The sequence below is a fragment of the Podarcis pityusensis genome, assembly GCF_964106645.2.
Source record: "Podarcis pityusensis genome assembly, chromosome: 10".
Lineage (NCBI taxonomy): Eukaryota > Metazoa > Chordata > Lepidosauria > Squamata > Lacertidae > Podarcis > Podarcis pityusensis.
Window position 1 is genome coordinate 56,543,060 of NC_138035.1, and position 288,358 is coordinate 56,831,417.

At 42.8% G+C, this 288,358-nt stretch overlaps 1 long non-coding RNA gene and 1 pseudogene across 2 annotated transcripts; both read left to right on the top strand.

The window, feature by feature from the left end:
- The first annotated feature begins 8,016 nt into the window (after positions 1-8,016).
- Positions 8,017-210,285, top strand: LOC308486767. Its single transcript, XR_013991285.1, has 4 exons — positions 8,017-8,303; positions 113,524-113,658; positions 203,602-203,671; positions 210,126-210,285. It is a non-coding gene; the product is annotated as an uncharacterized lncRNA (long non-coding RNA).
- On the top strand, positions 107,073-107,734 carry LOC308457364 (cytochrome c pseudogene; annotated as a pseudogene). The gene has a single exon. The product of its transcript is annotated as a cytochrome c pseudogene (transcript).
- Positions 210,286-288,358: the final 78,073 nt, after the last annotated feature.

Here is a 288,358-nt window from a genome sequence, read left to right on the forward strand (position 1 = left end):
AATAGGCTTGCGCTCCTTCCTTCTCACTTTCAATCATTCTTTCCTTATCTCCAAACACTAGAATACAGCTCAAACTTCCTCCCACACTCCCTCCATCCCATTTCTAGTGTCCCTTTTATCTTCTTCCTTATCTTGCAAGATGGAGAACCAAAGGCTGGATTGTCAATAATTTCACAGCTGTAACAACAGGCACATAATTTGCCCATTCTGTCAGTTCTGCTGAGAGACAAGCTCCATTTGGCTCTTCTTCTCCCTCAACTGTCAAAGGTTATCGGCCATTCCTCTTGGTTGCTGTGGAAGGTGTGGAGGTGCAAAGCAACGCTTTCTCCAGTGCTTCTGCAAAGCTCCTCTTTTCCCTGACTAGCTTCCATTCCAGCTGATAATTACCAGAAATTAGAACCTTTAAGAACTGGTGCATTCCCCCCCCCTTATGTATCTGTCTGTCTGTCTGCCTGTCTTTTAGATTATAAGCTTGCGTAGCAATTCCCGCCCCCTCCCACAGATGGAATAAATAAAGACACTTGACACCAGAATTTAGGTTAATGGGCGAAAAATGGCCACAACTTTATTGATTACAGGTAAGAGCGGTATTGGCTTTAGGCATTGGCCCTATCAGACTAACCGGCATAGAACCGGGAAGGGTTAAGCACCAACAGGGGGAGCCCCCGAGATGCACATCCCTAGGTGCTCCCCGAGGGGTTACTGCTCGGGAGCGTGCTTTAGGCCCTAGCCTCCATAGGTTTCGGATGAGGCGACGCCCCCCGGAGTCCTTTAGCAAACTACCCTTCAACATTTGGGGGAGGTGATGGCGTTCCTCCCCCCCAACTCATTTGCATAATAATACCCCTGCCAATGCCTAACCGCTAAAACCAAAGGTGTTGTGACGTTTTGCTACGAGGTAGGCGAAAAAACCAAGTGGCTTCCAAAATACAGCCAATTAGCCAAGTGGAAAAACTCCTACCAGGCCCCTTGCGGTGACCAGCTGAAGCCCATAGCAAAGTCCAAAGACAACCTATAGGGTGGGTGGGTGGGAAACCGCAGCTGGCTGTAAGAAAGAAAAGGGGCGAGCACAGGCTGCCCCGACCTTAAATGAACCCTACTAAGCCCGCCCTTCATGGGCTTCATGGATCACTGCCTTGCCGTGGTGAAGGGGCTTGAATAACTCAGAGAAGCTAATAGCTATGCTGTGCAGGGCCACCCAAGGTGGACAGGTCATAGTGGAGAGTTTTGACCAAACGTGATCCACCTGGAGCAGGAACCGGCAAGCCACTCCAGTATCCCTGCCAAGAAAACTCCATGGACAAAGACATGAGTCTGACCAAACTGCGGGAGGCGGTGGAAGACAGGAGTGCCTGGCGTGCTCTGGTCCATGGGGTCACGAAGAGTCGGACATGACTAAACAACAACAAAGTCCGCCCCCGCCGCCAGCCGATTGGCTGGCTCGGTGAATAATGAATACTGATGAATCCCGGGATTTCCTAAGTCTTGCGGGGCTGCAGGCAGCCCCGGGACGATGTAGAAGGGGCGTGCGCCCGCAACCCCCCCCTTCTTATGTTGGGAGTGGCTTTGTGAACAGAGACTTCCTTGTTTGTTATTGCTCTCAGTTGCAGTGTGTGAGAGGGGGCGGTTTCATTGCACCATTAGGACACGTTGCATTTTTCAACTTTCAAAAACGAAGGGAGCTAAAAAGTTGTAACATGACTTGGGAATTCAAAGTATATTTTGGTTAAATTAATATAATTTAATTAAATCAATTCTTTAAAAAGATTGTTTAAAAGACGACTCTTAAAAATCTAAAAACTCCCTTAAAAGAACCAAGTCTTCAAAAGAGTTATATGATCCAAGGAAGTCTTTAAAAGAATCCTTCCAAAAGAATTTAAAAATTATACTGTGGTACCTTAGAGACCGGCTGAGTAGTTTTAGGTATAAGCTTTCGTGTGCATGCACACTTCTTCAGGTATCTTATACCTAAAACTACTCGGTTGGTCTCTAACGTGCTACAGTATAATTTTTAAATTCTTTTCTTTTAAAGAGTCTTTTTACTATCTTTTTAAATGTTTTAATTTATTTTGACTATGGCAGACCAACACAGCTACCTACTTGAATCTAATATAATTTAGTTTTGCTTGGTAAGTAGAATGTGTGTAAAATTGCATAGAAATAATTAAAAATGATGGCCTGGTACTTGCGGTTACCGTATTTTTCGCTCTATAAGACGCACCAGACCATAAGGCGCACATAGTTTTTGGAGGAGGAAAACAAGAAAAAAAATATTCTGAATCTCAGAAGATAGAACAGCAAGAGGGATCGCTGCGCAGTGAAAGCAACAATCCCTCTTGCTGTTCTGGCTTCTGGGATAGCTGCACAGCCTGCATTCGCTCCATAAGACGCACACACATTTCCCCTTACTTTTTAGGAGGGAAAAAGTGAGTCTTATAGAGCAAAAAATACGGTATATGTTGTTGTTGTTGTTGTTGTTGTTGTTGTTGTTGTCAGGTAATGCTTAAGAGGTAATACAGTGGTACCTCGGGTTACATATGCTTCAGGTTACATACCCTTCAGGTTACAGACTCCACTAACCCAGAAATAGTACCTCGGGTTAAGAACTTTGCTTCAGGATGAGAACAGAAATTGTGCAGCAGTGACGCAGTGGCAGCAGGAAGCCCCATTGGCTAAAGTGGTACTTCAGGTTAAGAACAGTTTCAGGTTAAGAACGGACCTCCGGAATGAATTAAGTACTTAACCCAAGGTACCACTGTAACAGCAACATTGTCAAAAGTAAACTTAAAATTCTTTGGTTTTCTGGAAGCAGCTTGTGTGTTTCTTCATTAAACGTAGACTTACCAAGCTAAATGTTGTCCAGTCACAAAAATAATAGTAATTATAATTCCTCACACCCAAAAACATATTTTTAAGACCAACCCTCTTACTGGAGAAATTTGCAAAAAATAAGTTTAACCCCCTAAAATGACACACCCCACTACACCGCCTTCCTGGTTGCAGTCCACTATGTCTTGCTTATAAATAAGTATCCTATGACCATGTTTTTGAGGAATGCTGAACTTCAGCTGGGTTGAAATTGGTTGGATGCAGCAAGGAATAATTCTGACTTGGTATAAATTCAATTCATTCTGAATCTATCACTTTCAATTTAACCCCAGGTTTTTCACAATAAGAAATCTTCAAGACATGCCTTTCTTACTTTTATATTCAGATTAAGTGGGATGTGAGGCAAAATGCCATGAAGCAATTCCTATTACAAAGACAATATGTAAATATCCTGTTCCGAGAGCAGCAAAAGCTGGAAAGGCACTGCTCTAAATTTATTAAGTAGTGGTTGTTGTTAACTCCAGGAAATGATTGCTTTCATAGTTATTCACAGTCCAAACCTTGAAGTTAATATTTAATTATAGTCACTAATACAGCTATAAAAATGAATTCCTTCATCCCCAAGGCTCATGAACAGAGAAAAGCTTGGAAATTTGAGTAAATCTATAAAATATTTTCATTTTATAAGATGTAGGTGAAAGTAAATCACTGAGGCTTACAAAGTTCCATAATTAAGACCCACTAAATCCGTCTCTTAAAGCTATTACAGATTTCTAACCCAATATCAACTATTTGTTTTTGAGTGGAAGGGAACAATCTCTACCCCATTACACTATTTTTATATTGAGGCAAGCTATATTTGCAAGGTTTGTCCTTTTCTTTATTACATTCCATGTGGAACAATGTGAAATTGGCTTCAGATGCTTCTAGGCAGTGTGCTTCAAGAGTCTGGACTTACTGCTAGGTAAGGATCTTCCTGTCAGGAGTTCAGCCTACACTCGAGTAGGACCCTAGTAGAGACACATGCCCGACTGGCATGTTCTCTCCTTCCTGGTCGATCGTTCAGGAGCTTCAAAAGCTTTCTTTAGCCCAACATCACAGCGACTGATGCCAACTGACACCAGCACACTTAGGGATCCACAGAGTTTGCGCATCATGCGTAACAGACCTCAGCAACTCAGCATTTTGGCTAATCTACTTTATTTACATATAAACACACACGGAGCACTGCAACATGGCTCCCTCTCTCTCTCTCTCTCTAGCATCAGACAGCAAAAAGAAAAAGAACAAAGGACAATAGTCCCACTTCATAGAACACAGTAATACAAACATCCTGTCTCCGTCACTTCCCACTCTGTGAAGTCAAAACATATACTGTCATGTGATAGACAACAATCCCATGACTGCAATCATGGAGCAGGAATTCTAACACTTCCCAGCTTTCCTGTCCCGAGGCAAAAGTCTGAACTAGAGGACACATGTAATCCATATCAGCACTATCTTGCACATTTGATTATTTAGCAGATGGAACCAAATACTTATCTGGTACATGGGCCACTTGGCCACAGCCTTCCCCAGTAAGGGCAGATGTCCTATGGTTCATCATAAATTACAGGAAGCACTTCTAAATGGGCATCTGTGTCCTCCTTTCTGGTGTGTTATGAGCAAGCAGCCAACCTACCTTCATACTATTGTCATTCCTTAATACATGTTGCACAACTTTCAAACAGTGGAGGATAAAAATATCACACTTCCTTAGGCTATGACTGTAGATTTAGAAAGGGGTAATAGAAGGGGAAACAATCACTCGCCTGAGGAGGTGAAAAATATGGCCATGGATTTGTAATAGATGGAGGAAGACAAAATTTGCAGAATGGCCACCTGCTATATTGGGCTGCAATGCTATCCTCAAAACACATAGCTGCAATAGATAAAGTGGGAGTAGAAAGAAACGAATAGTGAGATGATGTAGGGAGGGTAAACAGTGGAGTGGTTTCTGATTATCTAACTTGGGTCAATCTTTCATAGGAGGATTTATGCAATGCAAGATGTGCATTGATTTATGGAATGCTTGTTGTATTGAAGAGGAAGTGCAAACAAAAACCAAACTATTGGCAAATGTGCCAGGAATACCACTGATAGCATGAATATATTGCGCTCAGTATGATGGACAGTCATAGTCCTTATCAGTTAATTGGGGGATAATAAATATGTTGCTGTGCTATGGTGCTAAGGTTCAGGCAGACTGAGGCAAGACACTGGGGGTATAGGAGGGCTCAGGCCACAACCACAAAGCTCATATGTTGTTTCAGCAGGGAACAAATGGAGCCTCAGCCCTTTATAGCCTCCTAACTGTGAACCCCACTGGGAGATATTGACTTGCTTAAATGAGCCTCTGCTGGGAAGCTAAAGTAGCAGCTCCATCCTAACTGGCAAGCTGCTTCCGACTAGAACGTTCACACACCATTTGACTTGATTTACTATATTTCTAGGGTACGGTTCATTTGAATGAAAAGCACCGTAGAAATATAATGGATCAGATCCAAGGTAGATTTCAATCCCCTGCACCTCCACCTGAAAAAGAACAGGTAACAGGTAATGGGAACATCCTCTCTGGGAAACTCTGGAGAGCTACTGCTGACCAGTGTAGGCAGTGTTTGACATGTTGGACCAACAAACTTCCTATATTCAAAGAATTCTGAGAAAAACGCAGATGTACACAAGGGTTTACATACAACAGAGCTAGGATTTAACTCCGAGTTAGGATTTCAACAAGCTTGTTTCTGTTGGATTTAGGTATATCTCTATGTGGCCCCCTTAGAAATGCTAAGACTCTTTTAACTATTCTCAATAGCTAAAAACATTTTTCTTCTGAGCAGAAATGTACCATGAAAAAGAATTTCCTGTCCACATTATTTTTGAGCCATGCTAATTAACTGAGACGTATATTTCTGCTCTAATGCACAGGGTTGTGGCTATGTGATTTACAACTGGTTTCCTTCCACCTTCAACTACAACATTTTTGTTATGTTTATTCAGCAACTAGATGCGCTTAACTGCCCCCATATGTCTCTCCCAGCATTTGTACTTTTTGTTACAGGCACCATGTACATGCTTAAAATATCACATTACATACAATTACATGCTGGTAAGCATTTCGTCAGATCTCATTACATTTTCATAACAGACTGCCATGAGCCACCCTTCCCAGGGGATCATTGATAATTTAAGAGGCAATTGCCTCTTTAACCTCATCTTGCAAAATCTTATCTAGTAGAGCTATGGACTCCGTAACTAGAGCTCCAGGGAGCTGGATGTCCTCCAAACAAAGCTTACCGGTAATTTGGGCAACATCAATATTTGCTCCATTAAAAGCTTACTACACAACTTGATAGTGTAACCAGGGAATACCATCTGGGTTTTTTAAGCTACAGTCTTGTATGTTTTATACCTTGCTTCTTACCAATTCCTTAAAGTAATTATGCCATTTGCAGAGGAGTTGATAAGGTTTATTTTAAACTTGATTAGAAGATTAGGATCTGCTAAACTAGTGCATCCCCATTAAAAGTTGCTGAACTTCTCTGGTCTTCTTGGCAATTTTCAGATTGAAAACCATTTAAATTCAAATAAAAATCCACTTGAAGCTAAAGTTAGTGCTCCTAAAGTTAGTGCTCCGTGTATAATTATAATTTCAAGCACTAACTTACTTTTGAGAGCATATAGAATCTTAGTGCTTTACAAAAGTAAAAATAAAGAGGGGGGCCTCTACCAAAAGCTGATGTTTTGAAATTTTCCCGTCGTTTCCACACACAGCTTGAGATTTTATTGACTTCTGGAACACTGTGAAAACTTATATTTAATGAAGAATCCCACAGTTTATGGGTCAAGAAAAGAAGTCTGTATTATAAACTGGATTGAATTTTTAGGACTGTATCCAGTGTTGATTCTACTCAAAGTAGACACATTAAAAATAATTAGATCTATTAATTTCTGACTAATATAGATCCCTTTAAAAAATAGTGTTAAATTTCTATACTGCTCTTGATCCGAGGATTACAGGCTGGTTTGCAATATAAAAACACAAAACAAAACAAACAAAACACAAAACAAAACAAACAAAAACATGACCTGCACAGTTTAAAAGGCTATAAATTTTAACTAGTCAAGGGCCTGGAAAAAGAGGAAAGTTTTTGCCTGGTGCTTAAAAAATATCTAATGAATGTGGCAGGTGGGCCTCTTTGGCGAGAGGATTCCACAAGTGGTCAGTCATTGCAGAAAAGGCCCACTCTCATGTTGCCACTCTCCAGACCTTGAGGTTGAAGTGACGGACATGAGACAGGAGTTGATAATGCAGGTGAGCTGTGCAGGAGCAAGCTAATCGGCTAGCTTGGCAGAAGAAGAGGAGTTTGGATTTGATATCCTGATTTATCACTACCCGAAGGAGTCTCAAAGCGGCTAACATTCTCCTTTCCCTTCCTCCCCCACAACAAACACTCTGTGAGGTGAGTGGGGCTGAGAGACTTCAGAGAAGTGTTAGTCCAAGGTCACCCAGCAGCTGCATGTGGAGGAGAGGCAACGCGAACCCAGTTCACCAGATTACAAGTCTACCGCTCTTAACCACTACACCACACTGGCTCTCACAGCACACTGGGAGAGCCTCTTTTATTGGCAAAAATCAACAGTTGGAAAGTAGTAGTGAAACCTCTTTGAACTTTAACATATTTCCATCTAAGCACATTTCCAGCATTAGCAAATACACGTGTCAGCAGGTGTTTCTCTCAAATACTTGATAACGTCTGCTTCCCCGCCATGCTCCAACCAAGCAATATGTCTAAGCAAACAGTTTGCGAAAGGACAAATGGTCAGGGGGAAAACCCTGTTTTCTAGCCAAGAAGGCAAAAGGTCAGGGAAAGCAAGCGTAATGCTCCTTGATGTGCTGTGGCATGTCTTGTGCAAGGTTTGCCTTCGCATAGCGGAGCGTTACCTCTACAGAGGTATTGTGGTCCTGAGCCATTTAAGGCTTTATGGGTCAAAACAAACACTTTGAATTGGGCCCAGAAACTAATGGGCACCCAGTGCAGTTGGGTCAGAATTGGTGTTACATGCTCAAAGCATCTTGCCCCTTTGAGCAAGCTGGCCACTGAATTTTGCATCTCTATCTTTCTTCTCGCCCAGGTTGGCCCTGCCTTCTGCCTGCCCCTCAGAGCTATCACAGGGCTGAGCCTTGGCGGCGGCAGCCTCTCCTCCTCCTCGCCTGCTCTCCAACAACCAAGGGAGGAGGCCAACAGCAGCCACCGCAAGGCCACAGGATGCTTCCTCACTGCCTCCACCACCACTTGGGACAAGTACCGGCTCATTCTCCTTCTCAACCTTGGCAGCACTGGCAGGGGAATAGGAACATTCCAGTCAAATCAAAAGCTGGGATGGCTTTTGTAATTCCGTGACTGTCTCTGGAAAATCAGGACACTTGAAAGGTATGTCACTAGGGTTCTGTTAACCTTCTTTTTTGGTGGGGGAGCTTTTGTGCCTTGGACTGCAAAAATAGGTGAAGAAAGAGGAGGGGTTTGTAAGGCACATGGAAGATTGCTTAACTTGTCTGTTGAAGAGGAACTGTGTTGGACTTGGTCAGTGACAAGTTAAGCGGGCCTGGTGTAAGCTAACCTTTCACCCAAAATGACAATATTTGGAATTTGTTCCTGCAATTTGTCTATACATCGTGTCTAGTGAAACTTTCAGTTTGCCTCACAATGCAGCTAAAAATAGTGCAGATTAACTGGTAAACATATCAGACAATAAACACGGTCACAAAACTGTTCTGTTGCTAACAGGGGAGCTTGCTGTTATGGATTTGGCAGGAGAAATAGAAGTGGCAGAAGTTTTATTTATTTATTTAAAATTTTGAGAAGGGATGCATTAGTAATTGGAACTGGCAGCCTGTTACTATAGAGGTTTGCAAATTGCATTTGATGCGAGGAATGGTGGCAGCTGAAGTGTGGTCCAATCAGTAGACTGGGATCACTGTTAGAACTAAAAAGGAAGCTTATGTGTGAACCACATGATGTGCTAAAGCTAAACTGAATGCATATGTTATAAGCATATATGAACCATGAGAATGCGAACTCATGTTGGGCCCAAAGGTGCAAATCAGGTGAAAACATTACATTGAAACAATAATATAATTTAAATCTCACTTCTTTAATGGGTCTCTAAAGGCAAGGACTTCCACAAAAGGGGACTAAAACATAAATTGCTTGCCTACACTTGCCTTATGTGGTTGCCATGAAATAACACAATCAGCTGGCCAAATCAATCACAGTGGGACACAAGAAATGACTTGCCTTATAGCCTAAAAGCATCACCTTTTTACTGTGCCATGATGGTTATGGGAAGCCAGTACAGATGCTGGGACATGTAACATGACACTTGCAATATCCCCCCACCCTACCAATCCAGAATTACCATTTTAGGCTGTGTTGTCACTGCAGAAAATCTGTGGACCTGTTTTCACACGTGATATATGTTACTTGTCATTGGTAAAGGTTTTGTGCCACATACTATAGTAATAGCTGTGAGCCGAGAGGTCCCTGGATAGTTGTAAAAGTATCAGCCAACCTTACAAAACTGCTTCAGGAACTACTGGGAGAAACCACATAAATGCTAAGTATCATCACAGCAAGCAAGCTATATGGCTTGCTTACTAAACTGTTAAGAGGCTACTTTATTCTGCGTCAGACCATTGCTCCATCTTTCTCAGAACTGTCTACATCAAGGGTAGCTGAACTGTGCTCCTCCAGAGATGTTAGCTAGCTGGGACTTATGGGGGAGGAAGTCCAACAACATCTGAAGGGCTACAGGAAAGCTGGTAGAAGCTTTCCAAGGTTTCAGGCAGGTGTTTTCCCCAGTCCTACCTGGAGATTGAACCTGAGATATTTTGCACAGCTCTTACGCTAAGCTAGCATCCTTCCCTTCTGAATTTGTCTTGCTAAACTTATTGCTCATCCTGAACCTACTTCTTACATGGTTCACCTTGATCCCCTTCCACTTTCTTTACGACAGACATTAATGTAGTTGATCAGATGATAACAGTATTATTTTATTGTATGCCATAAACTGTCAGATTGTGTGCCCATACAAAGGAATTGCTTCAGTGCAGTGCAACCCTTCTTAGATGACCTTAGAGTCCTGCAAATTTATTGTTCAATTTGACTGCATAATTTTTAAAGCAAGCAACAGAAACTATATTGGTCTGATTCTATTAGCCACATTAGTGATCTCACAGTGAAATGTCACTGATCAGGCCAATAGTCAGGTACTCAGTTACATTGCTAACACTTCATTATCCCATTTTCACGCTCCTGGACATTTGGAGCCAATTCGAGAGTTCTTTAAAGAAATGTGTTGCAAAGTATTTGTGACTCTTCTGAGTGTTTGGAAAGGCTACTGCTTTGTGCCTATGTCTTGATGGGCATTTTGAGTGCATGCAGGTCCCATTTACTGAACACAATCAGGGCCATCTTAAGCATATCCGGCGCTGTGGTGCAAAGATCCCTCCAGCGCCCCCTGGAGGAGGCAGGCAACGGCTGGAGGGTGGCTCCTCTGGCGGGCAAGAGGCAGAGGCTGGATGCGACACTTCCCGGTTCAGCTGGCCGCTTTGTGCCGCAGTGGCCACGGCAGGCAGCACACTGAGCGAGCGGGCCTGCGCTGAGCGAGTGAGGGTGCATGCACTGCTCCTGCCGAGTGTCAGCTCGTTTTTTTTCTCCTTTTAGCCTTCTGGCACCCAGCAGAATCCGGCACCTGCAGGCTAAAAGGGGAAAAACCGAGCCGACAGTCAGCGGGAGCAGCACGCGCGCCCTAGGTCACTTAGTGTGCTCGTTCGGTGTTCCCGGGACTCTTGCCTGGCGCCCTCTAGAACTTGGTGCCCTGGCACCCCACACCACGAGCCTCTATGGGTAAGACGGGCCTGAACACAATGCATTCCCTGGAAATTGTTTGTTAAGCAAGCATATACCTAGCAAGTCCATGATTTCCATTGGAAATATTTCTAATGTGTGATCTGGCTGGTGATATATATATAGATCTCAGAGAGAGAGAGCGAGAGAAGAGAGAGAACCTCCAGTGGAGGTAAATATGCAGCAAAGTAAAGCATGGGAATAGGTTGTTAGAGCTTGAAAATACACCCCTCCAAGTGAGTTCCAAAATATCCTTTTAAAGGGTCTCTTTCCAAACTTTCCCTCTTCCCCCAGCAGAGTACCTCTTTGTACTCTGAACTTTTCTGGTAGCTTAACAGGAGGAGCAGGGGTTTTATTACCTATTTCCTCCTATGGTAAGGGAAGTTGACCTAGCTAAGCCTGGCAGGACACCTTACTTTATGGTATTAACCCCTTCGTGCATTAATTAGACTTAAGCATGTTGGTTTTATGAGGCTGATTATCCCATATCTTTATCCATGGATTCTTCCTGAAATGGTGGCAGCTAATCAGCAAAAGAGAGATGGAGTGGGGGGGGGGCGGGGGGATGATTTGTCTGATTTCTCCTGTTCTGATTTGCCTGCTCTCCGATATATCTGAACTTGTTCCCTTGCTCTGTGGTTTCTGCCTGAAAATGGCTGCCACCAACCAGCAAAACACAAACAAACAAGGAAGTAAGGAAGCCAGCTTCTTGGATATCTGAATCTGCGAAGCAATAGCGAGGTTTTGGGCATAATTCTTTACATGTGGATAAGTGACTTTTCAGATCGTAAGCATTTAGATAACAGGACCTATACATTGAGGGCAGACTACCACCAAAAAGCACTTTTCTTTGATGGTACTCCATATGGAAGCATCATGTACATTGCTTCCTAGAACATTTCTACCTTCCACCTGGGAACTGAAGCTCACGGGGAAGTCTAGAAGGTGGATAGGTCAGGACTGGATGAATTTGGACAAGCCCAAGTCATGTTGTGGTTTGGTATTGGTTCAATCATTCACTTTATGCATATGAAATTCATGTTATCTTCCTACCCATGCTGTTAAGGCCTGTAAATCTAAGCCAGGGCTTTGCTAGCTGCTTTGAAAGAAGAGACACCAGAGACCAAATTAGCCATATCTACCAATTCAGGATATATGGTCAATGCCTTGGTGGACCATTCAAAGAGCAGAAATGAACAAGGAAATTCCTAGTTGCAGTCCAGATACTCAGGCAAATAAGACTTTGGCCCTGGCAGCTAACATTACAGGTTTGCTGGTGTGTCTGTGTTTTAAGTTTATCAGTGTTTAATAACTTGATTTGGCAAACTTGTAGTACATCTAACTATTGCTTATATTCAAAGCTGTCCTTGATTAGCAACTTTAAAAGTCTCAACATAGGACAATGTGACTACATTTTCTGGCTCACTCTTGAGCATTATGGGAGTTTGACTGGAACAACCTTATTGTCCATCTTTAAACAGTTTTCACTGTTAAGAATACTTCTGAAAGCTGAAAGGGTATTTGATTATATCTCTTGTGTCCTTAGAATGCCTTGAGAAACTACTGAGAATAGGGAGGTTAACAATTCCAATTTTTGTTTTAATGAGATAGTGCCGTCTTGAGAAACTGTTTGAGATAAGGAGTGAAATAACTACAAAATAAATGAGAAAAAGCACAGCTATAATAGAGGAAAATCGGGTGAGACAAGCTACGTTTCAAATGAAGGGCTTGCGGAATATGCTGTGGAAAACACACTGAGAAACGTTCAAAGAGAAAGATCTCATCTTTTGTCTCCCATCCACAAAACAGTGACAAGCATAAAAGAGCATTTGGTTACGGGATCAGATCCTGCTTACATAAAGGACACACTGCAGTGCAGCAAAACTGGGTAATTTTGGAAAAAAAGAAAAACAAAAACAACAAAACCCTACTGCACTCAAAGTTTATAGTGTGTGTAAGGACCTAAGCCTACGCTGGGGAAGGAGTCAAGTGAGTACCAGTAGCTCACATCCCTCCTATGTGGTGTGATGTCATATCCTGTCATATCCTGCAATAACCCTGCTCCAGTTCACCAACTGCTCTTTGGGGTAGGTGCTGAAATATTGAACACGATGGCATAAAATTACAATATTCAATTACATTATTGCTAGAAAGGTTTATGGAGAGACAACATGGGTTGCTGTCAGCAGTCACTAAATGAAATGTTTTGTCTCTATTTGCATGTTCAGACCCAGAAACCTCCCCCCTAAATAAATTCACACATGACTCAAATTTTGTTTTAGTTTTTGGCAGAATTTAGGCCACAACTTTATTGATTACAGAAAGTGACTGGTTGCATAGGCTCTGGTTCGACTTGCTCCCTGCCATGCAGGTAACGCTGACCCAGGGTTCCAGCATAGGTCAGCCAAGGGTGAACACCTGGATAAGCGGAAAGCCAGGAACGGGCTAACTCCACAACCCAAATGTCCCCCTGGACTCAGAACGGGCACAACCCCCTTTCAGGGGTTGACCAAACCATCGAGTCCCTGGATTCCTTTAATGGAATACCCTTCATGTACGGATGGCGAGAGCCTTCTCCCATCCCTATCACCTGAACCAAAGCCTATCCACAACCTTACAAGTTGTGACGATTTGCTACGTGGCAGGTGGAACCCAAATAGCAACAGCCAATCAGCCAAGTGGGGAAAATTCCTGCCGTGCCCCTGTCCCAACAACAGACGACACACCATGGCATAGCAAGGTCAATCGCAAAATGCCCTAAAAGTAGGGAGAGGTGGGCGGGTGTTCCGAATGCACAAGCCAAAAGAGGAAGCTCTGGGTCACATCCATGGGTATATATAGGTCCCTCAAACCATTTAAACTGCTTCCCATTGGCCAGATTGCACCCAGCTATGAGGGACCTACCAATTGGGTGTTGTGGCTGACCAATAGTACCCACCCACAACACAGGGTGTAAGTTGTCCAGGTCTCACCGCAACCCTTTTTAAGGGAGGACCTGATTTCTAATATGATATCTGTCAAACTAAATCTTTGGATCCGAAGGCGCACACTTGCAGATCTCATGCGAAAGAGAGGATCTTCCTGCCATTTTGAGTTACTGTTAATCTTGGCATGCTGTTTGGAACCTAGTATGTTTAGGTCCTGTAGAAATCATACATACTAACAACTGTCTGAAATCTCTGAGTGCCATTGCTTATAGCACCACCCACATACGTAACAGATATAGCAGCATGTTCAGAGCACAATGAACAGATGGCAGAGGGGAATGGTCAGGAAGAGCTGGAATCCTGAACAGAACCACTCTATGCTGCAACGTTTTGTTGTATTTATTTTTTTCAGTTCATGCCCTTCTTTCTTATCTGATGAAAATTGAAAACAGCTAATACCATCAGACCAGTGCTATTTTTCTAGGAAATGAGGTGCTGGAGTTCACCATGAACTTCTCCCTTGTTTTCTTATCCAGTTATGAGAGGTGCCAGAACTGAGCTCCAGTGAACTCTGGCTGGGGGGGGGGGGGAGCCCTGCTCAGAACAATAATATTATGAGTGACTATCATCATTATCAAACCGTTAAATATAACATCAGTTAATCCAGCTCAAAGAAATTTCGTGAAGATCAAATATAGCCAACTGTCTTCTGAAAGAATACATGGCGAGTCCCTGGACAGACTTTCCAGAGGAGCAAATTTCACAACAAGCATGCCACAGCAGATGACGGTGGTGGTGATCGACAGATAATCTATCTTCAGTCAAGAACAGAGACCCTAGGCCAGCACAATTTGTGACACATTTTGGACTCGGACTTCACAACTGCAGCAGCAACTGCATCAATTTTCATAGTTCAGCTATGGATTGTCATAGCAATACAATACAAATGTTGACTTTTCTCCTTGAAGCAGAAGAGCTGCATGAAAAATCCAGGACTACTTCATTGTATTAGGCTAAATAAACAAATAATCTATTGAGTGACCTAATGTTACAGGTTAAAGTGTGTTCCCTTTCCTTTGGTTATGATTTACATCAAGTATGGAACCAAAGGAACGTGTATAAATTTCCCTGTCTGAATTAAAGTGAGGAAAAACACTCTAGGAATATAAACTCATCTCATTGTAGCACAATATTTGTGAACATTATTTCCACCTTCTTTTTGCTCATTCCAGTTTATCTCTGCTGTGGCTGATATTTAGGATTCTCTTCCCCACCACCACCCCTTTTCATTGTTTCCTGTTGCCATGCATCTGCCTGGATTGTATAGAGGCAACATGTTTTTTTTAGAACTTGTCATATGTCTTTTTGAAAAATGATTTCATGATTATTAAGGATGTCTTTTTAGCTCCAACACACAGGCAACAACAAATCATCTGAAATACTTTATGACAGTGTTCCTGGCAGCAATGCAAATTGATACTCAATCCCGGCTATTTTATCTTTACAGTTACTAAATTCAATATAAGGAGGATAAATTAACATTTTACAATAACAAAGGCAGTAAAGGGAAAAATACAGTTTGGTACTCCCAGCTTCCGAGTTCTACAGCAGAGTCTCTACTTGGTTATTAAACATTTACTCTCAAAAGTAGTTAGTTTTTTCTGATTCATCCAGAGTGCATGTTGGCATAAATTTGTATCTGCAGACCTCCTGTATTGTTTAAAATCCAAAGTGATCTCTGCATTATACTGTACTATATTTATGTGAAGGATCTGATTGCAAGAACCATTGTCTCTGCATTGAAATCAGGTTATTTGATTTAGTAATAATAATAATAATTTATTCCCTGCTCATCTGGCTGGGTTTCCCCAGCCACTCTGGGCGGCAACCAACAGAATATTAATAATAATAAAAAGTGATAAAATATCAAACATTAAAAACTTCCCCAAACAGGGTTGCCTTCACATGTCTTCTAAAAGTCAGATAGTCATTTATTTCCTTGACATCTGATGGGAGGGCGTTCCACAGGGTGCGTGCCACTACCGAAAAATCCCTCTGCCTGGTTCACTGTAACCTCACTTCTCACAGGGAGGGAACCATCAGAAGGCCCTCGGAGCTGGACCTCAGTGTCTGGGCAGAATGATGGGGGTGGAGATGCTCCTTCAGGTATACTGGGCTGAGGCCGTTTAGGGCTTTAAAGGTCAGCACCAACACTTTGAATTGTGCTCGGAAATGTACTGGGAGCCAATGTAGGTCTTTCAGGACCGGTGTTATGTGGTCTTGGCGGTCACTCCCAGTCACCAGTCTAGCTGCCGCATTCTGGATTAGTTGTAGTTTCCGGGTCGCCTTCAAAGGTAGCCCCACGTAGAGCGCATTGCAGTAGTCCAAGCAGGAGATAACCAGAGCATGCACTACTATTGAGAGACTGTCTGCAGACAGGTAGTGTCTCCGCCCGTATATCAGACAGCTGCCCTGGACACAGAATTGACCTGCGCCTCAATGGACAGCTGTGAGTCCAGTATGACTCCCAGGCTGCGCACCTGGTCCTTCAGGCGCACAGTTACCCAGTTCAGGACCAGGGAGTCCTTCACACCTGCCTGCCCCCTGTCCCCCCAAAATAGTACTTCTGTCTTGTCAGGATTTAACCTCAGTCTGTTTAGGAGCAGGTTACCTGTCATGAGTCCCAAGGAAGTCTCATGATTACCTCCTAAGGAGGAGTGGGAGGAGCTCAGGGAGTTGGACAACCCTGAAAATGGGGGATGGGGGAGGTAGAATCAGAACCCCGGGATGGAGGCGAGCTGCGGGTTGGCAAAGGTGTTTCTTGCCCCTCTGGCATCAGACATCCCAGTCACAGACCTCCTGTATAGGGCTGCCTCCGGTACCTTCTCCTGCAAGTGAACATCCTCCCCCTTCAGGGAAGGTGGCTCAAAGTAAATTGGATGCTGAGTCAGAGTCAGTGATGCCCTATCATGAGTGCCCCCCCCACAGAGAGATTTCTCTAGCACCTATGATTTGATGGTGAGTTGATGGTGATCTTTTTATTCTCTCTGGCCCTTACATAGGCATATTTCTTATGTTTTTATAATTTTGCACCAAGTTCTTTTCCCTTACTGGTTTTATGGTGGTTTAAAACCGATTTTGGGGACGCGGGTGGCACTGTGGGTTAAACCACAGAGCCTAGGACTTGCCAATCAGAAGGTCGGCCGTTCAAATCCCTGTCACGGGGTGAGCTCCTGTTGCTTGGTCCCTGCTCCTGCCAACCTAGCAGTTTGAAACCACGTCAAAGTGCAAGTAGATAAATAGGTACCGCTCCGGCGGGAAGGTAAACAGCGTTTCCGTGCACTGCTCTGGTTCGCCAGAAGTGGCTTAGTCATGCTGGACACATAACCTGGAAGCTGTACGCCGGCTCCCTCGGCCAGTAAAGTGAGAAGAGGGCCACAACCCCAGAGTCGGCCACGACTGGACCTAATGGTCAGGGGTCCCTTTACTTCTACCTTTACCTTTACCTTTACCTTTACCTTTACCTTTACCTTTACCTAAAACCGATTTTCTGCTGCTGTGTTTACAACTGGCTTCTAGATGGCTTCTCTTCTGCTCTTGTTCTTTCTTTTTTTTAATAACCAATTTAGGTTGTATTTTGTACTTTTTAAAAAAGCCGCAAAGTGCCTAGGGGATCCACATAACCCATCCAGGGGGTCTGTTGCACCATTCACCATAGCAAGAGACATCGGATTTTCAAAAGTAATAATAATAATAATAATAATAATAATAATAATAATAATAATAATTTATTTTTTATACCCCGCCCATCTGGCTGGGTTTCCCCAGCCACTCTGGGCGGCTTCCAACTGAATATTAAAAACAATACAGCATTAGACATTAAAAACTTCCCTAAAGAGGGCTGCCTTCAGTTGTCTTTTAAAAGTAAAATAATTGTTTATTGCCTTGACATCTGCTGGGAGGGTGTTCCACAGGGCAGGCGCCACTACCGAGAAGGCCCTCTGCCTGGTTCCCTATAACCTTACTTCTCGCAATGAGGGAACCGCCAGAAGGCCCTCGGCGCTGGATCTCAGTGTCCGGGCTGAACGATGGGTGTGGAGACGCTCCTTCAGATATACAGGACCGAGGCCGTTTAGGGCTTTAAAGGTCAGCACCAACACTTTGAATTGTGCTCAGAAACATACTGGGAGCCAATGCAGATCTCTCAGAGAGTCCATGGCTTGGCTTTTGAAAAACAGGGGATCTGCAGTACTAAACTAATTGGGAATCGCTGGCTTACATGGTTACATGGGTGGTTTATAAATAATATCAATCTTAGCAATCAGTGAAAAACCTGGACTGCACATGTGGACAAGAGCTGTTATGATCAATTTGCAGCAGCAGCATCAGGTATGGCTTGTAAGGCCCAGTTCACACATTCATTATACCCAGTTGTGCCCTTTCTGTTGCTGTTAATAGAGAGAGTTAGAGATGTTCTCAAGCTTCTAGTAAGAACAGACACTGCTACTTACTTTTGGAATTTATCTGTTACTTTTGATGTAAAATACAATTGAGAGGGGCCCAGAGGTGCTAAAAACTACCAGCCATCTTATCAGTAAGACAAACCACAACCAGGGTTATTTTTCCATGCTTCTTTCTCCGGTTATTAACTCTTCGATCTCCCAATACTGTTGCATGCCCTTTACCATATTTTTCTGTTGCATCTTTTAATTTCTCAGTCCATGGCCAGGGATTGTCCTATACAGTGGTACCTCGGGTTACATACGGTTCAGGTTACATACGCTTCAGGTTACAGACTCCGCTAACCCAGAAATATTACCTCGGGTTAAGAACTTTGCTTCAGGATGAGAACAGAAATCGTGCTCCAGTGGCACGGTGGCAGCAGGAGACCCCATTAGCTAAAGTGAGGCTTCAAGTTAAGAACAGTTTCAGGTTAAGTACGGATCTCCGGAACGAATTAAGTACTTAACCCGAGGTACCACTGTATCACCCGAGGTACCACTGCCCTTTGAGCTCCTACAGATGACCACACGGAACTGCTGAACACTATAGGTGGTCATATGTTGTGCATTTTCTAAGTGCAAAATAGCGAGTTTTTATAAAAAAGATTCCATATGTTTTTCTGTAGCTTGAGTCTGAATTTCAGTTGCTCATATTCAGTCTATGCAGCTGCTCCATCTGTTACTTTAGCCAATGTTCCTTGGCTATAAATTAGACAATGATCAACTATGCAGCTGATAGTGAAACTGAAAGGATAGCAATACCCAAGCAAGTGGACAGAAACAAGCTGTAAAATCACATTATTTGGACAGATTAGATCAGTGATGGATGCAAACAAGAAAAATAGCAGTGCCTGGGAAGGGAGTGGAGTTGGGGCAATCAATTTCTGTTGCACAATTGCTCCTGTGGTTTTCCCTGTTTGCACAAATTTAAAGATGAAACCAATTTGTAAGCTGAAAAATTGGTGCTGATTTTGATTATACATGGGTGTAAGTCCGCTATGTTTGGGGTAACTTTTATTTAAGTATGCATTTGAACTCAGTTTTTACTCTGTGCACATGCACCTCAGTCATATAACTACTGACTGAGGCTTCGGGTACAATGACTTAAAAAATGCCTGAGCTCCAACAAAACAGCAGCCATTGCATACCCTTCAACATTTCTCCAGTGAAAATAGGGACATAGGGACATCGTGTGTGTGTGTACACACACCATATTTTTCCATCTATAAGACACCCCATGTATAAGACATCCCCTTTTTTGGGGGACTCAGATTTAAGAAAATGGGGGGAGATGGCCCAGAGTATAATACGCCCCCTAATTTTTGACATTATTAAGGGAAAAAACTTTGTCTTATACATGAATAACTACTGTAATTATTTATTATTTATACCCTCCACATCAGACTGGGTCGCCCCAGCCCCGTGGGTGGCTTCCAACATACAGTGGTACCTTGGAAGTCGAATGGAATCCGTTCTGGAAGTCCGTTCAACTTCCAAAATGTTCGGAAACTAAGGAGCGGCTTCTGATTGGCTGAGGAAGCTCCTGCAGCCAATCAGAAGCCACAGAAGGTGTTCGGAATCCAAAGTACAGCTGTTTATAAAAATATAATAAACATTTTAAAAACTTCCCTGTACAGGGCTGCCTTCAGATGTCTTCTGAAGGTTGTATAGTTATCTCATGTACACTTGTGTACCCTTTGTGTCCCTAAACCTTTAAATGTCAAGAGTTATGAGCTTGTAAACAAGGGATAGCCCCTTTTGGCTTTCAAAATGGTCATTTAATGCCTAGTATTCCAGAGTTCTAATCTTGTGAGAGTACAGCAGATTAGAAGAGGAACTAGGCATCTGCTGAGCTATGGTGTACCTGGTTATTGTGATGAAATTTTGTCTGCAGCTAACGATTGCTGTCAGGCGCAGTTCTGTGACTCGGTTCTATCAGCTCAATCTGCCATGTAACAAAAATGAGCTTGCAAACTGACAACTAAGTTGGCCAGAGGAAAGTAGCACAAGACAGACACCCTCCAGCTCACCCTTCCACACAGAAACCAGGATGATACGTACACACTAGCAAGGATAGGCTGGCTGTTGCAGCTGCCACCAGGGGACCCAAGTGACAGGGACTGCTGTAGGGTTGTCAACGCAAGCAGGGCCCACTGAGGGCAGCCTGCCGTGAACCCACAAAAACCTGGAGCTGCGTCTGTTAGCTGGCTCCCTCATTCATTCCATTTACTACAAAACGGGAATAAGTCTTACCTTGGAAGTTGAACGAAATTCGTTCCGGAAGTCCGTTCAACTTCCAAGATGTTCAGAAACCAAAGCACAGCTTCTGGTTGGCCGCAGGAAGCTCCTGCAGCCAATCAGAAGCCGCGGAAGCTGCGTCAGACATTTGGCTTCCAAAAGAACGTTCAAAAATCGGAACAGTCACTTGCGTCTTGAGGCCCCAAGACCCACCCCCAAAATAAATACACACAGACACTTATGTTAGTTTAAGTTTTGGGGCAAATTTTGGCCACAACTTTATTGAAATACAATCACGTGAGCGGTGTTGGCTTAGGCATTGACTCCCCACTATAACTGACTCCACCTCTCAGGGTGATCGTTCAATGGTGTAAACCAAACGAGGGAGCAAGGCCGATGAGGACCAACCTAAGCTCACCCCGGGGTTCCTGTGGTCCTGGCATGGCTCTAGCCCCTCAAGCGGACTTCGGACGAGATCCAGGACCCCCAGATTCCTTTAACGGAATACCCAATTCCTGGAGGGGCAGGTGATGGCCACACCTCCCCTCCCCACAATCCAACTGAGCCAGTGCCTAACCACCACCTTACAAGTTGTGACGATTTGCTAAGGGGTAGGCGAAAACCAAATGGCTAAAAGCCAATCTGCCAAATGGAAAAAAATTCCTACCCAGCCCCTGTTCCAAAACAGGCGACCCAAACCAAAGCAAGGCCAAGCGACTCTACCTAAACTAGGGAGGCTGGGCGGGTGTTCAGCCGTGCAAATGCAAGTGCCCCACTTGCATCACACTGCTGCTTTTAAAGCCCCTGGGATCACGCCACCTACTGGCTATTGGCTAAAACAGCCTGGCATGATCCCAGGGGAATGGCCAGGACTTCCTGCTCCCCCCCCCCCATTTTAACCCTGTCAGGTGAGCTCTGTTATGAGGATCCCATTTCTGGGTTTGTGGTGTTCAGGAGCCAAAATGTTTGAGAACTAACAAGGTATGAGAACAAGGTATGACTGTAGATGGTGTGAATTGAGTCTAGTTATTTATTTTTTACTTATTTCATACAATTTGATAAACCGCTTGATTGTAAGAAACACACTGAAAGCAGATTTTTTAAAAAACTGTTTTACACAAGGATACATATTTGCACACGTTTAGGCTTCCATTCATGCTGGCAATGGTCACTTTCTCATTTGATAAAAACCACTGGGCTCGGATTGTGTGGGTGAACTCATAGATTTGGTGTAGAAACAATCAGGAATCAAAATCCACTTATCCTGGAAGCAGCGCCAAGCCTAGTGGCTGTAGGACATTATTATTATGGGTACATTATATGTGCAGAAAAGATGAATGTTCAGGTGCTTCCTTTGCCACATTTTTCTAAGCTGTTCTTGACATTTTCAAATGCACATTCCATAAATGTATTCATATAATCTTTCCTGTACTTAGTCTGCTAAGGAAACCTCGATGTATATTGGAAACAAAATTTGAGGGTAGTAGATAGTTTTCTCTACAATCATCGAGCTGTGAACATGCACGCATTTATTATTATTAAATGAAAACAAAAGAAAAGTGGAAGAGTCAGAGGACCTCCTCATGCAGGTTTAGGCCTTTTGCTGTTAGCTCAGATCACTGTCCTTTTTGATGTTTAGCATTCCATTGCATTGCCAAGTTGTTCTAATTCTCTTAAGTCCGTTCCTGCCACATTTAGAATAGTGTCTGCATAGAAATGAGGTAATATGTTATTGTCATGTTTTTGACAGTATATGTGACAAAGTGAAATGCTAGGATTCATTTTCCCTTCATTATTAAACTTTGAAGTTCACATTTTCAAGCCTTTATGGAAATTTGTTTCCATTTGCATTTCTTCTTTACATCAGAAATCCTTTTTTTTTGGAATTGTGTAAGAGCAAGGAGGGCTGCAGTTCAGATGAAATCACTAAAACAGCTATCACAGTTGAAAAACACAAACTTAAGGGTTTCAATGAGATCTTTCTCGGATCGTATTAAAAATGTGCTTTTAGGATGTTCATTTCTTCCCAGTTCTTAATATTCAGTCGCCATGATCTGATCTCCAAACTGCATTCAGTCTCCATCTGTCTGCCTTCATCATTCATTTCTCTCTCTGCATGGAAGGGAATACATACAAACATTGTTCCTGTTCCCAACTGAAGTAACATTATTGGGCAAGAGCTTGATGAACAGAGCAGAGTGTTCCATGATGTACTCAAGGAGCGCTGGACTGGGTTCATTGACTTGGCAAGAACAATAATGCAAAACTGACTTTCCAAAACAAACTTCTCTAACAAGATACAAAGCCAGAACCAGAGATCCTTGGTTTACCATGTCAGTTTTTCTGCTGCGAAGTGCCTTTTTGCATTAATTTTCATGGTCAATCTTTTATTTGAGGAGCGGGCAGCAGCCACTATGTAACATTGGAACTGAGGTCTCAATTTAGCATTGATGAGAGGCGATGGCACTGATTTAATACATGGTTCAACAATAGGTAAAAGTAAGAGACATTGAACTCATTGGAAGGATTGTCAGTGAGTTCAATGCGATGTAGACGGCACACAACATGAGACAGTGGTACCTCGGGTTAAGAACTTAATTCATTCCAGAGGTCCATTCTTAACCTGAAACTGTTCTTAACCTGAAGAACCATTTTAGCTAATGGGGCCTCCCGCTGCCACTGCACCGCCGCCATGCGATTTCTGTTCTCATCCTGAAGCAAAGTTCTTAACTTGAGGTACTATTTCTGGATTAGTGGAGTCTGTAACCTGAAGCGTCTGTAACCCGAGGTACTACTGTACTTAATACTATTACTGCTTAACACTTCTATTGCAAGTTTCTATTCTACATGCTATTGATGGTTGATTCACACTAAGCACTGATTTTAAGTATAAATTGCTACATCGGTGAGTTGGGAGCCATTATTAGGCAGGTAGAGAAATGGGTAGAATTGGGGCCTGGTTGCTAGGTGACAGGCAGAGAAATGTTCACACAGCCCTCTTAAGACTTACTCCATGCAAACTCCTCAAAATGGAATATCGGCTTACAAAATGGCAGCCGTCTCCCATGTCAAGGGAACCCAGGACCTTACGCCTGGGAATTCTGTCCTCTTACCGATGCAAACCCTCAGCCCTAGAATATGGAACTAGAATGCATGATTAGATTCCCACAAGTATGTAATGACAGGCAGCGGAGGAGGAAGAAAGGCTTGAGTCTTGTATTGCTTAATTCAAAGATTAAGCACCAAGGCAATACAGTTTTGTTGTTTTGATCAAGCTCTTTTGTGGCGGGGGGGGGGGAGGCGAAGGGGTTTGCTGCACCCTCCTTGTTAGCTGCTGAGATATTATTATGGACAGTCAGTGTTTTGTTCCCGTCGGCAGAAATCTAAATTGCTTTAGATAACATACTCTAGGCGTTCCTGAAATGTTTGTTATAGCAAAGTGTCAAGACACAATTTCCATAATAATACTTCTATTTTGGGTGCTGTGTGTGTGAAGAGCCAGTTTGATGTCACCCTGTGAGACAGACAGGTTCATTTACTGCAGTGTTTGCTCCATCTCCATTATCTGCAGAACTGCAGGCAAACAGTTCACACTGTGGATAGTATCCCAAAACCAAGCAAAAGGCCTGTCATGTTGGGCGATGTTTGACGGCTCGCAGAAATTGCTCAGGGAAAAGAGCCTTATAGTAAATAAGGCTAGTTTGTTCTTATATTATCAGAAGTACCACCTTCTAACAATTTTTTCTCAGTTCTGCTACACCATGCTCATAGACTGGGAAGTAATTTAAGTAGTACCAAACTAATAGAAGAAGTACCAACCGCAGAGTTCTTACTACTTCTGTGCCAAAAAATTATTCTGTTTTCTTCTATCAAGCAACAAGAAAAATGGCATTTGAAGTGGGGGTGGGAATAGTGAATTTTGCATGGGTGCATTTTGTTGTTGTTGTTCCACTTGAAGAAGAGAAGAAGAAGAAGAGGAGTTTGGATTTGATATCCCGCTTTATCAATACCCGAAGGAGTCTCAAAGCGGCTAACATTCTCCTTTCCCTTCCTCCCCCACAACCAACACTCTGTGAGGTGAGTGGGGCTGAGAGACTTCAGAGAAGTGTGACTAGCCCAAGGTCACCCAGCAGCTGCATGTGGAGGAGCGGAGACGCGAATGCGGTTCCCCAGATTACGAAGCTACCTCTCTTAACCACTACACCACACTGAAGTCTACATTTTCTGAAAACACCATAATACCATTGACTAGGCTTTCCTATACAGTGGTAGCTCGGGTTACAGATGCTTCAAGTTACAGACACTTCAGGTTACAGACTCCACTAACCCAGAAATAGTACCTCTGGTTAAGAACTTTGCTTCAGGATGAGAACAGAAATCGTGCGGCAGCAGCGGGAGGCCCCATTAGCTAAAGTGGTACCTCAGGTTAAGAACAGTTTCAGGTTAAGAACGGACCTCCGGAACGAATTAAGTTCTTAACCTGAGGTACCACTGTAAGTGTGAAAGCTTGAGGAAGCTGGCTACCATACACCTGACAGCTATTGGTTATTGTTGCTTTTTAGTGATTCCCCCATACTTTTAAAAAAATCACCATGGAGTTATTTTTTTTAAATTCCCTGACCCAACTGCTGGGGCAGACATTACGCCCCGTAGATATCGTGGACATCTCATGGCTGCCTTCTGGACCTTATATGAGATGTATGGTTATTAACTTTAGATCTGCCCATTTCGTTGCAAAGATTCTAAAATTAAGAAACCGTACAAGAAAATGGTACATCTATTTTACAAGGGTATTCACCAATCTGACCCGTACACCGCTATGCACCAGGATAGGTGCTGTCTGTGTTGATGCTGGGCCTGTGCGCCATAAAGAACAAATAGACGGGGGAATGGAGCCGGGATCTATTACCCCACAGGGAGTGGCAAGCCTGCCCGCAAATGACTTAATTGATTTCCTACACCCCCCGCTTGGTACCCTGGTCTCTACGTGCAACGAGCCTGGCATTGGACTACCCAAGCAAGACCAGCCTGAAATGCTCTCGTCCTCATATGCCTCGATGCCGGAATTGGAGGCTTCCATTATTCTAAGCCCAATACGCAATCAAGATCCACAGCTTTTGTCAAATTTTGACCCGCTAGCAGTACCGACGCAAGATGCAGCTGTCGACCTGCTACCTGTACAGCCTATACGGGTCGGCAAAACCCTTGCTCTGCGAAAACCAGCTGAACACCATGATACATCAGCTGAACAACATGATATTTGTAACGGTGTCATCGAAGATCCTCTGGGCCAAATCAACCTATTGGCCCCTCAGTTAAAGCTATCACACCTATCTAGGGACCAGCGACCTCAAACCTGGAACCACCAAGCAGGGCAGATAGAGGAGGAGCCCAGCTCAGGAGCCTCAAACCACCGGAAAAGAGATTGACTGCCACTATTTCCACCATCACCCTATTTCCACATTCTATCCTGGAATGTGGCGGGATGGCTATCTAAGCAGGGTGACGTCGACCTTCTGGATTTCCTTACAAAATTTCAGATTTTATGTCTACAGGAGACATGGTGTCTAGATCTCCATGTCCCCTCTTTACAGGGATACGAAGCCTTTGCTACCCCTGCGATAAAACCAAATTCCCGAGGCCGACCTAGTGGTGGTTTAGTCACTTTTGTTTCTACTAAGCTAAAGTGCAAGGCCCGGCAACAGCAGTGGGTGAAGAGTAACAATTTACAAATCTTACTTATTTCTAGCAGTGAAGGAGGAGATTTCCTTTGCTTTAATATATATATCCCTCCCATAGGCACCCCTCCCCAGTCGTCACAAATCTGGGAAGATTTAGAGCTATGTTTGGAGAAGGCTGAACTAGAACTCCCTGGCATGGATATCCTGCTGGCAGGTGATTTCAACGCCAGGATAGGAAATGACATTAATACGTACTGCTCTAAATCTCAGTTCCTGCCAGAGGCAGATTGGTTTATTCCCTGGTCCTCTGACGATAAGGTCTTGAATAAGGCAGGCATTACATTAATGGAGACTGCCTTCAAACATAATTTGTATAATTTGCATGGTACCCATATGGACAGGTCAGGGGGTTTCTTTTCTTTTCTTTGACCTAGAGGTGCGAGCGTTATTGATTATATCCTGGTGTCCCCAAAACTCTTGGAGAGGTCACAGGGCTTCAGGACTTTCAATAGAATTGAGAGTGATCATCTTCCTATATCAATTTCACTAATTCCCCGTGGTTTGGAGGATCCGCAATACCGCAATCACTGTGCAGACCCACCTCCAACTCTGGCCCTTCGTAGGCGTAAATGGAACAGCGACCTGGAATCTAAAATCAAACTACACCTGCATTCATCAGACTTACTGGCCTTGAGAGACCAGTGTATCTCATCTATTTCTGACCCCTTTTCAACATTTCAGCAGGTCTCAGAGTCGCTCTTCCCACTACTCACGAATTCCAACCCTCCCAAAAAACAAAACAACTCGAGGGCCTGGTTCGACAAAGACTGTAGGAATCTAAGATCTTTGCTTAGGAAATTACAAAATAAGGTAAAACAGGAAGGGACCCTGTCCTCATTGGAAAACCTGCACAGGTGGCGTTCTCATTATAAAAATACTCTAAAATTTAAGAAATCCCTCTACAGAAAGGAACAATGGGAGGCACTTGACAAAGCGATCAAACTGCGGGACGACAAAAAGTTCTGGGAAATAATTGCTCAGGGAGTTTCACCCAAAGGGAAAATTGTAACCAACAGTATTTCATCTAACTTATGGTACCAACATTTTTCCCGGCTATATACAGCTCCAAACATTGCTAAACCGAGCCAGTTTCCTCCTCTTAAAAACGATCTATTAATGGGCTGGGATCCTGTTACCGAATCAGAATGTTTACAGCTAATTAAAACACTCAAGAATGGCAAAGCTCCCGGTGAGGATATGATTCCTCCTGAGGTGTTTAAACTAAATGCCCAGTGGTGGGCTGCTATTTTGGCCCAACTTTTTACGGTAATAAATGATATATGCAAAATCCCAGAAAACTGGAAACTGAGCCTGGTAGCCCCCATCTATAAGAAGGGAGACCCCCAAGACCCCTCAAACTATCGCCCCATAAGTCTCCTGGACATTGTGTATAAACTTTATACTCGCTACCTGCTAAATAAACTGGTTGACTGGGCTGACCACTCTAACCTGCTTAATCCGGAACAGGCAGGGTTTAGAAAGGGCCATAGTACAACAGGCCATTGTTTGGTACTACAGACAATGATAGATAAGTATACAAAGTACATAAGAGCAAACTTTTTGTGGCTTTTGTAGATCTCACATCCGCTTTTGATTCAATCTGTAGGGACAAATTATGGCAAAAACTATATGAAACAGATATTGATAGACGACTTCTCAAAATACTTAGAGAGTTACATTCAGACACCACAGTTAAAATCAGAACTGGGATGTCAGGCAACTATACTGACCCACTGCCACTGGGGAAAGGGGTTAAACAGGGCTGTTTGTTAGCGCCGTTCCTCTTTAATTTCTATATAAATGACATTGTTCAACATATGGCAAAGTATAAGTCATCAGCTCCTGCCCTGGAAGGCAAACACCTGAATATATTACTATATGCTGATGACATGGCTGTCATGGCACTTACTCGAAGGGGCCTACATAGCATGCTGGAGGGGCTCGCAGCTTATTGTTCCCAAAACTCTCTAAAGATAAATTATGACAAAACAAAAATTGTGGTATTTACTAGAGCTCGCCACACATGGTCTTTAGATGAACACAAAATTGAACAGTGTCTTTTTTTTAAATATCTTGGTATCACTTTCCAAGCTACATCTAGCTGGCTTGCCCACTTCAAGACTGTAGCCCTTCTAACACGTAGGACAATCGGTGCTCTGCTCAGCTTTTTTTATTCGAGGGGAGGGCAACTGGTGATCCCGGCACTAAAAGCTTTTGTTGGAAAAGTGATTCCCCAGATGCTATATGGAGTAGAACTCTGGGGATGGAATCAGAAGCTGTTAGAACGGCTTGAAATCTTCCAAAATTTTTACCTCAGAAGAATTCTAGGCCTCCCTCAGAGTACTCCGGCAGCTCTCCTAAGAGTAGAAGTAGGATTACCTTCTGTGTCTGCCAGGGCCCACTTAAGATTCCTGCGTTTTTTCACCAACCTCACAGATGCCCCGAACACCTTATTGGCTAAACAAGCCTTTGTATCATTACAAAATAATACTACTTGGCATAAAAACCTACTAGATATCCTATCCAGATACAATCTACCTGAGTTTAATACCCTCAAATTGTGGAGCCCTGATAAAGTTCGGGAATGGATCTTTGAAAAAGACGCCTTTTTGGACTCCACAAAGATAAAAAACTCTGGGTTTTCCTACTGGTTTCCCCGAGTAAAAGCAGTCAAAATCTGTGCCAACTACTTGGTGGAGATCACTGATCCCACCCTTCGGAGAGCTTTCACTATGGCACGGTTTCAAACACTGCCAACTGCATATCTGACCGGTAGATTCACAAAAACCCCAGTAGAACATCGTTTATGCCCTTGCCTTATGAAAATTAAAGAGGATCTTACACATTACCTCCTCTATTGCCCCATCTACTCGGGCTTTAGAGACGCATTGCTGCAAATTATACCCAACTCTATAACCAATCCTGAAGATAGAGTAAAATTTTTGTTAGTTGATGCAAACCCACGTATTACCCATGTGGTAGCGGTTTTTGTGATGAAGGCCATGAAAGCCAGGGAAAGATTTATGGATGACAATGTAAAGACCCCTTCATCGTCTGTTTAACTCGTTGCTTGTTTTCCCTCTCTTTCTATTTTGTGGGATGAAGGTTTTGTTGGCGTAGTATGTAATGAATTTTAATATTTTTTAACTATTGTTGTGTTGATGTTTGTGTACAGGCATGGTCCTCACAATAAACGGATTTGATTTGATTTGATTTATTTTTTTTAAGGAATTTTTTTAAAAGGAAGAACTTCTTCTAGAAACAAAATCAGTGACTCCACTGACCTCAGGTGCTTAGTAGCCAGCCAGCCTGACTTCCTGTGTTTCAATGATGTCACAGGGTAACTCCTCCCATGGGGTTTTTTCAGATCAGGAAGTGCGGGTAGTTGGGGAGGCAGCAGAGCATTAAAGAAATGTTTTTATTAGGAGGGGGGAAGGACACACATCACCCTTCTTGCGACAATAACAATAAAGAAAGCTTAACCCCCGTTCCCAACAGAATATAAAAAAATTAAAAAGCACCCTGTGAATGAGGCAGACAAATGAAGGAGGAACAAAACTTTCAAGAAATTAGAGGACAGGTTTTAACACAACACTAATTTTTAAGTCAGTGACAAAGATAACTCAAACTGTTGGCATTCTAAAATGGCATCCTTTTACAAAGGCACATTTTGGCTCTTGGGTGTGAAATGGAACTCCTCTTGCAAAATGATGACATGTTGGCATCATGCTTTTTGTTACACAGACAATATATTTGCATGGATCAGCATGCTAGACCATTATAAGAAGAATCCCACTGCATTAGAGTAAATGTTATTGCTTCCCAGGAGTCAGTGCAAGCTTACAGTGCTGCCTGCTTGCCTTCAAAAGGGAGCCACCAGAGTTGTTGCTGCTAAGATGCTCTCTTGAGCTCATGGCCATTATCTCTTCATTCTCTAACTTGGGGGAAGGCTATTGGGCCCCTGTCAGTCCCATTGCAAAAGCCAGCTTTTGCACCACAGTAGAAGATCACCGTTTTAATATGTCCCCTGTCTTCAACCCTACCCATGTCTGTGACTCTTTGACTATTTAACTTTAGTAGAGGACCAGGAGGCAATGGGATGATTAAAGCTAAACAAAGCAAGCATCGCTTATACAGTCTGAGAGGTTGATTTCCGCTGGGCCATTTCAAACATCCAGAGACCTTCAATCCTGAGATAAAAACCGAACTGCCTCTGGTCCGCCTCTATTTAATTATCAGTGGCTTAACAATAGCTTTTCATTTTCACTGTGTCAATCTTCTCAGCTCCCCGGGTTCCAAATGACCAATTAGTGACAAGGCACTGAAGGCACTTCACTTCTCTTGGTTGAGAACGTAGCTCAGCTTTCAGTTATGAGTGTTAACAGCCTTATAATTAGATTTTCTTCTTCTAAATTTAAGCTGGATTCAGTGAACAATCCCAGAGGTTTAAGTCTTGCGGTAGTTATTTCAATATGACTGCACCTCTTCCCTAAACCTTGCCTTTGAATTGCTTTGGCTGTACTGGGAGATGTGCTTCATCTGAATTCTTGGGTTTCTGACAAGTACCCTTTATTGTTAAAATAAACAAGGCCTTGGTGAACATAGTGATAGCCATCTAGATCTAAACATCCCATTCCCACCCTAATCTGAGGAGCTCAAAGTGGTATGTGGTTCTCTTCCCACTCATTTTATCCTTACAACAGCTCTGAAACATAGCTAATATGTGACAAGCCCAAAATTACCCAATGAACTTCATGGCTGATTTGAATCCAAGTTTTGCCATTCCCATTCCTAACACTCTAACGACAACATCATGCAGGGGCACACAAATAATATAGGATGGTGGAAAAAATATATATTGCTGGATATAAAATTATATAATCCTCATCCGTCTGGTCTACCTAGTATTGTGCTGGCAGAGTGAAGCCTCCAGTAGAAGCATGTATGTTAGGATGGCATGTTTTGCAAACATCCCATATGTTCAAGAAACAAAGCTGCCAGAATGTGTGCAGCCCACTTTCCACAAAGGAAAGAAAATTCAGTTTTCCTGGGATTAAACCTCACATGGGTCCTAAGAACAGACAGCTTTGGGTGGCAAGCTTGTGTCTGGGAAGAGGTCCCAGATTTTGGTTTTTGACTATGCAAAATAATTAGACTTGGGAAGGGAGGGGAATCCCTTTGGTTGATTAGGTATATTCCTTTGTAGCGTCAGCAAACCTTGTACCTTAAACCCTATACCTGCGGGTATAGGGTGGCATATAAATAAAATAAAATAGCTTTATAAAAGAGGCTGAAAATCTGATAGTAGAGAGGGTCAGAATGCAAATCAATCTCAGGTTTTCAGGTGTAAAGTCAGAATGCGTTTCAAGGCAAAACCCTTTGCATCACCTGGAAGGCATCATGAGATCTTCAATCAAAGTGAACGAAGGGGGAGGGGTAATCAACATTTTTCTGGGAAACCCTTCTTCTAAGAACAGTCTAGCAACCAATTTACAATTCCATCTATTTTCTGTTATTCAGTGTGAATCTTTATGCAAGTAGAAAGGTAAAAGTGTTGTTGTTGTTACTGTTAGAATAATAGATTTGTAGAGTAATAGATTTGCAGGAAGGGACCCAGAATGCCATCTGGTCCAAACCCCTGCAATGCAGAAACCACAGCTAAGGAATCCCTGACAGATGACCATCCAACCGCTCTTTAAAAACCTCAAATGAAAGAGAGTCCACCACCTTCTGAGGTAGTCCAAGGTTGTTTCTATTGGCTTATACCCTACTGTCCTAAAAGAGTCAATGTGATGTAATGATTAAGAGTGTCAGACTAGGAACTAGGAAACTAGAGTGCAAATCTCCATTTAGCCATTAAGCTCACTGGGTGACCTTGGTCAAGCCACTGCATCTCAGCCCTAACCTACCTCATAGGGTTATTGTGGGGATTAAGTAAGAAGGGGGATATAGCAAGTAATTGGAAAAATGCAGAAGAGCTACGGGTGAACCAATGGAGGAAAAAACTGAAAAATACATAAAATGTAAGGGTTTAAGGTCAGTGAGAAGGAGGATTGGTTTGAGAAGATAGTGAATTATTTGGGCAGGTTTGAACAATTTGGGGCAATTAAAATGTTAAAAGTTAAATAAACCTTGTGGAGGGAGGGGTGTAAGGTATATAGAATTGTATATATGGTTGATTTGAATATGTTATTATTATGTATACCCAATGTATCAGCCATCTGGGGGTTTTCACTGTTTGTTTTCACTGTCTGTATTTTGGTTGTTGGTAAAAAAAAAGTAAGAAGGGGGATAACCTTGACTTCCTTGGAGAAAAAAGCTAGGATATAAATGCAATAAATGAATGAATAAGCAAAAATATTCAGGACTCCTTACAATAAAAGACAAAAACAATAGACAATAATAAAACAGTGATAATTGCAATCATACGAATGAAACAAGCAATAACAGTAATAATAATAATAATAGCAGCAAGGCATTACCAATACCAAAAAGATGGTCCTTCGCCATAAAGATTGAAAATCAAAAGAGAAACATTTTTTAATATGTAAATGTTTTAGATATATTCATTTGCCTCCTTTAGAACACCAAAAAGAAACATATGTTCATTAAATGCAAATTAACTCCTTCTCTGGCAAGAATGAAAACTGGCTCTTGGGCTGTCATGATTCTTAGAAGTTCTCTCTTGATTGAATCTAATAGCATCCCGGGCAATGATCTAAGGATTCCTGCCAGTGTTGGGAAATTAAATGACATGAGGCCTAACAGTGCTTTGCAGATATATAGACAGTTACAAACAATTAATTGTCACCCTGTCTATTCAAGATCAGTTTCTAGTCTGCGGGTGAGAGCAATGTTCTCTGTAATTGCAGCTGTAGACCACACTACAGTGGTGCCCCGCAAGACGAATGCCTCGCAAGACAAAAAACTCACTAGACGAAAGGGTTTTGCGTTTTTTGAGTCGTTCCTCAAGATGAATTTCCCTATGGGCTTGCTTCGCAAGACGAAACGTCTTGCGAGTTCTTGCGAGTTTGTTTCCTTTTTCTTAAAGCCGCTAAGCCGTTAATAGCCGCTAAGCCGCTAATAGCCGCTAAGCCACTAATAGCCGTGCTTCGCAAGACGAAAAAACCGCAAGACGAAGAGACTCGCAGAATGGATTAATTTCGTCTTGCGAGGCACCACTGTACTTTGGAACTAGGCAAACACTGTTCAGACCTGCGAGGAAAGGGGCAAGAAGAGACTATTAGGAAGCCCCTGCAATGTTTTGATGTCCTATGAGCCTAGTTCAGGTGTACACCTCCCAGACAATTGGAATTGCATGAGTGTAAGGGCAAGGACAGGTTTCTTGGCTCCTCCGCCTCTATTACATTCCTGTCACTCAGCTTCGTCGCCCTCTGTATGTTGGAGGGGCAGCATCTGCAGCAGGGAGCTTTCCCTATCCATGTAAGATCCCCGTGCAATTTGGAAGCACACATGACACAGAGAGCCTGCATTAAGCAGAGCAGGCTAGAGTAGAAGTTGTGGGAAGCACAAGTTGATGGAAAAGGTGGAAACCTATGAAGAAGATGGTGGAGGAGAATTTGTTAGTTGCTTTGTTACCCAAAGGTCTCCAATACGTTAAAAAAATGAGATAACTATGAATATACCACAGCAACAAAGCAAAAAACCAACAATCCTCATAACAGCCATTGGCTGCACACTTACAACAAAAATATGTCAGTCCAAGTCTTTACCTGACTTTACAAAAAGTCAGTGATGGAGAACTGAGGAGAACATTCCACAGACAGGGTGCCCAAACTGGAAAAGCCCTCTCTTGTTACCACCCTCCAAACCTCTGTCAGAGGGGGGACCTAGTGAAGGGCCTCAGCTCTAGTGGTCCAATAGGGTCTAAAAGAAAGGTGTTCTAAAAGATAGTAGGGACCTGAGCTTTATAAGTCAAACCCTCACTTGGGCTCAGAGGCAGACAGCCACTGTAGTCATAACAGGATTAGTGTGCCTTCATTCTTTCCCTCCCGCAAGTCTAACCCCGGTGTGTGCATGTGTGTGAATACCTGAACAGGCCTATTCTCTGCCTATTCGAGCACTGGAATAATTCCAGGTTCGTTCAGATTTACTGACCTTTGTGCAAACAGAAGCCACAATCACTAAACCTGTATTTCTGTACAGTGGTACCTCGGTTTAAGAACAGCCCTGTTTATGAACTATTCGGTTTACAAACTCCACAAAACCAGAAGTAGTGTCCTGGTTTGCGAACTTTACCTCGGTCTAAGAACGGAATCTGAACAGTGGAAGGGCACCGGCAGCGGGAGGCCTCATTAGGGAAAGCGCACCTCGGTTTAAGAACGGTTTCGGTTTCAGAACAGACTTCCAGCACGGATTAAGTTTGTAAACTGAGGTACCACTGTCTTTGTTTGAGGGGCCTTTTAAAGGTTATTCTTAAGCCCACCTTTAATTGCAAATGCCTCTGAAGTGCCTTAACAACAATCAGCGGGAACAAGCTGTTGCAGGTTTGACAACGGTGCTGTCACCTAGTAATGTGGAAGAAAACTGCAGTCATCACCCACCAGAATACAGGATCCCAGGCTGCCTCACCATCAGAAGAGCCAAATCTGAAATTAGTCAAAAGGGCGAACAACAAGGAGGCATGGCTTCAGTGCATATGGTATCATTGTTTCAAACAATTGAATTAATAATAGTAGTAGCAGATAGGATAACAGCAACAGCAATTCCTAAAGAGGGTTATTGTGTTCACATTTCTGCTGAAAAAACAGAATAGGAATAGTTTTGAGACACCATGCTAATTGATGTTATACTGTAGAAACTCAGAGAACGATTTAGCATGCTACTGAAAAATGCTTTGTTTCTACTATAGTCCATAGGCAATAATTTCATTCCTTTCAATGTGGATGTTTGGAGCAATGGCCAAGGCTGCAATCTAAGGAGGCAATCTTCTTTCTCCCCCCGAAGCAGCTGACTACACAATCCATAGAACGTCAATGACATTTAGACAAATGAATACATAAGACTCTTTCCCTAAGAAATTCCATTTAAAAAAAGAGGCAATGATCTACTGCTGTCTCACATATTTGGAATCAGCAGAAAACACTTTCATGCCCCACAGAAGGGCAGTGAGACAAAAGCCAGGTTTCTAGAGATATCTGTCTATATGCATGAGCCTAGCCAACTCTCAAATGCCACACCTGTGGGAAAAGAGTTTATCATCCCTACCACATAGGCTATGCGCATTTTGCCAGTGGCTACCAAGAAAGCATGTGCCCCATAGTGGCTCTCCATCCCCAGAGAAAATTTGGAATATGAATTTAACCACCTATACATGTTGATTCATTGAGCATTGGCAAATACTTAAACTGTATCATTCACAGTGATTAATTGACTAGAAAGTCTTCATCATTTTTTAAAAAAATTGTATCCCGCCTTTCTATCTTACAATATACAAGGTGGTTTACAAGCTGAAGAAACAAAAAATGTACATCTTATAACAATCTAATGTAATAAAAAAATGTGATAATAAAACAAAACTTTAAAATAAGCAACCCACATCAAAAAAGTAACATTCAACAATCATTAGAATAGTATAAAATAATAATATCAACATATAAAAGTTAAACAGAAATCCACTCAACAGTTACAATAAATAATTTCTAAACTATAATCAATAAAACAACTGCAAGCCACAGTACAGTCATACCTCGGGTTGAAGTTGCTTCAGGTTGAGCATTTTCGGGTTGCGCTCCGCAGCGACCCGGAAGTAACGGAACGCGTTACTTCCGGGTTTCGCCGCTCGCTCATGCACAGATGGTCAAAATGACGTCACGCACATGCGCAGAAGTGGCAAATCACAACCCGTGCAGACACGGGTTGCGTTCACTTCAGGATGTGAACGTTGCTCCGGGACGGATCCCGTTTGTATCCAGAGGTACCACTGTACATAAAATTATACAATACAAATTGAGAAGCAGAGGCTAAAGGGTGGGACAAGGCAGGTGGAAGGAGGTCTTGCCTGACAAAGTCTCTCCCCTCACAGTTCTTTCTCCAGGACCAGCTCCCTTATGATGACTCCTAGGGCCAGAGGGTGGGGTAAGACAGGTGGAAAGAAGCCTTGCCTGATGGAGTCTCTTCCCTCACTATATGGATGTATTGAAAGTCTTGAATCTACACTCCCTGCAATGCAGCTTTCTCCAGCCTAGCCTTCCAGATGTTTTGGAATACAGCTCACAGCTGCCCTAGGCAGTACGGCCTCTGGTCAGGGATGATATGTGTTGTAGTTCAAAAAACATCTGGAGGGCACCAGGTTGGGGAAGGTGACTCTGTAAATGTACTGTGTTTAAGACCTGCAGCTTCATGTTTCTGAAACTACTACTACTACTACTACTACTACTACTACTACTACTACTATTACCATCCTATCCACATGTTTAGGACAGGTTTTTTTGCACAGTAGTTTTATCGTCGTCTCCCTCGGTTGACTAGATTAATGCACAGTTCAAGTGAGCCCGATTGACCCCATTGCTGCCGATTGATCGAAACATACCTAAATATGCTGGGCTCTTGCCAGTTTTGTTTATTAAATACTTATTGGAGAAAACATTTGGTCAACTTAAAAAAATCATTACTAGTCACACTCCATAACAAAAAGAAAAATATTTTTGTCTGCTAAGAATGCAATCAATTGACTTTCAGCTTTATTGATCAGAGCACGGTCCATTAAAATGTTAGCCATCTAGAAGAAACTAGCAGCCATCTGATTAATGTGGTTATACTTTCTTAGATTGTGACTCCAGAAATCAAAAATTCCAGCTTGATATCAGTTAAGGTACAATTAGAAGAGATCAAACTGCATTATTTACTGCCTATCTGCCCCATGTCCTGAAATGATGTACCACAAGGAAGGGGGAGAAAGACGCTTGATTATATTTTCTGTAATCTCATGTTTTCCTACTGAAATCATATCTGAGCCTAACCTGCTATCCTAAAATAGCCAACTGTATAAATACACTGCGAGATTTTAGAATGTGTTTTATATGAGGGTCACGGCTTACGGTTCTTCTTATCTGCAGTGTAAGATGATACAGTTCCTTTCTAGCAGAAGCTTGGATGAGGTTGCCCTAGAACCTGAAAGGGGTACCTGCGGCGAAAATGATTGCATATTATCTCTAACGGACTTGGAAGGGAAATGCCCTTTTCTTATCTAAAAGCATTTGTTTTGGGTGGGCCAGACATGTAAATGCAATCAAGAGAGTGTATATCAAATGCACCCTGGTTCTATTTCGGCTGAGCCAAATGGGCTTCTGCAACAAAATGTTCCGTGGTCTCATTAATTACAGTATCTGCGAGGTTTATCACTGGGGCATATTCATATAATGGCAGTAATCAAGAGTCATTCTGAGCCACTCGTTACTCAAAACACAACCAATGTTTCCCTAGTGCATTCCTCATCCCATTTTCTCTTAACTTCTCATCTAAATGAAGCATATTTCAGGAGGGTCACAACATCTATTCATTATGAGTAAACAGCCAGCGGGACCTGTAACACAATGTTGCAGTGTGGAGCACTGCTGTTCAGTATTTCAGCCACTCTATTCCATTTTTCTTCCCTCCTCCCAATGAGTCTTTCAGCATTTTGTGATCACTGAGCATGGTTGCTCCTCATTGTATTGTTGGGGGGTTTCTCTCCTCCTCCCCCCCCAAAAAAGATTTGTTTTTAACTTCTTCATATGTTGCGTTCCTCCAGGCTTCCTGATTCCTCCTGTTTCTCCATGAATAGTGCCATTCTGGAGACGTAAATAATGACACGCAGAGTCTGAACTTAGGAAATAGAGGGAATGATGATTGACAGCTGAACGCTAGGCTAAACCAGGGGTATGTGAATTATTGTGAATGCCCAAAATTTTCACTCCTCTTAACTTTCTTTCACTGTTTTGCTTCTCTATGCTTTGTGCTGTAATTTTTTTTATTAGCCATTAATCAAACCATGGCAGACAGCCAGGAAAGCACTCAGGAACACTTCCTATTCACCTACCCATTCCAAAATACAACAATTCATCATGCACTGAATCTTGACTCTCTTAGGGTTCTGTGTCTGTCAGCAAAACCAAACTGGGGAACTACTATCACAGAGGATAGTGTGTGTACAGAAACAGAAGGGGGGGAAAAGATTTTGGTCTTTTAGGAAATGTTATGTCTACGTTGAATATAGATTTGGAGATTTTTTTTTTAATTGGATCCAAAATCCAGGGTTGAGCCAAATTCAATAACTGTACATTTCTGTACTGGGGAGGTTATCCTATTCTGCTTACCACTGAAATATTTTGTTCAGTTTGGGACATGAGAGTTTATAAACTTCATTGGCAGGTTTGGAAAGGATTTATGAGAGGGAGGACACTCCTTTGTGAGAGAGCATTGAATGAACTTGGATTATATTTAGCCCAGGAGATGGAAGAGAAAGAAGGCAGAAAGATGCTCAGAGAGTAACTGTGTGTGCAGGTTTCTTTGAACAATTTTCAAGCCGGAAAAATATGGTGTTAGGGGGAAAGAATTTTTCAGTAGTTTCTTGTGTGGATAATATTTTTTAAGTGATTGGTGTCTGCTGTGAAGAAGAAAATATAATTTCGTGGGAATGTTCAGGGTGGCAGGAGAAGATATATTGTTTATTAATATCCTTCCTAACTTGTGCTAGCAAGTTCCTGTACTTAGTAGCGTGCATTTCCCTTTACACAGCAGAAAACTAGTTGCAAATTCGTGTGAGTTTCTTAAAACAATACACAATTCAATCTGGCTTGTCCAAATTGAAATGTGTTCTCATATTTTCCTGGTAAGACCCCTTGAATCCCTCCTTAAAGAATAAAGACACCACAGTCTTATTCATTAGCAATAAAAAGAAAGTTTACTCGCAATCAGGCAGAGCACAGTGTGATCCCTGAAGGCAGGCTTAAGGCTTAAAGTTACAAACTTATACTAACAGGTTTATCCCACAAGGAAGATGACCTGGGGAATGCTTGGCTGGCAGCCAGCAGTTCATTCCAGGAAGTTCGCAGGACAAAAAAAAGATGGAAAAGAGAGAGAGTGGCAGCATGCCTTGTCCCTTTACCAGGTCTGGAAAGGTCACGCCCACCCACTAGTCACCTGCAAGGAAGGATGCTTCAGGCCAGGAGGAACAGGAAGTTTCAACTGGCTGGACCAAACATACCCTTGCATATCCACTCTAGGAAAACAAGGAATGTTGTACTTGACTGCTCTCAGTGGATTACATCCCACAATTTTTTAGTTTTTGCCTAGCTAGCTGTTAAGTGAAACCTAAAATATGGGACTACGGTGGAAACTGTTGACAGTAGAAGGATGTCAGGAAAGAAGAGGAGCTATTGCTGTACGAATAGTGGGTGCTACTATTACCCCAATCAGTATGATCAAAATTCAGCTGGAATGGTAGTCCAACCTCTGGAAGATCACAAGATGGTCCATCACACCTGTCCTGAGTGTTCTGTGACCCAGTTGCGGCCCCAGCCACAGTGCAACACACACACCCAACATGCAGTGACTGTAGCAAGTGGGTGATTAATAAAGTCAGCTGCACAACGATCTGTGATAGAATAGGTCACAGCTTTATTGATTACAGATGTAGGTGGATTTTGGCTCAGGTGTATATTTGTCTCAGTCTCCTGTGGGAGGGCAGAGACATTTTAAGGTTGGACCAGGGATGCTCATCTACTGTGAAGGCCACCCTCAGGCTGCCACCCATCTTCCCCACGCATGGATTCTGGATACCGAGACCCCTTTAACAGGGTACCTTAAGTATGCCACAGGTTCCGCTAAGGGTAATACACCAAGTCACCCCAAACTTCTGATGACTAGGATTCCACCCAGGGCCCTAACTGCCAAAGTTGTGACATTTTGCTATGAGGAAGGCAAAACCAGACCACGGCTCTCATCATCTCTAGCCATTGGCCGTGATGGCTGGGGCTGATGGGAATTGGAGTCCTATAACATCTGGGGGAGGGTCAGTAAGAGCTGTTCGACAGTGGAATTTGCTGCCAAGGAGTGTGGTGGAGTCTCCTTCTTTGGAGGTCTTTAAGCAGAGGCTTGACAACCATATGTCAGGAGTGCTCTGATGGTGTTTCCTGCTTGGCAGCGGGTTGGACTCGATGGCCCTTGCGGTCTCTTCCAACTCTATGATTCTATGACATCTTCCAACTCCTAATATATGAAATAGTCTGTACTGTTGATGGTTAATGTCTTCTGGTTTTGAATGTGCCATTAAGACCTGGGTTAGGTATTGCTTCGTTGGACTTTTTAAAGATGTTGTTAACTACTATCTGAAGTTGTGGTATTTTATAGTAAAACTCTGTTTTATAATTTTTGTTTTAATTTAAGCCATCATATGAAGATGTTTTGTCTTGAATAGTAGGCTAAAAATATTTATGTACCTTGTGCATAATTGATCAGAAACAAGTCCCAATGAGCTCATTGGGACCTCCTCCCAATTAAGTGTGCATAGTAATACTACTACTACTACTACTGCTACTACTACTACTAATAATTTATTTATACCCCGCCCATCTGGCTGGGTTTCCCCAGTATTGCATTGTCAGTTTCATACAAGAAGTAGATATCATTTGTTTTCTTCTAAGTATTTTGCAAAAGTCTTTATGTTGTAATGGTGTTAAAAACATTGCATATGCTGCTGAGTGATGCCATCTGCGATCATTAAAACTGTGCTGAATGATAGATATACCTATGATTATCTATTGCAGGAACAAATAGAACAGTGTGTGTATGTGTGTGTGTGTGTGTGTGTGTGTGTGTGTGTGTACACCCCCCCACTGTAGCCAAAGTTCACTGGGAGGCTTACAATAAAATATTTAAATATAAACAAACTCATAAAATCCAGAAAACAGAAATTAATCGGACAACAAAATGTAAAGCTTTCTACAATGCCAGCTTTCCTCGTATCATTACACATTTTGCTAAAGAGATTTATGTAGCGATCCTTTTTGGTTTAACTGTTTACTTTTTGAGATAATTACTTCATTTTTCTCCTGGCTTTTTCCTTGCTCTTATTAATGTTTTATATACAGAATGATAAAACCCCTTTAAAAATTGCATCACCATCATGCTCGTAAGAAGGCGTTCTATTAACATTCTGTTTGGTTATAATGAGAAGCAATCTCCAGGAAATGTTTACTAGTGTTCCGAGCGAGGAACTGGGATCGAATGTGTGTGATTTGATTTTTATCTCCTGGATGTGCCGCAAAATTCTCATAAAACAGCTTTGGTAGGTCAAACTAACTACTCAGGCTCATTTTACATCTTTCATATTCAAATGATATATATCCCCCCTTCTTAAATATCTGTTTAGTCCACAGGAGTTTAGTTATCACTAGACAATGGGGATGAAATTCTGCTTCATCTTCTATAGAAGAATGGAAAAGAAATCGCATAGGGTGGTCTGCTTAGGGACTGGTATTACATATACAATGGTACCTCTGGTTATGAACTTAATTCGTTCCAGAGGTCCCTTCTTGACCTGAGGTATCACTTTAGCTAATGGGGCATCCCTCTGCCACTGCGCCGCCACCGCACGATTTCTGTTCTCATCCTTGGGCAAAGTTCTTAACCCGAGGTACCACTTCCAGGTTAGCGGAGTCTGTAACCCAAAGTGTTTGTAACCCAAGGTGTTTGTAACCTGAGGTACCACTGTATGGGGGTGCCCTGGAAGAGTACTACATGCAGCAGTCATAAATAGATATATAAAATCTCATTGGTGTATGGAATTTGCAGGAATTTCACTAGATTGCTCAAGGTCTTAGTGTTATCACGAGCTACTGTTGTATCTATAGTGTGCAATAACTTCTTGTAAGTGGTTGCTTTCTTATTGGTTTTTATAATTATATTATAGTGTTGTGAGGTTTTAATTTATGTTTTACAGCATATTGCAAACCACCCTGGGATTGCCATTTGGTGAAGCCTGGTTTAATAGTTGGATTAAATAAATACTGCACACTTCTAAGCTATAATTTTATCCCATTTACTTCTGAAAGGAAGGCTATGGTTTTCATATCTGATTGACTCTTCTGTTTCACATGAATAAATTATGGCTATATGTTGCGCCATTGGTCCATATAATTTATGATATATCAGGCCAGATATATTTTTAACTGAAGAAGTATAGGAAGTTTTATACATACTAACAGACAAGAACAGAATTAAATTTTATGTATATTGGCAGATTCTCATGTTGCCTGCAGTTCTATACAGTGGTACCTTGGGTTACAGACGCTTCAGGTTACAGACTCCGCTAACCCAGAAATGGTACCTCAGGTTAAGAACTTTGCTTCAGGATGAGAACAGAAATTGCATGGCAGCGGCACAGCGGCAGTGGGAGGCCCCATTAGCTAAAGTGGTACCTCAGGTTAAGAACAGTTTCAGGTTAAGAACGGACCTCCAGAACAGATTAAGTTCTTAACCCGGGGTACCACTGTACTTACATACCTGGGCACATGTTGCATTGAACAGAATAGGGCTTATTTCTGAGTAGATATGCATAGGATTGTGCTGCAATAGCTTTTTAAAAAGCAAAGCAAGATATCCTGGAAATGCAAATTGAACATGTAATTCCTATTAATGCTATGCGCTCTACCTTGATCATTTACCTCACCATTGATGCTCTCTCAATGCAATTTAATCTTCAGGATATATCATTTCCCTTTTCAAATAATGATATCTATTGTCCTGAATACAAACAGGCAGCCTTAGATAGAAGTTATCATGAATTTAAATAGACCCCTGAGCATGTTTCCCAAACAATTATAGGGAAAAGAGCACCATTTGGAGCTTTTGTATTACATATTATTAAGTTGTCTCTATTTCATTACAGTGCTCAGTTGTCGCAAAACACAATAATCTATAACTGCAGTTGCTTAAGGGGATTTTATATGTGTATATATAAAGAGTGAAAAAGTGTGATTTGCCATCAACCTCAGTGCTAATTTAAATTGTTCTGCTCTCTGAGTTTTGGGTGTGATGTGTTTTTAGTTCTTTTCTATAGGGCCTAGTAAAAGGTGAAATGGGAAATAATCTCACGTCTCAACTACATTGGTGTGGATCAGTTTTCATTACTTTTTAATGTGGAAAGGGTGTTTTTTTTTTGTAAAGATGCTAGGAATGTGTCACAAATATGTCATTTGAATGTGCCCCCATGTGGCAAGAGTTGGCATTTACCACAGAGAGGGGAAAGTAGAATTCACATGGGTATAATTTCAGCTCTTGCCATCTGAGAGCATATTCAGAATTTCTCAATCACAGGAAAGTAAATCCACTTCGTTCCAACTTCACCAAATTAAAAGCATCTTTAGAATTAGGTTTGGGTTTCTCTTTTCAAAGTATACATTTTTTATTTCAGTTACAAGAACTGGTATATAAGAGACTCCATCTTGACTCAGAGTAGCTTGTATGTTCCTCTTTCTCACAAATCTGAAAAGGTAAATTAGGCACATTTCCAGCACTGGGTTAACTTGACATTAGAGCGAATAAATGCCACACACACATTTACAAGAAAACAAATTGTTTTATTTATGTAACCTCCAACAAACAGTGATCCTTTGATTGACAGGAGGTGAACTAGGCATATAGTAACCATGGAAGTTCCTTAATTATTTCATAAACTGAACAAGAGAAGCACATGTGGTTCAAATCTTCAGAGGAAATGTTAATGTCTTGGTGTTTCAAGGAACCAAGCTATTTAAAAGAGAGTGGTCACTTTAGGACAGTGGCAAAAAAGATTGTTTATTGCTTCCTGCAGATAATGTATCTGTGGGCTGGTATTCCTTTTCTGACCAGAAGTGATTCAGAAGAGGGAGGAGATAAGAAAAGATGGAAGGACCAGATCTTTCAAGGGCTTACTAGATTGATGGGGAGGGGGGAATTGCAGCAGGGGGAGGGGAACACAATGATAGATAAGACTCGCCTCTAATAGAAGTCCAATACAAGAGAATAATAAAAAAAAAAAGATCAACATTTGAGGCACATATTTCTTCTGAGAAAACTTTATACTTATAAAGATAACATTAAATACTAATCTTTCCACTTGCAGTAACAGAAATGGTCAGTTCTGTTTGGAGCAGAGCGATAGAAGAAATGGTCCCAGGACTCATATAAAGATGGGGTCATAGCAAAACTGACAATCAGGGCACTTGGTGGGGGAGATAACACTGAAACAAGGACAGTGAGAAGGAAGGATGTATTGATGTAAATCAAATGAACATTCAGCCCTAGTCGTAGAGCCTGGAAAAGCCCACACCAAAACCTATGGAGGTTGTGTGTTTCCAAACAGTGGTTCATGATCACAAGCCTTCAGTGCGCAGAGTTTTCAGAGCTGGCTATGGGAGACGGCTGTTTCTGAAGACTTGGGACTCTTCTTCACTCCTGCTGTTGCCACCTAGATACAGGGAGCCACCGTTAAGCGCTTCAGAAACACAGAATAGCAAAACACTTTCCCCTTTAAATATCGGTGACATAAATGAGTTTGCATAATATTTTACTCATTTTTAGAATTTGTACTTAAGACATTTCTGTACCACTTAATTATTCAAAATTTCAGAGCTGTATGCGTAGATAATGGGGCAATAAAACCATTAAAAATATCATAATGTCACATACCCTGGACAGCGGGTATTCTCAAACTATGGGGCAGGTTCACTGGTGAAGGGGAGAGTGCTACAAGATACCTGCATACATGTGTGCAGCGTTCCAGAGAGCAAAAGGATCCTGTAGCAGGAAGACATTCTCTGCTCCTCAAAGCACATTCAGAATTGCTAGCCATGGAATCTGTGGAGATCTTGGCTACAGAAGGTCTCCCTTGATTGGGTGCTTTTACAGGAGCGGAAAGAGAGCAGGTGGTGCTGTGGTCTAAACCCCTGAGCCTCTTGGCTTGCCAATCGGAAGGTTGGCGGTTCAAATCTGCATGACAGGGTGAGCTCCCATTGCTCTGTCCCAGCTCTTTCCAATCTAGCAGTTCGAAAGCACACCAGTGCAAGTAGATAAATAGGTACCACTGCGGCAGGAAGGTAAACGGTGTTTCTGTGTGCTGCAGTTTAGTCCTGCTGGCCACATGACTCAGAAAGCTGTCTGTGGACAAACACCGGCTCCCTCGGCCTGAAAGTGAGCGCCGCAACCCCATAGTCGCCTTTGACTGGACTTAACCATCCAGGGGTCCTTTATCTTTACCAGGGAAGCTGAGATGCCCTCTTGTAACCCTACTAAACTTTCATTTATATATTGCTCAAGTGTAACAAAACCTCTGATCAGACTACAAGAAATATAAATAAGAACATTTTACAATAATATTGTTGCAATACTGCAATATTGTTGCTATAATATTGTTTGCAATATCATTACAAACTTAATATAAATAAGAAATATACATAAGAGTTTTACAAAAATATTGTTGCATCTAGTACATCTGCGATGGCATCAGGATTAGACTGTAAAACTCTGCAATAGTATGTGACCTTGGATTTCACTAAATTTCATTGCTTTAAGTATTTTAAGCATCTTTGAATAACCAACACAAACCCATTTGCTTCTTTATTTGCAGCAGTCTAATGACTATGATTTAAAATACCTGAAAGCATTGCCACAAAATACCTGCTTTATATACTCCCTACCCAGCACAACACTCCGAAATGGTTTTAGCATTCTGAAAGGAGCCTGAAATCACAATGGCTTTTAACCTGCCAAAAGTGTTGGACTCATTTCTAATATATTTAAAAAATTGTTTATCTGGAGAACAAATCGATACAGTGGAACACTCTTAAAAGTAGGGCTTTGTTGAAGAAATACTGAATTTTCAACAGGTTTTCCCTCCCCATTCCCTTAGACTCTTGCCTAGTGTTGTGCTGTTGTAAGTGATCCCTCCCCCAACTCTCCCTGTAAGAGAGAATATATTTAAACCAGGGGCAGGGAACTTTTCAAATGTTGTTGTATTTGCACCCTAACCCCCAACAGCCCCAGCCATTTTAACAAATAGTCAATAATAATAATAATAATAATAATAATAATAATAATAATAATTTATTATTTATACTCCGCCCATCTGGCTGGGTTTCTCCAGCCACTCTGGGCGGCTTCCAACACAATATTAAAATACAATAATGCATTAAACATTAAAAGCTTCCCTAAACAGGGATGCCTTCAGATGTCTTCTAAAGTTTGGTAGTTATTTTTCTCTTTGACATCTGGTGGGAGGGTGTTCCACATGGCGGGTGCCACTACCGAGAAGGCCCTCTGCCTGGTTCCCTATAACTTGGCTTCTCGCAGTGAGGGAACCGCCAGAAGGCCCTTGGCACTGGACCTCAGTGTCCGGGTAGAACGATGGGGGTGGAGACACTCCTTCAGATATACTGGACCAAGGCTGTTTAGGGCTTTAAAGGTCAGCACCAACACTTTGAATTGTGCTTGGAAATGTACTGGGAACCAATGTAGGTCTTTCAAGCCCGGTGTTATGTGGTCTCGGCGGCCACTCCCAGTCACCAGTCTAGCTGCCGCATTCTGGATTAGTTGTAGTTTCAGGGTCACCTTCAAAGGTAGCCCCACGTAGAGCGCATTGCAGTAGTCCAAGTAGGAGATAACCAGAGCATGCACCACTCTGGCGAGACAGGAAGTTTCCAAAATTAATCTTTTTAATTCAAATGATTCCGATACTGGGTGAAGCAGGTTGTCTCAAGATATGGCAAAGAGAAATTTCCAAATTCTTGTGGGAAGGGAAGAAACCTAAGATTAAACACCTGATGTTAATAGACATAAAAGAGAGAGGAGGCTTTTCCCTACCCGATCTAAAACTTTACTACGAGGCTGCCTGTTTCACCTGGCTAAAAGATTGGTGCACATTGCAGGATCCGGACCTCCTGGAGCTGGAAGGTTTTGACAACCGTTGGGGATGGCATGCCTACCTAATATATGGAAAAGCGAAAATTCATAAAAAATTTACCAACCATATAATAAGAAAGTCACTCTTTGCTGTATGGGAAAAATATAAAGACCTGATGGAGCCTAAAGTCCCGTGGTGGACTTCTCCAGTAGAAGCCATAGCAGTAAAACGGAAAAATACTCAGGAAAGCTGGCCAACATATAAAATACTTCTAAAAAATGAGGATAACCAAATAAAATTAAAAAACTTTGAGGAGATAAGAGAACACATTTCAGACTGGTTCCAATCCAATACCATCAGTTATTTGAAAAATTTAAATCTGACAAACAAAAGGGGTTCTCAGCAGAAATTTCCCGATTCGAATCTGATCTTGTAAACTCTAAAAGAAAAACTCTTTCCAAAACTTACCAACTCCTCCTTGACTGGACAGTCAAGGAGGAGGAGGTAACAGTGGCAATGGTGAGGTGGTCCCAGGATTTTGGCCATCCAATAACCATGGCCCAATGGGAAAATTTATGGAAGATCAGTTGGAAATTCACAAACTGTTACACAATTAGAGAGAACTTTCAAAAAATGTAACATCGATGGTATCTAACACCATGAAAACTTTCAAAAATGTATAAAAATGTGTCAAGTAATTGTTGGAGATGCGGAGACTCAGGAACATTCTAGCATATGTGGTGGATATGTAGGAAAATACAGGTATTCTGGGAGAGTATACATGCAGAACTGCAAAAAATGCTAAAGATCTCTTTCAATAAAAAACCAGAGGCCTACCTCCTGGGAATAACAGATTTGGATATTCCACAAAAGAGGAAGGGTATCTTTTTATATGCGACGGCGGCAGCAAGAGTTTTGATCGCAGCAAAATAGAAGAGTAATGAAATCCCCTCTATACAAGATTGGATCCAAAAGCTGACAGAATATGCCGAATTAGATGGTTTATCAGAAAAAATAAAGAATAAATCAAAACAGGAATTTGTTTCTAAATGGGAGGTTTTCAGAGAATATCTGAAAAATAAATATAGTAGTTTAAATTCTGTTGCAGCATTCAAGGAACTTCAGTGATAGTTGCTAGGTAGATAGAAGAAATTAGATTTATTGAGAATAAGTTTAATTATGAAAAAAAATGTGTATTGGCAATACGTAATATGAATTTGAAATATGGAATAGACAGGAAGTTGGGTCTTTAGTGTTAAGACCAATAGATGTTTTATTGTTTGCCAAGAAAATTATGTGTCTATGGTTATTTTTGTAATTTGTGTGTAATTTGGTATTTGTGGTTTTTTGTGTGTGTTTTTTTCTTGTTGTATAAATAAATAAATAAATAAATAAATAAATAGAGACTCTTGCCTAGTGTTGTTCTGTTGTAAGTGATCCCTCCCCCAACTCTCCCTGTAAGAGAGAATATATTTAAACCAGGGGCAGGGAACTTTTCAAATGTTGTTGTATTTGCACCCTAACCCCCAACAGCCCCAGCCATTTTAACAAATAGTTAATAATAATAATAATAATAATAATAATAATAATAATTTATTATTTATACTCCGCCCATCTGGTTGGGTTTCTCCAGCCACTCTGGGCGGCTTCCAACACAATATTAAAATACAATAATGCATTAAACATTAAAAGCTTCCCTAAACAGGGATGCCTTCAGATGTCTTCTAAAGTTTGGTAGTTATTTTTCTCTTTGACATCTGGTGGGAGGGTGTTCCACATGGCGGGTGCCACTACCGAGAAGGCCCTCTGCCTGGTTCCCTGTAACTTGACTTCTCGCAGTGAGGGAACTGCCAGAAGGCCCTCGGCACTGGACCTCAGTGTGCAGGCAGAACGATGGGGGTGAAGACACTCCTTCAGATATACTGGACCAAGGCCGTTTAGGGCTTTAAAGGTCAGCACCAACACTTTGAATTGTGCTTGGAAATGTACTGGGAACCAATGTAGGTCTTTCAAGCCCGGTGTTATGTGGTCTCGGCGGCCAGTCACCAGTCTAGCTGCCGCATTCTGGATTAGTTGTAGTTTCTGGGTCACCTTCAAAGGTAGCCCCACATAGAGCGCATTGCAGTAGTCCAAGCAGGAGATAACCAGAGCATGCACCACTCTGGCAAGACAGGAAGTTAGAATCCTATAACATCTGGAGGGCCACAGGTTCCTGTCCTGCTTTAAACTGCAGCCTACCTGATGTAATTATTATTATTGTTTTTGCTATATTTATGTTCAGCTCATCTGTCTGGGTTTCCCCAGCCAGTTTACAGCATAACTAAAAACATAATAAAAACATCAAGCATTAAAAACCTCCCGAAACTGGGCTGCCTTCAGATGTCTTCTAACAGTTGTGTAGTTCTTTATCTCTTTGACATCCAATGGGAGGGCATTCCACAGGGAGGACATCACTGCCGAGAAGGCCCCCTGCCTGGTTCCTTCTAACTTTGCTTCTTGCGATGAGGGAACCAGCAGAAGACCCTTGGAGTAGGACCTCAGTGTCCTGGCTGAACGATGTGGGTGGAGATGGTCCTTCAGGTATTGGCAGTGAATGAAAAAAGCACACTCCCTCAATTTTGCTATACTTTTGAAAAGTTTTTGAGGTTCAGACCTAAACGATCCACAAGAAGAAAACTTAATAATGACTTCATAATTTGTTTGCAGAGGGAGGAGCAGTAATTGCACACTTTTCACATCACCTAAACCTTTTTCCTTCCCTGCTGAACAGCTGGTTGTTGAGAGGAGACCTAGAAGACCCATTGAAATCTGGCTGAGGGCTACATGCACCCAGGGTGTTATGTACTGAAGTTCTCACCCTGGGCCAGCAGGGGGATACTGTAGATAGTTATGCAAATGAAGGATTGAAAGTGACGTTCAGTGATTGGCTAGTAACAGAAAATGGTTACTGTTGCATTCTAGTGGAGCTCTATATAAGCAGGCTGACTGAGCTCCTTAGTTCAGTTCTGTTCCAGCTTACAAATAAAGAGCTGCTTTGGAAGAATCGCTGTGTCGTCTGATATGTTCGCCTACAACTTAACACTGGAGACGAGGATGGGATCGATGGACATCAGAGCACAGCCAGATGCGGCCATCCTCTGAACTGAGCTGAATCACTGAGCTAAATCACTGAGGGAAATCACTGAGCGAAATCACTGAACAGAACCAATTCAGAGATGACTGTTCTGGCTAGAGCACTGTGTTCCATCCACCGCCCTTCACGCCAGCATCGGAATCATGGCTTCACTTGTGCCTCTACCGCCGTTTGCGCCAGCCTCTGAATCATGGGACTCCTACCTCGCTCGGTTCGACTGCTACCTCCAAGCCAACGAGCTGACAGCAGTATCAAAGGAATGGAAGCGGGGCCTATTCCTCAGCCTGTGTGGGCCTGAGGTGTTTGAGATGGCCCGAGCATTGGTTGCGCCTGAAGCAGTCCAGGCAACACCATGGGACACGATCCAAGAGAAGCTCCGCAACCACTACGCGCCAAAGCCGTCCAAGATTGCTGCCCGCCATGTGTTTTACCACCGGAACCAGGCACAAGGGGAATCAATCAAGAACTACACCACCGCCCTGCGACAGGCTGCAATGCACTGCGAGTTCCGAGACTTAGACGATGCCCTGATGGATCGAATCGTCTGCGGGGTCCGGGACATCCATCTGCAACGGCGTCTCCTCGCCAAGCCAGACCTCACGCTGCAGAAAGCTATTGAGGAGGCCATGGCCTCGGAAGCTGCTGAACACTCCGCCCAGGAGATCCGCAAGGCCAGCAGCCCGCGTCTCGCTAGGAAGCCAGCTCCAGTGCATCATGAAGAGGCCAGCAGTGATGAGGCATCCTCCAGTGAAGATGATGACGTGCACCAGACAAAGCGGGAGTGCAGGAAGTTCCAACAGAAGTCCAAGGGCCAACCGGAATGTGCCGGCTGCGGAGGCAACCATTCCCATGCCAAGTGTTGATTCAGAGATGCCATCTGTCGGACATGTTCCAGAAGGGGTCACATCGCTAAGGTCTGCCGATCGGCTCCGTCTGACACCCCCCCTTCACCAACTCGCAAGTCCAAGTCTTCACTCCAGTCTGCCAAGGAAAGCTGTTTCGCTCTCACCAACTGCCGCTGCCCATCTGGAACCATGATTGGCCAAACCGACTCGCCTACGCGACGCAAGCTGAAAGTCACAGTGCTCATTGAAGGAGCTCCATGTGACATGGAGATCGACACCGGGTCTGCCCTGTCCATCGTGTCTTGGAGCACCATCAAAAGACTGGTACCCAGAGTGTCCAAAAGGCAACTCAACTCTCACCGCGTACACCTGAGAGACTACCAGGGAAACGACATTCCCGTGATAGGCGTTGGCCGGTTCCGGATCGCCTTCAAGGATTTTTCGGGCCTGCTCCGACTGGTGGTGGTTGAAGGTCAGTGGCCAAGCCTCCTAGGGCTAGACTGGTTTGATGCCCTCGGCCTGGAAGTCACCGACATCAACTGCATCTCTAAAGCAGAGACTGAGGGTCTGGTCAAAGACTTTGCCGAGGTTTTTGACAGCACTTTGGGGCAATATACAGGTACGCCCATCTCCTTTAGCCTTGATCCACAAGTCGCCCCAATCAAGCTAAAGCCATGCCGGGTTCCTTTTGCTCTCAAGGCTAAGGTGGACAAACAACTGGACAAGCTGATCGCCCAAGGAGTTTTGGAGCCGGTTCACCACGCCAAGTGGGAAACCCCCAGACGGGTCGGTGAGAATCTGCGCCGACTACAAGTGCACGATCAACAAGGCACTTCAGCAGCACGCTTACCTGGTTCCTGTTGTTCAACACCTGCTGCATTCCTTGGGTGAGGGTAAGGTCTTTGCTAAGCTGGACCTTGCCCAAGCCTATCAACAACTGCTTGTCTATGATGCCACTGCTGAAGCCCAGACGATCGTCACCCACCGAGGGGCATTCCGTTCCTGCCGTTTGCAGTTCGGGGTGAGTGTGGCTCCTGGCATCTTCCAAAGCCTTATGGAGTGTCTCCTGCAAGGGCTTCTGGGCGTGGTACCGTATTTTGATGACGTCTTGGTGTCCGCAGACTCACACCAGCAGCTGTTCGAACGCCTCCGCGCCATGCTGACCAGGTTCCAGGAGGCTGGGCTCAAGGTAAAGAGGGAGAAGTGCCAGATCGCAGTTCCACAGGTGGAGTTCCTGGGCTATCAATGCCTGCGGCCTTCACCCGACCACATCCAAGATCCGCGCTATCCAGCAGGCCCCCATCCCAAAGAACAAGACGGAGTTGCAGGCGTTCCTGGGACTGCTGAACTTTTATAACATGTTCCTGCCCCACAAAGCCACGGTGGCTGAGCCTCTTCACCTACTCCTCAGCACAAAGACACCTTGGTCCTGGGGTCAATGGGAGACGGCGGCCTTCAACGCGGTCAAGGCTCTCCTTTCATCGGACAGTGTGCTGGTACAGTACAGTGAAGCCAGGCCGCTGGTCCTTGCCTGCGACGCCTCACCTTTTGGCATCAGCGCTGTCCTTAGTCACTGTTTTCCAGACGGAAGAGAAGCACCGCTCGCCTACTTTTCCAGGACGCTATCTCCAGCGGAACGGAATTACAGCCAGCTCAACAAGGAGGCACTGGCACTTGTGGCTGGAGTGAAGAGGTTCCATGAATACCTCTACGGCAGGACTTTCGACCTCATCACTGACCACAAGCCGCTCCTGGGCCTCCTCGCCGGTGATCGTCCAACTCCACCGGTCCTCTCGCTGCGATGGACTGTTTTCCTGGCTGCCTACCACTACCGGCTCGTCCATCGCTCGGGGAAATCAATGGGCCATGCCGACGCCCTCAGCCGTTGCCCTCTTCCAGCGTTTGTGAAAGACCCGGCTCCAGCTTCATCGCTCCTCCTGATTGAGGATCTTCCGGCAGCGCCTGTATCGGCTGCCACTGTGGCCTCCGCATCTGCCCAGGATCGCACCATCAGCCGTGTGCTCAACTGGGTGTGGAGGGAGTGGCCACAAGGGCCTTTTGCATCGGAGTTCCAGCCCTTCGCAACCAGACAACATGAACTCTCGGCTCATTGCGGCTGTCTGCTGTGGGGAGACCGCGTCGTGATTCCCCAAAGACTCCGTCAACACGTCCTGGAGGCTCTGCACGTTGGCCACCCGGGAATTGTCAAAATGAAGGCATTGGCTCGGTGTTACGTCTGGTGGCCTAACATGGACGATGCCATCACTGCCTGGGTGTCCACCTGTCAAGCGTGCCAAGAATCGAGGCCTGTGCCACCAGCAGCTAAGGGACACACCTGGGAGACGCCAAAGACACCCTGGTCGAGGGTGCACATCGATCTGGCTGGCCCCTTTCACGGCCGGACCTTTATGGTAGTGGTGGACGCCTATTCCAAATGGCTGGAGGTGGCCCTGATGCCCTCCACCACTACCGAGGCCGTCATCCGGGTGCTGCGAAGCCTCTTTCTGACACATGGGTGTCCTGATGTCCTTGTCTCCGACAACGGACCACAGTTCATGTCAGGCACTTTTGAGTGGTATCTTTTGGGACTGGGCATCCGCCATGCCCTAACGGCACCATTTCATCCATCCAGCAACAGGCAAGCAGAGAGAATGGTGCGCTCGGCAAAAGAGGCACTGGCGCGCCTGGGCCGGGGAGACTGGCACGAGCGGGTTGCCGAATACTTGTTCGTACAACACATCACCCCTCATGCGGTCACAGGGCGGAGTCCTGCTGAACTGCTTATGGGCCGCCGCCTCAGGTCCCTGCACCCAGACTTTGCCGTGGCCGAACCCCCAGGCTGTGCCAATGCACCAATGTCATTTGTTCCCGGAAACCAGGTCTTTGCCCGGAACTTTGTGGGGGACATTCCTTGGGTGCTAGCCACAGTAGTGGGAGTCACTGGACCTCGCTCATACCAGGTGGTACTTGAAGACGGACGCTTGTGGTGCCGGCACATAGACCAGCTTAGGCGCAGGGTTGGGGACTTGGACACTACCATGGTGCCCCCAACTGCGCTCGTGGCTCCAGAACAGACACTTACAGATGGTGAGGCTCCACCTACGCCTCTCTCGCAAACTGCCAGCGTGGAGCTGAACCAAGCTGCTTCAGAGGGTCTGCCAGACTTACCACAGACTCAGACCACTGCCGTGCCTGACATTCCGCCAACTCCACTTGCGGAGATTCCACCCACAGCAGCGGATCCAGGGGACTTGGTTTCAACGCCACCTAGGGTTGCACCACAGCCTCAGCAAGAATTGTGTGGCCCCCCGGACTTGGCTAGCAGTCCCCGGCGGTCTGGCAGAGTTTCCAAGCACCCAACTTATTTAAAGGACTATGTTGTTGGACATGTATCACTGTTGGTCTAAGTATGTGAAATGTAACCGATATGCTTATGTGCCTAATTGAACCATTACGTGTAGTGCTGTATATAAGGAAACCATTACGATTGTAACTAATGCCTTATCTCGGTGGGGAGGCGTGTTATGTACTGAAGTTCTCACCCTGGGCCAGCAAGGGGATACTGTAGATAGTTATGCAAATGAAGGATCGAAAATTTCTTTTAATTTTTTTATTTTGGCAAAGTAATAATCATAAATAAATAAGAATAAAAATGTTCACCCCACCACCGATACCATTCCATTGTAACTGTCCAACCTCCCAAAATTTCAACACCTCTTGCGATGGTTTGACCCCCTTTCCGTTTGAACATTACAAATTCTACAAACACTCTCCATCTCTCCTCAAAATCATTTCTCCTGAATATTCCCCATCTTACCTTAATGACGCATGTTAATTTATCATTAATAGCTATATCCCACACCTCTTTTTACCATTCTTCCATTTTATATTCTGCTTGCCCCTTCCACTTCCTAGCTATCATAATTCGTGCAGCTGTCCATAAATTTGTGAGCAAGTCCTTCCTAGCCTGTGAACCTTCCACCCCATTGTAAATTGATAATAATGCTACCTCTGGATTTTTGGTCAGCTTTAAGCCAGTGATTTCTGTTATCTCCTTAAGCACCCTTTGCCCCCCAAATTGTACATATTTACACCACCACCACGTGTGAACATAATTCCCTGTTTCCTGGCATCCCCTCCAACATTACAGCAAATATTCCTTGTTTATTTGATTTAATCTGACTGGTGTTGAATACCAAACTAATTTATAATAATTTTCTTTTATTCTTTTATTCTGATAATTTCTAAGGGAAATGCTTCTGAATTCTCACCAATTAAGCCCTGCTTTTTGATCCACATCCACACTAGTTCTATCCTAAATTATGGACAATCAGTGCTTTTTTCTGGGGGGGGGGGGACGGAGGGGGAAGCATACCCCTAAACATTTTGTGAATCTAAATTTGGCCTCATTGAAGGGCAGTATTTCAATATGAGTAGGAAAATGAGAGTACCCCTAAACACTTTTTTTAATGAAAAAAAGCACTGTGGAAAATAATACTACTACTAAATCAGAAAGGCATCCCTCCATCTATTCCAGGTGTGCAAAAAATTTGGCAATCCAGATGCTGAAGAATCACAGCTCCCAACAGCCCAGCAAGCATGACCAGTGACCAGGAATGATGGGAGCTGTAGTTCAGCAACACCTGGAGGGCCAAAGATTTCCCACGCCTGTCCTAATTGATCCCAGGGCTTTGTGTGAGAGCCAGTGTGGTGAAGTGGTTAAGAGTGACAGACTTGTAATCTGGGGAACCGGGTTCGCGTCTCCGCTCCTCCACATGCAGCTGCTAGGTGACATTGGGTTAGTCACACTTCTCTGAAGTCTCTCAGCCCCACTCACCTCACAGAGTGTTTGTTGTGGGGGAGGAAGGGAAAGGAAAATGTTAGCTGCTTTGAGACTCCTGAAGGGGAGTGAAAGGCGGGATATCAAATCCAAACTCTTCTTCTTCTTCTGTGTGAGCAAAGTAAGGAAAGCGCTAACAACAACAACAGATCTAGGCAGATGCTCCTGATCTTTGCTGCTCAGACCAACAAACCTATTGAACCATTTAGGCATGTTTCTTCATCTCAATGGACTGGAGAGAAAATGTTTGACACTCTCCAGAATGAAAGGCCCTTTGACAACGGAATTGAAATCTCGCTTCCTGAGGTTCCCGGTTTGTTCATTTGCTGGAGTGCATGCAAAATAAGTCTTTGATAACATCCCTTATGTAAAATTTGCTTCCCGCCCTGGTCTCAAGAAATATATGGCTGATCTATGTGGTGATTTAACGCATCAATATTTAAGCTTGCGCTTACATATTCTGGGTAACATTTCTTCTGGACAGGCAGGAATTTGAATTAGCCTTGTTTCAAGATCTCTGTCGTGAATCCTAATGCTCATTTCTTCCCTTGCCTCAAAGGCATTTTTATCTGTTTTCTCATTTATTCCTTTTAAAAATGGAGGTTTCCTACTTCTGTTCTCGAGATAGTGTTTTTCTCTGTTTTCTGTTCTCTTGCCAGCTTTTCATCTTTGCTTCTTACTGCTTTCCTGTTGTCTTTTCTATTATATTTTATATTCCCTTCCTTCTGTGGCTCCTCTAGGCTTCTCTGTGTAAATCCATTTGAGGGTTCAGCAGGCCTGAAACTATCTTAAAATTCAATACTCCTCCCCATATCTGTCAAAGAACAATCTGAGGTCAGACTGTCAAACTTAGATCTTAAGCACTGAACCTCTTTGCTGAAACTTGAATTGTGCCTTCCAGATAGGTCATTGATCCTCGATATTGATATTCATCCTTTAGAAATAGTACTAGGCTCTCTGAAAACTAGGACTCAGATGTCTGCAGTAAACTGCTAATCAGGGTTTTTCATAATATTGGTAGAGAATTGCCATTGATTTCATCTGCTATATGTTAAAGACTTAGACAGTCTGCACAGTCACTATTAATGATTTACTATGATTGTGAGGGTGTGTGATGGATTGCTTCTGTTATCAGTTGCTTTGCTTCCCTTTCAAATCAGTAGGGAGAGCCAGTGTGGTGCAGTGGTTAGGAGCAGTGGACTCGTAATCTGGTGAACCGGGTTCGCTTCCCCGTTCCTCCACATGCAGCTGCTGGGTGACCTTGGGCTAGTCACACTTCTCTAAAATCTCTCAGCCTCACTCACCTCACAGAGTGTTTGTTGTGGGGGAGGAAGGGAAAAGGAGATTGTTAGCTGCTTTGAGACTCCTTAGGGTAGTGATAAAGTGGGATATCAAATCCAGACTCCGACTCCTCCTCCTCTTCTTTTCACTGAAAGGGATGTGTGTGCTGAATTCTCCTCACTTGCAAAGTGAGTAAAGCAGTTCACATGGAGTGTCTGTGCAGCATTGGATCAGAACAAGGTGTTAAGATACAGCAAACAGACCCTCTGAATGTCTCTATTTTCCAGGGACAGTCCCAGATTTACAGAAGCTGTTCCAGTTTCTGATTTGATCCAGGAATGTCCTGCTTTTCCTTAGGATGTCCCTAACTTCATAGGAGAAACTTTGGAGAGTATGGTGTTACGTCACCCCCAAGCCAAGGAGCTAAGTAACTCTACAACCTTTAGAAAACATCTGAAGGCAGCCCTGTATAGGGAAGTGGTTTTTCTTAATGTTTCATTGTGTTTTTACATCTGTTGCAAGCTGCCCAGAGTGGCTCGGGCAACCCAGCCAAATGGGCGCGGCATAAATAATAATATCATTATGAAATGAGACGTACCTATTTTCATCGGAGAAATGTTGGAAGGTATGAGCAAAGAGCTGGCGATAACATTAAAAACTCAGCATTTTAAATTTAAAACGATAGCTTCACAGCATCAAATAGTTCTTTTACTTGTCTGGACTAGATTTGCTGTTATGCAGGAGATTAAGAACCCAAGAAGAATGTTGCTCCCTCAGACCAAAGGCCCATCTAAGTTCAGCATTCTGTTTCCTTAGTGGCCCCTCAGCTGCCTATGGGAAGCCCACAAGCAAACATGAATACAGTGCCTCTCTGCTGCTTGTGTTTACCAGCAACAGATGTTCAGAGGTGCACCGCCTCCTCTTCTGCAGTTAATATATAGCTACCATGATTGCTCAGTATGTGGAGGGATCCAAACTTTCTCATGGAACTAGTTCAGCAGTTCTGCAATGATCTTAGAAACCCTGAATGATGGTCATCTCCTTTCCAAATGCAACTCGTTTCTTTTCATCTTTTTGGGGTGTGGGGGGGGGGATTGCTAAATGCGTAAGACCAAATCAATAAGAGGCTGGAGACAACTAGCAAAGAATAGACAATTGTGAGAAATGTCAGGTCTCATATGAATCAACCTGGGGGGAAATGTCAGACTGAAAACTAGTCTTACCTTCTCATCTTTCTTGTCACATATGGCCTGGCTTTCTTCTTTCTGAATAACTGGGCTGCGTATGTTTAAATCTCGGTTTCTCACAGCGCCACGGCATCTCTATTCCTTCATTAATCTCTGATTTAAAAATATGGGTTTTGAGTGGAGTTTTAATTGGAGCTGTCCCTTGTACAAAACATGTTTACTGAAAAAAATGTGTTTGCTGATAAGAAGATTGCTATCAGCACCAATCTAGATATACATCTCTAGACTCAAACAATCCATTTAAGATAATTGATCAACCAATAAAGAGATTGAATAGATTGGAGAGGCAGCTTAGATGAGAAATTCATTCTCCTCAGACATGCCACAATTTTTCACCTAATGCAGGAACAGCGGGCATGGAAGGGCACAAACCAGATCTGGCTCCTTGGCACCAGAACCACGCCGGTCTTGCCATTGCTCTGCTTTGCTGCCTCACTGTCCCAGTATGTGGCAGTAACACCACTGACCAGTTGATGGGGCCCATGGTGCCGTCCTGCTTGCTTCTCTGCCCGCTATGACTCCACTCCAGAATAATGCATTTTAAAAATAGAAATAAACAACCCATTTTTTAAAAAGAAGCAGAGTTAAACCATGTCCTCTTTTGGGGGACCAATATGCCCATCCAGGCGGTTTTTTACATTTTAAAGGAAATGTCTGGGTGTGGGTGGAAGGCTTGGTCTTGGTCTTGGTCTTGGTCTTGGTCTTGGGCTCCGGCTCCTCTGCATGCCTCAGATGCTGCCAGCCTGAGCCAAGGAAAGAGGCTTGTGGATGCGAGCACTCTGCACGCTGTGGCCACTGCCAGCCTGACCTGGGGAAAAGGCAGGCGTGGTGGTGGTGACCCCATGTGCCTCTTTCCCCCACTCAGACTGGCAGCGGCTTGGGCTGTCCTCTTTTTTGCTCTTCACGATATGGCAACCCTGTTAAACAAGTACAGTGACACCTCTGGTTACATACGCTTCAGGTTACAGACTCCGCTAACCCAGAAATATTACCTCAGGTTAAGAACTTTGCTTCAGGATGAGAACAGAAATCGTGTTCTGGCAGCGCGGCGGCAGCAGGAGGCCCCATTAGCTAAAGTGGTGCTTCAGGTTAAGAACAGTTTCAGGTTAAGTACGGACCTCCGGAACGAATTAAGTACTTAACCCGAGGTACCACTGTATTCAAGGTATAAGTTGCCAATTATGCAAAATAAAATATACCCTAAACTTTCTCTCTACGAACGAGATCACAATTTTGCATGGCCAGGTGGTTTCTAGTAAATAAATTTACAATTGTTGTTATACAGCCTGTTATGTTTACATGTTTTTTTCAAGCAGTCAGACCCACCTACCTCTCAGAAATGGTCCACAGAGAGTGTGCCAGTTCTGAATCTTGCTTGTGGGAAAGATCCATCCCATCACAACCAATGAACACCCATGGCAGTTTCTCAGTGGAGGACCTAGCCTAGACGTTTTCCTGTCTTGTCTGTTCCTTGGATCCATTCATTAAAATGAACATGGCAACCTGGACATGGAGTCTATAGATTCACAGATGTCTCAGAATTCAGTGTTATATTCATAAAATGCCTGATGTAGAAATCAAGCACAATTTCTGATGTGGTTTTAATTTCTAATGTAGCTTATTGAACTTCCTGCCCTTTTCCCTCACTTAATGAGCCAATAGTTTAATCAGCTCTGACATCAGTACTCACCTGAGAGTCATTTTTAAATGTTTGTGTTTATTTTCAGATAATTTCAATTGGCAGCAGTCTTTCATATAGGGAAGCTTATTTGTTTTTCGATAAGAAAAAAAGAGCACTGTGATGAATAAAACATGGCTTTATCATTGCCTTTAAAGGTAAAAAAAGATAGTTAAAAATTATTGTTAGCAATTTCCAGTCTAATACCATGAAGTAGAATTATTCCAAATTACAAGTGCTTTGATAAAAAAGGTAAATAGAATATTGACTTCCTGTCACTGCTTGTGTGACATGGGCCTTGCATAATTCAAATACTGAAGTACACCCATAAGGGAAAGATAAAGAGTCTGTGCTTGGGAACTAGCAAAATCTATTAGGGCAAGAGGATGACAGTTGCTTAGACATATTATCTCAGAACCTTGTACTGTATTTCAAATTGTCTGGGATCCCTAGAGCAATCTCAAACTGAAAGAACATGGACTAATATAATTAGGTTAGAGATCACTCCTTCATTGACAGGTGAGCTGCAGAATTAGAAATGAGATATTGCAGTCCAAAGGGCTTGGCTTCATCACTGATTGCACCAGGTTGATTCATCTGTTCTTCCCAAATCACACACACAGGGCAGGGCTAAGAATCTGGGAAGCTTGCATACATTTCAAGTTTGTAGGCCACAGTTTACCCAGCAATGTATAATCAGCAGCGCAAAATTGTGTCACTCAGTGGACCTGCACTGAAGTCCCTCGTTAACCAACCATCCTCGTCTGTGGAAATGGAACTTGCATTGATAAGCCAGCAGACAGAAAGTAAAGTAATTTCATTAGGTACAAGTGATTTCATTTTTTTCAAGTGTGTGGAAATGCAGGCACTTGGCTGATTAGGCGTTGTGAGACAGATGAAAGTTTCATCTGGGCAAGTAAGACAGAAACTTGAGCATTAATTTTTGTTTAAAAATATCTTTCAGACATTCTCGACTGTCAATGGCGACAAGTCTTTAAATGTGACTGCAAGGTATTTAGCACCTATCTTATAGTGATCACCAGACTCAAAAAATATTAGGACCCTGCAATATATTTCATATTTATGTTCAGTCCAGTGATCACTTGCAGGTAGAAGATTCTGATGCACTCCCAAAGCTCCTGCGTGCAAAGGGATGCATTAATGAATTTATTACACATGAATCCTTCCTGTATTCAATAGAACTAACCAGACATGGATGCGCCTGCAATGTTTCTGCAGTGCATGATGTGCTTTCAGCCCACAGTCACGTATGCACAGAGCTCATGGACACGGATGGGGGAATCTAGAGCATAAAACTGGAAGCAGAAGGGGTAGACAGAAGAGAATTGTGTGCTGAAAGTGTCCCCTTTGCTTTCACGTTTGCTTTATGGGAGAGTTCAGCTCCAACTACCTCTCTGATATGTTTGCTTGGGCGGTGTGTTGCATCTCAAACTGTATGTGTTCTAAGACTAAACAAAAACTTGCACCCACCAAAATTATATTTGCAAAGTCTAAAGTGCCCCACGAATGAGGCAGAAAAACCGAAGCCTCTTTTGAAGGGGAAGAAAACTTAGGTTTTGGCACAGCACTAGTTCCAGCATCATTCTTTGACCATAACGGTTGAGTTGTTGAGACCAGGCAGAATTTCATATAGATGCTATGATATTTCTACATTTCTGACAGCCTGGCTAGCTCAGCTGGTTAGAGCGTGGTGCTGATAATGCCAAGGTTGCAGGTTCAAGCCCCATATGGGACAGTTGCATATTCCTGCATTGCTTGGAGGGGTGGACTTAGATGATTGTTAGGGTCCCTTTCAACTCTAAAATTTTATGTTTCTATTATCTTTTGGATAAATTGACATTCTACAGAGCTGGTGGATTTGGAATTGCTTGCATTTGTTATATAATACCTCTGCTAAGCTCAACAAATTGAATTTACCCAGTATCATGATATCATAACTAAATAGACAGCGATTCAGTAAGGATGGAACAGTGTAGCCAACACGATACCCTCCAGACTCATTGCACTTCAGCTCCCAACAACCTCAGCTGGTATAGCCAGTGGTAGGTTGTGATGGAAGTTGGAGTCTGTTATCTGAAGGGTACCATTTTTGCTACCCGAAGTGCAGAACATTGTCTTTAACAGAAATAATGTTTTGCTTACTAATCCCAAAGAAGGGCAGTGCCAAAGAATGCTCCAACTACCTCACAGTTGCAATCATTTCACACGCTAGCAAGGTTATGCTTAAAATTCTACAAGGTAGGCTTAAGCAGTATGTGGACCGAGAACTCCCAGAAGTGCAAGCTAATAATAATAATAATAATAATAATAATAATAATAATAATAATGTATATGCCACCCATCTGACTGGGATCCCCCAGCAACTCTGGGTGTCTTCCAACAAGTAAAAACACAATACGACATCAAACTTTAAAAACTTCCCTGAACAAGAGGGGACTGAATAACCAAAGGAAAGCTGAAAATGTGGGGCATGGAAAACCACTCAGTCTCAATTATTCTTTATATTAAGTCAGATGGTAATTTGCTGTGACTTTTTACATCTTCTCATCCTTCAAGTGGTGCTCTATCAATATTCTGTTTACATGGCTTGAATTACTGAGCTTGGTGGTGGGCAGAAAGCCTCACTCAACCCCTCAGAATAGATTGACCTTTTTTCACTCTTCTAAACCAATTGTGTCCCTGTTGATGCTTAATTTACATACCCATCTAATGGAAATGTATAGGGTCAAATTGACTTCAGCGAGAGCTTTCCCTGACTAAGGATTACAGAAGTTTACTCTGAACTTTTGACTTTGGCTTGTACATTGCTTCCGAACAGCATGTCCTGACTTTTAATATTCCCCACAAACATTTATGGAAGAAAAAATGGTTCCGGTATAGGCCATGGTTCTTCCTATCAGAGTACGTTTCCCTTCCTCCTTCATGCATGAACAGAGTAGATCACAATTGCTTTCTAGGGAAGAACCAGAGCGTCATGGAAAAGCATGTGAACTTAATTGATTCTGCAGGTCCATTCTTAACCTGAAACCGTTCTTAACCTGAGGTACCACTTTAGCTAAGGGGGCTTCCTGCTGCCACTGCGTCACCGCTGCACAATTTCTGTTCTCATCCTGAAGCAAAGTTCTTAACCCGAGGTACTATTTCTGGGTTAGTGGAGTCTGTAACCTGAACCGTCTGTAACCCAAGGTACCACTGTACATTTTGCTGCCTGAGGCAAAGGACAGGATGCATGTACAGAAGCTGACTGGACCAGCAGTTGTATCTTTCTTTAATGCATCCTCACTTCAGCAACCTCCACTGTAAAGTAAAGGTAAAGAGACCCCTGACCATTAGGTCCAGTCGTGACCGACTCTGGGGTCGCAGCACTCATCTTGCTTTATTGGCCAAGGGAGCCGGCGTACAGCTTCCAGGTCATGTGGCCAGCATGACTAAGCCGCTTCTGGCGAACCAGAGCAGCGCACGGAAACACCGCTTACCTTCCTGCCAGAGTGGTACATATTTATCTACTTGCACTTTGACATGCTTTCAAACTGCTAGGTTGGCAGGAGCAGGGACTGAGCAATGGGAGCTCACTCTGTCATGGGGATTCGAACCGCCGACCTTCTGATCAGCAAGTCCTAGGCTCTGTGGTTTAACCCACAGCGTCACCCGCATCCCATCCTCCAGTGTACCTTAAGGCTATCTTAGTGAGTGCATGGCAGGCTGAACGGGCACACAATTTTGCCTTCCAACCTCTCACTGCTGCTCCTCACTTCCCAATATCTGCATCCTGAGAAAGCCGTCACATTCTGCATAATGGTATGGCTGGCTCTGGGTCCCATGTTTAATCCCTTGGGACCTCCAGCGGGAGGGGAAATAAATGGGCTGCTTGCATGCAGTACTTTCCCCTTGTGCATAAGCTTTTATTAAGCCATAGCTAAGCCATAGAAAATACCTGCCAGATATTTGCAGCTACACTTATTTGAGGAAAGATGACACGAAGGGTCCACGGTCTTCTTTTAATTTTTTGATTAAGAAAACCAAACAAGGTGTACAATGAGATACTCTTCCTTTTAAGTGTATCCAATCTTCTGTGGAGAAAAATAATTTGCCGAGTGACAACCCATTTAGTGATTCTCCTAATCTGTTAATGGTAATGGAGTCTGATCCTGATTTTTCGCGGCAAACACTCGGCTTTATTCCGCTGGCACGCTTCCACCGAGCTTTATGACAGAGTTCAGCATAGCGTAACCTCTTTGAAAGGTTTCAGCAAAGTGTAGTCTGCTTTTGTTATGGATGGGACAGCTACAGTTCAATGTTATGTTTAATTCAGAAGCATTAGCACAGCCCGGGAAGCAGATCATTTCTTTATTCATTCATTCTCAGAATCTTCATTTGAGCAGGTGTTCTGTAGGTGACAAGCTGAATGAGAACTCACTGACAGGAGATGGGAGTATGGTTTACTCTGCGCTTAGGGATCCTGCTATGGAAAGAGAACGCTGGTCTTTAGTCGGCAAAAGCTTCTTGTGACATACAGGTTCTTTACCTGTGCAGAGAATGTGCAGTGAAGCACAGCACTCTGGTGTCACAAAGCAGCAGCGATTATGCTCTGTGAAGGATCCCAGCACTTTCTATTTAACTCTCTGGGCTTGGGGACTACAGGTAACGGAGGCCCATATATTCATCTGGCAGCTAGCATTGGAAAATGCTCAGTGGTGCCATTAGTGCAGGACTTTGGGACAGAAGCTTGTGGGCCTATTCAGCAGAATGAGCAGGAAGCCCTCCAAGTACAGCAGGATTGGCTTGTCGGGAGTTGAGCCTACACTCGAGTAGGACCCTGGCAGAGACACATGCCCGACTGGCATGTTCTCTCCCTCCTGGTCGATTGGGAGCTTCATAAGCTTTCTTCCGCCCAAACATCACAGCGACCGATGCCAACCAGCACCGGCACACTTAGGGATCCGCAGAGTTTGCGCAACTTGCGTGACAGACCTCAGCAACTAAGCATTTTGGCTAATCTACTTTATTTACATATAAACACACACGGAGCACTGCAACATTGCTCCCTCTCTCTCTAGCATCAGACAGCAAAGAGAAAATGGACAAAGGACAATAGCCCGACTTCACGGAACACAGTAACACAAAGATCCTGTCTCCGTCACTTCCCACTGTGGAGTCAAAGCGTATCCCGTCATGTGAAAGACAACAATCCTATGACTGCAATCATGGAGCAGGAATTCTAACACGGCTTGCCACCAGCGCCTGGGGAGGCTCGGGCACCTGAGGCGGCATGCCAGGGGCAGGGTGGGGCAGGGATGGCGAGCTGCCCATGGGGGGGGGGGGATACTGCACGGCCTCTGGAGTCTGCCTGCCTCCTCCCACTCAGCCACCCTACAGTGTGGCTTGCATGCGCTGCAGGCCCTGCGGTGAGTGCTGCCCGGCATTTTGTCACCCCCCCCAGTGGTGACATCCAGGGCAGCCCGCACTCAACGCACCCCCCTTCCTCTGCCCCTGCTTGCCACATTCTGAAGTGAAGTTATTCACATTGCCATTTAAAGAACCCCCAACCCCATAAGACTATTAATTACGTTAACTGGCCTTTTAAACCTCGATGCCAGGCTGGGCGGGGCAGCAGCCATTGCCCGTCTGGATATCGAGGCACTGCCCTCTATGCAGGGCCTCTGATTGGCCCAAACAAAGTTGTGTTCTTTGGTGGGAAGATAGCCCCTTAATACCACTGGCCGAGGGGAATTCCCCAACAGTGATTGGCGGGCAAGTGTGCTGTTACTGCCAGGGAAGAAGGTGGAGCGCAAGGGGCTGCAATTGTCTATGCCCCCATGGAAGCAGTGTGCGACTATTACCATTTAAAGAACCCCACCCCACAAGATCAACATTTACGTAACTAAAATTACCTAACTGGACCACTGTATGTCTTATCATTTTGTACAGTAGGCTCGTTTACACACACACACACACACACACACACACACACACACACACCCTACCTTTCTCTAGCCTCCATTCTGATAAGCAAGGAACATTATCAGAGTTCAAGAACACATCTTGTTATTTATTATGACACTGCAGTTAGGTAAGCAAAAACACACAAGGGGGAGAAGCAAGTCTGGTGAGGCACGTGGCTCTTTAGTGACTGTGTCCAGGGAGAAACTTGAGGCTAGAAAGAGAGGCCTGGAAAACCCCATGTCAGATCCAGGCCTGAGATTCTTCATCCCTATGATAGAAGAAAACTTGAAATCAGCCCTGATTCACGTGAAGGCAGAATGCATCTGAGTCTCAGTGCAATTCTCAGTACTATCAGAAAAGGTTGAAACTTGCTCCAGCCTCATTTTCAGGCAATATTAAAGAAGCCATCATTTATTGTGGCAAATGAAAATTAAGCCAACAGCTGCACATGTACAGCATTGGACTGCTTCCCCACCCCACCCCAAAATTGATGATGACCTAAATATTGGGCATTTTTTACCCATCACTCTATATATTTTTAATACCCACACATATTCCAAACCAAGATGCTGAAATGAATCCCATGCCCTCTTTTGCAATTATTACCATGACAAACAGGATGTTCCTTAGACAAACCTATGCCAGAAATAAATATGTCTCTGGTTTTTGGTATTAACTTTCTCTTCTCTTAGTGAAAAGCAAAATCTGTCACATTTTGTGCCTGCAAAGTAGACCACGAGGATGTAAGAACTGCCAAGTAATTTCAGTTTCACACCCATGAATCATTTTCCCATTCAAGACACTAAAATAGCAAACCTGCTCAAAGTGGACAGTCTGGAACCAATGGGGCTACCCATTGACAAAGGCAAATATAGAATAATACTAATCATTGTATGATCTATTTCCAAAATTTTAAGGGAATGCACAGGCATAGTTCTGGTATCACATATAAAATAACCCAACATTGGAACGTTGGTTTGCTTAAATGTGGAAAATAGAGAGACGTGGAAAGCCACTGACAGTTCAAACCCTCCATTATTTTTTTTACATAATGACCCCCTTTTCTTGAAAATTCAAAAGAAAGGCATACTTCAAAGGGGAGAAAATACCTCTCCAATTCCAATGTTTAGTATATATTGCAATTACTGGTATATCAAAGCAGTCCTTGGGTTATAAATATCTCTTTACAATGGAATGCATCACACAATCAGGGCAGATTCACACCGCACACATTTAAAGCACATGACTTGCCCCAAAGAATTTTGGTAACTAGTTTGTTAAGGGTACTGGGAATTGAAGGTTTTTTGGGGGGGAGTAATGTGCTTTCATTGTGTATTGGATGCACTTTAAATGTATGGGATGGATCTGCCCCACCATTGCCTATATCTAATGCTGTATTGTGTTTTAATATTTGATTGGGAGCCAACCAGAGTGGCTGGGGAAACCCAGCCAGGTGGGCGGGGTATAAATAATAAAATTTATTTATTTATTTATTTATTTATTTATTTATTCTCTTGATTTACTAAACATGAGGTTGAAAAATGAGGTGGTACATATGAATAGTGGAAATAAGTTCAAAGTGGGGAGGAATTAAAGAACCTTTTAATGAGGGTGAAAGAGGAGAGTGCAAAATATGGTCTGAAGCTCAACATCAAAAAAACGAAGATCATGGCAACTGGTCCCATCACCTCCTGGCAAATAGAAGGGGATGAAATGGAGGCAGTGAGAGATTTTACTTTCTTGGGTTCTATGATCACTGCAGATGGTGACAGCAGTCATGAAGCAGTTTCTTCTTGGGAGAAAACAATGACAATCCTAGGCAGCAGCTTAAAAAGCAGAGGTTCACAGCATTAGCACCCCAAGAGGTTCTTGCTTCTCCCATAACTACAGCCTTGGATCCCAGCAGAAATCAGGCATGGCTCTGTCTCTCAGCTGCCCAGCCTGTAGCCGCCTGCTTCTAACTCTAACTCACACACCTGAACTCTAGCTTTTGTCTTACTGACAGTTGAGGGGAGGGGGAACCACCCACTTGATCTCTGGCACAGAGGCACTCCCTTCAACACCTTGAATGACCCACACTTAGGGGGCCATTACCAAGAAACTTGTCTGACCATTCCAGCATTTGGATCCTTGTTAGATCCAGGAATTAGAAGGTACTCAGGCATACAGCCCACCCACCCTCCAAACTCACAACAATATCATTTTCTGGACCCTTGAGCACAGTCCCACACAACCTTTTCTTTGTCGACACTGCTGTATGAGACAGATCACATTTCAAAGTCATCTTCTAAATATTATTTCTGTCATGTCAGTGAAGACACAAAAAAGATTCAGTTCAGAATGTCTTGGGATATTTCATTGATGACATTGCCTTCCCTCTTTTCATCTGTCTTTGCAAGCTGTTAGGACTCTCCATCTCATATCATGGTCTTCCACACACTACTTCCAGGGTAGAATTTCTTCATCTCTGGCCTTCTAAACAACGACTCACAAAAGACCTCCTCCTCTCGCCTTCCTGCATTCATAGAGATTACAAGAGTCATGTGAGCACAATAATCATGCAGCAACTGGCATTTTCATACCCTAGAGTTGTCACTGAGCTTGTCTCCTTTGTAGAACTCTCTTGGAATATTGGTGAGATGTTCAGTTCTCTCTCTTTTGTTTGATTATTTGTTTGTTGTTAGCCGCCCTGAGCCTGGCTTTGGCTGGGGAGGGCGGGATATAAATAAAATTTATTATTATTATTATTATTTTTCTATTGCCATCCATTATGAAAGGCTTCAGGGAATCCTATCCCTCTCAGAGTGAGATGCCAAGAAGCAAAAAACAAAAAAAAAACAAAAACCCAAACAAACCAAGAAGAGTTCTTACCAAGTAGTTTATTCAGTATTCACAGAGAGAGACAAAAGAATGTGGTCTCCCTTAGATAGCTCCAAGTAAAGTCCCATCCCCTCAGTCCCTCTTATTCTACATCACCCCTGCACTGGCTGATCTGTGCTTTCTGCCTTTGAGTTTTCTGTTCTACTACTCTCAAGGCACGCCTGGGAGAGGGGGGTCAGGAAAGCTTTCAAGAGACACCGAGTCTGTTAGCTGTCTCTCCCCTGGTGCTGCTTCTTCTTCCTGCTGCTCCCCCAATATTTCCCAGCTTCTCCCCTCTGCAGCCTCTGAACTGTGCCTTTCTGCAAACCACTGTTCTAAATCTATGCTTTCGGGAAGCTGCAGAAATTGTGTGTGTGTGTGTGTGTGTGTGTGTGTGTGTGTGGTTTCCACCATTCCTCCTCAGTCCCCTGACATGAATCTACAGTAAGGGAAACAGAAGGTACTCCCACAAGTCATCTCCCATATCTAAAAACGTTAAGGCGAGTTAATGCATAGTGGTACTTAGTATACCAAGAATGCATTTTTTTAACACCCGCCCCCCCAGTCGCGATCCCTCAGTTATGTATTCTCAGCCCTCTGCTATTCTCACTCTACATGCTAGTAAAGGTAAAGGGACCCCTGACCGTTAGGTCCAGTCGCGAACAACTCTGGGGGTACAGCTTCCAGGTCATGTGGCGAGCGTGACAAAGCCGCTTCTGGCGAACCAGAGCAGTGCACGGAAACGCTGTTTACCTTCCCGCCGGAGCAGTACCTATTTATCTACTTGCACTTTGACATTCTTTCAAACTGCTAGGTTGGCAGGAGCAGGGACCGAGCAACGAGAGCTCACCCCATCGCAGGGATTTGAACCGCCGACCTTCTGATTGGCAAGCCCTAGGCTCAGAGGTTTAGACCACAGTACCGCTACACTCTAGCCCTCATCAAATCTTACGGGTTTTAGTGCCACCTGCAATCTGATTGCACAGAAGACTCCCCTTTCATCCGATTCCACACTGCACACCACCTGTCTGAGTTTCCCACCTGGATATCAACATTGGCAATAATATTTTGGCAGGAAAAGTTCTTCATCACCGTTGGAATAAAGGAAACTAGCGAGATGGCAGTGGCACACATACTGTATCTGTTCCTGCTCCCAGCATGTAGCACCTCAGCCTTCATCTGAGAAAACACAAGAATAACATAGGTAATTGGATGTTTCATCACTGTCTCAAATTCAGTATGTCGAAAATGGAACTTCTCATCCTTCCTCCGAAACCTTCTCCTCCTCATAGACTCTCTGTGTCAATTACATGGAGGCACTAACAACTTGTGGAGCAGGCACAAAGCCTATTCTTTATTCTTTCCCTCTGCTTTGCATCCCCATATCCAGTCTCTTGCCAGGTTACCTCATTTCCTGCGCAAAAACTGCCAAAATGCAGTCCTAATTCTCTGTCCCCTCAGTGAAAACCCTGATTTCACTGTCATGTTTAACTTTCTCCTCTTGGGACTTGTCTCATTCCAGCTTTTAGACTCACCTCCATCCAGAACTCTGTTGCTGGAGATTTTATTTATAGATTACGCACCCTGCCTTTCCTAGAAGTCTTGCAATATACCGGAGGTGCAACTAAACTCTGAATATGTGACCCTTCTCTTTTATTCCCCTCTCTCCCTTTTTTCGCATCTTGTTGATTAGGTGGGCCAAACCACCTCTGGTGCACTTGAGGGGACATCAGGGTTTAAAACATTGTTATTAGTAGGCATCAGTTTGTGTGCGTGACTGTGTGGGGAGAGATTTTTATTGGGACACCACTGCATGGGGAACGGAGGCTTAACCATTCCCTCCCCTGCTGTGATCCTGATTTTCATTGTCTCTAGTATGTCTGTTAGTTGCAGAGAAAAAGCTCCCATTGCCACCAATGAAAATTCCATTGGTCTTATTAAAAAGCTCCCTTTGGCAACAGCAAAAATCCTCTGTGCTGCTATGGGGTGGTGGATGAGATCCATTGCTGACAATTCAACTATCTCTTATTTTTGAAATACTAGCAGTAGAGCAGGGAAAATATTCAGCAAAATGGTGGCTGGGGGAGTGGGGAAGAATTAAGCCTCCCCTCTCTGCACACAGATGAAAACTCGACAACCTGTACCTACTATTATTATTAATAATAATAATAACAAACCCTAGCCCTCAAGTGATGTGTTTAGCATTATACACAGGTTGGCCTCGGTAACTCTTAGTCCCATGCAGCAGGAACATGCAATTTTGTTTATTTCTCAATAAAATGCAACATATTTTTAATATATATAATTTTAAAATTAATTTTCCAATTTTAACAATTTTTATACTATCACAATATAACACCATACTATCATTTGCTCTGCCGAGCTCTTGACTTCCCTCCCTCCGTCTTCTGGTTTTCTTATATCTCTATTTTATTTCCACACATTTTTACAGCTCCATCCTATATCTATATTATATTATTAACCACTTTATTCACAAATAGAATGTTCCTTTTTTTAAATGTTGTGAGTTTTATCAGAATCCTGCTAGTGCCTTTATATGTGTACAATGATTCTCTCTACATAGTATAAATTTACTCCAATCTCTCTAGAAAGCTTGGTCACCCTGGTTCTGGATTCTCCCGGTCAGCTTTGCCAGTTCCACAAAATGCAGCACATATTGGCGATGCGTGAATATGTACGTGCAACCTCAGGTGCCTCAAATGCATAGTTTGGAAGGAAGGATATTAAGTTTTTAAGCAAATAAATTTCAGGCATGGGAACACAATTGCATTGCAGGGGGAGCAGGGAAACTCATGTAATATATCAAGAAGCTTCATTTCTTTAAGAAGCTGCTTTCATATCCATATTGCGTCTGCATATTCCAGATGAGTTCTTAGGCGATTTTTAATGTTAATGGGAAACTTGTCATGCCAGAAGATTTCTTTCAGTTTTGCCTGTCAGGGAAGACTGGCAGTCCTTGACTGACTGCTTTTAGCAGTGATCCTTCTTTGACATCTGCAGCAACCAATTTATCTTTCACCCTCAATCCCTTCCTTAAAGCATTTGGAAGGTTCACTGGCATTTACCTTTGTGAAATGCTGTCTTTACTTACTTTATGTCAGCCATAGGGTATTGCCTTTAAACTTTTTTCTTTTTTTTGCCACTGATTTACTATGGGTGCGGAAAATAAAGTGACCATTAGCCTTCTCACAGTAGCTTTTAAACACTCCTGGACTAGCTTGTTCTCCATACATCTTTGAAGACCTGTCAATGGCTTCTTGTATACAGCTCTGTCAGTTGCTATAAATGTGATACCAGCAAAAGCGGGGGGGGGGGGGGAGCAATCTTTAAAAAAATTCTTTGTGATCTTTGCTAAAATAAAAGTTATACTTTGTATTCAAGCAATGTAGGAAAGGTAGGGCTATGATATGCCCAGATTTTCCCTGACATTACTGGGATTTCAAAGGTGGAAGTGATGTCTGAGGGGATTTTCTGGCGGTTTCTCCTGTATCTTAGGCAAGTCAATTGAATTTTGGGGGGGGGGGGGCATCTTTGTAGCTCAACAACTTTGGGGGTGTCCTGGTTTTTACTTTGCAAAATATGGCAATCCTAGGAAAGGCTTAGCAGACCCTCCTGGATTTACAGTACCATATTTGCAGAAGCCGTCTCTGTTTCTGATTTGATCTCAGAATGTCCCACTTTTCCTTAGGATATCCCTATTTTCATTGGAGAAATATTGGAGGGTATGGAGATATGCGACCTCTGAGCCAGGGAGATAAGTAACTATTCAACATTTAGAAGACTTCTGAAGGCAGACCATTAATGTTTTATTATGGAGCAATCCAGTCGGATGGGTGGGGTGTAAATAATAAAATTATTATGGAATAGGACATCCCTAATTTCATTGGACAAATGTTGGAGGGTATGGGATAAGAGTGGTGGGTAACCTCAAATCTATCATCTAAAGACAAAACCTAAGTAATTAAACTCAAACTTTGGCCTCCATGTCACAGGCTTTCGGGCCCTGTCTGCACTATACATTTAAAGCAGTATCATATCTCCCAAGGAATCCTGGGAACTGTGGCTTGGTAAGGGTGCTGAGAGAAGTTAGGAAACTGCTAGTCCCCTCACAGAACTACGATTCCCTAAATTTGCTGGGAAGAGGGATTGGTTCTTAATCCACTCTTGAAATTGTAGCTCTGTGGGTGGAATGTGTGTGTGTGTGGGGGGGGTCTCCTAACAACTCTCTTAACAAACTACAGTTCCCAAGATTCTGTGGAGAAAGTCAAAGTGGTATTCCCAAAATCTGCTCCAGAGGGAACCTTCCAGAGCATACTTTGGGTCCTGTTGTGTGAACATAACTCCACGTGCCACACCGGATGAAACCCATTTTTCATATGACATGTCTTTGTATTGTACTGATGATGTGGTTCTCAGCATGACTTTATCTCCAGAGCACACTCAAAGCCTCCAAAATCTTGAAGTTCTTGGCACTTGATCAGTGACAGAATGGCATATGCTGAACTAATTAAAGGAGCTTGTTCTTGGATGGAACTTCAAACCCCACATGAAGCGAATGTGGAGTTTCATCTGATGGCGCGTTAAATGGCCACGTAGTTCTGCTTAAAGAGAAACGAAAGCAGCTGCAACAGGGGTAGTAGGAGCATCTGGTTCAGTTCTCTTTTTGTCTTTGATATATACTTGTAAAACACTTAGAAGCCATCTTGGCAATTGATCGATGAATCAACCAAATGTGAAACCCCAACTTGTGTGTATTTCCTTGGAAGTAAGTCTCACTGAAGATTCTATTTTACAGTGTGTGTATGTGTAGGTGAGTGGGTGGTGCTGTGGTCTAAACCACTGAGCCTCTTGGACTTGCTGATCAGAACGTTGGTGGTTCAAATCCCCGCGATGGGGTGAGCTCCCTTTGTTCGGTCCCAGCTCCTGCCAACCTAGCAGTTCCAAAGCACACTAATGTAAGTAGATAAATAGGTACCGCTGTGGTGGGAAGGTAAACAGCATTTCCGTGCTCTCTGGTTTCCGTTACGGTGTTCCGTTGCACCAGAAGCACTTTAGTCATGCTCTCCACCTGACCCGGAAAGTTGTTTGTGGACAAATGCTGGCTCCCTCAGCCTGAAAGCAAGATGAGTGCTGCAACCCTGTAGTCGCCTTTGACTTGACTTAACCGTCCAGGGGTCCTTTAACTTTTTACCATATCTATCTATCATCTATCTATCTATCTATCTATCTATCTATCTATCATCTATCTATCTATCTATCTATCTATCTATCTATCTATCTATCATCTATCTATCTATCTATCTATCTATCTATCATCTATCATCTATCTATCTATCTATCTATCTATCTATCTATCTATCTATCATCTATCTATCTATCTATCTATATCTATCATCTATCTATCATCTATCTATCTATCATCTATCTATCATCTATCTATCTATAGATAGAGGTATTTAGAAATACTCCTACAAATAAATAAATGGTTACAATTACTGTAGCAGAGTTCTGTTTGTTTTCCTCATAGGGGGGCTTGTTTTTCCCATGTAAAACTTTTCAAAAGTCCTATTTCACTTGGCACCTTATGAAGCGCTATCCCCAGACCTATTAAGCACTTAGTCTTAGGCTCTTGCAACAGTCAGTCATAGAACACACTTATCCATATAGAAAGGAGGGCTCTCTGCTTTGTTATCAGAAACCTGCTGTTTTGAAGGGCTTGCTGCAGATGGAAATATCAGTCATAAAGCTGGTTTAAGGAACAGGTAAGATTGTTGCCTTAAGAGGATGGCTTAGGAAAGAGACTGCATTTAACCAGCAGCTTCCAAAGATTAACAGAATACTTCCAACACTGAAAAATCGCAAATCTGCCATTGTGTACAATGCAATTTCTTAGTAATAGTGGGCTTTAAAGAAAGTCTAGTGTATTCAGAGTTAAGGATAACAGAGAAATTTTCCAAACTTGCATTTTTATACAGGTTTTGGGTGTTCTAATACCCCAAATCTGCCTAGGAACTAACCTCCACCCCCATTTTATTTGCTCAGTGATTTTTGTGGCAAATTACTGAGTGGCTTCAGACACTGCAAAAAAAATGGATTTCTTATTCTTAATATGATAATGTAGTGTGTTATGCTGATGTTTGTGCTTCTGGACAGCATCTCTGACCATTAGCTACTATGGCAACAAATCACGGATCCTTAACCAGTCTTTTGTTATACAAAGGGGAATCTGCAAGACTATCTGCTTAAGGAAAGAAAAACAGGTTTGCACATTTTTTTGCAATCTTCATGTTCTGCAGACTTAAATTCTTCAGGTCTGAATAACACTCCCATGTGTTGCTGGTTTTTTGTTTGTTTCTTTGTTTTTTAAAGGGGGTCCACAAATTCAAAAGTATCAGCCTCCATGTATGTTTATGCTGATAGGACCGCGTCCAAATGACATCTCTAGCCATTAGCTACTGTGGCAACAAGTCGCTTATACTTTACCAATTCTTGAGTTTGCAAAGGCCCCGTCTCTCCACAAAAGGGAGTGTGTCATGCTATCTACTTACCAAAACATTGCAAAAACACTTTCCCTATTCACTTTCATGGAAATGCAATGCCTATGATATAATTCCAGAGGTGTGAGAAACCCAGTCTTAACGCCTAGCTTAGTCAATGATTTTCCTAGCCTAGACTTTAGTCTGTCCAGCAGAGATCTCCTTATGTTCCTAACAAGTCTCCAAAATAACTCCTCCAGTGCTTTGTGGTGTGTGTGAGAGAAGAGACTGAGGTTTCAGAGAATGTGAATAGACAACTATACAGGTGTCTGAAAAGTTAACTTTGTGGAAAATAAAACAAGTTGTTCAATTTGAATCTAATTCAGCAAAGAAGGGTTTTTAGAATGCATTGGTCTCATGAGAAAAGTGAGGAAGTAAGCATGAGTGCAAGTATTTATTCACACTGTAATTTAGAAAAACAAGTGTTATAATGCATATGCTTGGGGATTCACAAACAAACAGAGTAAAGCCTGGGAGAGTTTATTTTTAATTCATTAATTGAGAGAATATATCATTTGAACAGATGGCCATTGATTCTGAAAATTAATAAAACATATATTAAAGTTTTAGCTTTTGCTTTGAAAAGAAAATCGTTGTCTCTTACATTGTTTCTAGCTTCATACCCTTTTCATTTTACATGCATATTAGCAGAATTATTTCATTCAAATGTTTTATTGCTTTTAAAAACAGCTTTATCACAACCTCTTTCAATACTATAGGGCATGAAAACTTTATTCTAATGATACAGATTGCAGTTCTCACGCCACTTTATCTAAAGTAGCCCGATTAGTTATTGCAGAAATGTATTCTACTTTGTAAGAATGACGGCCCTACTTAGAAATTGTTAAAACGGAATAGCATCTTTAGAACTATAGGGTTCTCCAGTTTATGGACAGATCCTTGCAATTTATATATCAATCAATCTTCAAAAACAAATGTATTTTATACTTTTGTCTTTCTACCCTGGCACGTCCCAATCTTGAATGAGAGGCAGTGCATCAAGATATTCATTTGGAGATTTTCCAGTGCTGGAAAGTGGCATTTGGTTGCTGATATTTGTGCATCTCGCTAGACTTTCTGCTACCGTAATAACATAGTTTCTGGAATTACACCGCTGAGTAAACAAATAAGGCAGTTCAGTGACAACTGGTAGGTTCATGTTATCCAATTTCCCAAACAACTCAAAATAAGTCCCTGTTTATGTATGATTCGAGAATCAGCTTCTAGCTGATATGTTCCTAGAATGATCCTTGCAGCGGTCGGTTTGTCCTCTGAGTTTTCTTCTGCATTCTGTTCTGTCTTTGAACTTTTATCATTCACCTTTTTCTTTGGCCGTTCTACTGAGAGAGGCCCACTGGAGTTATTAATGATTTGCTTGTGGCTACATCCAGAAGGCTCCTTTCCTTTCTTATTCCACTTGACTTATCTGCTGCTTTTGACACAATGGATCATTCTCTTCTCCTTTCCTCGCCTCGGCACATATAGATTTTCTGACTCTGTTCTCCAAGGTTCGTTCATCTTCCCACGATCGTCTTACTACAATTCATTACACTTTTCCATTTCTGCACATTGTTCTTTGTCCCCATCGTCTGCTTCCTTTTTGTGTGTGGACGTGGCTTCACTTTTCAGTGTTAATCTCGTCTGAAACATTTTCTTTTTATTATTTTTAACTGGCTTTAACTTGCCTGGTTCTTCCCATGGAGGCCAGCAAGTAATTGGTTCACCCTGTTGCTTGCTGTTAGGGATAATTTCTATTCCATTGTGCCATTCAGATAAACTTGCACAGAATTTTGAAACAAAGTTACTGGACAGATAAGCAATGGATTGTAATTCATAGGTCAGGTTTGAATTTAAAAACATCCTTCGAGAATATACAAACATACATTTGGAGTGCTAAAACCAATTTGTGTGAAACTATGCAACTGAATATATAGCATGCATGTATATGTAAATGGAGATATATATATATATATATATATATATATATATGTATGTATATACAGTTTTCAAGTGTTTTATCTATGCCAAAATGTTGGGGTTTTTTTTGGTCAGCTTCCTTTTGTAGTTGTGGGGAAAGGTTAAATGCTTACCTCATAAAATCCATTTTCGTTGTATCCTTCTCCAGCAGTTGTGCTATAACAGTCTCTAGGGATATACTGAATTTTTAAAAATGGTTTTTAACATCCTACATTTTTTATGTCTACCACTTTCTGCACTCGTCCTTTGATTTGCACCTACGAATCAGTAAAATTGGCATTATATTTTGTGAACAGGCAGGATGCCATCTTGACAGATGGGTGTAAATGCAGTCATGCTCGTAGACATGTTGCATGCATCCGTTTTGATTAGCATGGGCAGAAATCCTATAACTGAAGCCAGTTCCTGGACCTGTTATTAATGGAATAAAGTATTGTGAACTGAGTTCAAGACTCCTATGCTTAGAACAGAGGGTATCACGCTTCTTGTTAGCATGCGCACATTTTCCTCATTTTCCCATCGAAGGATTAAATTTGAAATGGAAAGATAGTTCTAATGTTTAGCTATTTTATAGTATTCTTCAGGAAAAGGCATTAATACAGTTCTTAACAAGAGAGTCACCATACATTTGTTAACAAACGCTGAGATATCTGAGCATATTGGAGCACTTGTGCTTTGAGGGATTTGTGCTGACAAATTATTTCACATGTGTTCTCTAGCTGTTTTAGAAGGATGAATGAGGTGTAGAATGTGAAATGTGACAAATTGGCACATCAAATCTAAATATTTCCACGAGTGACTAGCATATCTGCTTGACACTTTATTATAACAATATTGTTGCAGCACTATGATTTTTGCCATGGATATAGCAGAAACTGCCCTCCGCCCACTGAGATGGCACAGCAAGTCGTCAGCTATCACTGCAAAACTTTTCTCCCAATTTTTTTCTCTTTTCAGAAAAATGTAACCATTTTGTTTTACCTTCAGCTGGGAGCTGTTAAGATATTGTTTGTGAGGTTTTGATATGTGCCTGTTGTTTAGATAGGTCCTAAGAGAATCCCTGGTGATCAGATCATAGGCCTCTTCACTTCTTATCCTGGTCAGCCAGATGCTGGGAGTGTTTCTGCAAGCATAATCTGATTATTATCAGCACTGTCTCTTCTCTGGCAGCAGAAAGTCTTGGCTCTGCACTAGTGATGCAGTCCGCACAGGTTGGAGTTGAAGAGAAAACAAAACCATATTTTGCCTCATCTTCTTCTTTGGAGATCACTCGTAGATGAGTAAGATTGTCTTCCATGACAGTCAGTAAGTGACTGTGGAGGCCAATTCTGGATCCACATGTCCTTCCACAGTGGAGACATAAGTTTCCTCAGTGCTTTTTTTCTGGGGGGATGTGGGGGTACGTATACTCCTAAACATTTTGTGGATCTAAGTTTGGCTTCATTGAGAGGCAGTATTTCAATATGAGTAGGAAAATGAGAGTACCCCTAAACATTTTTTTAGAAAAAAAAGGACTGGGTTTCCGGGTGGGAGTTGATCAGGGTGAGGGTTTGCCAAGCATACCTTCCTCTTAACATGTTTCTCCATTCTGTCCTGAGTTCGAGCATCTTCAAAGCCCATGACACCTTTGGTAAAGGCTGTTCACCAATTGGAGCGCTTGCAGGCCAGTGTTTCCCAGTTGTGGGTGTTTATACTACATTTTTAAAGATTTGCCTTGAGAGAGTCTTTAAACCTCTTTTGTTGACCACCAGCATTATGCATTCCATTTATAAGTTCAGAATAAAGTAGTAGCTTTGGGAGACGATAATCAGGCATCCGCACAACATGACCAGTCCAACAAAGTTGATGTTGAAGAATCATTGCTTTGACACTGGTGAACTTTTCTTCTTCCGGTACTCTGGCATTAGTTCGCCTGTCTTCCCAAGTGATGTGTAAGATTTTTCAGAGACACCGTTGATGGAATCTTTCGAGGAGTTGGAGATGGTGTTTAAAAGTGGTCTATGTTTCACAAGCATGCAGTAAAGTTGGTAGTACAATAGCTTTGTAAGTAAGCATTTTGGTTTCCCTTCTGGTCAACAAGTACAAGTGCTAACCTCCCCATTTCTCAGAGCCACCCACAAGCATGCAGGAAGTCTATGCCAGGACAGGACCTGGCATAAATAATTTCTGTTCAACTCCATTGAAAGGGAACAAGGTAGGAAGATGGTTGCTCCATCTTCCACACTTTCCCCTTCTTCCTTTCTTCTTGAGCTGGGAGTCAGTATTAAATAGATATTAAGAGTTTGAGAAAGAGTGGTTATCAGGAAGAAAGGAGGACTTCTTTTGGAGCAGAATTGCAAATAAAAGTATAGACACCATGCAGGTATATAAAGGTAAAGGGACCCCTGACCATTAGGTCCAGTCATGGACGACTCTGGGGTTGCGGCGCTCATCTTGCTTTATTGGCCAAGGGAGCCAGCGTACAGCTTCCGGGTCATGTGGCCAGCATGACTAAGCCGCTTCTGGCGAACCAGAGCAGCGCACGGAAACGCTGTTTACCTTCCTGCCGGAGTGGTACCTATTTATCTACTTGCACTTTGGCGTGCTTTCGAACTGCTAGGTTGGCAGGAGCAGGGACCGAACAAAGGGAGCTCACGCTGTCACGGGGATTCGAACCGCCGACCTTCTGGTCGGCAAGTCCTAGGCTCTGTGGTTTAACCCACAGCGCCACAGCGTCTCACAAAAGCTATCAGAATTCAGTCCCACAGCTGGTCTTGCATATGAGGAGAGTCAGGCCGGCGTCCAAACAGCACAAATCTCTTCACAAAAATGAAAAGCTTAACAGACTAGCAAATAAGTCTCAGAAGCAACTGTCTGGAATTGGTCATATAGCATTGTCTATCCCTATAAAAGCTTCCTGGTCAGGCTTGCCCAGTGGTCTGAACCGCAAGGGAGTCTGTTGTGGTTCCTCTCTCTCTCTCTCCCCAGGAACTGGGTCAAACTGTTGTACGCTTAACTTTTGTACTGCTTTCAACTGGGAAAGCGAAGCCTGGATTGTCAAATAAACGTGGTTTTCAAATATGAGGTTTTAGTAAGGCACGCAACATACTGGCAGTGACCTTTCTGCTTCTTTTTATCCCTTTATTGCTGTAGTGATAGTTCTTTGCTTCAATAAACAGCTGAGTTCTGTCAATTTTTATAACCGAGGCAACAAATAAAATATATGCTAGAGAAGCATATTTGGAGATAGTATGGCGGAATTAGCCCAGGGCAATATTCAGTTTCTTCAAAACAAGAGCGAAGGAACTCAATGGTTTTAAATTACAGCAATACTGGAGACTAGCTAAAACACACACACACACTTCAGTTTGCAATAGTTTTCTAAATGAGATGAATAATGAGATCCTTCACTGTCATTATGAACAAGGTACTGCAAAATACAGTAAAGTCATTTGTATGGCTTTGTTCCTATTGAGAGCTTGTATTTAAAATATTATAAATTAGAGAATGAAGCAGGATAATATATGAGAAGCCAATTTACATGCCTGAAATGTCAATATATATCAAATTGGCACATGTGCCACAGCCGATAATGGTCCCATTTCAAACATACTTTTTATTGTTTATTCCTGCACCGGCAGTATTGCACTCTTGTTATTGACTTCGTCTTTGACACATACAATTGGGTCCTGAAGTCAAGTATTTAACTGCAGAAAATTGATTCAACATGTTTTAATGTTGCTTCTCAGGGATTTAGGTGAGCAAGTACAAACTCTGAAGACAAAAGACCTTCTGATTAATTTGCATAATTAAACAAACTGCAAGTGCATTTATATCTTCGATCAGAAATTGCCATCTACTGGAACCCACACTGAATTCAAGATACGATGATAATTAATGTTCATTGAGTAGGAAAGGGACAGTAATACTATTCATTTAATATTGAGATGTAAGTGACCAACACAAAGCGAATAAAAATTGACTGGGCTTAAAGCAGCATGATTCTTCCAGAAACCATGCAGCCAATTTCCAGTAACATTACTAAATGAGGAGTGTGTTCAGCCTGTTGTAAAAGAGTGGCCTGCCATTATTCCAGACCCTGACAGAAAACAACAAACAGAGAAGATAGCAATAAGCTGCTTCTAGACCACTAGTGGGAAGGAAAGGATTTGAAGGCCTCTCGCCTGCCCAAAAGAACTGCTGTGAACAAGAGAGGACTCCCACCTGATTAAATACCTTAGCCCAAAGGGAGAAACTGTCGAGGTAGCAATCGAGTTAGGCAACTGTGTGACTTTGGTAGCAAGGTGTGCACATCTGGGAAGATTATGGCCCCCGCCCTCACCTTTTTACCTAACATATTACAAGCACTAAAGTAAGGAAGCTCCATAAACAACAATAGCAGGTATGCATGTAGAAAGCCAGCAGGGGTGTGGGTTTTATTCAATGTGCTGTACAGAAAGCCACATGTATCGCTCTCTTCCTACCAGGCAGTTGACGTGGTTGGGTGCTTGGTACAATGAGCTCCTGATTCTCAGGGAATACTGTGGTACCTCTGGTTGTGAACAGGATCTGTTCCGGAGGCCCTTTCGCAACATGAAAAGAATGCAACCCGCAGCGGGTTGCGATTCACCGCTTCTGCGCATGCGCGTGATGTCATTTTGCGCTTCTGCGCATGCACAAGCGGCGAAACCTGGAAGTAACCCTTTGCGGTACTTCTGGGTCACCGCGGGATGCAACCTGAAAAAGCGTAACATGAAGCAGACGTAACATGAGGTATGATTGTATATTCATTCCCTTGAGGCTAAGGCAGCTGACCAAGAAGATGAGAGAGTCAAAGGTTGGTGTGCAAGGCCTTCAGGGATGTGACAGTGGCGTCTCATTCCCAGTCGTATCACATCTCTCTTACTGCCATAGAGCAGTGTTTCCCAACCGGGGGCCTTATGGCCCCTGGGACTCCCCAGGATATTCTGATGGGGGACTCAGGTGAAAACTGCGTAAATGGGGGACCACAGTCCGAGGCTATGGGGCCACAGAGGGAAGTGAGAAGCAAAAAATATATAAATCATTTTTTCAATAAAACGAATCCTGATTGGCTGGCTATTGGCTTGGCCAATCACAAGTGGGTAAGCGGGCGGCCTGCCAAGGGGCAGCCTAGCGCTCCTTTTTGCCACATGCATTTTCTTGGAGCAGTCCTGGTTTGTTTCTGGTGGGAGAGGGGTGTCGCTGAGGCCTTGCTGTTTTCATTTAGGTGAACCAATGTCCTTCCTTTTAGCTTCTCAGCTGGGAAACCTGAGCATGAAGCTCTTTTCACAGCATAAAGTTAATTGGATTGGACACTCTCCTTGAAACCAGCTGCAAAAAGCTACAGTGATATATGAAAGCCAAAGTTTTGTTTTCTGTCCACCACACACCAACCTATTTTTAGAATGTGCTCTCCGGCTCACCCTGCTAGATAGAGTACATCACTAACATTTAAGGTTTGATTAGTGGAACTAATAGCGGTGGTGCTGTTAGTGTACTTCTGACGGCTCAATCATAGGGCAAAATCTCTTGAAGGCTAGGTTATTAGATTAAGTGAAAGAATAAATTCTTGTAATGTGAATATCCACTTCCTAAGTAAACAAGAATGGCTTTCATCAAGAAGATAGATAATTTAATTTAGCTTTTCCCCAAGCAAACCGAGTTTTAGATCAAGGGTAGCCTTCTCTTCTAGCTTTTGCACTTGCTTTGTCTCTGTCTTGGCTGTCAAATGTGTTTAATAAATAATTATTCTAGCGTTCTGATCTGCCCTGGTGTTTTGTATGGATTTATTATTATGGCAGCATCTAGAGAAAATTTATTTATTATTTTCCTTGGTAAATGAATTTAAGGCTTCTTGAAAGCATTCCATAGGATCAAGGTAAAAATGATTTGATTTACATATCAGGCTATTCATAGCTATACATAGAGAAGGACTCTGTGTACTATCGTTGCAACAATGTCAGAAATAGTACCAGTTTAAATAGCATAAGTCCATGGGGAAAATATATTTCCCAAGTCTACTTGCAGCCATCTTGGGGTCTAGATGGGCAGAAGATGCCCTACTGGTGTTGTGACGTATGCCTTATAATTAGAAGGATAGGCCAAGCCTGGTATATACACTTTTGCTTTCCAGTAGTTAACATACCCAGCATTTTTTATTTTTTTGCATGCTTTTTTCTGCTTTCAGTTTCCACCTCAAACCAGCCAGGTCTAGATTTGGGTACAACTGCACACAACCCCAGTTGAATCCTGATCTAATTTCTAGTAGACACTTAGACTGTTAACCCTTCTCATGAAAGTCAAGCACATTATTTCCATTCAGATCTGGACTCTCATATCCCAAATCCATCAAAACAGCCTGATTAATGGCTCTGCTATGTAAAGAGACAGAATGATGATGTCATCTATATGCTCAGTATGCTGAAGTCTATCGGTGACAGGGTCGTGCAATTGCCGGAAGCGGAAACGGATACTTAAATTCCTGTTGTCATTTTGCTTGCAATTCCATTGAGGTGGAACCCCAAATTTGCCAGCAGAATTTGGGTTGAACTGAATCTTAGTAAAATTGCTAGATATATAATTATTGCCGTGTTCATGCACTCATATGCAAGTAAAAAGGTAACGGTACCCCTGACCGTTAGGTCCAGTCGCGGATGACTCTGGGGTTGCGCGCTCATCTCGCTCTTTAGGCCGAGGGAGCCGGCGTTTGTCCTCAGACAGCTTCTGGGTCATGTGGCCAGCATGACTAAGCCGCTTCTGGCGAACCAGAGCAGCACACAAAAATGCTGTTTACCTTCCCGCTGGAGCGGTACCTAGTAAGGTAAAGGTAAATATTTGTTCCCTTTGTAGCAACGGAGTTGCCCCTTAGACATCAGTGTGAGAGAAAGTTTGGGGCCTGGATAGCTCAGCTGGGTAGAGCGTGCTACTGATATTGCCAAGGCTGCAGGTTTGATCCCCTATATGGGAAAGCTGCATGTTCCTGCATCACAGGGGGTTGGACTAGATGATGCTTAGGATTCCTTCCAACTCTACAATTCTACGAATACAGATAGCCAGGCCCTAGTCCCAATGTATTCCATTTAAATATCAGAGATCTGCAGGAAATTTTGAGAGATTAGTTTCAGTTCTTTCAAAGCACCATGAGTACATCAGTGTTGTGCTGCTAGTACAATGGTGCCATAATTTTGCTTCATGTCTGTCATGACATCTCACACTGTATAAATTTAGATTATTCAGAATTACTGCAGCCACCAGCCATTATTTCCAATTATCCTGATGCTCAATGACTAGATTTCTTGACAGATAGGAAATTAACTGCTATCTGAACTCCAATGTGCAGTCTGCCTCCTTTCTCTCGTGACTATTGTTTTACGAGGCATAGGGCAGAGTCAGTGCACCATGATTCTGAAACCAGATTTTTAAGAGCTTCCTCAGAGGAGGTGGGGTAGCAAAGCATGGGTTTACATTATGTAAAACCTGCTTGTAAAATGAGGGCAAAAATTCAATTACGTACACCGAATATCCAATGCAGGTGTGAAGCTATTTTCCTTAGTTTCAGCTGGCTTGACTGACAATGTCGAGCTGTTTTGACAAAACATGCTGCAGGTATTTGTGGAATTGCACAAACGAGAAAGATGGAGTGATTTGGTTGTGGCAGCACTAGCCCAGTAATCCAGTGAAGCTGGACGAATAGAAGTACAGTGGTACCTCAGGTTACAGATGCTTCAGGTTACATACGCTTCAGGTTACAGACTCCGCTAACCCAGAAATAGTACCTCGGGTTAAGAACTTTGCTTCAGGATGAGAACAAAAATTGTGCAGCAGCAGCACGGCGGCAGCGGGAGGCCCCATTAGCTAAATTGGTGCTTCAGGTTAAGAACAGTTTCAGGTTAAGAATGGACCTCTGGAACGAATTAAGTTCTTAACCCGAGGTACCACTGTAGTGACTTGTCCTGCCACAAAACAATACTAGCATCTTCTTTTTTTTATAAAAAAAAAATTATAGCAAGTTTAACCAAGAAAGGGCAAAAAAGGCACACATTAGAAATACAATACCTATCAATACATCCAGCTTATTTTAAATATGTAAGTTGATATATGCTATTCAAACATCAGGATAGATATCCGAATGAAATTGACGTTTATAAGAAATATGTACAAATGCCGCAAGGTCAGTGTCAGGCTTCAGGGAATTGGCTTCCTCCCTGCCTTGGCAGAACGAAGGAAAAGGAGTCTTCTTACCAGTTAGAAACTTTAATGATCACAGCGAGAGAACAAAGAATCCATTTCCTAGGAATGGCGGTGCTCCCAATTAATGGTTCCACCCACTTCCTCCCTAGTCACCCACGTCACTACTGCGTCTTGTAACCTGAACTCATAATCTCTGTGCTTTCTGTTCTGCCACCTTATCAGCTCTTCTTCTAGAGAATGTGAATCTGTTAACGCTCTCTCTCTTCCAGTGCTTCTTCTCCTAGCTGTTCCCTATCCAGTACTTCCCAGCTTCTGCCTTCTGAACTATGTCCCTCTGCAAACCACCATTCCAAATCTATTATGTCCTCCTGCTCCTGGGAAGATTCAGGATCCTGATCAGGAGCAGAGGGAGGTGGAGGCTCCCACCATTCCTCCTCAGTGCAGACCTCTTCAGCACGGTCCCTGACAGTCAGTCAGGACTTCGAACCATTACATAAGGGATGGTGGGTGCTTGTCCTTTCAGGCGCCAGGTGACCAAAAGGGCTCACAAAATCCACTTTTGTTGTTGTGCCATTAGTCCCCATATCACAGGGGTTAAATTTAAAAGTACACAGACCTCTGCAGATATCAATGATTTTTTCCCAATAAAAAACATCACTGAACATGCCCACGTCATACGACCCAAAGAGGCATTATAAGCGTTATGTCTCCACCAACTGTCTGTTTGAGATGATGCTTTCCTATGAAGATGTCATGGTGCCCAGTAACACCATCTTGTGATTGAAGAAGTTGGCCGAGCACTTGTCTCAAGCAAACTCCTTTTTTGGGGAGCCTCTTGTTCCTATCTAAGCTTGTTATTCCATTGTAGCTCTGATGTGTCTTTGTAGAGTACTTTTATACCACACGTGAGTGCTGCGACATCAACCAGTGATTGCGATAGTGAGTCTGAGATGGAGTTCTTTGTTCCTCGTATGGAATGGAGGGTGTGAAATCAAAGAGGTGGAAGCAGTTGCTTTAAACAATGTTGAATTTTGAGCAGTGGAATGGTAGAACAATGACACTTTTATATTCTCTCTCTCTCACACACAAACACATAAAATAATGGCAGCAGATAAAAAACAATTCAGCATGATGTTTAGAAGGGTGGATAAAAATGTCATAGATATTTTCCCAAGCCATTGAAGTTCAAAAATTGCAGGGCTTTAGTTCATTCTGAGTTGCAAATATTAATAGATTTGTTTACATGCACCCTAAACTGCTGCTTTATTTAGGCCATACACTAAAATTGGATGAAAGTGTGCACCATATGTGTATTTAGAATTATCGTAATGTGTACTTGTTAGAGATACGCACTAGCTTCAAGGTTTGGTAGGGATCTGTTTCTGTTTCTGGGTTACAGCCCCATCTGTTCTGGATTGATCTGTGGTTTGTCCAATTTGTATCATGATTCTGGTCTAACTCAGCTTAATTAAAAACAAGCTGGTGTTTCCCACCATTCACTATTATAGTGAATCAATAAATGGCTATAACCGGCCTCCCCTTTAATGAAAGTGGATGAAATTTGCAGGCACAGTGACCCCTTCTGAGAGGATTAAACTTGCCAAATTGACAGGAAGATACTTCTTGGGTTTTTCGTTTTGTACTGGGCACCTTTAAATTTTAATTTAGAAAAAAAACCATATTTTTAAATTTTCTGGTAGAATCCGATGCCATTTGCTGACACAGTTTCCCCTCCTGAAAGGTATCTATGGTTGGTCTTCCACAAAGACAGATCTTACCATTTCAGGGGGGGGGGGGTAAAATTGTTTACTTTTAAGTCCCCCACCCCCCAGAAGGAAATGTCTATAACTTTTTTTTATTGTTTCGGGATAGAATTTTTAAAAATGCAGCCACAGTCATACCTTCAAAGGGGAAGAAGCCTGCCAAATTTCAGAATGACAGCTGCGGAAGCCTTTACCATTTGGGATGAGTAAATTAGGAATCATTTTATCTCCTTTGGTTTTGTGGCAATCAGTCTGAAAAATGCTGACATGAGAGAGGTACCCCTGGGTAAGAAACCAGCCAAATCATAGAGAAAGAGGTTTTTGTGCGAGGAACCCTTTAAAACAATAGGAAAATAAAATAATGAAGGATTGTCAAGAGATAGCACTATACTCTAACGTCTACTCTAACAACTTATCCAAGGGCAATATTTCCACAAACGTCAAATGAAAAAACAAGAAAAATGGAATGAAAACAAAATAATTAAAAAGAGATAGGGTGCATTGTCAGTACAGTGGTACCTCAGGTTACATACGCTTCAGGTTACAGACTCTGCTAACCCAGAAATAGTGCTTCAGGTTAAGAACTTTGCTTCAGAATGAGAACAGAAATCTTGCTTCGGCAGCGCGGTGGCAGCAGGAGGCCCCATTAGCTAAAGTGGTGCTTCAGGTTAAGAACAGTTTCAGGTTAAGTACGGACCTCCGGAACGAATTAAGTACTTAACCCGAGGTACCACTGTAATTGGAGTAGAAAGCAGTTACAGATAACCTCTCAGAAAGGTGAAGTCTATGAGTGCTACTGCATTATCGTTGCAGGGACTTGGGTAAGTAACAGGCTTGTATAACTGCCTTTAACAACTGCTTAGTCTACTGACATTAGTAGCTGATGATGAAGGTTATCTCCACACAGACATACACACGCACGAATCCACATGCCTATTTCTGTAAATCAACCTGTAATTAAAGACCAAAGAATAAGCCTTGAGCAGCTTTTTAAAAAAATCAAAAATCAAAAATCTAGACTGTTGGCAGCTTTATAATGGAGAATCAGTTCCAAAAATGATTTGCAGAATAAGGAAGAAGTGAGATTAATGCAGCAACAACTAATTCTTACCCGCTACAAGGTGCCCAGTTTGCTTACAGCAGATAAAAACACAATACAATTTGCTTACCATTATTTGCTTTCACATGTCCTCAGATTTAAAAAAATAATTCATCACTATTGTGCACTTTAAACTGTTTCCCTCTGTATTTACCCAGCAAAAAAGCTTTACAGAGAGCCTTGTATAGCATTCTGTTGTTCCTTTACAAATTCAGTTGATTGTCTTGACCCCCAACAATTATGGTTATCAAGCTTTGCAAAATTTGGAATTTATATTGTTGCATTCCACCCGGATCTCTGAGTAGTGCAAGATTCCAGGCGCTCACCCAGGGTTTGTGTTTCCTTTTTGGGAATGAGGCACAGCGGATACTGATGTGTCCTTATGATATATGGTTTGTTTTCACATATATACAACCTGAGCCTATGATGGAGGGGTTCACATTCATTTTGCCATAGCCTCCTGTAATGGTTCTAGGGGTTGCTCGTGCGTAAATCGGCGCCACACCTGGCTGGGTTGCCTGAGTGAACCCTTTCTGTCCAGACAGCCACTTGCCCGTGGCTGTCTCAATCGCTGGCAGAATCCGTCAGTGGGCGTTTCTTGAACTTCTTCCAGCAAAGAAGCTCTTTGACGCCTAGTCTCTGCCTACTCTCCCTGCACGGAAGCCTTCTGCGCAGGGAGGGTGTGGGCAGCGGAGGACCCGTGCTCTCCCCGCTGGTCCCCGGCGAGGAGTCATGGAGCCACCTCGCCGATTCCCTCATCTGCCCCCCTTCTCCACTGGTGCTACGCTGATTTCCTTCCCCAGAAGATGTGCTGCTTCTCTCCCTCCCGGGACGCTCTCCGGAATCCCTCTGGAGCCCTCCCTCTCCCCCTGGCTCCGATGGCAGTTCCCTGACACCTCCATACCCTTCAAACAGAAATCAGCCATCATGCTCTGACCATGTCTCCAGTTTGTTGCCCTTACCAGACTGCAACCTTTTCCCCTCCTGGTGACATCACAGCCAGCTGTCACCCTCCTTCAATCTCTGGCTTTGTCTTAGAGTTGGGGCCCCATCCTTTTGCCATCTGGCAGAGAGCCCATTCTCATTGGCTGCCTCAATGGCCCACTTGTTCTCTTAATGGCCCATCTCCCAGGCAATCTCCTGAACACTGGAAGCTGGGTCCAGGGATTAGCAGTTTGGAATCCAATTTAACTCCCCAAGCCTTGATTAAATTCCAACACCTACTGGGCCCAGGAATTTAAGGGAGCCTGGCACCCACAAGCCCATAACCATGTGTTAAATTTCACTAGGAAACCAAACACCAAATATTGGTCTTTTTTTTAAAAAAAAAGGAAAGGAAAAACATAGCATCACTTTCTTGCAATGCATTGGGGAGAGGGACTATTTGAAAAAGTCTTGGATCTATAGCTAGTCATCATCATCATCCTTTTTATTCGACCGCCAGTCAGAAAAAAGTACATTTTGTCAATACACAGTTAAAAACATCCAGGAGGATTTTAAAACTTAGCCAACACTAAAATGGGCTAAACAGATAGCCCCATATCAATACAGTCAATTATAGTCTTGCGACGCTTAAAAGCTAAGAAGAGAAATTTGGCCACCAAGGAAGGTATAGCTCTAGTGGCGTTATTCAGCAAGTGTAAAACCTGGTTTTCTCCGGGTAGGAAGCAGAATTGACATAAGAGTGGGTCTATAAAATTTTGTCTAAGCTCTGCATAAGAAGGGCAAGTCAAGAGAATGTGTTCGGTGGACTCAACCACACCCATGGCACAATGACAGGTTCTCTGGGCGTATGGTACTCCCCTGTACCTTCCCCACAATATCGCAGAGTCAAGGACATTTAATCTAGCCGCTGTAAGAAGTCTGCGGTATTCCACATAGTGGATTTCTGCAAGGTAGGGGGCTGGTATGGTCCGATAAATCTGGTCCCCTAGGAACATCCCTGGTTTTACCTGGGCTATGTCCTCTTGTCTGGCAATGTCACTCAGTCTCCGGGAGATCACAGCTCTAGCTTGATTGTACGTCATAGACTCAAAGTAAAGGAGAGACAATCCGCAGGATTGAACCTCATTAATGACCTCCCTTTCCCACGATGATTGGAAATCATCCCTCAATATCAAGGGGGCAATGCCCACTGGTTTAAAACAAAGCTTGAGCCACAGCCAGAGCTTCGTCTTCAAGGCCACATACCGTAGAGCTTGCCAGCCGACCTCTAATCTCATAACCGCACCCGCTACCGAGGGGGGAATCCTAAGAATGGCTCTAAGGAATCGTGTTTGGATAAAATCCAGTTTCAAAAAATCCCTACGGGAGCCTAAAGAGATGCCCACCAAAAGAAGGGGGAGGACTTTCATTTGAAAGAGTCTCAAAGCTTCTATAGCTAGTGTGAATATCATCATGCTATAAATACACTGCTACAAAGTCAATTTCTGCTGCTGGGCTTTTAAGAAGAATCCACGAATGTACATATCTATCCATATTGACATATGCACATTCACCCAAATTCCAAAAGAAAATGTATTAACAAAAACATAAGGTAGCGGGAACCCTGGTCAAAGTGAAAATGTAATCTGTAATTCAGGGGAAAAAGCATTAACAATATGCTTTGGGATAAAATGTGAACACTTGCAAGAACCACTATAAATTCATGACATTTTAACAAGGAGCTTAATATCTGAAGTTTGGCCAACTTTTCTCATACTGTACTTAGTTAACAACCTATATACGAAGCACCCACCTCAGTGTGGTCTACTGTGGGTAGGAGTGACTTGCTGAGGTATCACAGAAAGTGATATGTTAGGGATTGAAGCTGGGACCTTCTGGACAAAGAACGTATATTCCACCAGTGAGGTGCAGGTTACCTCAAGGGAATTGGATAAAGCCACAGGAACAAACATACATAAGTTTTGGGTGGACAGACGAAGTTTCAATATAGTTCTATAGCAAGATGCACTTGGCATTTTAGGGTAATGTGCAGAGGCCCAGAACCCTAGCAGAAGCTACAACTAACACCTGCCAAAGTCTACCACCACCAGGTAAGCTTGCTATAGCTCAGTGGAATGGGGGAATAGACATAAGAAAAATCCCACATAGATTATTCTGCTATTTATGTTAGAAATGCTTAAAATGCCCACCATCTAAGTCGATTCCAGGGCAGTGTACAATAATTAAAATGCAATACACTAAACAAAAACAAAAAACCCCAAACACCCACCCCGCATTCTTCATATAAACATAAACACTGAGAGGCAACCAACCAGCAGAACTATTAAGCAGACAGAGGCCATAAAACCAATTTCAAAATGCCTGGGAAAGAAAAATGTGACTCTGGAAAAGACTGTCGTGTCAGCATCAGTCAGACCTTGCTGGAGAGGGTATTCCAAAATTGGACACCACCACATTATGCTGAGCGATTCCTCTGACCTGAAGACAGCCCAGTTCTATAATTCTGAGTGTAAGTTCAATTGATGAGTTAACATGTAAATTAAGTATTATACAGCTGATGATTAAGGCATTTTAATTCCCAATGATTGATGAAAAGGTCAGTCTTAAGTGTTCCCAGGCATGGAGTGTGCCCTATTTAATTTACTGCATTCCACCCTGGGTGCTTTATGAGGCAGCCATTTCTTAAAGCAATCCCCCCCTCTACTAAACACATTGTTTAATGATTCTCCACTCCCCCCTTGGGGCGTACCTAGCAGTTGGCTAAGTTGGCTCCCTCCAATAGAGCAGGCCCAGGGTGTGTGTGCAAAAATAATGATGCTCCTGGACCAGCTTCTGGGTGAAAAGGGTTTTCCCAAGGTGGTGGAGGGCACCCCCCTCCAACATTTCTCAGGTGAAGAGCAGGACATCCTATTCCATCCCTTTCAGCATTTCTCCAATGAAAACAGGGCCATCCAAAGGGAAAGTGTGACAGTCCAGTATCAATGGCTTCCATAACTCCGGAATTGCCCCTGGGAAACTTGGAGGGTATGAGAGTGTATACACATCTGCAAATAAATGGTGAGGCTCTTCTTTGCTCCAGGTACGTGGCAGCGCCAGAAGGCAGGCTCTGGCCAGGGCATGTGAATCCTCTCACTTTTTCTCCTTTCATGCTTGCCCACTAATTAACATTCATTTTTAGTGGCCAAGCCACTCACAATAAATGGACAGCATAAACATGATGGCAATTTACCTCAGTTTAATCTCTTGAGAGCCAATGTGGTGTAGTGGTTAAGAGCGGTAGTCTCGTAATCTGGGGAACTGGGTTCACGTCTCCGCTCCTCCACGTGCAGCTGCTGGGTGACCTTGGGCCAGTCACACTTCTCTGAAGTCTCTCAGCCCCACTCACCTCACAGAGTGTTGGTTGTGGGACAGGAAGGGAAAGGAGAATGTTAGCCGCTTTGAGACTCCTTAGGGTAGTGATAAAGTGGGATATCAAATCCAAACTCTTCTTCTTCCGCCAAGCTAGCCGATTAGCTTGCTTCTGCACAGCTCACCTGCATTACCAACTCCTGTCTCATGTCCATCACATCAACCTCAAGGACCATCTCTCCCCTTATGAACCAACCCAGGAAGGGAAAGGAGAATGTTAGCCGCTTTGAGACTCCTTTGGGTAGTGATAAAGCGGGATATCAAATCCAAAATCATCTTCTTCGTCTTCTTCTTCTATGATACTAGACTGTGAAAATATAAAGGTATGAATGAAATACAGAGAGCAGGTTTTAGTAGGGTTCTCCACCCCACATTATGATACTATAGACCTCTTTGGCCTTTTATCTGAATAGACAGATAATATTCAGTGTAAGCCCTGCAGTATTTGCGCTGTGACGCAGAGGCAGCAGAACTAAGAAAGGGTGTGTCTCTGCATTTTGTAGCAAACAAACATCAAAGATCTGCAGCAACGCAACGTTTCCCTTAGCTAAATTCCAGGAGAAAAGTCTTTGCAGAGTTTCACAGAGAGTCCTGTGGCATATTAAAGATGGATAAATCTGCTGTGATGTTACATTTCATAGGCTGCAGGCTATTTCTGGGTAAAGTGATCAGGCAATCCCAATCGTGTCAGGAGGAAGAGCAAGGGTGCACTCCTTGACACCATCCTCCAGGCTGAACTTCTGCAGTGGGGACCCATGAGGGCACCTTGTGTGATTTATAACCCTGATCTTCCAGCATAGAAGGCTGCAGGGCAGGTGATGGAGAAACAAAAGAGAGAGAAGGAGGGGAGGAGTGTCTGAATAGGGCTATATGGTCTTGCCAAGAAAGCTCATCACACTCATCTCTAAGGTGCTTCAGAATTCTGGCTCTCCTTAAAGGGACCCCTGACTATTAGGTCCGACACTGGCCGACTCTGGGGTTGCGGCGCTCATCTTGCTTTATTGGCCGAGGGAGCCGGCGTACAGCTTCCGGGTCATGTGGCCAGCATGACTAAGCCGCTTCTGGTGAACCAGAGCAGCGCACGAAAATGCCCTTTACCTTCCTGCTGGAGTGGTACCTACTTATCTACTTGCACTTTGATGTGCTTTCGAACTGCTAGGTGGACAGGAGCAGGGACTGAGCAATGGGAACTCACCCAGTCGTGGGGATTCGAACTGCCAACCTTCTGATCTGCAAGTCCTAGGCTCTGTGGTTTAACCCACAGCGCCACCCGCATCCCTCTGGCTCTCCTTAGGTACCAGTAAATAAAACTGCACAGAATTCTTTGAACACGCAAGGAAAAAGAGCACAACTGTAATCAGAGTTCTCACTGCGCAAGAAAGATGCCTAGAGCCAGCTGGATAGGCAATTTCTATCACGAGTAATATAATCCTTCCATTAGCTGAATGGCAGCCAGTAAAAATTCATTGCCTTTGTGTGGCGAAGTGGCTCACATTGATGCATGATTCCTGATTAATGCTCTGTGAACGGCTCTTTGGCCTGTGTGTGTTTTCAGCGCTATGTGGCTGTGGGGACACAACCCTTTGATGGGCTTGCATATGGATCTCATTAGGCACTGGCTTGATTTTGAAAGCCCACAATTGTGCAAAATCGGCTCGTAAACACATTCCAAAGATATATGTGGGGAAAGAAGCAGCCATTAGTAGGCAGGCACCATGTTGCCTCTAGTAGTTGTTTACTTTGCTTCCTTTCAAGTCAGGCAAAACAAAGGTTGGGCATTAGATACTGCAGGTAGCTAGACACAGATCATTGCTCAGCAGAGAGGTAGGGAAAAGAACCCATTCCAGGCTTTGACATATGGATCAGATAACAGCCAAGTACACCACTTGACTGGCACCAATGCAAGAGCATATGAGAAAAGGGACCAGAGAGTTTTCTGAAGAGCAGCGGTGAGAGGAGAGGAAGTAAACAGTTGGTAGCAAAACTGCATTCCAGTTACCACTGTGCATGGTAATTGCTTTGCCCTTTAGGAAAGAGAAAATTGCACAAATAGTATTATATTCCTATGCTGCTTAAAAGGGGGAAAAAAGCAGAAGACCAGTGTAGCAAAGTTAAATGGGACGAAGTCCAATGGCAAGATACTGACCTTGGGTTTGGAGAGCTGAGCTAAATTACAAGCCCTCCTGATCTTGTACAACCTTGGGCAAATAATCAAAGAGGATTTTGAGACGAGGCCGAAGCAAGAAGAATCACTGGCTTTCTATTGCAATCCGATGATGCCTGTTTCTTCAGAGTGCAGTTTTGATTATGTAGCAGTATCACTAAAGTCTGTGCCTGAGGATATCTGCGCCTGCACACAGACCTCTAGCAGATATCATGCAGCACACTTGGTACGCTCTTAAGGAGCGCAGAAAAAGACACGGCAAACATCTGCAAAGCACCTCGCGGCTTAGATCGCTGGAATTGGGTGGCATGCCTAAAAGCCTCCCAGGCATAAATGCCATTAGGGAATAACAGTAAGTTAACCTTGAGAAAAATATTAAAAGGTTTGTGGACATTTCCAGGAGAGGAGAGAAAAGAGGTGTACTGGTAATGGCAAAAATGGTGGCAACGCTTTATAATATAGCAAGTGACCATTTCTCAAGGAAAAGGGAGACTTATAAGGAAACAAATGTTGAGCTTGGGGGTGGGGATTGGAAGTTTCAATAGTGGTGGAGATACAAACAAGCTGCTACTCTGAATCAGTTGTCCATCACACCTGTTTTGGGGTTGAACATAGACACAACATTTGCTTAAGCGTGGTGGATCTGCTTTTCACTGCCCTGCAATAGTACTAATAATGCTTCAAGAATTCATAAAATGTGCTTTCAAATCATTTTCACCACACTCGGTGTTATGTCTGTCTTCAATATTAGGTTTCCCAGTCTGTCAAGCGCTGATGAAACTTGCGGGGAAGTGGAGGGCTGGGAGTGTGGAAGGTTCCCATAGAGACCTTGCAGGTTTTGTGCTGGATAGTGTCCTAGATTTCTATGCCAGCCTCTGCTGTGCAACCCTCTGAAGCTTCCCAACGGGACTTGGCAGTCAGGTCTTAAGCACCCAAGTTGAAATTATTCTGCAGATTGTATCAGTGTGTGAAGCTGATAAAGGAAGATAAATGCTGGTGACGATTGTTTGTGAATGAAACATCCTTGATAGAAGATACTTGCTCAATAACTAAAAGCCACTTATTTCCTTGGTGTTAACAGGTTTACAGACGACTTTTCAGGTCAGGTAATTTATTTCTCATTTCTGTGTTTTCCTCTTGGAGCTGATCTATTTACATCTCTTGCATCTGGGTCTTCTTTTCTAGAGTGGAGATTGTGCCAGTGAGGGTTTCCACTTTGGAAGCCAGGTCGTTCATCTTTGTCTCTGGAGGAGTTGGCAATTTATTCATGATTCCTGTTAGTCTCAGTTCCGATTCCCTCAGCTCCTGTTCTGTCGTTGGATCGTTGTCACCATGGAGTGTGTGTGTTGTGGTCTCTTTGTCTTTTGCCTTCCCCTCAGTTGGTGCCATTTTGATCTTCTTGGTGACCTTGGTCTATGTTGTATGTGGTGTTCTTCGGAGGTTGGAGGTATTATGGTGTGTTAACAGTTTGTTGATCCCCCCAAAAATATGGACACAGGTTTCCATTGCCCATCTCATCAACCCCCATCCGTACAAACAAATATCCCATTGTAGATGCTTTATGAAAAAGTTTCCAGTCATGCACAGAATTTCACCAAACATCAGTATCCCCAAGACCTCTAATCCCCACATCTCGCTTTCCACCCAGTTTGATTCCTTTTCCATAACAGCACAAATGTATGTGGCAAGGGGCGCTTCACTCACAACTTTGGTAGGTTAGGCATTGGTTAAGCCTTAGTCTTGGGTGAAGGGGAGGTTGTAGCCTCTGCCAACCCTTCTAGTCTCCAGGGGTATCCTGATAAAGGGATCCTGAAGGAGTTACTTCTGTCCAGAACCCCAGGTGGGGCGCTAGATCCATAGCACTTCCCAAGGCAGTAACCCAGCAAGAGGTTCTTACTTGATGTGCGTCATAGGACCTCTTCAGGTTGATTCCTAACAGTTATACATCAACAAGCGAGTTGGTGGTTCAATGGTTATACCCAATACCTATGCCAAACCTCTACATCTGTAATCAATAAAGTTGTCAGCTGGTTTGACCCCCCAAATAATGTTGTTTTGTACATTTCCCAGGAGTCAGACATGGGTGAGGGGAAGCGCCCAGCCTATGCAAAAGAGTGAGTGAATGATTGGGGAAGCCTTCATGCAGGCAAGGCTCTTTTGCTACAGATGTTTGTGCATTATGCAAGAATATCCATTGAGGAGCATGTAGTGTCAGGAACAGACTACTCAGTGTAGCCCCACTCCTTGCTCTCCTGTGTTTTTCAACATAGGAGCAAAGAATGCCCAAATAGGGTCAGTGTTATCAGTAGAGGCTGATCCATTAGGGTGAATGGGATGTTGTCTCACCATCCTCAGTCTGCCGCTAGCCAGCCTGCACTTGCCTCCCTACTTAACAACCAGTCTACTTAACAAGAATGGCACTGGCTGTTAGTTTCCTCCTCCTTAGTGTTATGCTTGCAGAAGTCTTTAGGAAAGAAGATGGGGACAGAACTAAAATGAATGGGCTCTGCCTCTCAATGGCACTGCCTCCATCTGCTCTTCAGACTTCCGGCCCTGCCAGTCACAATCAGCACCAACCACCACGGCTTAAGACGTCATAGCTACTGTTCCCTGAACAGTGTGTGTGCGTGTGTGTGTGTGTGTGTGTCAGGGGCAGGCATGTAGTCCACATATCCTTCTAGCAATCCAGATCTTGAACAAAGAACAGGCGAAGCTTTGAAGGGGCAATTTAAAAGCTCACCAACAAACAGAAGTAAATTCTTTCCAGAGTGAAAACAAAGATTAAAGAAGACTGTTTCTGTTCAGCTTTACTTTTTATGCTGAATGTGAAATGTTTGGAGATCAGATCATATATTACACTTAGGGCTGTCATTTACAGCTCAGTGGGTTTGTTCTTGTGAATAATAGTTCTAATTATTTAATCTTTTCAAGAGAAGAGGCTTTGCAATACTACTGAAGTCCCCCTTGGAATATAAGTGATGATCTACACCCTTCATAGTGCCTGGAACAAAGCTCTACTATTAGCCGAGCATTTGAAACATAAAAGATTTAATGCTCAATGCAGGAATGTAAGCTGCCTCTTTCTTATGGTAATTATTTAATTCCAGCAACTCAAAGAACATGAGTTTGAGAACTGGCATACATTTCCCCTCATGCTGTGATAACATCAGGATTCTTCTTCTTTACTTACCTTTTGCTCAAAGCATTGTCACTTAAGTTTCTTACTGGTAAATCCCATGGATTGGTTGAAGTGGAAATAGTGCAGGGTGTGAATTAGGTCTAAGCAAAAATGGGCTCCAAAAATTCTCCACCGTATTTGTGTGCTGCAGGAGTGTGTGTGTGTGTGTGTGTGTGTGTGAGAGAGAGAGAGAGAGAGAGAGAGAGAGAACAGAGACAGACAGACAGACAGACAGACAGAGATTGTGTGCGTGCGTGTTTGTGTGTAGCTCTCAGCGAATGTTATTTTAGGGTGGGTGGAATTCTCTAACGATTTGGGAAGGAGATAAATTTCTTGGAAAATCTCTTGAGAACATTCTCTTTTGAGATTTTATACTTTGGCTCAGTTAATGCTGAATGAAACTGGTGGATGAAAGCAGCAGTGGACTATGAATTGAAAACTAGAAAGAGTTAAGCCCACTGCCTCCTTCCTCAACATTAAAATAATACTTAACTAGGTGCACTCAAAAATCTTTATCTTATTTGTGGCTGGCAAAAAGGGGGTATTTTGCTAAATATTCTGTATGTGGGCTGAAATTCTCAAGGCAGAGCACCTCCCCTCCAAAAACACACACAAATATCAGATAATTATTTTCTAAGAAATCTTGTCCCAGTACTTCTTTTAAGGAAGCAGCACTTCATCACTTGCCATAAAATGCCATCTCGTTTACTTTTGCCAAAAGAATCCCAGAGAAAGCAATACAAGAAGGATAAAGGGAGCTCTCTCACATTCTTCTCTGTTTCTTACATCCTGCTCCCAGGAGGAAGCTGCAGTTTCTTTGAAGGCAGTGGTATCATGCCGTGCTTGGAAGAGAAGTAGTGGCACAACAGCACCAAAGGCAGCAGTGGGCCTTCCTTTCTAGTTCTGGCATGAAAAAGGAAGTTGTTGTTGTTGTTATGTATTAAGATTAAGTTGCAGTTCTCACTCAGGGCCACCAGTATGTAAATGAAGAATTGAAAACTGTCGCTCCTGATTGGTTAGCTAGTTGTGAGTTGTTACTGTTTCAAGTTACTTAGTATTATATAAAGCAGCCAGCTAGGTTTCAGTCAGTCTGATTCCAGGAGCAGTTCTAACTGCTGCAGTAAAGAGCTGTGAATCCAACAGAGCTGTGTCGTTTGTCCATCTCTTCCACTATTCAACAGTTGTATTATGGCAGCTCTAGGACTTTGGAGCCAGATCCTATACGCTACGAAAGCAGGATGGGGATCACTAAGACCGGTCCTTTAGGGAATAAGGACAACAACAGCAAAATTTGCTCTAGAACAGAAATCAGGGAAGAGTTATTTTTTTAAAAAATGGAGACCATCATGAACATCTGTCATAAGTCGGGAGGGGGGATCATTTAAAAAATACGTAGGAAACAGATCCACCTTTAATCTTTTCTATATAAATCAGGGGTCACCAACTTTTTTGGACCAGTGGGCACATTTAAAATTCTGAGGAAGTGTTTTGGGTCCTCGTCAGAAAACAGCTGCCATGGGGTTGTGACGTAACACAACATGGCTCCTGTGAGGTGTGGCATAACACAACATTTGAGATGGTGCAGTCATTGCTGCTCCCCCCTCACCACTGGACAGCTTCATACTTCAGCTATGTCCTGCTGGTGGAATCCTGGCTGTGTAGTTCACACAATATTGATTCCCCCTATCCCCATAGTCAAGGTGTTAAGGCTCAGCTGCTTCCATCAAAGTTCCTATATTTATTTTGGGGGCATAATGAGATAGATAGACATCTGGTGCCCTTTTGAAATGTGTTGTGGAGGTGGGATTATTGGGTTGTTCTTGCTTTTCATTTTTATAATGTGTTTTGTGGTTTTATATTGTGATTTTATGTTGTGAACTGCTCTGAGATCTGCAAGCATAGAGCAGTATATAAATTTTAAAAATAATAATAATAGATGAACCATTTGCTGCATGAGCATGCTATGGGTGAGTAGGGGAGTATGGAGAGATATGTGCCACTCTTCCTTCATAATAGAGTTTTGCTATACTTGCTCCGTGCAAACCTTGTTTTTGATGGCAGTTATGAAGAAGCTACCATTACAGCTTTTCTTCTGTGCACACCAACTATCACCTTCTTTATTCTCTCACAGTCTGTTTCAATAAAGCTACCATCTATCACCTCAATATCTTCTGCTCTGAATCCCAGTGCAGCAGTAACTTACAAAAACAGCCATCCTGTCTGTTGGTTGATGCCCATTGGTTCTTGCAGGTCGTAAGGCGGAGAACCCAAAAGTAGATGGAGCAAGAGCCAATGGCAGGCAGAGCTTTGTCCCCATCCTTCTCCCTGTTGAGTCCTACAAGGGCAAAACTGAGACCAAGGAGGAGAAAGCTAACAGCCAGGGCAGCCCCCTGGGCTGGTTGTAAACATGGTGTAGGCAAGTGGGGACCAGCTATGGGGAGACTGAGGTTGGTGGTGCAGTGCCCCACTTGTTCTAATGGCTCAACTTCCCCTACATCCTATTGCCATTGGTACTGTATGCTCCATGCCTGAAGCTGAAGGTGAAGGAAGGGTTATTATAGTAATACTGCAATTTTAATCTGTATCTAACACATCTGGAAAGAGTCTCCTCTCCCTCCTCCACTCCTGCTCCTAAATCTTCTCCACCAACCCTAGAAAACAAAGGTGGTGGCATTTTAGCTCGAGGCAGAAGACTTTTAGTCAGAAAATAAAATTATATAGGATTAAGAAATGGAAACTTGACTAGTAATTTGTTTCAAAGGAATAAAGAGTTTGTGATTCAGCTTCCTATATTTAGTGCTAAGGACTGAGCACATATTATTTGCTGATTCTTTGGGTCTGGGTATGAAAATCTTCTGGAAGTGATTTTCCCAGATATCTCCCAAGCCAATCAGTTTCTGAAGTTCTAAAGAAGAAAAAGGAATATTAGTACTTAACAACAAATGTAGGGTTTTTTTTGTAATTAAAACAACCCCTACAACTGATTTTTCTTCAACAGGGAATGCAACGTTAGTGAATCATCTAAAAACAATGATATTTTCCTCTCTCTTTTTGGCTGAAAGAAAGCTTCAGATTTTGCCGTGGCTATGCTGGTTCATTTAAATTCACATTACCACACTAGCCTCTGGTTCAGATTCAAGAGAATGACTGATCAACTTTAAGAGACAAGGAAGCAGATAATTAGATACTCAGGACTGTGGCACAAAATTAGTAACTTGTGTTAAGTGTTGGAATTCATTAACGATTTAAGAAAAATTAACAACAATCAGGTTAAGTAATCTCAAACCTCATTTAATCAGAGTCTGGGCGTTTTCCACGTGTTTCTTCCAGGTGCCAGCAAATGGATCTTGGAACTTTCCCAGATAGTTTATACTGCTGAGTTGTAGAGGGCTTCTAATTTTACATAAAATTCAGAATGTGATCCAAGAGGTCTTGGTTCTGATTTCTGGTTGATTGCACAGACATAACAGACATAACCAATACTATGGAAAATTGGTGACACTTGGCTTCTTTAAGTGATAGCGATTTCCTCCAAGGGTATTGAGACAGAGTTTTCCATTAATGGGAATGAGTCTTAAGGACTAAGAGATAAATGTGGCAGAAAGGCACTCACATATTTAGTTACTGGATGCCTTCCAAGGTTTCTTCCTCAAGGTGGAACACTATGGGGTTGAGACTAGACACAAAAAAATAATGGTTAGTCACTTATGCCTGGGATGAAATGGCAACTTCCTTGCATATGAATTGGATAGAGTCTATTAAGAGATATCCTTTATTTATACATGGATTCTCTCAATAAAGTAATGAACTATAAGAAAGATGTTGACAGTTCTCTCCATTTGCATCTAGATTTCCAAAAGCAACAAGAAAATTATCAGTCTATCTGCATGAGCTGTGCTCTGTGGCAAATAGGTTGTCTAAAACCTGACAGAAGTGCTCTGTTGCTGGAAGAATAATATATTACATGCGACTTACAAAATTAAAACGAAAGGAACATTGCAAAGGAATGCAGGCTTCACATGTGAGTGTAATTATCAGAGAGCAGCAGAATGCAGAAAGTGGCAGGTGAAACACTGCAGAATATTTATTTTGAACAATTAAATGCAGTTCCCAGCTTAAAATTGCTTTACATTAGTGATTACACCTTTGAATATATTCAAGCATATTTACAGTATGTTCACACTGTGCTGGGTTTTGTTCACTTGTACTGGACAGCAAGGAGGCTTCGTTTTTGTTTTCTTCTGTGTGGGGGCCTTCCCCTCCTTCCTTGGTGTAAAGTGCACTTTATCCTGCACAGCACTCATCCATAATGCACTAAAATCACCCGTCCATTACCGGAAGCCTAAGTGCCATCCACAGGACTCTTGCAATCCATTGGTAAAACCTCTTCAGTGGATCACGAACCAGCCTTGTAGAATCAGGTTAAGAAGTCCTACAGTATGCTTTTTCAGGTCAAAGTCTAAAAGACAGAGAAGGCCAGCCACATAAAAAATGCAAAGTTTATGCAGCGTCCAGGTCCAAATAGACATTCTTTGAAGAACAGATGCTAAGCAATAGGTGGGAGCAGAGATTACTATAGCAAGACCTTGGGACGGAAGCAACTTACTGAAGGGGTTAAACTTTGATGCACTAATGGACCCTGAGTGATGCTCACGACAATTCTGATCACATATACAGCTGGGGCGGGAGTCTTTGAAACAAGCCACTCTTGCACCCATGAAACAAAAAGCAGACTAGGCTTTCCAAATTGGTCCATTTGTTCATTGCACTCCAACCAGCTCTCTGTTTCCTAAAGAGCCCAGCAACAGGTTTGGTGCAAGGCAGCCTCCATTGGAGTGCATAACTGGCAGTGTGTATGTTGCCCATTTAAGAGTTTCTCCAACAGAATTAGCCATAGGACAATGAGTCATAGTCTGGGGTCTTCCTGTTTAAGGACTCAGAAAAGAGTTCACCTTTGCAAGCGCAGAATTGCAGTTTTCCTAGCTCCCTGTTCCAGGTGGATAGTCTCTGTTCCTTCAACATTTTGGTGACTTGATCAATCTCCCTCATACAACCCTACAGCTTCAGCCAATTTGAATGAACCTATTTCACTCTTAGGGACGCAGGTGGTGCTGTGGTCTAAACCACAGAGCCTAGGGCTTGCTGATCAGAAGGTCGGCGGTTTGAATCCCCGTGACGGGGTGAGCTCCCGTTGCTCAGTCCCTGCTCCTGCCAACCTAGCAGTACGAAAGCACGTCAAAGTGCAAGTAGATAAATAGGTACCGCTCCGGCGGGAAGGTAAACGGCATTTCCGTGCGCTGCTCTGGTTCGCCAGAAGCGGCTTTGTCATGCTGACCACATGACCCAGAAGCTGTCTCCAGCTTCCTCGGCCTATAGAGCAAGATGAGTGCCACAACCCCAGAGTTGTCTGCGACTGGACCTAACGGTCAGGGGTCCCTTTACCTTTACCTTTATTTCACTCTTAACTTTCTCATGATTTAAATATACTCTTCTGAGGATAGTGGCTTAAGCCATCTCCTGCCTGATGTCTCCTTCCTACCCATCTTAGAAGATTCGAGAATGAAAGTGCACCTAAGGTCAGCTGGAAAATATCACCTTACAGAAGGCGCACAGAGGCCTGCAAAGATGTAAGAGCTCATAAAAGGGCAAGAAGAAGAGCTCATTCAAAGACAGAGAGGCTGGAAACAAAAGACAAGGCGGAATCTCTGGAAACTTGCGGCAAGTTTATCCCACATACATGCCCTTTGGAAGTTATCATATAGGTAACTCACAACTTACACACATTTAACTTGTGCACATTCAGCTTTATGCGCTGGGCAAAAAAATACAGATGAAAAGGGGACAGGCAATTGGGAAAAAAGACTTTGGCAGTCCTGAAGTCCTGGGATTGTATACGCAGTTGAGAATATTGTGGAAAGTTTTCAACCAAATGCTCAGAAGTCAGGGGCAGGGTTGCCTAGGAGCGGGATATGAGTTCTCCAGAGGACCCATTTCTTCATGAAATTCAGCTTTGGATGGTTTTGAAGTGCACTGTATCTGCCTAGGAAATGGAGTTAAAAAATAAATATCAATATTGAGTAAAGTATTTACATCTGCATGTGTGTGGTTTTTTATTTTATTTTAAATAATTCCCTTCTCACTTCTTAATCTCAAGAAATGAGTTAAGCTTTTTTGATAGGGTTAAGAAAAGAAAAGAAGATTAACTGCATGAGCAGCTTGGACATCAGTTGGTGCTCAATAAAAGAGGTAGTTTGGTGGGAGCAAAGCTCAACCAGGTCAGAACCACCAAACGCAGTTTATAATGGTTATCTTCTCTATTCCTATATCTACCCAACCCCTCTATCTCCACATTTCATGGACTTGAAAGGACAGATCTTACCCTCCTTGAACAACAGAGGGAGCCTGTTACTCTGAGCCACAGTGGATCTTATTATAGTTGACACTATGCCGTTGTTTCTTGTAGAGCTGAGAAGAAATGAATAAAAACTGAAGCGAGTGCAGTGGAAGACTTTTGTGGAAAGCCCTGTAGTCTGCTTTTCTGCCCCTCAAGATATTTTTTCCTTAACTTGAGCATTGGTGGTAAAGGATTCAAGGTTTCTGAAGAATTCAAGTGGACTCTGGTGTTTGTAGGCCAGATTCAAATGAGAGCGGGGGGGGGGGCATATCCTACGGAGAAAGATGAAAGGGCTTTGAGAAGATCAAAGACAAAACAGTGAATAGGAAATGGAAACAGTTGTGATAATAACCAATATTCTCTTTATATATCAGTTCAGCATTTTCTAGTATACTTTGGAAGTCACACTGTGTGAAAGATAGCGAGTCCCGCCAGACTGCAAGTGTTTTGCAGGAGGGATTCAAGCATACACCGGAATTTAAGTTTGTGCAATTAAAGTGGATTAAAGTGCTTTGTCAGCCTGGTACTACAAATCCACTCCTTATTTAAGGAAGGACTTTTGCAGATTGAAAAGCGTGGAATGAGCAAATGATTAATGGGAAGACATGCACACCCTGCGAGCAAATCAGGACGAATGCTGGTTGTCATATAACCCCCCAGTAAACCAATCAGAACAAAGGTTCAAGGAAGACTAGACTACTTGTGCAAGCAAATGTGGATGAATGCATAATAAACAGATCATCTGGAGGGACCCATTGACTAGATCGCACAAGGCACCCGATTGACGCTCTGGCCAAAGTGTCACATTGCTTCAGGCAAATACTTCTGTAGTAAGTCCACCTGCACAGACACAACCCTGCTGAGACCTCTTGTGTTCTTTTGCTATTCTGCCTTCTGAGCTTCAATATGGTAGCATAAATATATTTATTTAGTTGCCCAATCTTTAGTGGTTAGTTAGCACATCAACTGTTAAGGCTGGTAGTCCCATTCTCCAAGCCCAATATTCGAATGATCCCCCAACATTCTACTAATGGATATAAAGGCAATGTTGTCCGCAATCATTTTTCTCGTGCAAATACTATAGATTAGGAAGTATGTTTTATATTCATTTACCGTATTTTTCGCCCCATAGGACGCACTTTTTCCCCTCCAAAAATGAAGGGGAAATGTGTGTGCGTCCTATGGGGTGAATGCAGGCTTTCGCTGAAGCCTGGAGAGCGAGAGGGGTCGGTGTGCACCTCTAGCTCTCCAGGCTTCGCGCAGATCTCCGCAAGCTGTGGGAGCCCGCGCCGGGCTCCCACGGCTTGCGGAGAGTTGCCTGCATGCTGAAGGCTGGGTGCGCTGAGCTCAGCGCGCCCAGACTTCGCGCAGCTCTCTGCAAGGCACGGGAGCCTGGCGCCAGGCTCCCACGGCTTGCGGAAAGTTGCCTGTTCTGGGGGCTGGGGTCGGGGGAAGCTCGGGCTTCCCCAGCCCCGCGCCTGGGGGGGAAATAATTTTCCCCCCTTTATTTTCCCCCAAAAAAACTAGGTGCGCCTTATGGGGCGGTGCGTCCTATAGGGCGAAAATTACGGTATATCAGGGAGGACAAGGATTAGTAAAAGGTAAAGGGACCCCTGACCATTAGGTCCAGTCGTGGCCGACTCTGAGGTTGCAGCGCTCTTCTCGCTTTATTGGCCGAGGGAGCCGGCGTACAGCTTCCGGGTCATGTGTCCAGCATGACTAAGCTGCTTCTGGCGAACCAGAGCAGTGCACAGAAGCATCGTTTACCTTCCCGCAGGAGCAGTACCTATTTATCTACTTGCACTTTGACGTGCTTTCGAACTGCTAGGTTGGCAGGAGAAGGGACAGAGCAACGGGAGCTCACCCCGTCGCGGGGATTCGAACCGCCGACCTTCTGATCGGCAAGACCTAGGCTCTGTGGTTTAACCCACAGCTCCACCCGCGTCCCTCCAAGGGTTGGTAAATATCCCCAAATATCTATTCCTTCTCCAATTGCTTTTACAACTTTCAGTCACAGTAATTTCACATGGCTCCTAATACTGTGTGTTGCCTCTTTTGTGCGATCTGCCAAGGAACATAAGTGGGTGCTGTAATCAGGGCCGGACTTTTGTCTTTCAAATTTCAGCGGCACCCTGTATGAGCCCAAAATTCGATGCCCCATCACCCCTTCCCTTCCATTCTGCCCAATTCACAATGTCATAGTTGCGCCGCCCTGCAGCGCCCCCTAGGCTCGGTGCCCTAAATCCGCCTCTTCTGTAATGGTGTGTGGGCTCTCCTTTGTGTGTTATCCTCCAAAACAGGAATTGTGAGGGGCACAAAGAACTCTCCCTATACTTGCAAATTTCAGTTCTTGCATTATTTCAGAAAGTGCAAATTATGTAGATTCGCCTTTAAATGTCAGTTGAATTAAATTTCTCTGCCATCACTAGTTCTCAACAATTGCAACATGTGGATTACTAGTTACAACATGCAGATGATGGGGCTCAGTCTGCGGAACTCTTGACGGGAGTACGCGCTTCGGCAGAGGCGGCTTTGCATCCCTTCCTCTACTTTGCGTGCAGTGACCATGGGAGACGTTGAGAAGGGCAAGACGATCTTTGTTCAGAAGTGTTCACAGTGCCACACAGTTGAGAAGGGAGGCAAGCACAAGACTGGCCCTAACCTTCATGGTCTTTTTGGCCGAAGACTGGTCAGGCTGAAGGTTTCTCTTACGCAGAAGCCAACAAAAGCAAAGGTATAACCTGGGGAGAAGATACAGTGATGGTTTACTTGGAAAACCCCAAGAAGTATATTCCAGTAACCAAGATGATATTTGCTGGCATTAAGAAGAAGGGGGAGAGGGCAGATTTAATAGCATACCTTAAGGAGGCCGCTTCTAACTAATGACTTCTGCTGCCTTATTTATTTCACCATACAAATGGAAATGACTCTCTGTTGAGATTGGTTTTTAAACTTTCTATTTTTACATGCATTATATTGTAACAACTTCAAAAAGCCTTCTCGTCAGCCTGAGAACCTTGACCATGGATGGTTCTTAACATATGTACTTGTTCTTGTATTATAATTTATAGAATTGCATAGGCTTGAATGAGTCCAGTCAGGGTGACTGTAGCATTTCCCGATCATATAATTAAAAAACGAACAACCCCTAAAAAACAAAAAACATGTAGATAATGATGGCCAGAAGAATAACACATAGAGAATTTCTTAAATTTGCCTAGGAACTGCTTGGATTTAACAAGGGAGAGTGACACTACTCTCCAGCAATTTATCCATCCTCCTTCTATTTTGCATACGTTTTCCCCCTCCCTGACATATCTCTCTTGGTTGCTTTGAGGACTAATTTACACTTTGTGAATAGACCATTAAAGTGAATCCGAAAGGAGACAGGATGTATGAAAAAACCATTAAAGACAGTGAAGATCTATGGAGCTCCTACAAATGACTATCATTCAGTGTCATCTGATTTATACAGAGAAACAGGAGAAATTGTTCCCTCGATAATATTATGCTACTGCTTTCTAAGGGAATTTCTAAATGAAGAAAGTAACTTGGGGCATATCAACTGTTAATGCGAGACTAGTAAAGTACACTCACCGAGCTATGAATTAGTTATTAAAATAAATAACTCAGGGCCCAGCATCTCTCATAGTCCTAGAAACCTTATTTACAATTTGGTGAGCAATAGTGAATCTTCTATGCCTAGGGAAAATTATGTTAGGAAAACATTAAGGTTGATAGTAATTTATGGTATTTACATATTGTTGATTAGGCGAAGCATTCATATGGTTCCACAGAAATGTAGATATGGAAAACTTATTGCAACCAAGCATTCTTGGTTTCAGAATATTTTTGTTTGCCCAGGCATTTTAAACAGCGGGAAATTGATTTTATTGATTTTTATTAGTGTTTTCTTGTTGTACTGTTGCTATGATTATTGATTGGGGGTTGGGCTGAGATACACTTTTAACCATTAGGTCTGAACTCAGGATTTCCCATGACTTCTGTACTGGAGCATCTTTATTAATATACCAATTTGTGTTGTGTCTCTTTTCAATTAGATTATGTAAGATAAAATGTACTGGAAGGTCATCTCACTGCCTATATGAGTCTCATTCTTTCTAGAGCAAGGATCGCCACCCTGACTAATGGCCCTCACGTTTTTTTCTTTAAAGGACAGAAAAGTCCACGAAGGAGCTATCAAATATGCTCTCTATGAGTGTGTGATTGAGAGTGATGTACTTTGGGGATATGGTCTGTGTGAGAAAGGGAGAGATAGACTTGGGCAAAGAGCATGGGAGATATTTATTTATGACCTGTGTCTGTGAGAGAAAAGGCAAGGTGTGTACCTAGAGAAGTATGTGGTGTGTATGTGAGAAAGGCAGTGAGGGAGGTTGTGTTCTGTGTGAGTGAGGGGGAGATGTATGTGGAGCTGTGTATTCGTGAAGTATACAAGTGTGTGTGAGAGAAAGAAATATGAATGTGTGCCTGTGAGTCCTGGAAGACTCCCCCCCTCCGCCTTGCAGGCCTTTTCCCACTTGGCCTGAGAGGGCAGAGCTGACGTGTAGGTGGCTTCCCACGGGGGAAAACACAGTGATAACAGCAAGAACCTTTATTAAACTAACAGAACTGGACAACAGGGGCAAAGCAACTGCTTATATACATTTCTGGAGGCCTGGGCCACTCCCACTCCCAACGTGATTGGCTGTCTAAACTTCCAAGCTGCGAATCATACCCCAGAGTTTAAAATCCAATGGTAGAGGCCCAAATCCTGAAATGTTCTGTGACTGGATGTCATGTATCGAATCAGAACACAGGTGCTCAGAATCCTTAGTCCAGACTCAAGCTCAGGCAAACACAGACCACTGAGTACATAACAAGGGCTCTGACTGACTCCAGCTACAAAAGCTGAGGCTGTTGAACAGACTCTTGGTCTGGGGTGTTGTTGGGGGGGGGATGTTGCTGTTGGATTTTTGTGTCTTTGTTTTAGATCTTGTGATTTATATGGGAATTGTTCGCCTTGGTTCTGTATTTCTAATGTTTTGCTGATTATTTGTGATTGCTTTCATTATGTTGGAGTTAAGTAAGTTTTTCATGTTGTAAGCCGCCTTGATCATGGTTTGAACTGTGGAAAGGTGGCATACAAATAAAATTATGTATGTATGCATGTGTGTGGCGAGTATGTATGACAGTGGCAACATTATACCCATTTTGTGACTGGCACCTACAGCACTTTCTCAAAAGCCTATATTTGCCTAATCTTTCAGAATGGTTGGTGGCCTCTGTTCTAGAGCATGAATAGCAGGAATGGACAAATTCATTAGCTGTGGTCCAGATATGATACCACATTGGGAGTGGTTTGAAACGGTCCCAAATTAGCAGTCCAAATACTGGGAGTATGAGACTGAAACTGGCATGTTGACAGGAGTGGTTGTCAACTTGCCAGACTGTTACCATTGCTGCAACGAGGCCCAAGACGACATGATCATGCCAGGTTATGTTGAGTCAGGATGATGCCATAAGCTTCAGCCAGTTCCCAACCTGCATTTGTCCCAATGGTTTCCTTTATTAATGATTGATTATAGCCCACCTTCTCTAAATGGTCCCAGGCAGGGCTTTTTTCAGCCAGAACTCAGTTATGGCACCTCTCAGATGGGCACCATTGCCATTATAAGAGAGCAAGGGAGGAATTAATGGTGGGTCCTGGCTAGAAAAATAGCACTGGTCCAATGACATGTTACAAAAGCCCAGGATAGTTTGCAATTTAGATCTCTTTCAATATAATTTCAAGCATCCTAAACATAAAGTACCCATGCATGGCTAAATATATGCAAGACTGTGCCTTTAAAAAGTTCCCTAGTTTTATTCCACTGCCACAGCTGAATGCCTGAAAAGAAGAACTGCTTTTTCTGAAAATAAAAGTCAGATATAGTTTTAAACACCCTAAAGTAATATTAGAAATTCTCTTAGAAACAATAGTGATTTATCAGAGAGATAGTTTTGTTTCAGTTTTGGTTAGCTGTTACCTTTAGCCTCTGCTACGCCTGTCATTTCGAATATAGCAGTATTATGATTTTTGTAAAGAAAGCAAGGCGCAGATAGAGGAAGACGTGATTGCAGAATTAAGGTCCCAGTTTTAACATTTTGCCTCCTTCATCCCCACCTGACCATGTTTGACAAAAGGAAAAGATTCATTGGGGTTAATAATAATAACGCAGATCTCTGCACCGAAGGAGAAACTGATTGATGTTTACTCAGGCTCACATTTTCTTATTTGAAGCCGGGGCTTATCTTAGAGCCTTTGCTAAAAGAGGCTTACTGTTTAATTATAACTCTGAATGTTGAGTCCTTAACACTAATAATCAGATTCTTGTGAGAAATGCTAGGATATTGTGCTTGAGATTCCCCCCACCCCTTCTATTCATTGTTTAGTTTAGCAGGGCCTGTCTTCTTTGAAGGCCTCTAATTTTCTTCCAGATTGTAGATCTATTTTTTATTTTTATTCTAAGTTCAGCATATCACTGATCACTCTGTGCTTTGTCTCTTATACTTAGAACCAGAAAAAGCAGGTCCAGGCAAAGTTTCCATTGTTTAGCCAAAGCCTATTTCATAAAGGGATGCGGGTGGCGCTGTGGGTTAAACCACAGAGCCTAGGACTTGCTGATCAGAAGGTCGGCGGTTTGAATCCGCGCGACGGGGTGAGCTCCTGTTGCTCGGTCCCTGCTCCTGCCAACCTAGCAGTTTGAAAGCATGTCAAAGTGCAAGGAGATAAATAGGTACCGCTCTGGCGGGAAGGTAAACGGCGTTTCTGTGTGCTGCTCTGGTTTGCCAGAAGCAGCTTAGTCATGCTGGCCACATGACCTGGAAGCTGTACGCCGGCTCCCTCGGCCAATAAAGCAAGATGAGCGCCGCAACCCCAGAGTCGGCCACGACTGGACCTAATTGTCATGGGCCCCTTTACTATTTTATAAAACCCAATGGATTTTCCATCTTGTTTCCATATTTGTCTGGATCATAGGAAGCTGTCTTCTATTGATACAGTCCGTTGATCCTTCTAGTTCAGTATAAGGTGTGTAAAAGGAGATGGCACACCCTCTAACATTTCTCTGATGAAAATAGGGATGTCCTATTTCATCATCATCATCATGCCCCACCCTTCTGACTGGGTTGTCCCAGCCACTCCAGGTGGCTTCCAACATATATAAAAACATGACAAAATTTTAAACATTATGAAACTTCCCTGTACAGGGCTGCCTTCAGGTGTCTTCTAAAAGTTGTATAGTTACTTATCTCCTTGGCTCAGGAGTCACATAACTCCATATCCTCCAACATTTCTCTGATGAAAATAGGGAAAGCAGGACATTCTGGGATCAAATCAGAGAATGGGATGGCTTCTGTAAATCTGGAACTGTCCCTTGGAAATAGGAAGGTTTGCAATGGATTGCATGAATTTCTGCTCCTATGATTCATTCAGTGGGTGGAACATTGTGTTTCCACTTCCTCCATTTCTGTGTATGCTGAGCTCAGAGCCAATTCTGTTTGTTGCCTGCTTAATAAAGTCAGCTGTTCAGCTACTTTCCAGGAGTCCATGGCACATGGTTAACAGGGAGGTGTGCAATTACATAAATAGGTGCAGAAAGAGGCACATAAACATCTCACAGTCTACACTGACTCCAGAGTTTCAGGCACAACATCTCTCAAGCCACTTCTGGAGATGCTAGTGATGGAGCCTGGGACTTTTTGCCTTCAAAGCATGTGGTCTACTACTGAGCACAAATGACCCATTTCTTGTTTGCATTTTTTTAAACATAATTTTTGCCATTTTAAAAAGTGAAATCTGCATGAAAATTCACATTAAGCTGTTATTTATTATGTGCTTTCAAATGTATTTTTTCACAAAATATGCATTTCTGAACAGATTCTGTCTTAAATGGTACATTTAAAAATCAATTTCATCCCAAACTATGCATTCTTAAATACAGTTTTGTACATTTGTTTATGCTAGCAGCTGCATTGCAAATCTGGAGAAGTTCAAAACTCAAAGTATGATTACATTCTGGTCTGCACATTATTCCAGGGCAGGGTATGGAAGGTTGCATGAATGCAACAGCTAATTTTTAGACTTCACGATGAATAATAATTAAAATTACAGACAGTTAATAAAGAACATGATTATGATCCCCAGTTTTAATTTATAGTTAAGTTTTATTGATATGTAAAATCTTGTTACATAGTTCTATTTTATAGTGTTTTTGTGTAATTACATTACTCTTTACAAGAAGAAGAAAGTACAGAGATTTTGCCCAAAAAAGGTGCCAAGCTTATGTGTTTGTAGGTAGGGTAGTATCTCTGCGCTGGATAAATGAGTTGAATGGTTCATTTGTACCACCAGTGAGATTCTTATAAATGGATCCAACACACACTGGTCTGGGCTTTTACATTCTCTAAGCCTAGCATCACTCAGCTGCTGCTGTATCTTTTATGAGAGCGATCTCCATCAATCCTGTGTTGGGAATTGGTTGTTTTTATCACCACATATATGGAAATATCCCAGATTAACAAAAATTAAATAGAAAGAAGCACTGAGTTTGCAGTTAGTTATGGTATTAATAATGAACATAATAAGATGAGAAAAGAGAAGGGGGAAATTCTGAATAAAACAACAAGCATCATTTCTGATTTACACTGAAACCTCTGTTTGAACTGGAAACGTAAAGAAGCTTTAAAGTTGTAGCTGTTTTAAAAGGGCCTCAGTGTAAGGAAGAATTAGGCCACCTGGGTCCTGAGTTCTGCTTCCAAAAAGGCAGAAACAGAGGAGGAAACACTGGATGAGATTTTCTCTCCCTCTCTCTGTCTGTCTCTTTTAACATAGAGCTCCATTGAGGTTCAGTTTCCTCCTGGCTAATTTCCAGCAGTGTATTTGTTCTCTCAAAGGCAGATGAACCTTTAAACTAGAGAAATAACCCTGGCAAGGAAGAGACGGGGAGAGAGACCTGCCGACCAGCAGAAAGAGCAACTATAAAGGCATGCTTTCATGTCCTCACAAGAATGCCACATCCATACAAACAAGTAAGTGGGTTTCTAGCTCAGCTGTGTGAATTTGCCACCCAGGGATATTTTTGTGTGTGTGTCTTTGCAGATATATTGTTGCTTATATATGAAAAAAATGTTTTCCATTGGAAATGGAGCCTCATTTGATGCCTTTCCAAAGGTCTTTCCTCAGAGAGAAGAGTTAACCTGTAGACCTTGGTCTGATATCAAGGAAATGAGGAGCCCAACAGCCATTTGATATAAAAGCGCCAGTGTTTTTAGGCCAGGGCTGACTGTCTTGAGAAAAAACACACAGACAGAAAACAAACAGCTTTTAGAACATATAATTGAAAGGCAGGATATCCACCCATTTTCCCTGGAGGATATGAAAAGTTGTTTCATGAGTCTGCACACAAGGCCTATCAAAGTAACTGGGCTTCCAGAGAGCTGGACTCAATTAGTCCAGCAATCTTGCATTAGCAACTGCATCTAGTTCAACGTGGTAGTTTGCTGTGTGCGGGAAAAAGGGGGACGTTTAGGAGTGCGACCACCCTTTCCAGTCTGCAGCAGTCTTAACAGAATTTTAAAAACTTAAGTATATTGTGTATGTTAGTTATTTAATGGTATGCCACCTCTGGCTATTATCAGATAGAAAGGTGGGAATCAAATATTTTCAAGCTAACAAAGAATGAATGATGTCAGCACAAACACTCCAAAAAGAAGAGTTGTGAATGGTGTGGTTGGAACGGACGCAAACACATGGGAAATCACTTCTGAAACAGGATTGTGTCGCCATTGTGGACAGTTGGAATATCTGGGCACTAGGTGGATGCTTTTGCCTCTGTTGCATCTAAGCCTCTTGAATCTGTTGTCAAGAGCCAGAAAGTATGAGTGACAGCTGCAGCGGCCTATAGGAGGAAGCCGCGTCCTATAATGGACAACTTAAGTGTGCTTTAAATGAATTGTAAACTACTTTGAGAACTTTGGCTTGTAGGCTGACCATTCATATTTCAAATAAATCCACACAAATAGGCAAGCAAACATAAAGTTATTTTTTTTTACCTCTATTTATTTATGGAAATATTTCTGTAGCACTGTATCATGGAAATATATCACAGCGGTTTACAACAATTTGTGCAAATTAAGACGGGGATAGGTTTTGCTATGTTGATTACAAAATCCCAAGGATTTGTTTGTATAGCTAGCTGAAGGGCCTTGTTTAAATCAACTTGTGAGCAGAGGTTGCGGGAGGGCAATAGACCTTGCCACTGATCTTCACACAGTGATGGGCTCTGGGTCTGTGCATGCAAGCCGTATCTGCATATAAGTTCTTTCTGTGTGATTAGGTAGCCTGTGAAAAATGTGATACCAGATCACATATGCTCATCTACCCAAGGAGGTTGCATTTCCATGGTGTCAGAAGTTATGGCTCAACCTTTATTAAGAACACAGTAAGGTTAGAACCTGGCAACTTTCTGGGTTCATTCTGAGACGGACTAGGAACTCTTTCTCTCCATTGTGTGTGCAGTTATGGAAAAATAGCGAAAAATACTCATATTAGCTTCTGACTTGTTGGGGGCATATAACAGTACAAAGAAAGAAAAGGCACCACTTTTGTTACGCAAAGCTTTATCTACTGTAATGCTGAAGAGGCTGCTGGAAAGTTAATAATGACTCACAAATCAATGCCAAATACATAGTACAGGCTTCTCCTTCTTCACAGTTTGTGGATCGGCAGACTGTAATTAAACCTTGCACTTTCTTTTAGCTTCCCACCAGAGCACCTCATCATTTGCTGTGTTTCTTCGACACAATTACCATTTCTGCTGGCCTGCCAATATCACTCTGTCCCTCCGGAGATAGTGTGTCTACAAAGGCATAAGCTTCAGAGAATAAACTGGATCTGGAAACATCTCTAAAACTACTGTTCAATATTACTCTGGAGCCCGGCAGAATACTAATACCAACTCAGTAGTGTAATGAATAATAAAAAGCAAATTGGCATTGTTTCAAACATTTTCCCAATATCTCCAAATCATATTCATGACAGATATAACAAGTATTTCACAAATGAAAAGGCTTTCAAGGGCCTAAACCATGAATCCTAGTTGAAAATTACATGCTGGGGTGTGGGGGGGGGGGAGACCTCAGAAATGACTCTCAGCTTTATAGGACAGAATTCATCTGCATATGCTTTTAGAAGGTACAAGTGGTTTACTTCCTCTGAGTGAGATACTTTCATATTTCTGCCTTGTTGCTTGGCAACACTATTTTTAGATATTCAAAAATGTGTACTTTTTGCAAATTAATCTCAGGCACATTGTTGCAGAATGTTTTTCAAATGGCAGCTATTTCATAATATTAAAATACAAATCAAATCAACTGCTCCTTCTTTGGCTTTGATTTACAAGAATGTTTAAAAATCTTGTGCTAAGTCAGATGGAAACATCTCAAGTGCAGTGAATGAGCACGTGCTGCATATTTCACATCATTGGAACTCTCCATTAGCAGTAGGGAAGGGGAGGTCTCAAATTTAAGGAAATCTTTATTATTATTACGGTGGTACCTCGGGTTAAGTACTTAATTCGTTCTGGAGGTCCGTACTTAACCTGAAACTGTTCTTAACCTGATGCACCACTTTAGCTAATGGGGCCTCCTGCTGCCACCGCGCCGCTGGAGCACGATTTCTGTTCTCATCCTGAAGCAAAGTTCTTAACCTGAAGCACTATTTCTGGGTTAGCGGAGTCTGTAACTTGAAGCATATGTAACCTGAGGTACCACTGTACTTCTTAAATTTGTATACTGCCCTTCATCCAAAGAGCACAGGGTGGTTCACAACATAAAAGCACAAAATGGTAACACAGAATACATAATAAACCAAAACCAAAACTGAAACAATACCAACACACACACACCCCCAACACATCTTTATGGTATGTATACAACTTTCACAATAACCTTTTCTCTTGAAACAACTTGTCAGGTTTGTCAGCTCAAAACCAGGAAAGTGAGCAAGTCCCGCTGGTCGTACAGTATGACCAGGAAGCATGGGCATAGCTGGGATTTTTGTTAGGGGGACAGGCCTTTTGTTTTTTGGGGCAGAACCTCAGTTCGCTATGTATTATTATTGATTTTTATTGATTTAAGGGGACGGTTGCCCCTCCCTGCCCCCCTTGGCTATGCCCATGCCAGGAAGAGAACAAGAAATATTGTGTAACCATCTAAAATAACCTGTCCAAAATATGGCCGTCTCATTCAGAGATCACATTCTCCAGCCCTCCAAACCATAGACCAGTGGTTCCCCATGTTTTGTCAAAAGCCAAACCACGGATCCCCTACTTTTGAAAATATTGATCTCTCTCTATGGTATTTCTTGTTATGTGAATGGTTCCGCAGACCGCCAGAGTGGGTTCTGTTCTAAGAAACAGAAAGCTCAAGGTAGGTGGGAGAACTATCCAAACCTCTTCTTTATCAATTCAACAACTGAGGTACAAGAATAATAACACTGACATTTCAGCAAGCTAAGACTGAAAAGGAGCAGCTTTGAGATGGAGGTCAGGTTTTAGTCTCAAACACAGAACACCTGGACAAATTTATGTTTCTGTGACAAAAAGTGGGAAGGAAAGAAGTTGACTTGAAAAGTGGCCCAGTGACACATTGTACCAGAAATCTGTTCCAAAAAGAGAAAAGAAAAAGCAAGGAAGGGCAATCCTCAGAACTGCTTCTTAAAATAGCGATGTCTTCTGCATTTTGACAAGTATGATGTCTGAAGATCAAAATCAAGTACTCGTCTTCACTTATTCAAATAACTGGATCCTAAACTAAAAATATATAGGTTGTGATTTGATATATAGAAGTGATTTGCCTCTTGCACTAGCAAAAATGTTCATAATATATATAAAAAACCCTCTGGCAGCACAAGTCCTGCCCTATTTCAGTTTGAAGCCTGGGAGTGTAAGTGCTTTCAGGATAAAAACCACAATCAGTATAAAGTGGGAGCATTCGGCTTTCCTTGAAGGTCAACATGAACTTTGCCCCAGTATTATTGCAACCAGCTTGTTCAATGAATCACACTACACACATATATACAGTATATATATATATATATTCTGCAAGCAGCTGAAATTGTAAGACAGTGGTTTATGATTAGCAAATAAAAGCCTTTTTGGAATTCTGCCAGCATGCATTGTTTATTAGCAGGTCGCAATGAGCTTACTTAGTCAAGTCTTGCTATTAGTCTGCCACTTATATAGAATACTTTGGATCTTGAGGCTAAAATTATCGGTAGCCAATAAAAAATGGGCTCTCTCCATGGCCTGTGTTAACACAACACTACATAGAATAATTACTTTTTGATTACTGACCTTACTAAAACTCTGTAACTTCTACATTATTGTCGTCTTGGCCTACTCCATAAACAGTCATGATAAACCTTCTGTTGCAGTGAACGGTTTAATTTCTAAAACGAACACTGCTGTGCTTTTTAGCTTTTCCAGAAACTTGGATATTCAGTCACTGAACATTTTCCCCTACCCCTCCGAATCCCAAATGTATGAAGATATAGTGTTATTTGTGCTGCATTCATAGGTATAAGAGATACAGTGGCTTGGATCCAAGCCGCCATGTGAAAGGAAAGAAAGCGGGTGCCGCTCGTCTGTGCATAGTTTCCTTTCCTCCTAGTGCCCCCACCTGTTCTCCCCGCTACTTTAATTTGCACCGGGGGGGGGGGGGGAGACCTCCAATTAGGGTTCTCACAGCCACTGTAGTATAAATAAATATTTTCTTATTTTCTCTGGCTATATCCATATCTAATATCCCCGGTAAAAAAAGCTTCTGTTTTCTTAACAAAATTTTGTTTAAACATTTTCTTTAGCTCTTCGTATACCATATCTGTTAAGTTGTGGGCGAACATATCAAACGACACAGCAATTCTTCCAAAGCAGCTCTTTATTTGTAAGCTGGAACAGAACTGAACTGAAGAGCTCAGTCAGCCTGCTTATATAGAGCTCCACTAGAATGCAACAGTAACCATTTTCTGTAACTATCCAATCACTGAACGTCACTTTCGATCCTTCATTTGCATAACTATCTACAGTATCCCCCTGCTGGCCCGGGGTGAGAACTTCAGTACATAACAATATCCCATCCTGCCAACCTAGCAGTTCGAAAGCACGTCAAAGTGCAAGTAGATAATAATAATAAGAAGAAATAATAAAGTAGATAAATAGGTACCGCTCCAGCGGGAAGGTAAACTGCGTTTCCGTGCACTGCTCTGGTTTCGCCAGAAGCAGCTTAGTCATGCTCGCCACATGACCCGGAAGGTGTTTGTGGACAAACGCCGGCTCCCTCGGCCAATAAAACGAGATGAGCGCCACAACCCCAGAGTCGTCCGTGACTAGACTTTAGGTCAGGGATCCCTTTACCTTTATACCATATCCCAAAAGCATTTAATTTTTATCACAAGTCCACCACATAGGAGTGTCCCCTCTACTTGGTTACACCTCCAACATAAATTTGATTTTGTTTTATACATTTTACATACTTTGGTTGGTGTTAAATACCACCTATAAAACATCCTTATCAAATTGTCCTTTATGGCCTCGCAAGCGGTAAATTTCCAACTCTCCATCCATGATTTTTCCATATCTCATATCTGTCATTTCTATTGCCTATCAGAGTCAGTGCATCACATGGGACTGGGCCTCACTGTGGCAGCCTCTCCTCTTCCTCAGCTGCTGTCTGCTACAAGCTGCCCAAGGGAGGATGCCTCTGTTGGGATGCTGCCAGGAGACGGGGGCATTTGGCAGGCCCCCCAGCTGGCTCCAGCCACTTCCGGCCAGCAGCCGGGCGATCTCCGGTTCTCGGAACAGCATCAAACAGCGACACAAGCCTCAGATACCTTTGGAGACTTGACATGCTCCTATCAGCAGAGTGAGTAACTTCTCAGAACGGAAGTGGTGGGCAGAGGCATGTGCAAGCATTAGTTACAGGCGTTTATTCAGCATAGTTCAGGAACAAAGGAAAAAACATGTCTGCTTCCCTTCGTGTCCAAGCACACAGCAAAATAGCAAAAGCAATATACAAACGGAAGTTCCCAGCAAGCCTGTGCTGGAAGTAAACAGGCATGTGACACACAACAGTCAGGCCTGTTCCCTTTTAAGGTGGAATGGAACTATATCCTAACAGCCCCCACACAACTGCCACTCGTGACAACTGCTGGCTCATCCTCTTTCCTGAGCTGAGTGGCGGCAGCACTGGCGGGGGAAATAGGTACATTCCAGGATCGAATCAGAAGCCAGGATGGCATTCATAATTCTGGGACTGTCCCTGGAAAATCAGGACACTTGGAGGGTATGCATCAGGCTTTTGGGCCAGAGATTCCCCCGTCCCTGGTCTTCAATGACTGGCAGCAGACAGGAATCTTTTCCTGCTCTACCTGGAGGTGCCAGGAATTGAACCTGCATGGAAAGTTGGTACTAATATTAACTACGTTATTATGGTAATGTTGACACCAATGGAGGGACTTAGCTGAACATACTCCACTTGAATAAACCTGCACAGCACAGTCTTCAGAAGTAACTGGACAGTTGTGCAAAAGGATGCCAATAGTCTCTGCACATCTCCAAAGTGTCTCTGTTCTGTACTTGCTTAACATGTTCCACAACTTGGCACTGGAATTAGATTTTCAAGGACCTTAGATTAATGGTGGTTCAGATAAAACCGTGGTCTGGAGATGTATCCATGAAAATGGAGAAATGGCCAATGGACAGAAGACACCATGCAGGTGTTGTGCTTAAGTATAGCCATAAGCAGGAAGGGGGGGGGAGGAGACAGAAAGACTCATATATCAAAGGTAGATTTAAGAAACGCTGTACTTTTATAATCTGTAAATCTTGTGATTTATGGGCTTCCGCCTAGCTAGACCATACCCCTGTTGCCGCAACAAATCTCCTAATATGTTGAATAGAGCTCAGGCAACGATCCCAGTATGGGGAGGAGTGGCAGGTAAATTCCAGTGACAAATTGGATCAGCTACTGATATAAATAATACATATATTACAAGCAGAGCTGAATGTTCCTTCTATCAGGACAGATAAGGGCTCATCTAAGCCCTCTGGCCAAATAAAATGATAAAGCTCCTTGAAATAAAGATTTGCTCTTTGTTACGGTCTGGGGGTCAACTTTTTCTTACCCTGGAGCATCTGAACTGTTCTAACTGTTGAAGAGTGGAGTAAGATAGATAGATCTATTTCTCCTTGGATTTTGTGTGTGTGCTCGGATCCAGAAACAATAAAGACAGTTATTTAATTTTACAGAGATTTATCCAGAGGTGCCTAAAATGGCAAATAAAAGATGTGTAAAAAGTACGGAAAGCCAACAGGAACCACCAGAAGAATCCAAAGCAGCACAAAAAAACCTCCAGCCCAAACCACAAGACAACATTCAAACTAATGAAATTAAAATTAGAGTCAATATTGAAGTCAGTGCTAGCAAAATGGTTAGAGGCTGTGGATATAAGCATAAGGAATGGACATTGCCTGATTCGTACAGCCTAACTCTATGTTTGCTTGGAAGTACAGTGGTACCTCGCAAGACGAATGCCTCGCAAGACGGAAAACTTGCAAAACGAAAGGGTTTTTGGTTTTTTGAGTTGCTTCGCAAGACGATTTTCCCTATGGGCTTGCTTCGCAAGACGGAAACATCTTGCAAGTTTGTTTCCTTTTTCTTAAAACTGTTAATACAGTTGCGACTTGACTTCGAGGAGCAACTCATAGCACGCGGTGTGGTAGCCTTTTTTGAGGTTTTTGAAGACTTTGGTGATTTTTGAAGCTTTTCCAAAACTTTTCCGACACCGTGCTTCGCAAGACGAAAAAAACCGCAAGATGAAAAAACTTGTGGAACGAATTAATTTCGTCTTGCGAGGCACCACTGTAAGTCCACAAACCACTATAGCTGCCTTGTGTATGGTCAATGGCCAAAATCCACAATATGCAATTACTTGTCAATAAATCCCATTGAATGCAGCAGGACTTACTTCTGAGCAAGTGCATTTGGGAATGGGATATGAGATGAGAGCAGGGGTGGGGAATCTGTGCCCTTCCAGATGTTGCTCGACTACAGCTCCCATCTTCCTTCACAGTTGGCCATGCTTGTTGGGTATGATGGGAGTTGGCATCAAACAACATCTGGAAACATGCCCTCCAACATTTCCCCATTGAAAATAGGGACAATAATAATAATTATACCCCACCTATCCAATTGGATTTCCCCAGCCACTCTGGGCAGCTTCCAACATATATAAAAACATAATAAAAAATTAAACATTTAAAACTACCCTATACAGGGCTGCCTTCAGATGTTTTTTAAAGTTGTATAGTTACTTATCTCCTTGGCTCAGGGGTCGCATAACTCCATGCACTCCATTTCTCTGATGAAAATAGAGACGTCCTAAGGAAAAGCAGGACATTCTGGGATCAAATCAGAAACTGGGATGGCTTCTGTAAATCCAGGACTGTCCCTTGGAAAAAGGGGACACTTGGAGGGTCTGCTGGAAGGCCATCTCTGGGTTAGAGTAGCTCACAAAGAACTGTTTTATTTTATCCTTTTAACAACTTCTACAAAGAAAGGAATTCTGAGCTATGTTTGGAATGCATTATTTAGAAGCACAACTGTCCATGGAGTATGAGGTAAAATGATGCAGCCATTGTGGGAATATTAATGCCATATACAGGTAACTGTCTGTAAAAAGAAGACGCGGAGCTCAACTAGTTCAGTTTTAATTCCTGTCAAGGAGTATCCTCATGACAGCTTCCCACCTTGTGATGGCCTTGAGCAACAGAGCACAAAAAGTCTAAATTCCAGGCCCCAAACCCGCTCAGTCAGCATGGACACATCACTTTGTAATTAATTACTATAATGAGATTAATTAATAATCTGAGCAAGCAGGTTCTGCTCATTCCTAGTGGTGGCTGACATTGTGAAGGAATATAGAATGATTGTTTCGGTGTAGTGGCCAGTCCTTTGAATGCCTTTGCCTAAGGCAACGAATGGGAAGTCTTTAATTTGCCACATCAGGTTCAGTCCTGATTTCCAGGATGTAGTGATCTGCATCCTCACCAGCCAACTGCCACGCCTCAGGGATAAACTAGACATTATAATGCAATTGTGTATAAACATACCCAGATATGTGGGAGGGAGGTGGCAGTGGGGGGTGTTTATCATTTTTGTTGTGTTGGACTCAACAAAAATCAAATGAAGCAGTAGTTGTGGATGTATTCAATATGACTTAATTGATTGGACTTCTAAATGCCTTTGTGTATTGTGGAACTGTAAAAGTCAAATAAAGAGGCAAAGCAGGGGGAAGTTAGTAAGTACAGTGGTACCTCGGGTTAAGAACTTAATTCGTTCTGGAGGTCCGTTCTTAACCTGAAACTGTTCTTAACCTGAAGCACCACTTTAGCTAATGGGGCCTCCCGCTGCCGCCACGCCACCGGAGTACGGTTTCTATTCTCATCCTGAAGCAAAGTTCTTAACCCGAGGTAATATTTCTGGGTTAGCGGAGTCTGTAACCTGAAGTGTATGTAACCTGAAGCGTATGTAACCCAAGGTACCACTGTAAGGGCTTCTCCTTTGATGTCAGACATCAGAGAATCCAACCCCCCACGGTAGGTTGCCAGGAACAGATAAGACAAGGAAAGTTCTTACCAATGCTATTTACTCAATATTCACAGAGAGAGGCTAAGAAATTAGTAATTGTGTTGCTCTGAGTGAAACCACATCCCCTCTGTCTCTCCCACTTCCCATGTCATCACTACGGGTGCTGAAAAGTGCTTTTGCCCTTGAACTCTTTGCTCTCCTACTTTCAAGGCCTGCCAGGTTCTAGGAGAAGCGGGGTCTGGAATGCTTTCTAAAGACACAGAGTCTGTCAGCTGTCTCTCCTCCTCCTCCTCCTCTCCCATTACTTCCCAGCTTTTCCCTTCTGAGCTGTGACCTCCCTCAAACTCATTTATAATTCTGAATTGTCTCCTCCTTCTCTGGAAAGGTCAGGCAGGGGAGGCAGTCTACACCATTTCTCCTCTGCCCAGTCCCTGATACTTGAATAGTAGAAGGCAAACAGGGAAGGGTTTGATACTTTTTCTGCCACCTGTTTACCATGAAACCACCATCAACTTCCTCCTCCGGCTTCAGAATTTATTAAAAAATGAATGTAAAATGAAACAAATTTGCTCATTTGTTTATTTGTTTCTACAGTGGTACCTCTGGTTGCAAATGGGATCCGTTCTGGAGGCCCATTCACAACATGAAAAGAGTGCAACCTGCAGCGGCGCATCTACGCAGGCGCGGGTTGTGATTTGGCGCTTGTGCGCATGCGTGAGTGGCAAAACCCAGAAGTAACCCTTTCCGGTACTTCTGGGTCGCCGCTAGACGTAACCTGAAAGAACGTAACATGAAGCAAACATGAGGTATGACTGTAATTTGATCAAATAAATATAAATGAAAATTTGTTCATGCATAAGTTCACTAATTCTAACTTGCTTGCATTGTTAGACACATCCCGTCAGCACAATGATGTCTACTCGTACAATCGGATGTTCCTCTCTCCTTCCCCCACATACTCCCTAAATGTGTTCTAAGGGTTGCTCCAACTCTCCAGAACAGATTTAGGGGGAGCACGGGGCTCACATGTGGGGGAGAAGGGGAAACTTTCATTGTGCAAGTGGAAATGTTTGCACTGATGTGGCTTGTTAGTTGGATAGCACCCATTGCTTTGCACTGCAGAAATGGGCTAGAACACCAATACTTACTTTATGGATAAGTCACAGGAAAAGAGAAGAAAGAGAGAGTAGTGAAATTGACAGAGTGAAGGAAATCTCTGCTTGGTTTGAAATGCACAATTAGAGTGTGTCTGTGTATTTTTGCAAACCACCTATAAAATGAGATTATTTGTTCTCTCTATATGCAATGAAGCAGAATCCCACAAATTTCAAGTCACATGAATGGAAAACACCAACATTACAGGCAGTGGAAGGCTGACTGGGTCTTCCATTGAAAACCATGACAGAACCAAATGAACTAATGCAATTCAAATAATTAAGAAAAAAACTAATAAATTCTAAAGATGAAAACAAATAGTTTTTTTCCATACATGCCTTAAGCTCATGTTTGCATGCATAATTTTCCCTTCCACTCTTCTCTGCTGCAAATCAGCTTCTTCAAAGTGAGAAGCATTCCTTAAGCTAATGCTACATTGTAATGCTTACTAATTTAGCCTTCATAACTTTTGAATTGTCAGTTACCTTGGCGAAAAAGATTCCCCACCATCAATTTTGAGGATTTGCTACCTGAGTCACATACAGTGATTTAGTTGACTAATTTATAAAGGTTTTCTTCCCATCTTGCAATAGCCATATCAGTATTTATTTATTTAGAACATTTCTTTTCTAACTTTTTACCTCTAAGGAAACCTCCCAATGTTGCTTTGTCTATGAAAGAACCCCCTGTGTGCTATGGAAGATTCTGGAGGGTGCAAATTCAATTCACGTGGAAACCTATCCAAACCAATTGGGTGTCACTGTCAGTCGCCCAACTAGATGTGATTATACTTTGGAATTCATCCAATGCTTTCCTGTGCCACACTGCTTCCCATCGCATTAGAGGACCAGGAGACAGAAGCAAGCTGTCTTTCAGAGAAGTTTATCAGTCATTACTAATCTTCTCTTTGAGGAACCCCTGCTAAGCTTCCTACAGATTCTGGAAACACAGTGTGAAACCATTGATTTAGAGCATATACCAAACAAGTTCCATATGTTTCTAATTTGATGGGTTTCTTTGGTTTTTTTTTAAAAGAATTGTTCCCTACAACTCTTCTCTTTATTGCAAAGAGGATTTTCATTTTCTATTCTGTGGCTTACATTTACTGTACATTAGAGATTGTTGACCTTGCAAACAAATAATCCAAACTGATAATTACCTAGTTTCTATATTTACAGAAGAATTGCCTTTGCCCAGTGAACAATGCCATTTAATATTAATGAAGGTAATGGTTTGTGTGAATGCAGCAATTTAAATTATTAATTACTGTTTGAACGTTTTGTTATTCAGCTTCATTTCATGAATGAGAGTGTGTGTGGGTCAATTACAATTCCAAAGGCCCACAACCATCTTAAGAAACTGTGCCAGCTTGAACTGCCAAGCCTTGAATTATCAGCAAACTGTGAATTCCCCCCTTGTGATCAAAGGATTGGAGATCTATGCCTCTGTCTTCACTCTCAAAGGAAAGCAGTGCCCAACCTGGTGATAACAGAATCAGTGATGCAAGGAGGGAGCTGCAGCCCAAGATAGGAAAAGAGGTAGTAAGGGAACACCTAGCTAGAATTCAGATCTTGAGGGCCTGGTGCAAGGAGCTTGCAGATGTACACTCAGAGCCTCTGTCTATGATCTTTGAGATATTTTGGAGAACAGGCAAGGTCCCTGCAGACTACAGACAAGCAAATGTTTCCGTTTCTTCAAAAAAAAAGAAATGGGGAGGGGGGGGAAAGAAGACCTAGGTAACTACTGACAAGCTGTTTCTTGCACTGTCCTTAAACAGAATGAAACACTCGTGAATTTTTATCCTTCCTTGAAGGTTTTTAAGCAGAGTTTGGGTGGCCAACTTTGATGTATGATTGAGCTGATATTCTTGGATTGCAAGAGGTTGGCTAGAAGACCCTCAAGGTCCCTTCCAACTCTACAGTTTTGTGATTCTGCAGATCATTCGTTGAAAATTGTCAGGAAGTCAAAGTTGCTGCGCTATCCATGACCTCCTCTGACTTGGGTTGAAGCCATAACCTTGCAAGGGAGACCAAACGCAACATCAGTTCTTCAGTTTCCCAAGTACAGTGGTACCTCGGGTTACATACGCTTCAGGTTGCAGACTCTGCTAACCCAGAAATAGTGCTTCAGGTTAAGAACTTTGCTTCAGGATGAGAACAGAAATCGCACGGCAGCAGCAGGAGGCTCCATTAGCTAAAGTGGTGCTTCAGGTTAAGAACAGTTTCAGGTTAAGAACGAACCTCTGGAACGAATTAAGTACTTAACCTGAGGTACCACTGTAGACATGTATGGTTTCCATACACTGGAAGAACCGCCAAATGTGCCTTTGGGGAATAGGTGTGAGCCTCAGCTTTGGACATTTGACAGGAAGGCTGCTTGTGGTTTCCTCTAACTTGTTAAACATCCAATCTCTCTCTGAGACACTCTCAAAATATACAGGCATTTGAAGAATGGTCAAGACACACACACACACACACACACACACACTATCAAAATGATATTTAACATGAAATGAATATGGTCATTGCCTTCTCTCCACTATGCAAACATATCTGAGTCTGTGAAATGGTTTCTGATAGATATTCAAGATGGATGTGTTGGCAGTGAGTCTGCCCGACTGTTCTGCCATAGGCTGACCAAACACTCCTCCTGCCTCCACCACAACAGATACGGTTCTATCATTTTGACAATTTTGCCATTTATTCCATCAGAATGTGGGCTGGCTGGCTGTTTTTTTTAAGAACCACGGCCTGTCGGTTATAAACACAGGCTGTTTGTGGCTGTAAAACCCTCCTGACTGGCAGGACTGAGGACTCAGAAGAACTATGAGCTGGTCTCAGTGCGGTGGAATTAATTTATTATAAAAACCATGAAAACGCACACAAATAAGTGGTGTGTGATAGCGTTATCATGTGGATGGAAGACATCCATTATTGGAATGGAGATGGATATAGTTTTCAATGATTCCTTATCTCCTCTGCATTCCCCGTATCACCTGAATCTGTAAGACCCAAACACACTGGCACTGGTCCAAAGAACATTCTGAAATGAAAAGGACACGCCATTGTTCCTTAAATATAGTCATTAGATCAAGACTCTGAATAACAAAGCTGTTACAACATCACTGTTTATGCAGGAATGCATCTTATCTTCTTCTTTGGTGATCACTCCTAGCCGAGTAAGATTGTCTTCCATAAATGCGATTTTAACAATGAGTCCGTAAGTGACTGTGGAGGCCAATTCTGGATCCACACATCCTTCCACAATGGGGACATTGGTTTCCGGGTGGGAGTTGATCACAGTGTGGATTTGCCAAGCGTGCCTTCCTCTTAGCACATTTCTCCCTTGTGTCCTGAGTTTGAGTGTCTTCTAAGCCCATGACACCTTTGGTAAAGGCTGTTCTCCAACTGGAGCGCTCGTAAGCCAGTGTTTCCCAGTTGTCAGTGTTTGTACTACATTTTTTTAGATTTGCCTGGAGACAGTCTTTAAACCTCTTTTGTTGACCACCAGCATTACGCTTTCCATTTTAAAGTTTGGAATAGAGTAGTTGCTTTGGAAGATGATCGTTAGGCATCTGCACAACATGACCAGTCCAATGAAGTTGATGTTGAAGAATCATTGCTTCAACTCTGGATATCTTTGCTTCTTCCAGTACACCGATACTAGTTCGCCTGTCTTCCCAAGTGATGTGTAAATTTTTTGGGAGACACCGTTGATGGAATCTTTCAAGGAGTTGGAGATGGCGTTTATAAGTGGTCTATGTTTCACAAGCATATAGTAAGGTGGGTAGTACAATAGCTTTGTAAACAAGCATTTTGGTTTCCCTGCGAATGTCCCGGTCCTCAAACACTCTGCACTTCAATCGGGAGAAAGCCGCACTCGCAGAGCTCAGGCGATGCTGGATTTCGGCATCAATGTTGGCTCTTGTGGAAAGATAACTGCCTAGGTACGATCTTATAATGCATCTTATAAGAATACTGTGGTGGTGCTATAGTATCTCTGGTGAATGAATTGTAAAAATGGGCAGATCTGTTAAGGAATTTTCAAGAGGATTGTAGGTAAGATTAGTAAATGGTTAAGCAATATTTTTGGAGCAAATAAATGCATTTAATTTCGGTTGCGGGAATGAAGATTGACACAAAGTTAATTAAAATCTTGAGCTGAATAGCTCTTTTCTTTTGTTGGCTCAACAGCCACACCTGGCCTGTCATTTAACAAGATTACAAATGAGCCAAATGCATTTATCAATATGTTGGCAATTTCAAGACTGGTAGTGTATATTCTCTTCCTCACTTGTTCATTTTGGGGGCTTACAATCAAATCAAATCCAAGAGTGATTTTATTTTATCCTAGCTGGGTGCAAAATAACTGAGCAATTTAATACTCCTGTGAACCATTAGATACTCCCATCCTCCATGACCACCCCACCCCACAATTTAAATTAATAACAAATAGGGCATGTGAATGTTCACACAATTGTCGTCATCTATATTTGCAAACAATGAATGAAGCAAACAATAAATCTTTAACATTGCAAGTCGCACTAGCACTTTGCTTCATTCGCCCAAATGTACATTTGCTTCATAGCCGGTCAAATGTCAGAAAGGTGGATTTGAGCCAGGATGTGAAGTGAGAGGAAGGGTCCTTAGGCGTATTGATCAACAGATAATTTCCCCCCTCCCCCCAAAAATAACATTTTAGCAGTTAAACTGGCCTTGTTTATGTCAGGGACAGGGATCTGGCAGACAAAAAGCAAGACTTCAGTTGTCAGGACCAGCCCTGCTGCTTAGTATGGGCTATTTTCACACCCCCCTCCTTTTTTTTGGAAAGCAAACAGACACTTGCTGTTCTGCAATTTGTTTGCATCAAAAGGCCTTTCAAACCGTTTTGAATAGCGAACATATCTCTGCATATTCAGTTAATTTGTGAACAAACAAACTCAAATTCTGAATGGATTATTGTACAGAAAACATTTGGCTTCCTGTTCAGGGACAGAGAAAGGGAGAATGGAGCATGTTCAGCCAGAACACAATTGCTCCCCCCGCCCACTAAATCTTTTCATTTGTAGCAGATGTACAGTTGATGATGTGTGACTGACATGTTCTGCCACAATGATTTAAAGCCTTACCGCAGCATGCTAGCCTTATCATTGTGTGAATAAAGGCAAAATGCTTCCCCCATATAATTCCAGTTAGAACAGATAAAAGAAAATAATGCATGGAGCCCTTTTCCCCTGCAGAAGACATTGTTTGCCCTTAGATTAATAAAGCAAGATCAGTTATTCATTAGCATTGTAATTCAGAGGACCTTTGGGCAAGATACTATCAGCGCCTCCCAGTGTTCTCTCCCTCTTCACTATTGCTACCATTGATCATTTACTTGACTCTCTCTCTCTCTGGACCCAATCCACACCACCTCTGAGAGACACAGAAGCCCTTTCCATGTGTTCCTTGTATGCAGAGCTTTTTTTTCCGGCCGGAACTCACCAGAACTCAGTTCCGGCACCTCTCAGGTGGGCGTCATTGCCATTCCAAGAGAACAAGGGAGGCGTTCATGGTGAGTTGCGCCACCTCTTTTGCTAGAAAAATAGCACTGTGTATATCTTTAGGCTGTGCCCATTTACCTGGGAATGAGCCCTGTTGAAATTAATGTATGCATACAGTACAGAGAAATGTGGGCACTTTCACAGCACCCAACAACTAAATATTCACAGCATCCCTCCGCACAACTAAATATTGTGCATTGTGTTATGAGAACAAAGGCCAATCCATGAGTAGGGGATGTGTGTGATGAAGGGACCTGCACGATCAAGTATCCTGATCTGCCAAGCAAATAGGTGCTTGTGCATTCACAGACACTTACTCCACACACAACCACAACAACATGTGGTTGTGGGAAGCAAACAATGCGGCATCTAGGGTGAGGAGATATATATATATATATATATATATATATATATATATATATGATTTGATTTTACAAGTGTAAACTTACAACAATACAAAATGCATATCCATATTTAGAGATTTCTCCAAATCTCTAGACTTCCCACCTTTCCCTCCATGGGTCCTATTATAAACCTTTTCAACTGCATATTATTTCATATCCAAATTTTATGTCTCTCCATTTTGTCCATTATATCTTTTACATTACAGGTGTTATTGTAATCCTGCTAATGTTTCCATTTGCTTACAGTGGTCTCTCAAGCAAATTATAAATCCCCCCCCTTCTTTATTGAAGTTTTGGTCTTCTTGGTTCCTGAGCTTTCCAGTCAGTTTTTCCCATTTTGACATAGTCCAACAGCTTAGTTTGCCATTCCTCTCTGGTAGGGACTTCGTCTTCTTTCCATCTCTGGACTAGTAGCATCCGTGCGGCTGTCATTGCATACATGAAAAGTCTTTTCTGCTCCTTTGGGATCTCGGTACCTACAATTCCTAATAAAAAATCTTCTGGTTTTTTTTAACAAAAGTTATTGTAAGCATTTTTTTCAATTCATTATCATTTCCCAGAATGCTTTTGTTACCTTACACATTCACCACATATGGTAGAAAGTGCCTTCTTTTTCTTTATGTTTCCAGCAGGTATTTGTACTTGTCTTATACATGTTTGCTAACTTAGTAAAGGTAAAGGGACCCCTGACCGTTAGGTCCAGTTGTGGACGACTCTGGGGTTGCAGCGCTCATCTCGCTTTATTGGCCGAGGGAGCCGGCGTAAAGCTTCCGGGTCATGTGGCCAGCATGACTAAGCCGCTTTTGGCGAACCAGAGCAGCGCACGGAAATGCCGTTTACCTTCCCGCCAGAGTGGTACCTATTTATCTACTTGCACTTTGACGTGCTTTTGAACTGCTAGGTTGGCAGGACCTGGGACTGAGCAATGGGAGCTCACCCCGTCATGGGGATTTGAACCGCCGACCTTCTGATCAGCAAGCCCTAGGCTTTGTGGTTTAACCCACAGCGCCACCCGTGTCCCGCTAACTTACTAGGAGTCAAATACCACCGGTGCATCTAGGGTGAGGATGAAAGCATGGTTGTGCTTCTCTCTGCACACACTTATGCCCTACAAGTGAGTAACATGTGAACTAGAGAGAATATGGCATGAGGTTGTTACTGACCTTTCTCTTTGCTCCTCTCAGTGCTCAGAGAGGTAAAGTTGAACAGGCAGAAACGGCAGTTGCGGGGGTTGGCGGCAGAGCCCCACCAGTGGCCTGTGGGTCTTAGCAGGTGCCCAGTATAACCATCTCTTGATACTGGCTCTGGGCTGAGTGAGGATGCATTAAACTGAGCCTCATAGGATGCAGGATTTAGAAGGTTTCTGGGAAGTGTCAGTTTATCTCATTTGGTATTTGTCTGGCAACAGATGCCTCTGCTGTAGGGAAGAGAGAGAGAGAGAGAGAGAGAGTGCCATGGAGAAGTTAAGTCTGGCACAATGAAAAGTTTAGATAACCAAGGCAATGGTGTAGACAAGGTTTGCAAATGATGTTATCATAATTCTGTCTACATCATCAGCCTTTATTTCAACGCTGCGTACACGGAGCATAGCCCATATGTTTAGCCGGGGAGAATCTATTATCAGCTGAGTTTCTGCTATATATGTATATTTATTTCATGCATCTTCACTCAAGATCTCATTGCATTTCCCCCACTGACAGTGTAAGCAAACACTATATCCCCAAGCCTAAACAAATAAATATGATTTAAGGAGAGAAAAGTCTTCCAGCAAATTAGCAAAAAAACCAATTGACTTATTAAAGCTAATTTTCTTTAGTATACTACTTCCCACATGATGGTACGTAATTGTTTCTTTAATGACCCTGGAGTTTTGCCTCAATAGTTTTGCCTCAGAGGCAGCTTCACAGTTCTATAATTCTCTACGTGAAAAAAGACTTCTTGACATCTGTTCAGAACTTGTTTCTTTTGGTCCCCCCCACTTTCAAATTCTGCTTTGTCCCCTTTGCCCTCTCATTGTCAGGATTTTGCTGATAATAGGCGTTTGGGTTGATGGTTCCATAATATTTTATGTGCATGACTTTAATTAATCTCTTAACTATACTGCCTAGTCCGAGCCTTTACAGCTCACCCTGTGATTCATCGTCTACTGAAAACAACCTGAGACAGGAATCTTTCAGTATGTCTGAGGAGAAACCAATACTTTGGGGTTAGTATATAACGAAGTAGGACATCCAACAAAATAGTTCAATTACTGCAACTTCCTGGCTGCGCATTGGATCTTCCCCTCCTCTCCCTGCTCTGATGCTGTGTACACTCCATACTTTGCAGCACATACGTAGTTTCTTAAAGGTACTGGGAATTGCAGCTCTGTGAGCAGTAAATTACAGTTGTGATTCAAGGACCTGCCACCAGCTTGGGGATAAGAAAGACACATGGACACAGTATATTAGGTTAATGGGCTAAAAAAGGCCACAACTTTATTGATTAAAGCATGTTAGAGGTATTGGCTTAGGCACTGGATAAAACAACAGAGCGTGACTCCACCCCCTCAGGGAAGGGTGAGTCTAACAAGGGTTAACCACCAGTGGGAGGAGCCTGTTGATGGAAAAACAACTGAAAGCTCCCCCTGATGTCACTGATGGTTGTGCCATGGCCCTAGCCACCAGCAAGGGTGTTGGACAGGATCCATGACCGCCGGATTCCTTTACTGGAATACACATAAAGTGGAAGGGTAGGTGATGGCCACACCCTGCCCTCCAATACACAAACATATTCCAATGCCTAACCGTCAATACCTAAAAGTTGTGACGATTTGCTATGAGGTAGTCGGAAAACCAAGTGGCCAGTGCCAATTTGCCAGATGGATAAAAATTCCTACCAGGCCCCTTGGACAGCCAAGGTGACCAACCACAAGTCCATAGCGATGTCAAGAACCAAGCAATGGAGGGTGGGTGGGTGAGCCGACGAAAACCAGCAGCGGAATGAAAGGGAAGTGGGGTCATGGCCGCATTTGAGCGGCTAAACCCTGCCCCCAAGTCTCCCCCTGATTGGTTGGCTACCTGGGGGCGTGGCGGCCAGACCATCTGGACAGGGGCTGGAACACCCCCTGCAAACATGGGAAACGACTCCTGCTCACAACTCCTCCCCTCTGTAAGGAGGAGAGGCTTTCCCAGGATTTATGCTGGAAAGTTATGCTTTAAATATATGGTGCATCCACAGCTTCAGTTTGTTCCCCACCAACACTCCTTGGCAGATTTGGGGAGGGCAAGGGAAGAGGGATAGGAATCCTCATTGCTCAAATGGAAATATTTGCATTAATGTCATTGCTTTCCCCCCATCCCTACCATGGCAAGCAGTCAAAGTCCCTGCAGGGAATTTTGCAATGTATTCCCTGCACTCATTGTGATGGAGGCTTCACGTTCCACTTTCCTGGAAGTTGTGGTGCGGGGTCTATAATGTTCTCTGTTTCAGAATGAGCAAGCCCAGAGGAGTTGAAGAATAAATTGTTTCATTAAAGAACTATGTACAACAGGTCTTTTCTCCTTTAGCTACTTTCGTATTCTGCTTCTAAACTTCCTAAGCTTGATAGAGGAGGTGCCCTAAATGTTACAGTCACATGTTTCCTCTAAACACTCATGCTCATTGGCTACATTCAAATGAAGGAAAGCTACTGCATATCAACCTAAGCAAGTTCCGCTTCCTTTTTCTGGTTATTTGGCTATAGCTGTTGATAGGATACCTGATAGTATACCTGAAGGAGCGTCTCCACCCCCATCATTCTGCCCGGACGCTGAGGTCCAGCGCCGAGGGCCTTCTGGCGGTTCCCTCATTGCGAGAAGCAAAGCTACAGGGAACCAGGCAGAGAGCGTTTTTGGTAGTGGCGCCTGCCCTGTGGAACGCCCTCCCATCAGATGTCAAAGTGATAAACAACTACCTGACATTCAGAAGACATCTGAAGGCAGCCCTGTTCAGGGAAGTTTTTAATCTGTGACATCTTAGTGTATTTTTGGTCTTTGTGGAAGCCACCCAGAGTGGCTGGGGAAACCCAGCCAGATGGACGGGGTACAAATAAATTATTATTATTATTATTATTATTATTATTATTATTATTATTGGATACAGATAATTGAACAAACTTTGTTGCATTAAATTAGTTTTCCATTGATATATAATTTTATGGTATTACTCCAAAGAAAATTGGTGTTATGAGCCATCAAACCTCAGAAATACACTTTATCCAAAAGTTTCCACAATTTTGGCCACATGTGTGTGTGTGTGTGTGCATAAGTTTCTGTGAATCCTTCTGGTTTCAACTGGACCCCCCTCAGGCTCATTTCTGAAGATTCTTAATTTTCTGATGTATGACCAATCCTGTGTTATAAAGATGTCAGCAGACATGACAAGAAGTCTGGAAACATGAACCCCACCATGTGGGAATCCCTTGCAGATGACTGCAGTGCCTTGAGACAGTTAGGTTGTGTATCTACCGAAGTGACCAGAGGAGAAATGACTCCTGGGAAGGGTGCAGAAAGAAGAAACATCTGTAACAGCGAAAATGTATGCTTCCATCTGCCCCAGCTGCAATAAACATGTCTGTCCTGTATCAGTCTCTACAGCCACTGCATGTACTGCAACCTTCCAGTGGTTTGACTTCATCCCCAAAGGTGCACTCCTCCATTGTCTCTCTATGCAGATGTACGCCAACGACATGACTAGCTCAGTGTTTTCACCTTGATGTTTTTCCTGCTGTGTTCCTCCTAAAGGTAAAGGTAAAGGGACCCCTGACCATTAGGTCCAGTCATGGCCGACTCTGGGGTTGCGGCGCTCATCTCGCTTTACTGGCCAAGGGAGCCGGTGTACAGCTTCCGGGTCATGTGGCCAGCATGACTAAGCCTCTTCTGGCAAACCAGAGCAGCGCACGGAAAGGCTGTTTACCTTCCCGCTGAAGCGTTACGTATTTATCTACTTGCACTTTGACATGCTTTTGAACTGCTAGGTTGGCAGGAGCAGGGACCGAGCAACGGGAGCTCACCCCGTCGTGGGGATTCAAACCGCTGACCTTCTGATCGGCAAGTCCTAGGCTCTGTGGTTTAACCCACAGCGCCACCCGGAGGGCCCCTATCTGATACTGGAACCTGATCTCCAATTCACAGACACCTCTGTATGGACTTATTTCCCCAGTGTAAACCTTCAGTCTTACATTTTGCTTTCAGACAGGACAGGTTTTTCTTGTGTGGTTTTTTAAGATTCTGAAAGATTGTATGGTCAGTGGTCACATTTGTCCAATTTGTATTCCAGCACAGTTTCGTTTGTTTCTAAGGCAATGGTCCATATCTCTGACACCTGCCCTGTTCTTATTACAGCACTGATGTAGAAGTCGTCCTCTGCACTGTCCTGGGATGAAGTGCCTGCTTGCACTCACTATATTTTCTGTTGAGCTTGCTTTAGTTAGTAACATACTTTTGCGAAGCAGTTGCATATTTTTTGGCAACCAATGAAGTGATTCCCTATTGCAAGAGTGTTGTGTCTTTGATTGCCTCCACAAATGCACATGGTTCTCTCGGTGAGACATTAATTCAGAGGTGTGTGCATGTTGCATGCCGATAAACCTGTCATTTCCCTGTTTCTCCGACTTTCCCCCCCTGGAGCTGTCCCTTCTGTGAAAACCAACTCCTACAGCATCCTGGATTCCTAGGGTTTCTGTCTCCTCTGTTTTAATGGAAACGTTTAGCATTTCTGTCTCTTAAGATCTGCATTCTACCTTCGTTGCAGCAGCAACTTGTGCAGTCTTGACTGCCCTTTCTAGAGTCAGATCGCATGAGTCTTTTTTTTCCCTTTCAGTTTGCAGTCTCTAACTCCCAACACTATCTGATCTCTAAATAATGACTCTGTTAGGGACCCCAAGTTGTATGTCTAACTCATTAGTTTAAGGCCAGTCAAGAACCCTTTCTGCTGTACTCTGAGGCAGAACTTACATCTTTCATAAGCCTTATTGAATTTGGGTATGGACTACTGAGAAACTAGTCGAATAATAATAATAATAATAATAATAATAATAATAATAATTTATTACTTATACCCCGCCCATCTGGCTGGGTTTCCCCAGCTACTCTGGGTAGCTCCCAACTGAATATTAAAAACACAATACAGTGGTACCTTGGGTTACAGACACTTCAGGTTACAGATGCTTCAGGTCACAGACTACGCTAACCCAGAAATAGTACCTCGGGTTAAGAACTTTACTTCAGGATGAGAACAGAAATCGTGCGGCAGTGGTGCGGCAACAGCAGGAGGCCCCATAAGCTAAAGTGGTACCTCAGGTTAAGAACAGTTTCAGGTTAAGAACTGAACTCCAGAACGAATTAAGTTCTTAACCCGAGGTACCACTGTACAGAATTAAACATTAAAAACTTCCCTAAACAGGGCTGCCTTCAGATGTCTTTTAAAAGTAAGATAGCTGCTTATTGCCTTGACAGCTGATGGGAGGGTGTTCCACAGGGCGGGCACCACCACCGAGAAGGCCCTCTGCCTGGTTTCCTGTAACTTTGCTTCTCGCAGTGAAGGAACTGCCAGAAGGCCCTCAGCGTCCGGGCTGAACGATAGGGGTGGAGATGCTCCTTCAAGTATACTGGGCCAAGGCCGTTCAGGGCTTTAAAAGTTAGCACCAACATTTTGAATTGTGCTCGGAAATGTACTGGGAGTTATCTACTACCCCATGCCCTGCTGTATACAAAATATGGCCACCTTTGCAGATCTTCTCTTTCAACCACTCCCATAGCTTGCATGCAGTCTTCTTCCTTAAGCCTTTTCCAGGAATCTGCTGCATTGCCACTCAGTTTCAACTCCCCTGGGCCTTGAAGCCATTCCATCTTTCAATCTCAATTTTCTGCCCTCTTGCTGATCCCTCTCCTGGTACCATGTAATGTTCTCTGCTTAATGATGAGCAGGTCAGAGGAGTTGAACGAAAAAGAGTTTAGAGAACTATATACAAGAGGTCTTTGCTACTTCCTCACTCTGCCTCCTACGTGGGCCTCACCTCCTAAATAGAAGCGGCAGGTGCCCTAAATGGTATCGTTACATTTAGACTGGAGATTCACAACATGAAGAGAAGCTCCATAGCCAACATTAGATAACACGGCCACTGGGGCAAGGATCACTTGCCACAGAGAAGCTGTACATTACTTTAGCTTTAAAAATTGGATCTCTCCATACTCCCCACCCCCCCGGTGCAAAAGTACTTTGTCTGTTGTTTCCTTGTTCCAGCTCGCTTCCATTCAATTTGTACTTGTATTATTATTTTTAATGAATAAAAACTTATATAGCTGCACTGCTGTCAATAAGCTGTAATTTCAGCTCATAAGGAGACAGTCTTTAGCAGTTGCATTACAAATGCAATGGACCAGAACCATCTGCATTCATCAGCAGTTTTCCAGACTGTAGAAATGAAGTGGTAAACTTTAGTATCCTGATTGTTGGCCAGAAAGTGAAGCATTGCACAGTCATCATCATGTAAGAAGTTGGGATCCTGGCTTGAATTTCCTATGGCAAAACTGCTACATCAACACTTATAAATGTGACTTTTCCTGGACTTGCTTCCCGTAGAGACAGTATTATTGACCCAACACCATATACTGTGCAACTGTATTGATTTTCTAATACAGTACTTTATTCCAGGTGCCTGTACTGGTTTTCTGTGTGCATCTGATATGTACCAAATTGCAACACCATGCAGCTTGCCTTCCCTGGAGTCCTCAGGTCTTTCCTGGGACAGAATGGCCTTTTGTAACACAGCGAACAGTGCAACATAGCTCAATTTCTTTGCAAGCTAATCAGCTCCCTGCAATAAGCCTTAGTGGTTTTTTTAGGTAAAAGAATTAACTTGCCGAGGAACACTGCTGTGTTACTTTGAAAACTTGCAAAAGGGTTTGCAGTGTTTAATCAAGGACACCTTCATAATCAATAACATCTTTTAATCAAAATATTGAGAATGCAGGGTGATGAATGGCAGATTCAATTAAAATATCGTAAGGTTTTAAAAAATAATCTAAAAGGTCAAATCAGCAGAATAAAATCTCATCCACAAATAACGAATAAAATCGCACCCACAACTGTAAACCAGCAACAGGAAGCTGATAAAATGTGGGTTGAATGAGGTAACTGTTAGATGGATTTGTAGCTGGTTGACTGACCAAACCCAAAGACTACTCATTAATGGTTCCTCATCATCCTGGAAAAAAGTGACAACTGGAACCGCAGGGTTCTGTCCTGGGTCCATTGTTTTTTAACATCTTTATAAATGACTCGGAAGAAGGAATTGAGGGGATGCTCATCAAATTTGCAGATGACACCAAATTGGGAGGGGTAGCTCATGTCGCAGAAGACAGAATCAGAATTCAAAATGACCTTAACAGATTGGAGAACTGGGCGCAAGCTAAGAAAATGAATTTCAGTAGGGACAAAAGTAAGGTTCTGCACTTAGGCAGGAAGAACCAGATGCACAAATATAGGATGGGGGATACCTGGCTTACTAGCAGTACATGTGAAAAGGATCTAGGGGTCTTTGTGGACCACAAGCTTAACATGAGTCAACAGTGTGATGCAGCAGCAAAAAGAAAGCTAATTCTATTCTATTGTGCCTCAGCAGAAGTATAGTGTCTAGATCAAGGGAAGTAGTAATATCACTCTATTCTGCCTTAGTCAGACCATACTTGGAATACTGTGTCCAATTCTGGGCACCGTGATTTAAGAAGGATGTTGACAAGCTGGAACGTGTGCAGAGGATTCTTGCTTACCGTGATTTCCAAAGAACAATCTAAAATATGCCTTAAAAATACCAGTAAGGGTAAACATTAAAAAGACATTGGCATAACAGTTTATCAAAATATAAATACCTTATCGCACTCACAAATCTGCGTTAGAATTCTTATCTCATGAACCTATAACTAAACCACTTAGCATTTAACTGATTACTGAATCTTCATTGGCTGGGCCCCAAAGAGAATCCAAATAACTTCAGTGACAGTGGAAACTTAATCTATGTCTAAGAAATGGGCATAGCTGATGTCTTGAGTACTATATAGTGGTATTGCTTGTCAGCCAACAGGGAGTTGGGAAAGCCATCAATATTTTAGGGAGAGTTATTCACTGTTTTAGAAGGTCAACTCCAAATTTCTTAGATGGAATAATTTTCAGAAACAAATTCTTCCCTATCTAAAAAAGTTGATCTTCATGTAATATTTTGTTCTTAAGAACCATTAGGTGATTGAATCGCTAGCATTAATCCACCAGGTGACTTTCCAAAATGACCAACATGATTTGTAGCCATTTAAAGACATTTCAGAAAGCTTAATGGCACAGAAAGACTATATAAAGATTTTAGAAATGGAAATCTCATTTCATGCAAAATTCATTCATTACTTGGGCTGAAATATCTCTTGCTCGTTCTCAACAGTAATGAAGCAATGAAACAATCCCTAATGTGCAGGTATGGATGGGGGCCAATGTAACAATAAATAAATAAATAAATAAATTGTTGAACATAGCTGATTTTCTTTTTCTGACGAGAGGGACCAAAATATGTATGTTATTTTATGAGCAAATGAGGGACAGAGCCGCACCATTTTCTTTACTGAATGGCTTTGTACCACTAAAGCAGAGGGTCATTGTGTCCTCTATCTGAATGGCTGCCTAGTGAGTCCTCTTTTGGAAAGGCTGTCCAGCCCAAGTCAATTTAAAGATAAAGAACCCTAAGAATTGAGAGGATTGCCCTTGAAGTTGCCTGTCAACAGTTCAGCACATTAAGTGCAGACTGAGAAGACACCATCCAGCCACAGTCTTCACCAATATGGTGAGACGTAGCGTAGTGTGTTTAATCATGTATATCAGCATATGCAACATTTATGCAAATTGGCGCCCTTATTTGTCCTCTTTGGGGGTGTGTGATGTGTATCTGTACACTCTACACTGAGGCCGTATTTCACTCATTTAAATCTACGATTCCTTTAATCATTTAATAATCACTGTCCCCTGTAATTAATTCTTGGTATATCCAATGATATGCAGTGCAAACTACTTACAGTATTTTAGATTAAGCACGGTGAGATACAGTGAAATACTTTTTTGAAAATCATTTGTATTTGATTTTACAAATACAAAGTTATAAAAATCCAAATATATATCCATAGACAGAGATTACTCCGAATCTCACGACTTCCCTCCACCCCCTCCATGGGATCCCATTTTAAACATTTACAACTGCATATTCTTCCATACTCTATCAATCCATATTGTCCATGGTATTTGTTGCACTACAAGTGACATCAAAATCCTGCCAATGTTTCCATCTGCTTACGGTGGTCTCCTAAATAACTTATAATTTTCTCCCATTTTTTAATAAAGTTTTTGTCCTCTTGGGTCCTGAGTTTTCCAGTCAGTTTTGCCATTTTGGCATAGTCCATCAACTTGGTTTGCCATTCCTCTCTGGTAGGGACTTTGTCTTCTTTCCAGAGTCACAGTTCAATTCTAACCATGTCTACTCAGAAGTAAATAGACTCTTCAGGCTATTATGGTCCTTCCAAAGCAAATCCTGCATTCTACAGAAACGTAGAAGAACTTCCTGCTGATCACTTTTGAATTAAGTTGCCAGGATTCATAAACTAATCCTCCTCTCAAAAGCATGGGCTTTCCAGGTCTCCCAGCCATGATTTAGCTTTCCGTTGAGTTCTGCTACATAAATGGTTCCCCCTTTTTTTTGCAGTGCTGTTTACTTATTTGCATTTCAATTGGCTTTATTTGTAGCACTGGTGAACAGTCTTGCCCTCATATCACCCACAATGGCTTGTAGAAATTGAGATTAGTTCATTCTGGGCATCTTGCCAGCGGCTTTCAGGTTTATGTTATTGAAAACAAGTGTTTTCCCAGCTTCCTCTGAGTAGTTACCTCTGAATATGGTTTGAAGCTTTCCATTCATGGTACATGTTGTCATGTCATCCGCCTTTGAAATTGTGATTTCCGGATTTTAGTAAAATCCCGGAAAGTTCTTGAGTTCGGTCAGATGTGAAGGAAAGCTCCTCCATCAGCATCACCAGAAGAAATTGGGAGTCATTTTAGGTGGTTCTTCAGCTGTTACTGTACAATGTACCTGCATACATAATAGCTGAGAAGTAAAAGAGGGCTCAAGCTTTGAGAAAGGACTGACCACAGGTCTGGTTTTTTAAAAGCATAGGTCAACATTTTTTTTTAGTAGATCTGCATGTGCGGAACTACTCTTGTTAATGGTTCTGTGTGCTTCCAAAGGTTGAACAAGCCTTATCCTTACTCATCCAAACTTTGAAATTATGGTGAATTTTCCTTCTTGTTGTATATTACATAAATATTATTCCTTTACTTCACAGATGAGGATTGCTTTTGAGTACTTATGCCATTTATTATGTAAACGCAACCACATTTTTTCCTAAACCAAATGATTAAAAACTGTGTGCTGCAAAGAGATTTAGGAAGTACCACTCTGGAAGGCAGTATTAGAAAGCCAAATCTTATTTTTGGCTAGAGTTTCAATTGAGTTCAGACTCTAAATGCTTCTAAGATGCTTGTTATGGATTTAAATGGGATCTGTTGCTATTGGAAACTGTTTCTGTAATTGTAAAATCCATAAAATTGAGAAGGCTATTTAAGACGGTTAAAATTTATAGCTTAGTAGATTTAATTAATGTATTCAAATGTGAGAAAGCACTGATGATTTAAAATCTAAATCAACATTTCTCTCATATATATATATATATATATATATATAGTTTTTGAGGTATATATCTCAAAAACAATTTATTCAGTTCTCTGAGTAGCTCTATTTTGCTGTATTTATTTACTTGGGCAAGTCCAGACTCTAGCTGGCTTAAAGCACGTCACAAAGAGAATTAATGTGAACAGTTTCTCCAATTCCCTGTCAGGAGGTGATGATTAAAGCATATTACACATAATTTTAATTTGAGGGATGCTTGCAATATTTCCAGTGGCTGGGTTCCAGAGAGCTACTTTAGGGCTGCTCAAGGGTTGCACAGGCCCAGTGGCATCCCGGACTTCGATTTTTGAGCAATATCACAAATTGCTTCAGAGGCTTCTCCCAGATTCAAAAGTGACTTGCCACTCAGGGCTGCACTTGGTCAGACATTATTGCATTGGACATGCACATTCTAAATATGGTAAGAGCCACCTCTATGGTCCCTGAGCAGCAACAGGAATGGAATCACATTATGCACTTGGGGGACTTTTAATTCTTCCCTCCTGCTGTGAACCTACCCCCCCCCCCTGAAAGATTGGGTGGAAATCTCCCAGTCATTGGAAGAGTGGCAGGATAGAAGAGTGGCAATCCTGTTCAGCTGTTGTGGTTTCAATCCTGTTTAGCTCCTCCCTACGAAATGTTGTCTATTTCCATATTTTTAAAGCAATGTTAAATACAGTGGTACCTCGGGTTACATACGCTTCAGGTTACATACGTTTCAGGTTACAGACTCCGCTAACCCAAAATAGTACCTCAGGTTAAGAACTTTGCTTCAGGCTGAGAACAGAAATTGTTCTCCGGCGGCGCGGCAGCAGCAGCAGGAGGCCCCATTAGCTAAAGTGGTGCTTCAGGTTAAGAACAGTTTCAGGTTAAGAACGGACCTCCGGAACGAATTAAATACTTAACCCGAGATACCACTGTACAAAAAACATATTCAATGTCATGTCTAGTTTAACCTTTAGTGCAGTCTAGCCACATTGGGAAAGCAAAGACAAATGATTGTCCCAATCACTGGAGGTGGGGAGATAATATCAAATCCTTAATTTTCAGCTACCTGTTGAAGAATTAGGGGCCCATGTGCAGTTATACCTTTAAAGCAGCATCACACCACTTTAAACAGTCATGCCGTCTCCCAAAGAATATTGGGAACTGTAGTTTGTGAAGGGTTCTGGCATTTGTTAAAAGACCCCTGTTTCCCTCACAGAGCTGCCATTCTCAGAGTTCCCTAGATAGCAGGCTTGATTGTTAAAGCACTCTTTAAGCTATGTCACTGTAGCTTATGAATCTACTAAGGGTGGAAAGACCTGTTGCAGAGCAAGCCGGTCAGTAAATTACACAATTCAAAGCTAGACTTAACTCTTTATTAGCGAAACATGAGCTACACAGACTTAGCTGGATTTCAGGCCCAATGAGCACAGCAGCTCATGCCCTGTAGGTCTTACTCAATGAAATCAGGTGCCGGCACTAAAAGTCAGTGTTTCCCCGCAGCCGTCTATGTCTCCTCTTCTGCAGGGCTGCTTGTCAGCAATCAGAGACTGTGGCCGTGTAAAGTCTGCCTTTGCTCCACCCGTTTCATACCTCTCTTGGTTCTGAGAGTATGGGGAAAGGGGAGGTTGTCACAGCAAGAGGGGAAGAGACACCTGTGACTCTTCACTAGCCTGACTTCTCTCTGCCTCTTGACCTCCCTCCTCATACTCACCTGCTTCAGCTTCTGCCTCTTAATCTTGACTTCTCTCTGCCACCGACTCTCCCAGCGCACTGAGCCTTGCTATGCCTTCCAACACCTCCTCTTTCCAGTCTTCTCCCTCTTCTCCCTCTGACCACTCATTGTTGTCTTACCACCACTCCCCAGGCTCTGAGCCTTTTCCCCTGGGTGGTACTCCTCTGCCTTTTTTGTGTGTTAATAGTTTTTATTAGTTTTCAATTACAATAATCCAATAATAGCCTCATTATAACAATGCCTAATTATAACACAGTTATTTATTCCAATCCTTCAGATGCCACATTCTATAATTTAGGTGGCCGCCCGTGTGCTAGAATTGATGGTTTGATTATTATTATTTCCATGTTCCACTAGTATATTCATCTCAATTACACTGCAGTCAAAATAACAGTCCCTCATACTACTACAATATTGATGAGTCCTCTGTCTCAGTCCATGAGAAGTCCTGACAATTTCAATTTACTCAGTTTCTGCAGTTTTAAAAATTGATCTATCTATCTAACAACAACAACAACAACAACAACTTTATTATACCCCACACATATGGCTGGGTTTCCCCAGTCACTCTGGGCAGCTTACAGTATATCTAAAAACACAATAAAAACATCAAGTATTAAAAACCTCCTGATACAGGGCTGCCTTCAGATGTCTTCTAAAAGTTGTGTTTATCTCCTTGACATCCAATGGGAGGACGTTCCACAGGGAGGACTTCACTGCCGAGAAGGCCTGGTGTGAATTTAGAAGGAAAGCTACAGTATGTTTGGGTTCTCATATTATTTCAGAAAGTGTGATTTGTTTAGTCTGGGCTTTAAATATTAACTGAATCAGATTTTCCACCCAAATCCAGAAGCTGCACATTTCCCTGTTTCTGGAATGTAGTAGTGCTTAGGCAAAACCCACTGCAAGTCCAAGTTAGATAGATAGTCATTGAAATGACACAAACTCCAATCAATACTCAGCTGTAATAGCTACAGAACAGAGTTTAGCCCCTTAGGAAAGAGAAATGAAAACACCAAGCCCAGGGCCGGATTTAGATGAAGAGAAGCCCTAGGCTACTCCACTTGTGAGGTCCCTCCCCATCCCCCACCCTCACAACTAGAAGAAAATGGAAGTGATGATGGGATATTTAAAATTCTGCACTTCACAATTTCTCCTTTAAAGAACGTAAGATATTATTGTTAAAAACCATGGTGATTTTTAAAAATGCATAAAATTAACACTGAAAAACTTTTGCAATAACTAAACTTTGTAAACTTTTTGTTGCCTGTGACCTTTTGTGGCCTGTGGCCTTTTGTGGGCAGGCCGCAGTGCCACTTTGTTTTGTACAATTCTTTGCAAATGAAGGAAAACTTTTCTGCTTGTATATGTTGGGGAGGCCGGGTCTTCCTGTTACAGTCGTTCCTGTTGAAGTCGCTTCAGGTTAAACCTTTTTGGGTTGCGCTCCGCCACGACCCAGAAGTAACGGAGTGCGTTACTCCCGGGTTTTGCTGCTCGCACATGCAGACACTCAAAATGATGTCACATGCATGCGTGGAAGCAGCAAATTGTGAGACGCGCGGACACGGGTTGCGTTTGCTTCAGGATGCGAATGGGGCTCCGGAACGGATCCCGTTTGCATCCAGAGGTACCACTGTATATACCTGCTGGGATTGACAAGGCATCTGACCCTCACCTGAATCTCATAGCTCTCCTGACGAGTGCTTTGGTCTGCAGCCAAGTGTGGAAATAAAGGATGAGATTGCCCACCTGATACCAGGCACTCTACTATTCAAATTAGGCCCCAGTGTTTTTGTTACAATCCCCTTCTCAATTAAGTAATCAATTTTAATCTAGAATTTAAATTCTCAAAACTTTATTATTTGTTAATTTGAGCAAGTAAACTACTGCTCTCACTTCATTACAAACAGTATTTCTATCTGCAACACACTTGAGCAAATCTGCTCCTCTTCCTTTCACAGATATTTTGTTGTCATTTGCAACTGTAGCTGCCACTGATTAGTTATCATTTAAATCTTGGGGGAAATAATTAGCATCACACGTCATGTGCATGGAAGTTGCCGAACCAATTAACCACCTAGAAGGATTACTGTTAATAGCACCAGTTTCCCTATAACTTGATATTGCTGGACAGTTTTAATGAGCTGCAAAAGCATTTTCAGATTGCTTTCTGCTGCCACCCTGGAACTTTTCTTTATTAGTGCCACTTTGTTTTGTACGATTACTTCAAATGAAGGAAACCAACTTTTCTGCTTGTATATGTTGATAATATCATTTTGGTTACTAAGGACAAACAAGATTGTAGAAAAACAAGATTGGGTGCAGGCCTGGCCAGGACATAGGCGTCCTGACTGTGACAAAGGTGACCTGTGTGCTTGCTTGCTTGATTAACAGCTGTTGGGAACTTCAAGGTCCCTACTCTTCCTTCTTATGGTCTTTGTACTGGATCTGGAGACTCCAATAGAGAGCATTCCAGGTCAAGAAGGATAGCAAGCAGGCACCCTATCAAATGACAGTGCCGGAGCTACACGGAGCAGCGCCTTTTCACTGGTGGTGCCCACTGTATGGCTTGCTCTTCCCAGACCTGCTCTCTTTTGGCCTGTATTTTGGAACTTTATAATTTAGGAAGACTTTGGAAGAACTGGTTGACAAGTCTTATCAGTCGCTGACGTATGAACAGATTTTATTTGCTGCTATTCTGGGCTTCTGGTGCACCAGGGTTTACACCAGCATAATAGAGTTGGCCAGAACGCCAGAAGGGATACAATTAACGAGCTTTCTCCATTATCTGCACAGCAGGGGGTGTTTAGTCAACAGTGCAAAGGCTGAGCTGAAGCGTTTCCTGCTGGTTACCTGCTTTCAGCAATAGGGGTCACTGTTCGGTAGTACCCAATTGGTTAGCTGTCAGATTCTAGAGCTCCCTACTGGTGGCTCTTAGGTAATTCACAAAATACAGAGTCCATTCATAAAACACAGTGTTCATTCATAAAGCAGTAACATAAATCTCCATTGCTACATATTGGGCGTATATATCAGTGGTTGAACGTACAGGTTGAACGTACACTGTAGTGTAGTGAATCATAGAATCATAGAGTTGGAATAGACCACAAGGGCCATCGAGTCCAACCCCCTGCCAAGCAAGTGCTTATGCAACTGTGAATAAAAGGTGGCTGGACTCATTGCCTTGGGGTTTTTGGGGGGGGAAGAGGTGAGAAAACTGATTTCCAATAAGTTCTCCCCCTTTATTTCCATAACAAGTCCTTGAGTCTGTACTCTGAATAGTGACAGCAAGGACCTAGAAGGTGCAGGGCTTGTCAGTCCAACCCCTGCACAGTCTTATCAGGGCTGACCTTAAGACAATTGGAGCAAATTTTCAAGCTTCAAATTGGGCCCCACTGGCTAGCCCGGAGTCTCATAGTTGTTGGGTCTGAGTTGCCGTGCTCTTGCATGAAGTCTTGGGTATACAATTTTGGGAGAGAGGAGACTGCCCGCTGGAGAGTGGGAGGGTTGGCGAGGCCCCCTAGATTTAGAGGCCCTAGGCTTCAGCCTACTTAGCCTATACATAAATCCGGCACTGACCAAACCACTGAAAAAGCTGGCTCAATATATAAAGGGAGATAAAAATCTAATACAATGAGATCTTATTCCACCAAGTATATCCTAAAATCCTCCAGATTTACAAGTAAAAAAGAACAAATTCAAAATACATATACGAACCATCAGATTCAGCAGCTGAAAGAAATGCTTTTTCTTTCCAATGACATCCTTTGGAAGGCAGGTAAAGTGCTTCATAGGCTACTAAGTAAAGGGAAGGGATGGTTCTTTTGCCCTGTTTTTAAGTTGAAGGAAGGGAAACACATTTTTCTTCATGGTATTTGTCAACTCCTTTCAGAAGACACTGCAGTTTAATCCAATGAAACAACACCTTCTAAAGGGTCTCTCTCTCTCTCTCTCTCTCTCTCTCTCTCTCTCTTTCTCTCTCTGTGTTTGTCTGTGCAACCAATAGACAGGGATAGTGATACATAGGTATTATTTTGCAACTTTGTGATTTCATCACACAAGGGAGAATTTAGCCCTGGAATTCAGCATCCTGAATATAGTTCAGGCCACATGTCATTCATGGGGCTATTTCTGCTGCCTGCCAGGGTAAACTCACCAAGGTTCATGAGAGAGTATCCAGCAGGGCTCTGTGCTGAAGGCTCCCTTAAAACTGGAGCTGACCCTGCTTAGAATTGACCTGGCTTTCAAACGTGTAACCAAATTCCCAAAGCAGCGAGCAGTGCAAAACAGAATTCCATTGGGGATGTAACGGCAAATATAATTTATTTGCAGAGCAGCAGGTCAGATGACTAATCGCAGGACCAGAGATAAAAGTGGTAAAACAGCAGATAAGAGAATAAAAAATGATCCATGCAAAAATGTTCTCATCAGAGAAACCCAAGCTCATTTTTTACTCTAAAAATGCTGTCAAACTATAAAAGCTTTCTCCAGAGAGAGCATGCCATCAGTGGGGTCCTGTAACCCCACAAAAAGGGTACCTGAGAAATTCCTCTATTGAAGATTTCAGTGCCTAGCAGGTTTTGAATGGGCCTTGCATGGTGCTGCTAGGAAGTCACTTAAAAGTCTTAAATAATGCATGTGGGGTCCAGATAGAGAATAAATCTTGATAACACTTTACTGAGGAAACAGAACAAAAGTAGTGCATAATTTGAGGAGAAAAGAGCAGAGATATTTCATCTTTTTTTCTGTCAGGCCTTGTACATAGCACAGAGACATTCAACTAAGCATACAGAACTCCACAGAGCACTTGCTACCAAAATGAATAAAATATCACTCTGGTTGCTAAGCAACACCTCTACCCATCTCCTCCTTGGCTAGTTGACTGACTTTTACATAATTAACTCTTAAGTTGCAAACTGAATGATCACTGTTGCTGTACTTCCAGCAATTACTTAGACCATGGGTAGGCAAATTAAGGCCCGGCCCAATCGCCTTCTAAATCCATGGACGGTCTGGGTATCAGCGTGTTTTTACATGAGTAGAATGTGTGCTTTTATTTAAATGCATCTCTGGGTTATTTGTGGGGCATAGGAATTCGTTCATTCCCCCCCTTCAAAATATAGTCTGTTCCCCCAAGGTCTGAGGGACAGTGGACTGGCCCCCTGCTGAAAAAGTTTGCTGACCCCTGACTTAGACAATCCTGTGACTACTTGAGAAAGAGGTGTGCATTTGCCCAATCTGCATACAGTGGTACTTCGGGTTAAATACTTAATTCGTTCCGGAGGTCCGTACTTAACCTGAAACTGTTCTTAACCTGAAGCACCACTTTAGCTAATGGGGCCTCCCGCTGCCGCCACGCCGCTGGAGCACGATTTCTGTTCTCATCCTGAAGCAAAGTTCTTAACCTGAAGCACTATTTCTGGGTTAGCGGAGTCTGTAACCTGAAGCGTATGAAACCTGAAGCATATGTAACCCGAGGTACCACTGTAATTTCTATAGGTTGCAGAATTTGTCTTTTGTGGCTGTGGGAATCCAGTGTGCAGACTTTAAGAGTATTTTAGCAGAGGATGTAAGAACCAGATAGACACATTCCTAAATCAGTTTTATCAACTGTGGTAAAACTCATTTTGTAATTGTGTCCCCATTGTGGAACTGCCTCCTCAGGCAATTGGTCTTATGCTGACATCACAGTTGTCTCTTTGGTTGTATTCTGAAACTCCCCCCCCAGCTTTTTATGAGAAATAATATTAGAAGCTCACCGGGTGACCTTGCCTCTCAGCCTAACCTTCCTCACAGGGCTGTTGTGGGGATTAAATGAGAAGGGGGAGAACCACCTTGAGCACCTTGAAGAAAAAGCTGCGGTACAAGTACAATAAATAAACAAACATTTCAATTTCTGTTTAGTGCTGCTTCTCTGCAAATGTGGGAGTTTAGATAGTAGTGTTCTTAAATGTGCAGAAATAGGACAGTTGAAAGCAAATTATAAGATGCCACGAAGGTCAGTTTTGGTGGAAAGGTAGGATTGAACTTTTTTGGGGGGGGTAGAGAAATTGTGTACTCAATAACTCTAGCACTGATGAACTCCACACAAGTGCTACGCAGCTAGGAAAAGGAAACACTGTACACCTGACCTCCTGCGTCCCCATCAAACATTTCTCTGATGAAAATAGGGACATCCTAAGGAAAAGTGGGCGATTCTGGGATCAAATCAGAAACTGGGATGGCTTCTGTAAATCTGAGACTGCCCCTGAAAAATAGGGACACTTGGAGAGTCTGCTCCTGCCAGCTCTGTTGCTTTGCTTACTACTACTGCTACTCCTAATTTATTACTTATACTCCACCCATCTGGCCGGGCCTCCCCAGCCACTCTGGGCGGCTTCCAATTGGATATTAAAAACACAATAAAAGATCAAACATTAAAAACTTCCCTAAACAGAGCTGCCTTCAGATGTCTTCTAAAAGTCAGATAGCTGTTTATCTCCTTGACATCTGATGGGAGGGCATTCCACAGGGTGGGCACCACTACTGAGAAGGCCCTCTGCCTGGTTCCCTGTAACCTCACTTATCATAGTGAGGGAACCACCAGTAGGGCCCTCGGAGCTGGACCTCAGTGTCCAGGCTGAACAATGGGGGTGGAGATGCTCCTTCAGGTATACTCGGCTGAGGCCGTTTAGGGCTTTAAAGGTCAGCACCAACACTTTGAATTGTGCTCGGAAACATACTGGGAGCCAATGTTGGTCTTTCAGGACCGGTGTTATATGGTCTCAGTGGGCACTCCCAGTCACCAGTCTAGCTGCCGCATTCTGGATTAGTTGTAGTTTCCAGGTCACCATCACAGGTAGCCCCACATAGAGCGCATTGCAGTAGTCCAAGTAGGGATGAAGTAGTGGGAGAAGCATGTGGTAGAGCCAATCCAGTGCTCCTGATGCTTTTTTGCTCACACTTTTTTGCTCACACAAAGTCCTCATTGCCCTTGCTTCTCTCTGTCTCCCTCCTGGTAAGCAGAGTGATGTGATTGACAGGAAGCCAGGTGCACAGTGCCAACCTTCTCCACCAGCTGTGGAGAAGACACAAACCAAAGTAATGGTTGCACAAGCTGTGGGGTGGTGTGCAACTGCAGAGCTCTCCCACACTTCTCCCCACCCCCTGATCTGAAATAACCATGGAGCTTAGTGTTATGTCTAATAAACATTCATCATTTGTTTTTGATTGAAACAAACCATGAACTGAAGCCAAGGTTTTTCCCTTAATCTTGGTTTGTTTGGGAGCAACAAGCCGTGAGCATTGGAGCGGATGTGATACTAGAACAGCCACCCTGCTGGTTGTTTCCCCACTGGAGGAAGTGGAGAGCAAAGAGAGAATGCTCAAGCTATGTGCACTAGTGTTGAGCTCATGCACTGAATAGTTTGCTTAGAGTTGTGCAAGGCTTTTTTCAGCTGGAACCTGCCCGAACTCCTTTGCAGTACCTCTCAGGTGGGCGCCATTGCCATTGTAAGAGAACAAGGGAGGCATTCGTGGTGAGTTCAGGCACCTCTTTTTCTTGAAAAATAGCACCGGTGTTGCATCTAAATGTGGACAATGGCCCCTTTTATGCTGAAAATCTCCATGCAAGCTCTGGAACATGCAAAGTTTCCATCATGATTAACATGCGCCAACTTATTGTGTATTAATGTGATTCTGGTGCGGAAGTCAAACAACTACATTATTTGTAAAATGAGAGCTTTCTAAATAATTCATTCTTCCTTTTAGCTACAAGAAATGTGCTTTGTTTAAATAATGATGTGCAAAGTAATAGAGAATGTTCCCTGCGCAAAATTTTCTAGTTATCTAATCTTTGATTGTTCTGATTGAGAGCAAACTTTTGTGCTTTTCTCATAGCCTGGAGACTTTCTGCCTTTTTGTGGGCTTTATTTTTCATTGGAAACATCTAATAGGCAAATTAATAATGTCATTGATTTCAATGGAACAACTCTCATGCTTAAAATTAATCACATACTTTTGTGTGCTGCTAGCTTAAGGGCCCAAATTCCTGGTGTGGCTAGGCTTCAACTATAATGGAGAAGCCTAAGAAATACATAATGAGAAAGAAGCATTTTTTTGGGGGGGGGCAAATATTTTCTTGCAATATATACTTGGAGGTGTCAGGACCCAGGCAGGAAGGAGCAGGATACTATGGGATTGATTCAAGGCCAGAAAGAAGATCAATACCAGAACATGACCATAGCTGAGAATGTAAATCAGGTGGTCTGGCAAACAGAAAAACTTGGACCTAGACTGAAATACCAGCTCAGCTGTAGGATGGCAGTGAATAGCGCAAGGTCAGCAAGGGAGCATCATAGATTAGTGGTGATTTTAACCCTGGTCTCCTACACCCTGGTAGGACTGTATATCCCTCCACATTTTGGAAAAAAAATGTATATTATTATTATTATTATTATTATTATTAATAATTTCTGTATCCCCTTTCATCCCAAGAACATAGGACGGTTTACAATGTAAAAACACAAAAAAACCATGGGGGTTGGGACCCAATACCTCCATAGTTTAAAAGGCCATAGATTGTTTAATTAGTAAAAGGCCTGGGAGAACAGGGATGATTTTCCCTGGTGCCTGAAGATATGTAATGAGGGTGAGCATTCCATAAGTGGGGAGCCATCACAGAAAAGGCCTGCTCTTGTGTTGCCGCTTTCCCGACCTCTCATGGAGGAGCCACATGTAGAAGGGCCTCAGATAACAATTGGGTTGGTTCATATGCGGAAGGGCAGTCTTTGAGTGTCAGGATGCTGTCAGTGGCTCCCGGCTAGTTGCCCAGGAAAGTATAAAGACAAGGAAAAGTTTCTTACCATCCTTTTTTATTTCAATCTTTACAGAGATTGAGAGAGGCTATAGAACCCAGCCTCTTGGATAATGGCATTGTCCCGAGTGAATCTCCATCCCTGTCTCTCCCACTTCCTCATTCGTCTTTCTCATCAGCTCCTCTATGGGTGCTGCTACCTGTCATCTGTCTTTGATTTCTTTGCTCTCCTACTTTTAAGGCTTGCCGGGTTCTGAGAGATGGAGGGTCTGGAATGCTCCAGTGTTGTTCTGGCTCTCCCGTGATTTCCCAGTTTCCTCCCTCATCTTTTTCTGACCTGCTCCCTCCCTCAAACCCCTATTGTAAATCTATACTGTATTTCTCTTCCTCCTCCCTGGTCTTCACCATTCCTTCTCTGCCCAGTCCCTGACACTGAGGTACTGCAGTCCTGAGCCATTTAAGGCTTTATGGGTCAAAACCAGCACTTTGAATTGGGCCTGGAAACTGGTTGGCTGCCAGTACAGGATTGGCGTTGTATGCTCAAATTGTCTTGCCCCGGTGAGCAACCTGGCCGCTGAATTCTGCACCAGCTGAGCTTCTGACACTGTCTTCAGAGGCAGCTCCACATATAACTTGTTGCAGTAATATAACCTAGAGGTTACCAGAGCATAGACAACAGTAGTTAGGCTGTCCCTGTCCAGATAGGGGCTCAGCTGGGCCACCAGCCGAAGTTGATGGAAGGCACTCCACGTCACTGAGGTCACTGAGCTTCAAGTGACAGCAAAGGATCAGGAGTACCCCCAAGCTATGTACCTGCTCCTTCAGAGGGAGTGTAACCCCATCAAGAGCACACAACTTCCCATCTCTTCAGTCTGGGAAACTGTCCACCAATAGCATCTCAGTCTTTTCTGGGCTGAGCTTCAGTCTTTTAGGCTCTCATCAGGGGTGGCCAATTCCTAAGAGACTGCGATCTACTCACAGAGTTAAAAACTGACAGTGATCTACCCCCTTTTTGGGGGTTCAGGTCAAAGTTCTTGAGCTTTTTGTAGAGAGGAGGAAGGCCCATTTTTTAGGGTTTCGGGTCAAAGTTTTTGAGCTTCTTTGCGGTGATCTACCAATGATCTGCCACAGACGTCCAGTGATCTACCAGTAGATCACGATCTACCTGTTGGACGTGCTTGGTCTAGTCCATTACCAAGGCAAGACGACAGTCCAACCCATTCGCTGCCACGCCTGCAGATATAAAGGAGAAGTAGAGCTTTGTGTCATCAGCATATTGCTGACAACATACTACAAAACTCCGGATGACCCCATAGAAATAAATAAACTGGGGTGGGAGCTAAGCCTTTTTTGTGGGGTCGTGTGTCTTGTTAACAGCTCTGTGTGGCACCTTTAAGACTAACACATTCAAGACCCAGTCCTATCTAGGAGCTTTCCCTGTGAAATTTAGTGGGGCTTACATCTGAATAATGTACAGTTAATGTCACATTAATCCACACTTGAAATTGTGATAGCAGGGGCTGCTTCTAAATCAAGGCCAGTCACTCTTCAGTTTAGTTAGGCACTGAGTAATACACAACTGCGATGTTTTTCTGTCCAGAACATTGCAATGGAGGAGGAGGGGAAGAAAAGCAGAACAAGTTGACCTTGTCCATGTCACCTCCTTGGTCCCAACCATGTGAGTTTACTGGCCATCCCTGCATGACCTCCTTGGCTACTCACCAGGTCCAGGGGTTACCAGCCGTCACTTATCTATCAATGGAATTTAGTACATTTTCTGATCATTATTCATGGCTGCCAACAAGCCCTAGGGGAATGTACATACTCTGGCTGAATTCTGTGCATTCTCTTTCCGCTATGCATAATCTCCAGCAGGCCTTGAGGAATATACATTCAACCAAAATCCCCAGCCGTTATGTATGTTGATGGGGGATTATGCCTAATGGTCAAAGAATATACAAAATATAGTCAATATGTGCTATGTGGATTTAATAGATCTGTTGCATTGTTGCTGTTGCTTTGTTATAATATCGCTTTGTTTATTTCTATGGTAATTTATTGTTGGTGTTTTTATGAAAATTCTTTTTCTGAGCTGCCTTGCACCCAATGCCTATGGAAAGATGGCAAAGAAATAAAGCCGCCGCCCGCCCCCCAAAAGATGACATGCATTAGAATAAAATTGTGGGAGAGTACAGAGCATATTCAATGCAGAATAAGGTCCTGTTTTTTAAAAAATCTGGTGTGCTTGTGCTGAGATTTCTCATCACACTTCTTTGCCTGTGATGAGCGTTCTCATTTGAAATCTGATTTTCATTAACTTACATAATACCAGGTGGTTAAGCAAAACAGCTGGGGCAATAGAAACGTATATTACATTTACATCCAGGCTCTCGTCAGAGTGGCAGGAATCCACAGCTCTTCAGGGCTAATGTCTGCAGCAATGCTCACTAAATTCAGCACTGGCTCTATGAAATTTCCATGACAATTCAGAAGGAGTAAAAACTGCATAATTCATAACAGCAGGGAACATAATATAGGTACTTTTCCGCATTAAAAACAAAACCTTATTTTGTTTTTATACCCTGTAATAAATCAGACACCTTGCACATTCAGTTTTCCTGAGAACGCTTCTGGTGTCTTTTATTTTGGATTAAAAAAACAACAATCCACCTATGTGATTTAGGAACCATCAACTTTACACCTCCAATGAATGTTCTAGGTGGAAGGGGGGAAATAAGTTAGTGGATTGAACATGGGTCTGTGCAATCAGGGGCTTTAAAGGTAAAGGTATAGGGACGCCTGACCATTAGGTCCAGTCATGACCGACTCTGGGGTTGCGGCGCTCATCTCGCTTTATTGGCCGAGGGAGCCAGCGTTTGTCCGCAGACAGCTTCCGGGTCATGTGGCCAGCATGACTAAGCTGCTTCTGGCGAACCAGAGCAGCACACGGAAACACCGTTTACCTTCCCGCTAGAGCGGTACCTATTTATCTACTTGCACTTGACATGCTTTCGAACTGCTAGGTTGGCAGGAGCAGGGACCGAGCTACTTGCACTTTGTGCTTTTGAACTGCTAGGTTGGCAGGAGCTGGGACTGAACAACGGGAGCTCACCCTGTCGCAGGGATTTGAACCGCCGACCTTCTGATCGGCAAGTCCCAGTCTCTGTGGTTTAACCCACAGCGCCACCCGTGTCCCAATCAGGGGCTTTAGACATGTGTTAAATGACATCAACATGTACCTGAATATACTGATAAGAAAGCAGCGTTCTCACTGCCACATCCTATAGCTCAGCTGTGGGGGACCTTTTACTCTCTGGTTGCTGCTGAACTGCAATGCCCATCAGCCCCAGGAAGCATGGCCAATGGCCATGGATGATGGGAGTTGTAGTCCAGCAACATCTGGGAGCACCAAAAGTTCCCCACACCTGCTATAGCTCAAAGGCTTCTGGGTAGGCTTAGCTTTGTAGGTTTATAAAGTGGGACTGTATGTTGTGACCTAGCTGAATTGGTCGTCGTCCCCCCCCCGTACTGGCTTTAGGCATTGGTATTAAGAGGGCATTTTAAATGTTTTTATATTGCACTCCAGAAATGGATTTTTATCAATATCTGAAAGCTGCTTTGTGGAGATAGCTCTCTCCCTTCCTTGGCCATGCAACATCAAGATGGGGGCTGGCAGATTCCAGAGAGCATGCAGCTCTCTTCTCCGTGCCCCCTCTGTGGGGCATGCGCCTCACCCAAGGACACATGCCAGGAGGGAGGCCCTTTGGAACGACTGGTGTGGACCAGGAAAGGTCTGGGCTCTGGCCAGCAGAAGTTCTGCCCGGGGCAAGCGCCCCTTCACTGGCTGGAAGGAGATGGAGGCGACGCTGCAGCCTGGGCACAGCTTGCCTCTCCGCAGTGAGTGAGCCTGTCATGGGGGGACTGGATTGCACCCCCTCAGAATTCTGTGGACCCCAGGTCCACAGCCCCCCCCCCCATGCACTCCCTGTAAAAGGTTGTAATGTGTGAAGAGGAACTTTGACTGTTTACACCCATGTGTTCACCTGCATTCAAAGCCCTCCACCTGCTGGTTGAGAAGCAATGTGCCCAATCCCAACTTCTCCTGTATTTCTCCCATAGTTTCTTATGAAATACTGCATTTTGATGGATTTCCCACCAAAGCAGCTTCTATCCGAAATGAGAAAAAGAATGACCTACTTGTGTTTTAACCCGGTAATGTGTGCATGGCCTATGTGTGAAATAATCGAGCCTGTATAATGGTTCAGCTTTGTTGTTGTTGTTTAGTCGTTTCCGACTCTTCGTGACCCCATGGACCAGAGCACGCCAGGCACACCTATCTTCCACTGCCTCCCGCATCTTGGTCAAACTCACATTCGTAGCTTCGAAAACACTGTCCAACCATCTCATCCTCTGTGATCCCCTTCTCCTTGTGCCCTCAATCTTTCCCAACATCAGGGTCTTTTCCAGGGAGTCTTCTCTTCTCATGAGGTGGCCAAAGTATTGGAGCCTCAGCTTCAGGATCTGTCCTTCCAGTGAGCACTCAGGGCTGATTTCCTTAAGAATGGATAGGTTTGATCTTCTTGCAGTCCATGGGACTCTCAAGAGTCTCCTCCAGCAGCATAATTCAAAAGCATCAATTCTTCGTCGATCAGCCTTCTTTATGTTTCAGCTTTAGAAAATAGCAAAAGAAACTATGGGATGTATTTTCAGAGCAGCAATGTCATGTGTGTGAAGAATGTACAGTCGTACCTGAAAAGTCGAACGGAATTCAAAAACGTTCGGAAACCAAGGCGCGGCTTCCAGTTGGCTGCAGTAAGCTCCTGCAGCCAATCAGACGTTCAGGTTCCAAAGAACTTTCGCAAACTGGAACACTCACATCCGGGTTTGCAGCATTTGGGAACCATAACATTTGACTCGCAAGGCATTCGACTTCCGAGGTAGAACCGTTATCATTCTGCGGAAGACACCTCACAGAGGGAATGGACTAAACTTAGCTAGGGAGGTTTATTTGTCCTGTCTTCCCCAATGAGTTGTGTACTGTTGCAGATCCCTTTCTTTTACCTAGAAGTACTCATGCCTGCAAGTAATTGCCAGATTAAGCAATTCTGTACTACAACATGTTGTCCTGACAACAATTTTGATATCGTAGAAGAATAGAGAAAGAAATTATTTTCCTCCACGGGAAAAGTGTTTTCTTGTTGCCATTTTTATTAACCTTTTGGAACTTTCATTTTACTTCCAACCATGTGTTTAACACCAGCATCCAGTTTAATGCAGACTTTACAATTCACCTCTAATAATATTTGATAAGCAGGGTTGACATTTCTGAGCTCCTACTTTGTCACTCTCATAGTGGGTGCTAATAAGAAAATGGAGATTTTTTTAAGGGACTGTTTGAACTACTTCTGCTTAGCAGTTCAGATTTTGAGTGGTGTGTTAACTTTTTAGATTACATTTTGCAAATAAAGTAAAGAAAGAAAAGAAGCATTGATAAATTAGCATACCACCATTATTGATGATGAGCTAAATGTTTTCAGGAATGGATGCCAGATTCATATAAAAAACATCCACTTGAGAATACATATAAATTATTGCAGCAGAGACATTGCAGATATACTCAGTAATTTGCTAAAAGGACTCTTGTTTATAAGCATTCTATAAATCAAATATACAGAAACCGGTTTCATAGCCCTCCTACCATTTCCATTGTATATTATGGCAGTAAATATATAAAAATGAAATAGCCCAAGACATTTCACAGCTACTACATTGTCTGACAGCCATTTGGAGAAATATTTGTAAGAAAACAAAGTACGTTAAATTAACAAATGGTTCGCTATCATTTGTTCTATAGAAATTGTTCTGACAATCTGTATCTCTGTAATTGTTTTCTCTTTTTTGGCAGGGATATATATATATATATATATATATATATATATATATTCTTTTTGCTTGTTCATTAGTCCTTTGCAGAGTGCTGAATGCACACAGACTGTCCTTATTTTCCAGGACAGTCCCAGATTTACAGAAGCCATCCCAGTTTTTGATTTGATCCCAGAATGTTCCTCTTTTCCTTTGTTGTTGTTTAGTCATTTAGTTGTGTCTGACTCTTCGTGACCCCATGGACCAGAGCACGCCCGGCACTCCTGTCTTCCACTGCCTCCCGTAGTTTGGTCAGACTCATGTTTGTAGCTTCGAGAACACTATCCAACCATCCCTCTTTTCCTTAGGACGTCCTTATTTTTTAAGGGGAGAACTATTGAAGTTAAGCGACCCCCAAACCAAGACATGTATAGGGAAGTTTTTAAAAAAATGTTTAATGCTTTGTTATGTTCTTACATATGTTGGAAGCCGCCCAGAGTGGCTGGAGCAACCCAGTCAGATGGGAGGGGTATAAATTTAACAATTACTGTTGTTGTTATTATTATGGAATAAGGTAAAGGAACCCCTGACCATTAGGTCCAGTCGTGATCGACTCTGGGGTTGTGGCACTCATCTCGCTTTATTGGCCGAGGGAGCCGGCGTACAGCTTCCGGGTCATGTGGCTAGCATGACTAAGCCACTTCTGGCAAACCAGAGCAGCACACGGAAACACCGCTTACCTTCCCGCTGGAGTGGTACCTATTTATCTACTTGCACTTGACGGATTGTTGTGGCTATCCAATCGCTTCCACCCACACAAACAGTGAGATCAGTCCTGATTATCTTCCTGCAAAACGTGCCCTCTGTGAGGAAGACTCAATTTGCTGCTGAAAACCTTATCCTCCATGAATTGGTCTAATTGAAACCCCCCCCCCCCCATTTATAATTATCTTAACATATTATCTAAACTTATCCCATTACCTGAAGCAGTTGTGTTTGGCACACACTTTAAAAAAAGAAAAGAAAAAGAAAGGAACCTCTGTCATTAACACATACACCATTGTTCCTAAAATGTTCTCAAATAAAGAGCCTGGGATCTTATCTTACCTATTTGCAGTCCTCAGTACCACCAATATCACTCAGCAAACCCAATTCACCCTCACCGCAGTCAAGAAGACTTAAAGGACATGTTAGCAAGCACACTTATTCATGAGCTGATCCCATAGTGACATGGTCACCCCTTTTAAATCACCTGATGAGCTTGAGTTAACCTTGCAGCAAGCCAATATTCTTTGCACTGAGAAGCAGGCATGAAGAAGTGGGTCATCTTTCAAAGTCTTTTTTCCCTCCCTTGCTAGTGCAATATTTTCCCACCTGGAGATATTCCAAAAAAAGTGATGTGCTTACAGCGGAGTGGGGTGCATCCAGGAAGAGGAGACTGAAAAATTGAAGTTTGCCAAATTAATTCACTGGCATTTCCAGTTAGGGCCAGGAAAGACTCTGTCTGAGACCTAGAGTCTCTGCCAAGTGAGAGAGGCTACAGCTCTAGAGATTCTGAATGCCATTTTTTTCTACGCTAATAAAAATAATATGCAACCAGAAATCAGTAATTTGCATCTTCAAATCCTGTTCTAGTTGAAGAGAATATGAAGTGTGAATTCACCAGTAGGGATGAATAGATGACCTTTACAATTTGTAGTTTCCCTCATCTCATTTTTTATTTTTTTTAAGATAACCCCCAAAGCTGTTGAACTTTTTTTAGAGAAAAGCCAAAGTTTTATTTTACAAAAAATACCAAAAACAACAACAACCCGTGATTTTTTTTTTATTGACTTGCCTAAGATCCAGAACAAAGCCCCACCTTTCGGAAATTCCCTGTGGATGTCATTGCTGCCTTTGAAATCCCAGTAATGTCCAGACATATGGCAGCACTACTATATAAGCACCCACACTCACCTTTTACCATCAGAAGTGGAGGGAAAGATATGTGAATTTGTTGTTTGCCTTTTGAAGATGTCTGTTTGTGCTGAACAAATTCCCAACCCAACATACGTTATGTTCACAGTTGTGTCTGGAAATTCCAGGCATAAATACAGGGGCAGCCAACATGGTGTCCCTTCATGGTCTTTGTTATTGTTTAGTTGTGTCCGACTCTTCATGACCCCATGGACCAGAGCACGCCAGTACGCCTGTCTTCCACTGCCTCCCACAGTTTGGTCAAACTCATGTTAGTAGCTTCAAGAACACTGTCCAGCCATCTCGTCCTCTGTCGCCCCCTTCTCCTTGTGCCCTCCATCCTTCCCAACATCAGGGTCTTTTCCAGGGAGTCTTCTCTTCTCATGAGGTGGCCAAAGTATTGGAGCCTCAGCTTCAGGATCTGTCCTTCCAGTGAGCACTCAGGGCTGATTTCCTTAAGAATGGAGAGGTTTGATCTTCTTGAAGTCCATGGGACTCTCAAGAGTCTCCTCCAGCACCATAATTCAAAAGCATCAATTCTTCGGCGATCAGCCTTCTTTATGGTCCAGCTTCATAGTGTTAGTGGACTACAACTCCCATGATCCCTGCTCATTAGCCATGCTGGCTGGAGCTGATGAAAGTTTGGAGTGCAACCACATCTTGAGGGTGTCAATAGGGCTACCCCTATTCTAACATGAACTTGAGAGTGCAGGGTGGCTCAGCACCACTGTCTTCAAAGTGCCCTTGATTCTAAGCCACATGTTTTTTCAAAACAAAATCATCATTTAGCAACTTTCTAATATTTTGCAGTGTTCTTGATTTCATCCATATGCTTTCTTAGCCATCTAATCTTTTTAATTTTAATTTTCTTTTTAATTCTAGGAGACCACTAATACATTATCTGGTGGGTAGATTTCACCAACAGATTTTCTACTGTTAAAAAATAACTAGACTACCTTGAGGGAGATAGTTCACTTTTTAAGTTTCTTCTCTCCAACTTTTATCTCTATCTTTTAATGAGATTTTAAAAAATGTTTTATTAGAAGTTCCACTCTTCCTCACTTAATTGACCATTAGTACTATTATAGGTGCAGAAGTTTTATATTAGATGAAATTGCATATTCAAAAATTAAAAGCATCTCATAAGAACTATGAATAGAGATAACACCTTTCTATGCTAGAGACAAATCTCTAATACTGGTCTTTATACTCGCTGGCAATATAAATCCATGCCCTACTTTTCTAGAGTCATCTTATGAAGCAAAGTCTTACATTTCTCAACCTCTTCTTTCTGCAACAGTGTTTTCAATACAGCCTTATTGTAAGAGAACAAAGAAAACTGGAAGTGTTTTTGTCTGAAATAATAAGACTTAAGGGAAGAATTTTGAAGTCATGAGAAGAAAAGTATTTGGTTTTGTTATGTTTTAGTCATCATCAGAAGGCATCTTGTGTGCCGTATATGGATTCAAATTTCAATCAATCTATAGCTGTGGGTCTAATCATGCATCACAGGGTCAACATACTAGAGGTGGGTAATTGGAGCACTATAGGCCATGAATCATGACATTATGCCTTTCTGGGATGACAGTAGTCTGAAAGAAGCAACCACTATTGCTCTCTAGCATGTGGGACTAGCTCCTGGGAGTGGCCTCACTCTGGGAGCAAGCCACCCTAGGTGGGACAGGATCAGATCGTGTTCAAGGGGAATTGTATGGGGAAAGCATAAATGAGTGGCTGGATGCATGATTTAACAAGTTTTCAAGTTGGGAAAGTGGGTGGCGGGGACGGAGACAGCACACAACCCTTGGACCACGTCGTAAGTGATTTTTATTATGTGTTTCCAGGCAGGTCTTCAGGATTTTCCATTAATGGAAATGGGTTAGGATGGACTTTAATGAGTCCAGACATTCCTAGGTGCAAAAGTACAGTGGTACCTCGGGTTACAAACACTTCGGGTTACAGACTCCACTAACCCAGAAGTAGTACCTCGAGTTAAGAACTTTACCTCAGGGTGAGAAAGGAATTTGCGTGCCAGCGGCGCAGCAGCAGTGAGAGGCCCCATTAGCTAAAGTGGTACCTCAGGTTAAGAACGGTTTCAGGTTAAGAACAGACCTCCGGAACAAATTAAGTTCATAACCAGGGGTACCACTGTAAAGGTAAAGGTAAAGGACCCCTGGATGGTAAGTCCAGTCAAAGGAGACTATGATGTGAGGTGCTCATCTTGTTTTCAGGCCAAGGGAGCTGGCATTTGTCCACAGGCAGCTTTCTGGGTCAAGTGGCCAGCATGACTAAACCGCTTCTGGTGCAACGGGACACCGTGACAGAAGCCAGAGCGCACAGAAATGCCGTTTACCTTTCTGCCACAGCGGTCCCTATTTATCTACTTGTACTGGCGTGCTTTCAAACTGCTAGGTTGGCAGGAGCTGGGACAGAGCAATGGGAGCTCGCTTGGTTACGTGGATTCGAACCGCCGACCTTCTGATTGGCAAGCCCAAGAGGTCCAGTGGTTTAGACCACAGCACCACCCGCGTCCCTATTCCTAGGTGCATGGCAGGCCAGACCATGTGGCACACACAGGTCTGTCTGTCAACATCTCAACACTCCTACCCACCTTGTAGCATTTCTCACCTCATTCTGCCCAATGGTAGGGCCCTGATGTACATTTTCTTACAGTGTGGGTGTGAGTGTGTCATCAGCTGGTTGTATGTTCCTGGTTGCTGGTTGTAAATTATTTTTATTATCCCTATTCTTCCTGGAACTGATTATGGGCTTTTGGTGGGGGATTTTTTTGTTGTTTTTTTAGGGCCCATCTTTTCTTCTGATTGTAAATTCTTTTAACTGATTTTAATATAGTGTTTTTATACTGTTGCAATCTTCCCTGGGACCTTGTGGCGTGTAAGACAGGCAGTGGATAACCGTAATGATAATCATAGTGTTAATCTCTCAAAATGTAGAAAGCTACTCTAATTCTGTACTCTTGGACTCAGGAGATTTTCTCTGGAGAGATTCTCATTTGCAGTGGAGGCAAAGGGATGTATACATTGTGACATGTTTCATTCATCTGTTTTAACAGCCACTATAGATTTAGTCCCGACATGCTTTCCGAATGTTGAGTAAAATATTTTGCAGTGCATTTGCATAATTTCAGAATTAATTGTTAAATGACCCTCTGGGTCTTTTCTCTTTGCCCATTTTAGATTACGGTAACGGGATCTTCATTAACTTATACTTATGTAAATGTGTGGAAATCAGAAGTAATAAAAGTTTATGCCAATCATTATAGAAATTGAATAGCTGACACCACATTTTAGATAAACCATAAATATTTTATTTAGCTTTAGTCACTCTTCCTGGAACATAGTCTAGGAGCATGCCTTTAGATATGCTAACAAAATGCAAAAACATTACTGGAAATGAATAAAGTATATAGTCATCATGGCTAGGACATAATGAATCAAACTATATAAGACCATGATGCCTTCGACAGCTTCAACGGATTTCTGTAAAAATAATAGTAACTCTAATTGGAGATTTCGGATAATATTTGGTTCCTGTTACAGAAATAAATGGAAGCTAGATAAAATTGGTATGCCAGTCATTTTTTTATTTTTTGCCACTGTGTGGGACAAATCAAACCAGTCTACTGCCAAACATAAGTGAAAGAAGTTAATATCTTTGGAACATCTTATTAAATTAGTGTAATATAAATTCAAAACATCTAGAAAGAAAAGGCTGAATAAAAGGTACAGATGAAATATTCAGGTTGGAGAAAAGTGAATAATGATGAAATGGACCACTTTCTAAACTCAGTTACAAAACAAACCCAAAAGACTTGTGTTCTCTGCCTTCTTGGGGCCCAGCCCAGTCGTAATTAACTGCTAAATCTTATGCATATCTGCTTGGAAATAAGCTCTTTTGAGTTCAGTGGGGATGATTTCTCAGGTTATGTATGCTTAGGATTTCAATCTAAGCAATCTTATACACAGTGCTAGTTTTCTAGAAAAAAGAGGTGCCAGAGCTCACCATGAACTTCTCCCTTGTTCTCTTAGAATGGCGATGGTGCCCACCTGAGAGGTGCCAGAGGTGAACTCAGGTAAGCTCTGGCTGGAAAAAAAGTCCTGCTTATACATGCTTACCTGGGAGTAAGCCAGTCAAATTGAGTTAAACTTATTTCTCAGAAGGCATCCGTAGGACTACAACTTTACAGTGCAATCCCAACTACTGCTTTCCCTGTTAGTTTCCTCATTATATCTGAGCTTTCACAAGACATAGTGCACCCCACTTTTAGAAATATAGTGGAATGTAACTCAAGTTTACTGCTCATTCCCATGCTGTTTGCATCCAGAAAAAAAATGAGTTTGCAAATAACATGGAAATGAGCAGTAAACTTGTGTTATATATATTCCACTGTATTTCTGGAAGTGGCATTTTAGAGAGAAATTATAATGTAATATACACATTTTTGTATGCAATTTTCACAATATACACATTTTTGCATATTTCCCAAACGTTTATATAAAATTTATATTAGTTATTCTTACATGTCTTTTTGTGCACATTACCTGGCTGGAGAACAGCATCCAAAAAATCAGAGAACGGCAGTTGTCATCAAATTGCTGCATTTTGATGTACAAATTGTTTCAGAAAGTGTAAATTAGGTAGATTCACCTTTAAATGTGAACAGAGTCAAATTTCTTCCCCATCCCTAGTGACAGAGTATGAACATGATGGAGACATTTCACTAGAACCGTCTGTAGCCTTTAGCTACATGGTGTCCCATGCATTACACACTATTTATTATAACTCATTGCAGCTAGGGAGTTTGGTAATATTGGGCTTACCATGTAGCCTGAGGGATGCGGGTGGTGCTGTGGGTTAAACCACAGAGCCTAGGGCTTGCCGATCGGAAGGTCGGCGGTTCAAATCCCCGCAACGGGGTGAGCTCCCGTTGCTCGGTCCCAGCTCCTGCCAACCTTGCAGTTCAAAAGCTAATCAAAGTGCAAGTAGATAAATAGTTACCACTCTGGCGGGAAGGTAAACGGCGTTTCCATGCGCTGCTCTGGTTCGCCAGAAGCGGCTTAGTCATGCTGGCCACATGACCCGGAAGCTGTACGCCGGCTCCCTCGGCCAATAAAGCAAGATGAGCGCCGCAACCCCAGAGTCGGCCATGACTGGACCTAATGGTCAGGGGTCCCTTTACCTTTATGTAGCCTGAAGCTATTGACATATCGTTAACAGCAGCAGCGGAGGAAGCCGATTGGGCTCCTGGGGCGGTGTGCGTGCCCTGCGCCCAGGGGCCAGCCGCCCGCAGGGGAGGGGGAAGCCACCCATGGGGGCGGGGCGAGCCAGGCCAGGGTGCTCCGTGGGGCCTCCAAGGAGTCTGCCTTCCTCCTCCCACTCAGCTGCCCTACAGCTGTGGGGGAGGCAGCAGGTGAACCGTTTGGGGCAGCGCGTAGCCTGCGGGACGCCCAAACCACTGTGTCACTCCCAGGAGAGATGCATGTCTCGGGTGTGCTACATTGAGTGCCGCCCGCCATTTTGTCACCCCCCTCAGTGCTGACACCTGGGGTGACTCGCCCCCACCTCACCCCCTTCCTCCGCCCCTGGTTAACAGTCATTGTACAGAAAGACTCCTGTGGCTTACTATTGCTTGTGAGTGGTTTCCGCCCTCCATCCCTTTGATCTACAGCTGCAGATTGTGATTCAGAGAACAATACATTTACATTCAAGCTCATCCATAGACTAGCAAGTAATTTGAACTGGAGGAGAGAAAACAGAAGTAAATTCTAGAGAGGTTTTTTTTGGTTTTTTGTCTTAAGAAAGGCAAACAATAAACGGATTTGCCCCCGATTCCCTTCACAAAACCGTTCATTCATGTAAGAACTAAGACTCCAAGTGAAGCATGTGCTACTGTCAGATAACCGTCAGCACAAAAAGGCTCTGGAAGGAAAAATAAAATAAATTGATTGTCTTCAAAAAGAGAGAAAGCATTATCGTTTTACATATCGTACTCCATAATGTGTTTAAAATGGGAGGACAAAGCTGCATTTTAGGAAAAGGTTTTGGTTTCTGAAGGAAAAAACAAGTGAGATGCTTTTTTAAAAAATGCAACGGTTGTAGAAAATATGCGATCAGTTGGTTAGCAATGGTATGCCGAATTTATCTCATGTTGTCTTTCAACATGTGCAGTGGAATTAGTTGAGAACATTCACCCCAACCCTCAGTGGCTGGTCAGTCAGGGTAACCTGCCTCTTAGCTACCATGGAGATGGGCAACCACTGCTTCTTCTGATGTTTTTGGACTCCAACTCCAGTCACCATTGACCTTTGACCGTGTTGGCAAAGGCTGATGGGAATTGAAATCCAACAACATCTGATGGGCCACAGGTTCCCCAACCCTGAGGAAAAATGCCTGGTTCTCAGTGAGTTGATAAATCTGTGTCTGCATTGGGGACAAATGAGTTTGTCTATTTCAGTTTCTGTCCATTTCTCTCTGGGTTTTTTTTCTTTTTTCTTTTTCAGTCTTAAGTTCAGTTCCACATCCGATATTTGTTTTTTGTTTAAATTCATCAGTGATCATTTAGCCTACCTGTCGTATACTCCCCCAGCTCCCACTGTGTACATATTTTTTGTTTGCAGGTTTACATATACCAATAACTATAAGATGAGGTAGATGAAGAAACTAAGTGCTTAGGGCTCGTTGAAATAAATTTAAACAGAAATTCATCACTTGATCATTTCCCATTTATTTCAATGGGAGCTAAGCACAACTGTTTAATGTGGGTCTACCCCTATATAGGCGCATTCAGTGTCAAGATTAAAGGCAGTAGAAGCATATTCTCTATTTTTGCTGCAGATTGCGGTTTTACTTTGTTCACACAAATTATACATTTCTGCCAAAGGAGTTTTAAATCTCAAGTTTGAAATTTATTTTCCTCTTGTTTTTAAACTTCATACCACCTTTGGCATGTGGGAAGAATGAAGGATTTAGTTAAAATTCCTGCACTACAGGGGACTGGACTAGATTACCTTTATGATCCCTTCCAGCTTTATAATTCTGTGATTCTATTACTTTTCTGCACAATCAACCCTATTACTGTACCTGCATTTTCTTCCACTGCATATGTGCTGCAGAACTGCATTCAGAGACGTGTGGATTTTGAAGGGTGGTTGTGTGTCAGTTCTTGCATTTGTTTTTGGAAGGTTAGATGGATTCACCTTGAAATGAGAACTGGGTCAAATTTCTGCTCCATCCCTAATCTGCACTATATGACTTCTGATTGCAGATTTCATTTCTTGCAATAAAACTCTCCTCCATGTTATGATAGTGGGGCCTGACTCCACTTCTTTAGAAAGTGAGGCTTAGGATTCAGTGTGGCAGATGGAATTTCCCTCAGTACTGACAGCAGAAACAACTAACCTGCTAGAAAAACGTCTGCAAAGAAGTGCCCATGAAGTCATGAAGACATCGTGTTGTCCTCTGATTTAGAGGACTCATCTTCAAAAGTCTCCTCCACTCAATCAGAGTAATGTTTGCAGGAGAAGTAAACAGAGTAATGTTTGCTGTTCTAAGAGGAACCTCTCAGTGTCAACAGCTCTGTGGTGGAGCTTGCAGCTCCTGCATGGGGCTTGGGCTGACACTAACTTCTGCTGAGTCAACATCTGAGTTCTGCTTTCATTGCAATATTCAGCCTGAGTTCTGCACAGAGCTGTCCATGGCCTCTTCACCTGTGCTTTTGGTCAGTTCAAAAGCAAACATGGACCCCCTCCCATGCAGAAAGCTAGGTGTCAGGAACAAGATGTTTAGCCTAGAGCTTTCTTGAGGCCTAGCTTTCTTTGTGCAGGGATTTGTTTTATCTGGATATAGTGGAGGATTTCCTCAGGTGACCTCCATGTTGAAGTCTGAATTGGCACGGCGCAGATTAGATACTAGTTTACCGTATCAGTGGAAACGAGACTAACAAGGCTATTCCAGAAGACGAATTGGCTCAAATGAGCCTTTAATACAGGGGGAGAAGGGAGTGGAGAGCTTGCAACCCATGGGAAATGAGCCAAATCTGGGATTTACTCCATTTGTGGGAAAAGGAGGTTGTGCTTCAGTTTATGCTGCTTTATATAGTTTTATAATGAATGTTGTTTTTGTATCAGAAAAGCTCTGTTTGATCCTTTCTGCGGTATAAAGATGCTCTTATCACAGTAACTGCACGATTTCCCTCTCTGCTTTTTTATAGTATCAGAGTAATGAGAGGGTCCTCCTGGGTGGGAGTAACACCCCAATCTTTCCCCCTTGAATAGTTGCTGTAAGAAGCCCAGTTTCCTGAACTGACTACTGGAATGAAGACCTATTCCTTGATATGTTATGTTAATAAGCTGAGCTGTTTTAGCATATGTAGGTCACATCTGAATCCAGGCTTTTCATAGAACTTAAAATCTTTGTGTGTGCGCATCTCACTGAGCTCCTAAATCCATTAACTTTCAGTAAGACCCACTTAATATCGCTTCCCATTGTGATGATTCAGAGGACTGAAGAAAGGGAGGAGATAATAAATGCTGAAGAGAATAAGCATTAAGGAAAGCACATTTAATCTGAAAGCCAAGAGGAAAACAGTGCAGATTTATCATGCATGGGAAACAGGAAAGCAAATCACTTACCCAATATGAGATGAGATGAGGGGCAAACACTTCTCCCCATTTTTTGTTCTTCCACAGCTTGGTTCTGCCTCCTATTGTCCTTGTCTCCATTTCATATTAAGGATGTCTACTCGAGTCTGGGTTCGGTGCATGGACTGCTTGCCTCCATTTGTTTTTTCCCCTCCCTTCTCTATGTGAATAAGCAATCATGTGTTTTAACAATGTGAGCTTTCTGGTTTTTTAGAGTCTGTGCTCAGGATGTATAAATTTGCATCAGTAAAAAAGCATGGGTCTTAAAGGTGTGGAGGATCATTTATTTATTCCAAGGCTTTATGAGCCATTTTTTCAGGGCCATGCCCTCACACAGTAATTTACATAAAAAGAAGGATACGGATTTATGCTGGATACATGATACATGATGCTGGATACTGTACAAAACCTGCTCTAAACCACTTAAGCCACTTTCATTCTTAGGAGAAGGCCTCCTCAAATCAATATATTTTCAAGGCCCTCTGAAAAGGCCCTCTGCACTGCGGGAGTCAAGTAATCCAATCCAGAGTTCCAGAACTATGGAGCCACCACTGAGAAGGCCATGCCTTTCCAGGTTTCCAAAACAAATGGGGAGCCTCTAGGGATGGACAAAGGTTCCCCACTGCAGAAGTTGTTCTTCCATGAGTTGGAAGGTGTCGAGAATAGCGACCCAGTTGACAGAGTTATTGCACTCATCCCTGCTGCCTTACTTTACTAATTATAACTCTTGAAGAGGACTAACAGTTTTCTATGACCCAGGAGGTCTACTTTTTTGCAGTGTTGTTTGGTTACTTCTGAGATTGTACAGTATATAAACACATATATACACCTATCTTGCTGTGAACTTGCTGCCTGATCACGATGATTTTCATCTTAAAATGCTGCCCGATTAGAGTCTGAGATTTGACAAGAGAATGTCCACGGCATTTAGAATTGTGAATGTCCTTTGAAATCAGCAATTCACTTGTAGCACTGCAGTCCTCAATGATTTCTTGCATGCAATAAATAGTTGGCTACAACCCCATATCCCTGTCTGTTTCCCAAATTCAGATCTTGGCAAATCACTCCGTTTTACTCCCAACCAACCAACTGAAATTAATAAACCCTGAGCTAGTCATGTCCATTAAGTTCAGTTGCTCCAACTCTGAGCATGGCTGATGTTAGATGCAACCCAGAGAGAACTGCAAGTTGGGTGAGGTTGTATTTCTGGGCATCTGACGTGTAGCGGTTGATGTGCCGGATTCGGCAGGTGAACCTTCGCTTCCACTTAAGCTCTGCTTGAATATTTGTGTGTAAATGAAAGGTGACAAAAGTAGCATGATAAGAGGAAGAATGGTGGGAGCCTCCCCCTCCCCCTGATCCCAATCCTGAATCTTCCCAGGAGAAGGAGGACAGCATAGATTTGGAACACCGGTTTGCGGAGGGGCATAGTTCATAAGGCAGAAGCTGGGAAATACTGGATAGGGAACAGCTAGGAGAAGAAACACTAGGAGTGAGAGAGTTAACAGATTCACAGTCTCTGGATAGCATCCACCCCCCTTTTCCAAAGTCACGAAGAACTCAGAAAGTGTCAGAACAGAAAGCACAGAAGGTACAAACTCAGATTACAAAACATAGGAGTGATGTAGATTAATAGGGACAGAGGGGGGAGTGTCCCTTAATTGGGAGCACCACCATTTCTAGGAGATGTGTTCTTTGTTCTCTCGCTGTGATTGTTAAAGATTCTAACTGGTAAGGTGTTCCTTTTGTCTGATCTCTTATCTACTGCCAGTGGGGGTGGGGAGGAAGCTGATTCCCTGAAACCTGACAATAAGGCTCTAGCATCCTCTCATCTAGTGGTAGTTACGCCTGGTAGTCCTGCCCCTGGAACCTCTCAGTGCTTGGGAAACCAGGGAGCATATAAGAACACCAGCTTGATAAGGCCCAACCAGTCAAGCATTCTGTTGTCACAGTGGTCAACCAGTGGCTTATGGGTAGTTCAAAAGGCAGAGCCTGAGTACAACAGCACTCTCCCCAGTTGTGATTCCCAGCAGCTGGAATTCTGAGAGTGGAGGAAGAATGTGGCCAATATGCACAATGCAGAATGCACAAAAAAGTATACATTTACTACAAAAGAGACACAAAACTTTTGATTCCTGAGTATGCTAAAGCTACCCAATATTAGAAGTGACTTTAAAAGAGGATTAGAGGATAAAGCTATCAATATGTCTTCTGTGGATGAATTCCAGAGTTCAACTTTGTGCTGTGTGAATAACTTTCTTTTGTTGCGATATATATGTTGCTGTAGGTACATCAAGGGAAGATATAATGTCTCAGAATGCATAAATGAGTTGCTTTCAGGTGTTTCCTGATTGGCAAATTGGTCAATGCCACCTGCAAGAAAATTAGTGTGTTGAATTTATTTGAAAACATAATTATCAAGAAGATGGCACTTTTTCTTAGAACTGCTTGAATACTTAAAGGCAAAAGCTTCTTTCAATAGACCTGACAGAATATTAAACAGAAAAGAGCATTATTCCCCTCCCACCCCCAGGAAAATATATCATCATCCTCTGAAGAGTATAATCATTTAATCATCCTTGTCGATGCTGTTCTAAACAAAAATCCATCAAATTTGTCAAATCTGCAGTATGGCAGAAAAGTTGGATATGCACTACGTGAATCCCTTCTAAATCCTTTTGGGATGAGATACCTCACTGCTGCCATTAACTCTACAGATATGGCTCCATTTCTGCAGCGAGGCTGCTATTTGGGACGTTGAAGGCTGTCTTACAATAGGCTGGTTCAGATGTAATACTGGTTTAGTGATGCGAGGGTGACCCTGCCTCTTTCTCTAGTGTGGACACAAAGTAGTGTTTGAAGACTTCCATTTCTGACAAGCTCCAGCTTGCTGTGCTGTCCAAACCTGGACTAACTGAGCGATGGTCTTTCGCCAAATCCTAAACCACCTCAACCCCTTTGGGGACTTATAGACACAAACAAGTTCTGGGAACACTGCTTGGGCAAGCACACTTCCCTCACCTATATGATCTCTTTCTGGCATTTGAAACCGACAATTGTTTTTTTTTTTCCAAGAAAGTAAGTCAATTGCCCTCCTAGAAAGGAAGCTATGGGATTTCTGTAAAATGAGAGTGATTGTGATGTGAACACCTTGTATATTTTTTCTGGTACAGCACTGAGGAATGGTCCCTGTTGCTGTAAGATTTTATGTGTGTGTGTGTGTGTGTGTGTGTGTGTGTGTGTGTGAGAGAGAGAGAGAGAGAGAGAGAGAGAGAGAGAGAGAGAGAGAATATTGCATGATCTCCACAAAGCGTGTCCTCCTTCATGGAGAGCACGTGTTGTGGTGGGGTCTTACAAGACATCCCACTGTTGCTGGGCAGGTAAAAGATAGTTGGCCAGCATTGCGATTGGGCTCCGATTGTCATTGGGGGGAATTTGATGTTGCCATTTTTTGATTGACAGTTTTATATTCCCTGCATGCAGTGTTGAGCTTCCTCTTTTCACTGTGTGCATCGGATTACCCGCCCACCCTCCCTATATTTAGGGTTGTTTGCTTTGACCTTGCTATGCCTGTCCTGGGGTCGTCTGCTTTGGGGGCAGGGGCCTGGTAGGAATTTTGTACATTTCGCTGATTGGCTGGTGCCATTTGGTTTTTGCTTACTGCGTAGCAAAGCATCACAACTTGTAAGGTTGCGGTTAGGCATTGGTTGTATGAATTGGTTGGTGGAGGGGTATGGGTTGGCTGTGCCTGCCCCTCCAATGTTGCTGCTGCAAGGGAAGTCCCTTAAAGGAATCCAGGGGCTCGCCATGCTTTTGTCGTAACCCCTGTCAAGGGGCTAGGGCCATGCAAGAGCCCCTGGGAGCATTTGGGGGGGCCATGGTACCCAGCTCCATCTTTCTCCCCAAAGTGTCTTCCCTTTCTGACTTTGGCATGCGAATGTCAGTCTCTCCCCAGGTGGGGACAGATAGTTGCAACCAATGCCTAAGCAGCCACTCACATTTTTTGTATTTTAATAAAGTTGTGGCCAAAATTCTGCCAAAAACCTTAAAGAAAAATTATGTGTGAATTGTGTTTTATTGGGGTGGCTTGGGGACCTCGTCACACAGTCAGGACCAGGACATAGCTGACTTACCATGCTAAGCAGAAGGTTGCCGGAGGTGGCTGACTAATTTTGTTTTGCACCATGCCCCCTTGCCACCGCTTCTCTGTTACGCCACCCCCCTGCCCACTGCAGTTATTTTGTGATTGTGACCCTTAGCACTCTCAAAATTTGAGTTGCCCATTGGTTGAAAAAGGATAGCAACCCCTGAAGCAATCGCTTGTGTCTACAGGAATTTTGAGGCACACGGGTCCTTCTTCCCCATTATTTTCAATGGAGAACTGGTTGTATACGCATATTCCTTTTGCCCACACTGAGCTCTACCCAGTTAAAAGAATGGAGATTTCCATGTTGGTGGAGGAGTTTCCTGGGCTTTGCATCTGTCCAGATTAGGGCAAAGATTAGTAGATAACACAGTATGGCAGACATTCACTTTTCTGATGGCTACATTAGATACTTTGACACTGAGAGCAATGAGAATGCATCATGAAGTAGATGAACATAAAAATCCATTTGCTAAAAGCAATCTAAATTGATTTACCTTGGCCGCCTGAATAAACTTGACTGTAGTCAGAATAAAGGATTTACCCTATCATCTGCAATTCAACATTTCTTGGAAACAAATTTCGTGGGTGTACCCCTCCTCCATGCACCAATTATTGCAATGTTTGCTCTTCCCCATTGTAGTAGCAATGATTAAAGAAGTCCTCCAAATAGCCTGTTCATTCAAGATTCCTCCTCACTTGTTTGCACAAAGTTTACATGGTGGTGAGATTATGTCTGGGCTTCACTGAGCATTCATTCTAATTTGTTTATAGGGTGGTCATACCGAGGTGAGCATTCATTCCAGTTTTCTTGCAGGGTGTTTGCACATCTTCCCATTAATCATTCACTTTTCAACCCCTCACTTTTCAGTGCATTCACTAAGATTAATAATAATAGTAATAATAGTAATAATAATTATTTATTTATTATTTATACCCCACCAATCTGGCTGGATTTCCCCAGCCACTCTGGGCAGCTCCCAACAGAATATTAAAAACACGAGAAAACATCAAACATTAAAAACTTCTCTAAACAGGGCTGCTTTCAGATGTCTTCTGAAAGTCAGCAGTTTATTTCCTTGACATCTGATGGGAGGGTGTTCCAGAGGGAGGGCGCCACTACCAAGAAGACCCACTGCCTGGTTCCCTGTAACTTGCCTTCTCGCAGTGAGGAAACCACCAGAAGGCCCTCAGCGCTGGACCTCAGTGTCTGAGCAGAACGATGGGGGTGAAGACGCTCTTTCAGGTATACTGGACCAAGGCTGTTTAGGGCTTTAACTTTCCTTAACTCACAAGTCCTTTTTTTTTAAGGTGGATTTGTTGTTCTAGGGCAAAAGAGCACTTTAATCGCACAAGCATACAGTTGCACACCATCCCAGTTTCTGAGTAGTGTGAGATTCCAGGGGTTCCAGGGGTTTACCCAGAATTTGTGTTTCCTTTCAGGAATGAGGCACAGCAGAGACTGCGGTGTTTATATGCTATATGGTTTATTTACACATATATACAACCTGAGTCTACAGTGGAGGGGTTTGTAGCATTAACACTCCAAGAAAGTCTTGCTTCTCCTAGAGCTGCAGCCTTGGATTCAAACAGAAATCAAACGTTGCTCTGACTCTCTCTCCAGCTCGCTGCTTTTCCATCACTGCAACTTCCATCTATAAACTCTTCTTTCTCCTTCTAACTAACCGTGAGCTGGGGTCCCCCACCCATTTGCCATCTCACACAGAGCCCCTTTCCTTTGTTTCCCTTAATGGCTCATCACGTGAGGAATCACTTCATCAGAAAGCTAGCCTGGCTCATATTTTGACACTTGCTGGATGCAATGATTAGAAGGGTCTAAGCCAGAGGTTTTACCTTTTTGAGTTCATGGCTCCCTTGACCAAATACATTCTTTCTGCGGCTCCCCTGTGGGGATATGTGCTCCAAGCCTCAGAAGCTCAGTTATGCCACCCCTTGCAAGCACAGCTGGCAGCCCCTCACCCCTTTTCGGACACCCTCCCTTTAGGGAGTGTTCCCTTGGCCTCCTCTCTTCTCTTCTACTTGGGAGTTCTCTGGGCAGTCGCCGCCACTGCTTACTTCCCCCAACCTCAAACTCCTAGCAGTACATTTCCAGTATGTGTTTTAAACATTCTCACAAAATAGGCATAGTCAAAAGGCACCCAAATACAGCATTTGCAGCCGTTTCCTAATAGCTCAAAGTTCTTCAAATATAATACAGCATCAGTCTCTACAATGCTGATAATGGTAGATACATTAAATTTACAATGCATTCAGTATAAGGGACATGTTTACAAGGGACAAGATCAAAGGTGGTCTGAAGGAAACTAGTCTTCTCAGAGCATCTAGGTAAATAAACTGTCCCTATACCAGCCTTGGAAAAGGACTGCCAATTTTCCTGTAGTTATATCTGTCTCTGTAGTGAACTCTTATGAGATTAGGTGTTTAAAATTTAATTTAAAAAATTGCTGGTTGTTAATGCCACATAAGGAACCCAAAGTGTGTGCTGAGGTGATTCTCAATAGGTAGACGATCTGCTTTGTGTAAGTCAAACAGATTCATATTAATTAAGAGGCCGAGATGTACTTCCTAGAAAGGCAATCTGGAGTGGTTGGCCTACATGGAAAGGATTAATAACAGGACTTTTCAAACCACTGAACGTAAAATTTATCATAAAAATAACTTGAATTCTCTTCCCCTAAAGAGAGATCAGGAAATAATTTCATTCCTTAGGCCTTACTGGAATGCTCAAACAGTTCCACGGTGCAGTTTTCAATAACACATTTTACAAAGAATTTCAAACCTTCAGTTCCATCCATTGTGAAGGGAAGGGGAAATTAAAAATGCTTCGTGCAGGAATGATAAAGTAAAATAATTAAGACTCATAAACTAGGAACCACATGAAATTTGACAAATGCCACAGGAGGTTTGGGCTGGGTGTTCACTAGTATGCAGATGATACTCAGCTCTAGGAGCCGGTGGAGGCAGTGAATGTCCTGTGTGAGTGTCTGGAGGTGGTTGGAAGATGGCTGGCAGCTAATGGATTGAGGTAGAATCCTGACAAAAGAATTGTTTCTGGGGATCAGGGGGAGGGCAGGTGTGGAGGACTCCCTGGTCCTGAATGGGGTAACTGTGTGCCTGAAGGACCAGGTACGCAGCCTGGGAGTCACTCTGGACTCACAGCTGTCCATGGAGGCACAGGTCAGTTCTGTGTCCAGGGCAGCTGTCTACCAGCTCCATCTGTTATGCAGGCTGAGACCCTACCTCTCGCCAGAGTGGTACATGCTCTGGTTACCTGCCGCTTGAATTACTGCAATGCGCTCTTTGTGGGGCTACCTTTGAAGGTGACTCGGAAACCACAACTAATCCAGAATGCGGTAGCTAGACTGGTGACTGGGAGTGGCCACCGAGACCATATAACACTGGTCCTGAAAGAACTGCATTGGCTCCCAATATGTTTCCAGGCGCAAATCCAAGTGTTTGTGCTGATCTTTAAAGCCCTAAACAGCTCTGGAGATCCAGCTCCGAGGGCCTTCTGACGGTTCCCTCATTTGAGAGCTGAGGTTAACAGGGAACCAAGCAGAGGGCCTTTTCAGTAGTCACATCTACCCTGTGCAGTGGCGTAGCTGGCACCCAGAGTGCAGAGGAACGAGCTCCATCAGCCCCGACCCTGCAAGGCGCTGTGGCTAAGGAAGGTCGTTTCTCCCTCGGCTTCTTTTCCCACTGCTCTCTGCACCCAGCACACCACTTCCCCTGGCGCTCTCATCTGCCCGCCCCAGGTGCTATGGGCTCACGCAGTGCCGCTGGCCCTGTGGAATGCCCTCCCAGCATGTGTCAAAGAGATAAGACAGCTATGCAAGTTTTAAAAGACATCTGAAGGCAGTCCTCCTGTTCAGGGAAGTTTTTAGTGTGTGTTGTTGTATTTTGCTTTTACTATTTTTTGGGCAGCATATAAATTATAAATTGTTGTTGTTGTTGTTGTAACTAGAGGCTATCACCTAGCTGAAGCTAATCAGGTCTAGGTCTGATCCAGCATCTGGACTGGAGATTTTCTGGGAGCCACAAGTGTGCCACTTTGGGTTCCTGGTGGAAGAAAGGCAGGCTGGAGATATAGATAGATAGATAGATAGATAGATAGATAGATAGATGATAGAGTATGGGCCTAATGTTTCAACTGTTGATTGCACCAAAGGAATATAATGATAGATGATAGATAGATGATAGATAGATGATAGATCTCTATATATCATCTATCTATCTATCTATCTGTCATCTATCTATCATCTATCTATCTATCATCTATCCATCTATCATCTATCTATCTATCTATCATCTATCTATATCTATCTATCTATCATCTATCTATCATCTATCTATCTATCTATCTATCTATCTATCTAATCTATCATCTATCTATCATCTATCTCTATTATCTAGCTATCAGCTATCATTATATTCCTTTGGTGCAACCAACAGTTGAAACCTTAGGGCCATACTTAAAAAGTGTTAGACCTGTGTTAAATGAAAACTCTGCAGTATTAATGAGTCCAGCTTCCAAGCCTACTTACATGGTTTCCCAAACACAGTAATGTGAAACAAAGCCATTTATTTTAGCTTAACAGCAGTATTGCTACTGCTGTTAAGTTTCATTAAATTTTGGTTGAAGCAGAAAATGGTCTGTACTTCGAAGTGAATAATTTACTACTGAAATATACAGAACCCACTGCCCATAATCAGATTGCTAGTACTCTTCCTAGCATTTCAGAATATGGCAAAGGAAGATGTGCTTATTTTATATGTTTCTCTCTCCACCTTCCCCAACCCACTCAAGTTTACCCAACTTCTGGCAGAGTTCCTTCACTTTGTCATTCTGATCCTGGAGAGTTAGGTGGTCTGTAATATTTAGAATAATTAAACTTTAATAATGCATCGCATTAAATGTGGCAATAATGGAGCACAGAAATTTAACCAACCATGTCTTTAATAGAATTAAAGTTTTAGCTGTAGGTGAAATAAGCACACGCTCTCACTTCTGCCATGGTTTTTGCTGGCCTGTATATTCAATGAGTTAGGGATGAGTAATGAAATGCTAATTTAGTGAAAAACACTCATTATGTTGGGTAACCTGTGGGCAAGTTGTGTCCATATCAAAGACAGATTTTCATCACGCAGATGGCACCTTAACATAGGATTGGGATGAGGGGGAAATCTATTGATCACATCACAGAAGACACTTCTAAAAATGGCAAGTAATTGACTATTAATGTGCTGCCACAAAAGCTGGCCCTATCAAAGGATTTGTCACATTGCTCTTTGGAAGAAAATGAAATATGAAATATCCTGTCAGAACTGATTCGGAGGTGCATAACAAGCAGAGAAAGCAGAAACACACATGATTTGACCTATTCATCTCACACGTCTTCTGCATCACCCAGAATGGAAATCTGCAGATCATACACACATGACTCGCTCAAGACATTTTGCCGCCTGGGGCAAAAGAAATGCACAGAGGACAATTGTATCTAGCTTCAACATTGGCAATAGAAAAGTGTCCTCCATGACACCTCAGGGAAGCAGGCTAGTTTAGCAGGTGCAAGACAGGTCATGTGATGCACGCAGCTCTGCTCCCCCCACAGAGTGGAATGGCTGGTGAGTTCAGGAGGAACATTTTGGGGGCTTCCAATGTTACCCACCATCATCAAGTGGTCACCTCATATGAGATACTGTTAGGCATTCAGTAAAAGCAGAGGATCTTATGGATAACATAATATGAAGAACTACTTCCCTATACTGATTCAAATCAATAACTCATTTAGCAAGGTCTGCCTCTTTTGACTGACATGCCTGTCTCTAGAGTTTTGAGCAAAAGGCTTTCTGAGCTTTGCAAGCCTGTGATCCTTTAAATAGAGACGTCAGCAATTACATCTAGGATAACTCATGCAAGACATGTGCTCTTCTCTAAGCTGTATCCCTTCCCAACATCCGTTTCATACTGTGAGATCTATTAGACCTGTGTTGATTAATACATTTGAAGCAGCTTTAAAAAGAAACTGGGCTTTGTGTGCCTTCCTTGAAATACCCCCAAACCTTTCCTATGCCTTTGCAACTACCTGCAAGGATGTCTAGTTGATAGTCTTCTAGCTCTACAGGACTGGGAAGCAGATGGGATCTGGTGGGTCATGTAGTCCAAGGGGATAGAGTCCCACAGAGCAAGGAGGGAGGGAACTTCACAGACATGCCTCAAACCTTAAACCAACAGTAACACTGCAGAGACAGTTGGGCTTCATGCTGTAAAGTCTCCCTGGGTCCCAGACTGCAGCTAGTTAGAAGAAGAAGAAGAAGAAGAAGAAGAAGAAGAAGAAGAAGAGGAGGAGGAGTTTGGATTTGATATCCTGCTTTATCACTACCCTAAGGAGTCTCAAAGCAGCTCACAATCTCCTTTCCCTTCCTCCCTCACAACAAGCACTCTGTGAGGTGAGTGGGGCTGAGAGACTTCAGAGAAGTGTGACTAGCCCAAGGTCACCCAGCAGCTGCATGTGGAGGAGCGGGGAAGCAAATCCGGTTCCCCAGATTACGAATCCACCACTCTTAACCACTACACCATGAAGGCAACAGGGAGTATAGAAGCAACAGAAGAAATAGGTCCAGAAAACTTAGGGTAGGGTATCTGGACCCTCAAAAGTGGAAGATCAAGATAGGAATGGAGCAGTGGGAATATGCAGCTTCCTCCTTCTAGTGGTCAAGGCCACCTCTTGTGGCAAAAGGTTGACAGATCTTTAAAACAAAGTCCTTTACACAATACTACAGTTAATGACACAGCCACTGCCCACAACCGCAAAAAAGCTCTACCATCATATTGTTATAGCACTGCAGGGTTGGTGGTTTTAACCATGCCTGTTTTTTATATCTATAAGACCGTAGTCAACAGCAGAAGTAACTGAAACAAAATTTAAAAAATTCTTCTAGTAGCACTTTAGAGACCAACTAAGTTTGTTACCGGTATGAGCTTTTGTGTGCATGCACACTTCTTCAGATACACTGAAACAGAAGTCACCAGACCCTTATATATAGTGAGAGGGTGGGGAGGGATATTACTCAGAAGGGTGGTGGGAATGGGTGATTGGCTGATAGGTGTGGTAAACCTGTTGGTGACTGTTGACGCCTGCAAAAGGTCTTACAGGAGAAAGCAAGGGGTGAGATGGTTTAAAATAGCTTTATAATGAGATAAGAATCCAATGTCTCTATTCAGACCAGGTCTCCATGGTCTTTCAGCCAATCACCCATTCCCACCACCCTTCTGAGTAATACCCCTCCCCACCCTCTCACTATATATAAGGGTCTGGTGACTTCTGTTTCAGTGTATCTGAAGAAGTGTGCATACACACGAAAGCTCATACCAATAACAAACTTAGTTGGTCTCTAAGGTGCTACTGGAAGGAATTTTTTAATTTTGTTTTGACTATGGCAGACCAACATGGCTATCTACCTATAAGTAGAAGTAACTATTGAACTGGTCAACTATAGGCTTGAGAGCTAGTCTTGGAGTAGTCTGGTCTGATGTAGGGTACTGGAAAAGAGACACAGAGACTTGACTTGTGTCTGTGCTGAATCCAAAGCTATGGCTTTGCGGGACAGCCTCCCTAAGAACCTAATGAAGAAGCAAGGTCTGCTGGAATGTTAATGCTGGTACCCCTACCATCTTATGCTCAAATTGTGTGTATGTGTAAAGAAAACTATATCTATATAGTCTACAGTGACCTTTAATCCAATGAAACCCCAATCAGAGATTGGGATGCATGCAGCAATATACACAGGGCCAGATTTAGGTTTGATGAGGCCCTAAGCTACTGAAGGTAATGGGGCCCTTTATATGTCCAGCTGTCCTTTGTCAACAACAAATTATCACTGTTTTTTTGTCTTGAATATATGCTATATGGTAATTTATGGACCTAATAAGTATCTAAAGCCATTTGCACATAACAAAATATGTATTTTATCAGAGTAATTGTTGAACTGAAATACAATTAAGAAGTATATTAATAGTGAAATTTGTTGGGGAGGGGCCCCAAGAGAGTTAAGCCCTAAGCTATAGCTTGTTTAGCTTACCGGTATATGTAAATCCGGCACTGAATATACATGAGGGATGGGGAACCTGCAGCCATCCAGATGTTGGATTTCAGCTCCCATCAGTCCAAGTCAGCATGGTCAGTGATCAAGGATGATGGGAGTTGTAGTTTCTTAGCAACTGGAGAGGTACAGACTTCTCATCCCTGATTTGCACACACCCCTGAAAAATCCTTAAAAGGTACAGGAACTCTGGCATCTCGTCCACCTACTCGTGAACAAGGCAGAGCCGCGACAGGTGAAAGCTCTTGCCACGTTTTTGGGTTTGACATGAATCAGGATAATGTAGACAAGGAGCTGGGAAGTGCACGGCCATTGCCACTGCTTTCAAAGGGAGGCAGGATTAATAGCCCTTCATCGGAAGGTGCAAGAATGAAATGTCAGGCAGCAACCATTATGCAAGGTCTATTTCCCTCTGTAGACAGTACCCAGTTGCTTGGGAGAGCAGCTGGTGACATTGTAGTCAGTGCTTTCCAAAAGCTAATTGAGAGTGATAGGGGTAGAAATTCTTGTGTAATATATCGGTGCACACATTTCTATTTCACCCCAGATGCTCATCATACACATCTGTTCTTTGGTTCCAATAAACAAGCCGTTTCTTCCGTCCTCCTTCCTTCCTCCAAAATTCATCAGCAGCCTGGAAGACAAAGAGGCACAAGGGAGGGGCAAGATGAAGCTTGTTGCTTCAATTACAAGCCCCTTCCCTTACAATTTGAAACACGTTAGAGGTTACTCACTTTGCAGTCCCCGCAAGGAATTTGTTTCACAAATCTGCATCACATTGTGGCATTCATATTGTGCTAACTATGACATGTCTACGCTGAAGCAGCATTTCCTGGCCCCGTCTGTGAAGTTCTGATGGTAAAATAAATCTAAAAATAGAATGCACGCTTTTTGCTTTTGGATAAACACCGTTTTCTAAAAACAAAAAACAAAAACTGCCAGGTTTTGATGTCATATTATTGTCCTAGAGAATGAAGTAACACAAAGATGTGGATTTTTTAAGCATATGTTTTTAATGGCACATTGCACCACAGACATGGTATCACCCTGTGATGAAAAGTAGGTTGAAAGTATTTTAAATAAAACAAATATATAAAATCAAACACAAACACCTGTATGAAGCAATATTAAGTAGCAGAACGGAGAAATTTAATTTCCCGCCAAACCCCCCCCCCCCAACGTATTATATACTAGGTACTAATATAATTTATTGGGGATGCGGGTGGCGCTGTGGATAAAACCTCAGTGCCTAGGACTTGCCGATCGCATGGCCGGCGGTTCGAATCCCCGTGGCGGGGTGAGCACCCGCCATTCGGTCCCAGCTCCTGCCCACCTAGCAGTTTGAAAGCACCCTTAAGTGCAAGTAGATAAATAGGTACCGCTTTATAGCGGGAAGGTAAACGGCGTTTCCGTGTGCTGCTCTGGTGCCGGTTTGCCAGAGCAGCTTCGTCACGCTGGCCACGTGACCCAGAAGTGTCTGCGGACAGCGCTGGCTCCCAGCCTCTAGAGTGAGATGAGCGCACAACCCTAGAGTCTGTCAAGAGTGGCCCGTACGGGCAGGGGTACCTTTACCTTTACCTTAATAGAATTTATAAAAAAATTATATTCCTTATTACAGTCTAAAAATATATATTGCATAATAAAAACCCAGCCAGATGGGGAGGGTAGAAATATAGTATTATTATTATTATTATTATTATTATTATTATTATTACAGATATGGAAGAAACCAAGGCTGGGAAGTAACCTTCATTGGTAAAGTGCTTATTATAATTTTAACCAAAAAGCCATCCTGGTTTCTTAACAATACTTAATAGAATAACTGGCATATACAGTGGTACCTCGGGTTACATACACTTCAGGTTACAGACACTTCAGGTTACAGACTCCTCTAACCCAGAAATAGTACCTTGGGTTAAGAACTTTGCTTCAGGATGAGAACAGAAATTGTGTGGCAGCAGCAGGAGGCTCCATTAGCTAAAGTGGTACCTCAGGTTAAGAACAGTTTCAGGTTAAGAACAGACCTGCAGAACGAATTAAGTTCTTAACCCAAGGTACCACTGTAGTTCTTGGCTCAGAAACTTCTAAAAGTTAAAAGTCAATAAAGGTGGGGGGTTGGTTTGCGGTGGTAGTTAGTATTTTATTTTCATAGCACTGAAACATAATGCTGATCATTGTGTGTTTGCTGTTCAAAATCCCCAAGGTGATGAATCTAAAACTATTGCATAAGCTGCTAAATAGTGTGGGAGAGGAATAATTCACAGCCTTATTGGTAAGTACTTAACAGAATGAAGTGAAGAAAATGGGAATCCTTAAATCTAGCATACCAGCGTTGTGTTCTTAAATTTCTTTGGGCCATGTTGAAAAATCTATGTTGCTGTTGTTGTTGTTGTTGTTGTTGCTGCTGCTGCTGCTCCTGCTGTTGTAGGATTGGAGTTTGGTTTAGATTATGCCCATAGGTCCAAACAAAGCCTTTGATGGCCAGTAGAAGAGGGAATCTTCTTTACTGATCAAACCAGTTTCTTTGTCAATATGATGGCCCTGTTTAGTACCACCAACTGAAGAGTTTGCTGCAACAGAGGCAGGTGGGTGTGCCTTCACCTGGCTGGGTACCATTTTATCCTGGGAAGGAGAACATTAGACCAGGTTGGCTAGGGTGTGTATGCATTTAGCTGGACTAGAAACAAGAGAGAGAAGCTTCACTTTTTCTGAGCTCCAAACTATGACTTTGGAGCCTTCCTCTGGAAACCTAATGGGAAAGCAATATCTGTTGGAGTGTTAATGCTGTGAGCCCTTCCACCCTGTGCTCAGGTAATATATATGTGCACTTGTTTGTTTTGTTTAGTCGTCTTAGTCGTGTTCGACTCTCCGTGACCCCATGAACCAGAGCATGTCTTGGAAACTCTCATTTTCTTCTCAAAGCTTCTCCTTTTTTATGTCCATGGAGTTTTCTTGGCAAAATACTGGAGTGGTTTGCCAGTTCCTTCTCCAGGTAGATCACATTTAGTATAAACTCTTGGCTATGACCTGTCCATCTTGGGTTGCCCTACAAGGCATAGCTCATAGCTTCTCTGAGTTATTCAAGCCCCTTTGCCACGACAAGGCAGTGATCCATGAAGGGGATATATGTGCACATAAAACTAAATATTACAAAGAGAGCAGATTCTCCACTGACCTTTACTCCATGGAAACTGAATCCTAGGTAAGAACAGGCATCTCTGGAGTCTCCCACTGCTCAGAGATTGGGGTGCATGCAAAGAGTCACACAGTTCTTCTCTAAACACTAGCCATTTTAAATGTGAACCAACATTTCTGAACAATATTGGTTAGGAATCATCAAATAACCACAAAGAATGCTAGTGCACATTGGCAAATAAATCTAAAGCTTCACTTATTCGTTAATGGCATCTGAGCTGGTGAAAGAGGTTTTTGGGGTCATGGTGGATAGTTTAATGAAAATGCCACTTACGCAAGTCTTCAGTTCCAGGGGTCCATGCACAAAGCAAAATCTTGTAAAGCCAGGAACCCCCAGAACCGCCTGTCCCATGACCACCCCTACCTGCCGCGAGTGGGCCTTGCCTCTGCTTCACTTCCTGGGCTCTAGGAAGGTCTCATGAGTCTTTAAGCCTCTTTCCCAGTGGCCCATAAGCAGTCCTTTGCTTGTACAAGGCCCTTGGACTCTCCCAGAGCCCTTGCGCCTCTTTTTCCAGGGCCATGATGATAGTTTTGTAACAAGTATTAGTATAATACTAGAACAGCACATACCTGATTACTGTTATACAGTACCACTCTGATCACACACTGACAGCCTATAATCAAGGTAACAAAGAAGGCAGCTTAAGCAGCTGATCCCCTGAGCATCAGGGTTTGGTGGTGGTGGTAAGACTGGGAGCAAAAAACTCTCATACCCCAGCCTCATCTCTAGTCCTCTTTCTTCATCCTCCCTCTAGCTGACCTAGGACTCAGCTATACAGCTGCAAATATGACATTTTATGTGTGTATTAAGTGCATTATAGAAATGTGACAGTAGATGGCACTGGTGAGCTAATGGCAGGTTCTATATATATTTTAAATTGTTGGGTTGTTTTTAAGGCATTTTCACAGCATGTTAAAATATATGTGTAGATTCAGCCCCAGACTGGCCATCTACCAGTTTAAGTCCTTATCCCTAGTAACTATCCTCCTGCATTTGTTAGTGTGCAAATGTGTATGTGTTTGTAAAGGTGTGTGCACCTCTGCTAAGGTGTGTATGCATTAAGATGCATGTGGATGGTTGCTCTTGGCTATCTCTCCCCCCCCCCCCCCGCTGTACCAATTGTATCAGTAAGTACAGGATTTTGCCTCATCCCCCACTATATATATATATATATTTGCTGTTGTTTAAGTCTGGGCCTTATGCACAACACCAGCCAGACTCTTACTTTCTGAAGTGTTTGATTTCCCATTGGCATAATAAATAAACCAGTGCACAAGATGTCGCTGCAGATATGATTCTTAATCAGCCTTTTATAGCATATCTTTTAATGCTGCCGATTGTCCACATTTCCCATTTCTGCTCCAGATTTGAATATATTGGAACTGCAGCTTCAATTTCAGAAATAACCATCTCATTTTAGCTATAAGGCAACATTGTTATGAGTCAGAAGGCTGCCATCCATTTTGTATGTAATTCTGCATAAGATTTGCCTGAACTGGTAGACGGATTTTGTGTTTTTGCAAAGTACCTTATGTAGCTTCCAGTGTGAAATTACAAATAATTGTATTCAAGTGTCCCAGTTAATCTGCATGCGAAAGCAGGATTCTCTGTGCAGATCATCTCCAGCCATGTATACATAATGGTGCAGTATGGTATAAAAGCAATATATCAGGCACCTGGGGATATATGTGTGGTAATCTATGCTAATCCATTCATTCATTCGGTGGAATATTCTGCTGATTAGACCAAAAGATCCTTGCAGCAGTTTACAACAATACACACACACAAAATGCAAAATTTAATAAAATCAATAAGTAGTTAAAAAAAACCTATTGTGGAATAACTAAACCAACTACTGGAGATTTATATCAATATCACTAGATTCCAACTTCCAGTAGGTAGAAGCCGTCATGCACAAGAAAGATTGGGCACGTGTTCTGAAGGGTAGAAGTTTACAGAAGTTGGGCAGAGTTTTTAGCCTGCCACAAATGTGAGGGCATCACCACCATGTTCCTTTGCACTAAACTTGAATAGTGAGGTATTCTAAGGATGTCCTCTCTGGTGTATCTTAAAGTGTAAATCAGAGCACGAAAAAGTTCGTTTTTAAAAGGAGCTAGTTCTAGTTCAACGGTTCAGCATTTCCCGAAAGAAACTAATTCCAGTTCATGTTCATGCCTTTACGAAACAAACTAATCCGGTTCCTGTGGCCAGCACTGTCAAAACTGACAGCAGCAGTCATCTTCAGTTCAGGAGGTCTACATCCCAGATCCTATAAAATGCACAGATATTTTTTTTGTGTGGCTTGGAACTAGGTCGGAATACCATGAAAACGAAATGGTTCTGTTCTGTTGTGATGAAATGCCCAGGAAATAAATATCACTAGTGATATATTTTTTAACAAGCACTAGGTAGATAGCTGCTCTCTTGCTCCTCATTGATACCATTTGATGCCTGTCACCTCTATCCTATGATGATATTCCAAAGTGGAATACCTTTAACAGATTTATATTATTCTGTGACTCACTCCATCTCTATTTTTAGAGAGACCATTCAAACTGACAGGCAGCACTTCCTTTCTGAAAGGCCAAGGTTGGTGTTCATCGTAGTTCCTGATAGCATCTCATTGGAGCATAAACAGTCTAGAATTATTCACCATCTGTATGGTTTTTCAGCTAATTAATTCAAGATTTTTGTCACTCCCTGCACTAGAGGGCATGTAACTTTTGTGCAGCAAAAGAACAATGTGCTTCTTTATCTGATTAACAAAGGGAAGTCCAACGTTCCTTTTTTCTGATTTGGTGCTGCTTCGAAACTTCTGCTTGGAAGAGGCCAGAATCCCTGATCTTGTCAGCAACTCACATTTCTGGAAAGAAAAATCTCTATATGAAGTGGCCTGTCTTGTTGTTCAAATATATGTTGCACTGGAGGAATCCTGTCAGATGGGGATATATTAATCCTTCTCAGCACTGCAAAACAACAGCCCTAGCTACTGCTCTCAGCCCTGCAAGAAGTAAAAGCAGAGAATTCATGGGGTAGTTTTAGAACAAAGAGAAACAAACACACTAATTTCATTTTCAAAATTCATATTGTAAGAATGAATAACTGGTGTGTGTGTGTTTGTGTAATTCCATCCTGGGAAATAGGAAAAGCTCTGGATTGGTTATCTGTGCAAGTTTCCCTTCTAAATCATTGCAGATACTTCAACCCCTAGAAATAATTGACCTAGCCAAACCTGTTTGATACATTGGCAGAGCAATCCCAGTGGCAGCTCAGCAGTGGCAGAGCATGATGGCGCTGCAGAGTCAGTTCTGCATCTGCAGCCCCATCACTCACGCTGACCAGGATGGGAAGCAAGAAAGCAGGCAAAGGTTGGTGTAGCAAAGCGTGTTCTCCTTCATGGAGAGCATGTGTTGCGGTGGGGGCTAACAAGACACCCACTGTTGCTGGGCGGGAAAAGATTTTGGCCACCATTATCATTGAGTTTCCTGTTGCTGGGGAGATTTAAATGTTGCCATTTCGTGATTGACAGCCATAGCCTGCGAGCAGTGTTGAGCTTCCTCTTTTCGCTGCGCGCATCAAATCACCCGCCCTCCCTCCCTATTTTCATGTTGTTCACTTGACCTTGCTATGCCTGTCAGGGGGTCGTCTGCTTTTGGGGCAGGGGCCTGGTAGGAATTTTGTCCATTTGGCTGATTGGCTGGTGCCATTTGGTTTTTGCCTATTGCTGATGGCAGTAGGGCCACCTCAAATCTAGCTGCTGCACAATGGACACCCCATTCTGAGCTTTCAACAAAGAAATGGGTGAGTAGAGGAATGCTTGGTTAGCTGCTCTTCCACTTCAGGCCAGCATTGTGCTTCTGGAATGGCAGGTGGGAGCTGGCTGGCTCCCTAGATGGCTGTTGTTACTGGCATGGGAGCCAATCAGCAGCCATGGCTGGCTCCCTGAGGGTGAGGACTGCAAGCATAGACTGGACTGACTCCACCTGGCCATATATAAAGAGCCCAGGCTTTGGCCACAGCAGGGTGGTTTCTGGCAGTAAGCTTCTCACTCATCCTCCCTTGGAGAGAATCACCCTTGCTGTGGACAAAGGCTGGGTCAAAGAGATTGGGAAATAATTTTACTCATGGTCATAGTTGGCCTGGTGGGCTTGCCATCCCCTAAGCAAGGTTGTGTGTGCATTGGTTTGGATGTTGCAGAAAATTTGTCATGGTGTCCTTTGGCAGGATCTGTAGTTTACATGGAGATTGTCATAAGGGGCAGAGCTGATTTACTGTAAAGATAGCTTAGGAGACGAGGGTTAGTTATCATACACACCTGGTTGTCAGTAGGACCTGCAGGAGCAACCTTCATTATGGTGGGTCCTACCTGTTTGCAACTCCTTCTGGTTACCCAGCAGATGGGCTGGGTTATATTGGCCAGTACCCATGTTGTTCATTAGACGGATCCATTCCCCCTGCTGTGTCAACCAGGAAGTTGTGGCTATGTTTGAACCTATAGTCTTGACTCTCACTGGCCCTCCATTCCTGTATAGCTGTGTTGGGTGTGCAGTGAGAGACATCCATTATATTCTGTGACATGGTGAGATTCTATGGATTAATCTCAACAAGGAGCTTTATTTCTGAATTGGAAAAGAAATCACACAAGGTAGTCAAATAATAGAAATGAATGAATGAATGAGGAGGAGGATTATGATGTTGTTGATGATGATAATGATTTGGGATGCAATATTCTAGAATAAGGGGAAATCAATTTGCGATAATATCTTCTGGCCACTCCAGTCACTTAAGAGAAATCAGGGAACTTCCTGATTTGATTTGGATAATAGTCAGAAGCCCTTTCTTGGTAGCTTTTAGCGTTGCACCAACAGCTTCCTACACCGGAAAAAGCTGCCCTTCCACAGAATAAATTGCAGGAGCTCCAAACTGGTTGCCTCCTGTAGCTAAATTATTGCTCTCCTTCAGATTGCACCACAGCTATAAATAAAGGGAGCAAGAAGCCACATTTTTCTGAATGACCAATATAAGATGCTGAGGTGCATTTTAAATAGCAGTTCCCTTTCTGCATCACAATCAGGCCATTTTACAGATTTCTTTCCCCTTCTTGAGAGCAGCCTCATTGAAAAGCGTCTCTTCTGAAGACAATGAGGTGCATTCATTGCTTTGCGTAGATCTTGTGGCTTAAACATCTAGGGAATGATTCTGAACTCACTAGCTCATGAATGAGAACCATTGAGTTCAGGAGTATGGCTTTCCCCCTTCTACATCCACTTATTGCTTTTCTCCTCGACTCTTCTCCCTTGCTGTGTCTTTCAGCTTCAGTTCCCTTCTTTGCTACTTTTTTCAATTATCCTTAGTAGACATCCCCCCGTCGAAAGAGAAAAAAGAAAGAAAAGGAAGGAGTGCAATTAAATGGAGTAGATATAAACTGCTCACTCATTAGCACTATACCGGCTGAAAAGAGAACAAATTCAAATGATAGTGATACCATATACACATACAGCTCTACCTAAAAATAATTGTATTCACAGTTTTGTTGTTGTTGTTGTTTAACAGGCTTTTCGCCCTGCCTTGGATTTTGCAGATTATTCCATTCAAATGTTTTGGACTATAACTCCTATCAGGTGCAGCCATGACAGCCATGCTGGCTGGGCCACATGGGAGTTGTAGTCCAAAGTGTCTGGAGGGAACCAGTTTGAGGCCGGCCTATATAGGCTTTCCAGTTGAGCCAGCAGGATGTAGTACTATTAGTTTTCTGTTGGCTCCGAAAATGGTTTTGATGTCATATTACGCCATTTTCAAATTCATATGGGTGATAAACCTCTCACAAGGCGCCAGGTTCACTCCCAGGCTGGGAGAGAATCCTGGCTGAAAATCTGGACAGCCTGTCATTGTAGACAATACTTTTTTTAAAAAAAACTTCTTTTTCAGCTTCTGAAAACCCTTATAACAAACAAGCCTTATATACCCTCAACCCGGAAGAAACATCTCATGTATATACAATGTAAACGATACAGTCAACATTAAGCAGTTTTGTACAATAGTTTCGAGTTGATTTTATCCATTAAGTGTCTTAATGGCAACACTGTCCTTTCCTGTGTATAAGATAACCATGTATCATACAGTCATCAAATTGTGTGTGGTCTTTAGTGTAGACAGTACAGTGGTGCCTCGCAAGACGAAATTAATCCGTTCCGCGAGTCTCTTCGTCTTGCGGTTTTTTCGTCTTGCGAAGCACGGCTATTAGTGGCTTAGCGGCTATTAGCGGCTATTAACGGCTTAGCGGCTATTAACGGCTTAGCGGCTATTAACGGCTTAGCGGCTTTAAGAAAAAGGAAACAAACTCGCAAGAACTCACAAGACATTTCGTCTTGCGAAGCAAGCCCATAGGGAAATTCGTCTTGCGGAACGACTCAAAAAACACAAAACCCTTTCGTCTAGCGAGTTTTTCGTCTTGCGAGGCATTCGTCTTGCAGGGCACCACTGTACTTAGGAATGGTCTAACTTGGTGTAGGGCAATTGAGACAGATTTACCACTTTTACTCCTTGTGTTTTCTTACTACTGTATGGGAAAGCACATTAATCTGACCTTTGAACAGTTTGTAAGTAAACCATTTTTAAGTTACCAAATGTGTGGCCTCTTTCCATGATAAGGAAAGTGGGGAACTTTGGAAGCAACTTAGGAGGAGATATTTTAAAGATCTAACGGCCTATATTTCCATTTGTTGAATATTTTGTGATTTTAAATCTCTGCTGGGGTTCTCTCACCAAACAGTACTTGCCCCAAACCTTGATCTTAATCATCCAGCGAATTCTCCTTCTTATATACCTACTATATTTATATTTAACCTAATCAAATTATCTATCAGAATCCATACACATTCCTTTCATTCATACCTTCCCTTTCTCTGCTGCTCGATCTTTATTTAGCCTGGGAGGTGCTAACATTAGATCAGTTCCCCTTAAGATGCAGACCAAATGAAATTCTCCTCAATTCCAACACTCCACTTGCCTGCTTCTGCTACTTTTCTCTGATTTCATGAATACCACCACAAATTAACACATCCAGTGTCTTTAAATTATTACCAATCCCAAATGCCGAAAGATTCTTACTAATCTGGGGAACGGGGCCACCATCATTTACCCAGATTCTTTGCTCTGATCCCCATAACTGGTGTGTCAGTCAATTTTATGTTGTGAGCTTGCGGGAAATTTTTTTTAAAAAATGCATTACAGAGCACCTATAAAATTCAACACAACAGAACATGAATGAACCACATCCATAAGCAGAAGTTGGTGATACTTTCATGTCATAGAACGTAGCTGTAAAATGTTGTAGTGGCTGAAAGAACCTTTGTAAAGAACTTGATGTTTGTCAAATGGATAGTTTCTACCAAAAAGCCAAAGGACAACTGTGACCTTTCACTAACAGCTCAAATCCCAAATAAAATACACAGGAGAAAATGAACTGAGGGAACCACCTAATCTATGTCTCTCTAACAGACAAGTGGATCTTAGCTTTTAAAGTCGGAGAACTTTACTGAAAAATCAAGTAGACATCAGCAGGAATTAAAGATTTGCCTTTGTCAGCTGGTTTCAGGGACATTTAAATCATTTTTCTTGGAATGCTGAAAGGTTGGGTACTATAAATTTAATATATGGGGCATAATTTTATTTTATTTCTTTTGTAGAGCTGTGAAGTTTCAAGAGGGCAGGCTTATTTATATTAAATATGACAGCAGGTTTATTCAAATGTGTATTAATGTTCAGTCTACATTTGCAACAAAAGGACATGGCATGTTTTCAGCAGTTAACATATTTAATGACATTATTAACCACAGCATATGGACAGCAATGTGAGGAAAAGTGTGTACTTGAGAAAGGGAAGGTATGAATGAAAGGAATGTGTATGGATTCTGATGGATAATTTGATTGGGTTAAATATAAATATAGTAGGTATATAAGAAGGAGAATTTCCTGGATGATTAAGATCCAGGTTTGAGACAAGTAATGTTTGGTGAGAGAAAACCAGCAGAGATTTAAAATCACAAAATATTCCACAAATGGAAATATAGGCTGTTAGATCTTTAAAATAGCCCCTTCTAAGTTGCTTCCAAAGTTCCCCACTTTCCTTATCATGGAAAGAGACCACACATTTGATAAGTTAAAAATGGTTTACTTACAAACTGTTCAAAGGTCAGATTAATGTGCTTTCCCACACAGTAGTAAGAAAACACAAGGAGTAAAAGTGGTAAATCTTTCTAAATTATTTGTACAGAAACACAAAAGATTCCATGCTTAAGCCACTTTTTCTGTTTCCTTGGTCTTTTGGAGTTTTTAATGAGAAACCATTTCATCCTTGACTGGTTGTTTCCCCCCAAAAAAATCGTTGTTTTTTTTTAAAAAAACCCAAATTTATGTTATAATACCCTGACATTAGTACTGATAAAAGGTGGGCTATAAATCTTCTAAGTAAATAAACATCCCACACAACTGGTGCATTACTATGAGAGTTAAAATGAAGTCCTGTTATTTTCAATGGGAAATTTGAGGACATGCTTAAAATTCTGCTTCAAATCACTGGACCTTAAAAGCTCTTAGCATTGGCTAGATTCAGTAGCTTAGGACCAAAGTTATATGCACTTAAGTAACAAAATGAACCTGTTTCACTATGCTTGGACTTCAGTTAGTCTTAAACGTGGTTCTTTTTCTTTGAACTGGCCAAATGAATATGATTTAACATGTACATTTGAAAAATAATAATAACAACAAATTTAGACACTACTTGTATTCTGACAAGATTCCATACTAAAAGTGTTAACTTTAATGATGTGTGTCATTAGGGCTAAAAAATAGTTTATGAAGAATAATGCTGAGATCTAATGGCACAAAACCAGTCCATAATTACTAAACACCTCTTAAGTCTAATTTTTAAACTGTAGTAATTGATCCTACAGTGAGATTTATTCCATAATCATGGAAGTGACAGCATTTACAACCAGAATAAATTAAAGTAAATGAAGAGGAAAATTGTATTCTGTGTAACATTTAGTTCATTATAGGCTTAAACAACTACACCAATCCATGTTCATCAATATAAGTTATGATGCTCGCAGACATAATTAAATAAAATGTTATCACCAAGAAACAGTTTGTGTTCCACAAGCATAGAAATTGGTACATTACAAGTGAGTTGCTTGTCTTAAGGGCTTATTGGCGGCGCTTAAGAATATGAATGGCAGGCGCAAGTAAGGCAATCTCTCCTGTGTTTTGATCTGGAGGTAGAAATATGACACAACACTGTTGCAAAGCGTGTGCCTTGTGGATTGTTTCCTTTTAAAAGCCATTTGCACTATGCCATTTGGTGCTTTTAAAAAATTCATTTCAGGCTCTCAAAGTCTTTTCAGCTGTTCAGAATCTCCAAAGACATTTCTGGAAGTGCAGGAGATCCTGAAACTTCCTCACTGAAAGTACATGTTCTTGGAACTACGTCTGGTCCTGGCCCAGATTTTAAGTGTGTGGAATGAGGAAATGGTTAGGAATCACCTTACGCAGGACTCTGCCCCATTCATGGGAGATCTGTAGGCAGGATTTTGCAGGTGGAAGTGCCTTGAAACCCAGCCCTTGCAGAGCTTGTCTGATGCTCAGGGTAGGAGTCTTGTTAGAAAAAAGTTATAAACTCCTACAAAAAGGCAGCTGGTCCCTAGTGGGACCCCCTGGCTGGCTTAGCCCTCCAAGGCCCAGGGCAAGTGTACACAGCTGCCCCCAACCTCTAAGCAGGTCTGCTTGAAACCAGTGAAGCCTTGAAGCAGATGAAAACCCTAATACTTCATGGCACTTCTTGATTGTGATTTGTTGTTGTTGTTTAGTCATTTAGTCGTGTCCGACTCTTCGTGACCCCATGGACCAGAGCACGCCAGGCACTCCTGTCTTCCACTGCCTCCCACAATCTGGTCAAACTCATGCTGGTAGCTTCGCGAACACTGTCCAACCATCTCGTCCTCTGTCGTCCCCTTCTCCTTGTGCCCTCCATCCTTCCCAACATCAGGGTCTTTTCCAGGGAGTCTTCTCTTCTCATGAGGTGGCCAAAATATTGGAGTCTCAACTTCAGGATCTGTCCTCCCAGTGAGCACTCAGGGCTGATCTCCTTAAGAATGGAGAGGTTTGATCTTCTTGAAGTCCATGGGACTCTCAAGAGTCTCCTCCAGCACCAGAATTCAAAAGCATCAATTCTTCGGCGATCAGTCTTCTTTATGGCCCAGCTCTCATTTCCTTACATCACTACTGGGAAAACCATAGCTTTAACTATACAGACCTTTGTTGGCAAGATGATGTCTCTGCTTTTTAAGATGCTGTCTAGATTTGTCATGGCTTTTCTCCCAAGAAGCAGGCGTCTTTTAATTTCGTGGCTGCTGTCACCATCTGCAGTGATCACGGAGCCCAAGAAAGTAAAATCTCTCACTGCTTCCATTTCTTCCCCTTCTATTTGCCAGGAGGTGATGGGCCCAATGAAACAGGTAGGTAGCAGCAAAGAAAACCAAGCTCACTGGCCACAAAACTGTGGTTACACAGTGACAACTGCATTCCAGTTAGGGAAACAGAGTGTGCGATCTGCCGTTCTAGAAGGAGCAGAAAGCGTCAAAGCCCAGCAAGATTGAAACAGACAATGCCAGTTAAGGGTATGCTGTTCAAGAAACGTTGGAGTCCCACAAATTTGTTGCAGCCCTCATGTCTTTTCTGGAACTGAAGTGGGGGAAAAGGTCAGCTGGCAAAGGCATCAATAGCGAACTTTAAGTATTGAATGGAGAAAATTGCAAAGGAGTTGTGGGACACATAACTGCCATCAGGTTGTGATTTAATGGTCGCCGACACACTTTTATCATCTGAAATGCCTTGCAATGTTCCAATGTTCCCAACATCAGGGTCTTTTCCAGGGAGTCTTCTCTTCTCATGAGATGGCCAAAATATTGGAGCCTCAACTTCAGGATCTGTCCTTCCAGTGAGGACTCAGGGCTGATTTCCTTCAGAATTGATAGGTTTGATCTTCTTGCAGTCCATGGGACTCTCAAGAGTCTCCTCCAGCACCAGAATTCAAAACTTGATTGTGATAGGAATATATATATTTGCTCAGATACCAGTTGGCGTTGCCTTGTGACAGGTCATTTCCAGTGGTGGTTGTGAAATGCTTTCCCTAGTGAGGTACACCCAGCGGCGTAGCGTGGGTTGTCAGCACCCGGGGCAAGGCAAGTAATTTGCACCCCCTAACCTGCCGCCGCTGCCAGCTTCTTCTTGCTGCTGCCTGGTCTGGTCTGGTGTGGTTCTCTCCCGCGCTCAGTGCTGTGCTGGGCGGCCGCTGCACTGTCCCTCCCCCAGATAGTCCCTCGCTCTCTCTCCGCACTGCACGCCTGGCACCCACCCCCTCCACAGTGGGCGGCGACCCAGCGGCTCCGATCGGATTCGCACAGCCAGCACTGCAGTGAGAGAGAGAGAGTGAGCCAGGTAGGGGCAGAGAGCTGCGAGCGCCCCCCCCCCAGATGTTGCACCCGGTGCGGCCAGCCCCCCCTGCACCCCCACGCTACGCCACTGGGTACACCATTCTTCATCAATATTAACTTTCAGGAGGAATTTGAAAGCATCCCTGTTTACTCAGGCGGCCGAAAATTGCTGTTCCTGGCAACCGTAAGATCACTGGATGGAATAATGTTTTTAACTGGAACTTCTTTTGGAATGTTTTAGAATACAGTGGCACCTCGGGTTACGGATGCTTCAGGTTACAGACACTTCAGGTTACTGACTCCGCTAACCCAGAAATAGTACCTCAGGTTAAGAACTTTGCTTCAGGATGAGAACAGAAATTGTGCGGGCTGCGGCACGGCAGCAGCAGGAGGTCCCATTAGCTAAAGCGGTGCTTCAGGTTAAGAACAGTTTCAGGTTAAGAACGGACCTCTGGAACGAATTAAGTTCTTAACCTGAGGTACCACTGTATATTTCTTGCTTTTGTTTTGAAATTACGGACCCATTTGCCACCCTGGGCTCCTTCCGGGAGAAGGGTGGGAAACAAATAACCAACCAACCAAACTACGGTGGTCTGCAACTAAGTCCTGTCTAGTGCAGACCCCTGGTTTTATGGGACACGTGCCTCAGGGCAAGTCCTTTAATGTCCTTATGGTACATTAAATTTTTGCCATTTGGAGAAAATCTTATTTCAAGCTGTTATGGGAGCATTGGGGAATCTGTTTTTGGTTATGGAGCCACATTTCCTTGAAGGTAATCTATGAGAGGCCACATTCCAATAGCAGGTAGGCCTGGAGTGGAAAGTGACTCAAGGGCTCATGAAATTAGGACTGCAAGTTTCGCACCCCAGTTTTATGGACTCACACCAAAAACTCAAGCATGTGGGAAGACATTTCAGTATCTTGATTTATCCTACTAGGATATCTCAACAGTACTGCAGCCTTTGGCAAACAAGAGAGTCAACGCTGCTACCAGCATGAAATACTGGGAATGTAGTACTTAGTGAAAATATTGACATATGCAGTGGTTGCGGGATAAGTCTGTAGAAACCATACCTTCACAGTGAAGTTTTCTAAATGAAAAACTGATCACGCTCACCTCCTATTGAAATTAGTAATTATGTATTTGGTCATACACACTGCAATTATAGCCAACGGACTGTAGAACTCGATTCCATTTTGTAGTTACTGCTTTATCAAATGTTCATGTTAAGAAAATAATAATTACACAGAGACTGTATAGTCCAGCATTCTCTTTCAAGCAGGATCAGCGAGATGACTCTAGAAACAGGCATCTTGATTTCCCTATGCAGGTTCCTTTCCATCATTATATCATTTTCTGTGCGGCTTGCTTTCCTGTCTGTAAATTAATAGACATGCATTTTCATTTCTGGCGTTCTTTTTTTGCTTAGCTTAGCAGTTTATGGAAACAGGAAGACAGCTTTTTTTGCCTTGTTGGGATCAGAGCATTCTTAGATTTTCACTAGACATTGACTTTGTACTTTTAAAAAAAACCCAAAATGGTTGAAAGAGTGCATTTGAGTAGTGATTTGGTTTGGTTGAGAATGTAGCCTGAAGATTTAATTAGTGAGGGTTCAGTGGGTTTAGACTCTCAAGATTTGTTCTTAGGGGATTTATTTATTTATTTATTTATTTATTTTGGTACACATTGTGCCCTGGAGGAGTCTGAGCAGGTCCAAGGATTCATTGCCATCCTTCTCACAGTAGAATGCAACAGAGACCAATTTAAGATTCGGCTTTTGGTCTTTCTCTGGCTCTAATTAACTGCAATACAGAATTCCAAATGAGTGGGATGTTTTTAACTTGATGTGTACTTAGCTTCTCACAACCGATTGGTTTAAATCTACTCAGCGCAAGTGCTCCACTTGGTAAAAAAGTTCACGTGAGCTCTGGGAACAGAGAAGATAACCCAACTCTGCCACATTATAGAGCCATTAATTAAGGAAAATGATACTGAAGTTTGCTTAATTACTAAATTGTTGATTCATTCAGTATAATACATTGCTTTTTTTATAATTACTTCACAGGTTCACCATTTACCATTCAGGTCCAAACAACCCATTACGTTTAATGCATAGTAAAATTAAGAGCCAAATAATATCCTATAATAAACATGTATTATTATTTTAATATGTTAAATAGGGGGAGGGGAGTCTATGATTAAGAAGGTGGCGAGACGGGCTGAAGAAAGTTCCCCACTCTGCAATAAAACAACATAGTGCACATCAATTTTAACAGCCTGAGCAAATAAAAACGTCTTAGCCAAAAAGAGTACAACGTTAGTGCCATTCTGCCTGCCTTTGGGAGGGCACAAAAGCGAAGACACGGGACATGTTTTCCCTATGCTCCTTTTCTCAAAGCCTGGCCTTGGGCTGGCAACTCTCTAGAACATTGCAAGGCATTTCAGATGATAAAAGTGTGTCGGCGACCATTAAATCACAACCTGATGGCAGTTATGTGTCCCACAACTCCTTTGCAATTTTCTCCATTCAATACTTAAAGTTTGCTACTGATGCCTTTGCCAGCTGACCTTTCCCCCCGCTTCAGTTCCAGAAAAGGCATGAGGGCTGCAACAAATTTGTGGGATTCGAACGTTTCTTGAGCAGTAACTGGCATTGTCTGTTTCAATCTTGCTGGGCTTTGACGCTTTCTGCTCCTTCTAGAATGGCAGATCGCACACTCTGTTTCCCTAACTGGAATGCGGTTGTCACTGTGTAACCACAGTTTTGTGGCCAGTGAGCTTGGTTTTCTTTGCTGCTACCTACCTGTTTAATTAAGGGACGCGAGTGGCACAGTGGGTTAAACCACAGAGCCTAGGACTAGCCGATCAGAAGGTCAGCGGTTCAAATCCCCGCAACAGGGTGAGCTCCCGTTTCTCGGTCCCTGCTCCTGCCAACCTAGCAGTTCAAAAGCACGTCAACGTGCAAGTAGATAAATAGGTACCACTCTGGCGGGAAGGTAAACGGCATTTCCGTGCGCTGCTCTGGTTCGTCAAAAGCGGCTTAGTCATGCTGGCCACATGACCAGGAAGCTGTACGCCGGCTCCTTCGGCCAATAAAGCGAGATGAGCGCCACAACCCCAGAGTCGATCACGACTGGACCTGATGGTCAGGGGTCCCTTTACCTTTACTTACCTGTTTAATTGCAACCCTGAGATTGTAAAGACATTAGCAAAGTTAATTAAACAAGTGTTTGGAAAACAAGCAGTTCGCAATGACTTGCATCAACTATGATTCGTGTGCAAAACTGCTGTTACTGAAGCTGTTCGTAATTAGCATTGACCCAATGCCTGTCTGTTAAATTTAAATGGGGTTTCTAGACTGGAGGTATTCTACCCAGAAACCCAAAAGAAAAGGATGCAGGCTCCCAGGGAAAATAAATGCAAGAAATTCCCTTTATTGAAATGCAAATGTACATAGGAGGCTGCAAAGAACCACATCCAACACAATATTTCTTAAACATTTCCAGATTACACATGATTTCATTTCACCAACCAAAGGATCACAGCAATCTTAGCAGCTGCAACCCAGTGTAATCATCCTGAACTAATCAAAATCTTTTAGCTCTTCAGATCAGCCTCCAATTCCTAGGATTCTTTCATGGAAGCCATGGCTGTGAAAGTGGTATAAGAGTGGTTTAAATGTATGGTGCAGATCTGACCTGTTCCCTAATAAGTGTGCTTAGAGTATTAGATTATAAGCTAGTTCTTACTGTATTGAATCCCCTTTGTGCAAAAGTGCATATGAGTTTCTTAAAACATTCTGCACAAAGGTATTAATTATAATGGGGTCATCATATTGCTAATTTATATCGTGTGATGCTTTGGAAGTAAGATGTTTTGCAAGTGTCTTTAAATCAAAAAGAAACACACCTATAACATCAAGAAGAAAAAGGGCAAATGAAGAATCAGGCGCCGAATTAGCCTCCTCAATGTGCAAATGACAGGAAAGTCAAAACTATTGGTAAGCACAGTTTAGGCAGCCCTGAATTATTAATTACTAGATTACTAATTAACCCTTAATTAACTTGGAGAACTCATTACCGCAAAACACCATTAAGGCCAAATAATTTAGTAAAATTCCAACCTATTAGAGTCGGCTTTTAAGGAATAATGAGAACATCCATCGCTACATTAGACGTGCCTCAGAGCATAAAGTCAGCTAACAAATTGGTTTAGGGAGGAAGGTCTCTTGTGGCCAGATGATGTCATAATTGCCAACTACCCTGTGCTGTCTTTTTGAAAGAGTTTACAGTGGTACCTCGGGCTACAGACGCTTCAGGTTACAGACGCCGCTAACCCAGAAATAGTACCTCGGGTTAAGAACTTTGCTTCAGGATGAGAACAGAAATCGTGCTCTGGCGGTGTGGCGGCAGCAGTAGGCCCCAATAGCTAAAGTGGTGCTTCAGGTTAAGAACAGTTTCAGGTTAAGAATGGACTTCTGGAACAAATTAAGTACTTAACCCAAGGTACCACTGTACATTGGTGACTTTGTTTTGTTCAGCAGCATACAGTAGTGTGAATACTCAAAAGGGAACCTAGGAAGATAGTTTATTCTAATCAGATATTGCCTACTCCAGTAAGTGGCTCTGTAGCCAATGCTTCTTCCATCACTTTCTAGCTGCCTGAGCGTTGTGTGCTAGAGATGCCCAGGACTGAACTGGTGCTGTACCACTGAGCCATAATAGTCCTCACACCAGCACTGAGCAATACAGTTGAGGGGCAGAATGGAGCTGCACTCAGTGGCTCCACTCCCTCTAAAGCAGCGGTTCTCAACCTGTGGGTCCCCAGATGTTGGACTACAACTCCCATCACCCCTAGCTAGCAAGGCCAGAGCTCAGGGATGATGGGAGTTGTAGTCCAACAACATCTGGGGACACACAGGTTGAGAACTGCTGCTCTAAAGCATCCCAGTTATCTGGACCCCATTGATCTCCATGCTTTGAAGGGGAAAGGTCTACTCTATGTAAATATGTGCAAGGGAGGTAAGGGGCACTTAAAAGTCTACCCATATTCTGTGTTATAACTGGGACATCCCCAAAGAAAATGGATCTGTTGATTTAAGCATAAGTGAGATTACTGGTACTCTTTTACAAGAGCTGAGGAATTCCTCCCCATTCTTCCCCAGCCCGCAATTTATCTGCCATCTTTCTCCCATCATGGAATTCACGGGTTTCTCCCAGCCACAAAAATAAAAGTTACCAAGCTGTTGAAGACAGAGGGCTATCAAAAGACAAACGGTGATATAAAAAAACCCATGTCTTTATAAAGGATAGAACTGCACTGAAGAATCGAATTGCATTTCTGCCAGCAAAAAAATGCCCTTGACCTTTGTTCCTGATTCAAGTTTGTTCCACTGCCATTGTGGCACATTCCAGTGTGTGCTGAAGGCAAAACCAAGGGAGCTATGGAAGAAAACAGCTCAAGCCATCTTCTGTATGACCTTCAGACCTCATTCACTGTGATGCAGAGAAGAAACTCTGAATCATTTTGTTAATGGCTGGGGTTACAGAAGCTAATTAACACTGAACTACCAAGATCAATGGTGGAAGTAATTGGGTTTTCTCTTCGTATACCCATAGCCAAGAAAGCCAGTTTTGAGGGAAGAGAAAGGGATAAGAACGGAAACACGTGAAGAAGGAGAAATAGAGTGATGGTTTGATTATTAGGATTTTGCATGCACTCAACTTGGCTTCAGTGCTGTGCACTGAGAAAGACACTTCCTTTCTCAACGCAGAAACACAGTGAATTGCCATTGGTGGAAGAGAGTGATCTCCATGGACACCTCACTTTACTTCCACATTGCACAGTGAAATAAAAAGCTGCTTTATGGGACCATGGGTTCATCACTATTTTCTACACTGAATGACAGATTCTTTCCAAACCCTACCTGGAGACAGTGGCATAGTGGGGGCCACAGAGGCAGTTGCCCCGGGTGCAAAATTATTAGGGGTGCAAAAAACTGGTGCTGCCTCAATTGAGCTGCACGCTTCCATCACTGGGCTCAGTCAAAAACAGCTTCTCCAAGCAAACCAGGAAGTGACCTCTCCAGAGAATGAAACTGTAACCTCCTGGATGATGTGACTGGCATTAGGCAATTGAATATGCATGCGTACTCCATTTGTTTCCCTCCTTCGTACCTGCCGTCCTCCAAGCAGCCCCAGGCACTGGTAACTCACACTACGGCACTGCCTGGAGATCCCACTTATCTGACTATTCCCAACAACAAGTGCTGTTGGACTGGCTGGCTAGGTTGAAAACCACTGGTGTAGACAATGCTGAGTTACTTTGACCAAAGGTCTAACTCAGTATGAAGCAACTCCCTATGTTCTTTCCCATGTCCCACTACAGGCTATGGTGCGAAAGCATCACATTTCAGTTTCTTTATAAACCAATGCAAATTGTCAAATCCATGAAACCTTCTTTAATTAGTACATTGTGCCCAATCAAATATTTCAGTGTGTTCAGTTTATATGGATAAGCCTGACTTTGCTGGAGGAGCAACAGTATATGGTTGTGGGGAGGAGATGTTATTTTTTTCTCCTTGGTTTTTCAGACCATTTTTAGCTACTCAGACTTAATGAGGTAACACTAGGTTCCTTGAAAGTGGCAGATATTCTAATGTGTCACTGGCAGTGACAGAAAGAGCCGAGAATGAAACATCCTTGTTCTGTGGTATAAATATAGTGAATTGCCTTGGGTTCGTGTCTGAGACTCTAGATATCCAAGCTACCTTTAAAGAGTTGTCATGCTACTTTCACAGCAATTTCAATACAGTGGTACCTCGGGTTAAGAACTTAATTCGTTCTGGAGGTCCGTTCTTAACCTGAAACTGTTCTTAACTTGAGGTACCACTTTAGCTAATGGGGCCTCCCGCTGCCACTGCGCCGCCTCCGCACAATTTCTGTACTCATCCTGAAGCAAAGTTCTTAACCTGAGGTATTATTTCTGGGTTAGCGGAGTCTGTAGCCTGAAGCGTCTGTAACCTGAAGCGTCTGTAACCTGAGGTACCACTGTACTTCATTTGCATTTTTTTGAACTAAACTCCTAACAGTCCCAAACTGCATAAGCACGCTCCCATCATACAGCCGTGCTGACTGAGGCTGTTGAGTGTTGTGGTCCAAAACATCTGGAAAGCACCAGTTGGCGAAGGCTGGCTTAGGAATAGTAGTTTGACAGACTAAAGGGAAATCACAGAAAGGGCCTCCACAAGACAGTTAATGAACAGTTATGTTCATGGAAATGGGACAATGGAATCTGCTAACCATGTTCTTCTACACTGTAGTGTATGTAGAGAAAGTTTACTTTCCCTTTACTAAGAACTTTCCTGGGAAGATTTCCCAAAGATTTGGTAGCATTCCAGACCTTCAAAGTGTCCCTATTTTCCAGGGACAGTCCTGGATTTATAGAAAGCCATCCCGGTTTCTGATTTGATTCCGAAATGTCCTGCTTTTCCTTAGGACTTCCCAATTTTCATCGGAGAAATGCTGGAGGGTATGGAGTTATGCAATCCCCGAGCCAAGGAGATAAGTAAGTATACGACCTAACTGTACAAGATATCTGAAGGCAGCCCTGTATAGGAAATGGTTTTTTAAAAATGTTTTATCATGTTTTATGTTAGGAGTTGCTGCAGCAACCCAGTCAGATGCGTGGGGTATAAATATAATAAATAACAACAACAACAACAACAACAACAACAACAACAACAACAATAGTAGACTTCCCTATTTTCATTGTAGAAATGTTGGAGGGTATGGCATTCTGCTTCCTTACATGTTACTGAAAGGGTTGCAAACAAATTTCTGATTTCAATGCAGATCAGGACAAATTTTCTGCTGCCTTAAGAGTAGGGTGGGAGGAGAAACATATATTTATTCTGTTTTTAATTGTTTTAATGAATTGTATGTTTTATTTTGCACCTAACTTTATTGGTCTGTGTCCAAAAAGAACCAGTCTGTTCATTTACACATGCAGAGGACCTGTTTAGATGTCACTCACTAGAGAGAAATCTCACCCAGTCCTTGGCAATTTGCCCTTTCACTAGAGGGACATAGTTGGTTAGCTAAATTTATTTAGCTAACTAACAGTGATTATATAATAGGTTCCATCCAGAGAAACAGTCACAGAATGGGGCTGGTAGATACTCAAAAAACCCCTGCTGGAATTGACGGTGACACAGAGAACATTCCTCTCCGTGGTATTGCATAGAGTCTGGAGGAATCAAGATCAGTGGTGGTTCACAAGTCCCCTATACATTACAAATATGAATAATTGTGTCATTTCATAGTATATATGCTAATGATCTTATGTGCTACATCCACCTGGAGCGTTTAAAACCTTACACACACGAAACATCTGTTCCGTGTGTAGAAACATACCCAGACCCTGCTGTGTACAGGAATCAAGGCAGATTGAGACACTCAAATTTCACATACGTAAGTAGAGTCTGGAAGAAGCTGCATGCAGATAAGCCAATCTGTAGGTTGTATTCAGTGTTAGTCCTAGTCAAAGGGCATGGCTAACTTGGGGTCATTAATTTCAATGGGTACAACTTAGCTGGATACAACCTGAGGCACACAGATGTTCATGGAGATCTGTAAGGGCTACATGGGCAGACACTTCACTATATGCCCTTAAATGTGAATTGCATTCATTCACATGGCTCCTGAAGTCCTATGACTACACCTGTGCAATGTAGATATTGCTGCATCTCTCAGCAAGAGCTGGATTTTATATATTTTGTGTACCGGTTACTGTGCATGCTTTTTACAACCCCTTAGCAATGCAAGTTGTGAGTCTTGTGCATTGCGCCCAACAATTTCTGGACGAGAACCATGAAAAGGTCCTGGAACTGAGTGGGCGAAGTACTGAAATTTGATTAGATGAGAGCTGAAATTGGAGGTTGTTAAGCAGAGGTTGAATGGCCGCCTTTCATAGATGCTTTAGCTGAGATTCCTGCATTGCAGGGAGTTGGATAAGAGGAGCCTTGGGTTCCCTTCCAGCTCTGCAGTTCTATGATTCTCTGGAAGCAGCGGTTTGCAGGAACAAGTGCTTGACAAATTTCCCTCTCTTGTTAAGCGCAATTATTTTCATACCCATTAATATTTCCCTCTAAAATCTCACAGAGCTGTGATCTCAACTGATTGTTTTTGTCACCACTGCATGACTATTGCCAGTAGTCTGAATGAGAAAGGACCACTTGTACTTCAGTCCAATTATTTGTTGGAAAAAAGGAATGAGATCCAGTTAAAGACACAGATATAATAATAATAATAATAATAATAATAATAATAATAATAATAATTTATACCCCGCCCATCTGGCTGGCCTTCCCCAGCCACTCTGGGCAGCTTCCAACAGAATATTAAAACACAGTAATGCCTCAAACATTAAAAGCTCCCTTAAACAGGGTTGCCTTCAGATGTCTTCTAAAAGTCTGGTAGTTGTTCTCTTTTACATCTGGTGGGAGGGCCTTCCACAGGGCGGGTGCCACTACCGAGAAGGCCCTCTGCGTGCTTCCCTGTAACTTGGCTTCTCACAGGGAGGAAACCGCCAGAAGGCCCTCGGCACTGGACCTCAGTGTCTGGGCAGAACAACGGGGGTGGAGACGCTCCTTCCTAAAAGTCAAATAATGTTAGTGGCAGGATATTGCTCTTCATAGTCAATTTGTCAAACTGGCATCATTTAACTCTGATAATGCTTTTTAGTGGCTGCTCATTTGAGGCCAGAAGTTACAAAGTTTAAATAACTGGAGTCAGAATAATATTCTGAACCACACTGGGGCAGAGGGATTGTATACAAGCACCATAAATTTATCTTCCATCTTTATCTATTTCATGGCTCCATCTTCTAAAAGGGGTGCAATCTTTCACTTAAGCCCAATTAATCAGTGTATTGGTGAATGTTTAGTGCAGGAGTTCATCATGACAGAGTCTCTTTTTTTAAAAAAAATAATTTTTATTAACCGGCCAATCAAATCAAATTAAATCACATCACATAAATTACAAAGCCGAATTTTAAATTTTGTTGGGGGGACCCATATTTCAAGATCCGAAGGGGATCTTCTTACTACTGCGTTAATGTCCAAATCAGTCCAAATCAGTCCAAAGAGAGTTCATAATTCTATCCCATCTTATCTTGCTGTTTCCGCATCACATCTTGTTCATATATTTTCTCTTTTTTCTTTATGATCTCTTCTGATAGTCTCCTTAAGCCGATAAACACCAAGAATAATCCTGTGTGATTTTTTTCGTTCTTCCAATCCTCAAATCGAGATGGTTTCCATATATCATCGCCTTCATAGATAACATCGCTCTTTCCATCATTAATTACAGAACTGTCGCTCTTAAGTCCCTCTGAGGAGTTTCACCCACAATATAAAAAACAGCTCTATTTCTCTATTTCTCCTCCCAGACTCAAGACCTCCGACAGAACTTCCCAATATGGCGACGGCATTTTTAACTGCGTCATTCCAAAGCCCTTATACATTCCACACTCTTCTTAAAACATGCTTTGGTTCGAAAGTTTATCTCCACACAGCCTTAAATCCACAGCTTAAGTCCTTAAAATGACATTTTTGACTTGTAAGGGGAGGGGATTATTGTTTAATCACATAAGGAAAGAAAGGAAAGTTTTTTTCCCCTCCCCCATCAGTCATTTGCCATATCTTCTCATGATTTATTCTTGTTCCTCCGACTCGTCTTATTTTATCAGAGATCTCTTCTGTTAGCAGTCTTTACTCCCCCTCCTTCCTTGAAATATGTGCATTCCTTCATCCAGATTGTTTCTTTTGAAGTTCTTGCAGCTAGTGGCGCGGATCAGGGACGGCGTGCAGGAGCGCCAAAATCCCACAGGAGGGCTTTGTGCCTAGTGCCCCCATCCCCACAAATTCGGGGGTGGTATAGGGCACAGCAGGCAAGGGCAGTCCCCTCCACCATCCTGGGGGGGGGGGTAGGGACTGCTCCCATCATAGCCTCCAAATCACCTCGTGTGGGTCGGAGAGATGTTATTGTCAGCCATCTTCCAATGCGCCCCCTAGTGGCCCCCCATCATGACAGATTCTCACAGCCAAACCCCCAAGAAGAATCTAATTTATTAAGACCAGCTGACAGTGAGAGAATAGTGAGCTGGCAATAGTAGAATATTGATTAGCATGTTGGACTCGGGGTGGGGCAAGCAGGTTTCACATCTCTGATCAGCCATGATGTTTCCTGGGTTACCCTGAGTCTTAGCTTAATTAACGTCACAAAGGACTAGGGGCCAGGGAGAAATTTGATTAGAAGTCACACCTTCCAAACAGTACATGAACCAAAACACAACCATCCTTCGAATTTTGCAGTGCAGTTCTTCAGCCAAGCCATGTATACAAAAATGCATACACTAGGGTAAAGTGTGCATTAAAATGCATTCACAGGATTTCAGGAGCACTGTTTTAGCCACCCCATGAACCATGTCCAGCCAGCTCACACATTACTTCCTCATAACTGTACCTATTGGGTTGCGCTATACGGAAGATTTTGAAGAGTAATAAGTGATCCTTTGTTGTTGGCTATGAAGATAAGCTTGTTAGTTCAAAATATAGAAATTCAGCCCCAACAACATGAAAGTAAGCACTGTACTGCTGGTAGGTACATCAGCACAATAGCTCATCAGATGCATATGTGTCCAGACTTGCAGCTGATTGGCCATCAGAGACAGAGACTGAAAAAAGACTGGATTGATCTGAGTGATATTTTGTGTGTGTGAGGGAGAGCGCGAGAAAGAAAGAGAGCGCTAGCTTATAGGTTCTGGTTGAAGGGCTGGCAGGCAAGATACTCTGAGCTACAGAGAAGTCTCCCCTGAGAGATTGTCTTAAGTGGGCAAAAAGTTAATGAATATGTGGGGCGGGGGGCAAGAGAGAGGCTGGGTATTTCTAGATTCAGGGGGGTCCTAGGATTCTTGGGAGGCTGCTGCCCCTGTTGACCAAGCTGACTCCCCTCCCCCATTCAAATACTTCAAGAGCACATCTATCATTTAAGCATGAAGACTGTATTGTTAAATATCAAAGAACATAGCCAGTGGAATGTACAAAATGAAGTCCATCAATGTAGACTAATTTATCAATGGAGTATAACAGTTGGTTAACAGTTACACATTTGTAACAGCAAATACAAAATACAGTTTGGCAATCCTGCACACAAAAAAATAAAAATGCATATATTCATTAAAATAGCATACATAAATGCAATATATTCAGGGAAAATATTTTGCACAGATGTGTATATAGTGGAACCTTGGTTGTCGAATGTAATCCATTCTGGAAGACCGTTTGACAACCAAGGCGCAAAGGGTCGTCCGCAAGTTCAATGGGGAAAAAATAGAATCGCTCCTCAGAAGCCGTTCGACTTCTGAGGCACGTTCAAAAATGGAAGCGGTTACTTCCAGGTTTTCGGCGTTTGGCTTCCAAAACGTTCATCAGCAATTATCAGATAGGCTTAGGATTTAAATATGTAATGAGGTGAATTAATATGTTTAAAGCCGAATTGATAAGAAAGAAAGATGTTACGTGATTACCATATTTTTTGCTCTATAAGACTCACTTTTTCCCTCCTAAAAAGTAAGGGGAAATGTGTGTGCGTCTTATGGAGCGAATGCAGGCTGCGCGGCTATCCCAGAAGCCAGAACAGCAAGAGGGATTGCTGCTTTCACTGCACAGCGATCCCTCTTGCTGTTCTGGCTTCTGAGATTCAGAATATTTTTTTTCTTGTTTTCCTCCTCCAAAAACTAGGTGCGTCTTGTGGTCTGGTGCGTCTTATAGAGCGAAAAATACGGTAAGTTAAGTTTATACGAATTTTGATTTGGGAAACCGTTAAAATGATATTCATTGAAATTCAACTAGGGGGATACGAGGAAGTCATTTAACAATGTTAATAAGATTACGTAGTTTTAATAAGGTTATGATTTATGTTTGTTTGTTTATTTGTTTGAGTGTTTATAATTTTGTGAAAAATCAATTAATTTTTTTTTTAAAAATAACCAAAACAAAACGTTCGGCAGCCGAGCAGTTCAAAAACCAATGTTCCACTGTATTAGGCAAAATTGCATGCAAACTTGTATGCTCAGGAAAATTTGCACGAAAATGTAGATTAAAAAAATTAGTGAACTGAAAAATGTGGACAACTGAATTTAAGAGTGGAAAAATGAGAAACAAAGAGATACTGAAATTGATAGATTAGCCTATTCCAGGCTTCCTCAACCTCGGCCCCTCCAGATGTTTTGAGACTACAATTCCCATCATCCCTGACCACTGGTCCTGCTAGCTAGGGATCATGGGAGTTGTAGGCCAAAAACATCTGGAGGGCCGAAGTTGAGGAACACAAAGAGGCCATGTGCCTGGTCAACCCTCTCCTCCAACCACCAAGCTAACACCACTGTCGTTCCAGCAAATGACATCACTGCTCCTGCTATGAAAAAATATGAAAACCTCACTTTCCTATAGTCACTGTTCAAACTTAGGTCCCCACATGTTGATGGACTACAACTTCCATCATTTCTGCCAGCTTAGACAATTGTCAGGAATGATGGGTGTTGGAGCCCAACAACACCTGGGGACCCAAGACTGAAGAACACTGTGCTATACTACTCAACAGTTTCAATTCAAGTTACCGCTAAATGTTGCCAAAAGTGCATTTGTGGGTTCTTCCTGAGACAAAACAACAAAGGATTTCAACAGAAGCCCAGAATGTTTCTATAAGATCAGCAATATTTCTCAAAAGGCGTTTTCTTAGTTTTAACAACAACCACCACCCATCTGGTTGCCCCAGCCACTCTTTCAAACTCTTGCATGTCTTTCTCATCTCACTGCTTACTGCAACCACTACTATGCTATAAGACCCACTATCCTGTAATATTACATGTGGTATGTACAGTTGTTTATGGTTTTTTACATTAATTTTGCTGTAAAAATGTGTGAGATTACGATATTGTATTTATTTGCATTACCTAGAGCCTGTTCTACTGATGAAGCCTAGGATGGCGAAACAAGGCTAATATTCCGGAAATCCTTCTTAGACTGTGAAAGGATTCCGTGGAACTGTAACAACCCTTCATGTGGATTATTGGACCATTTGAACAGACAGGTGGAATACATGTATGGACCTTATGCATGAACTTAGAATCAGAGAATCATAGAGTTGGAAGAGACCACAAGGGCCATTGAGTCCAACCCCCTGCCAAGCAGGAAACACCATCAGAGCACTCCTATAGAATCATAGAATCATCGAGAGAATCATAGAATCATAGAGCTTACTAGAGAATGAACTGATCCACTGGTTCTTCTGCTTTTTTGTTGAACTTTATAAGACTTCTGTTGAAATCTACAAATTAATACCATGAATAGTATACCTTATTTATTCAAATTTACAGCCAGTTATGTCTTGTGTGTTTATTATGCTAAATAGACCATTGGTGTATCTAGCTCAGTATTGGTAAACCTAGCTTATTATTCTACTTCCATTGTACAGAAATACTTTCTCAAAATGTTATTTCCCTCCCACCCAAACTGAAAACCTTGGTTTGTTGGGCTCGTTTAGACCTATTTGAACTACTGTGGAGTTTAATTAACTGCTTGGCACATATCTGTGCAATATTTAGCTACTTCCTCTTCCCTTCCCTTTTGCAAAGCTTGCCATAGATGGGGGAGGATATGCATCTCATTCAAGTTTGCACATGGAAATTCCTTTGGAGTTCTTCCTGGTTAAAAGTAGTTCCAAACCTTCCATTTTGAGGGGAAAGTTGCATGTGTGCATAGCTCAATAATGGTTCAGCAAAATGTTAGCAAAGATTAAATACAATTAAGTCTCACACTTTTTCAAAATTAAAAAAACACAATAAATGTCTAATAGATCTACTTGGATGTGGCCATGCCTTCTGGCTTAGTATTGCTTTTTTCATCGCCTTTCCAAATAAGCATATAAATCAATTTCTTCCTCAGTTCCAGCTGAGACATTGATTTCAACTTATAAATCCAGAAAGCTTCTTTCTCTTCTGTTCTATTTTATCTATTACTTCCTTTCTTTAATTACAGCAGATGATCTATTGCTTGGATCTGAAATTGGACCACCAAATATTTCAAACTATTAACATGACGCAACCCCAGGGATGCTATCTCATTATTTCTCACAGCACGTCCGTGCTCTAGCATTCTTCTTCTACGTTTAAAAAAAATTCTTAGCGATGTCCTCAGTAAAAATTAAAACCATTTAGACATTGTGTTAAATGAAAAACATACTCATGACGGCACTTACCGTATGAAACTCCCTCCATAATTGAGGATGATGGAATGCATTCCTTATAGTAATATAACTCCATTTTGCATAGCCTGTGAAGAAAGATTGTCATGATGACATAGGTACTTTGGGTGAGATTAGCAATTTCCCTCAGATCCCTGGAACAGAGTGACTTTGTACGTGTGCATTGGGGCTTAGCTTTCTCTACATGGTGCTCCCTACCATCTGGACCCTATTCTGGAGATACATAGCTGTGCACCACAACAATCATAAGAACCATCAAAGTATATATGAGCAGCTCTTAGGGAGGTTTTCCATGCTATGTTTTAGTGGCTATTCTGATCAGCTATGTCTGAGAGCTTCAGCTAGCGAACACAGCAGCTAGACTAGTGGTGTGAGAAGACCACTGCCCAAACATGGTGCCAGTGTTAAAAGACCTGCAATGGCTTCTCATCTGCCACTGGGCCAGGTCCAAAGTTCTTGTACTAGTGTGCCCAACCACCCGCGTCCCTTTATGGAACTCCCTCCCAGTTGAAATCAGGCAGGGACTGTTCTTGCAAGGTACAGACACCTAGTTAAATTTTTATTCCAGGAGGTATTTGAACCATAAATGCCGCTCTTTCAATCCCTGACATTTAATTTTTGTTTTACTTTTTGCATACTGTATGGGGTGCTAGGGAAGGGGTAGTACCTCTGGTGGGGGCCACATCATGATCCTTCTGGTGTAGTTTGCCCACCTTTGGTCCCCACTCTGCACTCAGCTATCACCTGTGGCTCCTAGAAGCTGCCAGACTGAGATAGGTACCCCAGCCTGGGCTTTGACTGGCTGGCTTAACTAAGTGAGGGTAGTTGATGGGTCTCAAACCCTCAGTGAGTTAGGAGCTTCCCCTGAATGTGAAGACAAGCTCTGGCGGATTGAGTGGACGAGACTACAGTGGTACCTCAGGTTAAGTACTTAATTTGTTCCGGAGGTCCGCTCTTAACCTAAAACTGTTCTTAACCTGAAGCACCACTTTAGCTAATGGGGCCTCCTGCTGCCGCCGCACCGCCAGAGCACAATTTCTGTTCTCATCCTGAAGCAAAGTTCTTAACCTGAAGCACTATTTCTGGGTTAGCTGAGTCTGTAACCTGAAGCATATGTAACCTAAAGCATATGTAACCTGAGGTACCACTGTAATTGTGGGTTCAATGGTCAAGAAGGCGGTTTCTGCACGTGCCGTAGAGGGCAATCAGGGACTGCCACAGCTCATCAACCTGGGAAGGCAGCCTATCTAGGAGATGGAAACCTCTGATCCTAAACCTCTGCTGCCTTGTGGCTATGCTCATTCATGAGAAAGGCTTTGAGAGCAAACCCCAAGGAAAAATCTGTACTCACTGCCTTGCGGGACATCTTCAGTAGAAGAAAAGGCTAATCATTATATCCTACACAAATCCAGAGTGGAGTCCTTAAAGCAGCCTTTTTCAACCTGTGGGTCCCCAGATGTTGTTGAACTACAACTCCCATCAACCCTAGCTAGCAAGGCCAGAGCTCAGGGAGATGGGAGTTGTAGTCCAACAACATCTGGAGACCCACAGGTTGAGAACTGCTGCCTTAAAGGATGATGTCTTGTATGCCTCTTTCCAGTAACTCCTGCAGCCAAGTTGATGCCAAATGTATTGCTCTGCTTTCCTTTGGACCACATCAGCAAAACCGAGAAGGGGGTCTTGTTGTATGGTTAGCCCAGGACCTCCATACACAAGGCCCAGGCTTGCACTCCAGAGAGGTCACTAATGGTCAGTAGCAGTTATGAATTACTGGTCTGTGTGAATCTCCAATAGCTTGACTTCACCCCAGAGGTGTACTCCATTGTTCCCCTTCAGAGCCATGTAAGTTAGGGGCCATCACTACATCTTCTGTGGTAGCGGTTTCCATAATTTAACTATGTGCTGTGTGAAGAACTTTGCTGCTGCACATGATGACCTGTGATCCATTGCCTTGATACAAATGTTTCCTAAACAGATAATCAAACAATTAAAAACCTATATTTAACTACAACCAGAACCATTCTAATGCATGTCCACAGATAACAATCTGTTTTGTCAGTACTTATTATTTCGAAGAGTGTTACAGCTAAACAGTATCTGACGCTTCTAAATGTAGCAAACATTAGAATAATAAGGAAATGGAACCCCATTATTGATTTATGGATTTCCACACTAAAACTAGTGCACAGAATGTCTCTCAGTGCTTTCATTCTTCATAAACATTAGCATCAGGAAGCTGATACAAGGTTGCAGCCTTCAGTTTGAGAAATCACATCAGATTACATTTACATTATTAGATGTTCTTTACCTCGTTACTTTCACATGACTAAATGTCATTTGTCAAACCGGCATAGTCAGTTACACTTCAGAAATGTCAAATGTCAAAGGAATTGTCATACTGGTTCAAGAAATTAGTTGTTGTTCAGTGTTCTATCTCTGACAGATAGGGCATATATTTCACAGAAAAATACTAAAATTAGCAAAATAATATTACTCTGTACATATATAGTGTGTTCCAAGTGTTCAAAGCAATTTATATACTTTATAAATTATATACCTTATATATGCATTTTACCTTATAGTAATAGACAGGTGCATCTGTTTCCAGTTGGTGTAACTTTCACATACATTCACTAGTAAATTCATTTCATCCTGTTTCCTCATTAATCTGTGAACAATATAAAAACAAAATGAAAATCACATTTACCTGCTATTTAAAGGCATATTTCCCCACAAAAAAGTAACATTTTAAAGCTGAGAACTGCAATACATAATTTGGAGAAGTGTCAAATCTAAAAGGGAATGATCTCATGAGCCATACATTCGTCTGGGATGAGCAAATCTCATAAATTCATCTTAGAATTGTAGAAAGAAAACCATTCAGCATTCCTCAAATAATTCTACAGTGTTTACAACTGCCCTATAACCTTTACCCTAACATTGCAAATAACAAGCTTAGGGTGAGAGACTATTGCACTTCACCTGAGCATAGAGCAGCTCTGAAAAACCATCCACTTAAAAAAAAACCCCAAAATACTCTCCTGGCTCCTCTACAGGGTAAGAGGCCTGCATGAATTCAGAGGCATTTCCCTCCCAACATCCATTTCCCCACAGATACAGCCAATGCTCTGTAGTGGCTCATTCAGCCAATGAAGAATAGGCTTTCATGGTTTGCCTTATGGGCTGTTGCAAATGTTAAGATGGGGAAATGAAGGAAGCAATCCTGTGACTCACTTTCTCTGTTATTAGTGTCCGTGTTTCCACGCTAGATTACATTATTTCATACTCTCACACTACATTGTGAAGTAAACATAATGGGATTTTTTTTTATTTTTGGAGCTTTAATGTTTTTAAAGAGTAAAACAGTGTGTGCGCACACACACTCACATATATATTATTACCTAGTATCATGACAGTACTGCTGGACAGGGAGCAAATGATAAGGGAGGTATAGTCATTTTCCTCAGAGAGTTTTTAGCGCTCTGCTTCATGGCAATCCAAATCCAGCAATGAACAGCTAAGCTGTAAACTATTTTAGCACACCCTGATAGGCTATGTTCCCAGAACGGCGGCCACTTATTTATTTATTTTCCGACAGCAAGAAAAGGGCAATATCGCATACAGCTGTTCAGTCACACTTGGCCACATCTTTTTAATAACTAGGTGTAGCTCACCCTCGACTTTAATGTTTATAGGCCAAAGGGAAATGAATAGCACTCGAGCAACTTGGCTGGAAGAGGAGGCCAAACTTTCCTCAGCAAGGCATTTCCATTCTTGGCTGCCATGGTCTGCCTGTAGGGTGAAGGTGGCCTTGTTCTTCAGTTCCCTGGCTGTAGGCTTACTTGACAACAGTGCTGATGAGTTTGAAAATGCCATTTAAAATCCCCTAGTGCCACAGAGTGGTGCTGAGTTGAGTGCTCTAGGGCATAGTGGGAAGTTTTTAGCACAGTGACTCATGGCTGCCAAGCGAGAGGGCTTGAGGGAGCTATCAAGACCAGTGGACCCAACTGGGTTGCTCATGCTCTGTTGGGTGCTTAAGAATGCTGATGCTGGACCTGCAGGTTAGTACAGGTTGTATGTAATAAGTTATTGCATGTTAAGATCCCAAGACCTCCCCCAATAAATAAAGACACAATTGACACAGAATTTACTTTAAGGTTATTGGCATAATTTTGGCCACAACCTTCTTGATTACAGATCATGAGTAGTTGGCTTAGGAATTGGTTCCCGACTAGCTGCAACTGACCTTGGCAAGGCAGCGCTGATGACTGGACACTGGCAGAGGTCAGTAAGGGTAATAATAATAATAATAATAATAATAATAATAATAATTTATTATTTATACCCCGCCCATCTGGCTGAGTTTCCCAAGCAAGTGTTAAAAACAGTACAGCGTTAAATATTAAAAACTTCCCTGAACAGGGTAAACATCCTGCAGGAGCATTCGACCAGGCGCAGTCTCAAGCTCACCCCAAATGCTCCCAGGTGCTCTGGCGTGGCCGTAACCCCTGGAAGGGGATCGGACAAAAGCAAGGCGAGCCCCTGGATTCCTTTAACGGAATACCCTTTTGCGCATTGGAGGGGCAAGTGTGACAACCTTCCCTCAACTCCACGTTGAACCAATGCCTAACTGCCAAACCTTACAAAGTTGTGATGATTTGCTATGCGGCACGCGAAACCCAAGTGGCACCAGCCAATCCACCAAATGGGGAAATTCCTACCAGGCCCCTGTCCCAAAAACAGACGACCCACGGCGGCATAGCAAGGTCATAATGGACCCTAAATATAGGGAGGGTGGGAGGGTGATCCGAGGCACGAGGCAAAAAGAGGAAGCTCAACGCAATGTGCAGCGGTATATATAGGTCCCTCGGTTAATGCATGAAGAATCCCAATGGCCAGAATTACCCCAGCAACCGAGGGACCACCAATTGGGTTGTTGTGGCTATCCAGTCGCTCCCACCCACACAAGCAGTGAGGTCAGTCCTGATAATCTCACTGCAACACGTGCTCTCTGTGAGGAGGACACAATTTCTCAGAATAGACCCACTGAAATCAGTCGGCATTATTAGCTTAAGTCAATTTATTTCAGGGGGGGGTCTGCTCTCAGTATGATCTTTTTGTTAACACGTCAACTTTCCGATGCCCCAGTGAAGTCACAAACAGGAATCTGGGAAATTGCCCTGTCATGAGTTGTCTACATTGACTCTAGGATATGAGAAAAGGTCCTCTCCTATTATTTATTATTCTTATATTATCTGTTCAGTTTATATATGGCCCTTCATCAAAAGATATCAGGGTGCTGTACAACATTAAAAACACATTACAAAACATCAGTGATAAAAATATAGTAAAAAGCATACTGACAGACAGCCTAATAGTAAAATAATCATAATAATGGCAGTTATTTCCCCTACACTTTTACAGGCCGTAGATTATTTAATAGCCATAGGCCTGGGTAAAGAAGAATGTTTTTGCCTGGCCTCTAAAGACATGTAATGATGGTGCCAGCCAAACAGCTCTGCTTGGACACGCCATGGATCAGACCCAATCCATGCAAAGCAGATGCTATTCTACCCTTCCCTATACCTTGCAAGGTCACATCTTAGTACAATGATACCCAATGTGGTACCTTTCAGACAATAACTCCCATTATTCCCATAGCTTAGTGAATACCCGTTAGGGAATGTTGACATGGTGAAGAAAGATTCAAAACAAGATCATGCCATTCTCTAGTATCTTGTGATCTTCAGACCCCAGAATCCCTAAAGTGGGTATAGATATGGATTGCCATACATGAAATTGGAGGTGAAACATATCCCTGAGGCCAAACATTATATTTAGCAGACAGTCACTGAACCAGCCATCACCCTTTATTTTTTATTGACAAGTAGACCTACCACTAATCACTCAGGGGGGTTCTCTACTTCCTGTGAAGGCAAGGCAAAAACAACAACACTACCAGATTGGACTAGTGTTAACAACTGTTGATGACCATCACTTTTGCCCCAACAGTGGAGACTTTAAATGCCAACACCAATGATTGGTGGCTAAGATCAGACCTTTGGCTTAGGTTCTGCCCATGGAATTGAAACCTACCAAGCATAAGTTAAAGTAGGGTTGCTGTATTTCAAAAAGTAAAAACCAGGACACCCCAAAAGCGGCGCCTTTCAGAAATTCCCCCTGGATGTCAATTCCGCCGTTGAAATCCCAGCAATATCTGGGAAAATCTGGATGTATGGCAGCCCTAGTTTAAGGGTATCATATTCTTTGGGCCAGGGACCCGAGGTTACGTATTTCACCTCAGCTTCTACTATTCCTTGGGGTTAGGCCTAGGCAAGTCAATAGGGATTTACTGTTCCATTAGGTAAAATGCTAGGCCACTCATTTTCTCCATCCTCCTTAAGTTCACTTCCAGGCAGATGGCCATGCAAATTATTATTAACATGCAGCTCTTACATTTCTAAATTTATAGCAGGAATGATGAGGGATTTTTTTTTTAGCACTAATGAATTTTCCTTATTAATAACTTCAAGGTACATTGAAATATTAGCCTGCAAGTGGAGATTTGGGAAAAGATGCATACGCTCTCTCATTTGCCCCTTTCCTGTTCCTTGTGTAAATTGTATCTTTTAACAAGGCATAGGTATCTGTGAAATCAGAATTATATTTCCAAATGGCTAAAGTGTTAACATAACTTCTTCTTTTTTAAGGAACTGATAGACGGTTCTAATTAATGAAGGAGCCATATCAGTACATTTCAAACAAACCTTTCATCCTCTGTTGTTCACATTTGATGCCAGCACCTCTGAAAATGTAAAGAGAAACACCCACTAAGTATTGGTAGAGAGTGCTCATTAAACAAATAATCACACAGCCCTAAAAAAGGACTACAAAAAGGGTTTCTGCTTTGGGGCTATATCTTAAAAAATCTGCAGGTATCATCAGGAAATAAAGAGGTGAAAAGAAAATTTATATTTGGCCAGTCCACATTCCTTAGAACAAATGGTTCTGTTTTTGTCCCAGTAATGAGCAGAATTATCTACACACTAAGGACTCAACCATATACAAACTTACATGGGAGTAAAGCCTGTTTTTACCCAGTCAGACATACTTTTGAATAGACAAACATTGGATTGCACCATTATTGAAACAGCTGCAACAATGACACAAAGGATTTGTGTGTGTGATAAGAAATCACACATTTTGGTCCAAAATAATTTGCGTGTTGAGGTCCCTAAGCCACCCCCTAAATAAATCACAATTCACACAGAGAATTTTGTTTAAGGTTTTTGGCATAATTTTGGCCACAACTTTATTAAAATACATAATGTGAGTGGTTGCTTAGGCATTGGTTATGACTAACTATCCCCACCCAGGGACAGAACTGACATCTGCAACCCTGCGGAAGTCAGTAAAGGAAAACATATTTGGGGATAGAATGGAGCTAGGCGCCAGACCATCACCTCTCCCCAAATGGTCCCAGGGTCTCTTGCGCAGCCCAAGCCCCTTGCCAGGGATTTGGACAAAAGCATGGCTAGCCCCTGGATTCCTTTAACAGAATACCCTTGCAGCAGAAACATTGGAGGGGCAGGCACAGCCAATCCTTACCCCGCCACCAACCAATTTTTTAACCAATGCCTAACCGCAACCTTACAAGTTGTGACGATTTGCTACGCATTAGGCAAAAACCAAATGGCACCAGCCAATCCGCCAGATGGACAAAATTCCTACCAGGCCCCTGCCCCAAAAGCAGACGGCCCCATGACAGGCATAGCAAGGTCAAACACAACAGTCCTAAATTAGGGAGGGTGGGCGGGTGATCCGATGCGTGCAGGGAATGTATAGCCTTCAGGCTGTTCATCAGATTGGCAACATTAAAATCTCCACAACAACCCAGAACACCCCAATCACTGTCGTGGCCATCTAAATGATCCCGCCCAGCAACAAAGGGGGTGTCCTGCAAGACCCCACCACAACACATGCTCTCCATGAAGGAGAACTAGCTTTATGTAAACAACACACACAAATTCAAACATACATACATATGTTCACTTGTGGGGATTTCTCTTAAAATCAGTATTGGCATACTCTTGTTCTGAATGATGATCTGCTGCTTTCAGAAGATGCTAAAGGGTAAGATAGGTTTTCAGCTTGGACTGTAAGAGCTTAATTAACTTCTCAGTTCATGTGTGTTCTCATTAGTTGAACTTGGGATAATCACAGCAATGTAAACATGTGAATGTGCCACACAAACTCCAGTTTCTCAAGGCTCTTTCTGGAATGCATGACGCATAGTGGATCAGAGATATGCATGTAAAATTCCCATGCAAACATCTGATAGGAGTAACTCTTTTTGTTGAAAATGTAATGCCAGAATTCCCCCTAAAGAAATGACTGCCACTATACTCCCTTAGTTATCCATGGATAGCAAAATCTGTATTCAGGTTTAGAGGCATAAGGCCTGCAGGTATAATGCAGCAAGTGTTCTCAACCTTAGGCTATAATGTTTGTAAGCTGTTTCCATCTTCTTAACCAAAATCATTCTACAGGAGTCCTTTGGAAACATGCCAGAAACTCATTGATTGAAACAGTGATGTTGGGGGTTTAGCAGAGAACATTACAGCAAACACCTCTGATCCAAGGACTCCTAGAGGCTAGCATGTTTAGATTTGGATTTGACCCGTAAGGTTCTTCTCATTTTGCTTTATGTGAAGTTAGTGTAACACAGGTAATTGTCAACACTACGTTGAGAAATAAAATCTAAATTTATGACTGTGTTTTTGGAAAGATGAGTTTGAGCATACTGCAAACGAGCATCAAATCCGACAGGTGGATAGTTTTAATTTCAATATAATTGATACCTTAGGGAGGACAGAAAAATGTGATTGAAAGCTTCAAACACGTAAGCAGGCAGAACTGTGTATCTAGTTTATTTCTTCGGGAGGTTAATACATGCTAGTTCAGGTTCTGAGGTTACGGAGCTAGGGTAAATTACTTTGTAGTCAAATAATCCTGTTGGGAACGGAGCAGGAATAATGGAAAAACAGCTAGAGTGCGGCAATTTTTGGAGGTAACAAAAATGAATTAATAGGGTTCCAAGTTACAAAATTAAATCCCAGTGTGTCTGAGCTTGCATGAAAAGTTCAGCAATATTTTATCATTTTAGTGCTATCAAATATAAGAGTTTAAACCTTATTGCCGATACGTAAACATTGATGCTGCATAGTGATTAATATAAGGACTCATTTCAATATTTTAAAATCTAGGTGAGCTATTTAGTAAGATGAAAGGAGATGAATAAACATTCAAAAATATTTTTTTTCTAAGTGTAGAGTACATCTAATATGTGTCAAATTCATAGGCAGGGTTTCCCCCCCTCGGTTAACATTTTAGAAGTTAGAATGTTTTTCTTAGCCATTCAACAACGTGAAAAACTTCAGTTTTCAGTGAATGTTGTTATTGTTCTTTTCAGACCTGGATGAAAGGTTTTGGTCAGCTTTCAAAAAAGCTTACATCCTTTTCTTAAATATTGAAAGCAGCTCAGTTTACTGACAAGGATCCTCTTTCAATATTTCCAGCTCATTGCGTCCTTGTAGGATGGTCACCAGCAAACAAGGGCATCAACACGAACTGCACAAATCATTTTCATTGCCAGGGCTTGTTACCCAGCCTTGAAACAAGAAAATAAAATTTATATGCAGACCCTCGATGAAAAATTAAAATCACAGCTGCAATAGCAACATGCAGAAGTTTAAACAGACTGTAGTAATTTCACATTGCTGAATGAAAGCAACACTGGAGTGTCCTTTTGTTCTGTAAATATGACACAACTAAAGTGTGGAACGATACGTCTCTGCCCAAAATAAGAACACAAACAAACATACGTGTCTTTCTGAAATTGAGTCATCAATAAAACAGACGTACTCCGATAAACTGGCACCATTACTCTTGAACTGGAGAGTCCTAATGCTGACAGATGTTCATCTGACATGGATGAATAGAGGTAGGCGTCTATCAGGTTCAGCTGGGGAAATCTATGTTCTACAGATGCTGCAATCATCAGAAATGTCAGTAATATTCTCATCGAAATGTGACAACTTGGTGATATGTTCCAATATAGATCTGTTTACATTGAAATGTGGAAGTGCTAGACACATCTGTATTTTTCTCAGAACATATACTCTGAAAGACCGGAATGAACTTCATTACTGTAAGTATTACAACCTCCTCAACCATATCTCAGGTACTATATGTATTATTTGATTACCTCCCCTGAAAATTTAGTTATGTGTTTCCATCTTTAGGACATATATATATAATGCTTGAATAAAAATAATCTGGTTACACTTGTATTAGGAAACAAAGTGCTAGTATATACCTTTTCGAGAGTCTTGAACCAGTGCTACCACTGGCCAGAGATTGAAATTATACTATCCAAACTAGTGGGCTGCTCTTGAAAGAAGCCAGCAGAGGGGGCTGTCACTGTGGAGTCATGCTACTGACAAATTCCCACAGTGCTTCCTTGTGAGTAGGGTCTAGGGATGGGTGATTATGTCATTTTTGGTTTCCTTCCATTTCTCATTTTTCAAATCTTAAATTCAGGTGTCTCCACATTTCCACACCAGTTTGCGTCCCCTTCCCTAAAATGTACTCATGAAAATTCACCAAGATTTTAGTGCACGTTTCCTAGCGAGCACATTTATGTATAATTTTTGCAAAGCCATCCCTCCCCAATTTAACACATTTCTGCATGCTACTTTTCACTAATATATGCATTTTTATGCACACTTTTACCCTAGCATATGCTTTCTTGCACACATTGGTAAGTTGAGGAAATCTGTTGCAAAATTCAGAGAACTGAGAATTTCAAAGAATGGATTTTTGTTGGTTCACGTATTGTTTCCGGAAGCACAAATCACCAGGAGGTAGGTTTGACTTTGAATCTAAACTGAAACAAATTTATCTCCCATCCCTACTATGGACTGAGCAGGCAAACAGATCACCTGGCCCCAATCTTCCCTGCTATGGTGAGGTGCTTGTAACCTCCAGTAATCATTTCTAGATTTTCCTCTGTTAGCATATGCTACTTTCATGGAAAGCTGTGTCCTCTTTTGACTTTTTATGTATGTTACATTCCCTGGCTCTCTCTGCCACAGTTCTTTCTTTCACATATATATGGGGAATCACAGGCACCGAACTACCGAGGCAGTAAAAGAGCTTTCCTCTCCATTTGTACATATTTGTCTCCCCTGCTTACCTACTTCCATTCATGGCCTACAGGTATTGGGGCAGCACATACTCAATTCCTGGTCCTTTCCCCAATGTTTCCCTTGCTGGATGGGCTCCTTGATATGAGGCCTGATGGGCTCCTTGATATGAGGCACAGTGCAGATGGAGCACACCTTTTCATTGAATTCACAATGCAGATTAGGACACAGGTTTCCTAACTACATTTTGGGTTATTGTGACATGCAGCTGTACTGGAACCTAGGTTCTATAGCTTTGATTATTACACAAGTATCAAAAAGGCTATATACTATGATTTAGAATTGTATTGCTTAGTTTAAAGCTATTTTGAGCTATGCTTTAGAACTGGCACTCCCTTGGGTGTGTGCATATATATATGATCTCACTAAGTCATACTCAGAAAAGACTCTTTGATATCAATGGACCTAAGTTAGCGATAGCTAAGTTAAGTCCAGGGCTCTTTTTCAGTCTTAACTTGCTGGAACTCAGTTCTGGCATCTCTCAGGTGGACACCATTGCCATTCTAAGAGGTGTTCATGGTGAGCCCTAGCACCTCTTTGTCTAGAAAAATAGCACTGGTCAAGTCCATAGACGCCAATGAGTCTTCTCTTAAGTCGCGAGTATGACTCAATTAGATACAATCTTACATGCATACATCACAGAAGACTACCGCCTAGGTCTATAAACGAAACTGAATATAAAATTTCCCTCTCACTTTGTCCCTGCAGACATTGAATTATATTGTATTGATCAAAATGTTCCTTTGGATGACAGACTGAGTGGATTTTCCTCCTCAAAGAACAGTGCCACCTCATGGCTCCCATTTCCCCAAATCGTCACCCCTATATTTCCCACCACCTCCAGTTTCAACTCCACCAGCATCCCAAAACAACACGACAACATGGTGTATTCCTAGAAGTTCAGGCCATATTTTGCAGGGCCAGGGGAGGTGCCCTTGGTAGTTAACATGCATCCCCCCCCCCTTTTAATTCACAAACTTCATGTGTTATTCTTAGGTTAATAATTTGCAGAATCCAGGATGTCCATAAACATAATGTAAGATTGTCATGGACTGGCTGGGTGCAAAGGAGTGGTGGGAGGCACAAAAAACAGGGCACCCCCTGGAGAACCCTCAGGGGAAGAAGGCTCAGAGCCAGGGGAGTGGTGGTGGGATGACAAGGAGTGGACAAGGAGCAAACTGGGAGGTGTCAGAAGCAGAAAAGGGGACGGGGTTTAGTGAACAGGAAGGGGCTATGCCTGAGCATTGTCCAGACTCCAAGGCAGAAGTGGAGGCAGGAAAGGGGTGGAGCGATGAGACAGAGAGGCAGGCAACTGAAGAAGCCAGGGGGTCTCCCCCTGTTGCTGCAACCTGTTCCCTTCTCCCCTGGTCTCCTAGAACACAGAGAGAAATCAAATGAACAGAGCGGTGGGGAGGGGAGTTGTGCACAGAGACTGCACGAGAAAGACCCTGGAGAGGAGCAATCCTAGGGGTCACTGGGAAGGTGGAGACCACCAGTCTTTGCAACTGCAAGACCTCCTAGAATGAGTTGCTGAGGCCAGAGCTGCAGTTTGTTTCCTTGAATAAAGAACTCACTGGCCTTGGCTGAATTTTTGTTTTGTTGCTGACCTACGCCTGACTCCAACCCTAACATGATATAAACTTATTAACCAAATAGTACCTTGTTAAAGGAAGCCATGGTTTCTCTGTTGATGAATCATTCTCCTCCCCAGATGTCCCTTCCAGTCTCATCTGATTCACTTTGGCACAACCCACTTAAAGTGATAGGCCCTCCTCCCCTGGGGATGTAGAAACCACAGTGTAATTTTTGGGGAGTCTATCTCACTATCAAACTGGTAAGCAGCCTGATTCACTATAAGAAAAAAACCCATACAATTAGATAAGAAACAGTATCACAGTGGGTTAGAGAGAGCCCCATAATTTACTGTTCCATCCTCCTACAGGGGAAGGACTAGCAGGTACCGCTGCCAGAGAGATTGTAGCACCCCCCCCCCCATGAATTTTAATTTTTTTTATGAACCTTTTAAAGACATTATTTGTTTTTTTGATGTTTTGAGTGCCCAGGCTCCTGGATACTTTTAAATGTAAATTTATTCTCTTATGCAACTAAACGAATCTCTCTCAGAAGCAGGGCATAACTAGGTAAATTTTACAAATGGGATATGAAAGCAGCACCATGTAAATCTCCTGGGAACGTGTTGTTTTTATGGATATACATTTCTATAGCAGCTATAGTGGTAAACTGCTCTGGGCATGTATTATATTATTGGAGGTTTGTTGCATTTCAAAGCATACCTTGATTTCCCATACTTTATGCAAACACTGAAGGCATATATGCAGATTAGCAAAGAACATGTTTTCTGTCACGGCTAATTGCAGAACAAACATGTTCGTTCTCAGGGAACGTTATTTAAAAATTGCATAAAGCACATGTGTCAGTAAACATGCAGTGTTTCATATTGTTTAACATGACGTTCCTTCAGTGCTCTGCACATAGCCTCTGGAGAGTACTTGAATTAGAAATGGTATTGATTTGTGTAGCCAAATTATAATTAACGAACACTCAACTGTTTGCTTTTTATTCACGGAAAACATTGCTAACTCAAAGCCTCACGCATTATAGAAATTGGTGTTTTCCATGTAGTGAATGGCTACAATAATGAATAACTCAAAAGAGGATTAAGTAGTTTGTTTTACTTGGTTTTATGACAGACACTTTGGAATGGCAATGAGAAAATGCTAAGAAAATCACAGCGACAGTGTAACTAGGGAAAACTATGATTATCTGTATCAGGAGCATAATGCACAAGCAAGATAGAATACTATCTAGTGCTGCCATTAAAAGAGCAAGTAATGCAAAATCTGTACTGATGTATCTTCTTGCTTAGATGAAACACCTGAAGAATTGTGACAGGACCCAGAAATAAAGAGATCAGGCCTGTTATTGTTCAGCGTCTTGGAAGAAGGAATTGAGGGGGTACTCATCAAATTTGCAGATGACACCAAATTGGGAGGGGTAGCTAGTGCCACAGAAGACAGAATCAGAATTCAAAATGACCTTAACAGATTGGAGAACTGGGCGCAAGCTAAGAAAATGGATTTCAGTAGGGACAAAAGTAAGGTTCTGCACTTAGGCAGGAAGAACCAGATGCACAAATATAGGATGGTGGACACCTGGCTTACTAGCAGTACATGTGAAAAGGATCTAGGGGTCTTGGTGGGCCACAAGCTTAACATGAGTCAACAGTGTGATGCAGCAGCAAAAAGAAAGCTAATGATATTCTAGGCTGCCTCAACAGAAGTATAGATCAAGGGAATTAGTATTCTGCCTTGGTCAGACCACACCTGGAATCTAGTGTCCAGTTATGGGCACCACAATTCAGGAAGGATGTTGACAAGCTGGATGGGCAAAACATGCCTGTTGTGTTGCTGTATCTCACCTCCCTTCTGGTTGTGACCAAAAGGTGTAGCCCAAGGGAGTGGGATTTTGAGTAAAACCATAACTACAGCAATAAGAGGAGCAACATTTATCACATATCCATGAATTGCTATATAAAGAGCATAAAATGACATTGTTTTCATAGCTTGAGCACTAAAACAATGTGACCCCGCATATAGTTGTTGTTCGCATCCACCTGTCTTGATAGACAATGGAGTGCGCCTCTGGGGGTGAAGTCAAACCACTACATTAGCAGTAGGAATTATCCATTTTCTACCTAGTTCAGAAATGGAGTTGAACAGCACCAAACTCTTCATTTCAGTGAAGTGTGCCTGTCTTTACAAAAACAGGAGAACCGAAACAACATGAGTCATAAAGGTGGGGTGCAGTGGGGTACCATTATAATAGTAGTGAAGAAGGGCACATTTTTGAGGGACCCTGTTTTCTATGGACTTTCCAAAGAAGGCTTAATTTACAGCTTAATTCAATTCTGTAGCAGTGGTATACCCTATATTTTTAGCTCAATGCTCACATTTCTGAGCATCGCCATTCTCAATAGTGTTATAACAGCAGGCAGGCATTTACAACTGCATACCTGAAAGGGGCTTCACAGGTCTAGGCATACTTGGGAGAAATTGATCTTTGCAAATTCCAATATGGAATGTCCTGATCAGAGCAATATACAGTTTGGAATTTGGCTATCCAAACAGATCTCACAGTTCTCCAGATATTTGGATACTGTTCTTGGCCATTTAAGCACATCAAAATGTGCATTGAATAAATTTAAATGAATAGATTATCTTATTCAGAGAATACTATTTATATACATCTTTTGAGATACAATATGCATTTAAATGCATACTAAAACAGATATGTTTAAGACAATTTAAATGCTAACAAAGCCAGATTAATATGGAAATCCAAAGGAATAGAACTATGGGTAATATCCAGCCTTGAGAGTAGATCCACTGAAGGCAGAAGAACCCCATTGATTAAGCATGACTAAGTTTGGAGCTAACACATGTAGAAAAAAACAGAGAAATACAGATTTATCAGTCCATTTGCAGGCCTATGCACTGGCTATTTTACAGTAGCATTGCTTCTTCTTTGTCCGTATTGTACAAAAATGTTCATTCAGAGACCCTGATTTATTGTATCAGTTGCACATATACGCAACTTTTTGACAGCTACCTTATATAGCAACACGTTTCGTGGCTTTCTAGGTTAAACCTTCGACAATGGTAACAGTATAGGGTCTTAGTGGAATATATTAAAAACAGCATATACTAAAATATAGTGTTTATCCATTAGTTAAGCAGAAAGCCAGCAATGTAAAGCGGTTGCCAGACGATTAGCAAAGCGAGTTGGACATCTAAGAGATTACCTTTCGTGCCAAATCCCTTTCGCTAGTTCTCCACCTCATCAATATTGAATTCTTAACTTCCTTTGAAAGAAGCATAAAAGTGGCTGTATTGATGATTTACTGCCATCTAACTTTTCAAATAGCAGCATTTTGTTCCCACATCAACCTCAGCAGAAAAGTACTTTGATTCTGCACTGTATCAATTGAAGCTACTGATCTTCTGCTAGGATCTGCCCTCATACCACGTAAGCCTGTGTGGTTTTGCAAATGAGACCTGAAGTAGTTTCTCATCTCATGCCACTGAGGGAGCTACTTACTCCACCCCATTGAAAGGGTACACACAGCTAAATATGTATTTTGAGATAAAATATGCATTTAAAAACTTAAAATACATATTTAAATAGTTTGAGTTGTATTTTTAAAAAATAAAATAAAATAATAATGCAGAACTGGAATGGAACAGAATTAAAGGTTAAAATGTGCAGTAGTGACATGGATCAAAAGCAGTCAGATTTGTGCGTCCCTCATAATACATCTTGGTTTACTTTCACTGCCAGTTTCCCTCTCAGACTGGCCTAAATAGAATATTCATTTCTTCCGAGTGCATTTCCCCTCCAGTATGGCTGTGGGTCAAGGGTGCTGACCCACAACTATAGCCTTATTCATGCACTCCTCCTACCACTGATTTCAAGATGATTGGCACCACCCATCTTGCCAATCCTTTTCACTATTCCTGAAGCTCATGCATGTTGAGGGGCTGAAATTCTGCAGCAGAAAGCCTGCTCTCATTGAGCTGCCCACTTGATTATGAACCTGAGAAGAACAGGGTTCTATTTTGCACCAGGACTCTACTTGAGCTGATAGGTGGTGACTTCTAGCCTGCTGGTCAACAATGCTTCAAAGCACCATACAGGGGCTCTTTATAAGACACTTTCAATTCAGTCAGATCAATTCATCCAGCCCTGCCCCCAACATATAGAAGGCTGCAGGAGCATCATAGGTGAGGTGAGAGGCAGGACCAATGAGCTCATCTCTGCTCTTCCTCTTCCACAGCAGGGGGAAGGAGAGAAGAATTGAATAAAGTTATCAATTTGAGAATGGGGATTCCACAGGATGTCTTGGAATGGAGAGTGGCCTACTACTCTGCCTTTGAAAGGGTCATTGTATTCATCTATTTCTGCTATGGAGGAAAGTTCTTCTTCTTTGGCGATCACTTGTAGCCGAGTAAGATTGTCTTCCATAAACACGGTTTTAACAATGGGTCCGTAAATGACTGTGGAGGCCAATTCTGGATCCACACGTCCTTTCACAGTGGGGACATTGGTTTCCGGGTGGGAGTTGATCACGGTGTGGATTTGCCAAGTGTGCCTTCCTCTTAGCACGTTTCTCCCTTGCGTCCTGAGTTTGAGTGCCTTCAAAGCCCATGACACCTTTGGTAAAGGCTGTACACCAGCTGGAGCGCTTGCAGGCCAGTGTTTCCCAGTTGTCAGTGTTTATACTACATTTTTTTAGATTTGCCTTGAGACAGTCTTTAAACCTCTTTTGTTGACCACCAGCATTACGCTTTCCATTTTTAATTTCAGAATAGAGTAGTTGCTTTGGAAGACGATCATCAGGCATCCGCACAACATGACCAGTCCAACAAAGTTGATGTTGAAGAATCATTGCTTCAACACTGGTGATCTTTGTTTCATCCAGTACACTGATATTAGTTCACCTGTCTTCCCAAGTGATGTGTAAAAATTTTTGGAGACACCGTTGATGGAATATTTCGAGGAGTTGGAGATGGCATTTATAAGTGGTCCATGTTTCACAAGCATATAGTGAGGTTGGTAGTACAATAGCTTTGTAAACAAGCATTTTGTTCATCACATAACAATACTGTCTCTTTTTCCACAAGGCAAACTAAGGCAGGCCTCCACTGCTCGAAAAGTGAGAAGCAGCTGCAGCAGCAGCTCCAGCAAGAACTCACAAGTGTGCTGCAAAATCACCGGAGCCTGGAAAGCATAGCCACAGTGAGGCTTGAATGGGGGTTGCAAGGAGGGCATGCTGTGCCCATGCAGGGTGGAACCTTCCCATTTCACGTCAGGGGGTTAAATGAGATGGGCTGCCCCTGCTCTTTCAGGAATCCCTGGGGGAATAGAGGAGGCTATGGCAGCATTTAATCAGTCAACTACCACTAGTCAAGAGCAAAATTGTATTGCAGTAGTTTTGCACTTGACTAGTTGTAGTTGACTGAAGAAATGCACTGTACATTTAAAGCTCTATTATACCACTTTAAAACAGTCATGGCTTCCCCCAAAGAATACTGGGAGCCGTGGTTTGTTAAGGGTGCTGAGAATGGTTAGGAAACATCCTATTCCTGTCACAAAGCTGCCATTCCCAGAGTTCCTTGGGAAGAGGGATTGATAGCTAAACCATCTCTGTGAGGGGCATAGGGGTCTCCCAGCAACTCTCAGAATCCTCTCTGCAGACTACAGTTCCTAGAATTCTTTGGGGGGAAAGCCATGACTGTTATAAGTGATATAATACTGCTTTTAATTTAAGGAGCAGGTTTAAGGTTCCATTTAGCTTCTAGCTTTCACATCTCAGTTTCTAACACTGCTTCTTTCATTTCTCAAATGCGTTTTGTAAGGATGCCTTTTTACAGAATGAAATAAGAATTCAGCATGGTATATACTGTATGCAACAAAAACTAAGCTTCCTGTGGCACTGAGCAATATCTGATTTCACCTCACAGCTTAAAGAAGAAGGCATATTGAATAGAAGTCTAGAAGACCCGGGAGGTGGCTTTGTTAATTGTCACCAACCTGGGTGTCTACCAGAATTCACCCCTAAATGTTGGTGAAATCAGGGCCAACTCTACCAGAGAGCATTTGAAACCCACACAGACCAAAAAAAATATGAAAAAAATAAATGAGTTCAAGGGAAGTTGTACACAAAGTAGATTGACAAGCAAAAGAGTCCAAGTGTGAAAACATTAACTGTTTTCCTGTCTCTTTTCATATTCAAAAAGTAATCATTTGGTTGCCTAGAGGAATGGAATATGCAACATTCTTTGAAAAATGAGACCATTTCTGTTTACTCACAGCAGCCCCCAGTACAGTGGTACCTCTAGTTACGAACTTAATTCGTTCCGGAGGTCTGTTCTTAACCTGAAACTGTTCTTAACTAGAGGTGTGCTTTCGCTAATGGGGCCTCTTGCTGTCGCTGCGCCGCCGGCACACGATTTCCGTTCTCATCCTGGGGCAAAGTTCTCAATTCGAGGTAACTCTTCCAGATTAGTGGAGTTTGTAACCTGAAGCGTTTGTAACCTGAGATGTTTGTAACTTGAGATACCGCTATACAGTATCAGTAGAATAGAAACATTAGTAGAAAATGTGAAAGGGAAATGCTTCCCAGCTGACAATTTCCATTGAGGATTTTGATTTAAATTCAGAGGTAGAGCACATTAGGAAAGAATAGGGGAATGGTCAGAACAGCTACGGGAGAGATATATGCTTCAGATGACACTTCAGCAGAATACTCATTTCTGCAGTACTCTGCACAATTTCAATTAGCTGTTATTCTGGGCTGGTCACAGAAACTCAGGCCTTCTATTAAGATGACACAGCACATTCTGTTGGGATGACTCAAATCAGAAACTGGCGTGCTCTGGCAATGATGTTCCTGCCCACCTGTGGGTGGGGCTAATGGAAGGATTACTGTGTGCAGGCATGCGAACTGTGGGGAGCCGGGGCAAGGTGATGCCACAGTAATTCAGCTGATCATTTTGCACCTTCCTAATAGAAGCATCAGGCCCTCTGCCCATGTGGCCAGCAACACACAGCAGCATTAGTTTAGAGGACAAGGCAATCCTGGAGTGAGGCTTCTTTCTTCTTGGTTATCCAGAGCAGGCTAGACCCATTGAGGCATCTGATGAAGACCTGTATTTTAAAATGAGCTTAAAAAATATATTTGTAAATGTTTGTATCTTTCATGCCAGGCAGAAACCAGCTGGCTAAGTACTTTGGCAGATGTTTATCTTCTTGAACAGCCCCCCCCCCCGATTTATAGCAGTACCTCAAAGTTGTAAAAGGGAAATACAGGCTGGGAGCAAAGGTTACACTGACCCTACAAATTACAGAATACAATCAAGCTGCAAAAACACTAATTAAGAGTTGGTAAATAGTAAAATTTATTGTTTAACAGAAAATAGTACTATGTGCCTCCCATTAGACTCGAGCCATATTTTCATAAGGTTAAAGGGCAAGAGCTAATAGGAACAACAGCTGGCTGGGAAAAGGGAGTTGTAAACTGAAGAGGCTTCTCTCTGAAGCTGTTTTCTACTGAGTTCCTTTTTACTTTGAAACTGTTCCTTTCCTTCTAAAAATCTATCTATGTTAATGTATGAAATATATTGGCTTAATGTAATTATGCAAAGGATTTAGAAAGTAAGAAATGTTAGATTCTTATGTTAGATTCTTATTTCATTGATGGTGTGTGAGAAGGTGAACCCAAGATCTCTGTTTAAGATAAAATTTAAAACCATGAGCCATCTGTTTTAGCCATCTGTTTTGGAGTGAATAGGGCAATAGGGCAAAAGGTGATCTGGTAATTAAGGTGCCTTGTCAAGGCAAATGTAAGATATATGGCTACTTGTCTGCCATTTATGGATAGAAGGAAATATAGCTCTTTGTCTCCCATAAAAGGTAATAGGAAATGGGTGTATCTTTTATGATTGGTTCTAGCAAACAGCCAATAGGAATTTCAACCAGGCTGATTGAACAGAGGCAGCCAAAGGAGGAGCAAGGGGGCTGGGCTGAGGAAATGTAAGTGCTGGCCATCAGGGCTGGAGTGGGCAGAGCTTTGGTAACCATATACCACTCATTTATTTGTCTGACAAATAAATTATTATTTTAATTTCTCTATTGCTGCGTTGAATATTTCATTCCAGCTAAGCGTTAACCACAAGCAGGGTGCTACACCATCATAGGAGCCTACACAACACAAAACACTGTTGCTGTGTGTAGGTTTTTTTTTTTTATCTTATATTTTGAAAATGTATATCCAGTTTTTTTCCCCCTTTAGATTTTTTGGGGGCCCCCCAAGATAGTGGGGCCCTAAATTATAGCTTGTTTAGCTTATACGTAAATCTGGCACTGGGTGGGAAGACAAGGTCAGGCTGGCACTGGGTCTGTCCCACCAAGATATGATGTGGCCTGCCACTAATGCAGCCAATGCTTTCATTAAGCACATGCTATTTGAACACATTTTTGGATTGGATTCATCTGGGAGTGATGAAGAGATCAGAGTTGTGAGGTGAAGCTTAGAGTGATGGACTAGACCAGGGAGATCCAAGATGAAATCTTCACTCCGCCACAAAGCTCACCAGTAGATCATGGAGCTGTTGCTGTCTCTGTCTCCCAGCCTAACAGGGTTAGAAACATGCATGCAGGGGTTGTCCTGTCCTGTGGAACTCCCTGCCAGAAGAGATTGGGCAAGAACTGTCTGAGGCTTCTAAACACTGTTCGACTCACGTAGGCCTCTGAAACCTAAATTTGTTTTCCCAACAAGATTTCATTGATGGCTTTATTAATTTTGTTGTACAGTGGTACCTCGGGTTAAGAACTTAATTCGTTCTGGAAGTCCATTCTTAACCTGAAACTGTTTTTAACCTGAAGCACCACTTTAGCTAATGGGGCCTCCTGCTGCTGCTGCTGCTGCTGCTGCTGCTGCTGCTGCTGTGCAATTTATGTTCTCATCCTGAAGCAAAGTTCTTAACCTGAGGTACTATTTCTGGGTTAGTGGAGTCTGTAACCTGAAGCGTCTGTAACCCGAGGTACCACTGTAGTTTTGTATGTTGCATACCACCTTTTTGTATTTTTATGAAAGTGTGGTCTAGAAATAATATTCAATATGGGCCAAGCGTGGAACGGGTAGGGTCTCCAGAACAGACAACAGATCCCATGGGTGGGAGTGTTATAGGTTTCCAGGTGGGAAAAAATTCTGGTTTTACTGAAAGATAGTAAGGGGAATCAGAACTAGAATCCACTAATTATCCGTCACCCATAGGACCTGTGTAAAAGTTTGCTTTTGATCATGATTGATGCTCTTTGCTTCGAAAAGCAAGCTTCCCTCCCCCCACCCTGAATATTGGCATAGGTCCCCCCCCCCCCACTTTCACCCAGTTCTGAAGACTGGCACACAATGCCTGCAGGAAGAGATAGAAATAGACACCCTGTCACCATGATTTCTCATCAAGCTATAAACCTAATAGCAGGCTCCTGTAATGGCCAGTTGAGTTCTATAAATGTAGTGTGTCACATTTTCAGTAACAGATAAGGAGTACTATCCTTCCCCAAGTCAGCACAGGAACTATGTAGGGCTGGAGCTCCAAAAGATGCAACAGAAAACAGGTCCCACCTATCTCATTCTCCTAGCTACACACACAACACTTGAGCCTTATTTAACCATTTTTTTCTGAAAAAGGTGTTAAGGGGAGAACAGAGTCACCTATATTGAACAGGCAACAACATCCCCATCCTGCTAGCTGTAGTCTGAGACCCAGAGCTGGCTTTTCTATAAAGCAAACTGAGGTAACTGCCTCAGATACCAGGTGCAGGGGGTGGTAAATTGCTCCCCCTTGGTTTAGGATGAAGAGTTGGAACCGACAAGGCTGGTGCATGTGGACATATTGCAACAGGTGCTGGTGCATACGGTCATATTTTCGATATATTTTGCCACCCCTCACATGTTCTTTAAATATCCAGATAGGGCAATAGGATTATCACAAATGAGAGGCCTGTGCTCACTTCCCATATCCTTGTCAAGGAACATTAGCTTGCGTTCCTTTATGAAGCAGAGAAACAGTTGAATGGGAATGCAGGAGATGAGCCCAGACATACTGTCCCCTGTTATGTACAGGGCCTATGTTCACGATCTAGGGCGAGGAGGAATTTGTTCTGCTCCATGGCAGGAGTGGGGCATCTCCAGATTCGGTTAGACTACAACTCCCATCATCCCCAGCAATTGGGACTGCCTGGAGTCACAATGAGAGGCACAAATACAATGAGAGGCACAAATACAAGATGGGTGACACCTGGCTTGAGAGCAGTACATGTGAAAAGGATCTAGGAGTCTTGGCTGACCACAAACTTGACATGAGCCAACAGTGTGACGCGGCAGCTAAAAAAGCCAATGCAATTCTGGGCTGCATCAATAGGAGTAGAGCATCTAGATCAAGGGAAGTAATAGTGCCACTGTATTCTGCTCTGGTCAGACCTCACCTGGAGTACTGTGTCCAGTTCTGGGCACCACAGTTCAAGAAGGACACTGACAAACTGGAACGTGTCCAGAGGAGGGCAACCAAAATGGTCAAAGGCCTGGAAACGATGCCTTATGAGGAACGGCTAAGGGAGCTGGGCATGTTTAGCCTGGAGAAGAGGAGGTTAAGGGGTGATATGATAGCCATGTTCAAATATATAAAAGGATGTCACATAGAGGAGGGAGAAAGGTTGTTTTCTGCTGCTCCAGAGAAGCGGACACGGAGCAATGGATCCAAACTACAAGAAAGAAGATTCCACCTAAACATTAGGAAGAGCTTCCTGACAGTAAGAGCTGTTCGACAGTGGAATTTGCTGCCAAGGAGTGTGGTGGAGTCTCCTTCTTTGGAGGTCTTTAAGCAGAGGCTTGACAACCATATGTCAGGAGTGCTCTGATGGTGTTTCCTGCTTGGCAGGGGGTTGGACTCGATGGCCCTTGTGGTCTCTTCCAACTCTATGATTCTATTCTATGATTCTATGAGTCTATAAATCGAAGCTGTCTACTCTGCGGGGATATTTCTACTGTCCATGTACAGGGAAACATCATGCCCTGTATGTATGTACAGATTAACATGCATAGCACGCACATGCGTGTTTGTTTTGTAAAAGAAACAACAAGTAGGAGCAACACATAATAGCAATCCAAAACTGGTCAGCTCCCTTTTCGTGGCAGCTATTTATCAACAGAACAAGTTTTACACTGTGTCAAAAAAAACTACAAGTATTCTACAGCCCCACCTAGACTGGTAGACAAGCTCTGTCATTTCTTTCTTTCGGGTGGATGCAACGAGTTTCATTTGCCATTTCACTTGCTAACAGGAGCTGTTCTTATAGACTGATCTGCATTCACTTGAGCCATCATACTCGCCATCATAGCCCGGCTGAGTTGCAAGATGCCATTCACCACTGATAAGGCTGGAGTGTTATTTCTGGGAAATTCCTATAGCAGTATTTCCTAAACTTTTGATACCTGCAACACAGTTTTCAATTATAATTGGAAGCAAATCCCACACTTAAAACTAAACAATATTTATCTGAACCATATTCCTAGTCAGCTCTTGGTAGGGCTTTGTTTTTTTTCTCCTTCCTTCCTTCCTTCCTTCCTTCCTTCCTTCCTTCCTTTGGACAGCCCTTTTAGCACTGCCTCCCAGATTGTGATTCGAGGACCCGCCACCCGCTTGAGGATAAGAAAGACACATGGACGCAGTATATTAGGTTAATGGGCTAAAAAAAGGCCACAACTTTATTGATTACAGCATGTGAGAGGTATTGGCTTAGGCACTGGAAAAAACAGCAGAGCTTGACTCCATCCCCTCAGGAAGGGGTGAGTCTAACAAGGGTTAACCACCAGTAGGAGGAGCCTGTTGATGGAAAAACAACTGAAAGCTCCCCCTGATGTCACCGAGGGTCGTGCCATGGCCCTAGCCACCAGCAAGGGCATCGGACAGGATCCATGACCGCCGGATTCCTTTACCGGAATACCCATAAAGTGGAGGGGTAGGCGATGGCCACACCCTGCCCTTACATACACCAACAACATATTCCAATGCCTAACCGCCACCCGAGCCAAAGAGGCTTGCTGCCAATACCCTCACAGCTGCAACCAATCCCTAAGGCTTTGGATGATGTCAGCCAGCCATATATCATTGCCAAGATCCGAAAGATGAACACCGTCATCCTGGAACAAAGTCTCCTCGCCGATCCGTATTTCAGCATGCAGAATACCACACGATTTAAGAGTTTCCTGGATTTTTCCCAGCAGCCGCATTTGAGTGGCTAAACCCTACCCCCAAGCCTCCCCTCGATTGGTAGGCTGCCCAGGAGCGCGGTGTGGCAGCAGTGACGGCAAGCAGGGGCTGGAACGCCCCCTGCAAAGCGCGGGAATGGCTCCTGATCACAATCCCCGCCCTCTGGGAGGAGGAGAGGCTATGCCACAACTGCCTTCCTTCCTGCAGTCACTCAGGTTACTAGAATATAAGTGTGTTTATGGGGCATTGCTTCTCCTTTTTACTATTACATAGCCAAAATGGCACCACACATACACACAAAAGGAGGGGTGTATCAGCTCACTTGGGGAAACCCCAAGGTTTGCAGAAATATTCCCCCCAAAAAAATAACTCTAGGGGCTCCCTCCCAGAGAAACAGCCCTATGAGGATGAGCATGCTCAGTGGCTGAAGAATAATGGCTGACTGTTGGAAGTGGGGATGGAAAACTAGCAGCAGAAAGAATTGAGTGGAGTGGCTGGAGCCATAAACAGCCATGGCCCACACTGGACAGTTTTGTTGCAAGTCAAACTAATACCTCTCATTGTCCCATGCACCTGTCAACTAAAACCCAGTAAATAGTTCTTCTGAATTATGTCACCAGGTAGAGCAAAGCCATTATGCTAACTTCCTGGTAGGTAGGTTACTGTTACATACCGGGAGGGAGAGTGAGAAGATAGCAGGGAGGTCATCATGGTGCAAACTCACAGACAGAGCCTATCAACACTCCTGCTGATGCATTTCCACCACACTGACGTCCCTCCTGCCTCCTCCGTTCCTTTTGATAGACAGCCATGACCCATCTGCTGGGAAGCTAGGAAGATTATTTTAGCTTCTTCTAGGTGTCACTGTCCACATACTAGCAAAGATATGTGGGATTCAGTGCTGCACATGGTCTCTCCACTACAACAGACACAAAGTTGTAGGTCCATTTTTAAAATTTGTTATTTAAAGCATACTGCCACACTGTGCTATGTGGGAATTACTTCCCAATAGTATAAAATCAGGATTTCTTAAAGCAGGATTACTTGGTGGAATGTGCCCACAGTTAGGTTTTTCAATTTTTACACCAAATTATGAGCAGTCCCATCTGGGGACTATTTTAAAATGCTAAAAGTTGATGATTTAATGGCTTGCAAAGCCATTATGTCTGCATTGCCTGAAATCCATTTGTATTTCAGAATGAATTCAAACCCCAAGAAAAAGCTATATCCCAAGAAAATGTCATTAAGATCCCAAAGTGAACTGGATGTATTACAAGGGAAATAATTAGTATCAAACATGTAGATTCTACTGAAGCATGACTAATACATTTGGTGCAAGCTGAATGAATAAGCAAGGGTTTCTTATTTGAAAGTATATTCCTTTTTAAACAAGCTATGTGAAAAACACGCACAATGAGATTTGTTTTTGTTTTTACCCCAGACTTTTAAAAAAATCAATTATAATTTTGCCTAAAGAAAGGGGAAGCTCGGAATTATTTTTAAAATTATTTTTGTTGTTGACTCAAGCTGCAAACTTCAGCTGTCGGTAACAAAATTTTGACAGTTCATTACCAGCATGACATTTAATATATTAGCAGCTTTCCCCCCTCTTGGTTATTTTGCCAGCTGCAGCATATTTGTTGCAATCTATTGCAAGCTACTAACATCAAAAATTAATTTTGTCACTCTCCACAAAGAAAAGGATAGATCAGATTCTGTCACTGCCTCTGTGGATGCCTTGCAACAATGACGTTGGCCTGAGATGGAACATCCATGTGACTCAAATCCTTCTGATTATATTGCTACACTCTCCCCAACTCTCTGAGCCAGCCTCTCTCAACCTCGGGTCCCCAGATGTCGCTAACTACCAATCTCACCTTCCATGAACAGGAGGGGCAGCAGTCAGGGATGACTGGAGTGGTAGTCCAACAACATCTGGGAACCCAAGGTTGAGAAAGCAGTAAGTGGCTTAGGTGTAGAGTGCTTAGCTTTTGGAAGGAGATCGCTGGAGATGTTGGGGGGGGTGGGAGGGCCATGACTCAGTAGCAGGCCACATGCTTTGTGCTCAATTGGTCCTAAATTCAATCCTTGGCATCTTCAGAATGGGCTGAGAATAACTACAGGTTTGAAACCCTGGAGAGCCTGTTGCCAGTCAAAGTAGACAATATAATGGACCAATAGCCTGACTCAGGACATGCCAACATCCTGTGTTTATTTGCAAGTATCTAAGCAAGGTGTCACATGGAGCATGCCATTCAGTATCCACACAATTCCAAGATGGAATTAACTCTATATTAGCAAAAACACGATCTCCACAGACTTGGTTAAGTGTCAGGCCTAATGAGCAGAGCAGTTCATTCCTGGCAGTCTTCCTCCATGAAAATCAGTTGCTGAGACTGAAGGTCCCCTGCTCTCCAAGGCTTTACCCAAGCAACTGGAGACTGTACCTGTGTCCAACCAACCTCTCATCTGCCCTTTTCATTCCTCTTCTGGTTCTGGGAAACAAGAGGGGGAGGAAAGATTGTCTAGGCAGGAGGGGGAGACACCCGTGACTCTTCATCAGTCTGACTCATCTCTGCTTCTTGGTCTCCCACATCCCACTCTCTTCCTTCAGCATCTGCCTCAGCTTCTGGACTTCTCTCTACCATCGACTCTCCCAGCTCATTTAGACCTGTTACTTCTTCAGCTTCCAATACCTCCTCTTCCCAGTCTTCTCCCTGTTTTCCCTCTGACCACTCATCATTGTCCTACTACCACTCCCCGGACTCTGATCCGTCTTCCCTTAGTGGTTCCCCAGCTGGTTCCTCCCACCATTCCTCTGTGTCCATACATACAGTCCATGACACATGGATGGAGGTACAGCTTAAGCACTCCACCGGCACCCAAAATCCACTGTCCCTGCATCTGATTTCCAGGGACATAGCCAGCACACCAAGATGCTGCTGCCTGTCCAGAGCTCAAAATCTACCTCTCAGACTCTTCTGCTTTCGTCTGCTTTCTTCTCCTACTCCTCGCCTGCTCATTTTGGCTAAAGGAAAGAGAATAAGGGCATTATCTCTTCCTTTCATCTGGACTCCTTGGGTCATTGGAGCTCTCACACACCACCTGCAATTCACCTAATAATAAGGAAATACTTAGCAGGTTACCATATTTTGTTGCATCATGTTCTAGTTACAGGAATACAGGTGTAGTTCAGTAATGAAGTGTTGTGCATGGAATTGAAAGGCCTGTGCTCATATCTTACCGTGGCTATGATAGATATTACTTGCTAGCCTCTGTTCCCCACCTGTTAAATTGGAACAAGTGCCTTAACATGTTTGGGGGAATCGTAATGTCTACTGAATAGTAAGTCTTATGTAATTTCAGAAAGCAGGGGGACGATTGCAGCCTTAATTCTATAGTATTGCCTATCCAAAACATGATGCAATTAATAATGTCAACATCTTCAGTCTATTTTCCTTATTATAAATCAATAAAATTAAGGGTCAATGTCTGCAACTTGCAACAAAGTGGAATTCAAGCCGAAATGAACCCAAGTTGATTCCTGCAGGTCAGCGGTTCTCAACCTGTGGGTCCCCAGATGTTGTTGGACTACAACTCCCATCATCCCTGAGCTCTGGCCTTGCTAGCTAGGGGTGATGGGAGTTGTAGTTCAACAACATCTGGGGACCCACAGGTTGAGAAAGGCTGCTGTAGGTGATGGGTCAGTCTGAGTGGTTCACTGCCAATCCAGGTTGTTGGCTACCTCATGACAAGGAAAGTCCAACAAAGTCAGTCAACTGGCAATCCAAGCACTGGGTTCAGCAGTCTGCCTGGGCATATTTTTCCCCACTGACTGAATTCTCCTGCGAGAGCCAACAGCCACTTGACAGATTAGTGAGGCTAACTATTCTGATAGTTGAGAAAAGCAGCAGAATTCACAAAGCTTCATTTTTGATTTCTCTCTTGCCCATACTTGATTGCATAAAAAGGACCTGGGAGACCATGGTTGAAATCCTCACTCAGCCAAGAAGCTCACTGGGTGACCTTCAGTCTCTCAGCCTAGCCTACCTCACAAGGTGGTTTGTGAGGAAGGAATGAAGAGGTGGAGAATCATGTTTGCTACCTCGAGCTCCTTGGAGAAAAGAGTGGGATAGCAATGCCATAAATAAAATAAAATAAAGTCCCCAGATCAATCAATGCCTTTTCTCCTTCCTGTTCAAACTGATGTTTATCACATACAGAAAGACTAATTGCTGGGTCACTTTAAACGTAAAACCAGTAAACCTAGACTGGGGAATACTGACCACTCTTGTCCCCATTAGCACAGCTTAGGGCTTGGGGTGGAATTTACAGCAGTGACCCAGCTGATTTGAAACTTAATCAAGTATCTAAAAACAGAATACTTTCTCTCTTATTACTGTTGTAATTAATATTCCCTGGTGCATTTGCATGCATGAATGCAACTGTAGTTGATCTGAATTAATCTAACTACACATTATAAAAGCATAATTACCCGAATCATTTCTTCCTGGCTATAGAAATGAAATCATGGTAATGCAATTGTGCCATGTTGATCTCCTGCAACATTTATCTGGAAGTCGAGGAACGAAGTCTATGGACTCAGCTATACAGCTGCAAATTACGGTTGGTGAAACTGCCGCTGCAAGTCTCACATTACAACTGGACCCTGAACCTACATGATGTAGAAACCTACTGTTTCCATCACGGTGCATTTGAAAAAACCTCCCCTGAGAAGTATGCAAGTCTTACTCTTTACTGGCCTTTAGATGGATTTTAAAGATTAAAAATAGAAAAAGAAAACCCTCCAGCCTGTGTTTAGTTAGGTTTTGTGCAGTGAGCTTTTAACTGGGGCTTTATCTCCTCTGCTAACTTATTTGTTATTTGAAGGATTCATATGACAGATATTGTTTTTATGGTTTGATTATTAATTACTCTGTATTTTAAAAGTATATTGCAATCTGTTTTATGGGAGGGGGGGTGGTTAGGGTCAATATTATCCCCTTATAGTTCCACTAAAATACGATACTATGATACCCTTTCGCTATCCCTGGGAAGTAGCAACACAAAGCCATGTTGGTCAGTGTCATTTGGTTTAATTAACTGTAGTGTCCTCACAGTTAAAAGGTAAAGGACCCCTGACCGTTAAGTCCAGTCGCTGACGACTCTGGGGTTGCGGCGCTCATCTCACTTTATAAGCCAAGGGAGCCGGTGTTTGTCCACAGACAGCTTCTGGGTCATGTGGCCAGCATGACTAAGCCACTTCTGGCGAACCAGAGTAGTGCATGGAAACGCCATTTACCTTCCCGCTGGAGCGGTACCTATTTATCTACTTGCACTTTGACGTGCTTTCAAATTGCTAGGTTGGCAGAAGCAGGGACCGAACAATGGGATTCGTGGGGATTCGAACCACCAACCTTCTGATCGGCAAGCCCTAGGCTCTCTGGTTTAGACCACAGCGCCACCCGCGTTCCTGTCCTCACAGTTACTCACATGTTTAAAATCCAGCTTCTCAAAACCCTTCAGAAAAAGAGGCACATTTTCACTTTGCTCTGATTATTGGGAGGTGGGGAGGAGAGAGAAGATAGTTAAAACTTGTAAGGCATAATGACTCCATGTTAAATGCTCTTGTAGAGAATCCCCTATGGAGCATATTTTAGCAGTGTCCTGGAAACCTTAGTCTGGAAGCCCATTTGCTTCAGAGCGAAAGGCTCTGGAGTAAGTGAATTGTGGCAATAGAATAACATCAAATAATTCTTCATCTCTCCCATAGTTAGCTGTGGGCCCCTGGAAAATATGGAGCGCCGTATTTCTGATGTGTTCCTTCCTCTGGAGTACAGCACAGCGAGGAGGAGAAATACAGGAATGCTGCAACACCACTTATAGCAACCCAGAAATAATAGCATGAAAAATTGGGGTGGGTGGGGTGAGGGAGAAACTATGTGCAAAGAACACTCAAAAGGATATTTGCAAAATACTAAATATTGAATGCAATTACATTGGGGAGAATGGAATCCATTTGTCAAAAATTGAGAAAGCGGGTTATTAATCCCATGGGTGGGGGCAGAAAGAATGATGCAAACGTAAGGGGAAATGAAACAGGAGGAATGGCAACCAAGTTCCTTTGACGTACTCAGCTTTAGCTGACAACTGCTAAACCCCAGAGATTTTCCCACAAGTCGTGAATGCTCTGAATTCATTTTCTCAGTTAATGGATGGCACAGGGAAATGCCTGTGGAAATGGATGAACACATTAGTGATTAGAAAGAGAGGTCTTGGTGTCTTTGGGCCAGTGGCTTATAAGGCTTTCAGAGATTCATTTGCAAATCCTCCACCCAAAGTACCGTGTTTTCTCTTCCTGATCCCCAATAAATTAAAGCTTATACTTTTCAAGTTGGTTTGAAGACACACAGACTGGGTTCATTTGTAAGTGGGACTTGGAACATTTCTGCACATGATGCATTTGGAATAAAGTCTAAAATCAGTAAAGGATGTCCGCTGCCCTTGAGCATTTAATCCTCCGCCTTCGACATTTACCTGCTTGACCTAATGTCTTGTGACTTAATTCCCAGAACTACTGCATCTGGAAGGTGATGGTTCCTGGAAACCTATTTCAGAGCAGTGCAAATCAATGTCTTGATGGCTAAAATCTAATTTCTAATATTATAATTCATTCCAGAAACCATATGTTCATGAATGATAATGCAACATTGCACAAGGAATGCACTTTTCATAGAGATGCAAAAAAATGGGCATTAGTCTCAGACTTCAGACTTCGCTGCTTCTTAACAAAGATGCCTCACTGTGTTACAACATTCCGAATGTAGCCATGGATGCTTCTCTCAAACAATAATTCATACAAGATGATATTGTTTACCGAGCTAATTTATGCTGATAATGGAGTGTGCCAATCTTCAAGTTGTGCAGATATTTTAATCAGACAGGATGCATAGCTAGTTCACTTTGGACCGTATATAATTCAGCCATAAATTCAGTTACTTAGGTTCGTGCAGAAAGTTTTGGCTCACTCTTGACTGAGACAAGGTGCTAGGATTGTGTGACCTATTCATTCTATCAGTTGCACAAAATCCCCATCCATTTCCAAGTGCAAATCAAGGTGCTTGATATTATCTATAAAGCCCTAAACCAAGCTACTCAAAGAACCGCTACCTTGTATGGAAATCTGCTTATCTGTTAAGATTGGCTGGTGTGCCCCTCTTACATTTGCTGGTGTGCTTCTCAGCAGCAACCGGCAATAAGGGATTTTCTGTAGTGGCCCTCTATACGCAGAACTCCATGCCCAAAGTGGCTAGGCCATCTTCCATTTTATCTGCTTTCTGCCAGCAATTGAAAATGTTCCTTTTAAGCAAGCTTTCCCACTCTGATGCATGTTACTGCTGCTCATCGTGTTGGTGCTTTCCGCTGCTGCTTTTAGCTTTATTAATTTGTGCTGCAATGATTGGCTTATTTCTTTTATTTCTTTAGATATTTGTGATCTGGTCTTCGCTCCAAGGCTCCAGGCTAGCACACGGTAAGCAATGTAATTAACAATAAAGGAAACCAAAAGAAGAACGAACAATAAAACTCGGTAACAATCGCAAAGAGAAATTTCACAAACTGTAGAAATCAAAATAAATGCACGCTCAGTTCACTATCCCACTTCAAATGCTTGGTCAAAGAATTGTATCTTTGCTGGTTGTCAACATGAAAACAATGTTGGAGCATGCCACACCTCAGAAAGCAAGCTATTCCAAAGTTGTGGAGCCACCGCATATTACAAATACACTGTGAATAAGGCACTTAAACAACATTCATACCCAATGACAATCAGTTGCAACACATGCATTGCCTGACACTATAGTCTCTGACAATGGATCCACATTTGCATCAATTGAATTTAAGGAATTTGTGCACAGAAACCTTACATGAGTAGTCACCACTGCACCCCATCATCCTCTAGCAAATGCTCAAGCAGAATGGATGATGCAGACAACAATAATTATTGGGGGTGACTGGCCAACAAGACTTGCCAGGCTCCTCATTGCTCAACATGTTACTCCACGTTCAACAATAGGGGCCAAATCCTGCTTAATTACTAATGGGGCAACAGCTCAAGGCTTGCCCCAGCCATCTCCATCCAGACTTAGCAGAGGACTTTACAGGATAATCAAGGAAGTACTTTTGAGGAAGCTTTCTCAGCTCCTAATCACTGTACATTTGCGCCACAAGACCTAGTTTTGCTAGGAACTATGGATCTGGACCCAAGTGAGCTCTTGCAACTGTGATTGAAGTCACAGGACCTGTGTCATATATGGTCCAGAGCACAGATGGGCTGGTGTGGCTTCGCCATGTTGATCAGCTGAGAAGGCCTTCTGCCTAAAGTGATGCTACAACAGCAGAACCACCAGAAGCTTATCACCTAGAGCAATCTGGAGCAGATGTTCCTGCTACAACTCCTGTGGACTTACTGGAGCCACTAAGTGACAGAAGTAACAATACCCCTCTGTCCATAGGAGCTGCTGAAGCAGAGTCACCCAGGGCTTCTACTCCCATCAGTGATACACAGACTACACCATGAATGGGTACCTCTTGGTTGGTTAAAAGATTATGTTCACTAAGTGGGGAGGAGTGTTATGTATTCAGGGGGAGCTATGCTTCAATGTAGTACTTTTTGGACCTCTTTGGCTCCTATAGTTTGCATGCAGCAGAGCTACAGAGTTAGTTTCTTTTTCCATTCTTGTTATGTAGCATTAAATGACAATAAAGGGCAGTTACGTTTGAGAGGCATGTTTCCTACTGATGTGTTTTCCTGTTAGCCCAACACAACTCATTTCTCCCATCAAGCTGGAGAATAAAATGGTTCAATAACTGTTTAAGCATTGCTCATACAGAATGTGTTTAGAGGCCAAGAATGACATGAAACGCAATTGCAGTTCTTTTTTTCAAGATGAGCAAGTGCCTTTGAGGATTGCAAAACCATTTTTTCCCCACATGTAAATATTATTAACTGTTCATAATATCTGAACTGTAATTTTGAATCTAATTTCCATACACTGCTTTATGAAAAATTGTTCCATGAAATCACTTTACCCTGAAGATCTAGCATGATATTATAAATGTAATATATAGATCCCATTTAACCCACAACCTTTGCTATTTAAAAACAAACAAATTTCAGCAGTTTATAAACAAGGTTGAGTCAATGGGAGAGCAATTTTCATCAGTGTTTTCATTAGAATGAAATGTGCCTTGTGCCCTTAGTGACTTTTTGGTGTGTTGTTGTGCAAGGGAATGGAACTGACTTTTCAGGAAGCATTATCCTGAAGAGGCTTCATTTTCCTTTAGTAATATTATATGATTTCTGATTGGTTAGGTTTTATCAGGTCCAATAAGCATCACCCTCGATATTCCATCAGTGACATTAGCACATAACCAAATCTGACTGTCTGTTGTTTTATACTGCCATAAAGGTCAATATATGGACACAGGTGGCGCTGTGGTCTAAACCACAGAGCCTAGGGCTTGCCGATCAGAAGGTCGGCTGTTCAGATCCCCGTGACAGGGTGAGCTCCCATTGTTCGGTCCCTGCTCCTGCCGACTTAGTCTGAAAGCACGTCAAAGTGCAAGTAGATAAATAGGTACCATTCCAGCGGAAAGGTAAACAGCGTTTCCATGCGCTGCTCTGGTTCACCAGAAGCAGCTTAGTCATGCTGGCCACATGACCCGGAAGCTGTCTGCGGACAAACACCAGCTCCCTTGGCTTATAGAGTGAGATGAGCGCCGCAACCCCAGAGTTGTTCACGACTGGACCCAACAGTCAGGAGTACCTTTACCTTTAATAGTCAATATGGCTGGATGGGATGAATCTAGTAAGACAACAAATCACTAATTAGAAATAAAGATAGCACCAATATACAATAGGCCAGGGGACAGCATTTCCATTTATTATGTGGATACTCTGGGTCCACTTTTTATAACTTGACAAAATCGAATCATTAACAGAATGTAGAATATCCTTGCTGCGTGACTACTTATTTTTCAATAGTTGTCCAAATATCATGGATCTCAACCTCATATCTACTGGCTCTTTCTGTGTGCTACTCTAGCAGCTGGTCAGGGGATTGTATTCTACATAATCTAATCCAGTCAGGAAGCTGAATCTTCCAAGAAAGGAATTCACATGACTCCCAGTATCCATTTGCATGCCACTGTTACATCCTTTTCATCCTGGTTGTCATTATATTGTTGTCAATTTATCCCCAGATCCCTAAGGACTGTGCTACAGGATTCGGTTTCCTTTCGATGAGAAATCAGTGGAAGCTTGGGATTTCTTTGTGCTGTTACAAATGTACAAGCAGATTGTAATGAAAGCAAATACACTGCACAGATATTATACCCACTAATTCTGAATAAAATGCCGAGAGAGAGAGAGAGAGAGAGAGAGATCCCGAATCCCTGCTTAGCTACCTACAGTTAAACTCTAAGCTCAATCTTTTCTCTGTCTAAACTGTATGTTCCACATGCACAGAAGGTAAAATGTCTGTTATTCAAAGAGGGAAACCCCACAACCCACCCATAGTCTGCGAGAGCCGTTAACAACCCAACAGATGTGATATTAAGCAAGTCACAATAATAGACCACTCATTTCACGGAATTAAAGATGCCCTGACACAACATTATACAGCACCATCAGTGTACATGGCATTTTACCATGTTTCATAAATCATCAGTCATCATTGGTAGACAGGACCACTGCCCTCTGGGAGGTGAACTTCATAATGTGGGGAGGCAACAAAGGAAGGACATGATTGGCCTGAAACAAATATGATAAATATGCTTACAAAACAAATAGTTAAACTTGCTTTTGGGTATGAGGATTAACAAGTTAGCACAGTTGATCTCATTATGATCAAGTCATTGCGAGAACTGGACTTGGAGGGGCCATTTTGCACTCTAGATCCACCGGTTGCTGTTCTTGATCGAAAGATGCTTTGATATGATTGAAAGATATTCTACCAAAGAGTATAATTCTGTCTGGATTGTGGGATTCTGCCTGAATGGAACATCTGCAAATTTTGGAGAGGAAATGCTGCCGGGAACCTCTGGCAGATCCAACCTGGTCTTGGAACTTGTCGTAACACCCAAAATGTCAAATGTCTGTTCAAAAACTAAGCCTGAAAATAGCCTCCCAAAAAATAGCCTCCCAAGCTGTTCTAGATGGTAATCAACAAAAAATTGCAAGCCAGTTTTGAATGCATTCAATTTTTCATCAAGCAACTTGATAAGTGAGTACAAAGAATTGCTAATCAGTGACTAAGCACATATATGTTTTGGTCATGTTTATCATTGCCAAGTTTGCCATCTTACAAGGTGTTCCTCCAATATTGCAAACATGCATTGGAGCTTTGTGTTCAATTCTTTAGGCCTCTGTCCTGCCACAATCCATTACAAACACCATTTGTACTGCAACACCATAGAAATGTATTTGGTCTCCCTTGAGTAGCCATTCACAACCTTTGATTTCACACACTATCAGCTTTAGATCAGATATATTTCCCCTAGCCCATGGCTGCCTTTTTGATAGATAACTCCTGCCTTGGCAAGCCTTTCCCCCTGAATCAAAGTCTGACAGCTGGGTTAGGGCCAGTTCCCTTTCCTACAGACAGCTCTGGAAGACATTCAGGGTCACTTGTCAAACCACCTTTCTTTAGGGGGGGGCGTGGGTGAAGAGTGGCTGACCACACGCTTTCTGCTACAAGTGAATTATTTAAATCCACTTAATGCTGATGGTGAGACAAAGCAACATACAGAAAAGGCTATGTAGGTGGTTCCACTGGAATAAAAACCACTTATAGGAGAAATATGGCTTTAAAATAAAAGGTAGTATGAAAGCATACAACCCCAGTTGTAGACTAGTGATTTAACCTCCGTTATTAGAAAATATTTTTACTGCTGGCCTAAAACTGCAGGTTCTCTTAGAGAAATATACTACACACTCTCATAGGCACAAGAGATTAATTATCCCACGATGTAATAAAAGAAATAAGCAGTGCAGTGTTGTCAAGTGCTACTTATACAGCAAGACACCTCTACAATGCAGAATAAGCAATGGAGGCGCAGAGGTGCAGAGTTTATTGTGCAATGCATTAGCAGAGTGCTGCTTCAAGAGTCACTTGTTGCCCTTGCTTCTTTTCCCCTTAGCAAACTTAGTGTCAGAGGTGGGAGCCAGGAAGCAGGCCAGCAATACGTCACACCACGTCAGGGAAGTTAACTCTTTATTCAAAGCAGCAAACAGCTCAGGAGGCCAAGTCTATAGAACAGGCTTCCTCGACCTCAGCCCTCCAGATGTTTTGGCCTACAACTCCCATGATCCCTAGCTAGCAGGACCAGTGGTCGGGGATGATGGGAATTGTAGTTTCAAAACATCTGGAGGGCCGAGGTTGAGGAAGCCTGCTATAGAGCACAGCAACTCTTCTGGGTCGCTCTTGCCCCAATGAGGCAGTTGCAAGGACTGATGATCCCCACATCTCTCATAAGTCTCCTCCCTACCCCAGTTCCTTTCCCAAGCAATTGGGGGCGCCTTCTTCTTGCCTGTCTTTGCTCCATGCTCTGCATACCTCTTTGGGTTCTGGGAGACTGGGGGGGGGAGGGAAGGAAGCTGGTCACAGTAGGAGGGGGAGACAGCCAGAATTCCTCCCCAGCCTGACTCATCGCTGCCTTTTGCTCCCTACTCTCCAGCCTTCACTTCTGCCACTGATTCTGGACAGCTGTCTGCCATAGACTCTTCCTGCTCACTAGACTGTTACCTTTTCAGCTTCCAGCACCATCTTCTCCCAGTCTTCTCCCTCTGGCTGCTCATTGTCATCCCACCACCAATCCCCTGGCTCTGAGCTTTCTTCCCTTAGGGGTTTCCCTGGGGGTTCCCCAGCTGGTGTCTCCCACCACTCCTCTGTATCCAGCCAGTCTATTACACTTAGCTGCATTGTTGTAACTTAGGCTGCAGTCCTAAGCAATGGTAAGTTCAACTGAAGACAGTGGCAGTGCTTCTGAGTAGGGGTAGACAAATCTGAGAATCGTAGTTTCTCTAGGTTTCTTACACCGAGTACAAACGATACCTTTGAAGCACATTCAAAGTACACTTCCCTTCTCAAATAATTATGGGTGCTTCACTTTGTTAAGCATTGCTGGGAATTGTAACTCAGTGAGTGGTAAAGTAGAGTGCCCAGAATTTGTTGACAGAGAAAATCATGCTTCAGATGAGTTTTAAATAATTCTGGGCACCACAGTTATCTTTTGGTAATAAATGTGGCCATTGCTTCCAATTCCCTTTTTACATGTTGCTTTACACCCAATGCAAAGTGTGCCATGGCAGAACGCAATGAAAGACTGATTTGTTCAAATAATTACTCTTCAATGAAAATGTACATTTCAATCAGGCATTTTTGCACTCAGAAACATTAGTGCAGCTTTTTACCTTTTTTATTCATGCAGAATTTTTTTGGAAAGGCAGAGCAGATAGATATAAGGACTTATGGGAAAGGAATACATGTGTCATGACTCTTCCTGTGGAGCAATTGTCCATGTGGGCAAATACCTCTGAGCATTATTTTTAAAAAAACCAAAGAGTGTCACCTCAAAAGTGGAAAAAGTGCTGCCCTTTGACACTATCTTTAACATTAAAAATAGTAGTATTGGGGTCTGGAAAAGGTTGTGCTACTTTTTATTAACTTTAATAGCATTTTTTTTTTTTCTGATGGAGAACCCCACCCCAAATTTCCAGCAGTGCTATTCAAGGAGGGCTGTAAGGTGCATAGAAGAACAAGATGTGGTATCAGCGTTGCTCTTGCGTCGTCTGACTTTGATTGGATCTGAAACCCCCACGTCCTTTAATATTAGCACTCAGAAACTAGGTCTCAGAAATGACATAGTCTCGATCTAAAGTTCCAAGGCTGGCTGGCTTTCAGCCTTCTGGTTGGGAGAGGAGAAATTGAGCAGGCAATTTCATGAAACCATATCTGGGTTAACTTCAAAAATGTATGGTCAAATAACTGTTTGACCAGTATAGACTGCTTTGCAACCCTAGTTGTTGGAGCAACCATTATTCTTTCTAAACACCATCAAGTACAAATCAGCATCAACATGGGGCGAGTGTGATAAGGGCAGGTTTGTCTCTGGTCCTGAGTTTCAGCCTAAGGTGCAAGATGAGGCTTTGGGACTCACTGGAGTCTCAACGGCTGAACCAACTTTCTAACGACCTCTGACAATAGCCAAGGATGGAGTTGAGAGTTGATTGACAAATTAGATGAATTTCATTAGTTCAATCCTCTTTGGCAGGCCTTCTTTTTAAACAGTAGTTTATATGAAACATTTTTTTTGTGGTGCAAAACAAACAGATAAACAGGGAAAGGTACATCTTTCCACTTTCAAATCAGAGTCATTTTCACAGTTTGTTTCATTTAGCGAGAGAGACTTGTGGTTCGAGGACCCGATCCCCGCGTAGTGGAATGAAAACACGAGGACACGTGATATAAGGTTAATGGGCAAGAAAAGGCCACAACTTTATTGATTACAGCAAGTGAAAAGGTATTGGCTTAGGCATTGGATTATGTCAGCTGACTCCACCCCCTCAGAGAGGGGTGAGTCTAAAACAGGGGGGTTTATTCACCAGTAGGTGGAGCCTGTTGATGCTAATCCAACTATAAGCTCTCCCCTGATGTCACCGAGGGTCGTGCCATGGCCTCCCGCCAAGCAGGCATCGGACAGAATACATGACCGCCAGATTCCTTTAACGGAATACCCAAAAATTGAAGGCATAGGCGATGGCCACACCTAGCCCTTTGACACACCACAACACATTATTCCAATGCCTAACCGCCACCCGAGCCCAAAAAGGCTCGCCGCCAATACCCTCACAGCTGTAACCAATCCCTGATGCTTCTGCTGATGCTATTTAACCAAATGTCATTCCCTTGGTCTGAAAGATGAACCCCATCATTCCGGTACAAGGCCTGATCGCCAATCCGGATATGGTCGTGAAAAATGACTCGGCCATTCATAAAGCGCACCCAATGGGCTATTGCACGATTTAAGAGTTTCCTGGATTTTTCAATGGCCATACAGTTCTGCGCACCGCGCCAAACAATTCTCTTCAGGAAGGAGGACCAGAACACCGTTGTTCCGGGACACAAGGCAGCAATCTCATCCAAATCTCTTTTTATGTTCCACGACAAGTCCTCACTTCTTCTGTTAACAAGGTCATTTTCCCCTAATTGAAGGATAAGGATGTCGGGAGGGCCAAACATGGCGACTTTCTCCCTCAGCAATGGCACAAGCTCTTCCCAACACGATGGGACGACGAAAAGTGAGGCCGGAAGGCTGGTGCCGCAGCAATTTGGGCTGCTAAACACGCCCCCTCACAGGCACCTGGTTGGGTGCCTGCCCGTGGGCGTAGGCCAGCCAGGTGAGTGGGAGGCAGGGGGCTAACGCCCCCTGCTTGAGGCGGAGTCCGGCTCCCGACCACAACCACTCCCCTCTCTTGCAGGAGGAGAGTCTTTGTCATAGACATCTTGTGGTTGGGGGAAAGAGAGACAGAAGACAGATGTGGCGATATTGTTCTTTTGTTCTGTTGCCTAGTGTTAGTGTAGGGGTTTGTGTCAGCATCATCCAGGTAGGTCCTTAGTTGAGAGAGAGAAAGAGAGAGAGAGAGGTATTGCAAGAGAGGGGTTCCAGAGCTTGCTTGGTTGTGTTCAGTTGGTTGCAAAACAACAAAACAGGTAATAGAAGCAACTCTAGAACTAGCCCTATTAAATATTTTCCAGGAGAACAACACACAAGCACATGACAAGGAACTCATAAGTCACTTATTCGTAGCAGCTAGAAATATAGCAATTAGACACTGGAAGGACCTAGCAGGAGTTAACATAGACCACTGGTACCAAAATATAGGGGAAACAGCCCTATTTGAGAAGTTAACCAACAAACTTAAACTAGCATGGGGACAAGCAAAGGAGGACGCCTTTATCCTGGTGTGGTTCCCCTTTATCACAAATGCGGCACAACAGGACAATGATCTATCCCCAGAGGCGAAGCAACCTGCTCCGGTATCCAGAGCGGCGCTCATCCCTGGGGGCGTGGGGCGTGTCCCAGGGGGTGTGGTGTGCTGCCCACGGGGGGCATAGTGTGCCGCCCAAGGGGGCGTGGTGTGCCACCTGCGGGGTGTGTGGCGTACATCCTGGAGGTGTGGCATGCGCTCCGGGGGTGCTGCCAACAGGGGGCAGGATTTTGTCACCCCCCCTTTTGAATGGTACCTGGGGCGGACCGCCCCCCCCTCAGAACACCCCGCCTATTCCCCCCCAACAGTATATAAATCAATATGGCTAACCTGACCCAAGAACCTCCTCCCCCACACACAAACAAGTCACACTGCTTGGTTATTTTGACCATTTCCCATCCTGAAGAAATCAGGTGATACAATTGTTGAAAAGCAGGATAAAGAGATTGAGAGACTCCGGGGGGGGGGGGAGATCGTTCTAGACTACAATTACTTTTAAGTGGATGATTAGGATTAAGTTTTTATCATGGGGTAGGAAAGAACAAGGGGAGCAATATTTCTTAGCCTTTGAATTTAAAATATTCTAGTCCCTGCATTGCTATTTGCACCAAAGTAAAGGCAGGCAGTATTTTTCAGTACCAGCTGCTTTAGTGCCCACCATCTGTGGATATTGACAATAAGCTTACCCAGGAGAGCTTGTATCATAGCACTTAACATTGAGAATATTTTATACCTTTTATGGGCCTTGCAACATGCTGAAAATTCAGGGCAATGCAACAGTTTGACTATGGGAAACTTGCATAAAAATCTCCGCTCAGCCCTTGCACTTATCCAAGAAGTCTTGGGAGGGAGGGGGGAGTCGTGATTTCTCAACCTCACAGGGTTGTTGTGGGCAGTGCTATTTTTCTAGAAAGAGAGGTCCAGGAACTCACCACAAACACCTCCCTCATTTTCTTAGAATGGCAATGGCGCCCACCTGAGTACTGCGTTCCGGCATATTCTGGCTGAAAAAAAAGCCCTGGTTGTGAGTATAAATGGAATTAAGAATGGTAAAGCACTTTGTACTTAGGGATAAATCTATAGAAGTTATTAAAAACAAGGTAAAGGTAAAGGGACCCCTGACCATTAGGTCCAGTTGTGGCCGACTCTGGGGTTGCAGCCCTCATCTCGCTTTATTGGCTGAGGGAGCCGGCGTTCAGCTTCCAGGTCATGTGGCCAGCATGACTAAGCCGCTTCTGGCGAACCAGAGCAGCGCATGGAAACGACGTTTAGCTTCCCGCCGGAGCAGTACCTATTTATCTACTTGCACTTTGACGTGCTTTCGAACTGCTAGGTTGGAAGGAGCAGGGACCGAGCAACGGAGCTCACCCCGTCGTGGGGATTCAAACTGCCGACCTTCTGATCAGAAGTCCTAGGCTCTGTGGTTTAACCCACAGTGCCACCTGCGTCCCCCCCAAAAAAATGTAGCAATGGACATTTTTAAAAAACAACAATGTAGCAATGGACATTTTAAAAAACAACAATGTAGCAATGGACATTAAAAAAAAAAGGTGGGGAATAATTATCAGACCAAGGGTCACATTACCTCGTGCACAGCTGTGTAGGGGCCACTTGGCAGTGATGAATGGGACAAGAGACAAGAGTGGGCAGATAAATGGATGTGACCTTTATATTTATACAGTAGGTTACATTCCAGGCTTGTAAAAGTCAGAGGTTTGACACACCCCACCGACTCACGCCTCTCCATCGTCCATCCAGGCAGACAAGAGGCATTAACAGAGTTAAGGAAACACTCTAACAAGATAAAAAGGTATGGAACAGTGCCACTGAGATGGAATCTAGTGAGATTCCAGAGGGCCAGAAACATCCAGTTTCTGGGACCAAAGTTCCCCAACTCTGGTACAAAGGGTTGGGGATAAAATATTGTAAGGAGTGTTTTGCAATTCTTCCTGAAGGGCAGATGAAACGTACTGTCCAAAGATTCCTGGGTGAATAAGCTACATCATAAAATTGTTTCGAGCTCTTTGGTTTCTATTTATATTAGATATCGGACATCGCTCCACCAGCAGGTGCCCATGTCAAAGCCTGTAGGCACCATTCTTGAGAAAGTGAACATAAATGGATTTGATGCTTGATTTGGTCCGATGGGTCAGGGTAAGTGGCAAGGATCTCCTTTCTGCCATGCCTAGCCTGAAGGTTGGCGTGATGTGCAATTTCAGAACTCATTTTTTCCCAGCTGTTTGCTTAGTAAACAATCATCAGATAGCCCAAATGGTCACCTCATGACATATTATCACAGGATACTTTCCATTGTTTACCTGCAGGCTGGGTTGCAGCAGAAGAACAAATTTTCTCCTAGCAAAAACAAATAACCTGAGCTGATATTGAACAGCCAAAAAAGCACGGCAATGATATGATTTCTAAATTAATGGATGATTAGGAATGGATGGGCAAGTTTATTTCTGGTCTGTGTCACTGTCATGTGTTCATTCATAAGGTTGTTCTGCTTTTTCCGCATTTTTCTCTGTGTTGTTTTTTTTAATATCTGCATGAAAATTCATATGCAACTTACCACAAAATAGAGATTTCTAAGTGTGTTTTATCTAAAATCAAACATTTTAAAAATGCACTTTGATACTTGTTTGATCTGAGAACTGCATTGCAAAATCTAGAGATTGTATATCGGAATTCTCAAAAAGCAAATTTGAAAAAATTAATGGGGTAAACCTTGAGCAGGAAGAAAAGAGCCCTACTACAGAAGAAGGGAGCAGTATAACAGATATAGATGAATTAGGTTCACATAAGTGACTTAACCAAGTTCTCAGAATTTCCTGGCTGACATATGAATGTCAGTTGATTCTGCTGAAGAGTGTTGTGATTGAGATGATGCAAAGCAACATGGAAATCATGTCTGTAGCAACTGGTCTCACCCTTTCACAAATGCCAATCACTACCTGATCATTTGAGACAGCAGTGACGAACTCTCAAAGCTGAATTCCCCAGAAGCTGGAGGAAGAACTCTGTTTTTCCGCCCCCCCTCTGGAGCAGTGAGCCAAAGAGATTGTTGCTGTTAAAGAAAACTATTTAATTACCGCCCACAAGGTTTGAAGTGGGCACCTGCTGGTGGAATGATATCTAACAAGTCGTATAACTAGAATCCAGAAACCGGTCTTCCTCTACAATGACACCCCCCACCACCATGCTAAGTAAGGGCTCCAAAAGCACCCTGGGAAATGGAACTGCAGGTGAGGAAGACATCAAAAGCTTCTGTGTAGCAGAGAAAGCACTAAAGGAAATTAAGCTCCTTGAAAACCTAGCCTAAAATGATATGAAATTCAACAAACAGAAAGAGGATGTTCAATGAAGGCCATGCGATCCATTTGTTGTTGTTTAGTCGTTTAGTCGTGTCCGACTCTTCGTGACCCCATGGACCAGAGCACGCCAGGCACTCCTGTCTTCCACTGTCTCCCGCAGTTTGGTCAAACTCATGCTGGTAGCTTCAAGAACACTGTCCAACCATCTTGTCCTCTGTCGTCCCCTTTTCCTTGTGCCCTCCATCTTTCCCAACATCAGGGTCTTTTCCAGGGAGTCTTCTCTTCTCGTGAGGTGGCCAAAGTATTGGAGCCTCAGCTTCAGGATCTGTCCTTCCAGTGAGCACTCAGGGCTGATTTCCTTAAGAATGGAGAGGTTTGATCTTCTTGCAGTCCATGGGACTCTCAAGAGTCTCCTCCAGCACCATAATTCAAAAGCATCAATTCTTCGGCGATCAGCCTTCTTGATGGTCCAGCTCTCACTTCCATACATCACTACTGGGAAAACCATAGCTATGCGATCCATACCCAGGAGTAAATTCAATTGCATTCAGTACACATGTTCCGTGTGTATAGGACTGTAATTTAAATATATATTCTCTTTGTTACCCCAGATAACAAAGAGAATAATAAAGTGCAATTGAGATGCAGATTGATCAACAGTTTCCCCAAATTCACATTTTATATTAATCCACTTGTTGAGAGATAATCCTGCGTTTTCATAAACCGCTCTAACTATTTTCTAATCTACCACCTTTTGGGAATGATGGTTATGTATTTATGCTTTTAATGTTTAGGATGTTTTACTATTTCAATTAACTTTTTTCCAAAAGTTTTATTGAAATTATAAAGCAGTTAGAGAGGGGGAGAATGAGGTCTTTGATAATTTAATCAGAGCTTATTTTTTTCAATTAGCATGCTTCTTAACAGCAAAAGACAGCATGATGCCAGCGGGAGATTAATTTGGACAAAAGAAAATGAAGATGGAAAAACTGTACATGAAAAGCAGCATTTGAGAACCAAAAGTTTCGAATAAATGGGAACTGTAAAATAAAACAAAGTCAGTCAAAGGGCACCAACTAGCTCTTGTACGTTGAAAGCTTTGTTCACCCCAGAGTTGTCAACCAGCAACTTCTCACGAGTCACCCAGCCTACCTTGACGAAAGGTGACCCATGCTGGGTTCCAGAATTCGTGTTCCTACTTAGGATCAAGTTTCGTTTTAGGCTTATTTCTTAGCATGTAACTGCAGCCTGTGGAGTCTGTTCCATCAGGGCAAATAGGACACTGCCCCACCAACCTCATTCTGCCTTCAAGCCCCTTTCTTCTTACCTTCTTAAAGGTAAAGGGTAAAGGGGACCCCTGACCATTAGGTCCAGTCGTGGCCGACTCTGGGGTTGTGACGCTCATCTCGCTTTATTGGCCGAGGGAGCCGGCGTACAGCTTCCGGGTCATGTGGCCACATGACTAAGCCGCTTCTGATGAACCAGAACAGCGCACGGAAACGCCGTTTACCTTCCCGCAGGAGCGGTACCTATTTATCTACTTGCACTTTGGCGTGCTTTTGAACTGCTAGGTTGGCAGGAGCTGGGACTGAGCAACGGGAGCTCACCCCGTCACGGGGATTCAAACCACCGACCTTCTGATTGGCAAGCCCTAGGCTCTGTGATTTAACCCACAGTGCCACCCGCGTCCCATCTCTTGCCTTCATACTAATCAGGGAACTGGCTGTCGGCTTCCTCCTCAGCCTCAGTGTTGTTCTTGTAGAATTAAGCAGGGTGGAGGAGGAGGACAAAAGTAAAATTGGTTGGCTCTGCCTGTCATTGGCTTTCTAGCTTTACCTGTCACTGCCTCTGGCTCCACCTACTGTTGGTCTTCCAGCCTTCTGCCCTACCATTCTCAATGGGCACCAGCAAGTACTGGTTACATCTCTTATTTTTATTTCATTAGAGGTGGGATTGTTTTCTAGGCCACGTAGCCTTTGGGGAGGAGACTTGCACACTCTGATCCTGATAACAAATGGGGGCGTATGGCTATCTGCTGTAGATAAAAGAAAAAGAATGTGTATGCTTCTCTCTTTTTAAAAAATGTGTAATTCGACCCATATTTTGCTCATATGGGCAAAACGTTGGGGGGGGGGGACTTTTCCAGCCTAAGGGCTATGCCCCCTCCTGGGAAGCAATCTGAGAACTGTGTGCCGGGGTGGATGGTGCGAAGTGCAAAAGTAGATGGAGCAACAAATATCAATGTTATCTTTGCACAGTAGACTAGTTGCACATCCCTCTTTATCCTCTGTCCAAAAAAGCAAGAGAACATATTGCAGCCAGGGGGGAAATATCTACCCTGGGGACACAGCAGGGACAGGGAGGAGTGTGTCCTGTGGCAAAGGGAGCAGAGAGTGGACAGTTGCATTCAGCCCTAAATTTCCCACCAATGTTTTAAGGGAAGCATGTATGGAATGTTAACCACACTTGCATCCTCTTATTTGTGTGACTTTCATGATATATATTATTCATATTCCGTCTGAACTTAGAATCGCAGAATTGTAGAGTTGGAAGAGAGTCATCTAGTCCAGCCCCCTGCAATGCAGGAATCTCAACTAAAGCGTTCATGACAGATGGGCATCCCACCTCTGCTTAAAAACCTCCACTGAAGCAGTCCACAACTTCCTTCCCAAGGGAGACAGTTCTACTGTCAACCAGCTGCTACTGTCAGGAAGTTTTTCCTAATGTTTAGTCGGAATTTCCTTTCTTGTAACTTGAAACCATTGCTTCAGGAGCAAGCTTGTGTTCAGGCAAAAACAAGCTTGCTCCATCTTCCATGTGATAGCCCTTAAAGTATTGGGAGATGACTATGATATCTTTTCTTATTCTCCTCTTTTCCATGTTAAACATACCCGACTCCTTTAACAGTTCCTCATAAGGCTTGGTTTCCAGACACTTGACGATCTTGGTTGGCCTCCTCTGCCCCCACCCTCTTTTCTCTCTTTCTTTGTTTCCTCTGGAACAGGCAAGAAGCAATGTGGACATGGCTCTCTGCAAGTGAATTGAATCTCTCTAAAAGGAGATTTTGTAGTCTGCATCTTTGATAACTCAAAGATTGTTTCCCCACAAAAAGGATCACGCAAAGGTTTTTTAAAAAAGCAATTCTGATCCTTTTTTTCTGCCAGGAGATGGAGACTTGCTTGCTGCAACTTCTGGAAGCTGAGTTAAACATTCACTTATTTGCAAAGCAAAGTCCCTGTGATTTATTCTAACCTATGTATTTTCATGGGGAATGTTTGTTTAAATGTAAATCTAACCAAGTTTTAATGTCCTTGGAGCAATGACCATTGTGCTTACCTCTGCCCGCCCTGTGGAACACCCTCCCATCAGATGTCAAAGAGAACAACTACCACCAAACTTTTAGAAGACATCTGAAGGTAGCCCTGTTTAGGGAAGCTTTTAATGTTTGATGTATTACTGTATATTAATATTTGGTTGGAAGCCGCCCAGAGTGGCTGGGGAAGCCCAGCCAGATTGGCGGGGTATAAATAATAAATTATTATATTATATTATATTATATTATATTATATTATATTACTGGACAGTAAGAATCTCTTTTCCAAACTTCTCTCCCCATCCATTTTGACAATATTTTGTGGATGTTTTACTTGTTTGTTTATATATTTCCATTTATGAATAATTTCCTATGTAATATATTGTGGTTATTTTGTGGTTGTATTTAAGGCTGTAAAACTTATTTTGTACACCACCCTGATATTTAATTGATGCAGGGCAGAAAGTTAAAAATCTTTTCATAAATAAAATAAATGTTGGTTTCTTTAAATCTAAAGAGGCTTTATTCCATGTCCTTCAATATAAGGGACCCACCACTAAAACTCCCTCTCATATATATTCACACACACATATGCACAGTGTGAGAGAGAAATTGTTTAGCTTTAAAATATTAAATAGAAGAACAAATTTGTATATATATTTTCATAAGAATAACAGTTTTAAATATTAATTTTGTAATTTGACTGGAAGCGTGCACTATGGAATCAAAATAATTTATTTTAATGGGATTATAAATGGGTAACAAAATGAAATTATGTTGAAATATCATCAGTTTGACACTGAGCAGCATTCTTCAGCTCTGCACCTTTTTATTTATGTTTATACTAGAACCATTTAATTTCTAGAAACATAAACTTTTATGCCCTAATTTAGTGCTACAGAAATCATCAGAAGCAATGGTCCAACATCTTAGCACAACTGAAGGTCATAGAATGCCACCTCTATTTCTGTCCTTCAAGTTCAACTAGTCCATGCATTCCTGGATGGCTCCCAATGACATGACAGATAATTTTTACGTTGATTCATTTGCAAGCATTCCTCATCTTTGTTTCCATTATGCCATGCTATAGTAGTTAAGGTTAACTGCCTGAATTAAAAGCCATTATGCTTGTATGTTTGCAATGCCTTTGTTTTGAGTATTTAAATTTGCTTGCAAACATACCCTTCCACTCTTTTCTTTCTTTCCACAGCCACTCCTCACTTCCCCCCGCCCCCTAGGTCACATCAACATCAAAATATACCTCCATATCAGTAACACATAAACTGAGGTTTTCTTTCTCAATATGATGCCCAGAGGGTTCTTGGGGAAAACTCAAGTCATAGAACTATTGGGGAAGCTGGAGTAGCCAAATTCAAGAAGAGGAACATGGCTTTTTCATGTCATCAGTGGCCTTTTTAAGATTGTCTCTACTAACGTTTTCTTTTCTATATCCATGCGCAGTAGTTAAGAGTGTCAACTAGAACAGGGGAGAACTACATTTTAAACCCTCATGCAGGCATGAAACTCATTGTTTGACAGTTTTTTATCACCCTAGCTAACTTCATGAGGTTCTTCTGAGAATAAAATGGGCGAGTGGAGTGCCTGCCACTCCAATCTCCTTTCAGAAAGGGGGAAAACAAAATCAAAATGGTAATATCTGGTGGCATTCAGTTGGCACCTGTATGTGCTCATGGAAGGCTTTTGATCCAGCAGAGAAACTGTTAATGGAAGAGGAAGAGGCAATTGTCCCCATGACACCTGTATCCCTACTCCCCATCATCTCCAAAGAGTTAGAAGGCCACCCCAAATAGTGTGGAAGTTGAAAGAGGGACAAATGCTTCCATTTGTGACTTCCATTATTAGAGGCTGTCTCCACTGGATCAAAAGCCTTTCCGTGAGCTTCAGGGCACCAACTGGATTCCTCCTGTATCAAGTTGCTTTCTTTACCACCACCACCACCACTCAGATTTAATAATGATCAATCTATTCCTCATTCCAGTTTTTAGTTCAACAAACAACAGCAATCCTACTGTGCATGGAAGCCATAGGAAGTACAGCTGGCACTGGCAATGTGGTAGACTGATTGACTGATCACTTCCCATGCTTCATTGATTAGTGCATAGCGAATCCAGCTGTAAAAAGAAAAAAGAGGCTAAGCCCTCTGTTATTTTCCAGAACAATGACCTAAATGCCACAACACAACTCTTTTACCAAAAGTAAGTATATCACTATTTCAGAGGATGGGAATCTCGAATGGCTATATGGTTTGCAGGAATCGACAATTTCATCCTTAGTAGTTGCTAAGATATATGGCCATGGGGTGCGTCTGGGAAGAGTCTGGGAAGAAAAGCTCAGGGAGAGCCTGATTCAGACGACGACTGCTCCTCCTTTTAAAGCAAGCAGTCAATGTGCTCTATTTAAGCCAATAGATGCGAATCAGCTTTAAAAAAATAATGATGCACACCTCTGTATGAGCAGAGATCTGTGTTCACTATATTGGTGTGAGGTATACGACTCATGTAACATATTACAACATGAGCTGGGAATATGAAAATGTGGCGAGATTTGTGGTGGGGCAAGTATTTTATGAGACATTCTGTTAATTAGCCAATGTTTAAGTCCAGATGATTACTATTTGATGAGGAGGATAAAAGACTTCTTCACAAAGACCATATAATCTTCTTGATGGTTGCAATTCAGTTAGAAGTTGTAAAATACAATGCAGAAAACTGTATGATGCTAGCTTTTCAGGCCCAGGAGTCAACTGCAGTCTTCTAGGCCATCCAGCCATCTGGAATCTCACTAGGGCACAGTCTCTTTTCCACTACCCTCACAGACCTTGCTGACCAATCTCCTTGAGTGCTTTGCCTGGCTGGAATGTTTCCTTAACTGCAATAATACATGTTGCCTTCCTGGATGGATGGAGGATGAATAGATGGGAATCAGTGGCTTTGGAAACCTCTGATTTGGGTGGGAGATTATAGTCTACTGTTCAAAGGAAGCAATCACATTCATTCATCTATCCACATTTGCCTCTTACCTCAACCTCCTGCATTTCCTGAGAGGTTTTCCAGTTGGGAATGTGGCCCCCAGGGTGAAAACATTTACCTTAAAGATAAAGGTAAAGGGACCCCTGACCATTAGGTCCAGTCGTGGCCGACTCTGGGGTTGCGGTGCTCATCTCGCTTTATTCGCCGACGGAGCCGGCGTACAGCTTCCGGGTCATGTGGCCAGCATGGCTAAACCGCTTCTGGCGAACCAGAACAGTGCACGGAAACGCTGGTTACCTTCCCGCCGGAGTGGTACCTATTTATCTACTTGCACTTTGACATGCTTTCGAACTGCTAGGTTGGCAGGAGCAGGGACCGAGCAATGGGAGCTCACCCCATCGCAGGGATTCGAACCGCCGACCTTCTGATCGGCAAGTCCTAGGCTCTGTGGTTAACCCCAAAGCGCCACCCGCGTCCCTAACATTTACCTTACCTTGATCAAAATGATGGAAAGGAGTATCTTTTTGATGAGAGAACATAAATCACACATCTTCCCATGGATGGAAATACATTCCTCTCCCCCTTTGTGTGAGACCAGAGGCAGATCTACACTCATGCTTAAGGAAGGGTTAAGGCAGGCTTCCTCAACCTTGGCCCTCCAGATGTTTTGAGTCTACAATTCCCATCATCCCTGACCACTGGTCCTACTAGCTAGGGATCATGGGATTTGTAGGCCAAAAACATCTGGAGGGCCAAGGCTGAGGAAGCCTGGGTTAAGGAATGGTTTTGATAATGTATATGGACACATGACATCCTACTTTTAACGTTTATAATACATTATCAAAATGTGACACCAGACGCCAGCAATAAGGAGACAGTGTTTTGACGAAAGAAACAAAGGTAAAAACACTTTAATTTACAAGTATGCCCTGTGACATTTTGGAACAATATATTTAATATCATTCTAGTAACGTTAAACAGATCAGTGTAGATCCAGGTCTAGTAGAATGAATGGGGAAAGCACAAGCCCCTAATATTTCTTTCCTCTTTCGCTTCCTCCTTTCATGTCCAAGAGTGCTCTTTAGACTCAATGTTAGTCATAGGAAGCAGTGCTTAATTCACAGCTAAAACAGTGGCAAAATATTTGTTTTTTACAGTTACTTTGAATGATGGCTGCTACTTTACAGATACCAAGTAAGAAGTTGGATCAAACTAGCAGTTCACCTGTTTCTGTGAACAGGTTAATGCAATTCATACAATGCAAAAAAAGTCTTCTCTCCCTTGCAGCCCTCTGAGAGCTTCACATCATTAGTGAAAAGAATAAATATGCTCACTAATTCATGAGGGCTACAGCTCACAGGCAGACGCAAGGTCATCAGTAGTTTAGCTACCCGATCAAAGATTTGCTTCAAAAAACATAATGGAGAATTCTCACCACCCACCTTTTGAATTTTAGTCCAAAATGGAAATGCAGAAGTTGCAGCTTATTAAAAACAGTTAATGTTCTTCTGGATGTTTCTTATTTTATGTCCTCATATTACTTCAGGCAGTTGTACTTATCTTGTGCCTCGGCATAATCCTTTTGTGGATTACTGTGGAATTGTAAGCACATCTCTACATTCATGGTTTCATAAATATGTTCAAATACCAAAGGCGCTTTTCATTTTAAGTGGAATGAATACTGTATCCCACTGGAAGCCATTAGATAGTCTCTATAGTGCACAAAAGTGAAAGACTGTAGTATCTTTGAAATGTAAAGCACCTTTCTCAGTAGACAGATTTCTCTTATGGGGCATTCTTTAAAAATCTGGCATTCTAAAGTTTTAAGGAAATATATCTCCCTCTTTTTCCCAAGTTCTAAAGAATGGAGAGGGAGATTAGAGTCATGGATGGCTATCTCAATGGTAGAGTCAAGATGTTTATACTAGGTCTGAAGCTTTAACTAATCCATTAAGCATTCATGGTGCACCCTTGGGCTTTGTCCTGGTGCTAGTGTGATCCAACAAGCAAAGTGCCGTGCAGAGGGATCCTAGATTTCCCTGCTGGCCTATAATTTCATTTTGTAACCTGGGCAAGTCATTATCTCTTAGCCTCATCTCTCAATGTGTAAAATGGTAATGGAATTGATGTCCCCCAGAGGTTTGGTTAAAGATCAGTTGCATAAAAATTGCATATTTGGTGAGACTAAGGCTTCAACACTTGCCCTAGCCCAGAAGTCTTGGTTCACTCTGTGGGATATTAACAAAGCAGTCAAACCAAGAATGCATGTTTGCTACACAGGCACTTGATAGGAACTGAAGCTCAGAGTCCTGTAAGATTCCTAGAGATAACTCTGAAAGACATTCCCATTCTGCCCTGTCAAGGGGAGAGGAATAGGCGCTTCCCCTTTCCTCTTTCACCTTCATTCCAGTAATGTGAGAACATATTCCAAATCTGCACCACAGCTCACACTCCATTTTAAACTGAACTAAATCTCAGCAGCCAGAAGCATCATAGCTAGACGTTGAAGAGACTGGTCAGAAGTAAACATGGACCACTGGTATCAAATTGCATGGGAAACAGCCTTACTAGATGAAATATACTCGGAGTCCTGTAGTGATTTCATGCTCTTTATTGCAGCTTGTAAAACAATGATTGAATTGCCCCCCAAACCTCAGGCTTTTATATACATTATTTACACAATGAGTCCAGTCTGATTGGCTGATTCTGCTTGCCTCCTGGAGCCTGATTGGTCTTTTCCTGCAGGCCAATCAGTTGTTTCATTCTAGGATCCTACTTGCCTATTGTTCTAGGATCCAAGGTTAGTATATAACACTAGAAAAGCTAACCAATAGAATGAAATTGACATGGAACAAACAGAAGAAGACGCCTTCATTCCGGTATGGTTCCCCTTTATCACACACACAGCCCAACAAGACAACAACAAGAATCCACCAACAGCATATGACTAACCTGATCCGACAACCCACTTCCTCACACACACAATTGTCACTGAAGCCAACCAAAGACAACCAACCACACCCTAGGCTACACCCAACCTATTTCACTACCAAGCGAATAGGAAGTGAACCTACCCAAATGACGCTGACACAAAACCCCACACATACACGAAGTAGAAAAATATAAACTTTACCATCCCACCCACCCCCTTCCTCTCCCCAACTTTATACTGCATACAACACTAATGTCTCACAACAAATGTAACTGATCTGTAGAAAACACAACCTGGAAAAAGAACTAAGAAAATCCTTAATTTTTTTAATTAAAAAAACTGGACTAAAGTATATCTTTGCAACTGGATTATCACTTCAAACCTGCCTGAACAAAGCTACTGTACCTGTTACACTTTGAGTGAGTAAATGCTTTTTACCTTTCAAAAGATTGTATGATTGTTATTTAAAGGGGGAGAAAAGTGGGAAATACCAGGATAATCCAGTCTGCCTTAAAGCATCCTGGGTTACTTAAGTTAAAAGGATAGAACTAGCTTAACTAAGCTTCCCTTTTAAGATGCAAAGGAGTTGCACTCTGCTGAACCCACAAACGTGAGGAAGGAAAGATAATATCTAATAAATAAATCATCTCCTAGCATCTATACATATCCCTACACACTGCAGCACCCATGTGGAGCTTCTAGACATCCTACTTCTTTTTCTCCTTACTGTACACATTCAAGTGCTTTCTCCTAAAGGAGCCTATGTGAAGTGCAAAGCTCTGTATGTCCACCAAAGCTCCTCAATCTGCAAGCCATCACTTGATTGGATCCCATGTGATGTGCTTAAAGGGGGTGAACAGAAGCTGGTTCATACATGTTGATAATGAGTTCCTTATATACAGAAGTGTCCCCCTCCCCACAATCCTGCGATGATTGCTTTTGAGTCCTAACGCAGCAGTGTCATTTTGGGAGAATAAGAGAGCACCATTCTTCCCAGTGTGCTGCAGCCCACATGTGATTATTTGTCAGGAGCACCTACACTTCTGGCAAATTTGCTGGTCTACTTACAAAGAGGCTATTATAATGAACATGCAAGTGTCCGTCTGCACAAGATGTGCCCATTAATGGCACATAGGTAAAGGTAAAGGGACCCCTGACCGTTAGGTCCAGTTGCGGACAACTCTGGGGTTGCGTGCTCATCTTGCTCTATAGGCCGAGGGAGCTGGCATACAGCTTCCGGGTCATGTGGCCAGCATGACTAAGCCGCTTCTGGCAAACCAGAGCAGCACACGGAAACACCGTTTACCTTCCCGCTGGAGCAGTACCTATTTATCTACTTGCACTTTGACATGCTTCCGAACTGCTAGGTGGACAGGAGCTGGGACCAAACAACAGGAGCTCACCCCGTCATGGGGATTCGAACCACTGACCTTCTGATCGGCAAGCCCTAGGGCTCTGTGGTTTAGACCACAGCGCCACCCGCGTCCCAATGGCATATAGCCATTTGCTTTAAATGACACTGTTTCCCCTCTCCTCTATAACAAACACGGCTGTAGCTGTTACAAGATCAGAGGCGTCAACTTGTGAGGGAGATTTGGGGTGGGCGGGGCGACACTGCGCATGTGACATCCCAACATGGTGTCAAGATGTCAGGAGGAGCCAAGAGACAGAGCCAAACACAGCAACAGCACAGTTTCAATGGCTGGTGGCTCCTCCTCCTCCTGCCACCACTACTGGTTGGGAGCTGCTTTCACCCTCATTCCCCTCCACGGCAGCAGCAGCAGGAGGAGGAACTGGCCACTGAATCTGCATCACTCTTAGCTCTGCCCTTGGCCCTGGTTTTTTGGAACATTGCCTCCCCGCAAATATTGGGGATCCCAGAAGGGTTGGGAGCTTCCCTAAAGAGGGCTGCCTTCAGATGTCTTCTAAAAGTCTGGTAGTTGTTGTTCTCTTTGACATCTGGTGGGAGGGCGTTCCACAGGGCAGGTGCCACTACCGAGAAGGCCCTCTGCCTGATTCCCTGTAACTTGGCTTCTCGCAATGAAGGAACCTCCAGAAGGGCCTCGGCACTGGACCTCAGTGTCCGGGCTGAACGATGGGGGTGGAGATGCTCCTTCAGATGTACTGGACCGAGGCTGTTTAGGGCTTTAAAAGTCAGCACCAACACTTTGAATTGTGTTCGGAAATGTACTAGTTAGATTCAGCAGGATTAGCACAGTATTGGGAATGGGGAGGGGAGAGTGGCCTCTTACTTAATGTCCCCCACTTTTGGTTTAGCATTCCAGGGCGAAATCAGCACGACCTGTATTTGTACGTCAGCTAGCATGAGTTGCAGGTCAGACCAAAATTGCTGTATCAGGAAGCACTGCATTGATGCGTGTGTTGTGTCGATTACAGAACAAACTTCTCAGAGCGCACTTGCTGAACAGGTGCTGGTGTTTCTTATTAAGAAATAGCTATCAAATCTCAGTAGTGCAAAACATGTGCCCTGTGAGACTGTGGTGTCCACAGCAGCATTTGTGACTCAGTAACGCCGCAGGAAGCACTGAACGAAAAGAAGCTTGTCAAGTAGGAGAGAGAGAGGAGAGGGAGAGAGAGATTCTGTGTTGTGGCTTACAAGAAGAGAACCTATTTCATGCTGAAAAGGTCAAGGAAATGATCAAGGTATAAAGCAAATATTGACTAAGTACCTCACATCTGATGTAAATGTCACAAGCAGGAAGCAGGCAGAGACACACATGTCCAATTAGCTTTTGGCAGGGCTTCTGGTTACATTCTAAGAGTCCTCAGTATGCATAATCAAAATGGTGCTTCGTACAACAGCACAAGATTGTACATTATGTCCCAGCACACTTCTGAAGGGCAGCTTTAAGAGCTTCTGCCAAGATGCATCCTTTCCCTCTACTTGCCAGTGCCTTGGAAATATATATATTTGTGAAACCTAAACGACCTCTGGAGATAAGTGGCATTTCTAGAGGTCAAAGATATCCTAATCAATAAGGACATTTCCTGGAGATTAATGATTCAAAATCTCATTAATCCGTGGAAAATATCCTGTATCAAAACAAAGGTTGCTATTATGACTGTGTGTGTGTGTGTGTGTGTGTGTGTGTGTGTGTGTGTGTGAAACTAACAAGGCGGAAATGTATAGTATTTCGGCCCCAAACAGTATTATTATACCATTCACTTGTAAAATACACTTCTGAGTGTTTCTTCTAAGATGGGAAAATAGCTTGGAATTTTGGGGGGGAATGGAGGGGCAGTTAGAAAACGCTGCCCGAGAAGACTCCAAATTCTCCAACAGTTGTGGGGAGAACAAAGAGAAAATTCTCAGAAAAATTATCAGAAAATTCTAATCTGAGAAACTGCATATTGGCTAATAGTGAACGAAACTCTAGTGTTGTTGGTAAATGAAGGAAGCAATGAGCCAAGAGAGAAGGGCTGGAAGGAACAGGAGTCAAACTTATTGCATCAGCAGTACTGAAGTAGGTTGGGGTGGATCATAAGAACTAAGAAGAGCCTGCTGGATCAGACTAATCAAGTCAAGTATCCTGTTCTGACAAGCAGCTGTAGGACACCTGAGTACAAGAACATCCTGTCCTCCTGTGGCTTCCAGCAGCTGGTACTTGGAACAATACTGTTCCAACCATGGCAGACCATAGCCGTTGTGGCTAGCAGCCACTTGTAGCCTCATTCTCTGAATTTATCTGATCTTCTTTTAAAGCCAACCAAGTTGGTGGCCACCACTGCCTCTTGTGGAACTGAGTTCCACAGTCTATGCACTGCAGAGTTCACAGTGGTGCCTGAGATTCTCCACTCTGTGCTGGTAACAAAATGGGAAAGACATGCAAGTGAATATTCTCTGGGGGTTAAATTCTGAAAAAACTTTCCAGGGGAAGAGGGGAAATTCTCAAATTTTCTTCAGAAATGTTTCAGCTAAGCTATATACCACAAGGGAAATACTAGGCAGACATGCTTTTCCACCAGTAAGTAGTACAGTGGAACCTTGGTTCTCAAACTTAATCCATTCCGGAGGTCCATTCGACTCCCAAAATGTTTGAAAACCAAGGTGTGGCTTCCGATTGGCTGCAGGAGCTTCCTGTACTCAAGCAGAAGCCACAACGGACATTCAGATTCTGAAAAATGTTCAAAAACTGGAACACTTACTTCCAGGTTTTGGGCATTCGGGAGCCGGTTTCTTCATCAACTAAGCCGTTCGAGAACCAAGGTTCCACTGTACCATGATGGCCTTGTTTCCATGAGTGCTGGGCTTGCTCTTGCATGCTATTTATTTAATTTATTTTGTTATTAAATTTCTATCCAACCTTTCTATATGTATTTTTTTTAAATAAACACAATCAAACAGCTGAAAACATGTAAAAAACCAGATTCAATACCCTCACAGCAAATAATTTCAAGGTTGGCAGTCATTAAGTGCCTTGGGTGACCAGGAATGCCTTTAAATCTATTCTGCACCATCAACTAGTCCACCCCTGCAAAAGAGCTGATATTGGAGGAGGTACTATTTTTGGTACTTGGGTCTCAATTCCATTGTTATTTAAGACTGGCACTTTGTAATCTGTAATCTGGATTGGAGAACTGATGCAAAGAGAATTCAGCCTTGGGAAATAAGTTTGGTTTGATTAGTTTATTGTAGTTTGTTAGACCCAGTTTCAGTTTACTGGTTCCCATTCAGTGCTCCCAGGCACTGGTCTAGCTCATTCAGTACATTGCTCAATTCCATCTTGAGAGGGAGCTGGGTAGCATCAACATACTGATAACACCTTGCCCCAAATTACCAGATGACCTCTCTCAGTGGCCTCATATAGATTAACCTCCTCTGAACTGGTGCCCTCAATATATCTCAGAGTACAACTCCATCCATCCCAATCAGCAATATTCAGTGATGGTAGGCGTTGGATTCCAAAATAATCTGGAGGAAAGCAGGTAAGGAATCATCATTCTGACGGGGGCTGCAGAATGCAACCATCTACCATCTCTCAGCACAACTACCACATGGCTGATCAAAGATCCCTCAGTGCTTTCAATATCACAATACCCTAAACAGTATTCCAGTGATAGCTACAGTATTAGATTCAGAGACCAATTTATGACTAGATCGTGACACGTAGGTTTTGTAAAGGCTACATGAACTGAAACTGACCTGAACACTAGCTACAAGTTTCCATTTGAGCTAATTATTTCGTTAAATGAAGGGCTGTGTTCCTCAACTCACAGTTGTGTGGCAGGCCTGCAGAGGCAGAGGGGGAATAATTGCCTTCTTTCTGCAGAGTATTCAGTTCTGTGGCACAATAACTGTCATGTCTTGGAGAGCTATCAAGTAGCCGGATTAGTAGCACCAAAATAAATTCCGTTCTAACTATAGTTAGCTCCCCAGACTGTCTCCATTTCATACTATCCATGTTACACATTTCATTCAGCTCATGCCAGGTTGGCAACTATTCTAATTGACAATTCCCTCAGTTTCTCCCATTCCGTTAACTTTGGCGAGGAGACTACAAGGCACCTTCTCATGCTTGCAAACAGAAAATTGGAACTGGTGGATCAAAAAGGACACAAATAACCCCGTGGGAGTTGTAGCTCAGTAATATCTGGAGGGCCTAAGGTTCCCCACACATGGCCTATAAAGTCCAGCATCCTATTTCTCCCTGTAGCCAAACAGATGTTTATTGGAAGTCCACAAGCAGGGTGCAAGGTAATTATCCTGTCCCACTGTTGTTCCCCAATAATCAGAGGCAAGTTGCTAGAGGACATGTACTCAGTGCTCTTTTCTTAAAAATATGTTTAGGGTACTCTCATTTTGACTCAAGAATATCACCATTTTATAGTTCAAATTGGGAAAAATAAATACAGTAAATGGACAAAGATTCACAAAATGTTTAGGGGTATGCATACCCCTGCATACCCACCAGAAAAAAGCACTGCATATACCAGGCATAGGCAAACTCCGGCCCTCCAGATGTTTGGGACTACAGTTCCCATCATCCCTAGCTAACAGGACCAGTGGTCAGGGATGGTGGGAATTGTAGTCCCAAACATCTGGAGGGCCGGAGTTTGCCTATGCCTGGCATATACTAATGGCCTTGCCCTTCATGAATGGCTTTGAAGCCATCTAAATTGATGGCCCTCACTGTATCTTGTGGTAGCAAAGTCCATACTTTTAATTGTGTGAATAAGCAATTTCCCTTGTCTGTCCCAAATCTCCCATCGTTCAGCTTGATTGGATGTTGTCCAGCTCCAGTCTTAGGACAGGAAGAGTAGGGGAAAATGCTTATATTGATCCACGTTTTGTTCACCATGCAGAATTTGATGCCCCTCTACCATGTCCCCTGCCTTACCTGCTGTGGTAGTCTTGTGCTGAGCAAAAACGAGCGGAGCTCAGTGGAAGGGGAGGCCAGCCAGCTAGAAGAGTCTCTGAGGTGGACTTGCCTGGAGATAAGGCAGTATCCAAAGTCAGGTCCAGTCCTAGGGTTGGGCTAACAGCAATCCACGTGGTCAGACAGGCCAGGGATTAGGGAATCCGATGGTCAAGGGTCAAGATGAGCAGGAAGCAACAAGGTCTGGCCAGGAACTACAGGAGTTGTTTCCAGCATCTGACTTCTGCTAGAAGCTCTGCTTGAGAAGTCTGAAGCCAGCTGGTTCTCATCAGTGCCTTCTCCTCTGTGTCCTTGAAGGCTGATCAGCTGCAGGTGGAGTCACTCTGCCTTCTTTCCCTTCAGGCTGCTGTTCAGCAGGTGAAGCTGACTCCTGGCCCATGACACCTGCCTTTTCCTAAACTAAAAGGACACAAGAGTGGTAAACATTTCTAGTATAAAGGACCTTTTCTGCAGCCAGAACTATACACAGTATTACATTTGTGGTTGCTCCACAGATATGTATGAAGAAATTTCAATACTGGGAGGTTCATTTTTCAATGCCTTTTCTGATCACCCCCAACATAGAAAATACACTTTTCACAGCTACCACACACCAGTGCAGCACTTTCATTAAGCCATCCACCACAAGCCCAAGATCCCTTTTTCTGGTCAGTCACAGCTGGCTGAGGACCCTTAAGTGTGTACGTGGAGGTATGATTTATTTCGCTTTTTGTCTCAAAAGTTATTAAGCATGCAAGGCTGTGGTTTGTGTTGTGTTTCTTAAAATGCCGTCTCCTTCTTTTAGCTTTATACATTTGCATAATCTCCTATGACTGTACCTTATTCTGCCTTTGCTTCTAATATTGCATCTTTTTTTATTCCTTTACCTTATTATATAATAGCGCAAGCATGATCTAGCCAAAGTTACTCTTCCTTAAATCTCATTGGTTCCAGGAGAAGAGATTTTAGAAGGTGCTTAACTTCCTCGCTGATAACAAAAGGATGAACTAATATTTAACTTGGGTGGCAGAATGTCTGTTATTCGCAAGCTTCCTCTGTAAACAACTGAAGAAACAAAACTCTTCTTTTGTGAGCTCCCTAAATTGGCTCACAATTCATTCATTTATTTATAAATCTTTTGTACCCCCCAAAATATAACTTTAAAAAAATATCTAAGTGGTTCACGTAACTGCAGTTAAGGTACAACAATAACATTCAGTAAAATATTTTCTTACAACTTGATCAAAGCAAAACCGTGTATCGCTAGTAAAACTAGTGTAACAGAGAATTAAAAATTAAGAGTCCAGGAAAGTTTGGGTAAAGAAGAAAGCTTTTAAGAGGTGCTTAAAGTTTGTCCCTGTCTCACAAATAATTCAAGAGAGGGCAAGAAGGCCAATTTTCGTAATGTCAACAAGGGACAATCTGCCAGTCATGGAAAAACCAGCAGGGTCTCCTCAGAAAATTTTAAAGATCAGCTTGGAGAGACAGTTTAGAAGGTATTCTGATCTCAAGTAGTTTAGGGCTTTATCTGTCAACATCAAAACCTTGGACCTAGCTGCGTAGCTAATAGGAACCCAATGCAGATCTTCAAATACTGACGCAATATGTGTAAAGCTGGGTGTTCCCCTAAGCACCCTATATAGCCTTATATGATATCCACTCCAATACTTGGAAGCCAGATTTCAGAATGCCATCTTCCTGGTCGCCATCTTCCCATTTTTAGTTGCAAAAGCACCGCGGCCATTTTGGTTTCCGTGATCTCGTGCAATTTTGCACCACCGGTTTCCCCCACAAAAGTGCTTTGGGGGGCGGGAATCGTGCTGTGAAATCGCAAGAGGTCACGACAACCAAAATGAACGCCATTCTCTCACAATAAAAAAAAGGGATGTCCTAGTTTTTCCGGGACATTTGTGGGGTATGCTATATATATTTATTTGCAACTCAGCACAACACGTCCTACATGAGACTGAGAAAACTTGTGCCGTAACAAATATGATCGTCTGTAAGTCTACACAAGGATCCTTGTGGGGTTTTTTAAAAAAAACAACAATACCACACCCACACACACACACAGTAAGATATTTTAAAATAATCCTTTAAAACAATTGCAAAACTGTTCCAGGCATAGCGTGGGTGGAAATGGTTCCCCGCTTCCCATAGTGAGCACTATCTAATACAGTAAGTGCCCGCAGCAGAGACTAAAATTTATACACACTTATATTGCCTTCTTAAACTGGTTGTCACTTGTGAATCAACAAATTGACAGTCCTGTGACATCAATTTCAGTGGCTCACACTACCTCTGTTTACAAGCAATTTTTTTTCTTTTTAAAATAAGGGGGAAAGAACATGATTTCTTCTAAGAGAAAGTCGACTTGTCACCAGCAGGGGGCGCTAGTTCAACAAGAGCAGGGCTCTTCCTGCCTGCTTGAAGATGCAAAAAAGGAAAAACCACCAATGGACCCAAGATATTGATGAGAAAAAGAGGACAGGCTGTCTAAGCTCTCAGTTCCAGCCATGGAATTAGGGCTACAGCCTGGACACTGGATACAGTCCTTTAATGTGTATTACTACTAATAAGGAAATCCCGCTGAATCAATAGGCTATACTCCCATGTAAGGCTTGCAGCCTAAATAGATGTGAAGAGTTTCCATTTGAGTGGAGGACTTAGATGCTTTTATGGCTTATGTCTGGGTTATGAGGTGCTCTCACTCAGATTAATATGCAAGTGGGTGAGACCAGAAACCAGTTTCTTGTGCCACTAGGGGGAGTTTGTAACATGTCGAATTTCACCGTTGGTGGAGGTGTTGGCAAAGAGATTGTGGCAACGCACGACTGACTGCAAGGTTCAAAGGCCTCTTCTCACAAGTTAAAAGCAGTGTATTTTAAGACAATTTGTTGGATTTTTACTCCTGTACATACCATAAATTGAGACACTGTTATTCCTAGGAGAGCGAAATGAGTCTGAAATGTATGCAAACAAGCATGTGTGTGTGTGTGTGTGTGTGTGTGTGTGTGAGAGAGAGAGAGAGAGAGAGAGAGAATTAAAGCCCTCAATCAATTGAAAATGGTGCCCCTGAAATATTTGTTTAAATATTTTTGCACTGCTTGTTATGGGGGTATCACAAAGTATAGTGGAACCATGGTTTTCGAGAGTCTCAGAAGCCAAACAATTCAGAAAGCGAACACTGAAAACCTGGAAGTAATTGCTTCTGAGGCGCGTTTTTCCATTTTTTTCAATGGATTTTGCTGACTGCCCATTGAGATTTTCAAATGTTTCAAATGTTTCGGAAGTCGAACAGTATTCTGGAACAGATTACGTTCAAAAACCGAGGTTCCACTGTACAACAAATAATATATCACAACTCAAAAATGCAATTAAGAGAATCAGGTGCAAAAAAACAGCCATCAAGTGATCAAAACATCCTTCAAATTCTACAGTTGCAGACGTCAAAAGTGGTATGTCTCCTTTCGCCATGCCTCCTGCCTTTTTAGGGTGACTTGTGTCACACTCAGAGAACATAATGTAAATATTATGGGTTGTAGCCACCTAAGTTCTACTCAGGGCTTATTCACACCTCCACTTGCCCGGCTGCTTTCCCCTGGTGAAAACCGATCTTTAGTGCTGAACCAGAACGAACGGCGATTGAGTTTTCCATAGATTGCTGTTTCTTCCAATTCAGCGCTAAAGAACAGGTTTTCCGGAAAAAGCAGCGAGACAAAGGCAAAACTGCCAAGACCCATGTTTTCTAGGCACAAGACAAGGGAAAGTGTGGATGAGCCCTCCAAGTCATGCCCACTAATTTAATTGGGTCTGCTCTAAGTAGAACAAACATTGTCTAAAATTCTATATCAATAAAATATCACGCCAGCAGCTGGGAAATATTCCTCCCCCCTTTCAAGCCACCCACATCACTTTCTGATCTCTTCATATGATTTACTTGAAGAGATAGCTGAGAACACCGAATGTTCAAAGCCAACCATTACAATAATTTATGCTATAGATACTTTAGTGTTTAATTAAAGGCCAGCATTTTCCTGCAGCGCTCTGTCTGTCACTTCTCTTTTGCTGATTGTTTTCCTCATTACTAATTGAATGAATTAATGCCCCTTTGCAATCAGTCAGACAATTTAATGGTTCTTCTTTTCTTACGATAGCGATTTATTACCTTCCATGGCTAACTGTCAAGGTTGCATGGTTCTGGTTCCAGTGATTGCATTTAATCTCTTGCAGGTACAAAGCTGACCTCCACTTTGCTCAGTCTTCTTAATTGTGATGAAGAGGCCTGTTCATCAAATACTTTCTTTACTTCCAAACATAGCGCAGTGAAACAGGGGCAATTAAAAGAGCTCACGGCAGCTGACACCCTTCCTACTCAAAGAACAGGGAAACCTGGAAGAAGAATTCTCACTTGCCATGCAGAATGAATGCCAGGCAACAGGAACACCTCAACACCACTTTTTCACTTAGCTTTCTCTCCCCCTTCCCCATTCTCAGTGAGAAAAGGCATGGATATATTCGAGATGAACTAGCAGCCCCATATGTACAATTGCCAGTCAAACACTGATCTAGCTTTAGCACCCACAATATGTCAGATAAATATTCTTGACAGGGAACTGTTTATTTAGGAGTCAACAGAAACAGGGCCACTTTTCTCATCTTGCTTTTCGGCGCTGGCATCAATGATGGCAGGATTGCCAGGCTTCTCTAATGCAGATGCCATCTTTAAACGTGCCTCTATGTGAATGGGCGGACGCGGGTGGCACTGTGGGTTAAACCACAGAGCCTAGGACTTGCCAATCAGGAGGTTGGCGGTTCGAATCCCCACAACGGGGTGAGCTCCTGTTGCTCGGTCCCAGCTCCTGCCAACCTAGCAGTTGGAAAGGACATCAAAGTGCAAGTAGATAAATAGGTACGGCTCCAGCGGGAAGGTAAATGGCATTTCTGTGCACTGCTCTGGTTCACCAGAAGTGGCTTAGTCATGCTGGCCACATGACCCGGAAGCTGTATGCCAGCTCCCTCAGCCAATAAAGCGAGATGAGCGCCGCAACCCCAGAGTAGTCCACGACTGGACCTAATGGTCAGGGGTCCCTTTACCCTTTACTTATGTGACTGGGATGGGCAGAGAAAGATGCTATTGTCTCATCAGTCCTTGCAGCAGCAAATGTAAAGACAGACGAAATCTGTGGTCTCATTCCCTAAGAAGGGGGCAGGGGAGGGACCCACAATAAAAGGTTCTGTGTGCATCCCCATGGCCACTTTTCTTCTCTTACATCCTCTCCTGAAATAACAAGCTAATTGTTTCACATGGACATCTGCTTTCCATAAACTGCTAGGCTTTGGATCTTTGTGGCCTGTCCTGCATTCCTGGAACTTTGGGAAGGTGCCTTTATTTAGCCTAACCACCCCCAACATGCTACCCTTCAGATGTTTTGCACTATAGCTCTCATCATCCCCGAACATTGGCTCTGCTGACTGGGGCTGGTGGGAGTTGAAGTCCAAAACATCTGTAAGGCACCAGGTGGAGAAGTATGACTCAGTCCACCATTGCCTACATGGATAAGCAGTGATTTTCAGACACTCTTCATTCCAACACATGCTACCTGGTGTACCTGGTGTCTTTTTAGCCAAGGAATAAATAAGGGACTTCTGCTTATCAGTTCTCTCTATTGAAACTTTTCAGCACAGAATAAACTAAAAGGCAAACTCATCTAAATAAAGACAGAAGAGGGAGAAGCAAACAAAATGAAAAAGAAAAAGAAAAGAAAGGCAGAAAAACACAAAGAGAAGTAGTAGTAGAAGAAAAAGAAGAATAGGATTGTAGAGTTGCCAAGGGACCATGAGGGTCATCCAGTCTAATGCCAATCTTTTTACCCAATGTGGGGCTCAAACCCACAACCCTGAGATTAACAGCGTCATGTTCTCCTGACTGAACTATCTCAGAAGAAGAGGAGGAAGATGTAAGAAGCCTTTATTAGAGTTGTATCTTACACCTTGTCCTTTCTTTCCCCAGCCTCCCAGCCTTGAAGATTTTCCTTTCTCTGTCAATAGAACATCATCTTATAATGTGCATGTTCTGTGGTTGATCTATGGACCCTCCTCAACAGATGCTTCCTACTCTGAGTTCCTGTTGCCTTCTTGTGTTTTCTGTTTTCCTGCCTGCTTGCTGCTTACTCTGATGTTCCTGGACCTAAACCTGTATGATGCCACCCTAAACTTAACTCTGCTGAGACTCCGCCCCCCCCCAACATCAAATTATATTCATGGTTTATCTAACTGCTAATCTGCCAAGAAATAATGAGGGTACAAGTCAAAGGATCAAATGAGTTATCCAAGATAATGGAAAAGGATTAAGATATTTTTCTTATTGCTTTCTTTAAAAGACTGGAATACGAATTGCAAAACTCTATGGCATTTCCCATAGGATCAAACTGCAAAAGCTTATGTACATATTGGCCTTGAGCAAGCAAGTGAGCTCATATTTTATTTTATTTTATTTTTTAAGATTGTAGATTCTTAGGTTGAAACTTTAATTTGATAGAACACACATTTTTTATATTAAAAAAATTGTCACTAAAACCCTATGAATATTCATCATGAGTTATGCTAAAACCAGCAAAATGAAAAATAAACATTTCTTCAAAAGTAACAGTAGGCTGGCATAACCTACTAAATGTAACCTACTAAAAAATCAACTTTACAGTCTACAAATCCCACTTGGCTAATTGCTCATCAAATTTTCAGCAGCTTTGTGTAGTCAGAAACATATTTTTCTGCTCTACAGAATTTATATAGTTTGCATGCCTATATTTGGAGGGTGTTCCTTCTCTTCATTTGACTGGGTTTGTAGGAGCACGACCTTCTCATAAATACAGGGAGAGGGTTGTACACACTCCTTTGCACATCCATGCTTGGTAGTCAGTGATTCTTTGTGAATTTTCAGTTGCATTAATATGAGTAAAGATGAAAAGACTTTATTAAAAGGCTGGGGTGAAGGTATTAATACAAATTAGTTTTTAATTCTTCATGACTTTATTAACTGCCCCACTTCCAGAAAAGGCAGAAATTACAGTTCCTTTGCCGCGAACATTTAGGCTAAGGATTTTTTTCAGAAGTGCCAAGGCAAAACTTGGTTTGCCATCAAATGGATGGCCAGTGGGTAGCAACTGCCAACCACAACTCCTTGACTCCCTGTGTTTGTAAATGTTTTTGTTACATTACTGCTCTTTCCCTAACCAGGACTTCACAGCATTATAAGCAGGACTAAGGTGACTCTGTTGCCTCTTTCTTGTACAGTCTGGCCAATAGAGTCTTAGCCCTAATTGGGTTCCTGAGGTCAGAAGCCTATCTCCTGGGCACACTCAAATATTCAGCCTCTCAGCTGAGCATCTGCACTGTAGAGGCTTGGCAGGCATCGGTCGAGGATGCTCTGGCTCTAAGATTCCTAGCTTCAAGCTGGGGCTGGATTAAAAATGAATGGCATAGCAACTAATGAATAATGAAATGAATTTGATTCAAACACATTTAAATGAATGAGGCTTTTAAGAACAAAGAACAGCAAAATTATCTCCACCACCTCTACCCCGTTACATATCCCTAACCCTTGAAAGACCCAAACATCTTTTATCTCCTTATTTCCTGGTCCATGCAGAATCCCATTTTCCATTTTTAAGTGTGCCTATAAAACATCTTATTCATATGCCTAATACTGTAACATGTAAAGTAGGCCTCATTAGTGCTCAACCACATCTGCCCTTTAGAGGATCAGGCCCCTAGTCATACTGCTATGTTTCCACCTAAGTTATATGGATTTTAAATGTATACCAGCTAGTTAAGTGTCTGTAACCATGGCATCCCGGTCTAAATAACTCCCTTGGAAGCATCAATGGCATTACATATATCCACTGCCCAAAACATTTCATGTTTTATTTTAAACTAGCAGCCCTGTACCCTGCATTGCTCAGAAATTCTAAGGCACCCCCCCAAAAAAACCCCACACTGCTGTTTTGAAATCAAGTGGTTGAAATCAGTGCCATTTTGAAAAGTTCAGTACACCACCTTGATTCAAAATGGGACCCAGCTGCATCCAAATATCTGCTCCTTGAGTTCAGGGACCACCATGCCTTATTTGGTTAGGATATCTTGAGGGGTGTCCAAACGCATAGCTAACAGACAGCTTTCTAAAACATGTGATAGATGTTGGAAGGCAGGGACCTAAAACCTTGGCAATGGTTCTGAGTGATGAAGCGAAGCCAGACTCTTCTGAAGTGACTAGGGTTTGTTTGTTCCTACCTTTCTAATTCATCTGAGTCGCCAGTGGAATAGATTGATTGGGGATGCAGTATTTAAATGTGCCATTGGACTTTATATCCTACCATGAAAGGAAGGTAAAAGACTGACTGGCTAATAGATCAGAAGCTGAAGACATGTGCTGGGCTCTGGCAAATAAATGTAGGATAAATAAAGTGTGCATTTGCTGGAGCCACAATGTCTGAGGAATTCTGTCACTGGCTAATAATTAAGGGTAATTACTAGCAAACTTTGCCTGGAGTTTTCATATGTGCATCCATGTGTGTGTGTGTGCGCGCACACACTCGCTCACATGCCTGAATACACCCCATGCAATAAAAGCTCCTGCACATGGGGAAAAGGCACATTGGGACTTTCCTTCCTGGGATCTTGTTTTCAATGTGGATGGACATTTTTAGTTTATTATTTTGTAGTATAAAAGGTAAAGGGACCCCTGACCATTAGGTCCAGTCGTGGACGACTCTGGGGTTGCGGCACTCATCTTGCTTTATCGGCCAAGGGAGCTGGCGTACAGCATGACTAAGCCACTTCTGGCAAACCAGAGCAGCACACGGAAACGCCGTTTACCTTCCTGCCAGAACAGTACCTATTTATCTACTTGCACTTTGACGTGCTTTCAAACTGCTAGGTTGGCAGGAGAAGGGAACGAGCAATGGGAGGTCACCCTGTTGCGGGGATTCGAACCACCGACCTTCTGATCAGCAAGTCCTAGGCTCTGTGGTTTAACCGACAGCGCCACCTGCGTCCCATTTTGTAGTATAGAGAAGCCTTTAATCATTTCAGCCCCATCTGCATTCTGAAGTGGTACAGGCCAGACATAGCTTTACCACTGATGCTCCTCGTGAGATCCAAGCCTTTGGCTGCAATGCTAAACACTGCAAGCTGGGGACAGAGAGATGGCCCTGACAAATTTTACTGCATTAAAACAGAATTGCTTTCAATGACTTAGTAAACACTAAGAGTGAAGAACTCTTTTATTCCCGAATGCTTTCCGCCAGAGAAAGTGAGAGACGATACATTTAACTTGGTGTTGGGCAGGCCCCGAATAAATTAAAGAACAGAATTACTTTATGACTATCATTCCTAAGAGAGAGGCAAGGAAGGATTGCCTGTTGTTTTGAATGAGCTCTGAACGTTGCAATTAGGATTGTCTCAAACACTCATGTGCATTGAATCTTACAAACAGTTCATAACGATTGGAACGAATCCTTGCTAGTAAATGTTTTAACGTTACTTGTGGACTATAAAGGCAGAGCAGGTATCTGGAAATTGCCCACTTTATCAGACTATAAGGGTAGCTGTGAAGCCTCTGCTACACTCTCAAAACCACCGAGGAGGCTATAAGAAGAAAGTGATGAAGTAAAGATTTTTAATGGGGCTCGGGAGAACTGAAACGGACGTGATATTGAGAGAGCTGGGAGGCAGACTATACTAATCAGTGAGCTGAAAGCTTTAAATACACTAATGGAAGCCAGTGCAAACATCACTCTTCAGCATCTGACAATCGGCTGGCTGGTCCTTCACCTTTCTTTCATGATAAGGACATAGAGTCCAGTGATTCATTTGTGGAATGCTGTAATTCGAAAAGCAATTGTTCAGAATATTTACAGCCACCCCAGTGACTTGTTTAATGGTTATACCGTCGAAGGAGCATTTGAGGTTATGCCAAATCTGCCCTGCACTCTTATTAATCAGCGTGGAGCTGGAGTCTGTGCATTGACATAGGATGCATTGAAGACTCAGGAGAGATTGAGTGGGAGAACTGGACGGCTGAATAAAGGGTGGCAGGAATGTGAAAAGCCTCTGGCATCACCAACCAGGTGCCCTCTGGATGTTTTGGACTGGCTGATAGGCATTGTAGTCCAAAACACTAGGATAGTCCCAAGTTGCTCGAGTACCTCCTTGGTTTCTCCTCCTTGCACTGCACTAGTCCCTATGGATGGGGTAGAAATCTAATGTTTGTATTTTCATAAGGATACCGAATTCACACTTCTCAAACTAACACACAAACCGAAACACAGCTATCCTTTGAAATCCACATTTCTCTGAGCTTTGAGAAGCACTGTGCACAAAACTGCATCTATTAGGGAAGTCTGTGCATACGATTCATGAAAACAACACCCACAGGAAAATTGTCTGTCCCTGGCATTTTTGCAAACAAAACTGTATACAAAAATGAAGAAACTTGCACAGAAATGCTGAGCCACTTTCATATGGATTTTTAAAATATATATGGCAAATTACAATGGAAATATGGAGAGCTGAGTTTAAGGTGGAAAAATCAGAGCAGCTAGAACTGAAAGATTCAGCCGTCCCTATTAATCCCATACACTGTCACAGACTTCCTTTGCAGCCAAAATGCTGTAGAATATAGTAGTTCACTCTTAACCCCATTCCCACCCCTTTGACACTTCTCCCGCCCAAGAATTAGCACTAAAACTGCCCACCTGTGGCCATGGGAGGGAGGCATGCCTAGGAAGTTGGGAGAAGCTGATGGAATGGGGAGCGCCTATCGTTGTGCAATAATATGCAGCTGATGCAGACTAGTTCATTGCAGTGAACAGAGTGCTACCGCACTGACACCAGCCTGCCCTCAGCAAGCCCCCACGTGCCGGTCTTCTTTCCTACATCCACTGTCTGTCAGTTTCCTCCTCCTTAGTCTCACTGTTACAGGGGAAAGGGTGGAGATAAAACGAGAATTATCTGGCTCTGTCTCCAGCTGCTGTCTTTGTCTTCTGCCACCAGCCATCACTGGTGCAACATGAAGCACGCACAACAACGCAATACAAGCAGCTCAGTCTGTGTGAGACAGTATCTTGTATGTCGCTACCCCAAGGGCCTGGAACCATATCCGCTCTCGGTGTGAAAATCCCTAATATATGTGAACATCCCTGATATATGTTCCTAGTAATCAATTGCCCTTAATTATTAACCAGCCACGGAATTCCTCAGCCATTTGCGGAACTCCAGCAAACAGGCACTTTTTATTTTATCACATGCATGTTATTTATTTACATTCCACCCTGCGCCCAAGAAACTCGGAATGGGTTTCTGTCCATTTGATCTTTACACAATTGTGGGACGTTCACTCATCTTTTTCAGTGGGTGGTGTTGTGGCCGGGCCTTTTCAGTGACAGAGCATGGGAGTGGGGAGCTGCTACCGTCCTTGTGCCATCCCAGCCACGTCACCGGTGCTGGGCAGGGCCCTGCCCAGTGTAGCCCCACTGGCCAATCACTACTGGGCCTGACATCACACCATGAGTTTTACACTGGAGCTGGGTTCAAACAGTCTTTCTGATCCAAATGTTTGTTTCATAAAATTTATACATCTCTTGGTTGTAAAACAAACAACCTCAAAGCAGTTTATGAAAGGATAAGACAGGAAAATCCAGGGGGGAGGGAATTACGGGCATACTTTAAAACATACAAAAGTTAAAATGCTAAAACAGATTAAAATTACCTCAATTTTCAATTTACTATTCAGTACAGAGCACTTGTCATTTCACGAGGCTTCTTCATATGCAACTGAAATTGTCCTGGATACCCACATTTACTATCCTACCCAAGAAATTCTTCCACACAGAAAATAGTTACTGATTGATTATATGAAACTAAGTCTATAGTTGTGAATAAACACAATGGAGGCCTTCCTATATGAACTGGAGCCTTTAGCTGAGGCACATCCCTGAAGGGGTAAGCACAGGGCGTGAATCACTTACGAGTTCACCCACATTCTATTATGTTAAATTGGGCAATTTGCTTTCAACAAAGTTATTTAATTAAACTCCAGGTAAATTAAACCTTAAGCAAAACAACAACAACAATAAATGACTTTGCCTTCCAATTGCTAAATTGGTTCACGAGCAAAACTCACAGGAGGCGAGTTTGAGCCGAACTGGCAACCTGCATATAAGTCACAGGAAGCGTTGGAAGATGATTTAGGAAGTGAAGCTGCAAAGATTTTGTAGACAAGCACATGGTAGTCATTATGGACTCATCAATACCTCACCTACAGCCCAGGCCATTAATCTGCTTTATTGAGAGAGTGAGGAAGTGCATGGCCAGGAAAGCAGGATTTTCACCTACCCGTTTAAAAACTTCCACTTGAATAACTAAGAAAACAGAAGCAAAGGACCCTGATTTAGCTAACTTGGGTGCCATGCCCGGCATTTGCAAAGTCCCACTTCTGATGCTTCCCTCTGTCTGATGCTTCTACCCAGGGAGAAACAAATATGTCAATTTTGGTTTCTTTAAGTTTCTTTTTGCAAGATCAGGTGTCGGGTTCCCCTTACCCCAACCCATGCAAATATGAGACCAATGAGGCTGGGGTTTTTGGGTCAAAACAGGCTGCAACTTTACTGCATACAGATGAAAGAGGTTTGGCTTGGGCATGGGGCAAACAAAATACTTCCGGCCCACCTACCGGAAGTGACGTGTGGTCAATCCAGATTCCTTAGACTTACATCAAATAGGGTGACCCCTGCAAGGACTGTCGTCTGAGGGTGTGTCTTTGGTCCTGGCCCCACCTGGGCACGCAGACATGGCCACTCCCCCCAGATTCCTTTAATGTAGCCTTTCTCAACCTGTGGGTCCCCAGATGTTGTTGAACTACAACTCCCATCACCCCTAGCTGGCAAGGCCAGAGCTCAGGGTTGATGGGAGTTGTAGTCCAACAACATCTGGGCACCCACAAGTTGAGAACCGCAGCTTTAATGGGATACCTCAGGGGCAGGCGAAGACTACAACCTCCCCTCCATCCAAAACAAAGGATTGCCCCAACGCCCAACCAGTTGTGACGATTGTTATGAGGTAGGCAAAACCACCGGGTAAGAGTCATTTATCCCAGTGGGCAAATTCCTACCCAGCCCCTTGAAAGACGACAACCACTGTAGCCATAGCAAAGTCATTGACCATCAGCTTAAACCGAGGGTGAGTGGGTGGGCAGGGAAACCCGGTGCAGCAACAAACAGGCTGAGCCCCAGGTGCTGGCTGCTTAAATGGGTAAGGGGTGGATCCGACGGAAGCCTACCTGCTACGTCGACTCCACCCCCTGGCACAGTCCAAGTCCCCATCCTGCATCCCCATTAGCCAAAGCTGGGTGCAGGCGAGGATCTAGTTCCTGATAGGTGGAGGGGGCTTAAGCCCCCACCGCCTATCAGAAGGGGCGCCGCTGTTCCAGCTCTCTTGTTGGGGCCCCAGTGAAGCCTCAGCCGTCCTGCAACACTGCTGAACCAAGAGGGAGGAGCAGACTTCTTCCAATCTTAAATTCAGTTCACTATGTTTCTACAACAGTCTACACACACACACACCACCAGCAGCATTTCTCTATTTTAATTTTGTTTTGTCATCAACTGTGTACAAGTGACAAGTGTTGTATGGAATAAGTAAGCATAACATAAAAAACAACACACCACTCGAATGGAACATGCTGAAGTCTCATATCCTTTACATTCGCACTCCTGAGGAATAAACTGAATCCAGAACAATATTCATATTTCCTGCTTTCTTGCAGGCAAGTGTTCATTGCTGTTTTATGAACACTTTTTGCCAAATACTACAGTTTGGTGGTTGTTACTTGCACTCATTATGTGGGCTTCTCTCTAATTTGGTGCACATTTGGGGGCGGAGGTTGGCTAACCACATCACATAAGTGCAACATTTTTTGGTGGTGGTGGGGACGACCCAAACAGCAGCATTTTGGTTCAGAAAATGGAAACTTGGTAGCTTTGCACTGAAATGTGAACTGAATTGCACCCCTTTGCTTCCTCCCACCACGCTTGACAGAAATCGCTGGCCACCAGATGTTTCAGGGCCGAAACATTGCTAAACAGAGCCAAAAACCAGCATATTTTGACCTGCTAGATCTTCCTCCTCCTTCCTAATTTTGTCTTCCAAACAGTGGCGATAGGAAAAGTAGCATTTTTACCTAACTGCGCTCCTGCTTCCAGGTCACAGCATCCAAAAAGACCCCATTTGACAGATACTTGCAGTATCGTTCACCCTAAAATACTTTACAGAGGTTGTATATTCAGAAGGATTTGAAACACAGTAGCTTCCCAGTAGTGATGTTCAGTATGCTGCCACTGGTGTTTTGTGTTTGTGTGTCTTTGCTGTGTCTGCACTACCACATTCGTTTCTTTGGAACTTATCTCATAGTTACCTGGGTTGAAAAGGTTACAGCCTAATAAAGCCATGTGGCAGCTCTCCAGAGGCAATGAATTTTTAATACGAGTATTGTTAAAACCTACTTGTCCTGTCTAGACTGTAGAAATGTGAGAGTAAACACAGGGGATCCCTCTTTCACCTAAATGTATTGTGATGGAAGGAAACGGCTACCCATACCAAGCACAATTTCTTCCATCACAGAGACAGGCATTCAAACCCAGGCAAGCAGCAGACTTACAGAATGATAACAGAAAACAAATAGGGAAAGAAACCTCTCTCTCTCTGACAATAGTACCCACAGAATTTTGCAAACCTGCCTGGCATTACTTCTGCCTGCCACTGTTGAATTATAATATAATGCAATCACGGTGTTGCTCTACATATTATGATTCCGTAATGCATCAAGCAAAATTGGAGTCACAAACCACGGCTGGGCATGGTGCAATCTTTTTAAGCCAATGGGCAATTGCTCGTGTCTTCTGGGCCTTTTTATTTGTTTAAAGCATTTCTACCCTGCTCTTCAGCCAGGAACGCTTCCAGAGCATCATACAGATCAATATAAAACAAGACCATCCCTGTCCTCTGGCTTACAACCTAAAGGCATAACTAACACAAAGGGGTATGGGTGGGGTGGAGGTAAAGGTAAAGGTAAAGGACCATTAGGTCCAGTCACAGATGACCCTGGGGTTGCCACTGCTCATCTCGCTTTACTGGCCAAGGGAGCTGGTGTACAGCTTCTGGGTCATGTGACCAGCATGACTAAGCTGCTTCTGACAAACCAGAGCAGCACATGGAAACGCCGTTTACCTTCCCACTGGAGTGGTACCTATTTATCTACTTGCACTTTGACGTTCTTTCGAACTGCTAGGTTGGCAAGAGCTGGGACCAAGCAACGGGAGCTCACCCCGTCGCAGGGATTGAAACCACCGACCTTCCAATCGACAAGTCCTAAGCTCAGTGGTTTAGACCACAGTGCCAGGTAGGAGGGGGGAAAAGGAACCCCAGTTCTTAAAATTTTAAAATTCTATTTTTAAAAAATCATTCACATTTTTTTAATGTTATTTTCACTAACACATGCATTTTTTTACATGTTACATGACCGGAGAACTGTGTTGCAAATCTGGAGAACTTTAAATTTCAATTGACGGCTGTGTTTCAGTTCACGTATTGTTTCCAAAAGTGCAGATTCGGTAGATTTGCCTTTGGATGTGAATTGTATTTAATTGCTTCCACATCCCTGCTAAATCCACCCTGAACGGAACTTACCCATCACGAGTCCTGAGTCTGCATCCTAATACAAATTCTTCAGGCAAGCTGAATTCTCCTTTTGACTCAACGCTACCTATGCTTTGTTTCATCCCTCCTAGACACATCCTGACCGTTTAATTGAAATTGTCAGAGAGCACGTTATGCTGCTTCATATAAGCATTAAAAATGTCAAAAAATATATGAGCTTGTGATTTAGACCTCTATTGCTGGAGTCAACCTTGCGGTTAATGATATAAACACATATTATTTTCTTTGTCGTGCTCGCAGCTCGCCCCACCTCCTCCAGAGTCGCCGAGGCGTAGCACATCGCCGTCACCTGAAACAGCCACCAGGCAAAGAAATACGGCTCTGGCAGCCATGCCCCTTTGAGCGCCTTTCCAGTTCTTGAAACATTTGTGTAATTCACTTGGGCTTTGGCATTCAGGCTCTGGCTCTGATGCCTGACTCTGTAATGAGACCTGTGGCATGAATGAATGCAGGGAAAAATTAAGCTGAAAAGAAAGTATATCACACATCTGTGCCCCTTCTCCAAAACCTTGTCGCTGGGAAAGCTCCAAGCGCCTGCATGAAAATGCAGGGAGCCGGCCAACGGCACTCTAAAAGCATTGTCTGTATGCCAAGAGCATGGCTAAACTTTACCACTTTGATGCCAAGGCAGTTTCCATTCGTTGGCTGCTAGCTAAGAGCTAGCGAACGGAGAGCGGAGAGCTGATGGGCCTCCTCCCGTTCAATGGCATTTGTCAGGGCTGTCATTCAACAGTTTACACGATTTAATATTCCCTGCGTGGATTCAGCCAAACGGATTACTTAAGCTAGCCAAAGAGAAACACCTGGTGTAATGGGATGTCTATGGCTACTTCCTACACATGAGATAAAATACACACATTCACACATTGACAACCCTGATTAACAACAAAACAGATCTACTTGGCAGCAGCTTCTGTTTATATTATTGGGGTTCACATACTTGCTATTGCAGTCTGTATCTGGGTCCTTCCCATCCCACTGGGAGCTGCCAATAATATAACAGTGACCATATGTTGCTCTCACTGGCATACTTTAGTTTATTTACTATGTTCATATATG